Source organism: Toxorhynchites rutilus, chromosome 2 (assembly GCF_029784135.1).
Source record: "Toxorhynchites rutilus septentrionalis strain SRP chromosome 2, ASM2978413v1, whole genome shotgun sequence".
NCBI lineage: Eukaryota > Metazoa > Arthropoda > Insecta > Diptera > Culicidae > Toxorhynchites > Toxorhynchites rutilus.
The window spans coordinates 34,842,758-35,131,115 of record NC_073745.1 but is presented as its reverse complement, the minus strand read 5'-3'; the positions used below and the strand labels follow the sequence as shown (position 1 = coordinate 35,131,115).

The 288,358-nt window shown below is 38.1% G+C and overlaps 1 protein-coding gene across 3 annotated transcripts; it reads left to right on the top strand.

The window, feature by feature from the left end:
• The first annotated feature begins 86,281 nt into the window (after positions 1-86,281).
• On the top strand, positions 86,282-287,195 carry LOC129764990 (mucin-2). 3 transcript variants are annotated; one of them, XM_055764709.1, is made up of 7 exons: positions 86,282-86,310; positions 141,575-141,591; positions 177,345-177,721; positions 244,365-244,577; positions 244,655-246,386; positions 258,997-259,492; positions 259,556-287,195. In XM_055764709.1, the coding sequence occupies exons 3-7, from the start codon at positions 177,679-177,681 to the stop codon at positions 260,735-260,737; spliced, it is 3,666 nt and encodes a 1,221-aa protein (XP_055620684.1). In that variant the 5' UTR covers positions 86,282-86,310; positions 141,575-141,591; positions 177,345-177,678; the 3' UTR covers positions 260,738-287,195. The 3 variants fall into 3 exon arrangements, with proteins under 3 accessions (XP_055620684.1, XP_055620683.1, XP_055620682.1); XM_055764708.1 differs by having other exon boundaries at positions 258,985-259,492; XM_055764707.1 differs by having other exon boundaries at positions 258,850-259,492.
• Positions 287,196-288,358: the final 1,163 nt, after the last annotated feature.

Genomic DNA, 288,358 nt, shown 5'->3' with positions numbered 1-288,358 from the left:
GAGAGCGCTCTGTTTCGCCGAATGATGTTTTCAACACGAACCAACTGATGAACCGTTGAATGCCCCTTTCGAAAGCCAAATTGCTCAGGTACAATGATATTTCTTTCTTCGATGTGGAGCATCAGTCGCTGGAGAATTAGCCGCTCAAAAACCTTACTCACTGCCGATAGCAGTGTGATGGGCCTGTAGCTTCTGGAGTTGCATGGATCCTTACCAGGTTTCAGGATAGGGATTACTTTCCCCGTCTTCCACCTAGTCGGGAAATGTTTCAGCTGGAAACAACGCGTGAATGTTGTTGCGAGAAAGCAATAAGCTTTGTTGGAGAGTTTTTTTAACACCAGGTTGAATATACCATCTACTCCGGGTGCCTTCATATTTTTACCGCGTTTTACGGCATCACGTACTTCATTCTCTGTTACTCGACCCTCAAACGCAGCGTCGTCAATCTGCTCATTAAGTTGCAGAATGGTGTGCAGCACAGCAGGTTCATGGCAGCTAACCATGCCAGCGCCGATGTTATGTGCCTCGACCAGCCTATCTGCAATTTCATTCGCCTTCTCAGCAGGCGATACGAGAATGTGTCCGGTGTCATCCTTCAGTGGCGGGATGACAGAAGGCCGCTGCTTTAAAATTTTGGCCACTTTCCAGAACGGCTTCGAGTAGTCGCTTAGTTGTTGTACACTGCTGGTAAAGTGTTGATTTCTGATCATCAACATTCGATCTCTTATCACGCTGTTGAGATAGATGACAACCTGTTTTTTCTGGAGGCAGCCAGTGCGCTGGAATTGCCTCCTGACGGTGTTACGTTGCTGAATGAGTCGTCTTGTGTCAATGTCAATTCTGGTGAAATGTTTTCTCACTTGGACCCGGCGAATACATGTTTCTTCTGCAGCGTGTATGGCATCCTCGAAGATGCCCAACTGGTGGTCTATGGCTTCAACGGATGAAAGGTCCGGTTCGTCGGATAAGTTTCTATCCACTAGACGACTGAAGGCTATCCAGTTGACATGATGAAAATCTCGTGTCATCGCTGGCGGACCTAGAGCAGGACAGAAATCAATTTCGCACGTAATCGGATAGTGGTCCGAACTCAGATCATTATGCGTGACCGGTTTGGATAGTTCCAGATCAGACAGATATATATCTAACGTGGAGGTTATTCCAGCTGGCGATAAGAATGTTGGTTCATCCGGGAAGTGTACAACGCTAGTTCCTGAGCTGAGATGGTCCGCAAGAATTTCCCCATTTTTATTGTTTCTGTGATTACGCCATAATATGTGGCGCGCGTTCAGATCACCGGCCACCACGAAGTTGGTTTGCATATCTGTGAGCTTGCGTAGGTCATCCACGAAGAATTGAGAAGTGCCGTTACTGTCCACACACTGCCTTGGTAGGTAGACGGCAAAGAGGGTGAAGTTTCCACTGGAAGTGTGTATTTTTACTCCGATCGCTTCAACAACGGTGGTTCTCAGATGCGGGACAATTTCATAGCGAATGCCCTGTCTGATGATGATCGCCACACCTCCACCGCTTGAGTTGGGGCGGTCCAACCGGATAACTATATGTGCTGAAAGAGAGAAGCTCGTCGACGGGTTAAGCCGGGTTTCGGTGATCACTCCTACATCGACGTGGTGACGAGATAAAAAGCAATTTAGCTCAATCCTTTTCGCCCGAACAGAACGGGCGTTCCAATTTAAAATTTTGATGCGGGGCTCAATTGACCCCATATTTGCACGCCATGTATCCTAGGACCTTGAATTGTTCCGAACGAGATTTGCACTGATTTAATCTTCCACAGAGCTCATTGAAGATGGTCCACAGCTCGGATGAACTAAAGAGCGATTGTTCATTTTGCATCGAGGCGGTACTGGCTGCTTGCTCTTGCATCCTAGCTCGGATACGGGGATCGAGAACTCGTGCGTAGCTTACGGTATTGCTTGGAAATTGGAAACCAGCTGAATTGGTTGGTGTAGCTTGTTCTGAAACATTTGCTATCGGGGGGAACTCGTTGTTGTTTAATTCAGGAACTACTGGCCTTTTCGTTGGCCTCACGTTTGTTCTATTCATATTCGTTGCTTGCTGCCTAATGCGGATATAATCGGTACGTTTAGAGCAGTTGCGATCTGTGGCTGGGTGAGCCCCACCACAATTTGCACACCGTTTATTTGTATCGGTACTCGTGGGACATTTTTCAGTTGTATGGGCGGCCCCACAATTATTACATCTGCTTTTTAGGTGGCAATTTCGTGTGCCATGGCCGTGATGAAGACAGTTCAAGCACTGTGTTACGTCAGCACGCTTATTTCGATACGCTTGCCAACGGACAACAAGATTCGCAACGAATTTTACCTCTTGCAACTTCTTAAGGGTTGTATATCCTTTCGCAAATTGGATCAGGTATAGCGCATCGTCTTGATTCACTTCAGCTTTGCGATTTATCTGATGTACAGATAGAGTCTCGAGATTGCACTCGGTTTTCAAAATACCTTGCAGCTCCTTTGAGTCAACAAGTGGGAGACCGCGAATAACTACACGATAGGGCCTCTCCCCAGGTTTATCATGAGTATAGTATTCGAAATTGCATTTCTGCAAATAGTTTTCGATTATGTTGAAGTCTTCAGTAGAATCGCAAAGAAGTTTTATTCCAAAACGCGTGATCTTGAACTTGGGAGTTACTCCACTTTTCGGAATCGACTCCATTAGAGATGATATCTGTACATTTTTAACTACCAGCGGCGGAAGCTTCTTTTTCCTAGATGAGTTTTCCGGTTGTGCAATAGTTGGACTATCCGACTCCATATTGGAACAGTCCGATAGTGATGCATATGGATTCTCCTTGAGCATCTGTTTTCCATGTTGTCAGCTGGGTGAGCCAGCTTTTTCCTTTTCAACGTTTTTAATGTGTGATCACATGAGCCATGAGCCGCATCCGAAGACGATGTCATTCCGAAATCACGCGGTTTATTGTATCGAAGAAAGACGCCGATTTGCCTTGAGAAAGGCAGCTATAACAACACTTTTAGAAAATCGACAAAGCACTTGTTTACGCGACGACGGTTAAAACACCATGATTGATGATGAATGAGATCCACGAATGCTCCTTCCTTTTATATCATTTGGTATGTGTGAAGTAGGCGCCTCCTACTCGATTGCCAGCAGCTTGCCGGTGAGAGAACGAATCAGGCGCGAAAAAGAAATGACGTCAATTTCGACCAATCAGGACTGGGTATCTCTGTTTGGATACGGGTTGAATTTATCCAATTGTTCGATAGTTAGTTATATGATATATACTATTTTATTCAATGTGAAAAATTGTTATGGAGTGCCGTAATCGTTTGATGCAAAAATCTCATCAATCCATTATGAAATGAATGAGTAACAAGCGTTTGAAATTGGACATTTTTCACGATGCGATTGATTTTCATTTTTCAATTTGTACCCCAATATGTTCCCGAAAGACGTAATCCTACGTCAAAAATATTACGAAACAGCTGCGGTAATTTTTGCCTGATGGCCGTTGTTCCCCACCGTGCTGTGATCCACCGATTGCCCGGTTAGTTTGAAACGCAGGAGACGATCCTTCCTGGTCGTGGTCCGACCGATTTTTAGCGAGCTTCTCCTGATGGTGGATTGCTTTGGATGAAGCTATTGCGTTCGTGGTCGGATTGAGAGTGTCTTTATCCTTCAATATAGGGGAACAGCGGACAGTGGGGGTATGATGGGCAGGTGATTGATTTGTATAGTGCATTATGAATTTCGAATTGATGGGAACCACTTCTACATGCTATTCTAGAATGTTTAAACCATCCTATGACAATGAATACTGATCAAAAGTGAAATAGGGAAACAAAATCAAAAATCAAATATGATTCCGCGTGTGGATGTAACTTTTGCGGCTTCGATATTGAGCATTTTGAGTGGTTTAATTGCAAAATTGGATTCGCTGATGGTTATATTTCGATTTGTGAGTTAACAAAGAAGCGATATCAGGAATGTACGGAAAAGTAAATGCATTCGTAAGTGGTAAATTAAAATTATTTAAATAATTGCACTGGTGGGGTTGAAATGGGCAGTCACATCCATAATCACATCCAATGTATGATAGAAAGTGAAAGGAAAAATATTCAACTCTTTTTTATATTGTTTTCTCTTTTAGTTCTATTTCAGTTACTGGACGCACAAACACTGAGAGAGAGCGAAATTATTTCTCTTGCGAGCAATACACTTCTACGTTTCGTATACTATTGACCTGTCCATATTCCCCCCACTACATGTCCATTACACCCGCATCGATGAAAATGTTCTACTTTTCGGCTTGTTTGATTTCAGTAAAAAACGTGAAAAAACACATTTTTATAGAAAATTTGGCCAATTATTTCGAAAACCAGTATATTTAAACTGTAAGAAACTGCTTTTAAGTTTGGGAAAATATGAGTTTCCATAGACACAATTGAAGTTATCCCTAACATGTCCGTCTTACCCCCATCTCCCCTACTGCTTCGTGAGCGAGGGCTCGTCTCAAGCCAGAAGGCCGTAGCTAAAATAAGTAAAAATAATTATTTATTCTAAGCAAGACGAGCGAACGAGCGGAAGATCCTCTTCTCATCATTCATTTTGTATTATTTGCCTAAGTTTTATTGCATCTCTAATCGCGCTCTTTGGAATTTCTCCCGAACTTCGTCATCCGTGAATCCTACATTTTATTGCATACGATGCGATAAATGAACCTTTGCTGGAGGTCTTTGTTTTTCACTTCTTCTCCTTTCCGGTGGGTTATCTAGCCGAAGGAGTCTATCATCTTACAATAGATTGCGATCCTTATGGCGACAGCCTTCAATAAAATGTGTAAAAAAACATTTTAAGTTAAACGATTTCATTGTGCTTAAACATAGTAGAGTTTCGATCGGGCAGTCGTCGGGAGAGGACGCATTTTTCCTTCGCTCCTTGTTTGGCTCTTCTAGCTATCTAGCGTCAGACATGTTCGAACGCGTTTTTCTCTGCTGATCGTTGAGTACGATTCTAGTGGTTGGCCTTAAATTCGCAAGTGTGTTCAGAATTCACTGAAGCAGTTGAAATTGTTAGTGATGCGAAGATGCGACGATTTCGTTTGGCTTCGTCGGACTGTTCCCATTTGTGTGTATGTGTGTGTGTTCTTTTTTTAATCATTGCTAGGGCGAAGTACGTCCCTGTGTGTTCGGTAGTGCAGGTATCACTTTAGGGTGGATTGCAGGAACGATAAGTTGATAACGATCCCAGCTTAGTTCTTTATTACTCTTTGTACAGGGTTTTCCAACTTTAAATTCCGAAAGTAAATTGAAATAAAACACACTTAGAATTCGAATTTCGATTCAAATTATTATTTATTTCAAATTAAAGTTTGATTTATGCCATTATGTGTGAAATACAACATCATTCAAATGTCCACCTAGGGCTTCCTCGCATACCTTGATCCGGAACAGGTAATTTTCGATGACTTTTCGGCACATATGGGGCGGTATCTCGGTCATAACTTCACGAATGCTGTCTTTCAAATGTTCAAGAGTTTGCGGAGAGTTGGCATAGACACAGTCTTTCGCATAACCCCACAAAAAAAAAAAAAGTCTAGCGGGTTCAAATCGCATGATCTGGACGGCCAATTGGCATCACCAAAACGCGAAATTATGCGTCCCTCAAATTTCGTTCGCAATATGGCCATGTTCGGTCGTGTTGTGTGGCACGTGGCGCCGTCCTGCTGAAACCACATGTCAACCGTATCCATATCTTCAAGTTGTGGCAAAAAAAATCGGTTAACATGCGGCCATAGCGCTCACCATTCACAGTTACCGTCTCGCAGTCCTCATTTTCAAAGAAATACGGCCCGATGACTCCACCAGACTATAATGCGCACCAAACAGTGACTTTTGGCGGATGGCCTCTCAACAATCACGTGTGGATTTTCTGAGCCCCATATACGGAAATTTTGGGTGTTCACATAGCCACCGAGCTCGAAATGTGCCTCATCGCTGAAGAAAATTTGATGCGAAAATTCAGCATTTTGCTGCTGTTGTTCGTTCACCCAATCGACGTATGCCCGACGCATTCTATGGTCACCACGCTCTAATTTTTGTACCAGTTGGTCTTTATATGGATGTAGGTGCAAGTCCAAATGCAAAATTCGCCACAATGATGTGTTTGACAAGCCCAATTGCTGAGCACGCCGTGGAATCGAACCATTCGGGTCATCCTCCACACTGGCAGCAACAGCAGCAATATTTTCGGCCGAACGCACATTACGATGATGCACAGATTTCACAATATCCGCTACGGATCCAGTTTGTTCGAATTTACGCACTACATTAGCGATTGTGTGCTCTGTAGGCCGTCCATGGCGACCAAAATCCGTCCGTAATGCTCGAAAAACATTTGCCGGTTTATCATCATTTTTATAGTATAATTTAACAAAATTAACACGTTGTGCGATGCTAAAACTATCCATATTGTAAAATGGCAGACATTCAACTAACGATATGACGTTTTGATTGACAGCTATGTCAAACGGTTGTCAGCGCAGGGCTGTATACTTTCGGAAACTCGAAATGGAAAACCCTGTATAACATTACTCCTTTTTTATCCATACATTAATCCTACATAACTCATTCAGAGCTTATAATCGAATAGCACCAGTGTCTCTCTGTTTTTCATCTTTCCTACAGCTCCACCAGGAATCTAATTAGAATTAATGAATGTGATTTTCTTAACCCATTAGTGCCCAGCGTATGAAATTTAATACGAAAAAATGCCCGTTTTTGAAAAACTGTTTTTGATGAAACTCAAGTGTTAAGCGCATTTTGAATGATACATTATGACAATTTAAGAGTGTTTTTGTGTCAGTGTAATTTTATCTGTCATTTTTGTTGTCTTGTTGTGTATTGATCCTTGCAAAGTTTGAGTTTCCCGCAAAAGTCGCAAAGTAAACATAACCTACACCTGGACAGTAATGGGTTAAGGAAGGACTGGCAGCTTTTCCGGAGAGGGAACTATTTGAGAATGAGAGTGAGATAGAAAATGTGCGTAAATGTGGTAGCTGCTGGCTCACTTGCCGAACCCTTGGGGAACACAATGCAAGATGGGCAAGAATAGAATGTGGAATAAGAATGTGGAATTCAAAAATTGAAATTTATAATTAAAACATAGGTTTGAAATATAAAATTTGAAGGATTGAAAATTCGAAATTGAGAATTTTAGATTTGGTATTCGAAATTCGATATTTCAATTTTCAATCTGAAGTTTGAGACCAGAAATTTCAGCTTCAGGAAATGATATTTGAAATCTACAGTTTTCCGCCATCGTTATTGGAGTTCTATAAATAGTACCCGTGATTTCGGTTTCCTTCTTAGGTTTCCCAAAGACAACTCTTCATCGTCGGGATTGGAGGTCGATAAAGAAGACGCGTGATGAATATAGATATGTATAAATATATTTCCGATCTTGTTAATTTTGAAGCTGTTCTCTCGGTTACCTTCTCAGGTTTCCCAAAGAAAACTCTTCGCCGTCACGATTGGATTTCAATAAAAAATACGTGCAATAAATAATAGAATATATAGTCGGTCCAATCAATTTTGCAAGTTTTCCTTCTCAGGATACCTAGAGATAATTTCTGCCGCGCGTTGAGACACATAGGATTTTCAAAATTTCATTTTCTCGTTCCGTCGATTGTTCGCTTTCACATAATCACATCACTTACCTCAGTGAATCCTGGTTCTTACCTCTCCCCACTAACAATTATCCCTCCCATGATAAACGCTAGGGAACCACGCTATAGAGGCAACCCTACTGGCCTTCGAGCGGCGAATATCATACTAACATTCCTTCCCTTCCCCTGGTGACTGTAAGGACGTGGCCGGCGTCGTTATTGACCATTTAAGGCTCGAATCACAGAAAATTGCATGATTTGCTAGTCCCAAGCGTCATTCTGTGTGTTCTTTGCGCAATTTGGTAGGTTCAGGTCAATCACGGAGAGCAACTTCAAATTGTGCAATCCACCCAAGCTTTAGCTCAAGTTCATTGTGCTTAAACATAGTAATAACACAGATAACGTAATTGTCGTAGTAGCAGTTAGCAGTTATCACATCCTTTCTTTCATTAATCTAGGGCATTGATGAGATTAACATAAAATCGTGGGACACGACGGATTTCCATTATTCACAGATAGAGGTTTCATCATATGCCCCATGATTGTATTCTAGTCTCCCTCAATGCTCTAGATTAATGAAGGAAGGGGTGTGATAATAGCTAATTGCTGCTTGCCTAATCATCTCCTAGCTTTTAGAACATTATCTTTGTTATTATTATGTCGCATATTGTATTATTGTTATATTGTATATCAACAAGATTGGAATCTAATTTCTATTAATGAGGGACAACGCTACAGACAAACATACAAACAGGATAAGCTAAAAAAAGCCGTTAAAAATATCTATACTCATGGAAACTAGATACAGTGAATACAATTCCGTGTTTTTGTCGAAGCATAAGAATGCCCATCCCTGGCAACCCTGTTTAGTGCGCTGCCGTTTATCATTAGTACCTGCCTGGGGACGGTCCGGACAGGTTGTCCCAACCCAGTGACTGAGTAACTGTCACCGAGCTGCGGTTGTGGTTAAATAACGGAATCATGCATACGATTTGCGTTCGAACCAAAGCTGGCAGATCAGGTTTTTATTTATGGATAGTTGGAATAACTTCACACTCGTCTCCGCGTCGTCTTCTCTCGCTTTCAGACTGGCTATCCAGTTCAACAACCAGGAAAACCAGTATCGAAACTGTCCGTCGCTATCCGTCTCTCGGGGTGATTCGTCCATCAGCAGAAACAGAAGTGGCGAATTATGGTAGCGAGCGTTAAGTGATCACTTTCTCACATGGAAAATTATTTATCTGCGGTTTTTGCGTTCTTTCTTCGGTCGAGTTTCTCTTTAAGGACATATTGGTTGGCGATCGATTGCAGCAAATTTACTTGGACATTTGATCGGCACGTCGCAAAGTGGAGACGTCACCAAATTTGTCTAAATAAATCCATCACTAGCCGGCAAGTATGGTTGTGCAGGAAACGTATTTCACGCATATCTCGGGCGCGCACGTTGAGTTCCATATTAACACTTGTACCACTTTGTATGGCCACAGAAATTAAATCGAGCCACCACGCAATTGCCATCCGTGTTTTCGCTAAGGAGATAATCCGCACTCGCGATTTCATCCCGGCGAACAAACGTTAATCGCAAGTGAAGTGATTCCCTCCAAAAACAGCACTTTTCTCAATAAACCCCTCGGCCTCGGAATGATTTAATCCATGCAATTCCAAACGGAATTGCACTTTGGAAGTTCAATTATCGTCAATTATGTGGCCCAAAGCCGGGCTGTTCGGAATGAACAAATAAACTCGAAATGGAATTATTTTTACGCCAGCCGACCGATCGATGGCAGGTTTAATTATAAATTACGACGGTTCGATTCGAGCGATTCGCTTCGCCTTCGTAACCCCGAGAGAGACTCAGAGTCAATTTCCAGCCTTCTCGATTCGACACAACGACGGTCACTGTCAGCTGCCATGTCGGGGGTCATTAAGTTTTATTGGGGGTGCAAATCGGTGAAAAAATGCTTGATAAGCTGGGCAAGGTAATAAGGATCGCTGACTCAAACGGTCGGTCGTTCGTTGGGGATTTTTATTGCTACCGAAGTGAATTGCTCACCTTCCTCGGTCCCGGAGCCGAGTTGTTTGGCCGTTTGCGTTCGATTCAAGCTGCCCACTAATTTCTTGGATCGACGGTTAATCTATTTCTGGTTCCGAATAAATTACCGGTCGCTGAATTCGCATTCCTGCATTTCCACATAAACCACAAATTTAATCAACCAAATTCATCCCGATGATCACTCGGCCGGCTCAAATTTAAACCACGAAACGGATGAATTGGTTTAACATTTTCACGCTTCATTCGCCCGTTGATGGACTAGCTAGAGGAATGTGCTCAGTTTATTTATCTTTTTTTTTCCACTCGGTTACATATATCACTGAGGGGACAGACACATCAGACCATCTCCGGAGGGAAAGGGGGACAAAAATCCGATCAAAATTTCATCCCACTCATCGTGCCATCCCCTGCGGGATTGTCGAATGTGTCGATTGATGATTATTTTTGTAAATCACCAGCTCCAGTCTCCGTACCGTGCTTTGTTTTTTTTTTCTCGGGTGTCCCCACACGGGATCACATTTCGTGTGTTTGATTTCTGCTCTGTAATCGATTCCCGGCGGGGTCCAGCGGCGGGGATGGTTCTACGCAGTGGCCACTGTCCAAACCTGTCAGTGATGGAAGAACCGTGGCCGGCGGTCAGTCCACATGGCAGTGGTCACGTGTTTATTTTACAGGTGAGTGGCGCATGTGTGACCGTTGGGGCTTTTGGCGACAATAATTTCAACGTGACCGGCACCACCACCATTTTGGAACGGTTCAGTAATTTGCGACCACTGACCGCCCCCGATGGTTCCGGTTGCGGATTTCGGGATATAGTGGGAGTTGGCGTGAGATGGTCGGGGAATGACATTGATTGTCTGCTTGTTCGATTTTGGGAAGCCTTTTGCTGTTTGGCGGTGATTGATTTAAAAAAAATAATCACCAGTTCAAAATGTTATCAAATAGGGTGCAATTTGTAGACAACGATTAACACGAATGTAATCAAATTTAGTATTTTTGCAGTGAAGTGCTTCTCTCAAAACGACTGAACGTATCAATATAAAATTGTGCAGAGGATGTGAGAATACATTAGGCTAAAAAATTTTAAAAGTATTTGTTGTAACATTTGTAAATTTACAGTAGATTTTGTAGAATAATACAAATAAAAAACTGTTTCTGGTAATTAAAATATATTAAAAATTTCATTATATTTTCATCGAAGCATTGATTGTACGTTGTAAAGAATTTGTTCAAATTTCCAATACATTCCCTCGATTTACTGTGAGATCATTATTCCTTGAAATATTCATAATCAAACATTAATTAAGAATTCAATAAAAAATATCGGAATATTGAAAGGTCGCATTGGAACATCCTAGAAATCAAATGAATGTGAATTTATTAGATTAAGTTGATTTGTTGACTTGGTAAGGAAACTGGTTTAGAGAAACTATGAAAAAATGGGAAAACACATTTTGTCTGTAACGATATTTTGGTACACTTCGCATAAATACATCGTGTCTAAAATATGTTCATGCGATATTCCTAAGCTAGAAAACTGTATCATTAGAATGATATTATCTTACAGCGTTAATTAATAACGAAATGACAATATTTCCAATATTAGTATAGACGAATTTCACTCTAACTCGACTGGCCATTGGCAGCACCATCTCAGATAGCAGTGAAACGTTGTAGGTGTAACTACATTGATCATGTCAGCAACTTAAGCAAACTTGAAATCTTCAAAAAGAATAAGACTACTTTTTAAAAAGACCCAAAGTTTATAACTCATAAGACCTATGAAAAGTTGGTCGAATGATAAAACGTAGGAAATTGTTAAAATTTTCATTAAAAACACAAAAAAAAATTGTTAATTACACTGAAAAAAAAGCTATTATGAAAATTTAATTTAATTTTCCACGAAAACGTTTTTATTAAATCTCAAAAAATATATGAGAATACAGGTCGGATAGAATAAGACTACTTTTTAAAAAGACCCAAAGTTCATAACTCATAAGACCTATGAAAAGTTGGTCGAATGATGAAACGTAGGAAATTGTTAAAATTTTCATTAAAAACACAAAAACAAAATTGTTAATTACACTGAAAAAAAAGTTATTATGAAAATTTAATTTAAATTTCCACGAAAACGTTTTTATTAAATCTCAAAAAATATATGAGAATACAGGTCGGATTCGATTATATACAGACTCGATTATATGTGATTCGATTATATACAATTTAAAAAAAAAAAAATTTTCTTCATATTTCAAATATGACTTATTTTCATTTAAGTGTTTTTTTTTATGTACAGCGCACAATGGTCCAAGAGATGTATTTTAGTGGAAATTAGCATTTAGAGTGCGACAATTGTTCTCTAGACAAAAAAACTATCTTAGACAAAGTTGTTACATATGATTATATTATACTTTTATATTCCAAATTCTGCATACAAACTGTCTTCGAAAGACTTTTAGAACCTACTAATACAAATATTTTGCGATGCAGAACTTGTCAATTTTTCAACTTCACTCAAAATTATTGATATCTCTTCCCAAAAAACACGCTCTTTTCACTTGATTGTCATTCTTTCTGCGGCAAACATAAACAATGTTTATTGGCGGCATTTGAAAGAACATATTTTACTCTACATGATGTGTGATTTTCAAAACTATGTTACGTTCCGTCTTTGAATAAATTTAGATAGAAATCAAGAGTTTTTGAGTAAAAAACCATCAATAACTTTGAGTAGAATTAAGACATTGACAAGTTCTGCATTGCAAAATATTGGTATTGATAAGCTCTAAAAGTCGTACGAAGACAGTTTTGGTGTAAAATTTGAAATGTAAATTTAAAGCTAAAATACCCGTCTCTTCATGGTTACCCTAATGCAACTTAGGAATAAAGGGTTAAATCGCTTATATTAAGAGATAGAAAAAAGCTTTGTTCCAAAAAAGTTGTTTAAAATAACTGGGGCTACAACATTGTGGAACTATGTTTAACTCTATTTATAAAGATATGAAAGTTTGGGTTTTTTTATTTCATCGACAATTTTAGTCACCCTATTTTTTATCTATCATATGTAATAACTTTGTCGAAGACAGTTTTTGTATAAATAATAAATATCTCCCACAAAGTTGTTTTTAGCGCTTTCTATCTAAGTTGCATTAGGGTAACCATGAAAAAACGTTTTTTTTTTACTCCAACTTTTATGTTTAAAATTCTACATCAAAATTGTCTTCGTACGACATTTAGAGCTTATCAATACCAACATTTTGCGATGCAGAATTTGTCAATAACTCAATCCTGCTCAAAGTTATTGACGGGTTTTCATCCAAAAACTCATGATTTCAATTTTAATTCACTCAAACTCAAAAAAAAAAACATAGTTTTGAAAATCACCTATTAAATAGAGTGAAATTTGTTCTTTAAAATTCCGTCAACAAACATTTTTTATGTTTGCCCCAGAAAGAATGACAACAAATGAAAAGAGCGTATTTTTTGGGAAGAAATATCAATAACTTTGAGTGACATTGAGATATGGACAAGTTCTGCATCGCTAAATGTTTGAATTAGTTTGCCCTAAAAGTTTTCCGAAGGCAGTTTGAATGTATAATTTGGAATATAAAATTTAGAGCAAAAAATAAACAGTTTTTTCATGGTGAACCTATTTTTGATAACATAAAAATGAGCGCTCTCTCATATGTATCAACTTTGTCTAAGACAGTTTTTGTCTAGAGAATAACTGTCGAGCTCTAAATGCTAATTTCCACTTAAATGCACATCCTGGACCATTGTGCAGAGTGGTCAAAATTGTGATTTTTGAAGATTTTGCTTGAATTTTCACCACGAATTGTTTATACCGACATTGTAACGAAATTAAGATAGATGGAAGTTGGGTGTCAAAGAATAAATTGTAGAGCGGTTAGAAAGGTTAATTAATAGAAACAATCAAGTTCAATATGAAGTTTTGGATAAAATTAATAATAACGCATTAAAAAATACTAACTTTAAAGTTTTTTGCTTTAAAAATGTTATTTAAATCCACTAATTTAGATGTTTCACAACTATATCCTGTACTAATTTTTCTTATCTTTCCAATGGAAGCAAAAAAATCGCTTTCTGTAGCGTACTTTTTAGAGTAGCGCCAGTTTGAGGCAAGAGCCCGAAACAAACAAAAAGTTCTATAACTCTGTTATTGTTGAAACTCGAACATATGCGCAGAAGGATTTTTTCATCAAATATGATCCTCTATCACCTCCCGAATGAATTCGGTTTTTTTATATGAGAAAGGTGTGTTATGATTTTAATTAAATTCTTCTTTTATATTCAAAAAACGAAAAATATGTGCAGAAAAACGATTAAAAAAATTTTGTTTACTCTATTATATACAGTGAAAATAAATCCGAAACTGTATATAATCGAGTCCGCGCTGTTGTCCTTACAGTTTCCAACAAGTCACACTGAAAGATGGGCACTTTCACAGGGAAATAGTTTTGCTATGACATAAGGTATCTTTGTATGAAGATTTCCGAAAAAAATAATGTTTTACTCGTAACATTTTGTGTGTAAATTTTAGGATTTGACATGTTCATGACATATTTGTAGATAAAAAAAATTTGCAGAACATGTAAATTGCGATAATCTACACAAAAAATCTTTCGAGTTAAACATTAGTAATAATTTTTCGAAGAAAATATGAAAAAATTGTGATTAGAAAAACGTTTGTATTCCGTTTGGGTTGGAGGAAATATTAGTTTCCCGCAGGAATTGGGATTTTTTCGACTCAAACGTAACTTTTTAATAGGGCGTATCGATTTTAGTACAATAAATTTTAAGATAATTTATATCTTAAAAGCTATGAGTCGTATCGAAATAGTGTCTCAATCACTGACATGGCTAAGAAACGGTTTTCAGAAATCATTTCTTACCGATTTTTGGAAAAGGTCTACAACACGAGAAAGATTTGTTGCAGTCCATTGTGGTACTATTAATAACTCTATAAGGAAGGTTGTTCGACTGATAAACGATGTTTGAATTTGACTAACTTTATATAAATGTACAGAGGTACCTTAAAGACCTTAAAGACCTGACTTTAGGTACAATGCAGGCATAACGTAAACAACTTAAATATTGTTGTACCGGTTGAATCAACGAGATGTATTTATGTTGTTGGGATTTCAATTCTACATTGCAAACTGTTCGTGTTTTGATGGTGCAACACGAGTAATATGTGGAAAGTTTGTATTAAAATAAAAAAAGATTTTTTCATATCGCTACGTTTTGTATTAACCCACATGTCTTCAGTTTTTTTCTAACGTAACTCCTAAACATATATTTGTACCATAATGATGTATTTGGAAAAATTATTGGAAATTATAAGCCAATTCATAAAATTTCATGAACATGACGGTATAATACGACAAACATATTAAGAGAGTATATTTACTATAAAAAAGACAATAAATTAGATTTTTTTTTTAATATCTCGAGAATGGCTGCATCTAGAATAGCTTTTTTTTGTTTTGAAGCACATCAGGAGTAATAATTTGGAGTTGAAATTGATTATTAAGATACAAAAATTCTAAATTTCGAAAATTCATAAAAAAAACGATGTTCCCAAAGTTCATCAAAAATAGTTTTACCATCTTGGACACATTTTTCGATTTCCTACATAGTTTTCCACAGCAATTGGCAATTTTTTGATTCGAACGTAACTTTACAAAATCATATTTCCTCCAACCCAAACGGAATACAAACTTTCATTCGAACAAAAATACATGTTTTTAAGATCTACATTTTTAGGACGATTTCATTTGGAATTGCACAGAATAAAATATAGGAAATTATTATTGTTTTCATTAAAAAATATCGAATAAAATTGAAAAAAATCATTGGAAAAAAAATTTGGTGATCAAAATAATTTTTTTTTTCAAAAACAGTTTTTTTTAATTTTGAATAAAATTTTAAAAAAATATAGGAAGCCCAGACAATTACCAACAAATCACATTTTTTAAAACATTTTTTATCAGCAGTATTAGGATTTCAGCGTCGAAATCTGAATTCTCAGAAACAAAAAAAATGCATATGGATATGTCTTAAGAAATCTTATTAGTTAGTATATGATGAACAGTCGACTTCGTTACATTTTCGCTTTGAAAATGTTGTACTTTTTGCCGAGATTTCTGTGCAGTTCGTTCACCCAAAATTAATTTTTAGTATATGTTTTGTCATCCCGATTTATTACATTGAATGAGCCTAAAATAACAGAAAATGTCCTCTGGTAAGCATTTGCATAATATATATGGTATAGCAATATAAGATCAATTTGAGCGAACGAAACAGGGGACATAATGCAATGAAAGCTTTTCGTATAGTTTGTCAAATACACGACCCACACCGAGATGGATATAGATCCCCTTTGTGCTCACTTTTTTACTCTTAGAAAACACTTTCCAACTTTTTTTTATGTAATTGTGTTCATTGTGTAATTTTATCACGCATTTGCCCAACAGCACCAGTATCTATGCGGATAGGGGTAGCACATACACACTAGGGTGCCAATGAAAATGGTCATCTCGAATTTCAGAAGTTACCCCATACACAATGTTTACCACCTCGAAAAAACACGCCAAATATCAGCTCAATCGAACTTAAGGGAGAGTGGCGAGTGTGTTGTCGTTTCGGTTTTCGTTTCCGTTTCCGTTTGCAAATGAATTTCAAATACAAATGTATTGACATTTGACATCTTTTGATAAGAATGTAGAATGAATTCATATAACCGATAATCGGGATATCGTTTTGTCGAGCGGTCCAGAGCTCGCGTTTACATAACCATACCACTCACTGCAGTGAATCATGATCCTTACCTCTCCTCTCTAGCAGCTTTTTGATACCATAATAACCGCAAGAACACCTCCCAATAGATGCAATTCCATACTAACATTCCTTTTCTTTCCCTGTTGACTGTAAGGACGTGACCGGGGTCGTTTATGCTAGTTCAGATCAATCTTAGCGTCCATCTATAAAGTTTATATTGTTTACCCGTGCTCATGTTTAGTTCAGGAAATTTTATAAATTTTAAACGAAACGAAATCTATTGGATAAAGTGAACAAATTCAACGTGAACATCTCACCGCTCGTGTTATTTACACTACACCGCGTTAGTTCAACGTTTTCAAGCTGTAACTGTGAACCAAAACATTTATGGAGAGAAATATTTGCATACAACAACGTACAATTGTTGAGGGTCTCCGTAGCCATATTGGTTGCGCGTTCGCTTGGTAAGCGATCGATCGTGAGTTCAAAACTCTGAGCCCTCATTGACCATCTTTGTGTTGTTACAGAATAACTACGTCCACGCAACAATCATCAGCGATGGAGATCGATCCACGGTCGAAATAAGATCGATTCATCCATTCAACTGCTCTGCTCTGCAAGTCACATCGGGCTGTTGTTCTATTAATATAGTATATTTTAATATATTAATATATTAATATAGACGAAAAAATCCCAAGTTACTTCGTACACAACATTAAGAGAGGTAAACGGAAATAAAAGTGTTAAGTCCGAGAGTCTGTATTCGGGAAATCATCCACACAACAACATAATTATTAAATCTTTGGGAATTACCTATGTCTGAGGCGACAATTTCATCACATGAAAAAAAAAAGTCACAGGAGGGTTGTGTTCGAGACACGACCGCATAGTTGACGTAGGATTACGTTATGCTATCTGTTGTATACTAATTTTGGACATGTTTGAAAAAGTTTGTGGACTTTCCAGCGGGAAGTAGACCTGAGCAGCGGGAAGCCATGATGAGGACTGGTTGTACCTTGGGTACACCCAGATAAAATTATCGATTCCTTAAAACATACTTGGTAACTGTCTGTTTTCAGAAAATGTAAATTATAAAAATCGTCAATGAAAAAAATTTGGATGCTTTGATTTACCAAGAAATTTTGGATATGGCTAGGAAAATACTCATAAATATTAGCAAAAAATAAATTAATAGAAAATTCTAGCAGAGAAACGCAGGGAAAAAAATCAATGATCACATTTACTTGTATCAGACAAATAAAACACTAGCTTGACTAGTGTTTCTATCTTACTTTAAAAATTTTGTTGAAATTTTAGTGAATAGGCGTACCAAAAACTTGGAAATCACTAAGAGTCTTGTCTCACTTTCTTAAAAATTAAGTTGAAAATCCAATGAATATAGATACGCGCACTAAACGCACACTTTAATTTGGGGATGAAGATGAATATAAATAAACTCTTTTGTAAAACGGTACGACCTTCTCAGTCCAATGTCCAGAGCACAGAATGCTACATTCTTTTATACCAACTAAATGTGCGATGTAAACGCCACCCGCTCGCTCGTGATTCAAATATTTGGCTTGTTTTTTAACGAAATGTACAGAAAATACGTGCTTGATGTAGGCACCAATTATGTTATACCGCTCAAGTCGGGCGCGAACCAGGGTACATTCACTAAGAGTACGTAACGGGTGTTAAATAAAAAATGAGAATATTTTCAATCACATATAAAATTTTTTTTTTTCATCGATTTCAGTATTTTTTATTAATAACATAATGTATTTTCTTCAAAAAAATGTCAGAGAATGTTTGAGTAAGGGCCGTGGTCTGCTGTTCGACGCAACTTTGTCGCGATGCTCTCACAAGAACGTTGTACGGCACTTACGTCCATTTTCCGGATACAATTTCGGATTCTTGTAGTCAGTTGATTCGTGTCCTTGGCCCTCCAATTGTTTTTATACACTAGGGCACTGAGTGAGCCAAAGAAATCCTCTATTGGGTGGCACTGGGGCAAGTTTGTTGGGTTACGATCTTTCGGCACGAACGGTATCTTTTTCTCCTCAAGATACGCCAGCGTCTTCTTGGCGTAATGGGAAGACGCCTTGTCCGGCCAGAAGACGTACTTCCCATCCGCGTGATGCTCGCGGCAGCAGGATTTTATCGAGGCACTCTTCTCGATAGATTTGTTGGTTGATTGCCAGACCGCTCGGCTTAAACCAAGGCTTTGAAATGCCTCGGTCGGAAATGGCGATGTACAACATAACCTTTTCTTCAAACTTGTGCTTGAACTTGTATTTCACTTCAGGCGGTGTGGATGACTTGTCGCTGGAGTAGTAATTATCATTTCCTGGAATATGCGTTTTGGACAGCGGAAAATAGCTTTCGTCGTCCATAACGAAAGACGTCCCGCGGTATTTTTTGGTCATCCACCGACACTGTGATTTAACCGTCTCAATCTGCTCCTCCGTGTACTCCGGCGACCTCGTCTTCTTCCTGCAGACGATTCCTTCCATCTTGAGGGTCCGATGGATCAATACGTGGGAGCAGCCATATTTTCGACCGGCGTCACGCAGACTGGTTGCGTCCTTGTTGTCAAACAGCTTCTTTAACGATGTCTTCCTCTGCTTCGTCATTATCGTCACCGGACGACCACTTCCGACCTTTCGCTCTACGTTCAGAGAACCCAGGATACGATATACCGTACTGACAGGTACATTTTCTTCCTTAAAATGTGACACCGTGAACTTTTTTCCTTGCTGGAAATGCGTTTCGTAGAACCGTACAATGCGTTCGCGGAGCACGTGCTGTTTCGACGCCATCTTTGCGTTGACTAAATTCAAACTAGCAGAACCAAACACGCCTACTGTTTCTAGGGAGCCCAAAACGCAATTTTCTTGGAGAAAGAAAATTTTACGCTCTTTATTTGAGTTACTGAAAGGTATTGAAAAAATTCTCATTTTTTATTTAACACCCGTTATTACCGCCTTGACAAAACTAAATTTAACTGGTTTGTCGGTTTTCAGAGATATGTGACATATGACGCACATCAGCAGAAAATCAAACTCATATTTCATAACACAGTCCCGTATTCTAATTTCTGCAACGCGCAGATGCACTGGTTGAGATTTTTCAATTGTTTAGTATTTAGTTTCATAAAATATATTATTTTATTCATTGTAATGAATCGTTATCGAGTGCCTTGATCGATTGACGCAAAAATCTCGTAAATCCATCAGGAAATATCTTAGCAATAATTGTGATTACGAAAGGAAGCTTGTGTCTCCGATTTCAACTCATCAGAAGGAGATATTTCAGTTTGGATAGGGGTTGAGATTTATCAATTGTTCGATAGTTAGTTGGACAAATAATTGAACACTCGTGTGAAGTTCAAAACAGCAATCGTCCTTCCCACCAAATTCTTCGTTGTAATGTAACGTTTGATTTCCACACCTTTTCGAGTAAAAATTCAAGTTCAAAATCATTGAATTTTGTTCCAATAATTTATTCTCGGGTGTAAAACCATTCTTCTTCCAGATGGTAGAAGCCAATGCACCCTCCATCCCGCCGCGTTGAACAAAGAACAGAGCTGCTCCATGAATTACAACACTACACTAGCAATCGGGATAAGCACTGACCTTTCGCCACGTTGATTACATTCATCACGCAGATTGTGAATAAATTCCGTCTCAATTGCTTACGGGAGCCATGTTTCAGTCCAACGATCGTCATAAATCTCAAGGAACGAACACACCCCCGTGTGCCCCCTTGCCATCCACACCGCGACGAGGGGCGCTGCGAACGTTTATTTTCCTAGCCCCAAGAAGTGCAATGCAAAACATTGTGTTTCGCTTGTGTAACCCCGAGGGCACACACTGACTACTTACTGGCAGCAGCTGGTGGACGGTTCGCCATTGAATCGGGAAATAGAATGCAATCCCATCGCTCTCGCGAGCTTCGGTACTTTCTTCCTTTGTAATTCTTCCACTGAACCACCATTGCCATTGACTACTAATGGGATAATTACCCTCTTCTCACCGGAGGATTGTGTGCTTTGAAGTCAGAATAAGCAGTTTCTCTGTCTCTCTCTCTCTTTAGAATTGGAGCCCACGGCGATCGATAAAATGATTTACCGCCTGAAAGTTAATTAAGCCCATCGCCGAGCCGACTTAATTTGCATAAACTCTCCCACCCCTAAAAAACACCCAGCCTGGGGAGGGGGAGGCGCGTGGTGATTAGTTTCGGTTAATAACCACCCCAACAGCAGCGGCAGCGGTCGTCGTGGGCATTTTTAATAGTGGCTTTGTGTTTTTAATCTCGCTCACTAATCACCCGGGTGTGCAGCATTCATAACCGCCCGCCGGGGTGCAGCCAGCGAAACGAGGACTTTGCGACAGTAATGTGATAATTTGAATTTCCGCGTTTCAGCATATTTCGCGGTGAGCAGCCTCTCGGCGGTAGAATTTATTAACTGACGTGGGATGTTGGTCAGAGGCGGCAACAGTCGTATCTCAGCGGTCGGTTCTCTGTGCGTTCGTTACAAGATGCGGACTCTGGGCCGGTGATTAGGCCGTCCATTAAACGCACCACGCTGTGCAAAACGGCACCTTGAATCCTGCTGCTGCTGCTGTGTGTATGATAACTAATTGAATTATGGTAATGGCTAAAGCTGATCAAACACGCCATTAGTTGCGCGTTCGTGACCAATGATACCTCGCGTGAGATCACCAATAAAGGGATGCGCTTCCGCTTGGATGAAAAAAACTTCCAATTAGAAGGTAACCGCATCAATCCAATCCAAACCAATATGAATATTTCAGTAGAAATTCTGCATTCGATTTGATGGGCTTAGGCGAACGAAAAAAAGCCCTCCAGTCTGCATTCATCGACCACTTCAGCTTTCAGCGAGTGCCAGCGATCGATTTGTCTGTCCGTCCATCAGAAGCCCGAGTTCCGGCGGCGACAGAACGAGACTGAACTTTGCATATTGCAACGCGTACGGGGCGAAACGAACGCGGCCGAGTCCTCCGTTTTCGATTGGGGACCATGAATTATATCTGGTGGAAATTGAGTTAGGACAGTTGAAAAATTCGTTACGAGAGGGCAATTATTTGCGTTTGAGTTTGAGTTTCCAGGGGAAAGGGGTCCCACCGGGGGCTTCGAGAGTGCGTGTGGTGGCAGATCAAATTGCGACTAGTTGAAGGCGGAAGAAAAGAGCGTGAATTTGTGCGCCAGATTTGCGTCAGTCCTGTGGCAATGGCGGGCAGAATAAATTGAGCCATGTGAGATATTCATTGACACTATGCATGCATTAGGGTAGATGTTGATGGCAGGGGGGAACGACAGTTTTATTTTGAATATGTGAGTGGATTGAACTGCGAACGTTTTCGAGCTGACAGATAATTTTTTTTTCGTGCCAACCCTATCTTGCCTGATTTTTAGGCCTAACACAAGTCAAGCAATATGTCTTCATATAATCAATTGATAAATGATATTTCATTTCTAAATACAATATATTGTATTCGTAAAATCTCTCGACAAATCGACAAATTACACCATTCGATAATACAGGTCGGAAGTTGTGCCTTTTCATTAACAATGTGTATATTTTTTTGTGGATATGGCCTCCTAGTTATGTAATAAGAATTTATTCGATCATTTAGGAGCAACTGGGCAGGATATAACTGCCTCAACTCCCCAACTTTGTAAGCGCTTCTCCGAAAGAAAATTGGGAGATTTGTTAGTAAATTAGTAGAGAAATGGGCCTCTGCAAACAGTATGGTGGACCGATTTTCAAATAAAGAAGCTGCATGTCTGATGTTGGGATTCGTAATTCCTTCAGAAACTGGTAATTGTAGTGTTTTCTAATTATAAATGATACTTTAAAAATATTCTATGGGTTACATTTTTTTTCATATTATTTAGGGACTGCCGCACCGAGTAGTGAGAATGGTTCATCTCAGGGAGGGAGGCCTGGAAAAAATTACGAAGAATTTAAAAAAATGTAAATTTTGAACTTTGTTCCACTATCCCTTCCCCCTTTTGGTTTTTTTGTGAAATTGAGTTTAAAAATCAGCTCAGCGTATCCAATAAACCCCAATCTACCAAAAATTGGATTTTTAGCTCAAAAATCTGAGTTTTGGCCGCCAAAATTTGCTCAGGAACCACTGTGCGAAGGAGCGAACAAAAAAAAATATAAGGAGCTATTCGATTTTTTTGAGTGAGCGTTTAATCTGAAAGACCCTGTAGATATTGCAAATTAAAGTTTTTTTGCAAATATAATAAGTACTAAGTTTTGCAAATAAAATGAGTAATAATTATGTTCCTCAATGTATATTTTTTTCACGTTTAAACATCAACACTCTATAACTCTTTTAATAATCCGCACCGCGGATCTTCCGCTCGTGGATAATCGGGGTTCCACTGTATTTCGATTTTTTTGATTTTTTTTTTAATTTTAGATCCGCTAAAACAAAGTTTTCATTTAATTATACGTGTTTTTGGTGAGTGATTTTGACGTAGGATTACGTCTTTCGGGAACATATTGGGGTACAAATTGAAAATCGAAAATCGAGCACATCGTGAAAATTGTCCAATTTCAAACGTTTATTGCTCATTCATTTCATGATGGGTTGATGAGATTTTTGCGTCAATCGATTCCGGTACTACATAATAATTTTTTATATTGAAGAAAATAATATTTGTCATGAAACTAACTATCGAACAATTGAAAAATCTCATCACCTATCCTAACGGAAATACCCACTTCTGATTGGTCGAAATTGACGAAATATACGGCGGGTCCCAAACAGAGACATCAAAACCAAGCTGCGTGGGGGAAATCGGCATTGCATATTTAAGTTGGGGGCATTTTTATATTGGAAGTAAGGTGAGTGATAAGAAAAAATTCTAGCAAATAAAACTTTTATTTGGAACTTGATTATTGATTGCTTCGTGAAATTTCATATCAATGATCGATCGTGTATTGTGAAAAATTTAGCACAAGTGTAATTATAAAATTGTAGATGATAGCAGTTGTGTTAAAAATAACTTGATATATGAAACGATTTATTTCAATTTTCATAAATAAAAACCAAGGTGTGTTCCCGCTCGAGAACGGGTCGTTTGGTTTAAGATGTCTGTTTTGTTGTGTTCATTTTCACCCAAGGAAAATTCATGCGACGAGAAAAAATTGGAAAAGTGAAGAAATATTCGAAAAAGTGATTTCCCATATGCTCTACATATAGTAAAATTGCATCACGGAAAAAACGTTGTAGAAATTTAATTTTTAGGAATTATATCTTCAGCTTTCGCTTATAATCAGATAAGAGTGTATAGATCACGTTGGCCATGCTTCAATGTCAATTTTTCGTAAATTTGGAAAAATGTCGTCGAACGAAAAAGAGCGTCGTAAATTAATCCATTTCGAGAATCCGGAGTTGTCACATCGGTAAGATGCTGGGAATCGTCCAATCCACGGTCAGCAGAGTACTAAAACGATACTTCGAGAACCTAACCATCGACCGGAAGGTGAAGAACGGCAAAAATGGATGCTCCGTCAGTGAAAAAGATCACAAGCACGTAGTTAAGCAGTTTAGACGTGATCCGAGAAGTTCGGTCCGGGATGTCGCCAATAAGCTGAATTTGTCAAGTTCATTCGTCCAGCGGACCAAGCAGCGGGAAGGCCTGCGTACATACAAGGTTCAGAAGGCTCCTAACCGCGACGAAAGGCAAAACATGGTGGGGAAGACGCGAGCCCGGAAGCAGTACACCGAAATGCTGACGAAGCCGCATTGCCTGGTAATGGACTACGAAACCTACGACAAAGCGGACCTTCGTCAGCTGCCGGGCCTGTTGTTCTTCTCCGCAGAGGACAAATTCTGCGTTCCGGAGGAGATTCGCAAGCAGAAACTATCCAAGTTTGCCAAAAAGTACATGGTGTGGCAAGCGATCTGCTCTTGCGGAAAGCGGAGCGCCCCCTTCGTGATGACCGGCACAGTAAACGGGCAGGTTTACCTTAAGGAGTGCCTACAGAAGCGCTTACTACCACTATTGAAGCAGCACGAGGGCCCGACCATCTTCTGGCCGGATCTCGCTTCGTGCCACTATTCAAAGGACGTGTTGGAGTGGTACGAAGCCAACGGGGTCACCTTCGTGCCCAACGCGCCGGAGCTTCGCCCAATAGAGAAATATTGGGCGATTATAAAGCAGGCCCTCCGGAAGAACCCAAAAGTTGTCAAATCGGAGGCGGACTTCAAGAGAAAATTAATTTCTCGGTTTTCATCGTATCTCGTTCCACTTCGCTATCTTTAACTGATACGCACCATCCAACGACTGTTTGCCATCTTTCTGTGATCATCACTCGGTAAACACTGGTCGAGTGAACAAATATTACCCAACAACCAAACATAACGTCCAGGGCCACCAAATCATTATAAAAGAGTTGTAATTGTTGTGATCGATGTAATTCTTCAAACATATCCAAAATCAACAGATAGCCTAACGGAATCCTACGTCAACTATGCGGTCTTGTCTCGGGCATTTCTTTTTCAAAATCTCAACATTTTTTTGTGCTTCAAATTGTTCACAAATGTAACCAAAATAACTCTTTCAGTACCCTATATAATATTTTTCCATAGAAATGGTGATTTGGTTTGGGGGTATTTTTTGCTTTCTTACCCAACCAGGCTCTTTGGGTTGATTTATGCGATAGAGAAGTGTATAAAGAATGTTCATATAAAATTTGAAATAAATCGGTTCAGTAGAAAACTGAAAACGCGTTCAATGTTTCGAGTTAGGGTTGTACCCAATTAGGTATCATGCCACTAAAATGGTTATCATGAATACACAAATCGACAAATCCTTCCTAACGCACTTTTTGTAATGATTGTTTGATCTGACAATAATTTTTTTTCAAATTATTAGAAATTTTGGCTATTTACGAGCATGTAATAATAAAATGATTTATACCAGTAGCATACCAAAAAATATAATAAATGAATTCCGATTCTATTGAAATGAAAACCATCAGAATCTGCTTGCAGTTAAAATAGTTATTATTGTTGAAACTACTTCATGAAAACGTGACACGTTTTCTGACTTTTAGCACCCTTAAGGTGAAGGTGGAAGCTAGCCATTGTAATAGTATAGGTAAACCCACGTGTAAAAATGGGGTAATAGTGTTTGTGAGAGAAGAGTAAAGCACACGTAAATAGATCAATTCACTTCTTAGACTGTGTGGCGTTTCATTGACACGAGTCTTTGAATACTTTTGAAAAAAAAATAACATTTCAATACTAAAGTAAAATGTATGAACGATATGTTCCGATTGCAAATATAAATAAATATAGAAGGTGCATTTGCATATGAAGTAAAATTCTGATTATACGCGAGCGTAACATGAGCAATTTTATAACACATGCGAATTGGGGCTCTTTTGGTATTAACAAGTTCTTCCGCATAGTAACTCGATGTTGATAATTCCTTAATATTTTCCTTCGTTGATCGTATTGTTTTCACATATTCACGTTGGAAAGCCTTAACCCTTCTCTTCGTTGACCGAGGCATTTTGATTGAATGTAATACTTGTCCGTTTGCTGTTTTTGAAAGCATAGGCAGCCGTGGCAGTGTTTCGAGCTCTGGAATACAATTTTCTTACCCAATGTTAAAGTTGCAAGAACTTACATTATAGACCCATTAAACGTAAAAATAACAATTGTATTGATATCCACACAATGTTATTCTATTGATTTTCATGACATAAAACGCTATGACTCTGGAGTAACATTTTATTGAGTGGTTTTTATATCTGTTTCAATAATGTTGTCTGGCATTAGTGTCGAAAAAATAAAGATGCTTTTACCAATTCAAACAAAACCATTGTGGAAAATTGAAAAATGAAAAGTTAACTTTCAGAGCACTAGTTCGAGTTTTACGACGTTTTCCACTATACATTGCGACGGCAGATGAAAATTTAATATTTGGTGAGTAATCGATTAGATTTTGGTTAATATTACTTGGCGGGAAGTGTGTGCAAACGATCAATTTCTTCACACTGTTCGGAAAAATTATCGATTTTCGAGCGAGGAGTAAGGGAGGGAGATGAAAGAAATGAGCGCCATTGTGGCAGCCATTTGTGGCTAGCTTCCACCTTCAGCTTAAACCCTTCACTACGGCAGTGTGCTCCGTCGGAGTGCTACCACTGAACGGAGCACTGCGCCGAAAGGTATGCATATCGCGCTGGTGTGATCAATGTGCAGTATCACCCTGATGTCGTCTATAGACGACGCTCGTAGCGAAAGGGTTACAGATTATCGAAGTCCGACGCCAAAAGAAAAAAGTTTAAAATAATTCGCAAAGCAATTTTCCTGCGTACCCAGTTCAAACATACCTCCCAGATACCACACCGTTAAACCAATCAGCAGCAGGCCTCTTCGTGACTGTCCGGCTCGGCCAATTGCGGGGTGTGGTACTTGTCTCTAATTGTAAACCTCCGTTTTTGGTGAAGGCGCACACACAATCATATCTCATGCGGTTTTCAACGCTGTTAAGCGCAGCCCAGGAGCCTTATTGGTGGCTTAACTGTCACGACTTGGTGCAATTCCGCAGCCGTAACCAAGTCGATCCTAACAGTTCTTTTTCTCTCTCTCGCTATGATCTGCTACTGTCCAATCAGTGAACGTATTATTGAGCTGTCGATAATTATCATCAAGTGCCGACAACAACGGGGCAGGAACCAAGCTGTGAAAAGTCGTTCGATTGCGGAGAGAATGTGTGGTCCGGCTGTGTTGTCGTTGCACCTTAGTTTTGTGCAATGGTCCTTTCGGACAGCTGACTTACGGCCTGCTACCCGAAGGGCACGAGACCCACCGTCGAGTTTTTGGATCGCTTCGAAGGGCGGATCGCTTATCGGCGGGAGAAATGTAAGACTGCCGTCTCGTTAAGGCCAATTAAATTGCTGTTTATCGGGTGACGCTGTCAGTCTTGGGCGATATGACGTTGGCCAAGTTTGGAAGCCCCAGACGTTGAATTAGTTTGATTGCTTTTTGAGTGGAGTTCGGAAATTCTAACCTTATTCCGTTGTAAGTTCGTAGCCGAAGGTTCGAACTTTTATGATTCATTTTTGCATAAATCACCGCGTCGCCACTTCGACGAAAGCCATTCATTCGCTAATTCATACTTACGGCACAATGCAATTAGTGTCTATTTATTACCTCAAACAAGCGGCGAAACACATAAGTTAATGCGGTACTTTATCTTCATTCCCGGTTTCGTGCGCGCGAAGATTCTTAATGGAGTGTGGTTTGTTTTCGGAACGAGAACGCGAAGCCGCGAGCGGGAATCCTTGGGCCACTCAAACCAGCCAGCATCCAGCGGCCCTGAAAAACGAATGCCGCAGTGGGCACGATCCAGCAGAGTGCGCTTAGAATTCGATTTTCTTGTTAGTGTATTCACAACTTATGATCCGCATTTACACCGCAGCATATCGTAGGTCACTGCCGCCAGTCAGCGGCACAATGTCATTGAATATCGTTAGGATTGCATTCATCTGTGCGCTCTGCCGCGGGCGGCACATGAAAGGCTCTCTGGCTGAGGTGAGGCGTGTCGTCGTGATGAAGCAGCCGCGTGGGTGAATCATCAATAACTTCAGTGCGAACTTCACGCACCCACAATCGGCATCTATTCAACGATTTGAAGTTCGTTCTCAGTCCCGATAGCGAGAGATGAGAAGAGAACGACCCCCGAAATAACATCTCATTAAAACAACCCGTCGTGCAAAAACGGCTCATCTTTCCTCATTATATCCCAATCTATTCTCGCTGCACACAGCGGATAATTTTCGGAAGAGATAATTAAGCCCACGACGATCCCGTCGGAATCATCGGCCGCCGCCGCCGCCGAGAATTTAATTCGATTCCCAGAATCACATCACGTTGACTATTTTTGGATGTCGCTCCGTTGTAAAACTTATAACTAATAGCGTTTCCGATGCTGGCGAAGCGGTGTGGGAGATTGCATGAAGCCGGAGAAGACTGGGGGTGGAGATGACCGTGGGCACTGAACGCTGGATGAGGCCCATGACAAAGTTGGTGATGATGATGTTGCAGTAATCGAGCTCCGATGATTCACTGCAGCGGATATGCTACGTTAACGTGGTATTGCGTCCTAGATTGGAGAATCACGATAATCTTGTCATCGATTGTAATTAATTTGTCTTTTGTCGATACTCTCTGGCGTGGTATCGGATGCGCCCGATGCTGTGTAACTTTGCACTGTGAAGGTTTTCTCGCGAAGGTTGACGCCCTCAGAACTCAGCTAGACAATTCTGAATACTTTGTTCGTGGAAAATGATCGATGTTCTTCTTTAAAGACGTCATTGAAGTGTTCAACATTCAATAAATTACGGCAGTGTAAATAACTCCAGATGAGGGTTATGAAAGTTGAGGTTTTCTCTATCTTACAGTTATTTAATAATTGACATTTCATTTTTTTTGACAATCATTCTTCTCACTCAGTTCGGGTGTTCTCTGGAACAAATATTTTATTTGCGATCTCAAGTCTAATTTAAGGTTGCTTCGCATCCATCCGAGCTTTCTGCAGCCTAAACAATGTTCTGTAAATACATCTTTCACATCCTATAATGCTCTCGTACTTCAACAATATTTTTCTTTTTTCGACAGCAAACAATGAATTTGGTGAAAAAAACCGTCGCATAATTAAAGCCTTATGCGACTGTAAATAATTGAAGAAAACTAATGGAATTTTCTTTATAAGCAATCAAGGTTATCAAGAAATTTTCCTATAAGTGACATCTGCTAGCAAAAGTGACATCATTCCCCGATTGCGTCACAAAATATCTGAAACAAACATCCCATTAAACGAATCTAGAGCTCCTGCGATTCATCTCTGAGACAAGAAACTTATCACTGAACTGAGTCATGAACTAAAAATATTGTGGAATCAACAATCTTAATACAACTTAAGTGGACTTACATGGTCATTAATAATGACATTACTTCATCAGAATTTCATTAGTAACACTTCCTTTTTTGCTATATGATAGAATGATACTCGCGGCCAGAGTATCCATGTATGTTCATCTTCGTATTTGATCAAATCACAACTGTAAGAAATTATAATTCAAATTATGACATATGTATTATAGCCAAGTACATTCTTGATTAGCAAAATTACTGATAACAAGCGAAAGGTTGAAATCAAAGATCGAAGTTTAAATAAAAGTAGAAAAGGGATATAGATAAAGAGCATTACAATTTAACGGACAATGTGAAAATAATTGAAGAGGGAGATGTAATGAATACATATGAATAGGAGATGAAATCTGAAAAATAAGGAAAGGAAACATTTAGAAAAAACAGAATACTGAGCAAAACAAAATTACCAATAGAAGAAAACTAACATATACTATGTCAAGCGAACAAAAAAAGAGGAAAAAAAGAAGTAACAGCTGGAAAAATACTAATAAATGTAGAAACATGATGAAATAAGCATTGAAAACGAAAGTTTGAAAAATTTATTAATTAACGTCATATGGAAATTTTGAAGCTGGAAATTAGTGTCAGCAAACAAAGAATATGACAACAACAAATTGATAAAGGAAGCAACGATAGAATTAGGAAAGCCACCGAAGGTATGAAATTTCAAAAATAAAATAATAGAACAATATTCCAAAATAAGAAAAAAATAACTTAAACTTTAAAAAAAGAAAATTCAAGTTAAACATTGAAGAATGCAATTAAAAATTAGGATTCATTTTTCTATTTTGTTCATTCTCTCCAGAAAGCAGAAGAACAAGAAACAACATGCGTCAAGAGTCTAATGGACAGCAAAGCAGTTAGAAAAAAATATACGTAAAAACAAGTAACAAACAAGCGAATGAATAGTGATGAAATAAAAAAATAAAAAAGGAATTGGGTAGGAAGAGAACGACATGTCATCAAATACCACATAGAAAAAGAAATTCTAGAGTGACTGCAATATACAGTATACAGAACGAAGGAGTCTGAATCAATGAAAATTTTAATTTAAGATTCAATTTCCGCTTTTTTTTTTAATTGAAAACTTGTCGACTTGTTCACAATTCCTTTTCTTTTTCGCGTCGTTTCGCCTTCAATTTCTTTTCTTTTAATAACTCCCTTTGGGTTTTAATAATATCTCTTTATGTTTTGTTGGTTTCACTCAAAATATGTTCCTAATTACTTTTTTTTCTTCGGTGCATTTTTCGTTCCATTTTTTAAATTTATTGCTTACATGATAAACGAAATTGGAAAACAAAGATCAAACGAAAGGTGAAAACCTTAATATTTTTTGGTTCTCCTGGTTTGTATTTCAGGATTTCAATCTATTAATCTGATTTTTTTATTATTGAAAGCATTTTTTTGCGTGTCATAGTTTTCTAATAGGAATTTAATAGCCTAGTAATTTATAATCTATTTTTTTTTGGTTATATTCTCTTCTTTTCTGGTTTTCAAAATAAGAAAATCTGAATTATTAAATAAGTTAATGCACATTTCAAAGGTTGGTTTTGACCAGTTCTAAACAGTTCTAATCATCCATATTTTTCACATTTTACATTTTTTAGTGTAAGTTCACCAAAGAACATCATATACACTTTTTTCCGCATGTCTTATTTCAATGTTTCGCTGCTCTTTTGATGATGCTTTTTTGTATTTCTATTCCACATTCCACAATCATGTTTTTTTTTGCATAGAGACTTACCCGTACCGCCCTTTAGAAGATAAAAATGATCTTGATGTTTTGATTTGACGATTTGATTCTAGCAACATTAAGTTATCGAGCGTGTCACCGAAATCGTGAAGGTACTGTACTCACTTTTCTTTGTTAATTAATTTTTTTTTCATTGTTATTTCAGTTCTTTGAGTTCATATTTCTTTATTTTCTGCTCATGGTTTTTTTTCTTCCGCAGTTTTTTCTTTATTCCTAATTCTAATACGCTTTTTTTCCTTTTTCATTTTTACCGCTTTCTATGTTGCATCTAGTTGGTCGTTTCAACACATTTTGTTTATTTTTGTCTATTTGATATGTTCAAAATTTTCATTTCGTTCTATCTACACTAATCTCCACTTTCAATTTTTCTTTGTTTTCCTATTTTTCGGCCTGTATGGATTTGTAATCCATGTTCTGAATTTTCTTATCCTTCTTTTTTTAATTTTTTTTCTAATTATCAGTTTTTTATTATTTATTTTGTGCAGTACATGTTTGACACGGTTCACCAGCACAGATTTTGGCACAATTCGGTTTTTTTTTTGATTTCCTGACTGACTTCTCGCTGGAAAAATCCTCAATTGTATGGATCATCGAGAGGTAGAATTAAGTGGTTTTCGATGTTTTAAAAAATGCGGAATTTGTGGACATGAAACATTTCCACTTCGATGATTTTTTAGTATCTTCCTTTGATTTATTTATTTTCTCCCGATGGATGATTTTTTTTCATCTTCTTTCTATTTATTCTGTTTTTCAATCAAGTTTTTCCCTTCCATCTACTTTTTTATCACAATACTTGTTGCATATTTGTGTCTATTTGTTATGTTCTAAATTTCTAGTATTTCATTCCACTTTTTTGTTATTATGGTTTATTCACCGAAAAAATATCCTATTTTTTTTCTTCATCCTGTCTTATTTTGTTGTTTTTTGGAATTTCATTTTTCAGTTTGTTCTCCGTTTCTCTATTTCTCTCTGCTATTTTCTCATTTTTCAAGTGAGCTCTGCTTCGTTAACTCGTTCTGATTTATATACAATATTATCCTTCGTTATCTCAATTATTTTAGTTCATACTTTTTCCCCCCATGAATTTGTTCGTTTCCCACGTACTTTCACTTTTTTATTATTCTTACTTACTTATAGTTACTTATAGTTACTATTTTTACTATTCGAAAAAAAAAACAGGAAAAGCATTAAAAATATAAAGCAGTCTTAAAGTGTCCTCTTGTCTTATAATCTCTAGTCATGATTTTTGATTTTATGTTTCATTCACTTCAATTTAATTTGGATGTAATCATGTTTTTTATTGAGTTATGGTTTTTTTTTGAATATTCAATGCTCCGTCGAATTTACACACGAGAGTAATAGAAAAGTTAGCTGTATTGAGATTTTCAGTAAATTTTGAAAGACCGTGGAGAATGAGAATAAAATATTTATCATTTCGCATTGTACATGCTAATAAATGATTTATACCTTGCCTTTTCATGTGTTTGTGGTTACACATATATGTGTACTTCTTACCTACACACGCAATTTTTTGTAACTAGCAGATTTCAAATTTCGAAAATTGGTACTTTAAAATGATGTATAATTTAATCTCCAGTACTACCGTTCTACGCATAGTTGTCCCATGTTCCAAAATCAGCAACTGAGAAAAACGCAATCAAAGTTTTCTGCCATATTTGTCTACCAGTAGTTTTAGTATAGTTCAGTATAGCAATACACCGGGTTTTTTATAAACACTAAACTATTGTTTAATGAAATTTGACAAAATCCCCTCACTTGAATCATTGGAGCTTGATTACTGCCGTTCTACGCATAGTTGTCCCATTGTCCAAAATCAGCAACTGAGAAATACGCAATCTTGATTGCGGTTCAAAAATACATGGTGGGACAGCTATGCCTAGAATATCAAAATGAGACAATTGAACTTGATGTTGTTTTTTGAAATATTGGGAACAAAGCAATTTTTTTGTGTTTTTCCGAAATATTATGCATAAAAACATCGTTTTATGAATAAGGGAGTGATTTGTAAAGTATAAATCTCATTGTTATTAGGCATTCGCTAGCAAAGTATACACGTGTTCTGTTAAACTTTTTTTTTATTTGTCTGAGAATTAATCCGTTCTTCCAAACCAGAAAGCAGTGCCCTACATGGTTGGACAGTTATGCCTAGAATTTAAACATGGGACAATCAAGCTTGATGTTGTTTTTTGAAAAGCTGGGAACAAGCAATATCTTTTTTCGTGTTTTTCCGGAAAATTAGACATAAAAACATAGTTTTATGAAGAAAAGTGAAAAATGTCAAAAAGTTACATGGGACAACTATGCGTAAAATGGCAGAGTAGCTTATTCTACACGAATAATCACTCAAAATCGATGTCAAAAAATTATTTATGAACTATTTTTGGTCCATTTTCTCTTCTCTTCGGCATTTCAGCTCATTTATTACATTCTTCTTCCTTGTTCCTTCCTTGAATTTCATATCTCGGATGAGTCATCTAACTTATTGATTTCTACTTATTTTTTACATCTTTCATATAGTTTTTTTTTCTTCTTTCACTACTATTTCTTAACTTTTATAATTTCTATATTTCATAGTATTCTATGTTTTGAAACTTTTCCTTCATTACCGTTATGGAAACCGTTATTTTTTCATATCTTTTTTTTTTTTTGCATCTCTTAGCATATTTTAGCTTTAATCGCTTCTTCCTCGGTTTTTACTGGGATATTTCTTTTTCTGTTCAATTGTTTAATTTATACTTTTATTACGATTCAACTTGCCTTTTTTCTGCATTTTTCTGTTTTCTTGTTTTCTTGTTGGGATATTAATTTTATTTCTTTTATGTTATTATTATATTTGCTTGTCTCACTTCAATTTTCGACACGTTTAATTTTATTATTTTCTACCCGTTTTTTAGATGATTTCAATTTTTTCTGGCAATGTTTTCTAGATTTTGAAATTCTTACATTGAGTTTTTTAAAAGATTTCTCGAGATTCGAGAAATTTCTCGGTCCAGTAGTCATTTTTTGAAAAAAGTGAAAAAATTTGATTTTTCGGACCACTCAGTCCGAAATATTGCAGACATGTAATGGATATATTTATGTACTAGGTGACCCGGCAAACGTTGTTTTGCCATAAAAAATTATTTGTAGTGAATATGTTGGTTGTTAAATAAAAAAATAATTAATCTACATATACGTGAAACGTTCGTTACTCTTGTGTTTGACATACCGAGGAATGGAGCGCCCAGTCGATGACAATTGAAAAAAAAAAACACAAACCATTCTTTGTATTCCATTTCCGATGAATTAACGAATCTGTAGTGAAAGAAGGAATATATTTTTGTGGTAAAGTAGACAAATTAAATGAAGAATATCAATATAAAATTCGTTGTTGCAAATGTATTTGTTGCTCTTCATCGAACCACAGAACTCAACATTAATATGAGCACTGAATGTTTTGCTCAGCTAAGGCGAATACGGCACTGCCGAACGATTTTCCATGTCAATGTCTGCGTTGTTAATTTTTATGAATGATTGTCTGTCTCTATCAGTTTTTGGTCGTTGATATATTGGACATCCACCTAAGTTTGCGGTCGTGTCGTTGGTGAAATCTTTAAGAAAATGCATTGTACATTTTCCATCTGCCATGCAAGGCTTTAAAAGTTTTAGATTACCGCAGGTCATGAACCATGTTTGTGGTAACAATATCGAACAATCACCTGACCTGACCTGGAAGCAATTTAAAGTTGTTGAAATCTGCATGAAAATTTTTTCGATGTTGTTTCAATACTTAGTACACATAGTCCTGACCCTAACTTAACTATTTATCTATTGATCTTCTTGCATTTCAACCTAAATATCATTCAGAATATAAACTAATTATCAGATACTATTCTCGTTCAAGATACCTGCAGAGAATGTATTATTCTGCTACACAGAACACAGCGTGTTTATTTCACTCAAAAATTAATAACAATTTACGCTTCACAGAAGTGGAACAATAAGCTCAATGAACGGAATACATGTAACGTTGCAATGAATCTCATTCTACATTTTATTCATTGTTTTGTTTGAACACACGTTTTGTAATATCATGACAATGCATGTGTTTAGACCTGAAAATATCAAAGGCTGCGTCGGCGTTGCTCATGATAGCGTCTGGCAAGTGAGTGTATTTTTCTTCACACCGCTTCTGATTGTTTAGAATCGTAGTCGTTCGCTCTCTACCTCTATTTTGTTCGCAATTCATTCTACGTTGAGATGGTGAACGTTAGGACCACTAGAAACATTAGTACCATTGAAGAAGAAGATGGAGAGTGTCATTTGAACGGTGGGTGTCAACGATTAACTCCAGATGGTTGTTTCTTCTTCGAATCACAATTTCTCGCGTCACTGTGCAGTCGCCTACCATGACTCCAGCAATGGTTAAATACATTGACATACGCATTGAATGCATACATGTGTTCTCTAGTCGGTGTTATATTAGAATTGATGGAAATAACGTGATCGTCACCTTGCAAACCGAGCCTGTATGATATGAAGAATTTCAATAATTCATTATATTTATTCAAAAAGTCTTCCAGCTCGCTGGCAATACGCATGGCTTTAGCCGAATTAAGGTTATTGATTGAGCGGATTGCCTCTATTGAGCTGAGACTGTCTGAAAAAATAAAATAATGGTCGATGGGCAGTGTTTCAATGATCCCTAGAGCATAGTATATCGCACCCATTTCTGCGACATACACGGAACAAGGATCTTTGAGTTTGAAAGAGGCTCTGGAATTTTCATTGAAGATGCCGAAGCCAGTGGACCCGTTTATGTATGAACCGTCAGTAAAGAACATTTTATCAGATCCAACTTTCCCATATTTTTCCGAAAATATCGACGGAATAACATTGGAGCGTAGGTGATCTGGTATTCCATGGATTTTTTGTCGCATGGACAGATCAAAAATGACAGAGGAATTGCAAAAGTATGGGAAGCAAACTTGGTTGGAGATGCCTGGTGAAGGGTGCACGTCGTGGGTAAGGTACTCATGGTATAAAGACATAAAACTTGACTGAGGAGTCAGTTGGAGTAGATTTTCGAAGTTATCAATCACCAATGGATTCATGATCTTGCAACGGATGAGAAATCTGTAGGATAATTCTGTGAACCGAAGAGTAAGCGGGGGTACTCCTGCCAAAACTTCGAGACTCATCGTATGTGTCGAATGCAAACACCCTATGGCTATACGCAAGCAACGATATTGTATTCTCTCCAGCTTGAGAATATGAATCCTGGCAGCTGATCGGAAGCAAAAACTGCCATATTCTAACACTGATAATATCGTTGTTTTGTACAACAGAATGAGGTCTCCTGGATGGGCACCCCACCATGTTCCGGTAATTGTTTGGAGAAAATTGATTCTTTGCTGGCATTTCTGTTTCAAATACGCAATGTGTCTCCCCCAGATACATTTAGAATTAAAATATACACCCAGGTATTTGAAAAACATAGAGTGTTGGATCGTTTTGCCGGATAGGTAACGCTGGAATTGGGCGGGTTCGTGCTTCCTAGAAAAAACGACCATTTCAGTTTTCTCCGTAGAGAATTCGATACCCAGCTTGAGGGCCCACGTGAACAGATTGTTCATGGTATCTTGCAACGACTTTTGCAGAGCGACGGGATTAGTACCCGTGATGGAAATAACTCCATCGTCTGCAAGTTGTATCAGCGTGCAGTCTCTAGTTAGACAATCATCCATATCATTGACGTAAAAACTGTACAAGAGGGGGCTTAGGCAGGAGCCTTGCGGTAGGCCCATAAAACTGTAACGAGAAGATTTTGAGTTGCCATGAGAGAAATTCATGTGCTTTTCTGACAGTAAATTGTACATGAAATTATTCAGAATTGGTGAAAGTCCACGATTATGAAGCTTCTCTGAGAGAATTTCCATGGAAACTGAATCAAATGCCCCTTTGATATCGAGAAAAACGGAAGCCATTTGTTCTTTGCGAGCAAATGCGATTTGGATTTCAGAAGATAGCAGCGCGAGACAATCATTTGTCCCTTTACCTCGGCGGAAGCCAAACTGCGTATTTGACAGCAAATTGTTCGTTTCGACCCACTTGTCCAAACGAAGTAGAATCATTTTCTCTAACAATTTGCGAATACAGGATAACATTGCAATCGGTCTATACGAGTTGTGATCGCAAGCCGGCTTGTTGGGTTTTCGTATGGCTATCACTCTCACTTGTCTCCAGTCATGCGGGACAATATTCAGCTCCAGAAACTTGTTGAACAAGTTCAGCAAACGCTGTTTTGCCAAGTCGGGAAGATTCTTCAACAAGTTGAATTTAATCTTGTCCGACCCCGGAGCTGAATTGTTACATGAGATGAGGGCAATTGAGAATTCTACCATCGAAAAATTCTCATAATCGCATTGGAGCGGAATATCGCGTACGACGCTTTGTGCAGAATCGGGACAAACCTTCCTTGCAAATTTGAAAATCCAACGGTCAGAGTATTCCTCGCTTTCATTGGTATGGTTCCAGCCACGCATTCTCCTAGCCGTATTCCAAAGAGTACTCATAGCGGTCTCCCTTGACAAACCATTGACGAACTTCCGCCAATATCCACGCTTTTTTGCTTTAATCAGACCTTTTAGTTTGGCTTCTAGAGCTTGGTACTTTCGAAACCATTCCACTAATCCAGTTTTCCTGAATTTTTTGAAAGCGGATGATTTTTCAAGGTAGACCTTTGAACATTCCTTGTCCCACCAAAGTGATGGAGGACGACGTCGGAAAGTGGTAGCAGGAACACGTTTCTTTTGAGCTTGAAGTGCGCTATCGTAAATCAAACTTGATATAAAATTATACTCTTCAAGGGGAGGAAGTTCATGCATCGAAATGATTGCTTCAGATATTAATTCTGCAAATTTTCTCCAGTCAATATTCTTCGTGAGGTCATACGCAATATCGACTGACTCACTAGATTTTGATTCATTGGCGATCGATAAAATTATTGGTAGGTGATCACTACCGTGGGGATCTTGGATTACCTTCCATGTGCAATCCAGGGATAATGAAGAAGAGCAGAGATATATGTCTAGCATGCTTGCCCGTGCAGGAGGGTTGGCTATCCTAGTTGCTTCCCCAGTATTTAAAACTGTCATGTTGAAGTTGTCGCACAGATCATAAATCAACGTGGCACGGTTGTCATCGTAGAGTGACCCCCATGCTGTTCCATGGGAGTTGAAGTCACCTAAGATTAACCGCGGCTCCGGCAATGCCTCGAAAATATCAAAGAACTGATGGCGGCCCACAGTAGTCCTGGGAGGAATATATATCGAAGCAATGCAGAGTTCTTTGCCATTGATTTGTATCTGGCAAGCGACAACTTCAATGCCTGTAATCGATGGGATAGTGACTCTATAGAAGGAGTGACGTTTTTTGATCCCCAATAGTACGCCACCAAACGAGTCGTTACGATCTAGGCGAATAATGTTGAAATCGTGAAAATTCAGCTCGTCGGCTGAACAAAGCCATGTTTCACAGAGAGAAAATACATCACAGTTAGAACTGTGAACTAAAAATTTAAATTGGTCTAGTTTAGGGATGATGCTTCTGCAATTCCACTGTATGACAGTGGTCAAATCCTTGACCTCTTGCGCTGAATTAGGCATCGAGGGAAATGAACGCTGCTAAAAAGCCACATTTTTCTTTCAAAAATGTTCTCACAACCGGAAGCAAACATAATACTATGCTTTTAAGAGGATCATTTATATTTAAAGCATTTAAAATGTTATCCACAAGGTCTGAAAGCGCAAGCAGGCCAGGTAGTGGCTGTTGCTTCGACCGCGAAAATGGAACAGACGTGTTCGTTGTTGTTCCGGGAAGTGCTGAGGACCCCTGGTTGGTAGCATGACCACGTAAACCGGGAGGTACTTGCTTCGGCCTATTCTCAGCACGTTCAGTTCGAGGCTTCATTCCAACTTGGGAAGTTTCGGTATTCTTTCTGGGGAGTGGTGGAAAAGAAGTAATTTTTCTTTTCCTGATGGCACCCTGCGATGTACCGGAACATCCGGCATTGGGAGCGTCAGCAACAGGCTCGTCGTTCTGCAGAATGGAGTAGGGATTGTCCTGTGTCGTTGGCACGGAACTCTTAAGCATTTCTGCAAAAGTCCGCTTGGAACGTTCCTTTAAGGAACGCTTGAGTTTTTCCCCTCGTTGTTTGTACACCGGGCATTGAATAAGATCATGAGGAGTCCCGCCGCAATGAAGACATTTGTGCTCTTTCGCGCAAGGATTCTCATCATGGCTCTCTCCACAATCTGCGCAACGTTTTTTATTGCAACAATAGGCGGCCGTGTGACCGAGTTGCATGCATTTGTTGCATTTCATTACCCGGGGTACAAACAATCGAACAGGTAAACGAAGTGCCCCTATTGCAACGTAATTTGGAAGGGTGGAACCCTCAAAAGTCACACGAAAAGAGTTTGTCCGATTGAGAATTCTTTTGTCATTTTTATGTGACACAGATTTCAGTCGATCGCATGCAAGAATCTTCACAGTTTTTAGTGTGGAGTTCTTGAAGTGACCGACACCATCGATTATCTCTTTTCGGGTCAAACCCTTTTCGGTTATTACGCCGTCTATTTCGACGTTGCAACAGGGTACGTATACACGATACTCAATCGCAAAGAGGTCGCAGCGCGTTATTTTGTTCGCTTGGGTCCTGCTTGAGACGACAACTCGTAGTTTGTCTGGCCCCATCCGTGTAATTTCGGTAACGTCAGAAAAATGTTGAGTTAGTTCCTTCGAGATGCGAATGACATTGAGAGGTTTGGATTTTCGTCTAAAGTACACAATGAATGGGCCTTTGGAGCCTTCAGGGTATTCTTTAGGACGAAAATCCAGTTTCTCGTCGATTTCCTCATCTTCGGAACTATCAACTTCGTAAACAGAATTTTCTACCTCAATTTCTGCTTCATCCTCCTGCACTTCAGGAGGAGGTTCGGTATCAGAAATATTCAATTGCGTCAACGGGGGGTCCTTTCCGCCCTCAGCCATATTAGAATTTAGTTCGCCAATTAAGGTTATTGGCGCACGTGAGGATAAATGTGTTCAATGAGGTGAACTTAGCGCCATCTGTCATTTAACAACGTAAATAAATTCGCTCTCTTTGAAAAACAAACTACGGGTCGATTATTTGAATATTATTTATACCAAAATACTAAAATCGCGATTAAAAATAGGAGATGGGGGATAACCATTGAAGTTATATTTAGTTTTATTCCAAATTTGAGAAAAAATAGAAATAGAAAAATATTTGGTTTTTTTTTGCATGGGGCACCCTAACCGGTATTAAACATATGGTAATTGGTACCCTAGCGGTATCATATATAGTTTACGTCCTATTCTCATGCCTACCAAGTTTTTTGTGCATAATTTCTTGAAAATCGTTCGAGTGTCGTACGATTACGTGGAGAGGAGGCGATCTGGCGTAGTGGTAACATCCATACCTCTCACGCTCAAGGTCACGAGTTCAATTCTCACTCCCGACATTCTTCCCAAAATGGAAGTTAAAAGTGACGAACCAGCCAAAATGTGTTGAAAATCACTATAATACAGAAAAAAAAAAAAAGATTACGTGGAATCAACATATTCGGGTGCAACTTTTTGAGACATGTTTCAGTGGTTTCTCAAACGATGGTTTAAGTGCATAATATTATTTTATTCGCTAATCTTTTAATATTCGATCATCTTCTACCCATTTTAATTTTTTTTAACTTCTCTCTTAGTTTTGATCTTTGAATTTTAACATTTCCCAACAAATGTCTGTTGGACATATTTTTACTAACTATCGTCATTTTCTATGTATGAATTGTGTATTTTTTCCCCTTTATTTACACGACTCTATAAAATTTTGTAGTTCTCTTGTTCATCTGGAAGTTTATATTAATTTATTTGGCTGACTCAATCCAGTTGCTGTTTTCTAGAGGGTTTTTTTTTGCTTAATTTGTACCTTTTTCAACAAGAACCTTCACACTAGAAATGTAAGCCAATCGTTGCAAGTCTATTTCTTGTTTGCTCATTTCCAATTATGGGACCTGTGATTGAACAACGTATTCGTATTATTACTGATTCAAAAAACTGTTGGCGATACGGTATTTTTTCGCACTTCTTAAAGTATGCAATACAAAATCAACCTACAACTGCTGATTCAAAAATAATTTATTGGCTCACCCTGTGATGCAGCGAACCGGAGTCGATTTCATTTGTCATGTCCCGAATCCCGAACGTCAATGGCGAGAGCAGAATGCGAATGCAAACACTTCCCGCAACTGTCAGCCAAAATAATGATTACCTTTCACGAGAAAAGATCCCACCGATTGTCTCGGATGGCCCCACAAGTAAAAAACGGAACGAAACGAAAAACTAGCTGGAAGACGTAAAAAAATCCGACAGTTAGACCAGCCAAGCCGTCTCCAGTGGCAGTCAGCGGCGGCGCTTTGCACAGTGATGAAAGACAAATGAGTATCTGTCAGAAGCTCGGAGGATGCTGCGGCGGGGAGCCAAATAGTGGAGGCTAATGGAACGATGACAGATATTTGACGGTCGTTTTCTTATGCAGATATCACTTTGTAGATTTGTACAATTTCTTTTGTAATTCGTCGTTTTTAGTTTTTTTTGTTTCTCTCATATCTTGTTCTTTCTTTCCCTTGACAGCTGAGATAGTCGAGTGGAAATTGGTCCGGCTGCGACCAATGTCGTAGCCAGAGTTGAATTATTCATGAATGTGTTTATCATCTCGATTCCCCAGCCAGCTCCGAGAGTTCTCTTCTCCAGCTGAGATGAAGTTCATGAATAAAAAGTTTGCAGTTGGTTGTTTATGGTTAATGGAAGGACGATTACTGGCCGAAGTTGGCCCAATCCGTCATAAGCCACTGGCGCGGATGAGTGATGGTGATTCCATTGCAAGTTTTCGCCACCAATCTGGGTGTAATTGAGAAAGAAACCCCCTTGCTATGGTTCGCTATGGTTATCACTGACAAATTTTTGTCCCCTTTGAGCCATGGCCAAAATTGCGAACAACTGGTAATGTTCATGGCGCTATCACTTTAACAACTTAATTTACGTAATCGGAAAGGGGGCGAACGCAATTTAGATACCGAAAAGTCGGCAATTATTTAATTACTCCCCACAGTCGTCACGCTTCGGCTTCGGTGGCCTTTTTGCCGGCGGGTGTAACAAAGTAAACATAAGTGATAGCATATTTCACTCATTCTGCTCGTTTTCATGCGATGTGAAGTTTGGTGATAAATGTCCAGTAATTGAGGCGATTTGGATGGACATTAATCTTGTCGGGGTGGAGAGGGGGCAAGCGGATTTTTTGGGGTGGTCATCGCGTGTTGGACGTTTTAAATGAAATTGAGACACGTTCTCTGCTTGCGCTCGTCTTGTCACAAATTTATCCACGTCCAGATAACTCTCAGTGTTTTTGTTATGCCAGCCATTGATAATACTTCTTTTTTTATGTCTTTTCAGATTCGTTAAGGTGAGTGTCGAGAGCGTGTGTTTGATACGGACTATCGTTAAATCAGGTACATCGTTTTATCTGTTCAATCCATCGGAAACGAAAATCTGCAAATTGAATGAGTCAACGGATGAATTCTAAAAACATCGTGTTTTTGTTCAAGCTAATGCAATGAGCTGCATTCAAACGATACGTTGGGAATTCAATTGGTAATCGGATAAGCAATATTCGCAAAAAAAATGCAACTGAATTGATTGATTCATACATCGCTATGATGATTCATAATCGTTGTTCATCAAAAGGTTTTGATAACGAGCTCTCATTCTAAAAAGCTAACGATTGGATGATTGAAATGTAGCAAAAACTGTGTGCAGCAATGGATGACTGGCAGGTATCTGTAGCTAGTACAATCATTGTGCGATCAACGAGATTCAAATTTTGTTTACTTTCAATACAATGCCAAAAATACACAAGATGATAATCACGATGAAGAAGCACAATAGTTCTGTTGAATCAGTTCCAAACCTGTTTCAAATTAACACAACTTGAAATCTCCGTAATTATCCGTTCGGTTGACGCAGGTTAAAAATCAATTTTCAATTAACGAATCGAAGATGTCTCTAGGAAACATTACGTCATATGTTCTCGTGTGCATTTATAGTGGCAACAATCATACATCCGGTTGGCAAATGTCTATGGAATGTCTATGTGGAGATGTCTTCAAGACCTCCAAATAAAAGAATCAATCAAAACTCTAGGTTAGGGGCTGTCCACATACCACGTGGACAACTTTAGGGGGGGGGGGTAAGAAAATACCCACTCTTATCCACGGCGAGGGGGGAGGAGGTACAGACTGAGTCCACGTGGACAGAAAGAATTTTCTTTCCGTATTTATCAATAAACGGATTGAGCCGCCTGAGAGTGCTGCCCAGCCAACGTTCATATATTTTTTTCTCTTATCATGGATGTTCTTTAGTGAAATCTGTGTTATAAAAATATCTCACGTGAATTGTGACCAACTGGCCAACTCTTTCCTATGAACGAACTTTTATAGTTACGGAGTATGCATAGCCCTCATAGCCAAAACTATAAAAATAGAACGATTCCATAATGGTTGAGATTCCATGATATGCGTAAATCATTTTTCATCAAATATAATTTTCTATACATTTTGTTATATCTCGAGAACAGTATATGATAATAATGTCTGTATAGTTTTTCATACAAAATTGCGTGCAAAACCATTTTTCCAAAGTACTTTCATTCCACTAATTTCTAGGAATCAATATTTACATTTGCATGAGATTGTTTATGCATCACTAGTCGTCAACTTGAAACAATTGAGCCAGTGTTCTGATAAATTATAGAATATTTCAGGAGGTGATAGAGGATCATATTTGATGAAAAAATCCTACGCATGTGGTCAATTCTCAACTAGGACATTGTGAAACTTTTCTAAAGTCTTATATTAGTCTTATAAAGTATTCTTTAGTCTTCGTAATGTCTTATGAACAGAACTTTAGAAAGAACGCTCCTCAGAATAGTTATACTGTTCATTTGAAAGATAAGAAAATTTTGCATAGAATGCAGTTGTAAAACTTTCAAATAAATGGAACCCAGAATAAACTTTTAAATGTAAAGAAGAAACTTCAAATGTTGTGTTTTTAATTAATTTTCCAAAAATGCATGAAAAATGGTGTGTCACATCAATTTCCATCACGGAAAAAACGCTGTAGAAATTTAATTTTTAGGAATTATATCTTCAGCTTTCGCTTATAATCAGATCAGAGTGTATAGATCACGTTGGCCATGCTTCACTGTCAATTTTTCGTAAATTTGGAAAAATGTCGTCGAACGAAAAAGAGCGTCGTGAATTAATCCTACGCACTCATTTCGAGAATCCGGAGTTGTCACATCGGGACATCGGTAAGATGCTGGGAATCTTCCAATCCACGGTCAGCAGAGTACTAAAACGATACTTCGAGAACCTAACCATCGACCGGAAGGTGAAGAACGGCAAAAATGGATGCTCCGTCAGTGAAAAAGATCACAAGCGCGTAGTTAAGCAGTTTAGACGTGATCCGAGAAGTTCGGTCCGGGATGTCGCCAATAAGCTGAATTTGTCAAGTTCATTCGTCCAGCGGACCAAGCAGCGGGAGGGCCTGCGTACATACAAGGTTCAGAAGGCTCCTAACCGCGACGAAAGGCAAAACATGGTGGGGAAGACGCGAGCCCGGAAGCTGTACACCGAAATGCTGACGAAGCCGCATTGCCTGGTAATGGACGACGAAACCTACGTCAAAGCGGACTTTCGTCAGCTGCCGGGCCTGTTGTTCTTCTCCGCAGAGGACAAATTCAGCGTTCCGGAGGAGATTCGCAAGCAGAAACTATCCAAGTTTGCCAAAAAGTACATGGTGTGGCAAGCGATCTGCTCTTGCGGAAAGCGGAGCGCCCCCTTCGTGATGACCGGCACGGTAAACGGGCAGGTTTACCTTAAGGAGTGCCTAAAGCGCTTACAACCACTATTGAAGCAGCACGAGGGCCCGACCATCTTCTGGCCGGATCTCGCTTCGTGCCACTATTCAAAGGACGTGTTGGAGTGGTACGAAGCCAACGGGGTCACCTTCGTGTCAAAGGAAATGAACCCGCCCAACGCGCCGGAGCTTCGCCCAATAGAGAAATATTGGGCGATTATGAAGCAGGCCCTCCGGAAGAACCCAAAAGTTGTCAAATCGGAAGCGGACTTCAAGAGAAAATGGATTTCTGTTAAAAAAAAACTACAACCTGACGTTGTACAGAACCTTATGGACGGGGTAAAGAGGAAGGTGCGAGCATACGGGCTTGGGCTCGAAGTATGAATAAAAAGAAAATGCCAGAGTTGTTTAATAGTTATTTTACTGTCTAAAATTTTCAAAAGGATCCGTCTACTGGGTGAATTTCTACAGCGTTTTTTCCGTGATGCAATTTGATGTGACACACCCTTTAAACTGGATTGTTTCTATCAGCCAAATTGATGCTCTCCAACCACTCTACAGTTCCTTCCTTGACACCACACTATTATCCTTTTTGCTATCTTCCACTAATTTAAATTTGTTCACAACAGAATTTTATGCAAAATTTCTCAAATGAAAGCAATTCAATCGTGCAAAATAGCGCACTTTTTAAATTAAAGTCAGTTTAAGGCAAAAAACCGGTCTCAAGGAAAAGTTCAATAATTCTTTCGTAGTTAAGATTTGATCATAAGCGTGGAAGATTTTTTATGATTCTCTATCTCCTAAAATATTCCGCATCAGCTACCTTACAACCTATAAATAACAATATTTTAACAGATATAATAGTTCTCGATATTTTATTCAATTTATGAGAAAGTTTTCTCAATAGTTTAAACTTTTATAAAAAAAATAATAGAAAGTTAATAGATTTCTCAAAAAAAAAAATTGTTTCAATCGGACAACATGTTTCAAGGCCATTTTTGGAAAAAATGAAGAAAATTTTAATAAAATGGAGAGGATCGGGGCAGCGGAGGATTAATTTGGCGTTGAATTTCTCTCTGGTAAACTGTGACGTTAGTGACGTTTTGATAAGGATTTAAGCGGAGGAAAACTAAAGAGCAATACAAATAATTGTTCGTGCAAGGCTAGTAGAAAATTATCGAGTCGTGAGTTTTCTGATGTTTTTTTCTCCACGAGCATTTTGGAAGCTATCTAGACACTCAATTCAGAAAGGTCAATAAGCAGTTGAAAAATTTAAAAAAATATAGATATTGAAAATATTTTTATAAAGTATTAGTACCCTTTGAAAATTCCCCGAACTATTGCGGAAAAAGTTTTTCTATTCCGCTGATGACTAAAAGTGAATTGATTGTGTAAATGAACTGACATTTCCTGTGGTGATCGTATTCTGAAGTAGGTAAAGAACTACACTCGACAAAAAAAGAGGAGCAAAATGTGTCAACGAAAGATTTGAGTGATCTTTGAAACGCTGTAACTCTGTGATAAAATGATGCATTCGTCAAAGCAACAACTGGACCATGTAATAAATATTTCCAAGATTGCGATGAATAGATTTGACCATCGATTTGCTGTGCATTCATTATTTTATGAAAAATTCTTAATTCTAAATCAAAGGATAACTTTCCATTCGATAGAGAATACCTCTATTGGAAATAGTTCTACTGAAACTCTCTATGAATCAAATGGAAGCGAAATAATCATGTTGATTGGATTGCTTTTAAGAATGCATTTTCAAGATCTAGAGAAACTTTGAAAACAAACCATAAACGCTTTATCTTTTCTTGCAATCTATTTTGTCTACAACACATACACGCATAACACACTAGAAATTTGTAGCTTGAAAATGATGTATTTTTTTATCTTAATGTCATCATTTATATCGAAGATACAGGCGTTCCGAAATCGCTGAAAATTTCGACCCTTTACTCATCAATCCTTTGTCAAGTGAAGATCTATAGATATCAGTGCATGCTTCCTACTTAATCTTTTCTTTTTTTTTTTTAATTCTTTTAAATTGATAGAAAAATAATCTATGTATATGAAATTGTTCTGTTCGTTTTTGTGCACATCAAAAACTCGATCTCTGATGGAGCTCATATTATAACACAACATACAAGCCACTTCAAAAATTGTTGTTGCTACTGCCAACGCACATGTTCTTCTTCTTGAATGGCGTTAACGTTCCCTGTGGAACTTTTGCCGTCTCAACGTATGCATTAACTAGCGTCATTTATTAATACTTAGTTGAGATTTTCTAAGCCAAATAACACGCCTTGAATGTATTCCGAGGGGCAAGCTCTAGAATACGCGTGATCACAGTGCAAGTCGAAGGAAATTTCTTTGACGAAAAAATCCCCCGGCCAGAACGGGAATCGAACCCGAACACCCGGCATGATAATGTGCGATGCTAACCACTCGGCCACGGGTGCACCTGTTGCGCACATGTTGCATGTGTTTAAAAATCGTGAGCTTAAATTGTATCTGATAATGATTTTTAATCCATGTATTTTTATTCGATTGGCTTTGCTCAAGATCAATCCTTGGAATTTTGTAATTTATATTCGGATGCGGGTTGTTCAACTGGATATTGCACGATTTCGTGCTGACAAACCCGAAAGCCTTTATATCTTCGAAGATAATAGAAAACCAAAGTATTACTAGTATTTCAAAATTAACTCATATGGAATATTTGCTTTGTTTTCCTACTCATGCCTCTGTCATAATACATCAATGAGCCACAGCAAACGTGGCAGGGTTCAGCAAGTATAATTTGAAACAAAATAAACTTAAATTGAGCTAAAATTTAATTTATGCGAATTCAGTTATTTCCTGAATTATTCTAATAAAATAAAGAAAAATGTCCACGTGGACAACAGGGGGAGGGGTATGAAATTTTTGTTCTCGTTCGCCTTGGTATATGGTAAATTTTGTTCAAAAACAATGTAATCATCGTAAACAAATTTCTAGCTCGCAACTCAACAAATATCGCCGAAAAACCATCACTAACAATCATCACTTTTAACCCTTTCACTACGACAGTGTGCTCCGTCCGAGTGATACCCCTGAACGGAGCACTGCGCCGAAAATTATGCATATCGCGCTGGTGTGATCGATGTGCAGTATCATCCTGATGTCGTCTATAGGCGACGCTCGTAACGAAAGGGTCAAATACCCACTCCGAGACTCCGAGGTCCCAGTAGATTGAGAACATAATAGAGAACTCACGGTGTGAATTGAAGTTGACGACAGATCTTAAAGTAAGAGTACGTCTGTCCTTATCAATCCAAATACCAATGAGGCACATAATGAATACTGGGTAACCGTTAGTTGTTGCTCTGATACCGTGTGGATCGATCACCTCCAAATCGTTCGCTTTGTAATACATGCTTAGTACACTGCTTGCTGTGACACCATGGAAAGAGGAGGGAGAAAGAGAAGAAAAACATTTGTAACTTAAGCTAAACCATTGCTGGAAAGTTACATCGATAAAAGAGTATAAAGAAATGCAAATTACGATTTATGTTCTACCAGCCTTTTTTTATTCCGAAAAGCTAACATTAACATTTTTAAATCCCAAAAATTGCATATCACATAACACACATAATTGCTTCGGACGGGATTGTAATATTTTATTTGAAGGCCCTCATTAATTTTATCGCTCAAAGATGAGGTCAATCTTTAGCGTCTAAGTTAGTTTCAATTTGTAGTATATCCAACAAACAGTGTAATGATTCAACTATTTTAATTTTTTTTTTTTACTTTGAGAGTGAGAATGATGATCACATTGAGCTGCATAGAAGTTTTAACCACAATCTAGACCAGATAAAGGAGTCTTACGCCTTCTTCTTAGACCTATTAAAGTTAATCAATTTGATTCATCTCAGGTAATTCGGCAAATCGTTTCCATACCAATCTAGCTGAAAATATCGCAAAGTTCTTTCTACACACTCCAATATGCATACCCCTTCTTAAAATACCTTGCTAACAATGCCTATTTGCAATCCTGAACCTGGAAACGACCAAAGATCTTTTAATGGAGAGATCAACCGATTTTTTTTCGAGTAATTATAAAGTTACAACTGATCGAGCAAAGTGAATGAGTCGGAATCCGAAAGCAAAGGATATCTATTGATTTCACAACAAATCTGGACCGCACAAGCTTTCCAAATTCCTACATATGATGTCGCAGGATTACTCGAGAATGAAAACGTGGTGATAAGCTCAAGGAAGTATTCCTTTTCCGAATATTGTAGCATATTGTTATCTCTCTTTCTGAAATTAATTTCTAGGTGAATATTTTTGAAACGTTTTCGTGTTGGAAAGCTGAAAGCTAGGTCTGGAACCAATTGCGCAAATGTGCAATTTTCTGATCGGAAAATAAGCCAAGGGAACTGTGAAATGCCCGTCTTTCTAAAAATAAAAAATAAAGTAAAAGAAATCTCATTATGGACACGTTTCTCGTTGCACAAATGTAACAAATCCCTTCAGTATCAATACTTGACATAAACAATGAATAAGATTCACTATCAATCTTACACGGTATCACCTGTGTATTGTGCATTGTGAGTAAGTTATTGTTAAAACATTGTTTAATTTTCAATATACTAAAGGGTGTGTCACATCAAATTGCATCACGGAAAAAACGCTGTAGAAATTCACCCAGTAGACCGATCTTTTTGAAAATTTTAGACAGTAAAATAAAAACTTTTAAACAACTTTTGGCATTTTCTTTTTATTCATACTTCGAGCCCAAGCCCGTATGCTCGCACCTTCTTCTTTACCCCGTCCATAAGGTTCTGTACAACGTCAGGTTGTAGTTTTTTTTTTAACAGAAATCAATTTTCTCTTGAAGTCCGCTTCCGATTTGACAACTTTTGGGTTCTTCCGGAGGGCCTGCTTCATAATCGCCCAATATTTCTCTATTGGGCGAAGCTCCGGCGCGTTAGGCGGGTTCATTTCCTTTGGTACGAAGATGACCCCGTTGGTTTCGTACCACTCCAACACGTCCTTTGAATAGTGGCACGAAGCGAGATCCGGCGAGAAGATTGTCGGGCCCTCGTGCTGCTTCAATAGTGGTAGTAAGCGCTTCTGTAGGCACTCCTTAACACGTTGACTGCCAACTACGAGATAACTCGTAGATTGCGATCTTTTTAAGGACGCCAACTACGAGTTATCTCGTCCTATGTTTACTTACCATTTTTATGAAAAAAGCAACAAAAAATTTTTTTTATGATGCCTATTTGAGTTTTTAATAATATAATGTGATAAAACCAAATTGCCATTGCCAAATTTTTTTTATGATGCCTATTTGAGTTTTTAATAATATAATGTGATAAAACCAAATTGCCATTTTTGGCCAGATTTCTGAAAATTGCCTTGGCAGTCAACGTGTTAAGGTAAACCTGCCCGTTTACCGTGCCGGTCATCACGAAGGGGGCGCTCCGCTTTCCGCAAGAGCAGATCGCTTGCCACACCATGTACTTTTTGGCAAACTTGGATAGTTTCTGCTTGTGAATCTCCTCCGGAACGCTGAATTTGTCCTCTGCGGAGAAGAACAACAGGCCCGGCAGCTGACGAAGGTCCGCTTTGACGTAGGTTTCGTCGTCCATTACCAGGCAATGCGGCTTCGTCAGCATTTCGGTGTACAGCTTCCGGGCTCGCGTCTTCCCCACCATGTTTTGCCTTTCGTCGCGGTTAGGAGCCTTCTGAACCTTGTATGTACGCAGGCCCTCCCGCTGCTTGGTCCGCTGGACGAATGAACTTGACAAATTCAGCTTATTGGCGACATCCCGGACCGAACTTCTCGGATCACGTCTAAACTGCTTAACTACGCGCTTGTGATCTTTTTCACTGACGGAGCATCCATTTTTGCCGTTCTTCACCTTCCGGTCGATGGTTAGGTTCTCGAAGTATCGTTTTAGTACTCTGCTGACCGTGGATTGGAAGATTCCCAGCATCTTACCGATGTCCCGATGTGACAACTCCGGATTCTCGAAATGAGTGCGCAGGATTAATTCACGACGCTCTTTTTCGTTCGACGACATTTTTCCAAATTTACGAAAAATTGACAGTGAAGCATGGCCAACGTGATCTATACACTCTTATCTGATTATAAGCGAAAACTGAAGATATAATTCCTAAAAATTAAATTTCTACAGCGTTTTTTCCGTGATGCAATTTGATGTGACACACCCTTTATATACTCACTGCATGGCATTTTCTATTTTATAAAGCTACTTATTCTTTCAATCTCTATTCATTCTTTGTTGTTTCTGAAAATCACATGAACACTAGTGTTCTCTACCATGAGCGGTCTCTTGACCGCTGGAAAATATATGAGTATTTATAAAGTTATATGTCTGAGAATACTGCACCTTTTAATCTATCACATCAAAAATACTATCCCATTGTTCTTCGGTACACTCTATAAAGTTAGGTTCAGTTTATTGCATACAGGGTATAAAGTATCGAACGCTGGTAAACTACGTGGTAAAATAACGGTCATTCAAATTCCAGTACTGGCGTTGTACAAATATTTGTGCCTTAATTGTAATAATAAAATATGTGGTACATACTTGAGTAATAAATAACTTAAACTAGTAACAAATGATTTTTGTATTTTATTATTGGTGGATTATCCAAATACAAATTCTAAAATTTTGTCCCAAAATGTCAATGCAAAGGAAATAGTCACAAGAATTGAATGATATCAGCGATCTATATTGAAATATATTCTGGGAGTGCGCAGAGAATATAATATATTTTAAACGTATAATGAGGAACAGAATCCGTGGCATCCGTAGCATCCGTAAGAGACGAAACTTTTCTCTATTTCTGAAGACGAATGAGAAGAGAAAAAAAACTTCAGCTGATTGTGAGAAAAATTGGCGAAATAATGAAGCCGATGATGGTCAAAGAATTCAAAGAGATGTAGGACCTTGAAAATTTGCGCTTTATATTTTTCCAATAATGCAAGACCTAGCTGACCCGGCAAACTTCGTCCCGCCCAAAATTTGTTTTTGTTATTAATACCTTCAAACATTCACGTTTTCTTACTAAGCGCAAGTTCGTGAGTCCAATCGCATAATTGTTCATTGATTGATCTTCTAATCGACCCCGTTGAATTTACCTTTTACTAAAAAATTCCTAGTACTTCTACCAAAACTCAGCATTATAATATTAGATTATTTTCAGACACAATTCTCGTTCAAGATTTTTCAACCACTTGCAAATAACATGTTTCTCCGTTACATGGAATAAATGTTTGATACAGAAAATATGATAGAATAAAGATAGACCCCTCCCCTCTTCCCCCTTAGAGAGGGGGGAGGAGTGTCCATTCACCATTGAAACGTTTCGTGCCCCCTAAAATATTCACATGTCAAATTTGGCTCCATTTACTTGATTAGTTTTCGAGTTATACATAAATTTGTTTTTCATTTGTATGACAGCCCACCCTAAGAGAGGGGGGAGGAGTGTCGAACCACCTAAGAAATGTTTCTTCCCCATAAAACCTCCACATGCCTAAGGGCCTGGCCGGGTAAGGGAGTAAAAAGTGCCCCCAAACCAAATCACCAACTGTATGGTAAATATTGTATAGAATATTAAATAAGAAATTTTGGCGATTTATTTGAACCTTTATGTGGTTTAACATAGGATCTATAGTTAAAAAACGTACTTTTTCGATTATTTCACGCCATCCTCAAAAGCTTCGAGATAAAAATTTGAAAATATACTGAATGTGCATCTTACTAAAACACTATGGTGTATCAAGAAAAATTATCAAAACAAAAATTCATCAAAAATTTAAGTACTAAAAAAAATATTGAAATTTTAAAAAATCAAATTTTTGTGATTTAGAGATTCAATACTACTCTAATTCATATTTAAATGTGTTCCTACGGCTTTTCTAGATATTTGTGATTTTTTTCATATCTTTTTCAGTGTTGCGCGATACAAAAAAATATATTTTTTTATATTTTCCAAGGGTCTGGCTGAGTAAGGGAGTAAATAGTCACCTAAACCAAATCACCAATTGTATGGTAAATATTGTATAGGGTAATAAATAAAACATTTTGGCAGTAGTACCATATATTTGAGTCCTTATATGGTACACCATAAGATCTACAGGGAAACTTCGATATAACGTACCCTCGATATAACGTCACTCGATATAACGTACACATTTCCAAAGTGTAAAAGAAATTTTTTTTCGATATTATTTTTTCTGATAGAACAATGAATTACCTGTATTGTGAAGCTAAAAGAAGTTTTGTACCTTCAATAAATCCCGAAATACAGCTGGTTTTGTGATTCCGGATTCTAAATGAAACAAGCTTTAATCAACAGTACGAAGGAAAACATCATGAGAAAGGCTGGCTTCGTCTTCTGATTGAAGTTATTCATTAACTTTACTAAAACAGCAACACAATAGAGTATTATAGACTACGTTCGTGAGTACTTTATTATGCTTCGATACAACGTACTATTTTGAAAGTGAAATGTACGTTGTATCGAAGTTTACCTGTATTGTGAAAAATGCACCTTTTCGTTTTTTTCATGCCATTCTCAATAGCTTTGAGACAAAAATATGAAAAAATACTGAAAGTACATCTTACTAAGGTGTATCGATAAATATCTTTAAACTATTTTTTCATCAAAAAATCCCATAATAAAAAAAAAAAAATTCGCGGTACAAAAAATTTTTATATATTTTCTGGCATTTCGAAATTTTGAAGAAAAATATTGAAATCGATTCTTTTCGTGGTTTTCAATTGTAAGATTAAAATAAAAAAATAAAAATAAATCGAATTTTTTCAAGTGCTCTTCTCATTCATTCGAATGATTTTCCTACAAGGATTTTTTTTCTCACATAGCTCCATCGTACTGCTGACTCCTATGAATTTGGTAAACCATCTGAACCCAATGTAAAGATAATCTCACATATTGTAAGATACGAGAAAAAAAATCTTTGTACATCACAATACTCTAAATATACCGACAAAATTTAGACACATGAAAAACAAAATTTTAAAAATAATAGACGTGTAATGGGTCTCTAAATTCAAAATAAATTAAAAATGCCCAAAGGCAAAAAACTTATATATAATAAATAATAAAAAAATATTTGTTTGTACCGCGCAACACTGAAAAAAATCTGAAAAAAATCACACATATCTAGAACACGTTTAAATATAAATTAGAGTAGTACTGAATCTCTAAATCACAAAAAAATCCAAAATCACAATATTTTTTAGTACTTGAATTTTTGATGAATTTTTTTTGATAATGTTTCTTGATACACCGTAGTAAGACGCACATTCAGTTTTTTTTTTCAAAATTTTATCTGGAAGCTTTTGAGGATGGCGTGAAATAATCGAAAAAGTACGTTTTTAACTATAGATCCTATGTTAAACCATATAGGGGTTCAAATAAATCGTCAAAATTTCATATTTAATATCCTATACAATATTTGCCATACAGCTAGTGATTTGATTTGGGGGCACTTTTTACTCCCCTACCCGGCCAGGCCCTTTAGTTCCATTTGCTTGATTAGTTAGTATTATGCGGAAATGTATGCTTCATTTTTATGGCAGCCCCCCTCCCCCCTCAGACAGGGAAGCAGTGTCTATTCGCCATAGAAAGGTTTTGTGTCCCCTAAAACTTTCGCATGCCAAATTTGGTGTTTTCTTGATTAGTTTTCGAGTTATGCAGAAATTTGTCTTTCATTTGTATGGCATCCCCTCTTTAGAGAGGGTGTAGGGGTCTCGAACTATCATAAGAACCTTCCCGACCCCATAAACCCCTACATACGAATTTTCATGTCGAACCGATAGTAGTTTCCGAGTCCATAAGAATCAGACAGACAGAAAGACAGACAGACATCACTCCATATATATATATATATATATATATATATATATATATATATATATATATATATATATATATATATATATATATATATATATATATATATATATATATATATATATATATATATATATATATATATATATATATATATATATATATATATATATATATATATAGATAGATAGATAGATATGATAATCGTCGATACTTTTGTTGATTTAACTCACAGACCATCAATACAATCACATATTTGACGAATGTTACATTGTTGAAATAACTCGAAAAATATTGAAATAACTAATCCGTTGAATCGGGATTAATTCAAGGTTTAACACCTAAATTGTTCCTTCACTGATCCGTAACCATTCTCATTCCCATTCTATTTCTCTGTTCCACAGTGTACTGTTACAACCTCCTTTCTAACTCTGCAAAAGTGAAATATAGTCCACGTTCACGTCTAGCCTCACCCATAGAGCACCGTAAAGTGCATAGTACACCAAACCAATGTGTACCATTCAAACTGATTGATATCTCGGAACGACCGATGACGCATTGCATGTCCCCACAGACCGCTCCCACACTCGCGCTCCCTGTATAGCAGGAATTACGAAGAAAACCGCAAATTCATTCCACAATTCAATCTCCACTCCCACCGCAGCACACAATCCGCACAGTGTCGGTATCGGCGCTCGCACAACCCTCGAGAACAAAAGTAACTGTAAAAATTGTTTCGAAACCCAATGCCCGCGCCAGCCCATGTCCTTGGGACCGTTGCCATAGCCCGGAGGTCTCTCCCCCGCTGGGCCTCGCTGGTAAATTGATTTCAGGCGTAACGCAAACAGAACACACCCGAAATACGACGACGACGGATCAGTATCCAAATTCACACCCCGCCAAATCATTAGAGCCGTTACTTTGTGGCATTCGACCGCGATGGTTCTCATGGCTGCTGCTGATTTGCGAGGGGCAGCTGTAGCCTCGCTCTGGAAGTGTCTCGGAGGGAGAATGTAAAGCTGTATCCCAGCGCGAAACCCTGTTGAACCCGGGATGGGGAAGGATAGAAGAGAACCATTCTAATAACTTGTCTATCCCTAGCAGGATATTTTTTTCCGACGTGGAGAAAAGTAGGTTTTTATAAATTTTATGCCGTCTACGCAAACATTGGCTCGGCGGAGGCAATCATGAAATTGAGTCCCGAGGAACTGGAGCTCTAGTTGTGTCAATGGCGGCGGTGGCGACGGCGGTAACACATTCCGTAGTGATTTAGTACTTTTACCCATTGCTAACAGCGATTTTGCTTCACGATGTGTTGGGTCAAGTTTTGAAGATGAAAATTTTCACAACGCAAGCCGTATTTACTTTTCGAATACATCCACTCCGTGAAACGCCGTCTCAATTTTTTTCCCGGCCTTTCGCGCAAAACCACCCCATCGATTGAAAAGGATATCAACTTTTGCACAACTTGTAGCGCTACCCGTCGCCTACCGACGGGAACGGGGAGCACCAGGGAGTCGTCCATGGGGACGAAGGTTTTCGCAACGGAAAACAAGGAAGTGTATTAAATTATCCCCGATTAACGAGCGGCAGACTTTCGGGGCAGGGTTTACGACTGTTGGGGAACAACTTGTGTTCAGCCCACCTCTTCCCAGCGCCAAACTTGTCTTCTTCGGTGGACGAGTGTTTTTTATTCCCTCCGTTGGCCCTCGCTGAACTTGCGATTTTTTTCGACGGCGCTACATCTGGAAGTAATCTATGAGGGTTTCGATGACTGCCAGGTTATGGTGCGGGAGATAAATTTCGGCTTTTACGAAAGCAAAAGTGTTCGATTCCGGGCTCGAGGAGCTTTGTCATGATCTGCGAAAAATTCACAGTTATTCAAACCATTTGGGTTGTGAACTGTTGGCGTTGGGGTTTCTCAAACGCGTCACCCCATAAACCGCACACAAATCGCAACTGTTACAACGCACGTTGGCCGCTGCCACCTTTTACAACTCTCCGGTGCGACCTCAGCAAAACTCCGCTCTATAATTTAGACATTAAAATAATTTATTCCAAGCACCACAAATGAGAGTACCATGGAGTATCGCATAGCTGCAGCCACGCAGCCCTCCACACCGTGAACCGGGTGGAACTATTATTTCAGCATTATATGCCTCGAACCGCATCGGCGTCGTTCCGCTTCCATTCTAATGTTGCATTTGGTTTTTGTGCTCTCCGTGTCTCTGTTTCTGGGTCCTCTACGGTATGCCAAAAGGGTTGTTTTTGTACTCTCGTAAATCGAGCCACCCTCTGAATTTCACTCAAGGGCACCCCAGCTCCTCTCCGATCCCCGCAACAGTCGGCCGTTGAGCGGTACTAAAAATCAACGCTGAATTATGGCGTTTTACGGTGCAATCTGAAGCATACTTTTCCTGGTCCCCTCGACTCGGGCTCTGTGGGGACACTTCAGGAGTTTATTGTGTGTGTTTGTTTTGCGAAAAGCACGATACTCGGTTCGAATGTAATTACCCATGTCACGTTTCTTCAAACAGCTCCCGGGTCTTGAGTTTAGTGCCTGAAAATTGTTCTTTCGAAACCCAGCGGTTTTGTTCTTGCAACAATCTTACACTATCCGAAGAAAACCTTCCTAACAGCGCGGCTAAACGCAAGAAAAGCCTTCACTTTTGCCCCCATTACGGTCGTTACGATGGTACAAGGTGGAAAATTATGGTAAATTGCTCGTCTAGAGCTGTCAATCTTCGCAGATTCTCAGAAAGAGTTTGACACGTGCGAACACGTACTCCAAGGGAGGGAAGCATTAGGGAGATGACGCTGGGTTGTTATGTTCCTCCCAGTCTAGAGTGACGGTGATGCAATTTAGTAATTGCATCGCAAATCGCACACAACGTACGCGCCGAGAGCAACAGCATCCATTTTCGCGTGAAAATGTCACAAATCATTGCAGCAAGCTTGTGCCTTGTAGCTTTCGAGGAGAAGACTACGCGGACAAACTTTGTTTGGTTTGGAAGGAGGATCGTTTAAGCTACGATGAAGATGGACATTTTAAATCATCGAACATCATTTTTACCGTTGAGTTAAAACTAATGTAAATTATTATTACAAATTCAACCAATGATCATCATCCAGAATTCCATTGAAAATAATTCATAAGTCTGGGTTTCAGTCGAAATATTGGTAGTAGTTCCACTTCTAGAGAAGAATGCTTCCGCTAGACGTTATGTCATCATAAATATAACTTGTGGCCACTTGTTTTGTAATGACTAAATTTACAAAACTTCTTCTTCTAAATTTACGACCACTAATTTGACAACATTGGGTCATGTTTGTGAAATTTATCAGGTTGTTTTTGGTGAGAATAAAATCAATCGGCCTGATTCTACGCGGCGTGTGAGGTGAGATGACAATTGTCACATCACCATCACGCAGTTCTCCTCACTCTATTCCTACAGTCGTATCGGATGACGTGAGAGGTTCATTCCATGTATGTGACAAGGTATTCATTCTGCTGGTTGCCAAATCAGATCAGAGATGCCAAATTCGCACATATGTTCACGAATTTGCAGACATTTTATTCTTGTCATAACATTTTATTACTGCTGCAGGCTCTCTAAAACAATGACAAAACATTATTGGTTCCAAATGATCAACGAAACAGGCCAGTTTTATAGACATTAGCACTTATTTAAAGATATTTCAAATTTTTTTATCGGATATATTTGAGAAGAAAACATCTGGCATCCCAGAATTTTATTTGTTTCGCTCAGAGAAGTTAGATATTTGTCTGCGCTCTCAGTTGTTGCTCTGGCTCAGCGTTGCCAATGTTCCAGTTTAAACTGGATTCTTCCAGTTTTTTTTCTCGATCCAGTTATCCAGTTGAACCCCAAAATCTTCCAGTTTTTTGGAATATCGTCCAGTTTTATCCAGTTTTTCATATGTGTGCCCTAGTTTTATCCATTTTATGTAAAATAAAGTTACAATGATAAATATTATCTGTCCCTCCCTCTTCCTATCCCTTATGTAATTTTATTTTCTGACATTTATCATTCGACCTTGGATCGATCTCTCTTTTCTGTGGCAAGCGAGGTTGTAATTCGGTTCTTTCCATTTTGTTCAATCCGTCGGTGTTTTGTCGAAAATTCCAAAACGAAGAGCTTTCCCGAATGGTGGAAACTTATCAAACTACTTTAAAAACAGGATATCACTCAATTGTTAATTTTATTTGACAGCTTACCCAAGAATCAATGTGCTACACTGTGTTTCAATTAATATAAATATCGGATGTTCCAAACCATTCTGAAGTTCAGACCAATAGATCTACCATTCCATTCGCGACTGGTACAATGTTCATAGAAAGGACACTTACCCAAAATAGTTCATAGAGTCCGCGTTCTATGCTGGCTCTGAGTTTATATAAACATCAGATGTTATAGATCTTCCAAAACATTCCATTGACTTCAATTGATATGAGTATAAAACCTAAGTAACCTTGCTTCCGTTTACAACAAATGGATATTAGTTTCTCATAGTCACTCTAAGGAATTTAATTAATTAATTAATTGATTTTAATTAATGCAAACAAACTCCCCTAAATAGCTAATGCATACTTATGCATGTGAACCATAGTGTATATTTTGCAAGAAAGCATACTATGCATATTTTTTCAAAAGTACTTTCTCGAGCTAAAGGAAATATTTAAGGGCCCCTCATCTTGATCTTGATACCGAAATTTGGTTTGCACAAGCCTAATATAAGATGTAAATTAGCAATGAATAATACCAAAAAAAAAATGAGAGAAATAGCTTCTCAATACCAATATTTTATAATTTTAATACCAAAGATTTTATGGATTTTATGAAGCGATAAATACGAAACTCTTCAAGTTTTGCCCAAATAAAATTATTCCTCAAATATTGTTTCACGATAATTACAGTTACAGTTTTACGAGCTACATATAAATACTACACAAAGCATAAAAACATTTATTTCTCAAGCATCGTAATGGGTAACAAATCAATTTAGATAAATCATAGCCGGTCATCTTAAGACAAAAAGGTTTCACAGGATCCAGTTTTCTTCCAGTTTTTTAAAGAGCAATCTTTAAAATCTTCTGGAATGGATATGTATAGGAGAAGTGTGTAATACGCACCCCCTAAGCGAGAATGGATTTATCTTGACTGTGCTCTTAAATGTAAGGTAACAACTACGTCAGTACGTAGATTAGTTAACCCTCAGTCATCTGTAATCGTTCTGTATTTTAGATACTAAATAACAAAAGTGCTACGAATTTTATTTTGTAAGGCGCCTAAATTCTAAATGTCTAATCATACAGTGTTAAATGGCCCAGCAGATGTATAATATGCCCATGAGTTGTTTCTCTCAGAGACTATAAAGCTCCGAGGAACAGCTTGTACGAATGAGAGATTCCATCAATCTATTTCCTTCATGCCCACCAGCGAAGAGAAGAAACCGTTCCTCCGGTGAGAGTGTTCTCCCAGTATTCGTACATCAATTCTCCAGTCCGCGCTCTTGTTTTCCTGCATTCTCTGAGCACATAATATAGATGCCAGATGTGAAGACATGTTTTCGTTTTGAACACATTTAATTTTGTGAAGACAATTGAGGGGCTCAAAATGAAAGGGGTGTAAGTGACATTATCGATTTCTCTGCATCGACTCTCTCTTTTGGTCATAACTTAGCTGCAAACACATTCCTAGCTGTATTTGACAATATGGAAGATAGGTCGGAACCTCATCTATCGGATTCTATAACAAACGCTAATTGGAACGTTTTTGCAGTTGAGTTTTCAACAACTCAACAAAATGTTGATGAAGAGAAATCGATCAAATCACTTACACTCCTTTCCTTCTGAGTCCCTCAATTAATGTTTGTAAAACATACTGAGGTCATTTCCAAGTATGGGAAAACAATTGTTTGTGTGATTTATCGAACATAATTTAGAAATATCGTGATGGTTTGCTCATTTTTGTTCATTTTGATTACATTTGAAGACATTTATTCGTGCCATGCAGAGATATTTGAAAAAAATCATCTGGCATCCCTCACATACAAGCTATTTCACTCGTGAGAATGTTTACTGCCGAAAGCGAGCAAATTGCCCCGATCGAGGATAGGCCATACTGCCCGATGGTAGGCTGATGCGGAAAATATCAAATTGAGAAGGAAATGAATCCTTTCTTACCATTTTCTTCATCTGAGATATTCACTGGGAACTCGACTCAATAAATATGACCCACAGTTATCGCCTCTGAATCGGTTTCAAGCAACAAAAACCTTATAGTAATGATGTAGGAAATTACATCGTAAATTGCTTCCAAAGAAAATTATTTTTCTTATTTTTTAAAATCATTCTACAAATGTAAAACTTTGTTGGTAGGATTCTATCATTAACTAGCACGATTGCCTATATCCATTGCATTTCTATTCTTGCTGGTTTACGAGAAAATCAGGCTGGTCAAATTGCCCGGCCGGCGCGTTTTAGACACATCTCCTCTAGTTCGGTGATGATGACTCGCGGCTAGATAGATGAAACACAAAATCCATGTAATAGATATATTTAAGAGAAAATAAATTGATTTCATGTAATGGAAATATTTCCGGAGTGCTTATTCGTCCGATCGAGGGACAACAGATTTCACGAGAAACTACTTGCAAATCGTTACTCACACTGTGAAAATTGAAGATAAATTGATTTTATTGATACATACAACACCCTTACTATCGATTGTTTAAGATCGAAAACAACGCTTACTATTTCTCTTCCTTTTTTCATTTGTTTTTATGTGTGTTCGACACCTCAATACATATCGACGATTGTCACCTAGAAATCACGTGCCAATCGTCACGTTGATTTGAGAGCGGGAATACGGTGAGAGTTCATTCAAGTGAGAATTCTCACGACATACGCCTGGTGGAATCGCGTCATATACGTGACAATTGTCATGTCACCTCACACGCCGCGTAGAATCAGGCCGAATGTTCACTGAAAAACATATTTACAAAAAAAAAAAAAATCTACGATCAATAAGATCGGAAGGATCGATTTTCGCGATTATTCGGAGTACATAGAATAGATCCAAAAAATCGGAAATCGGTAAATCGGCAAAGATCGCCCAATCCTATTGTAAACACATGGGTTTTTTGAAGCAACTTTGTATACTTGAAATATTTAAAAACAATTAGGCTACTTTTTGAATAGGGCCAACAAATTTTTCCATTTTTTTTAAATTTCAAAGTCAAAGTAGTCGAAGTAGTCAAAGAAACAAATGCCGGAAATAGTTTAAATTTTTGATAAAAAAATATTTATATTTAAATTTATTTTTTTTTTAATTTTCAAAAAAAAATCTTCGAAAAAAAATATTTTAAAAACATCTTTTTTCGAAAACATGAGTTTTTAAAATTTTGAAAAAGTAGATATAAATAGCCCTTACAATTTCCAACAAGTCACCCATACATCGGAAGATGGGCACCTTTACAGGGAAAAAGTTTTTCTGACAACATCTTTTTCCATGTTTTTTTGAAGACTTACTATTGATGTTTAACTCGTAACATTTTTATGTATAAATTATCGCGATTTACATGTTCCGCTAACTTTTTTTTCTGTTTATAAACATGTCAAGAACATGTCAAACTTGAAATGAATTGACACACAAAAATGTTACGAGTAAAATTTTTTTTTTCAGGAGTCTTCATGCAAAAATGCCTTATATTACTGAAACTATAAAAGATAGAAAGTTGTCGTCTTCGACGTTAATGATATCTAAAACTTTGTCGAATGCGCTATCTTCACTTTTAACAAAATTAGAATTAGATATACTTTTTTCAAAATAGAACTATTCACACAATTTTTTTTTAGAATTAAAAAAAAAAATATGATTTTGAGAAAATTGAATTTTAATTTTTGAAAAAAAATTAGTGTAAATAAAAAAAATAATGCTTTGAATACTTTTTTATGAAAATTAAAACTATTTTCTACATTTGACTAAAATTTTGTCTAAATTTTGTAAGTCTTATAGTTTTTGAGATAGAAATTAAAAAAAATAGAAAAATATATTGGCCATTTTCAAAAAGTAGCCATATTGTTTTTGGAATATTTTAAGTATGCAAAGTTGCTTAAATGATCTTCACACCCAATACGTTTGACTACAATCTGAAATAGAGACAAGTTGGCGTGAAATTCGTATATACAGGGTAACTTCGATATAACGTACATTTTACTTTTAAAATTGTACGTTATATCGAAACATCATAAATAAACTGACCAGACGTCCCGCGTTACGCGGGACAGTCCGCATTTCAACAAAATGTCCCACGTAAGATTTCGTCCCGCGAAACGTCCCGAATTTGGCAAAAGAAACGAAAATGTTTCGCGATATCAATATATTTCAATATCACAATTTGATCATGTTGATTTTCTTAAATGGATGAACCTCAAAAAAAAACTTTTATTTGGCAGACTGTTCAAGAGCGCTTCCAATGCATCCAAAGATCAATACGTTGAGCTGGTTTCATCGTACCGAGATTGGGCTTTTTGTTTAGAGAGTGTCAACTGGATGCGATAGCAACAAAATTGGAAAATGATTTTTATAAAAGTTCCCTAGTGATCCGCAGGGACCAACGTGAGTCAGACAAAAGTTCATCTTTGGTTCCCTAGCTCGGTCAGGGCTTAACGTTTTAAATAAGCCGGAAGAACTAGTGTATACTCGACAGAAAGAGGCAGAGTTGTTTGATGAAATATCATAAATGAAGCGCTGGGCGGTCTTACGGGAGTTGACAGGAACCTGAACCATGGCCGATGAAAAGATGTATATCGGAGTGCTATTTTACCTTTTCGTGGCTTTGGGGGTGGTCTGTCTTTCTATTTTGGCCATTCGCCCAAAAGTTTTCTATCGGGCGCAGCTGAGAAATGTTGGGAAGGTTGGTGGTCTTCGCGACAATGTTTATCTCCAGTCGATCCATCCTCCAGTGATCTTTTGGCATAATGGGCTGATCCCAGATTCGGCATAAAGACTACACCACCTTCCCAACTCCGGCAAGCACTTCGTACTATATATCTCTCCGTTCACCATATGACTCGAAAGAAGAGCGGCTTGGACATTCTCTTCACGTCTGTCAGATAAGGATCTTCTTCGAGAACTTGATGTGAATGATATATTCGACGTCATCGCTTACCTGGGGAACGTAAAGCACCCGGTCCCCTGACATTCGTTGAATTCTAGCATCAAGTACGTCTCGTCTTTCATTATGAGTACGAAATGAAGTTTTTCACTTCTTTCGCCGGAAAGAAGTTTTTCACCAGCACCTCAAGCTACTCCTTCTGGGTGATTGTCTGTTGCTCAGATACGGCCGGTCTCGTCTGACGCTTCCGCATAAAAATGTCCATTTTGGCCAGATTCTTCTCCACCGTTTGGCCGATTGCTTCGATATCCCGGCTTAAGGAGCGGCAAAGAGATGATATTGTAAATACCAGATCGGCTATATCTGGCGGACACAAAGTGCCTCAGGATGTCCAACTCCTTCGCTGTGGGGTGGAGCTTGCAGCATGAGTTAGAACACACACACACATTTATAATGCTCCACATATTAATATAACGCCACCCGACGATAGCTAACATAGAAGCATTACAAACATCCGCAATAGAACGGTCAGACTGAGATCAAAAACGATCTGAAACAATAACAAAGGCGGAATGCGGGCAAACATGCTATCTTTTGTTTAGATTAAAATATGCTTACTAAGATATATAACGATCGCTAACAATGGGTGCGCGAAGAAATAAATTGAAAAATAAAGTCAGCCGAAAAACGATCGCTCATTATTCTAGATAGTCATCTAGATAACTCATGGAAAAATCATCAAGTTGCTTGACAGTGCTGCTGCTGCGAATCAACAGCCTAGAATCATTTTTGTTGTATATTAAGTCTACAACAAAAATGGTTAAGATTTAAAGAAAATATGTTCCTATAAATTAACTTTCATCGCCATCCGAAATTAATCAATTTTTTTGAATGCATACGTTAACACTAAAATCGATGAAAAATGAATTGGAATTTTCGAGCATTCCATTCGGTAATTTGAAGAAAATTGTAGAATTTGAATCGTGCTTGCCAGGCGTAAATGCTCTGATTGAGCGAGCGATTTTCGGGCGTAAACAAAATCTAAACCACCGAAAAATCACAACTGAGTGCCGATACTCAGAAAGAAATAATACTGATCAGTTTAGACTCGCTAAACTATGGTTTATGTTCACATAACGTATATACATAACGTTTTGTTTTTTGTGTCCCGCGTTAGACCTCTGACCATCTGGTCACTTTAATCATAAAGAACTCAGAAACGTAGCTTATAGTACTTTATTTTGCTGCTGTTTGAGTAAGATTAATGAATAAATTCAACTAGAAGACGAAACCAATCATTCTCATGACGTTTTCCTACGTACTGTTCATTAAAATTTGATTAATTTAGAATCTGGAATCATAAAACTGCACTTCGGGATTGGTTAAAAGTACAAATCGATCTTTAGTATCATAATACAGATAATTTATTGTTTTTTGTTTTAAACAATATTCAAAAAATTATTCCTTTGGACTTTGAACATGTGTACGTTATATCGAGTTAAAATGTACGTCATATAAAGTGACGTTATATCGAGGATACGTTATATCAAAGTTTCCTTGTAGTAGTTCTCAGATTTTCGATAACAATTTGTTTGTTGTTGTATGTTTTAAGGCGTTATTGATATTTATTCAAAGAACAAGGTATAATAGAGTGAAAAAAATCCTGAAAATATATTTTCTTTCACTTTATTCAGTTTTAATAGTCATTTAATTCAGCCATCTCATTGATGCTCGGTCTGTCAGACCTATACGCGAGTATAGCAAGGTTGATTGACATACTGTGTATGACATGGTTAAAAATAAACAGATTTCCGGGAACAAAGAACTATGATGGAAAAATTTAATTGAGGCGTCAATATTGAAATTCGAATTAATCATGGAAAAATAACAGAGTCAAAAATCTCATTTCAAAGATGAACCACAGAAAATTACACAAATAAGACATTTTTTTCTAACGGATAATAAAATGTAAAAAAATGAGTAAAAAAACACGTCAAACAAATACAACCGAATACGCTTTCAACACTGATGTATAGATCGACGCTGAGTGCCTAAAATTTCTCAGATTCAACCAAGCAAATTTGCGATCCAAGAAGTATACTTAATAATAAGTTCGGAAGGAAATGTAAAAAAAACAATGGTCGTTTCAAAATCGAAACGGTTCTCAATTTGTTGCTCCTGAAGTGGAAACAGGCTATAGAAGCGAAGAAGATAGATAGATCCGTATTTATTGACTTGGAAAGGGCTTTTGAAACAATAGATCGAATAAAATTACTAAATCTGCTTTACAATTACAATGTTACTGGACCTGTATTGAACTGGTTTGAAAGTTACCTGAACGGACGAACACGAATCACTATTTACAGGGACAGTAAATCATCGGCGGGACCAGTGAATCTGGGTGTGCCTCAAGGAAGTGTTCTGGGCCGTTACTTTTCTTGCTTTATATCAATGCCATCAAACAGGTGCTAAATGACAGTGACGTAAACTTATTTACTGACGACACTGTAATATTCGTTGTAGCTGAGACATTGCAAGATTGCTACACAAAGATGAACCATGAACTGTAAAACTTAGACCAATGGTTGAAATGGAAAAAAAAACTTAAGTTAAAAACATAAACAGAACAGAGTACTTGGTAGTATCAATACGCAATTTTGGCAGTGAAGGTCTTAGTATAAATATTGATGGGCAAACAGTGGAAAGAGCATCATCGATTTTAATTTTTAATTTTAATTTAATTCATTCAAAAAAACGTCAACAGGCTTTACATAAGTGCCCTAATGATCGACCTTACTACTAATCTACAAATACTTCTTAAAACTAACTTATTGGTAAACTAAATCTATGTGAGGACTACAGAGTACAGAGCTTTAAGGGACGAACGAGAAAGATGACAATCGAAACAGGAACTACATCGGTTAAACACACGACACATACTAGAAACGGGTTCATTATAACCGTAAGTAGTGCGTGATGATGGGAGGAACAAGAAATTATTGGTACGCAAATAACGCCGGCTAATGTTGAAATTTATCAACCGAAGAAGTTCAGGACAATCAATGTTTGATAAAATCAAATCTGACGTAAATAGGGCCTTGGCAACATCTCTTCGAGAACGTAATAAGTCCAACCCAATCAGTCTACAACGGTCCTCATAGCTTGGAAGATTGAGAGGATCATTCCACGGCAAATTGCGCAAGGCGAATCGGACAAATTTCCGTTGAATTGATTCGATTCGCTGAATGCTATTTTGGTAGTATGGTGACCATACTACACAAGCGTACTCGAGAATTGAACGTACCAATGCGCAGTAGAGTGCCTTTATGCAATGCACATCTTTAAACTGCTTCGAAACGCGGAAAATGAAGCCAAGCGATTTGGATGCTTTGGACGTGATGTAGGAGATGTGGGCACGAAATGTCAGTTTGGAGTCCAACATGACGCCAAGGTCTTTAATGGTGTTGACACGTTCCAATATTACACCATGCAACTTATAATCGAAGATTATTGAAGAGCGCTTGCGGGAAAACGATATCACAGAACACTTCGATGGATTTAGAGTCATTCTGTTATTCACACACCATTCGTCGAAAATATCCAACTGTTTTTGAAGAAACTCGGCGTTAACAGTGGAATTCACAGGAAGGAATAATTTGAAATCATCTGCGTATGAAAGTTTCAAGCACTTCAAACATAAATTGATGTCGTTAAGATACAGAAGGAATATGTACGGACCGAGATGACTCCTTTGCGGAACACCGGATGTTACAGGAAATGGAGTAGATAGGGTATCACCGATCTTCACCGACAAGACACGGTCGGTTAGATAAGAACGTAGCCAGATGAGAAAAGAGCCGTTGAAACCAAGGCGCTGAAGCTTAGCTACAGCGATGTTATGGTTGATTTTGTCAAATCGATCAAATATCTTGGCGATTTTGTCGATCAAATATCTTGGCGTTATTCTTGACGAAACGCTGCACATCGATGAACATATTAATTATACTATAAAGAAGGCAGCTCAAAAATATGGAGTGCTTTGTAGAATAAATCGATTCTTGACTTTTGAAGTAAAATCACGATCTACAAAGCGCTGATCGCTCCACATTTTGATTATTGTGCATCTGTGCTATATCTCGCGAATAAGAGGCAAATGCAAAGAATGCAAATTGTGCAAAATAAGGCAATGAGCCTGATATCGAGATGTGATCGACTAACTCCACGGAGATTTATGCTCGATTGCCTGCAATGGATGTCAGTGGGACAGCGTATTAAATATTGCACGCTTACGTTCATACATAAGATGACTAACGGGATGACACCGAATTATTTACAAAACACGCTAACGTATGGAAGAGATATGCATCGATATAACACAAGACAAGCAAGCGACCTCAGAACCATGAACTTTCGAATGTCATGAACCAAAAATTCACTTTTTATAAAGGACTAGCTAACCCGGCAAACTTCGTCCCGCCCATTTACTTGATTAATTCTCGAGTAATGCAGAAATTTGTGTTTTATTTGTATGGCAGCCACCCCTAAGAGAGGGGGGAGGGGTATCTAACCACCATAGAAACATTCATTGCACCCTAAAGCTTCCATATGCCTGATTTGGTTTAATTTGCTTGATTAATTCTCGGGTAATGCAAAAATTTGTGTTTCATTTGTACGGCAGCCGCCTCTAAGAGAGGGGGAAGGAGTATCTTAACACCACAGAAACATTTATTGCATCCTAAAACCTCCACATGCCAAATTTGGTTTCATTTGCTTGATTAATTCTCGAGTAATGCAGAAATTTGTGTTTCATTTGTATGGCAGCCCCCCCTTTGAGTGGGGGAAGGACTGTCTAACCATCATAGAAACATTTATTGCACCCTAAAACTTTCACATGCCAACTTTGGTTTCGTTTGCTTGGTTAAGTTCCGAGTAATGCAGAAATTTGTGTTTCATTTGTATGGCAGCCCCCCCTTAGAGAGGGGGGAGGGGTCTCAAAATATCACGAAAACCTTCCCCGGCCCCAAAAACCCTTACATACCAATTTTCATGTCGATCGGTTCAGTAGTTTCCGAGTCTATAAGAATCAGACAGACAGACAGACATCACTCCATTTTTATATATATATATATATATATATATATATATATATATATATATATATATATATATAAACTATACAACACATTACCAAATGAAGCAAAGATAGCAACAAGCCTTCAAGCGTTCTGTAGTATTTGTAAAGAGTTTTTGAAGCATGATCTAGATTTTAGTGTGTAAGATGACGAAGTTATGACGGATATTTGTGTTACTTATCTTAAGACTATGCTGATGATGGTATGTTAATTGTTTGTTTAGTTTTGCAATATATTCTTTTCCTTTAGTCGTAGACCCAAATTTAACTTTAAACAATTTTTTGAGCCCGCGCGCGATGACAGACACAGAGAAGCATGAGATTCAACACAAGTAAAAGCAATTTCTCTCGAATAAAATAAAAAAAAAAACATTTCAATGGACTTAGTGTGGAAATCAGAATGAAGCTAGGGATAGCTCAACCAGAATACTCGTAAATTCATCTTCACAACTGATAATTATAACGAGATTTTTCTGTGTTGTGGCGGATCTCATTGCTGAGTCAGATTGATACGTTTACATTCCTGGTTGAATGTAGGGCCTGAAGTATCGGCTGGAATTAGGGTTAGGTTTTCTCAGCTGTCTGGTCTCGAAAATGACCGCATTGGCAGGTCGTTGTCGGGTATCTAGTAAAGCGGGAATTCCTTTGTAAATTCAAGGCTAATGCTGACATAGATATTGGATTCAATTCCCTATCGGTCTAGGGTCTTTCCGGGTCAGAAATTCTCTCGACATGCCATGGAATAAATAGGTCCAGATGATGATCTAAGTTGTTCTTTCGAATGGGAATTTATGCCTGTGACATAAACAGTCCGTTTTTTTTTAAATTTCTTCATAATAATTATCAACAAGAGAACTCGTTCAGCTCAAGCTTTTGTAAGGGTACCATCATCATGATTTCATATTGTAAATTATTGTCTTCTGTGTTTGTGTATTTTTTTTAAATTTTATTTTGTTTTATTTCAAGACTTTGATATTATCGAGGCATTGCCGGAGCCGCGGTTAATCTTAGGTGACTTCAACTCCCATGGAACAGCATGGGGGTCACTCTACGATGACAGCCGTGCCACGTTGATTTATGATCTGTGCGACAACTTCAACATGACAGTTTTAAATACTGGGGAAGCAACTAGGATAGCCAACCCTCCTGCACGGGCAAGCATGCTAGACATATCTCTCTGCTCTTCTTCATTATCCCTGGATTGCACATGGAAGGTAATCCAAGATCCCCACGGTAGTGATCACCTACCAATAATTTTATCGATCGCCAATGAATCAAAATCTAGTGAGTCAGTCGATATTGCGTATGACCTCACGAAGAATATTGACTGGAGAAAATTTGCAGAATTAATATCTGAAGCAATCATTTCGATGCATGAACTTCCTCCCCTTGAAGAGTATAATTTTATATCAAGTTTGATTTACGATAGCGCACTTCAAGCTCAAAAGAAACGTGTACCGGCTACCACTTTCCGACGTCGTCCTCCATCACTTTGGTGGGACAAGGAATGTTCAAAGGTCTACCTTGAAAAATCATCCGCTTTCAAAAAATTCAGGAAAACTGGATTAGTGGAATGGTTTCGAAAGTACCAAGCTCTAGAAGCCAAACTAAAAGGTCTGATTAAAGCAAAAAAGCGTGGATATTGGCGGAAATTCGTCAATGGTTTGTCAAGGGAGACCGCTATGAGCACTCTTTGGAATACGGCTAGGAGAATGCGTGGCTGGAACCATACCAATGAAAGCGAGGAATACTCTGACCGTTGGATTTTCAAATTTGCAAGGAAGGTTTGTCCCGATTCTGTTCCTGCACAAAGCGTCGTACGCGATATTCCGCTTCAATGCGATTATGAGAATTTTTCGATGGTAGAATTCTCAATTGCCCTCCTCTCATGTAACAATTCAGCTCCGGGGTCGGACAAGATTAAATTCAACTTGTTGAAAAATCTTCCCGACTTGGCAAAACAGCGTTTGCTGAACTTGTTCAACAAGTTTCTGGAGCTGAATATTGTCCCGCATGACTGGAGACAAGTGAGAGTGATAGCCATACGAAAACCCAACAAGCCGGCTTGCGATCACAACTCGTATAGGCCGATTGCAATGTTATCCTGTATTCGCAAATTGTTAGAGAAAATTATTCTACTTCGTTTAGACAAGTGGGTCGAAACGAACAATTTGCTGTCAAATACGCAGTTTGGCTTCCGCCGAGGTAAAGGGACGAATGATTGTCTCGCGCTGCTATCTTCTGAAATCCAAATCGCATTTGCTCGCAAAGAACAAATGGCTTCCGTTTTTCTCGATATCAAAGGGGCATTTGATTCAGTTTCCATGGAAATTCTCTCAGAGAAGCTTCATAATCGTGGACTTTCACCAATTCTGAATAATTTCCTGTACAATTTACTGTCAGAAAAGCACATGAATTTCTCTCATGGCAACTCAAAATCTTCTCGTTACAGTTTTATGGGCCTACCGCAAGGCTCCTGCCTAAGCCCCCTCTTGTACAGTTTTTACGTCAATGATATGGATGATTGTCTAACTAGAGACTGCACGCTGAGACAACTTGCAGACGATGGAGTTATTTCCATCACGGGTACTAATCCCGTCGCTCTGCAAAAGTCGTTGCAAGATACCATGAACAATCTGTTCACGTGGGCCCTCAAGCTGGGTATCGAATTCTCTACGGAGAAAACTGAAATGGTCGTTTTTTCTAGGAAGCACGAACCCTCCCAATTCCAGCTTCACCTATCCGGCAAAACGATCCAACACTCTATGTTTTTCAAATACCTGGGTGTATATTTTGATTCTAAATGTACCTGGGGGAGACACATTGCGTATTTGAAACAGAAATGCCAGCAAAGAATCAATTTTCTCCAAACAATTACCGGAACATGGTGGGGTGCCCATCCAGGAGACCTCATTCAGTTGTACAAAACAACGATATTATCAGTGTTGGAATATGGCAGTTTTTGCTTCCGATCAGCTGCCAGGATTCATATTCTCAAGCTGGAGAGAATACAATATCGTTGCTTGCGTATAGCAATGGGGTGTTTGCATTCGACACATACGATGAGTCTCGAAGTCTTGGCAGGAGTACCCCCGCTTACTCTTCGATTCACAGAATTATCCTACAGATTTCTCATCCGTTGCAAGATCATGAATCCATTGGTGATTGATAACTTCGAAAATCTACTCCAACTGACTCCTCAGTCAAGTTTTATGTCTTTATACCATGAGTACCTTACCCACGACGTGCACCCTTCACCAGGCATCTCCAACCAAGTTTGCTTCCCATACTTTTGCAATTCCTCTGTTATTTTTGATCTGTCCATGCGACAAAAAATCCATGGAATACCAGATCACCTACGCTCCAATGTTATTCCGTCGATATTTTCGGAAAAATATGGGAAAGTTGGATCTGATAAAATGTTCTTTACTGACGGTTCATACATAAACGGGTCCACTGGCTTCGGCATCTTCAATGAAAATTCCAGTGCCTCTTTCAAACTCAAAGATCCTTGTTCCGTGTATGTCGCAGAAATGGGTGCGATATACTATGCTCTAGGGATCATTGAAACACTGCCCATCGACCATTATTTTATTTTTTCAGACAGTCTCAGCTCAATAGAGGCAATCCGCTCAATGAAAGTTGATAAACGCTCATCTTATTTCCTAACAAGAATAAGACATCTATTGAGTGTTTTGGTCGAAAAATTATTCAAGATTACCTTAGCATGGGTTCCCTCTCATTGCTCGATTCCGGGGAATGAGAAAGCGGACTCGCTAGCTAAGGTGGGCGCTTCAGAAGGCACACTTTTTGAAAGGCAAATTGCCTATAATGAATTTTTTCACATTCCTCGTCAGGACACACTCGTTAGTTGGCAGCGCATGTGGAGTGAAGATGAGTTCGGTCGTTGGTTACACACGATTATCCCTAAGGTCTCGACGAGTGCATGGTTTAAGGGATTGAATGTAGGTCGTGATTTCATTCGCGTGATATCTCGGCTTATGTCCAATCACTACAACCTAAACGCGCATCTCTATCGCATTGGGCTCGCAGCAAACAATCTTTGTGATTGTGGCGATGGCTACCACGACATCGAGCATGTTGTCTGGTCGTGTATCCGGTTCCATGCTGTTCGCTCTCAGCTCTCTAGAGCACTGAGAGCAAAAGGCAGACAATCGGATATCCCCGTCCGGGATATCTTAGGTAGCCGGGATCCTGATCTTCTGCTTCATCTATACCTGTTCCTCAGAAACGCCGATGTCAACGTTTAATGATGTTTCCTTCGTTGTGTCCCCGTTTCATATCCCTCCTAGCGATCGATAAACTTTTACTTAGTCGCGGCAATACATACACACACTCTTTACAGATGCACGGGCCAAAGGTTGTGCAGTCCACTGATCATTCAACAAGAGCCAAAGGTTGTACCGCTCATGACAACTCTACACGAACTGATGATTGCGCCGGCTAGTGACCATTCTATCCTGGATTCCTCGAGTCGAGAAAGACGCACCACGCTAGATATGGGGTACAGACTAGGGAGCGTTGCTGATTAATGGTCAGCTGCATCCCAATAGGAAGTAGCCCGTGTCGGGCACACGTATAGAGCATCGAAGACTGCAACATACCAATTATGAGAACACTTGTAATACTAACCTCGAGCCAACCGCGAGTAATCGGTTACATATTACTAACATAGTTGTAAGACAAAATATGTCAAAATATTGGACTCCCGGCCCCGTCAGGCTAACGCCACATGTGCCTTAATAAAAAATATATTTGGGGGAAAAAAAAAAAAGACTTTGATGATGATGGTATTGATTGATTTTGTTTTCATTTCATTTTAGTTTTTCGATTAATTAAAAAAATTAAATAATTGTGAAATCTGCAACAGTTTGAGCCCGCGCGCGTTGACAGACATAAAAATACTTTAGATCGAACGTAAGCAAAAGCAGTTTTTAGTGAAAAAATTAAAGCATTTCAAGGGGTATAATGTGGAAACCAGAGGGAAGCTAGGGATAGCTCAACCGAAATACTCGTAAATTCATCTTCTTAACAGAGAATTATATCGAGATTTTTCTGTGTTGTGGCGGATCTCATTGCAGAGTCCGGTTGATACGTTTACATTCCAGGTTGAATGTAGGGCCTGAAGTATCGACTGGAATTAGGCTTGGGTTTGTTCAGCTGCTTGAACTCGGGAACGATCGCATCGTGGCCGGGGATCTAATAAAGCGAGAATTTCCTTGTAAATTTTTGGCTAATACTGACATAGGTATTGGGTTCAATTCCCGATCGGTCTAGGGTCTTCCCGGGTTGGAAATTCTCTCGACATACCATGGAATAAATACGTTCATAAAATGGCTTAAATTGTTCTTTCGATTAGTAATCTATATCTACGAGATAACCAGTCCGTTTTCTTTTCAATTTAGCTTGCCTACTGGTTGGTTGATGAAAAAAAAAACCGTAATATAATTATTATCAATAAGATAACTCGTTCCGCTCAAACCTTTGCAGAGGAAAGAGGTGGGACCATCACGAGACCATGAAAATCATAAAAAACTAATTCAGTCAATAATAACGAAAACAAAATTTAAATTTCCTGTAACTGAAATATTTCCTAGAAAGATGAGGTGATTGGCTTTAATGTGATATCTCGATCATTAGAATCGGTCTTGTAGCTCAAAAGTTATGAGTTTTTGGAAAAAGTCATTTTAGGAAAAAAGCGAGAAAAAAAAGATTTTTCGGACCATCCTAAACCGGAAATGGTCACCCTATCAAAAAATAAAAAAAAATTCGGGTCTAATTGTTTGCAATTAAGAACAAATCTATCACTTTTCACGAAAATCTCAGAGCCACTATATCGGTTTGGCATGGAATGACTGTATTAGTAATCTGGTTGCACCTATAGAACAAGCTTTATAACATACTTCACACTTCTAGCTCAGCATAGGCTGATGTTGCTTTTTATTGAACAACAGTTCGAAGACTGATGTTCATCCACAAAGAGTGTGTATTCAAAGATTCATTAATATTTTGAAGGTCGCACAGGTTGGATTTGGGGTGGGATTATTCTATAATAAGACGCCGACGAAATAATCCCAGCGAGTAAATAAATGCTGGAACGTAAACAGAAATAAGCTCTATATTGCTAGGGTCAACGCAGCTTCCCGGTCTTCCCAGAAATGATCCAATAAGACAGCATCTCTTATCCGTCTGGTTTGTTTTTCGCATTCATCGAAATCATTGCTCCCAATGAGTCGTCATTCGGCGGAACACACAGCTTCAATTAATTAACGCCAAACTTCTGTGCTCCGATTCAAAACGATGAACAAACACACACACACACACACACACACACACCACACGCGGGCTCCTCCCCCCTCATTAGCACCAAACGCCAAAAACATATATCATTCGAGACATCTCTCACACGCGCCCAGATGTTGCGCTCGGAACGAAGGGTTGTCATTAGTAAAATAGGCACCCGCCACTTTTGACGGCTGGGGAGAGAAGAAGAAGAAGAAAAAAATAATAATAAGCGTGTCATTAACTCGGCGCACGAATACTCCTCAAGCCACAGCATGGGACCAATTGGTACCAGTCGAGTCGTGGGAGGTCGAGGGTCTTCCTGCGATTCCGCCGCACCATCGAGAGTGATCTGTTAGCTGTGAAGCATAATTACTGAAAATCATCACCTCAGCATCTTCTCTCCCTCAAAATATTGATTGGAGGCGTTCCATTCTCTGATGCGATTAGGGCCCCACGCGAGCTGATGTGTCTTGCGTGGGCGACAAAACTGCAACTGACAAATCGACAGACAATCATCTATCCGCCGATTGGGATATCGTTAGGCTGGAAAAATGATGCCAAAGTGAAGAAAAAAGTGAATGGATCGGGGACTGGGGTGTGTGGATCTATCTGAATTCCGTGGAGACGAAGCCAAACGTGATGCCATTATCGGTTCCCGATGAGTGAGTGAACTCCGACGAGACTTTCGAGAGTCCCTCGAGAGGATTTATGGAGTAATTGTTTTACAGCTGACGGTACGTGAGTGGAATCACCGATGAAGATGGTAGCAGCGCACCAGGATTGAATGTTTGAATTGTGACACAGCATGCAGCCAGCATTCGAGTCGTCGAATCGTTACACAATTTATGGCCACTTGATGGTTGCCGATTTCGATGACAGCTTCCCAGACGGAAAATATTCCAACTCAAAATGACGCACGAAAGGAGCAGCACTCTTTCCAAGGATTGCCTCACGGTTTCCGCTTCATTCCGATACTCTCCCGTAATGACAACCAGTCTCTAGGAGGCGCAATTTGGTATTACACCCCCTCCGGGGAGGAAGAGGTAAACTTAATTTGCCATATTTTTCCACGACATGACTTTACTCTTCCCCCCTCCAGACGGCGATATCTGCTGCTTGGCGTAAGTGCTTTATTTGATAAAAGCATGTGCGTTCGTCCTAATAATACCCTCAAGAATGTTTAATCAACATTTTTCATGTTTGTCGGAAGAATCTTCCACCCCCGGTGGAGGGGGTACGCGTGTGAGAATATTTTCGCTCCGACTCCGACATTTTTGCCTTCTGGCGCCGGGTTTTCTTTTTTTTTTATTCCACGCTGGAGGTACCAGTGGAGTACACCGCCCTCCGCCGGCTCGCTCCTTGCTGATGCTGATGATGAGTCGGGAGGGGTAACATAGGAATAAAACGGCTAAATGATGTGTTCTGCAAAATCTAAATGGGTTCTGTCATGCTTGGCTCTAAGTGATCCGTGTGAATGGCAGGGAACAAAGGGAACCAGACAGCAGCAGCAGCATCAGCCTCAGACCGAAACCGAGAGATACCTCGGCGATGGGAATACACTCATCCATCTTGATGTCGCAAAAGGCGAGAAGAAAGCAGTTGTGTTTATGATTTATCTCTTTGTTGCGGTGCTCTAGCACTCAAGGGATTGTGTATGTTTGCGGGAAAGCTTCGGGAAGCATGATTTTGGGGAAAGTGAGAACTATCGTTTCGCGGCGTCGAGCGTTTCTTCCTGACGAATCGACATAAAATTCAAATGATTTTGACTTTGGTGGCGTGATTTATTGTTGTCGAGCTACGAAAAAGTGGGGCGATAGAAGGCATGATCCCCCGAAAAAGTTTGACTGAATGAACTGTCATGAGATTATTATATCAATTAGAGCTATACATAACATTTACCGGAAGACATTATGGAGGCCGGCTAGAGCAATTTTCCAATCAAATGTACAGTTAAATAAAACCTAAACTTGGGAATCATAATTTCATGAAAAATATTAAAAATATCGTGGATTTGTGGGACATCCTTAATGATTGTTTCTATACTTCCAATTCACATATGCCTCAAACAATCACAGTTGTATTTTCAAGAGCAAATAAGAGAGTAGTAGAGAGTATTACAAATAAGTATTTTTATTATTAACTTATAATTAACAAATAAGCAATTGAATTTTCATAAATCAGGCGGCTCTCATGAATTGATTAAACACAGAAAAAAAACATAATAAGACGGTAGATGCATATTCTTTGAAATGAATTACTGAGTTTTCTGAGTTTCCTCTACTCTGGTGTTTCGTTTCACTTATCATGTGTTTTTAATCTGTCTTTGTTTGCTTGAACTAGAAATACGTACAAAATAAAACCGTGCCGTTTGACTTAAAGTTTTGAATATTTCTTCTTTTTTTATTCCTTACAGTTTTACCAATTTTCGTTTTATCATTTTTTTGATTATTCATGCTTTCTGTTACATTATGACTCATTTTTGTTTTTGTTTTTTTCCTCCAGATTTTTTGCATACGTTTACATTTTTTCGTTTACTTCTTTCAATTCTATTCCATTTGTTCCCCCTTTTTTCATTCTTATTTTTTCCTGCGTTTCATTTTTTTTTATAGTATCTTAGCGTACTTGGCATATGTTCTCAATTTTCATGTTTCTTTCATTGTCTAGTTTTATTTTGATAAGCTTTTCCACAATGTCTCGATTTTTGTGTCGATTGTGTCGATTGTGTCGATTTTTGCTCTGAAACTTTTAATTTTAATGTAGTGTTGTGTATCAAAAATATATGTATCTATTCCTTGTTTAATATAAGATTTTTTATATACATTTACAATTTTTGCCTTTACATTTTGTCCATTTACTTCTTTCAATTCTATTATCCTTCTTTATTTCCATTTGTTCCTTCGATATTTGTTCCTTCTTTTTTCCTGCGCTTTTTTTCTTATTGTGTCTTTGCGTACTTGGATTATTCTCTCAATTTTCATGTTTTTTCATTGTCTAGTTTCATTTTGATGAACTTTTCTACTATTTCTCCATTAGATTTTTGCTCAGAAAATTTTCATTTTACTGCAGTGTTGTGCATCAAAAATATTGATATCCATTTACATTTTTGCCTTTCTTTTTTTTCATTTACTTCTTTCAATTCTATTAACTTTTTCTATTTGCATTTGTTACTTCGATTTACCCCTTGTTTTGATTCCCCTTTTTTCCTGCGTTTCATTTTTTTTCTTACTGTATCTTTGGGTACTTGGGTTATAGAAATATAATTTATAATCAAGTTCTAGTTCTGATTCTAAGCAAAATCTGATCGGAAAAAAACCTGAAAATTTATATAAACTATGAAAAGTAAACTACAATCGAAAACAATCTGTGAGACTGTTGAAAAATAGAAAGAACAGAGAAACATGATATAATCGAAGCATAAGCTAATAATTCATAACAGATAATAACAAAATAAGAACAAAAGAAAAAAAAACATCGATCGCTGTTCGATATTCTGTATCGAAAAAATTAATTGCAATGCGAATAGTGAAAAAATGACATAATAATATCAAAACGGTGGGAGAATACGAGAAGGTGATGATAAGAAACCACCATATAACTAACAGATGGATGTTTCGTGGAAAAACTAGAACAAATACAAATAACATAATAACATTATAAAAAAATGAAACAAAGATCAATATGAAAAGAAGCTTGAAAGAATAGTGAAAAATATGTAAAAAAGGGAAAACACAAGAGAAGTGAAACGAAACTAAGCACACAATACCCAGTGCAGGGAAGGAAACAGAAGAAAAGAAACAACAGTGAACGAAAGAAAATAAGCAAGAGCCGACATAGGTTTTGAAAAGGAATTTCGATTGATATAGAAACTGATCTATCGAAAAACTTAAAAAAGAAGAACAATAACTAGGAAAAAGAAAAAAACAACACGACGAAGGATGCATAAAATACAAAAAATAACGGACTAATTGAATCGAATTCACGAAAATTCAGCCACATGTTCGTAAATTCGATTGAAAAAAATCGAAACATAAAAACAAAAATTTTTTTTTTTGAAAAAAAAACAATAAACAAAACAGCTGAAAGATAGGAGATAATAAATAAACAAAGGGATTTTTTTAGAATATCATGAAAACGAGAAAGGAGAAATTTGTTATAAGTGAAATGGATAGCAAAATATCGAAAAAGAAAATACCCAAGAGATGAGAAACAAAGCTTGAACTTGATCTGGGTAAACTATACATTTCGGAGTTGTTCTCCATGATTGATATGATCCAGTGGAATAGTACAAAGAACACACTGAATGGTGTTTGGAAATAACAATCCATTTTAATTGTCATTCCAAAAAAAAACACTGTATATGACATGAGAAAATTCATCCATAACAATTCGGATCGAAGATATTTTTCATGGACCATCGCTCGTAATACTCGTTTTAAGAGATCATTATTGAGTTATTCCGAAAATGATTGACAGAACTCTTCTCTAATGGGCCTAATCATGCACCCAACAGATTGAAAACGGAGAAAAAAACAGGGAAGAGATAACGAGTAATATAATATAAAAAAACATAAGAAAATAATTATAAGGAAGCTGATGTATAGAAGAATAATAAGAGAGAATAATAAGGTAAAACAAGTAATAAGAAACCACAGTATGATGTGGAGATAACTAAAAAATACAAAAATCAGGATTTAGAGCATCATAACTGTTACCTGGAAGAATGATTTTGAAATAAATGAAATCGCAATGAAATAATATAAATACAATGAAAGTGTGAAAGATATAAATAACAGAGTAGATAATAAAATTAAATTGGAAGAATAAACGAACGGAACAAAAGAAACACACAGAAATTACTAAATAAATAACAGAATATTGAAGAAAGTTCAGTCGAAAACTTGAAAATCTGAAAACAATAAGACAAAATGAGAATGGATTAGTTTTTTTGTTTATCAATTTGAATTAGCGTGAAAAAGAGAAAAATTAATTGAAAACAATAATAACTAAAATACTCTTCCTCGTTTCTTTGATATTGGCTCGCAGGTTGTTTTTATGTCTTTTTTTTATTTTCTATTTCTTGTTTTTATATTTTTTGTACTGCTTCGAAAGAAGCAATAACAAAAATAAAAAGAAGCAATCAAAAATTTATCATAATCAGATACCAAATTCTGCAATAAAAATCAATGAATCTAAGTAGAAAAAAAATCATACAGTAAATGTGAAAAAGCTTATCAATATTCAAAAGATAAATAAAAAAACAAATCGAAAAGCTTGAAGAAAAAATAAACTACACCAGTAAAAAGAAAATTTAACCAAATATATCATGTATAACAACATAATAAAATAAAAACATGAAAACTAAATATATCCAGGGAAAAAACTGAGAGATAACGTACAAAGATCTCTCAGAGAAGAGTAAGACGAACATGTAAAAAAATTCCAGGAAAAAAGCCTCACACAATTTATATGAAAATCAAGAGAATAAAGAAGTAGAAAACATGAACGTTGGAGGAAGTAGTAGAGAGTAGAAGAGAGAATAGGTTGCAACTGCAATAAATGTCAAAAAACTAATTGAAAATTAAAAAAAGGCAACAACTGTGGTTAGAAAATGTAACAACGTAAGAAATATAAAGTAGAATGCAGATAAAAAGAGAATGAAGAGGAGAAGATATGAAAAAAAGAACAAGAGCAATAAATTATCATCTCAAAGAAATAAAACTGGGTTCTCGTTAAAAAAATGTCAGTGGAGATGAAATTATTTTTACAAATTTGTGGATATTAAAATGAATACTCAAATTAGATAAACACAGAGAAAGACTAGAATAAAGATGAAATGATAATAGAGAACCGAAAGCACGGCAAAGTCCAAAGGAGTATTGCTTTATGATGACAATGAGATGAAAAAATGAAAAAAAACGGAAAAAATTAAAAGGAAAAACTAGTCTAATAGGTACTGTGTAACCAATATCTATTAGGTTCGCATAATATAATTCGCTGATGATGGTGTGAATTTTTATTCATAGTTATGTCCATCATGTTCATTATAAATATGAAGCCATAGAATGACGATTATTTCTTACACTGTATTACAATATTTTAAGATATCCCGACTTGTGGAGATTGTCCAAAACATATATGACAAACATTTCTATTTCTAGTGTTTAAAAACACGTATAAACCTTCTAAAATTTCTATGGAAACAGTTGAAATAGTTGATTTATTTAGGGCAGAAAGCAATATCTGAGTATGTTTTTCAATGCAGAAAGCACATTAGTAGTAGTTTCAAAAAGGTCTTCTCTATTTTCAATTTGTATAGCCTCTTTCAAAAGCTGATACACCTCATTAAATTTAGTTGTTCTCAATGAGAATTGAAAATGGAACGTTGGGAACGAATATTTTCACAAGTAATATTCGACGTTGATTTTTTTCGTGCAATTGTACCAATATTTCTTCCTAAATTAAATTGAACGAATTTATTGAAATCAATATTTTCATTCACCGATATTTTTTTTTATATTAATTGTTGGAAAGGATTCCTCAGTTGAAAAAAAAACCCTTATCAGGGAAATCGGTAACAAACCTATGAATTCCCGTAAATTATCATAATTACTCATAAAAATCTTTTGTAATTCCCAATAACACGCCTCGTTAATATTTAATAGCATAGTTATACCCAACAGCAATAACTTCCGCACTCCCAACCGCCGAAAGTAATGAAACACAACCAGGAAAACTTTGACTCATTTTCCCCGGGCACATAAAATATACGGATTACCTTCCGCAAACTTTTCCCGAAACCATTCGTCAGCAAAAGCTTCTCCCGCCAGCCGGCCTTCCCCGGCTTCCCTTCAACTATTCAGCTCTCACATGTCAGCGTCTAATTTTTCACCCTCGATAATAGAGGCAATAGCTGAGATTTCTGTTTTTCTTGCCATCTGCCGACGTCGTCCTGCGTTGGCACTTTACGACACTTTTCCCCGCGGGTTGTTTTTTCTCTCCCTCACTGGTTTGCGTGGTATTTTGACGTATGAAACTACTTTCGTGCCTTTCCCCTGATTGTGTGATTCGCCCCTCCGCTAGAACTTCAGCTAAAAGCCGAAATTCCACTGAAATAGGAAAAGTGCTGTCTCAAGGAAACATAAATCACGCCTTCCGCAGTATTTATTATGCTAGGGAATGCGCATCGGAATTGCATTGCGTGGCTGTTCGGTTCCATTTTCCCCTACCTTTTCCCTATCTTTGATATTCATATTTTAGCATTTCTCTCGCTATGGTGAATCGTTTAACCCTCGACAAATTGATAGCCAGCGTCGGCTCGAGTGCCAATGGATCGTGAAATTACACATTTCTATCCGCCGTTTATCGTTTGCCAACAGAGTGGCAGCAACAACAAATCCAGTCACTGTCACCGTCGTCACTCTCTGTCATCGGCAGTGTGAAGAATGGAAATCGCTACTTGAAGACAATCTCTTCCTTGTCCTTTCTCTCTCATATCCGCGGGGATACACGCGAGCGAGCGAACGAAGAAAGTAAGGACTTCCACGCGCACAGTGGATGACATGTCTTCCCCATTCCAGTGGTGGGAGTGTGGGTGGACCTGTTGGGGTAGCAAAACGGGGAAAAGACAAAGTGTGTGACATTGAATAGATGGAAAATGCATGATTTCGTCGCGCTTGGGATCCAAGTTCCGCCGATCGTCGTCGTGTTCCGATGGAAATTTGTCATTTGATAAACACTGGAAATGGAGGAGCCGGATGTTCTTTACTGATTGTTGGTGCAGAATTGTGGGAATATAAGTTTTAACTTCACTGCTTGTGGGAAGTGTGATTATTTATGCAAGTTTATGGAAGGTTTGATATTAAAATATTTTATCCCTCAATGAGCTACTTCTCAGCCTTCTTACATTACTGAGGATTGACCTTCGCCCCTCTCCCAATACGGCACTGTTCGTTCTGTCAATCTGTCGATGTTGGCACTCGTCAAGGAACTGAGAATGAGAAGTGGTGTCAAAAACATGTAGAAATTCAGTCTCATTACTCTAACGTTATTGGTCTTGAACAAGATATATTTTCTAAAATAGAGGGTGACTAATTTGAAATATTTCTGAAGCTGCTTGCGTAATTTCAAAAGCTAAATACAAATTCTTCGCGATGAAAAACGAAAATATTATATTTGTTATTTGCTCTGTATTTGACAAAAAATCCAGTCTTTGTACCCGGATCCATTGGACTGTGATTCCGTTGAAGATCGTATGCGAACCATCCCTCGCGCGAAAGATGAATTCATCACAAATTAGAAATTAAATCAAAAATGCTCGGGAGAAACTATAAGTGTTGTAATAAAAAATATATAGACGAATTTCATGTCATTTCGACTGGCCGCTAACAGCACCGTTTCAGATAGCATTGAATCGTTGTGGGTGTAAAGACTTGAGTCATTTAAGCAACTTTGCATACTTGAAATATTCGAAAAATAATTAGACTACTTTCTGGAAAAAGTCAATTTTTTTTTCTCAATTTTTTACAAAAATTTATAACATAAAAACTATGATACCTACAAAAATCATGTCAAAGGATGGAATATAGGAAATTTTCACAAAATAATATCAAAAATTTTTTTGTAAAAAAATTTCGCTGACAAAAAAGTTATTTTAAAAATTAAAATTCATTTTTCTCAAAAACATATTTTTTTCAAATTCTCAAAAATATATATATGAATAGCCCTCAAAATTTCCAACAAGTCGTCCATACATCGGAAGACGGGCACTTTTACAGGAAAACAGCTTTTCGAACAACAACTTTTTCATGTTTTCTTTGAAAAAAATACAACCAATCCTAATTTTGTTTAAAGTCAAGATATCGATATAGTGTATTCGACCAAGTTTTAGATGTTATTAAAATGTGAACTTTTGTCGAAGACGTCAACATTCTATCTGTTATAGTTTTTTGGAATATAAGTAATTTTTGTATGAAGACTCCTGAAAAAAATAATGTGTTGCTCGTAAAATTTTTGTGTGTAAATTCTCACGTTTGTCATGTTCTTCAAGGGCTATTCATATCTATTTTTTTCAGAATTTTGAAAGCTTATGTTTTTGAGAAAAATTGACTTTAATTTTCAAAAATATTTTTTTTTCAATGAAATTTTTTTCAAAAAATTATTTGGTAATTTTTAATGAAAACCAAAATAATTCTTTTCCTGTAAATGTGCCCATCTTCCGATGTATGGCTGACTTGTTGGAAATTTTAAGGGCTATTCATATTTAAAAAAATCGTTTTTGAGAAAAATAAATTTTAATTTTTAAAATAACTTTTTTGTCAGCAAAATTTTTTTCCAAAAAAATTTTGGTATTTTTTGTAAAAATTTAAACAATTTCCTACATTTCATCCTTTGGCAAGAATTTTGTAGTTGTATCATAGTTTTTAAGTTATAAATTTTTGTACAAAAATTAGAAAAAAAATGTCTTTTTCCAAAAAGTAGTCTAATTCTTTTTCGAATATTTCAAGTATGCAAAGTTGCTTAAATGACCCAAGTCTTTACACCCATAACGTTTCACTGCTATCTGAGATGGTGCTGCCAACTCCTAAGACGAGTTGGCATGAAATTCCTCTATACAGGGAAACTTCAATATAACGTACCCTCGATATAACGTCACTCGGTATAACGTACATTTTACCTCGTACTGAAAGAACAATAAATTATCTATATTTTGATACTAAAGCTTGTGTTGTAACTTTAACAAATCCCGAAATACAACTGTTTTGTGATTCCGGATTCTAAATGAATAAAACTTCAATCAATAGAACGAAGGAAAACATCATGAGAAAAGTTGGTTTCGTTTTCTTATTGATTTTATTCATCAACCTTGCTCAAACAGCAACACAATAAAGTAGTATAAGCTACGTTTCAGAGTTCTTTATTATGCTTCGATATAACGTACAATTCGATACAACGTACAATTTTGAAAGTAAAATGTACGTTATATCGAAGTTACCCTGTAGTCTGTTTTACATTTCGAACCACTAACCCCTTCTCTTGAAAACGATCAAAAATAAAATTCCAATATAAGTTTTTTGATCTATGCTGAATAGAATTACAAACATTAAAGATCTAGGCGTTCTTCCGGATTCCAAGCTAACATAACTCGGTCTTGAAGTGTTCTTTCCTCATTTGGGATCCATATTTAGATCAGAACATTCGAGGGATTGAGTATAGCGCGAGTTTGTACGCTACGCGACAACAATTTTCAATTTTATGAAATAGTTAAAGTTGAATACAACCAATCCTAATTATATATGCTATTTCGCTTATCATTGCTCTTATTAATTTTCACATTCACACGCATGTCACTTCTGAAAAAGATTATATCAATAAATGACGAATTTTAACCAGAAGGGAATCTCATTTTCGATATCCAAAGGAACTCGACTATTATTATGGTATGGCAAAGTGACAAACAGAAGCTGCCAGCAACAATAATAATTCTGGTAATCGTACTAAATTATATCTTTTTATAATTAAATTCCAGAGTCTTCTACGTCATCCTAAGCTATCGAGAAGGTAAGCATAAAACTAAAAGTCATCAGGAATATACCATATTCGCGAGGTACTTACATTTGAAATGATTATACGCGTAACATGACAATTCCAACGAGTTTGAGAAAAAAACTTTGACTATATTTTTCCATCAAATAAATTTCTTTGGCAGCTGAGTTCCACACAATATCAGTATAGTAATGGGAAAATTTCGCTATTTTTGCTTGGGTACGGACGAACACAGGTAAACATTTTTTTGATTTAACCTGTATCAACAATCACTTTATCGGAAGAACCCATCGCCGAAAGCCGTGGATTAGCGTACGAAAAATAAGGAACAAATATTGCTGTGAGCCACTGTGAGGAAGCGCCTCTATGTGATGCCCCAATGTAGATTGATAAAAACATCGTATGTACATCCAATAACTGACTCATCGGTTAATCATGCACGAGGAGATAAAAATTAATTGAAAGTTTGTGTTGTAGTTCAAAAACTATTCGTTAGTCAAAAGAAGCAGAATACTCAGTCTCATTAGCCCAATCGGAATTACTCGAATCTCACTGATTCTGTTAGTGTGAAAAATTCTCTGCATCAATTGAGTCTTAAGCCAACAGGAAAATTTGATCTTGGTAATAAAAACAAATTACATCGTTCGAGAAGTTGAGATGAAGGTAGATTAATTAATTGTATATTCAGAAGATGTATAATATTTTCATCAGAGAAGTTTTTATTCCTTCCGACCCAGATCAAAAAGCTAAGCGTTATTTTCACAGATTCATGTTAAAACTATGAGAAATCTTTTAGAAAAAAAAATTGAGCTATTATTTTTTAGAAAATTAGCTTCCTATTGAATATTATATAATACTAGCTGACCCGGCAAACTTCGTCCCGCCCACAATTTGTTTTGGTTATCGACTTTTTTTTATCCCATTTATTTATTTAAGGCTCATTAGCATTTTAGCTGTAACAGAGCCGAATTTTAATCGTGTACATGTCACATGGTTATCATATCTATAATTAGCACATTATACAGTTGCCATTCGCCAGTATTCCTTCTATACCATTACATATGGTACATTCACACAGTAGCCATTTAGGCGTAAGAGTTATTCTTTCTGTTCTTCCATTATCCAGTTGGACCACCGGACAGCGGAGACAGTTGATTGATCATTGTTGAGTTATTTATAAAACAGTAGCCCGATGTGTCTGCAGTCTGCAGGGCAGACCAGTTGTATGGATGAATCGATCTTATTTCGACCGTGGATCGATCTCCATCGCTGATGATTGTTGCATGGACGTAGCTATTCTGTAACAACACAAAGATGGTCAATGAGGGCCCTGAGTTTTGAACTCACGATCGATCGCTTACTAAGCGAACGCGCAACCAATGTGGCTACGGAGACCCCCTGGTTATCGATATCTTCAAACATTCACGTTTTCTTACTAAGCGCAAGTTCATGAGTCCAATCGCAGAACTGTTCATTGATTGATCTTCTTATCGACCCCGTTGAATTCACCTTTTACTAAAAAATTCCTAGTACTTCTACCTCTACATATTTTCAGACACAATTCTCGTTGAAGATTTTTCCACCACTTGCAAATAACATGTTTCTCCGTTACATGGAATAAACGTTTGATACAGAAAATATGATAGAATAAAGACAGACCCCTATAATTTCTGCATTACTCGGAAACTAATCAAGCAATTGGAGCCAAATTTGGCATGTGAAGATTTCAGGGGGCACGAAACGTTTCTATGGTGAATGTACACACCTCCCCCTCTCTATGGGGAGAAGAGGAGAGGGGTCTGTATTTATTCTATCATATTTTCTGTATCAAGCATTAATTCCATGTAACGGAGAAACATGAGAGAGGGGGGTAGAGTATCTAACCACCATAGAAACATTTATTGCACCCTAAAACCTCCCTATGCCTAATTTAGTTTCACTTGCTTGATTAATTCTTGAGTAATGCAGAAATTTGTGTTTTATTTGTATGGCAGACACCTATCACACCCCTCCCCCCTTAAAGAGAGAGGGGAGGGGTATCTAACCACCATAAAGCAGAGTTCATCTTAAATCTGGATGCACTGTATATTATACCACAGCGCTCCTAGTGGTCGGATCTAGAATGTTTTGACAGCACTTTGTTTTGGAATGTTTCCTCTATCAGTGCTGAAAATTTCATTACGATTCGTTTTGTTTCAAAAAAGTTACCGTGATGGAAGCCGCGAAACAAAAATTAATTTTAGACACCCATGTCAAAAAACCCAACGTGGTCAGGTTCAAAAATCGCGTAATCGTTGAAAATGGCCAATTCGATCGTGTGCAGCGTTCTCAAACGTTTCCGTGAGATGCGTACTACCGATCGGCAGGTTCATACCAAGCGTCATAGTGGAACTAAGGATCGGAAACTGCATTTGAAGATGTTGAGAACGATCAAGGCAAACCCAGGGTAGTCGGACTATGACATCGCCAAGAAATTCAATGCCGACCGGTGCACCGTCAGAAGGATTCGTCTGCGCAAAGGAATACGATCTTATCGGGCCAGTAAGCAACCAAACCGGACATTGAAGCAGAATGTAGTAGCCAAAGGACGTTCCCGGAAGTTATACAACAAGGTTCTAACGAAGTACGACGGATGCATCCTCATGGATGACGAAACGTACGTGAAGATGGATTTTGGGCAGCTTCCAGGCCAAAAATTTTATAAAGCCACTGGTCGGGGTGATGTCCACGGCAAGTTCAAATTCGTTTTTGCCGTTAAGTTTGCAAGAAAGTGTTCGATATGGCAAGGTATTTGCAGCTGCGGATGAAAACCCCCGGTTTTTGTGACAAACAAGACCATGGACTCCAAAATGTACAAGGAGGAGTGCCTGAGAAAACGTATTCTTCCGTACATTAGATCTCACAAATGACCAGTAAAGTTTTGGCTAGATTTGGCAAGCTGCCACTACAGCAAAGAGGAACTACAGTGGTATCGGGACAACGGGGTGGATTTTGTCGAAAAGGACATCAACCCAGCCAACTGCCCTCAATTCCACCCTATCGAAAAATATTGGGCAATTGTCAAGCAGAAGATGATGAAGAATGGTAGGATGACTCGGGATGCAACAGAGATGAAGAGATGGTGGAACAAAATGGCCGCTGAGGTCAGCGAACAGGATGTCCAAACTATGATGAGTGGTATTCGCCGAAAAGCTCGAGATTTCATCAAAACCACATCGGAATATTTTTTTTTTGTTGTTTTTCCTTTAAAGTGCAATAAAAGACCTACATTTTGAGTACATAACATTTTTATATCGTTCGGAGATCTGAACGAGCAGGCATTGAGTGTGGTTGTGTTTTTCGTTGCTCCGTGTTCACTTTCGTTATTTTCTACTCTTCAATTTTTCTTTACCAAGTGTTAATTTTCATGTGTAGAAAACGATTTGAAATTGTGAAAATCAGTGTTTCCCGCATCCATATAAAATCCAGTTTAAATCCAAAATCCAAATTAATTTTACTGAATCAATCTTGGAAAGAAGCGAAGACATGTATTTTGTTTCTGCCTGTGAATTTCATTACGGCGTTTGTCTGGCTCTCATGTTGTGACGTGTTTTTGAATCGCGAGTGTATGGTTAATGGCAGACGATGACATGGAATAAAGTTGGTTCGCTCATTCCAAAAGGTGTTTTAAGTGTTGATCCATATTCAATAGGAAGTTTTTGCTGCAGTGAAAATATCGCATTTGAGTGTTGAGCAGGGGGCATGATCAGCGCACAGAAAAAGGCGTGGGTTGTGTTTGTGTGTAAACACGTAAACTATAGTGGTAGTGGTACTATATGACACTATAGGGCGCTTGCTGCGTTCATATGGAATAGTAATCTGGTTGTATCGCTGCGCCCTGTGTTTGGTTCAGGTCGGAAGATTTGGTTTCTCCTCCATAGGTTATGTGTTCGTGCGTTTGATGTTCAGAGATGCCAGATGATTTTTTTTTAAATATTAATCGTTTTTTTTTTTATCCAAAATATATATTTTTATTAAGGCTCATATGGCGTCAACCTGACGGGGCCGGGAGTTCAATATTTCGACAATGTTTGCCTTATAACTATGTTAGTAATATGTAACCGATTACTCGCGGTTGGCTCGAGGTTAGTATTACAAGTGTTTTCGTAATTGTGATGTTGCTGTCTCCAATGCTCTGTACGTGTGTCCGACACGGGATACTTCCTATTGGGATGCAGCTGACCATTAATCAGCAACGCCCCCCTAGTCTGTACCCCATATCTAGCGTGGTGCGTCTTCTCGAGGAATCCAGGATAGAATGGTCACTAGCCGGCGCAATGGTCACTAATCGTTTTGCAAACAGGAAATCTGTAAATGTCTTCACTTATTTTGTAATGTATTAACAGTAAGTTTTCGAAATGAGATGCGTCACGATGTACCATTTCTTGTATTTCGGTGGTTGCTTGATGGTGTGATGCAGTATGGAGCATTTTTGTGGTTTATGAGGAAACTTCGAAAATGTTCTGCATTGTGTTACATTTCCGGGCGTCCACCGCCGAATGGAGGGAGGCGATGTGTCGTGACGTGCTTCATTCTGGGAACTTACTGTAAAGACAGATCGTTCGTTTTCTTTCGTGTGTTTGTGTATATAAAGGTTTTAGAAACTCCTGTTATTCACGAAATGAATACATTAACCCACAGATAGTCCTTTTAGTTCAGGTGAACTAGCTTAGTTTCAGTATTGTATCATTCGCCGGTATGGGAGTTCGGGATTGAATGATCTGCTGTGTAATTCGCGAAAACGAGTTCCATAGTGAGTCTATAGGCCATCAAGTAATTTTTCAGTGTGTGGAAGACTCGTGCTCTTTTCTTTCGGTCGTACCTTTAGAATTATCTGATCATGCTCTGTTATGCATGTGTTATGCGTTTCTCTGAGCGGCTAATGTGGCCCATGTGTCGCGCGAGACGAGTGATTTCAGCTAAATTTAACAAGTACAGGCATGAGCTCCATTTAGAGATGTTCATGGTTGCCAGTCTTTTTGGTGAGTTAGTATTTTTAATTTACCTTTATCTTCGAAAAGGCTCATCGTCGGATATAAACATCATTATTTACTTTAGATCTGTTGCAGGTAAAATGTTTTTCAATTGAGTTCCATCCCATAACGACTTTTATGAAAGTTTGTGAGATATTAGATTCATATTCTTTTGGAGTTCTGTCAATGATTCTAGATCCTTATTCAGACTTCAGTTTCCTAATTCAGTTTTTTATATTGTGTTCCCAAATCTCATATTTCCTTTCGGACGGTCATCGATTTGTGAGTTTACCTGTAGCTATTTATGGTATATGTGGATATAATTGTGCGATATTCATACACTTCATTCGAAGGATGATGAAACTCGTAGAAATTCATAGAATGATCATAGAATTTTTTTTCAAATTGTATAAAAATTCTCAAAGTACGTGCGGTAAATATTAACAACACAGGCTTTCCTTATCAGGATACCTAAAGATAATCTTTACCGCGTGTTGTGACAAGTAGAATTTTCAGAATTTCATTTCGTCGAGTGGCTGATAATTTGCGTTTACATAATCACATCACTTACCACAGTGAATCCTGATTCTTATCTCCTCCCACTAACAACTATCCCTTCCATGATAATCGCTAGGGAACCACGCTATAGAGGCGACCCTTCTGGCCTTCGGGCGGCGGTTATCATACTAACATTCCTTCCCTTCCCCTGGTGACTGTAAGGACGTGGCCGGCGTCGTTATTGACAATTTAAAGCTCGAATCACCGGAAATAGCACAACGAGAATGATTTGCTAGTCCCAAGCGTCATTCTGTGTGTTCTTTGTGCAATTTGGTTGGTTCAGGTCAATCACGGAGAGCAACTACGAATTGTACAGTCTACCCAAGCTCAAGCTCAAGCTCATAATATTTTTATTTCGTTCACATAGCTCCGAGATAGACCCGTTTTAATGCGTCCAGATTTAAGATGAACTATGCTTTAGAATCATTTATTGCATCCTAAAACCTCCATATGCCAAATTACGTTTCATTTGCTTGATTAATTTTCGAGTAATGCAGAAATTTGTGTTTCGTTTGTATGGCAGCCCCCCATCAGCGAGGGGGGTGGAGTGTCTAACTACCATAGAAACATTTATTGCACCCTAAAACCTCCATATGCCTAATTTGGTTTCACTTGCTTGAGTAATGTAACAATTTGTGCTTAATTTGTATGGCAGCCCCCCCTTAGAGAGGGGGGAGGGTTCTCAAACTATCACGAAAACCTTCCCCGGCCCCAAAAACCCCTACACACCCTGTCAGACAGACAGACAGACAGAAATCCATTTTTTTTATAATGATGAAAAATGTACTATTTTGAATTTTTATAGTAAAAGCCGTTTGCTATCTTGAACAACAATGAGTTGAATTATGATATTCTCCGAAAAACGAGAATTAAAGCGGTATGTGGACGCTAGAAATGGGCATATTCCTTAGGGTGACCACTATGTCCCCACTTCCCCTACTATAAACTATGCTCTCGAATCAAATGTCCTTGATTAGTGTTGATTATCGAGAGAGAATTATCTGACAGCTCAAAATGGTACTCCATTGATATTAATATTCACATCACCCTAAACAACTAGCGATAGAAACTACCGAAAACTTTTTCATCCCGTTAATAATTCACGACAAAGGAGAATCTTGCGACTTTCGAATCCGTACTCCGCGACCTCTTTGCGAGGGCGATCGAGAAAGCGCAACAATGACGCCTCGCTTCCACCCAAGACGTACAGATTCCCTATCCATTTCAACGAAATACTTCCTGTCAGGTGTTTTTTCTTCTTCCCGCCTTTCTCAGCCCATTACATTTCCCGGGAACATAGCGCAACTTCCAACTCCGGTCCAACCAATGGCAGAGAAGAAAGTATAACGCCGTTTTTTTTTGTAGATTCCCTCTCAGCCCTGTCTGTCGTATTTGTGATGCAGGATTTTGAGGTTAAAATTTATGATATCTATTCCTGTCGTCTTGTGAGCTCGCGCGCTAGCCACCAATCCTCCAATCTTCCCGTTCCCATCGATCACAAAGTGAATTGTCACGATAAGAAAAACTGATCCGATTTATCCCGCCGGGGACGGGGACGGGAGGAAGATTTCCTGACGTTTGCTCGTGAATAAGTAAGCAAACAGGATCAAGAATATTTTCGGACCCATCAGAAGACGGTGGCGGATATAGTTCCTCTGGTTGGTGGTGGCATTATTTATAGGCTCTCGTGGCGGCTGACAGAGACGAGCGCTCGAGAGATTCCAGGAAGGAAGCTCAAACTGACAATCAAACAAACGTTTGCCCCATCGATTGTTATTTATCGTTTGTCGGAGCTGCTTGCCTTCCTAATGGTATCACAAAGCGAGGAGATAAACAGAGCCCGGCGCAAAGTGGATCGATTCCCGGGAAATGCGATGACAACGCTCCGATGATGGTAATAGAAAACCCATCTCTGTGTGGAAGGAGCCGCCGGAAATGGTGGAAAAAATGGGAGGAAAATTATTTCAAATTATGACATTTTATTGTTATCATTTATCTATGGTTCTCCCAGTGGGAATCGTTTTCCGCACCGAGGAAGAGTTCTAACCTTATATGAGCATGGTGCCCCTTCGTGCGTCCGCCATTCGGCAGAAAAATGTCCCATCATAAATTCCCTTCATGCGCTTTATGTCCCTCTTATGCTAGCGGATATCGATGATGAGATTTTTATGATCAGAGCTATTGACTGTGTCGGTTGTCATTCTAGTCATTCTCTCGACTAAAGTTGACAGAGTTTTCTCGTGGATAACTTAGCGATTAGATATTCAATTAAAACATTTAATTGCATCAATTAAGAGTTCACTTTTCCATTGCCCAATTATGCAACAGTTGGAAAAGCAGTGGAATGATCCACCGAATTTAAAAAAAATCACCCAAAGGTGGGGGTGGAAGCAGTGGGACGAATGGACATATAAAAGTAAATCGTAGCTCTGCCTCCGCTACCACCGATGACAAAACGAACGTTGATGAGATTGACAGTAATTGACGGTGTGAATTGCAACCCCAAATTGGACCAAATGAATGGGACAGTAGCCATTGGTAAAGTGAGTTGGGTCGGGTGGAGGGATGAGCGGGATGAGATGTGGGATGGCATAAAAGGCATGTAATGGCGCCAGGAAACCCAGTCATTAACCATTGAAGCTGATTGAGTTTTTCCATTAGTCAAATGGTTGGATCTGGGATGGGTTTACTGTATTTTTTTTTCTGTTTGTGTAACAGTGTCGCTGTTACAGATTGTGGTTTCGATAGCTTTTATCACTCGCTATGAACAAAATGGTTCTTTTTTTAAATATACTGAAAATTCGCTTCATAGAGTAGCACCAGATTGAGAGCCGTTCGAAATGAATGGTGCTAAATTATTTTCGATCATCCGTAATGGAACTGAGCGATTCCATTTGAATTTGAAGTTTGATTTTTTTTGTATTTATTTTCATTTGACTCAAATTTCGTAGACGCATTCTTTTTGACCAAAAACGACAACTTGTAACATCGGATTTCCATTTTGATTCTAGCTTGAAAATTTTCAACAATTTTTTTTTACATTGGATTTTTGAAAACTGTTGAATTATTTCATATAAATGTTTTTTGACCCGATTTCTAAAAGTTTTCATGATTTAAAAAAAATAGTGTGCGTCAAATTTTTTCTAATTGCTACCGTTTCTGAGGAACAGCGATTTTTAAATTAAATTTACTATAATCATCAACTATCGGTCGTTTTCAGGTGATTATTCAAATAATACAATTATTTTTCTGAAAGTATTTTATTTCAACGTTTTATACAATGATAGAGAGCAGGGCTCTGCATAGTCATAATCAACTGAGGATAGTCAGCCGACTATCTGACCAAACGACTGAACAGTCAGTCGGGCGTTTAGTCGCTATCTCCCTCTACCGACTCGACTATATCATTCCTTTCTTCCCAGTCCAATTGTCCTCATTGCATTTTGAGTGAGTGACTTCCCCCCAAAAAGAATTCGTTCCTCTTTTTCTCTCTCCCATGTACGTGTGCATGCATCGCTGTTCGAGTTCAACGTGGTTTGACATACGCTACAGGTGAGTTAGATTCTTTTGTATCGTACACGAAAATTATTCACACGTATAAAATAGCGCGCAGTGTGTGTGCGCTATTTTGCATGCTATTTACTAATACTAACGCGAGGACCTTTATAGGATACTTGATAAATGTCTATGTTCGTTGGTTTGAGTTCACGATGGGTACACCCAAACTAGCATTGATAGAAAATAAGTCATCCTTAGTACAAAACATGATTTTTCCTGCCTTAAGGAGGCAAATGCGCAGAAAAAAGCATCCCAGATATGATCTTTTTGAGAGAGTGAAATGCTTGTATGTATGGAGTAGACTTTTCATGTGTATTAGTTGAACTTTCATTTTAGTTGTGTGAGTGTCAGCTTTTTTTTTGTACATGTATGGGTAGCAATGTTGTCAATTGCATATGTGTGCGTGAGTACAACCTGCACGCGTAGCAGCTGCTTCTGGTAATGCTGCGCTGAATATGTGACAGTAGTAATAACGGAACTATTAATTGAAATTTAAAGTCTTGTTACCACTGCTGTCACGTATTCACATTCAGAATCACACCTCATTTGAGACGCGTTCTTGGTTCTTTCAAAATATAACTATGAAAATAGTTGTATAAAAAAATAAAACCCACTGTTTATCGTTTCATGCGCTATAATTTTCTTGTTTTTGCACCTCATATAAACACATCAGCCATTGAATCAAATTGTCCATCTAAAGTCGTCCTATAGATATTTCCACTCTATGTTACGTGATCACACATACCAATACACGTGAATATTACCCTACATTATAAAACGCAACGAATCTTATTGATATACAGGGAAAGTATTTTCTGAGACCAAAACGGAGAGCATAAAACAGTATATTAACGTTAACGTCTTTGATGTATGCGTAAATAAAAATGTTTCCTTTAATTTTGGATGCTCTGTCATACATGTTATACACAAACTCACCTCTCGCTTGGGGAAATTGTGTACTAGTGTGTGAACGGCATCCCCGGATAGCTCTTCTAATGACATGTTTAAGCTCATTTAACGTCACTTTTTGGAATGTAGACAATAAACCGTCCATTGATGGGGTAACTACTTTTTTACATCAGAACTCAAGTTTTCGTTTCTCTTTATATGAACGTAAAATAAGATTGCGTACGCGGGTATAAAATTAGTGTCAAGGGGAAATGGAAGTGCGGATTGAAGTCTATTGAATGAAGATTTGTATTCATTAGTCGAGTCAGTTAAAATAACCCCTGACTGGACTAGTTCACCAGTCATCCTCGCTAGTCAACGCTAGTCAATTCATTCTTTGTTGACGGCGACTGCCGAAGCAGTTCTAGTCGAAGCGAAGCTACTGAGAGCAGAGTCGGTCTTCATATTTCACCTTCGAAGATTTCGGGCCCTGATAGAGAGTCACATTTTATTAAAAATTTCTTATTGTTTCATAATGCCCACATTTTTTTTACTATCATTACGTTCTTCAGCTAGACAAGCCTTTGTAACCATGCGTTTTTTTGTTTCTCCTAAGGCATGGCAGGGACCTTTGTCATGAATGGTAGTTTTTATAGCTTTTAAATGAGATTTTTTGTTTAAATTTGATGTTTTTTTTCAGATTTTTTTTAAACTCTTAACACAAAAACTATAAGACCTACAAATTGTTGAAAATGTAGGAAATTATTCAAGTTTTCAATCAAAAATATCAAACACATTTTAAAAAAACTAAATTTAACTGAAACAAAATTATTTTGAAAATAAAATTTATTTTTTCTCAAAACTTTTTTTTTCAAATTCTGAACAAAAATTATATGACTAGACCACATAATTACAAACAGGTCACCCATACATCGGAAGATGGGCACTGCTATAGGGAAAAAGTTTTCCTAACAACAACTTTTTCATGTTTTCCTTAACAAATTACTATCAATGTTCGTAACATTTTAGTGTGTAAATTCTCATGATCGACATATTCTGCATTTTCTTTTCCATTTAACAAAACGTCGAAAACATGTCAAACGCGTGAATTTAGACACAAACAAGTTACGAGGAGTTTTCCAGGTGGCTCCAAACAACAACTTCATATATTCCAAAAACTATAAAGGTTCATTTAGAAACTATATAAGTTTTTAAAGATCTAAACCTTTATCGAATAAACTCTTAACTTTGAGCAAAGTTAGAAATCGTTGTAAATTTTCCAAAGAAAACATGAAAAAGTTGTTGTTAGAAAATCTTTTTCCCTGTAAAAGTGCTCATCTCCCGATGTATAGAAGACTTGTTGAAAATTGTAATGGATATGAAAAATATATTTTGGAGAAAAATGAATTAACATTTTCAAAATATTTTTTTTTCAGTGTAATTGTTCTTCAAAAAAATAGGTATTGTTTTATGAAAATTGTTTCCTCCTCGGAAATACCCAGCGCAAAAATACCCCCTCTCCCACCCCCGACAATTGGAATCATCGGTCGATAGCGGCATTCGTGAGCATTCGACAATTCGATTGTTCCTTTTACCAAAAAATGCGGCTCCGTTCAGTCCGGCGAATTTGGGAGAGAAGAGCATAGTGCTTGGCGAGCTAGCGGACATATGATGAAGTCGCTAATTGTGGATAATGGAAATCCAACGTGCAACACGATTTTATTTTAGCCTCATCAATTCCCTAGACTAATGAAGGAGAGGTATAATAACTGCTAACTGCTACTTGCGTAATTATTTTCTAGCTTTCAGAACATTGTTATGTTTAATCACAATTAAACCGTTTAACTTAAAAAGTTTTTTTACTTAGTTTTTATGCTATAAGGTTGTGTAGAAAAATATACATTATAACAAACCTGATTATATTTTAATTTTTTTCATTTTTTTGAGATGATATGGAATCAGCTATTTTGTAGCAGCGGCCAAATTCGATTTTTCAAGATAAGCATTTTTAAAATGACAGCAGAGATAAAGGTGTTTTATAAATACGGTCAGTTCCTATTGGTTAAATTTCTATTAATTCGGGACAACCCTACAGACAAACAAACATACATACAAGCAGTTCAAGCTAAATAAAACCGTACAATAAAGTACTTTGCTATTTTGTGATTGCGGCCATCTTTGATATGGATTTTCCATGATCTGCTGTGATCTACTATCCAAGCCCTTTCATTTGATACTCATATGATTCGGGATTTGAGAGTGTAGCCCGCCATTCGGTAGTGGCAGCCATCTTGGGTTTATAATTTTCATAAATAACAGCCATCTTGGATTTGCATTTTTCATAAATAACTGTGTTCTAGTAGTCAAGCACTTTCATTTGACACCCATATTGATGGGTTTTTGGAAAACCCATATCGATGAGGTTTTGAGAAAATATGTGATCCGCCATTTTGTAGCGGCCGCCATCTTGGATTTTCAAGATCATTAAATACGCAGTTTTATAATGACTACAGAGATAAAGGTGTGTTCCAAATTTCAGATCAATCGGTCAGCAGCGGTCAACAGGGGGTCAAATTTCTATTAATGTAGGTCAGCGCTACAGACGTTACAAACATACAAACAGATTCGAGGGCATGCTAAATAAAACCGTTTAAAAATTAACCACACCACCTCATTTGTTCAAGCATTGCAGTCGGACACTATGTTCTGTTTTAGGAAAATTGACTTCTAGGTTAAAAAACTCGACAAACATTTGTGAACGACCAAAAGTTGAAAATTTTCAGTAAATTTTATTTTAAAATCACTCTGTCTCGAAGATGGTAGCATTTGGCAAAATTTTTCCGTGTACCTTTTTGACCGCAAATAAGGCGTACTTTCAAAAAATCGGATCTAATAACAATTATAAGAAACCGCTGCCACATAACAAAATGAGTAAATAATTCCACACCAAATCAACCAAAAAACAGCAAATATTGATCCAACCTTCTCCGATTTTTTTAAGACTTGGTACTTATGATGAAAGCTTCCAAAAACACAATTTCCATTATCATATGACCAATTTAAATTACGACTGATTTTTGAAAAGGGCGTAATCCAAATCATTGGTCTTTCTTCCAAAAAATCGTATTTCAAAATCCAGATGTCTGATTAAAATATGATATTCGACAAAGTTGTTGGAAAATCAATGAACTATTTAGGAAAAATAACATTTCAAATACGCTGTTAAAAATCTTACTAAAAATTAGAATTTAATAGAAAAAACATTTAAATCTCATAACAACACCCCTCCCCTTCGATATTTAGAAAGCCCTTGCATTGCATTCGGGATACCGAAAATGAACCAAAGCCAAACCTCACAATCACAGCAAGCCACTCACAGTTGATTCATTCAGTTTCGTTCATTCTCTTTTTCGTTCGGCTCTGCGTTCACTGCGCTGCTCGGATCGATTCTGCAGAGTGCTTCCTCGCCGTCCAAGCAATCCATAGTTGTGAGTGTGCAGATCTTGTTCTTTTGTTGGCATTTCCGCTTGCGCCACCGATTTGTGTTGCTCTTTCGGAGTAACTTCAAAAATAACTGAACAAGCAAGGCACTGCCTCAATGAGGAAATCACACACTTATCGGGACATTGAAAATGATCAGTCACAACATTCCTGACAATTCAATGGCAATGAATAAATGTGAATGAATTCTCATGACTCGAACTTTGAGGAAAGGTCAGATGGCACAGAATGTGCCATATGAATGAACATTAGAGTGCCAATGGATGTATGGGAAAATGTGACCCTCGAATTTTCAAAGCGAACTTGATTAAAAATGTTGACGAAAAACAACCCATTGCAAAATATCAGCTCAATCGGACTTCATTTACTAGTGTCGTATAGCGGTCAAAGTTTGAGTTTTTTGAAACCCGAATTTTTTTTTTATTTTTGACAAAAAAAATTTTTGAGATAACAGTAGATCTCGACGTTTCATGCAATTTGAATTTTGCATTTTTTTGCATTTGGCATCAATTTTTTTTTCGAAAACCCCGATTTCCTTTACTCCCACCTTGGGTAAATTTTCGGTTGTCAAAAAACTCAAACTTTGACCGCTGTGCGACACTAGTAAATGTAGTCCGATTGAGCTGATATTTTGCATAGGGTTGTTTTTCGTGGGAATCAACATTTTTAATCAAGTTCCCTTTGAAAATTCGAAATGGCCATTTTCATTGGCACTCTAATGAACACAGTTGTAAATTTGTTTGATGTCGAATGAATGATCGACAAGCAAAATAAACGCGTTACACTGATAAAAATATATTTTCAATATTACTTAACAAGCTTAATATTTCCAAGCCCTGGTTCTGAGAGTCGCTTAGGATTTTGTACTTTTGGTACGATTTGCGATTAAATGCTCCTTTAACTTACTCCAAACTTTGAAAAATCTACTAGGAAAAACGGGTAAACGTATCAAAGTGAAACGTTCTCAGATGTTTAGGGAATATAGTAGTTTAAGGAATATATTATCATTGTGCAGAATTTGTTGGAGTTTTCAAAACTGCTATTCAGTTTTCGGTGCGATGGTTTTTTTTTATCCCATTTATTTATTTAAGGCTCATTAGCATTTTAGCTGTAACAGAGCCGAATTTAAATCGTGTACATGTCACATGGTTATCATATCTATAATTAGCACATTACACAGTTGCCATTCGCCAGTATTTCTTCTATACCATTACATATGGTACATTCAGACAGTAGCCATTTAGGCGTAAGAGTATTCTTTCTGTTCCTCCATTATCCAGTTGGACCACCGGACAGCGGAGACAGTTGATTGATCATTGTTGAGTTATTTATAGAACAGCAGCCCGATGTGTCTTGCAGAGCAGAGCAGTTGTATGGATGAATCGATCTTATTTCGACCGTGGATCGATCTCCATCGCTGATGATTGTTGCGTGGACGTAGTAATTCTGTAACAACACAAAGATGGTCAATGAGGGCCCTGAGTTTTGAACTCACGATCGATCGCTTACTAAGCGAACGCGCAACCAATGTGGCTACGGAGACCCCCGGTGCGATGGTTGTTCATAGAATAATTTATCACCAAAAACGAAGGGGTAATTTTTCATTCAAACTGAAATATCTATGTGTGAGAAGGTCCTACAGGAACGTTCTAGGAACCATATGAAAGCTGGTTGATATGGTTAATTGGATTTGTTGCTGAGTTGGTTAGCAAAAAATTGTGTTAACCCAGAGAATCTTTCAAAAACAGAGAAAAAACGATTTTTCATTTCTTCCCGATATTGTTGCCCACTACACCTACACACACCAAGATAAAAAAATGTACGTAAAATATTCTAATACCTGAAAGGTGTAGTTTTATAATGATGTACATCCTACCGATATGCGTCGATTTTCCACGAAGTTACAGCAAGTCAAAAATCACTTGAAATTTCCGAGTGTATGTTGAAAATGGTCAGTCATAGGACAATAAACTTTGTATAGTTTTTCAAGCAGAATTACGTTAGAATCGGTTTATTGCGTTACTCTACTTGTAAAGCTAAAATTTCACAAAGTACTGACATTTCATAAATTTTCAAAAATTTGTATCTCCATTTAGGAGAGTTTACCACGGCACCACTGTACATCTAACTTTGTTAAATAGGAAGGGCTTTCTAATTAAAATATCGAAGAGGGGGGGGGAGTTTGTTGTGGATGTGTGGATTGTGTGTTTGAGATATAAATGTTTTTAAATATTAAATTTAAATTTTGAGTGAGATTTTTTAACAGTGCATATGAAATGTTTTGTTTTCTAAATAGTTCATTGACCAATGCCTTCCATTAGGCCCTTTTCAAAAATCAGTCGTAATTTAAATTGGTCATATGATAATGAAAATATTTTTGGAAGCTTCCATCATAAGTACTAAGTTTTAAAAAAAATCGGAGGAGGTCGGGTCAGCGGCGTGGCGTTGCGTGGAATAGCTCAAATATAGAAAAACCATTCTTTTTTGACATAATTCAGGTGAAAGTGCCATTTTTGGAATAAAATAAAATAAAATCTTTGCTTTGATTTTTGGTCATATAGAATGCGTCTGTAAAATTTGAGCAAAACCAAAAAAAAAATATAAAAATGAAATTTATGAAAAATGTCGTTATTTGCGGTGGAACAGCTCAACAAGTAAAAATGAGTTGATTTGAATTTATTTAAAATAATTAACAGATAATTTGACTTTTTCATGCCAAAGTCACTATGTTACATCCCCAACGTGCAGTAATGTTTCATTAGGCCATAACGCCTCCAATCTTGTAAGCATCACTTAAACTAATGAGAACCCCCCTCGAAAGGGTGTCATCCCTTCACCAAAGCCATTAAGTGGGTCATCACGCGATAAATCGCCGCTCATCGCACCCGTTCTAAAGCAACCCAGATTGATTCCAAAGTCACGATCCTGCTGTCAACTAACGATGAAAAGTATACCCTAGAGCTTCAGTGCCATTCCCTCCACCCCCCACCTTCCTTTGGCCAACAGCAACGAATCGTCCAATCTAAACGACAACCTCTCCTATATTAGCATGTATAGTTTCGCAAAGTGGATAAACTTTTGCAACTCACACTCACTCACTACTCGCGGGCAGCATCTTTCGGAAAGCTTTTTTGAGATTTGAACCTCATGCGATTAGGATGGCACCGTTTTCCCCCCGCTAGAAGGGCAACTTTTCGCCGTTCCGGTTATATCCTCTCGGGGGAGGAGAAGGAGGAGTGGAGGATAGAATTTTATCATCATTATGGTGCGGGGAAATTAACATCCCGACGAAGGTGAGGCCACGTTTAGATAATCGAGCGTTTTTGGTGTACATGGTGAGCTTCGGTAAAGGAACCGGGTTGAAACTCATTTCATTTTTGGACGGGGTGCAACGAACGGGAGAGGAGCCAATATACAGAGCACTCCCGATTGGACCGTTTTGGTGGGCTAATCCTAGGTTAGCATCAGGACAAAACAGCATATTGTGTTTTGCAGCGGTATGGGGTTTAATGAGGCAAATTTCTTTACTGCCTGTGGGCATCATTATTCGATTCATGGTGTATTCGACCTGGATTAGTAGTGCACACAGGGAGGTAATCGGAGATGTTTTAATCATCATTATCGAACCGGGATACGGCAAACCCTACGGTGATCATAAGTAATCCATTCTTATTACGCAACCCTTTGCGAAATCTGGATTCAATTATTCGGTCGAATGTGCCCTTAATTCAACCCATTTGGGGAGAACGAAGGTACACAGCACAACAGCGTTCGCAAGACGATTCCCCGCCTCACCCTTTAATCCCATTCGGTGCCCTAAAAATGTCACTCACTTGATTTTATGACTTCTAATTTAATTTTTATTTCCTTCCTGTTTTCCTTCGTACCTCCCGCTGTTCCATTTCGTGAGCAGAATCCTTACACAGTTTCATTTATTCATTGTGTCGAAGCCGAGGAGATGGTTGCAAAAAATCTCATCTAGATAAACCTCGGGATTGGTTTTATGAACCGACATGAAACGGCATAAAATTATTTCCAATCTTACTCACCCCCGCATCAGGATTGCTGGGATATGAGACACCCACGCTTCCGAAAAGGTGTGGAAGTACAGGTAGCAAACATCTCGTCGCTTGGCGAGAGACGAATGGGAGGGTGTTACACCGGGAGGGAACCCGTAATAAATTTATTACATTTTACCTCGGCCGGGGTATCAAATAGATGTAGATAATTAGAAAACTCTGTTTTTACAAGTTGGGTGGAGTTAATCGAATCGGGGCGGAAGGTTTGATAAACGGGGGTAATGAGTTAGGAGGCTGTTCTGGGGGATGATGATTTTCAATTTCTTGCTTGACTGGAATGAAACGCTGCTGCCTATCTGTCATTTAATGGGAATCCACAGGGACAATTTGTCACCCACCCGATTGTTTCGATTTCATCCGAACAACATATTGTGTTCGAAGCGAATTCGTCAATTCATGACAACCAGGACGTCAGTCATCGGCCGCCGAGTGATGAATGGCCACTTCAGCGCGTCCATAATTGCTCCGAACAACGCAAATATTGCAATATTCTAAACCCGGTTCGGACATTTATTGACACGCGGTCCACCGGAACCCGAAACCCCAATGTGGGAATTTTGTCCATATCACTAATTTCATACGCTGACACAAATCCAAATTAGTTTGTTATTATTTCGCGAATCAAAGTCCGATCGGTAAAGCGCGCCATTATGTTCCCCGCGCGCTCAAAGCGTGGGTTAAAATTCGAACAAAGGATAAGCAAATTACCCACAGTGCATTAATTATGGTTTTCAATAAAGCTAGATGTGTGTGTGTGTGTGTATGGTCTTCTGGTGTAGTTTTCCACGCCAACAAAGCACTGAGCTCTGAGCTAGAAACACTGCGCACTAGTGGTGGGAGTGGTTCAAATGATGGCAAATTTCGATCTTCGACGGAGGCAACTTTTGCCACTGACAGCTTTGTAATATGACATGAGTTTAATTTGGCTTCGTCATGGCGGGTAATTACTGAAACTGTACTGAACGATGAAATTTTCGACATTTTAATCACCAGTTTACGTGTCGATTCCGGGTGGAATCGGCGAACGCATCGATTTGCCCTTCTAAAGCTTCGAATAAGTTTCGTGAAGTATTCAGTTACATTGGGCGATTCAGTGTTATAAGTTACTCTTCCTGTTTGGACGCCTTGATAGATAATCGTCATTTTGATGCTTTTGCCATCTGTAAACAATATTCAATTCTATTAAAAAAAACAAGCAACGATCAATGAACATTTTTGATATTTTGCTACTAACCAAAAATCCGCTTTCGATTCGCATAGAATCTGGTCAGGTGAAAAAAATCATTTCTCCAGGGGTGAAGCTACAGCTTTAAGGTATAAGAATATTTTACATAGATATTTATATTTTGGTGTGTGTACATGTACATACTTTACAAAATCCACTGAAATTCTGAAAATATCGCAGTAAGTTCTAGTGTTTGCAGGCAAATGTTTAGCCTAGTGTACTCCCTAAACATTTGTGAACGTTTCATATTGATTGTTTCACAAAGTTACAGCATGTCAAAAAGCACTTAAAATTTCCGACTCCGCAATCTGTTCCTCTTATTTTTTTGTCGAGTGTAGAATAATGAATATTAAAAAATATTCTTTGTTTTATTTGTTCAAGGTTCAAAAAACGTCAAATAATCCACACTAGCATACCCTCTAGTCGATTTCACTCTCAATTGGTTGACTCTCTCTAACACGCAATGATATTCAATTCTGATGACTCGAATATCAAGGCAAAAATGAAGATGCAATGAAAAATTAACTTCATAGCATGTTCACGTTGATGTTCATTCCACTTGTTTTCATTGATTATTGTTTCATCTTTATCTATAGTCGCTTGAGCAGTAGGTTGCCAATACAAGGTAGGTTGAAATTCGGTGTATTTGAATGTTGTGAACGTGAATATTTTCGGTTCTGATTAAAATTTTTTGTTGACCCTGATTTGTAATGTTTGCTGTGATTTCGAATATAGATTCTTATTTGCTGGTCTATTCCGTAGGTCTATATTAAATATGTTCTATTGGGGTCCTGGTTATTCCGGAATTCTTGGAAACACAGCCGCCGACTAGCCGGTTTGCTAGAGAAGATATGAAGAACCTCAAGGTTTTCCCTGTCCTCCATCTGACCCATCATCCGTTGGGTGAAGCATAAGGTTTGTCTTAGCTTGGTTATAGCCTGGAGAAACATTAATGTCAACGATCTTCACAAAGTCAAAAACGCCACACCTCCGTGGTTCGACCGAAACAACAGTCGATGGAGTCTGGTTCTCACCCGTCTCCGGCTTGATCACATTTTCTTCAACCACTCCTAATTAATTGACAGAACAGAACAACCCTTATGTACCTGTAATGCAGCCGCCATATCCGTAAGCCATTTTTGCAGGATTATCAGCATACCAAAGATGCTCATACCAAATACCCAAAGCCTAGCACAATATAAGAGCTGTATCGAAAATTAATTAGCAACTTTTTGTACTCTTGTAGAAACTTGTTTTAGTGTACATGAAAGCAATAGATTGCTTACATGTCAACAAAAGTTTGTGCAATCGATTTATTCCGTTTAAGTTGATCGTTTTCGCTATGATTAGAATTGATCTTGAGACACGAATGAAAATTCTGCACACTTGGTGTGCTGAAAAGTGTGCTACGTTTAACCAAATCGTTAAGTGCATGCAAGTGCACCATGCAAGTGTGAAAAATATCGTCCACAAGTGTGACAACGAGTACTCCTTGAATGATATGCCTAGTTCCGGTAGAAAATGTTGTTCCAGTCAGCCCATGTTGGATCGTACAGTAGTGACTTCATCAAACGACACCGATCGGTATCAACGTGTGATTTGGTCAAAAAATTCAAAGCCAGCATTGGAATGATTCAAAGAATCAAGGCCAGGAACTCTTTGAAGACACACAAAAAGCGGAAGGTGCCTAGGCGACCGGAGAACAACAATCTCGAGGCAAAACGAGTACGAAAACTATATAACAGGCTACTGAACAGCAGCAGTGCATCATGATGGACGACGAATTATACTTCAAATAGGATACAAGAACGCTTCCAGGACCGCAATTCTACACTAAATCGGCGAAGGAGGAGGGGTACGATGCTGAAAGCACGATTGCGCTAGGAAAATTCATCAAGAATAATGCCAAGATATTTGATCAATTATGCTCTTTTCACCAAAAGTCATACTAAGCCCTTCACTGTCAAGATTTCGTGTCGATGCTAACATGTACTTCGTGTTGTTTATGTTTAACTGTTTGTGGTCGGTTGTCTGCTCTCAGCCACCACAGCAAGAAACCATGTTTATCTTGAATTTTACTCAACCAAGCATCAGTTTATGCGTTTCCTAAACGAAGCTTGATGTCTAGTGGACCTGTTCACGAATCAATACGGTGCTTCCATGAGTAATAGATAACGGTACCCAGCATCAAACAAAGTAATCACCCACACAAACAACGCACAGTGCGTTGAATGCGTGGGAATGTGGGACAATAATCATAACAGCAGAATTTAACTATTGTAACACTTTGGTATGATGGAAAAGATTGTTGATAAGTATCAGAACTACAAAAAAAATTTTGATGTCAAATGTCTTCAAATTGCACGAAAAAAATTTGTTTTATCTTAAATTGACTCTGAGAAAAACTTATACTTGTGTGATTTTTCGGTTTCCAAAAAACTCAAACTTTGACGGCTGTGCGACACTAGTAAATGAAGTCCGATTGAGCTGATATTTTGCATAGTATAGTTTCTTGTGAGAATCAACATTTTTAAGAAAGTCCTGTTTGAAAATTCGAAGGCCATTTTTCCCATACATCCATTTACACTCTAATGTATTCATACTTGGAACTTTGACACATATTTAATGTAACATGAGGTTGTTCCATGTTATTATTTTATGTACAAATGTATGTACTTTTTATGTATGTAATTTTGATTTGAATGACAAAAATGCATTTTGATTTATAAATCATGTTACATATTTAACAAATTTGGAACCGATCCGATTGAATTTGTATCAATTTTTATTATAAAAATTGATTCCTTATACGGTTTTTCGCTTTGCGGCCAAGTTTTGTGGAACGTATCTAAGCCTTAAAGCGAGGTATGGGTGTATCTCCCATTCTTTCTTTCCTCATTTCCATTCACATTCTCTCCATTCTCTGGGTGTGATATAAGCATTAGGAGTGAATGTTATCTGGATTGAGATTGTGATTTCCAATCGTGGATGACCCATTTATGCCAAACAAGTTGGAAACGAGCAGAAAAGAATGTGTTAGATGCCCCGAATTGACGGTACGAGTAAAGGGGCACACAAATGGGCAGAACAAATGTATGATTAAGTTTACCATAGTAGTTCAAATAATGGACGCAGTGGTTCACACCCAACAAGGGAAAAAAATTATTAAATAGAAATACTTCCAAATTTACTAATTTAAGCCGTTTACGAATTAGGGAACCGTAATGATGCTATACAAATCTCAGAAAATTTATGATTCGATTGGTATGCAAATTACCAGAATTTGTTCGTATAGAAAATAGTTTTTAACGTTAACATTATTCCACCATACCGAAATAGGTAGCCTCACGTCAAAAAATCGTTTTAAAGAAATCAAAGCCGATCTTCTTGAAATAAAACAGTTTTAAAGGATCCAGTTTTCTTTCAGTTTCAAAAAAGTTAAAAGTTCTCTTCCAGTTTATTGAAAAATATTATTGGCAACCATGGTCGCGTTTTCACGAGTTCAAGTCTCATCTCACTATCGACATTCTTCCAAAAAATGGAAGTAAAGTGACGAACCTGTCAAAAGTGTTGAAAGTCACTATAACACAGAAAAAACAAAGTCGCAGGCATGCAGCACCATCCATAATGAACTGAGTGCTCTTGCCTTCTGTTCTGCAATTATACTTGATATATTCGAATAGCAATATGCCACCTGCCAGTTGAAAATTTCACAATGAGTTTTTCATCATTCCCGTAATGCATGAGAAAAAAAATGGTGGGTTATATCTATGATATAACCACAAGGTTGACGTGGGACTACCTTATCTTAGTAATCATTTGTTTGTGTTGATTAAAATTTTGATTGAATGAAACAATTTCCGAATTCAATTGAATTTAATATATTTACTTTGTGAGTAAAAAGATTGTATAATACCATGTAAGGTCAATTCATCCAGTAGATTTTTTTTCGTTACAAGTAAATTTAATGACAGTCCTTTTACGTTTGGTATGATGCCATCTTGGTTTTGATGTCTCTGTTAGGCCTGACCTGCATTTGCAATGCCAATTTTCTTAGACACCCTGGTTCTGAAGTCTGTGTTAGGGAAACACATTTTAGTCAGAACGAAAATGCCCCCGACTTGTATGTATTTGCAATGTCAATTTCCCCACGATCCATGGATTTGAAGTCTGTGTTAGGGAACACATTTCGGTGCGAACAAAAGTCCCCATACTTTCATGTGTTTGCAATGCCGATTTCCCGAAGGCTGCTTGGTTTTGATGGCTGTGTTGGGAAAACCGTAAATCGGGCCAATCAAAACGAGCTAGTTAGGGCGTTTAAATAACGCTTAACATTTTACAGTTAATCAATTGATTATCTAATGAAAAATAACATTTTATTAATTGCGATAGAAGCGTAGTAATATTACGTATCAATTGATGAAAACATCCTTCCGATCCAGTAAGAAATGTTAGAGTTATAAGCATTCGGAATCTTTAATTTTTTCCTTGCACGGTTAGACGTAGTCCCACGTCAAAAATAACCTAGAAACAATATGCAGAAGGCACTTAAACTACTTCAACCAGCAATGCAAAGCCCATAAGTCATCGAGCTTGAGCTTACGAATTGAGTAGACTGTACAATTCGTAGTTGCTCTTCGTGATTGACCTGAACCAGCGAAATTGGACAAAGAACATACTAAATGATGCTTGAGAGTAGCAAATCAATTTCATTATTCGAGCTTTAAGGTGAAGGTGGAAGCTAGCCATTGTAGTAGTATAGGTAAACCCACGAGTAAAAATGGGGTAATAGTGTTTGTGAGAGAAGAGCAAAGCACACGTAAATAGATCAATTTACTTATCAGACTGTGTGGCGCTTCATTGACACGAGTCTTTGAATACATTTGAAAAAAATAACAATTCAATACTAAAGTTAAATGTATGAACGATATGTTCCGATGAACAATTGCAAATACAAATATATATAGAAGGTGCATTTGCATATGAAGCAAAATTCTGATTATACGCGAGCGTAACATGAGCAAATTTATAACACATGCGAATTGGGGGTCTTTTGGTATTAATTTGGTTCTTCCGCATAGTAACTCGATGTTGATAATTCCTTAATATTTTCCTTCGTTGATCGTATTGTTTTCACATATTCACGTTGGAGAGCCTTAATTTTGATTGAATGTAATACTTTTCCGTTTACTGTTTTTGAGAGCATAGGCAGCCGTGGCAGTGTTCAGAGCTCTGCGATTCAATTTTCTTACCCAATGTTAAAGTTGCTAAAACATACATTATAGACCCATTAAACGTAAAAATAATAATTGTATTGATATCAACACAATTTCATTCTATTGATTTTCATGACATGAAACGCTATGACTCACAAATAACATTTTATTGAGTGGTTTTTATAGCTGTTTCGATGATGTTGACTGGCATCAGTGTCGAAAAAATAACGATGCTTTCACCAATACAAACAAAACCAATGCCGAAGAAGCAAAATTATTGATTTTCGGGCGAGAGGTGAGGGAGGGAGATGAATGAAATGAGCGCCATTGTGGCAGCCATTTGTGGCTAGCTTCCACCTTCACCTTAACTAGTCAATAACGATGCCGGCCACGCCCTTACTTACTTACTTACCAGGGGAAGGGAAGGAATGTTAGTATGGTATTCGCCGCACGAAGGCCAGAAGGGTCGCCTCAAACACCCGATGACGGAGTGTAACCATAAATAACCTGAGAAGGTCCCGGAATCATACCTGTACGTATCGACGATATATTTCGCATCGTGATTCTTGACGTAGAGCTGCATCTTTCTGGAAGGGTGCCAAATCAGAAAACAGGTCACGTTTTTATGAAATAAAGTGAACGTTAATAACTATTTTCACTGTGAAAGAATCCTCATGACTTACATACCAATCGAATCGGAAATTCTCTAAGATTTGTTTGATATGCTATACACTACAATTCGCTAATCTCTAAGCGGTTTATATTCATGAAAATTGGAAGAACTTCCTTTTATTCCAACCATTTGTTATGCCGATTTGTGTGCTAACCCTACCCGTATTTCGAATGCTTATAACTCGAATTAACTTAACAGATCGGAAAGATGTTTGCATCAATTAATAGGAAATATTTCTACGTGTCTATCACAGTTAATAAAATATGATTTGTGTTTCTCTAACACGGACTTCAAAATAATTGTGCCTGGGGGAATCCGCTTTGTTTAAACATATAAGTCGGGGGTATTTTTTCCCACTGAGACGAGTTTCCCTAACACGGATTTTAAAATAAATGTGCCTGGGGGAATCCGCTTTGCAAGTGCATGCAAGTCGGGGTATTTTGACGTAGAACTACGCCTTTCATTAAAGGAACCAAATCAGAAATCAGGTCACGTTTTTATGAAATAAAGTTAACGTGAATAACTATTTTTGCCGCGAACGGATTTTGACGATTTACATACCAAACGAATCGGAAATTCCCTAAGATTTGTTTGATATGCTATACATTACAATCCCATAGTCTTTATATGGTTTAAATTGACGAAAATTGGAAATGACGTGCAACTTATCGACGAGCAACGAAGGGGATACCGTAAGATGTAAAGTCTCCGTGAACAAAGGAAAAGAAGAAGAACGAAGGGGAATATTTGCCTAGAGTATAAACAGTGGATCTCGCTGAGGCAAACTTTCATTCTTCGTGAGGAAATTGTCTGAACAACATCGTTGCTGGGCGAGCTGGACGGCGAGGGATCGAATGCCTTTCTCATGGCAGTGGGAGGAGTAATATTCTGAATAAAGTAAAGTTTTCCAAGGGCCTTTTTGAAGATTATAAACGAATGAACTGAAGAAGTTTAAAGTCTCAAGCAAGGAAGAAGGCAAACTTTCAGTATCGTTCTGCATTCAAAGCAATGAATATCGTTTGTAATGTATTGGTAATGAATCTCTGCTGAGGAAAATATTGAGCCTTTTTCCAAGCAGTTAACATTGTTTGTTTTCTGTCATGCGTTGAACTGAAGCAGGTGTTAAGGTTGTGCACCAAAAAATTATTTGGGGAATACCAAGTTATTCAATAAGTTATATTAAGTTATTAATTTATTTGGACTCGCGTGCAAGTCGCGAAACTACTTTCAACTAGGATTGCATTTGCGCTAATCTTGATCATGATGAAGAAGTGCTACTCTTTTCGAGGTTGTTGAGATTTACAGATAAAGTTTATTTCGTTTACTTAGTCACCAAGAAAGTAAATGTCGTTCTGAAATTTTGTATGTGATAAGGTTTCGCTTGTCAATAGCAAAACTTTCTCCACTAAGAATGACAACTGCGCTTATTTCGAGCATGTATTGTTCTGCGAGCACAAAAATGAATCATCAAATGATTTTTATTTTGAAAAAGTGCTATTGATAAGACTAAAATAAAATCGTGGGGCACGTTGGATTTCCATTATCCACAATTAGCGACATCATCATATGTCCCACGATTTTATTTTAGTCTTATCAATGCCCTAGACTAATGAAGGAGAGGTGTGATAACTGCTACTTGCCTAATTATTTTCTAGCTTTTAGTACATTATTATGTTTAATCACAATTAAACCGTTTGACTTAAAACGTTTTTTTTACTTATTTTATACTTGTGTACATGCTTCTAGTTACCATTAGAATATTTCTCTACAATAAAACCATTGTACTGTATTCTATCAGTCAAAAAATTTCATTTGATACCCATATTAACGGGGTTTTGACATAATATGTAGTCCGCCATTTTTAGTGACAGCCATATTGGATTTGCATTTTTCATAAATAACCGTGTTCTACTAGTCAAGCCCTTTCATTTGATACCCATATTAATGATGTTTTGAGAAAATATGTAGTCCGCCATTTTGTAGCGGCCGCCATCTTGGATTTTCAAGATCATGAAATACGCAGTTTTATAATGACTTCAGAGATAAAGGTGTGTTCCAAATTTCAGATCAATCGGTCAACAGGGGTCAAATTTCTATTAATGTGGGTCAGCGCTACAGACAAACACGTTACAAACATACAAACAGATTACAGGGCAAGCTAAATAAAACCATTTAAAAACAGCTCAAATGGAAAAGTGGTGGAACAAGCTTTGCTAGCTTAATACGGTTACCAGCATTACTGTGCAGAAAATGGTGAGTGATATCAAACGAACAGTTCAAAAATTCATACGAACAGCTGACGAATAATTTCCATGTATTTTTCTCTTAATGTCCATTAAATAACTTACAAAATTACATCCTTCCCTTTTTTGTCGACATATAAAATATTTCGACAAAGTTTTCTATGCTGAGAAAGGTCCTTCTACAAATTATAATTTAAACAGGCTTCAGGATTGCTCTACATTTCTGCGTAGAAAAATCTGAACAACGATTTATATAACTTTCATCTGTATAGATCTAAGCAGACTTTTGAGAGACTGTAGCCCTACTCTTAAGAGAAATCCCAATCCTTCTTCCATAACACTCTCCCATTATCTCCGAACCCCACTTCAGCATGCATTTAGCAGAGAATAATTGATTCTGAAAGCGATATTTTAGCTCCCATTCCAGGGCGACCAATTACCACCGTGTATCATCTTCCCCTAGACGTGTCAACACATGCGGCGAAAGTACACATGACACATCTCCAACTAGGTGATGTTTTTCCGAGCCGACATTCCTCCCCATTCCCCCATCCCCGCCGCTGTAACCTGACACCAGTCAGTCCCGCTCAGGTTACGACCGGCTGAGTGCGCCACGTGAAGCATATGTGTGTGGGTATGTATCGAGCATACAACATCGTCGAGAAGCATTGCAGTGCACCAGCAGCAGCTTAGATGGATGGTTGGGGGGAAAAAGGGGTCGGCAACCTGTCAGTCGCTTCTGCCAGAAAAGCTCGTCCGCCTGACTGTCTGTCTGTATGTTTCTCTGTCTTGTTAGGTATTGTTCTATGACAAGTTGTTTTCCTCGAGAAGATCCCGGGATGGGGTGGAAAACTGATGCCACTTGTGAGGAACAGCTGGAAAGGGTGCAGAATTTTTTTTGCTCGTCCCATTTCTTAATGATTTGTCGATGGCGATAAGATGATAACGATAGAAAGTTGCGTTGGCTACAAACAGCAAAAAGCCGGCAAATCTATCGTTCTCCAATTAACGCGAGTGGCTTTTAACTAGTGAACGAAGCCGATCAGCGCAACATTTTCCTCAATTATGCAAAAATATGTTAAATGGCTAGAATTTATTCCTAGCTATCTGCGCGCTCCGACAGCAGGGAATCCAATCATCGTTATCTCCCACTTGTTCCACCGCCTCCAATCGTTGTGAAATCGCAGAGTGCTTAATTAAGTAAAAGAACGGCTTTCACACCGACAGGAAACTCACCGATTCACGGGAGAGTGGCGGCACAGGAGATAGAAGGATATTGATAGATCTCATCAAACATGTTGAGCGCTCGCCAGTTTTCCACGGTTCATTACACCTCGAGACAATTTTTTCCGAGCGGCTGGAAATCTCACCATTATTGCAAATTGCACCATTATTTTAGTTTTCCCTTTGAAATCATCACACTTCAGCAACAGCAGCGTCAAGTATTGGGCTGAGGAGAGGGAATCCCAAGTGTTCGGGGTTTCCCGCCTTAATTGCGAGCCTGCGTCGAGGGTGAGTCCAGCGGGATGGAAAACCGAGCGAAACATCCAAAATAATTATTCATGCTACAATTAGCGCGTTCCCCTGTCGGGGCGGAGGAAGGGCAGTGGAAAGCGTTTCTGGCCATCGGAACAAAGGAATATGCTTCTTGAGGTTGGATCTTGCCACGGAGTAATGGAATCAATTTAAATCCTGTCAAAGAGTTGGGAAAAACGGCGCCTGGGAAAACAATGCATTTCATGAGATTTTTCAAAACAGAAGTGTTTCCTCTGCACTTCCAGGGCTACCCTTGCTGCGGTGACTCGTTGTAAATTCTCTGCCGTAGAGTCGTGGATGGTTCGGAGCATCCCTTAGAAGATTCTTTGTGCGCACACTTTTTCGTGACTCTCCTTTGCTCGACAAGCTCGCGAGAAGTGGTTTCACGGTACCGCGATTCTGTTGTTGAATTGTTTGTAAAAATACACTTCTTTTAATAACACGAAATAATGCAGCAAACGCCCAAACAGAGGCGACTGACTCGACGGTTCTATTGCAATTCCAATCTGCCGGTAATAATTCATCACATGAAAAACAACCCCTCTCCGAACCTTTTGAACCCTTTCCCCCACTTGAATGCGGCGAGAAGCGTAATGAAATTGACTCTCAAATCCACACACTCAGCGCCATTGGCAACATATTTCCGCCCGGAAACTGATTGAATTTCGGCAAATTTCGATTCCACTCAAAATGCAAATGATATTACTTTTCAAGCACACATGTATTTGATTTACGGAACTTCCCGAGGAACGGTCTGGAATACGCGAAATATGAATTCAATGTTATGTTACGTATTTTGTTCGTTATTGGGGCGTTCGCGGAAACAAATTGCGACAGCATCATATCACGTAATATCTTTTCACTTTCAGAGGTGGATTTTTTTCCTTTCATTTCTGCCTCGAAATTCTAATATGTCACTGAAATCTGATGATTGAGTGATGTGGGGAAACATTTGACAGCTGTCGGCCCTCTGTTGATTGGAATGTGTGCGGCGGATCGAAACAGGTGATGAACGACGCATCACGACTTGCACGACCGACCGGCCGGGGCTTACACCAGCGCTGTCACCGCCATCGTCACCGATTTGCAGCGATCCAAATATATTAATCACACATAATTAACACCGTGAGACTCACTCCATTCGACACCATCAAATGGAGCACTTGGGGGACAGTCATTGGGCCTTTAGATGACCGTACTTAAAAACTTCAATTGCAGGATATGTCGACAGCCGCCAGAGTGACATCGCTAATGCGCTTCGGAGGATTGTTCTCATTTTAATGTTCCGTCCCGGCTATTTACTTTATTCGTGTTTAGCGGACTTTTTGCCGTCCTCTCCGACACTTTAGACAGTAAAATTGCGAAATTGAACTGGAATTACATAACCAAACACGCAACACGTACTTCGCAGAAACTGATGAATTTTCTTTTACCTGTGAAAAATGATGCCAGAGCCAACATCCTGCAGATCGCTCTGTCGCATACCGTTAATGATACTGCGGTAACTGAAATCTGTGAGATAAAGGGTGTCCCACATTAAATTGCTACACGGAAAAAACGCTGTAGAAAATTACCCATTGGGTACTCTCTCTTGAAAATTTGGGTAGAAGTAGTTTAGAGTGTATTGTTTACACTGTATTTTGACGTAGGACTACGTCTTTCATTTCTGTACCGGGGTGTAAGTTTATAGTTTTGAAAACGAAAGAGTGACGCTGGACTGCAATGTTTCGAACGTTAATACCTCTTTAACGGCTGAATGGAGTGGTATAATAACCACTTCATCCGAAAGATAAATGTCAACGTATTATTTGATTGTCACTTATTGGTAAAAAACGGTTCAATAGCTTAAAAATTAATTTAAAAGCAAGCTATTGAAATCATAACAATCTAGCTCATTGATGATGATTGGTGATCACAATGTGTTCCCGTACACGGACGCAAAATATAGGCACCTGGAGAAACCGTCATAACGAATACATTTTTTTTTTTCAATGGCACTAACGTTCCTAGAGGAACTTCGCCGTCTCAACGTAGTATTACTTGCGTCATTTTTATTAGTACTTAGTTGAGATTTCTATGCCAAATAACACGCCTTGAATGCATTCTGAGTGGCAAGCTCTAGAATACGCGTGATCACAGTGCAAGTCGGAGGAAATTTCTTTGACGAAAAATTCCCCCGACCAGAACGGGAATCGAACCCGAACACCGGCATGTTAGTTATGACGCTAACCACTCGACCAAGGGAGCACAAATACATGCGAGCTGTGATTTGTTTTGCTCGCTTGCATTAGTGTTCGGGAAACCATAGCGGACACAAGCAAGGCGTGAGTACTTCCACTCGCATCAGTTTCTGTTCTGCTTTCGCATGGAACAGTCATGAAAAATTGTTTGCTTGTGAATGCCTCCGAGCGAAGGAATATTCGCATTCATACACGCATTCGGCTTGGTGTTCCCGTGATGTAATCCAATAGCATCAGTTTCTGCTCTGCTTTCACATGAAACAGTCACGAAAAATTGCCACATCACGATAAAAACGAAATGAATTTTATGCAAGGTTAAATGGACTTCATTTCGTTTTCACCGTGAGATGGCGCCCTCAGTTTCTACTGTGCGTATGGAGTGATCATGAAAAATCTCGTGTCATTCTCACGAAATCAAAAATGAATCCTGTATCAAACGTCTTCAGTTGCTTTTACAAGGCCACTCAAATTCCATCGGTTCCACCAACAAGTTCGAGAGAGTTGAATTTTATGTTCATAACAATTCCATACTTGTTCTCATCCATCCACACACTAACAAGAAAAACTATCAGCAATCTTTTAAAATATTCATTCATTCATGCATTAAGAATTGATTCAGATCCAATTCCAAATAAATAATTGCCGAGCCAACGGTAGTCCTACGTCTACCTTGCGGTCATATCACAGATATAACCCACTTCTTGTTTTTTTCGTAGTCAGTTTGTCGAAAATTGGAAAAAAATGGCGTCATCCGAAAACCACCGTCGCGAATTGATTTTGCCCAAGAACCTGGAATATCCTCAACTCTCTTATCGGGACAAACTCGAGCAAGTGCTCTGAAAGTTAAATTTTCATTTCTCAATTCTCGGCAATTGTTTTGTTTTTATTGGTGAAAGCATCGTTATTTTTTCGACACTGATGCCAGACAACATCATCGAAACAGCTATAAAAACCATTCAATAAAATGTTATTTCTGAGTCATAGCGATTCATGTCATGAAAATCAATAGAATAAAATTGTGTTGATATCAATTCAATTATTATTTTTACGTCTAATGGGTCTATAATGTAAGTTTTAGAAACTTTAATTAACATTGGGTGAGAAAATTGTATTGCAGAGCTCTGAACGGCTGCCTATGCTTTCAAAAACAGTAAACGGAAAAGTATTACATTCAATCAAAATGCCTCGGCCAACGAAGAGAAGGGTTAAGGCTCTCCAACGTGAATATGTGAAAACAATATGATCAACGAAGGAAAATATTAAGGAATTATCAACCTCGAGTTACTATGCGGAAGAACTAGTTAATACCAAAAGAGCCCCAATTCGCATGTGTTATGAATTTGCTCGTGTTACGTTCGCGTATAATCAGAATTTTACTTCATATGCAAATGCACTTTCTATATACAGTCAACTCTCCCTAACTCGATGTTCTGTATCTCGATTTTTTCCCTAACTCGATGGATTTCATGGCACCTTCGATTTTACAAGCATTCTTCTCTCCATAACTCGATACCTCCCTAACTCGATGCCTCTCTTACTCGTTGTGTTTTGATTCATTTTTCCATGGATTTTCACCTCCCTAACTCGATTGATTTTCGCGTACATGTTTTTGTGCGTTATTACCTCAGATTTCAATTGCCCTTGAAAGTGAAGACGGAGTGTTCGTGTCATCAAACAATTTCTTTTCAAGTATGGAAAACCACGAGAAACCTTTTTAGCGAACAATCAAAACGCTAACCATTGCGCAAGGTTTGAGCATCATCGAGCAGGTCGAAAAATATGGACGGAAGGGGTCTGAAGCTGCAAATAATTTCAGTATTGCACAAAGTGCGGTATCAACACTACTCAAACTAAAGTAAAAATGGAATCGGAATGGAAAATTGTATCTAGACCAAAAGCATATAAGGTTGGTCAGAATCGAGAAGCTGGAGCGGTCAATGAATTTTTGTCTTGTCAAGCTAGACAAAATAATTTACCCCTCTTCTATTCTTCGGGATATGGCTTGAGAATTTGTCCAGAAACTGGGAAATCCTAACTTTAAAGCACAACCAACATTGACGGGAGTGATATTCCGCTGGCATAATTAATGCGTCGTGAGCTTGCTGATGTCGACGGTACAATACCGTTCGAATGCTCAATGTCTTTTAACAATTAGTGCAAAAGGGACCAAAACGTGATTTGCTGTGATCTGATGCCAGATACCGATATACTGGAAAGTGTTGAAAAACCTGAGAAAAACGCTGAAGATAGTAGTTCTATTGAGATGTTAATTCGAACGTTAAATCAAACCTGAAGAATATGTCCGGAATATTGAAATCAACTGACAATGTTCCTGTGAAACTATTCAAACATTTCTTTGTGATTGAACAGTTCCTGCGTGATCGTTACAATTCAGTTTGAGTAACATACTTAATCAATATTTTCTTTGTTAACCTAGTGCCTCGTGCAAGTCGGACTCGATTATATACGAACTCGATTATATATGATTCGATTATGTAAAATTTAGGACTCGATTGTATACAGTTTGAAAAAAAAAGTTTTTTTTTTTATAATTCAAATATGAATAATTTCAAGAAAAAAATTAACCTTTCAGCATTAAGGTGAAATTTAAGTGGCTTTTATAAGTACAGCGGGTTAAAAATCGCGATTTTTGAAGATTTTGATTGAATCTTCATCAGGAATTGTTTATATCGATATTGCAGCGAAATTAAGAGAGATAGAAGTTGGGCGTCAAAGAACAAATTGTAGAGAGGTTAGAGAGCTTTAATTTAATTGATAGAAACAATCATGTTTAGCATGATTTTTTAGGATAAAATTAATAATTACAAATAAAAAAAACTTTTAAATTTTCCACTTCAAAAATGTTATTTTAATCCACTAATTTAGATGTTCCACTACTATATCCTGTACTAAATTTTCTCATCTTTCAAATGAAAGCAATAAAATCGGATTACGTAGCATACTTTTCAATGTAGAGTCAGTTTGAGCCAACAGAATCCGAAACAAAGAAAAAGTTCTATAAGTCTGTCATCGTTGAAATTCTAACATATGCGTAGAAGGATTTTTTTCGTGAAATATAACCGTCTATCACCTCCTGAAAGATTCTGGAAATTTTTTTTTTTTTATATGAGAAAGGTGTTTTTCACTTTAAGGGAATGAATCAAAAATTCAAATTAATACCATAATTGGGACACTTACCCTAATATATGACAATTTAAGACATAACAAAAATTAGGAAAAAATGTTCTGTATCTCGATACCTCCCTAACTCGATGGTCCCTTTGGATATCGAGTTAGGGAGAGTTGACTGTATATTTATATCTGCAATTGTTCATCGGAACATATCGTTCATACATTTACTTTAGTATTGAATTGTTATTTTTTTTTTAAATTTATTCAAAGACTCGTGTCAATGAAGCGCCACACAGTCTGATAAGTGAATTGATCTATTAACGTGTGGTTTGCTCTTCTCTCATAAACACTCCTACCCCATTTTTACACGTGGGTTTACCTATACTACTACAATGGCATCCACCTTCACCTTAAGCTCTTCAAATCACTCATACTGCTTGTAAGTTGCATCTACTGCTCGTACGATCACTCCTCATAAGTTCTTGACAGTGTTTTAATTCAGTAAACAAGTTGACCAGTTTAGAATCTGAAGCTCCTATTCATAAAATCATGCCATGACCTTCCGGATCTTTTGAATTGATGCCAAATTACCCCCAATTAGCACATTGTTTTTGATTCGAAAACAGCAGTAAACGATTTTGAAGTACTTCATTACACTTCTGACCAGTCTTACATGTTTCACAAAAAAACACTGCGTCCGGGATAAACATGTCCACGCTGCTGTTCGCAGTTTTGTGTTTGAATACAAACATGATTTTTTCGTACCTATGTTTGAAAATGTGACATGTTTGTATTCGTAGTATGTTTGGACATACGATGTTTAATCCAAATGTTTCACATGATGTTCCAACATGGTGTGCAGTTCCTCTTGCATTTTCACCCCAAGCACCGGCAGTGCGTAGAGTAGAAGAAGCGAATCGGACACCACACCACCACCACTCAACACGTGGTTTGTTGGTATGTTGACATGAATCACATGAAAAAAATGCTTTCCTATCATGACAATGGGTGCTTCGTCTAAAATATGGACAAATAAAAAATAAACCTCTTTATTCGTTCTGAACAAAATAAACGTCGATTGATATCAGAATCAGAATGTTCACAATTGATATCATTATTTAGTGTACGCATCAATTCATATACTGAATTCATGTAACATTCGCTATTATTAGCTATTTGAATAAGTAATATAATTGAATAGAGCGTGGCGGATATGTTCAGTTACCCACAACAAATTATAATTTTAATCTATCTATCTATCTATCTATATATATAAAAATGGAGTGATGTCTGTCTGTCTGTCTGATTCTTATAGACTCGGAAACTACTGAACCGATCGACATGAAAATTGGTATGTAGGGGTTTTTGGGGCCGGGGAAGGTTTTCGTGATATTTTGAGACCTCTCCCCCCTCTCTAAGGGGGGGCTGCCATACAAATGAAACACAATTTTTTGCATTACTCGGAAATTAATCAATCAAACGAAACCAAAGTTGGCATGTGAAAGTTTTAGGGTGCAATAAATGTTTCTATGATGGTTAGACAGTCCTTCCCCCACTCAAAGGGGGGGGGGCTGCCATACAAATGAAACACAAATTTCTGCATTACTCGAGAATTAATCAAGCAAATGAAACCAAATTTGGCATGTGGAGGTTTTAGGATGCAATAAATGTTTCTATGGTGTTAAGATACTCCTTTCCCCTCTCTTAGAGGGGGCTGCCGTACAAATGGAACACAAATTTTTGCATTACCCGAGAATTAATCAAGCAAATTAAACCAAATTAGGCATATGGAAACTTTAGGGTGCAATGAATGTTTCTATGGTGGTTAGATACCCCTCCCCCCTCTCTTAGGGGTGGCTGCCATACAAATAAAACACAAATTTCTGCATTACTCGAGAATTAATCAAGTAAATGGGCGGGACGAAGTTTGCCGGGTTAGCTAGTCGAATATAAAGTACCAGAATTTTTCAGCAGTGCCATGTTAGGCGTGAGTGTTTAACTCGATCACGGGAGCAACAATTTTGACTGGATCTTTGAATATTTACAAATGGCTAGCCTCTCATAGCCTCTTAGTTCATGCAAGGCGAATAATGCGAGTAATCCGAGTAATTCCACGAAGAAATGTTTTAGGATGAATAATGTCTTTCTGTGCATGAAAAGAAACGAAATGAAAGCAATGAATACTGCGACATCGGGTGATATGTTTGTAGATGATGTTCTTGACAAACATCGTGTTTGTTTTCACATGTTTATGTTTGTGTATCATTGTTCGTGTTTGGAATAGACATTCAACACTTGCGAAAATCATGTTCGAGCTCAAACAAAAACATGGAATTTTCACTTCGCGTGGACATGTGTAAGTGTTTTTCGGAAGACTGCTTCTGACTGTGCATTGTTGATGAAGAGCTATCTGAACCATGCCTTTTTTATTTTTTTTTTCTTATATGTAAATATGTGTTGGGCGAAGATCTGGCGAGTTTGGCGAATTTACCTCGTTCGGTACAAAAACAACATCGTTGGCTTGGAACCACTCCATCATTAGTTTCGTGTAATGATATGGCGTCCGCTTCAACCCTTTGCGGTCGTATCAAATTTGGGCATGGGTGACGTACTGGTCGTAATAATTATTCCTTGAAAAAGCTGTGATACATGCAAGATTATATAAATATAATTATTTTTTGAATTTTTTTGTGAACTATATATTAACAATATATTAATTCAACAATGTATTTTAATGTGATGTCTTTATATAAGAATTATATTTCGTCTTCATGTGAAATCTTTGGAAACAGTCTCCTAGAGTAAATCATACGAAGTATTCTCAATACATTATTTTATTTTTATCATCCGTTGGATATGATACATTTTTGCCATCGATGCAATTAATGTGTATAAGACACTTATGCAAACAATTATTCTGCTCTTAAAGACAACTTCAACATAATTTGAACCAGTTACTGAAATAATGATGCCGAAATGATCAGAACTTCTCACTTTAGATGAATAAAGATTTTGTCGCTTGAGGCACTTATGTGATTATTCAAATAACATGAGACATTTATGCAAACAGTAGTTCTGATACAATCTTTTCCATCACACCAAAGTGTTAAAATGGCTAAATTCTGCAGTTATGATTTTTGTCCTACATTCCTATGCATTCTACGAACTGTGCGTTGTCTTGTGTGGGTGAATACTTTGTTTGATACCGAGTACATTTATCCTTCACTCATAGGAGCAACGTATTGATTCGTGAACAGGTTCACTAGGCATCAAGCTTCGTTTAGGAATAGCATAAACTGGTACTTGGCTGAGTAAAATATAAGATTAGCTTGGTTTCTTGCTGTGGTGGCTGAGAGCTGACAAACGACCACAAAGAGTTAATGTACGTCTCGTGGTCCATTACTATGCACTTCGGCTGCACCAACCACTCGCGGTACAGCTTCCTGGCGTGGGAGTTGACCACCGTATTCTGTCTATCGGTGAATTTATGCGCCTTCTTTTCTTTGAAGGGAAGTTCGCCCTGCTTCATTGTCTGCTGGACGAACCAGACGGAAGAATTAACCATCTCGGCCACGTCTCGGATCGAATGGTTCGAATTGAGCTTGAAGTGATCCCTCACCTTCCTTGCCTTCATGCGATCGGTCGTCTTCGTTTGTCTTTCGTTGCCAGCTCGTCTGGATCTGCTAGAACGATTTTACCAAACGGGACATAGTCGAATGGTCGACTCCCAACTGTTTCGCGATCCACCTGTGGGACTGGACAGAATTTTGTCACGACCGCACCCATAGTTTCTTGTCGAAGTTCTTCTTGCTTGGATGCTATCCCGATAACCACTTGACAGATTGTGACGAATTTTTTCACATGTATACATTACACTCTAAACTTGTTTCACTCAAAATTTCATTAATTTTTACCCATGCAATAAAAAGTTATACTCGAATAAAAGTGTTGCATTTTTTGTAGTACAATCTTTAATTGTCTGTGATCGACTGTGTGTCAACTGTGAAAAAGTCCGCCACAATGGCATTCTCGATGGTTCATCATTGTGAGGCCTACATCGATATGAGGAAACAAATTACGATATATAGCCAGCTGAATAAAATAGGAACAAATATGTTGTGCCATGGCGTACACGATTCCAGTCCTTCTGGTTATCTGAAACAAAAAAAAACGAACAGATTCTGAGTCAGTAAAGATGTCGCTATCGCATGAACCCCGGACAAGTTAAAAAAATGTTTTTGGCGGTCGTTTGAAAAACAAAATGCGGTTCAAAACATTTTTTTTACATTTCCCGATTTTTTAAAAATAGTAAAATTTAAAAAATATTATTTTTTAAATGCAGAAATTGCAGATTGTATCCATATAATTTCGACATTAATCGGTTCAGTAGAACTTGAGATATCGTGTACGCTGGTTTGAAGAAACTAGTTGCGAGAAAAACGCGTTTGAAGTTCATTGTTATGGCCGTAACAGGTCAGATACCGCATCACTAAAATGGCTCTAACTCGGCAAATAATAGGATTTTCGATAAGTTCTTTCTAGGGTATATTCTTGAATGCCTAAACTTCAAAAATATGAAGGAAAAAAGTTTTGATTTTTTTCAAATTTCTAGACTAGAATACTCCCTTAAGTTGAATGTAATATCTTCAGAAATTTCGGCCTTCTTCACGTAGTACACCGCACTTGATCTTGTATTGGCCTTCGGAATTGACGTTTTTCTACAACGAGGTTTCGGAAAGCGAGCTAGCGACATCAAGATTTCGAAGACACTTGAAGGCAGCATTCCGGATAATCAAGTCTCTGGATAATCGAGTCCGACCTGTATTTGGACATTATTTGCTAATGATCACGGCTTCCCTTGATTGAAACCATGATGAAGTGATACCACGTCTCATTTCCAATCTTTCTCAGTGATGGAATGCCCAACTGTCTATCGAACATTATCTGTTTACCTGGAGAGCAACGTGTTTTTTCAAAATCTAAAAGAAGTTTGTTCTACAATCGGTGTTATTTTGTTCTGTGAAACAACAACAGCGCAATAGGGTTTCGAAAAACTATATTTCGAAAATCCCTATCTATACATACAGCCATTCCATGCCCAACCGATATAGTGGTTCTCAGAATTTCGTGAAAAGTAGTAGTTTTGTTTCTTATCGCAAAACATTAGACCCGTATTTTTTCATTTTTTCAATAGGGCAACCATTTTCATTTCTGGGGTTGTCCGGAAAATCAAATTTTTTCCTCTTTTATTCCCAAAAAGGACTTTTTTCAAAAATTCATAACTTTTGAACTACTAGACCAATTCAGATGATCATCTGGTCTTTCTTGAAAAAATACTGCACCTGCGGAAAATTTGAATTCTGTTCTCGTTATTATTGATTGTATTCGTTTTTTACCGTTTTCATAGTCTCGGGACCAAGAGCGTTATATCCTTTTATATTATCTCTGAAAAGCTGAGGATTTTTCACATAACATATGTCAAAACCAGAGAGGCGTTTTTCTTCGTTTTTGAGTCATGATTTTTCAAAGTTAATCGATGGTCCAAAAAATCATTTTTCACTTTTTTTTTCAGCTGTCCGGAAAAAATATAAAAAATAAAGCACCTTTGGTCCCGAGACTATGAAAACAATAAAATACGAACACAATCAATAATAACGAGAGCAGAGTTCGAATTTTCTGCAGGTATAGCATTTTTTCAAAAAAGACCAGGTGATTGGATTTAATTTGATATGTCGATTATCTGAATGGGTCTAGTAGTTCAAAAGTAATGAATTTTTGAAAAAAGTCATTTTTAAGAAAAGAGGAAAGATTTGATTTTTCGGACAACCCTAAAATGGAAATGGTCACCCTACTGAAAAAATAAAAAAAAAACGGGTCTAATGTTTTGCGATAAAGAACAAAACTACCGTTTTTTACGAAAATCTGAGAACCACTATATCAGTTTGGCATGGAATGGCTGTATATAAGTATGGATTTCTGTCTGTCTGTCTGATTTCTATGGACTCGGGAATTACTGAACCGATCGACATGAAAATTTGTATGTAGGGGCAACACAACCACCACAACCGGCATCAGCAGCACGAGAAACTGTGGCTCAGCCACAGCGTCGAGCGAGTCGTGTCTCACGAGCGCTCCACCATCTCGCGTCGTCTGGCCAACTTGCGCCGTTCCATCTGTTTTCATTAGCCACAAAGACAGGCGCTATATCACGCCAAGTTACGCGCGGTATACGCGTCTCAATTTGCGCCTAGCCTAAGAGGGGGCTGCCATACAAAAGAGGCATAAATTTCTCCATAACTCCAAAACTGATCAAGCAAATAGAGCCAAATTTGGCATGAGTTTTAGGGGGAAATAAATGTTTCTATGGTGGTTTGACCCTTCTCCCCCTCTCTAAAGAGGAGAGGAACTGAATAACTCAAGAACTAATCAAGTAAATGGAATCAAACTTGGCATATAGCGGTTTCGATAATCGATAAACGTTTCTATGGTGGCTCGACACTCTTCCTTCTCTCTTAGGGGAAACTACCATACAAATGAAACATAAATATAAATTTCTGCATAACTCGAGAACTAATCAAGAATATCGAGCCAAACTTGGCATGTGGATATTTTAGGGGGCACAAAATGTGTCTATGGTGAATTGACGCTCCTCCCCCCTCTCTAGAGTAAGACTGCCATATAAATTAAACCCAAATTTCTTTATAACTCGAGAACTAATGAAGCAAATGGGCCAAATTTAGCATGTAAAGGTTTTAGGGTGCAATAAATGATTCTATGATTCTATACAAATAAAAAAAATTGTGAATAACTCAACCAATCAAGCAAACGGTAACAAATTTGGCAAATGGAGAATTTAGGGGACAATAATTGTTTATATGGTGGTTTGACAATTCTTCCTTTTCTCTACAGGCAAGGGGATGCCATACAAATGAAACACAAACTTCTACGTAACTCGAGAGCTAATCAAGCAAATGGAGCCAATTTTGGGATGTGAGGGTTTTTGGCTACGAGCAATATTTCTATGATGGTATGACACCTCTCCCTTCCCTGAAATGGAGAGAGGGTCCCGTAAAAATAGTACATATATTTAAACCAAACATGACAATTGAAAATTTCCGGAAAACTCTTATGGAAAATGGGAAAATTCGGAAAATTCAATTCGCATATGTTCTAAATACATAGTGACAAGCGTTGTTAGTCCATTTGATGTTTGCGCTAACGAAATTGATTTTTGTTCGAAAGTGGAAATGGATTTTAATGTGATAAAACGCACTCCTATATCGTCTTCTATCTATATAAATAAAAATGGATAGCCGAATGTGTTGATAAGAGCAAAACTCGAGAAAGGAATTGTCCGATGTAGGACTGTCCTCATTCTATCATGTTTTCTGTATCAAACATTTATTCAATGTAACATGTTTTTTGCAAGTGGATTAAAAATCTTGCACGAGAAAATATTATAATGTCGAGTTTTGGCAGATGTACTAGAAATTTTATAGTGAAGGTAATTTAAAGGATAGATTAGAAGATCAATCAATGAACAGTTCTGCGATTGGACCCATGAACGTGTGCTTAGTAAGAAAACGTGAATTTTATAACGAAGAATTTTGGGCGGGACGAAGTTCACCGGGTCAGCTGGTAACTTATATAACATCGGAAAATTACGAATCATTCCAATTGTTTCATGATTTTAGATATTGCTGTCATGAGAAATCTCAATCATTCCATCGTCAAAATTAGTAAAAACTGAATAAATTACCATATAAGTTGATGGGAATAAGACATTTATATAGGTCTGACGTGCAAATCAATTATGGAAGGAGATGGCAGATTTAAAAAGCTGCCTTTGATTAAGGTTAAAATCTTAGAATGCCGACAACTCGGCAAAGTCTCCCAGGAAGGGAAAGAATCGAAATTTACGCCGTCCGACTCGTTTAGAGTCACTTTTGCTGGCTCCGCCCTCCCTGACTACGTTATGGTGGACAAATTGAGGCTACCGCTGCGACTCTTCGTGCCAAAGCCCATGACTTGCCTGAAATGCAAGTCAGTTGGTCACACAGCAGCTTACTGCGCCAACAAGGAGCGCTGTGCCACTTGCGGAGAGCAACATGTGGACAAATCCTGCAGTGCGATTGAGCAAAAGTGTCCATATTGCGGAGGAACTCCGCACGTGCTCTCGGCTTGTGAAACTTACAAGAGTCGCTGGGAGAAGCAGAAGCGCTCTTTAAAGGAACGCTCGAAGCGCACTTTTGCGGAAATTTTAAAGGGCGCTTCTCCATTGGCCCAACAGCAACAACCTTTAACCGCAAACAATGTCTTCGCTTCGCTGCCAGTTGACGAAATGGAAGCGGATACAGCTAACGAGGGCACACCGTACATCTTCCAAGGGAATCCCCGGCGCAAAAATGTGACCACTCCCAAAGTTCAAGTACAAGCCCCTCCGGTTATACCCTCTGTTAGCATGCCTAAAAAATCGAGTGCAGCGGACAAGCAAAATCAGGTTCCTCCTGGCTTCCGTGGGAATAATTCACCTTCGAACGACCCAGCACTCGAAGGAACATCAAAAACCCCAACTGTCCCTATTTTACCGTCAAGTTCAACTTCCCAATCGGGATTTATAAAGTTGACTGACCTTGTGGCTCAAATCTTCACATGCTTTAATGTTTCCGACTCCATCAGAACCCTTGTCATATCAATGCTTCCAATATTAAAGACAATTTTGCAACAATTGATGCAAACATGGCCCCTCCTTGCAATGATTATCTCTCTTGATGTCTAATTCAAATAGAGAGGTCGGAGATATCACTGTTTTACAGTGGAATTGTCGTAGTCTTATCCCTAAATTGGATACATTCAAATTTTTAATTCATAAGTTCAATTGTGATGTTTTTGCTCTGTCCGAAACTTGGCTTTCTTCGCGAGATGATCTCTCTTTCCACGATTTTAATATTATACGCTTGGACCGTGATGACAGATACGGAGGGCTGCTATTGGGGATCAATAAGTGCCACTCATTTTTTCGAATTGACCTTCCACCTATTGGAGGGATTGAAGCTGTTGCTTGTCATGCAAACATCAGAGGAAAAGACCTCTGTATTGTCAGCTTGTATTGGCCTCCGAGAGCTGCGGTTAGCCGCAAGCAACTTGTTGACATGTGCTCACTCCTTCCTGAGCCACGATTGATCTTGGGAGACTTCAACTCTCACGGAACTGCCTGGGGGGAACAGTACGACGACAATCGTTCACTGTTGATATATGATCTTTGTAACAGCTTCAATATGACACTTTTGAACACTGGGGAAACAACACGTGTACCTAAACCTCCTGCCAACCCAAGTGCTCTTGACCTCTCGCTTTGCTCGAATTCACTATCGTTAGATTGCAAGTGGAATGTAATCCAGGACCCCAACGGTAGTGATCACTTGCCAATCAAAATTTCCATCACCATTGGGTCGAATTCTTCTGAATCTATAAACATGGCATATGACCTCACAAGACACATTGACTGGAAAAAATATGCGGACGCGATTGCTCTAGCCATCAATTCCAGAGATGGTTTACCTCCATTGGAGGAGTATAACTTCCTTTCTCGTTTGATCTATGACAGCGCGGTTCGCGCTCAAACGAAACCCATCCCAGGTTCCACCATTTCCCGAAGGCCTCCCATTCTATGGTGGGATAGCCAATGTTCCAAGCTTTATGTAGAAAAATCGAATGCATTTAAAGCTTTTCGGAAACGTGGAACCCCTGAAAATTTTCAAACGTATTTAGCCCTTGAAGATCAATTTAAAAACTTAATCAAAGGAAAAAACGTGCTTATTGGCGAAATTTCGTGGGAGGTTTGTCACGAGAAACGTCAATGAAAAAATTATGGAAAGTGGCTCGAAACATGAGAAATCGCTCTTCAACGAATGAAAGCGAAGAATATTCACATCGATGGATTTTTAATTTTGCACGAAAGGTTTGTCCTGATTCCGCTCCTGTGCAGAAAATTGTTCGAGATATACCACAAGATAGGTGCGATCTTGATTCCGAGTTTTCGATGGTAGAATTCTCTCTTGCTCTCCTTTCATGTAACAATTCTGCTCCGGGATCGGATAGAATTAAGTTCAACTTGCTGAAAAACCTCCCTGATGTGGCGAAACATCGCTTGTTGAATTTATTCAATCGGTTTCTGGAGAATAATATTGTTCCAGATGATTGGAGACAAGTACGAGTTATAGCTATTCAAAAACCCGGAAAACCCGCGTCCGACTTCAATTCGTACCGCCCAATAGCAATGCTGTCTTGTATACGGAAATTGTTGGAGAAAATGATCTTGTTTCGCCTTGATCGATGGGTTGAAACGAATGGCCTACTCTCAGATACACAATATGGGTTCCGCAGGGGCAAGGGGACGAATGATTGTCTTGCGTTGCTTTCTTCAGAAATTCAAATGGCTTACGCCGGAAAAAAACAAATGGCTTCAGTATTCTTGGACATAAAGGGGGCCTTTGATTCTGTTTCAATAGAGGTTTTGTCAGACAAATTACACTCTCGGGGTCTTCCGCCTCTATTGAATAATATGTTATATAACTTGCTTTGTGAGAAGCATTTGAACTTTTCTCTCGGAGATTCGGCAGTAAGTCGGGTCTCTTACATGGGCCTCCCCCAGGGCTCATGTTTAAGCCCCCTTTTGTACAACTTCTACGTAAGCGACATCGACAATTGCCTTACACAAAATTGCAGCCTAAGACAACTTGCAGATGATGGAGTGGTGTCTGTCGTAGGATCAAACGAATCCGACCTGCAAGGACCCTTACAAGATACTTTGAACAATTTTTCAACCTGGGCCATTGGGCTAGGGATCGAATTCTCCACGGAGAAAACAGAGATGGTGGTTTTTTCTAGGAAGCATAGACCAGCAAAACCAAAGCTTCAACTTTTGGGTAAACCGATCACTCATGCTATGTCATTCAAGTATCTTGGGGTCTGGTTCGACTCCAAATGTACTTGGGGGGCCCATATTAGGTATCTGAGTAAAAAATGTCAACAAAGAATAAACTTTCTCCGTACAATTACCGGCACCTGGTGGGGAGCCCATCCCGAAGATCTTATAATGTTGTATCGAACAACTATTCTCTCAGTGATGGAGTATGGCAGTTTCTGCTTTCAATCAGCTGCCAAAACACACCACACCTCAAACTCGAGCGAATTCAGTATCTTTGTCTCCGTATCGCGTTGGGATGTATGCCCTCAACGCATACCATGAGTCTCGAGGTTTTGGCAGGCCTACTCCCACTAAAAGATCGCTTCAATTTATTATCTCTTCGGTTCTTCATCCGGTGTAAGGTCATGAACCCATTGGTGATCGGAAATTTTGAGCAGCTGATCGAGCTAAATTTTCACTCCGGATTCATGAGTTCATATCATGAATTCATCTCCATGCAGGTTGATCCTTCTTCGTATATTCCCAACCGTGTTTGTTTCCCTGACTACATCAATTCCTCAGTGCATTTTGATCTGTCCATGAAGCAAGATATCCATGGATATTCAGATTACCAACGATCGAGGATCGCTCCAACGATCTTCGATGAAAAGTATGGGGGTATCAATTGTGATAATATGTACTTTACTGATGGGTCCACTATAAACGAGTCCACAGGATTTGGAGTGTTCAACGAATTTTTTAGCACCTCACACAGTCTTCAGAATCCTTGCTCAGTGTATATTGCTGAATTGGCAGCAATTCATTGGGCGCTGGACAGCGTCGCCTCACGACCTGTTGAACACTATTACATTGTAACGGATAGTCTTAGCTCTGTCGAAGCTATCCGTTCAGTGAGGCCGGAAAAGCACTCGCCGTACTTCCTTGAGAGAATACGAGAAAATTTGAGTGCTTTATCCAGACGCTGTTATGTCATTACCTTTGTGTGGGTCCCTTCTCATTGCTCGATTCCGGGTAATGAGAGGGCTGACTCATTAGCAAAGGTAGGTGCGATTGAAGGCGATATTTATCAGCGTCAAATCGCCTTCAATGAATTTTACTCTTTAGTCCGTAAAAATACCATCGCTAACTGGCAACGCAAATGGAACGAAGGTGAATTGGGCCGATGGCTTCACTCGATTATCCCTAAGGTTAGCCTCAAACCATGGTTCAAAAGTCTGGACTTGAGTCGGGACTTTATTCGCACCTTCTCCCGACTCATGTCCAATCACTGTTCGTTAGACGCGCTACTCTTTCGTTTCAATCTGGCCGGCAGCAATATCTGCGTTTGTGGCCGAGGCTACCACGACATCGAACACGTTGTTTGGTCGTGTGAGGTGTATCTTGTTGCCAGATCGAATTTAGAGAACTCCCTTCGGGCTAGAGGAAGGCAGCCCAATGTGCCGGTGAGAGATGTGTTGGCTCGGTTAGACCTTGATTACATGTCCCAAATATATGTTTTCCTTAAATCTATCGATGTTCGTGTGTGATTATCCTTATATCCTTATACCCTCCATTTCTTCCTTTATGAGTAATTGGTCCGCTTGCTATAAACAGGAGAATGAAATGTAAATTCACAATAGATGTACGAATAGATTTAAGAATTGAGTGTGTGTGATTATCAACATTGTAATAATTTCCTTATACCCCATCCTTTTCCTGAGAAAAATATGTCACCCTTCTAATCTCGAGTTCACCGCGAGTAATCGGTTTCCCACATTACTAACCATAGATTTAAGAAAATTGTTCATATATATAGTGTTAAAAATATATTTAAGATTTCGGCTCCTTTAAACTTATGCAACTGAGCCTGTAAAAATAAACGAATTTATAAAAAAAAAAAAAAAGACATTTATTGAATGTTTTGGTCGAAAAATTATTCAAGATTACCTTAGCATGGGTTTCCTCTCATTGCTCGATTCCGGGGAATGAGAGAGCGGACGGTGGAAGGTGGGGCGGAAGGTTGGCGCTTCAGAATGCACACTTTTTGAAAGGCAAATTGCTTATAATGATTTTTTCCACAGTCAGTACACGCTCGTAAGTTGGCAGTGCATGTGGAGTGAAGATGAGTTCGATCGCTGGTTACACACGATTATCCCTAAGGTCTCGACGAGTTCATGGTTCAAGGGATTGAATGTAGGTCGTGATTTCATTCGCGTGATATCTCGGCTTATGTCCAATCAGTACAAACTAAACGCGCATCTCTATCGCATTGGGATCGCAGCAAATAATCTATGTGATTGTGGCGATGGCTATCACGACATCGAATATATTGTCTGGTCTTGTATCCGGTTCTATGCTGCTCGCTCTCAGCACTGAGCACTGAGAGCAAAAGGCAGACAATCGGATATCCCCGTCCGGGATATCTTAGGTAGCCGTGATCCTGCTTCATCTATACCTGTTCCTCAGAAACGCCGATGTCAATGTTTAATGATGCTTCCTTCGTTGTGTCCCTGTTTCATATCCCTCCTATCCGATCTATAAACTTTTACTTAGTCGCAATACATACACACACTCTTTACAGATACACGGGCCAAAGGTTGTGCAGTCAACTGATCATTCAACAAGAGCCAAAGGTTGTACCGCTCATGACAACTCTACACGAGCTGATGATTGCGCCGGCTAGTGACCATTATAAAGGGTGTGTCACATCAAATTGCATCACGGAAAAAACGCTGTAGAAATTCGCCCAGTAGACCGATCCTTTTGAAAATTTTAGACAGTAAAATAAAAACTATTAAACAACTTTTGGCATTTTCTTTTTATTCATACTTCGAGCCCAAGCCCGTATGCTCGCACCTTCCTCTTTACCCCGTCCATAAGGTTCTGTACAACGTCAGGTTGTAGTTTTTTTTTTTAACAGAAATCCATTTTCTCTTGAAGTCCGCCACCGATTTGACAACTTCTGGGTTCTTCCGGAGGGCCTGCTTCATAATCGCCCAATATTTCTCTATTGGGCGAAGCTACTGCGCGTTGGGTGGGTTCATTTCCTTTGGCACGAAGGTGACCCCGTTGGCTTCGTACAACTCCAACACGTCCTTTGAATAGTCGCACGAAGCGAGATCCGGCCAAAAGATGGTGTTGCTTCAATAGTGATAGTAAGCGCTTCTGTAGGCACTCCTTAAGGTAAACCTGCCCGTTTACCGTGCTGGTCATCACGAAGGGGGCGCTCCGCTTTCCGCAAGAGCAGATCGCTTGCCACACCATGTACTTTTTGGCAAACTTGGATAGTTTCTGCTTGCGAATCTCCTCCGGAACGCTGAATTTGTCCTCTGCCGAGAAGAACAACAGGCCCGGCAGCTGACGAAAGTCCGCTTTGACGTAGGTTTCGTCGTCCATTACCAGGCAATGTGGCTTCGTCAGCATTTCGGTGTACAGCTTCCGGGCTCGCGTCTTCCCCACCATGTTTTGCCTTTCGTCGCGGTTAGGAGCCTTCTGAACCTTGTATGTACGCAGGCCCTCCCGCTGCTTGGTCCGCTGGACGAATGAACTTGACAAATTCAGCTTATTGGCGACATCCCGGACCGAACTTCTCGGATCACGTCTAAACTGCTTAACTACGCGCTTGTGATCTTTTTCACTGATGGAGCATCCATTTTTGCCGTTCTTCACCTTCCGGTCGATGGTTAGGTTCTCGAAGTATCGTTTTAGTACTCTGCTGACCGTGGATTGGACGATTCCCAGCATCTTACCGATGTTCCGATGTGACAACTCCGGATTCTCGAAATGAGTGCACAGGATTAATTCACGACGCTCTTTTTCGTTCGACGACATTTTTCCAAATTTACGAAAAATTGACAGTGAAGCATGGCCAACGTGATCTATGCACTCTTATCTGATTATATGCGAAAGCTTTAGGAATATAATTCCTAAAAATTAAATTTCTACAGTGTTTTTTCCGTGATGCAATTTGATGTGACACACCCTTTATCCTGGATCCTCGAGTCAAGAAGACGCACCACGCTAGATATGGGGTACATACTAGGGGGGCGTTTCTGATTTATGGTCAGCTGCATCCCAATAGGAAGTATCCCGTGTCGGGCACACGTACAGAGCATTGGAGACAGCAACATCACAATTACGAAAACACTTGTAATACTAACCTCGAGCCAACCGCGAGTAATCGGTTACATATTACTAACATAGTTGTAAGGCAAACATTGTCGAAATATTGAACTCCCGGCCCCGTTAGGCTGACGCCATATGAGCCTTAATAAAAAAAATTATATTTTTGGAAAAAAAATAAGTTGTAATCACGCCAGAGTAACAATTAATATTCTAAATCCAGCGGTTTCAGAAGAGTTTTCACGCTCGACTCAATCTATATTCGAATCACCGGTGATGAAAATTTGTTGCTCATGAACTTGAATGTGTATGAACCATACATCCGGGAGTATTACAAAGTCCTTTTCGCTACTACTACATGAACAATCTATTCCAGCATATCTTCCGGAAGTTTTGGAGTCTCCAGCTTCTACAGCGAGAAACTAATTGTCCCTTTATGTATCATTGAAAATTTATTTAAAATTCTGTTCAATTTGATCTTGGTAGATTAAACGAAAATAAACGCAAACCAACCAACCAACACATTCGAATTCTTCTCTGGAATGACGATCCAAGAATTCAGCCTTACTCTTTCGTCATTCCAATCAAAATTGTAGGTGCTTTTCTACAATTCACTGTATCTTATTTAAAGGGTTCCATTAATTCTAATTCAACCCCAACTACAACAAACAGCAAATATCAAATAGAACGGCGCGAACCAAATTGCCCGTGGGTAATTTCAGTTTCACTGCCACGGCTTTCAATCCACACCATTGGACCGTTTTGAAAGTCAGTGTTGCGGAGAAATCAATTTTGTCAACCTTGACCAACACACGAAGCGGTTCCTTTCCACGTTGCAATTAGACCCGCATTCGCGCATTCGCCTCTGCCTCTCTCCCTTCAATTAATTAGTCTAAATTTGCACGCTGGTGAGACTTTAAGTGCCCATATATAAACATTGTGATCGAGTGATTTTTTTTTCTGCCCCACACTCGTGCAGTTGATGATGGAAAAACACTACACTCGGTGCAACAGTCATTAACTCGTCTCAAGAGGTTCTCGAATCGAACTGAAACTCGCGCGCAGTCATTGAACACACACAGCTTCCACCCCCTTTCCCACTGTTGGCTGGTTATTAAACTCCAATCATGACGTAAGCTTGCAATGATCCGTTTGCTAGCTAGCTTCTCGCAATTAATTTCTACGATACATGTGTCGGGTTGAAAGCACGGAACCAAACTCACCCCCGTACCCACTCCATGTCGCCATGTTTACCGCCGATGCCCCGCTGATTTGGTGCGTATTTCATATCCACCATATCCTCGCCGCTTATTCTGGATGAAGCGCTTCTTGAAGATAGCAAAATCATAACCATCAGCAGCTGCGAGAAGCTGTCAAAATGACGAGCATTTAACGAGCGCGCATCAGGAATGGCGTGAATCCGCCCCCCGCGGGGAGCAAGGGGAAATGATTAATACTCTGATGTGCCGTGGGCCCATGTCATGTAAATTATTCAACCGATCCACATATTGTATACATTTTAAGGAGGAATAAGCGTCGAGAAGATTCGTATTCTCAAAAGTCACACCCGGAGGAACAATCATCTGTTATTATACCCTACACATTTACACGTCTTTTTATCTAATCTACTTACGATCAGATTGGGATAGAAAGGGGGAAGAATTCCCCAATTATATACAACCATCTATCAGACAAAAGAGAGCAACTTTCCCAACATCCCATCGGTTACTACATCAAATCAATCGAATTCAATGCGATTATCGGCCTTTGTCTCCCTGGGGTATGATTTGTTACCGGGAAATTTCTTCCACCTCATTCCAATCCGGCGGGGAATGTTCGATAACTTCCGAACCCAAAAAAAAAGAACTTCAACCTTAAGATGACTCAGCAGAGGAAGAAAAAGAACGTTAAAAAAGACCAGAAACTTTCCCAATAAAAATAGAGATTCTTTACCCTTCGTTGGGGCGGTCGTCGTATCTGCTTATCCGGGGTTCAGAATTTCAATTTGAAAAAAGTAAAACTTTCATCCTGAGTGATAAACGTAAAACTCTTTTCTCTTCGATTGGGTACGCGTTTTCCATATCGCTCTGGGAGTTGGAACGAACCGAACATGGAAAGTTCAAGTCAATCTCGAAGCGCACACATACCCCACCCACACATACACACATACATACATGCACGCCAAGAATACCAAGGAATGGACCCCGAATGTCCGAACGAAAACTTTTCCCCCTCACCTTTGTCCGCATGCTCCGAAGAGTACTCCCAGCGGATCAATCTTTCGCAAGAAAGGGAAGAAGCGTTGTTGCTTTTATTATGCTAATAATCATCGCTATTGTCATTCACATCGTCATCATTACCGTCGTCATTGTCGTCAGCAATGGGCCGAAAGATTTTTCCTAGAGCGAAAGTTGATGCCACACGGAATGGGAAATTATTGTCACGCCGTTCGAAGGGATGTTCCGGCCATTCGTGCGCACCTATCCAGTGGAGGTTTATTATTATGGGGAGAGACATTACATCATCCGGGATAGTTGGTTCCTCTGGGTGGCAACTGATTCGGATACAACAACAGCCAAACGGAGGGCGTACCAATAGCTGGCAATTTGTGGACGTGCCACACGGAAGGGGGATTGTTTTCAAGCAATCTCAGTAGTGATCTGTCTGGACATGGGTTTTTTTTCGAAAGTTGTGTGGTAGGTGTAGCATTTTTTTTTGACGTAGGACTACGTCTTTCATTTCTATACCGGGGTGTAAAACCAAAGTTTCGAGAACGAAAGCGTTACGCTGCAGACCGAGATTTTGAGCGTTAATAGCTCTTAAACAACTGAACGAAATGGTATGATAAACACTTCATTTGAAAGATAAAATGTCTACGCGTTATATACTTGTTACTTTTTCATCCAAAAACTTGTTTCAATAGTCTTAAAATTGCTTTCAAAACAGGCTATTGAATTCAAAAATCGATCGATATATAAGCGTCTTTCGCAGACAGCTCGTTAGTCTTTCGGTGGTAAGGCACCACGAAAGCAGCTCGGATAAGCGCATCAGCCGCAGGAAGCGTGAAGAAGCCACATCGCTATCGATCGGGAACTTCGCATGAAATTCGTCGCTATCAGAAGTCGACCGAATTGCTGATCCGCAAGCTACCTTTGCAGCATTTGGTTCGTGGAATTGCTCAGGACTTCAAAACCGACTTGCGCTTCCAAAGTTCCGCGGTTATGACGCTGCAGGAGGCTTATTAGAAGATACCAATTTGTGTGCTATCCATGCAAAACGCGTCACATCATGCCCAAGGACATCCAGCTGGCCCATCGTATCCAAGGAGAGCGTGCTATATTAGCTTAGCATATAATCAACAGCCCTTTTCAGGGCTCCAAATTTGATGGATTAGAGTTCAGAAAAGTTTTTCACAGGCCGAACTGAAAGGAGCATTTAGCGAAAATCGTGGTGTCGATGATAATTCGATACCGATAGGTGCCATGGATATGGATTTCATAATGAAAAATATGAAATATATGACATGATGTAGTGAATATATCCCCATATCGAAGAAATTACTTAGATGAAACTGTTTACCGTTTGTCGTTTTTAATTGTTGGGAAAGGGCATTATTTCTGCTGACTAAATGAAAAAAACTGAAAAAAACCATTCCTTCTTTAAGCGTGATTCATTCTGCTTCGGATCAACGGAACAGTATGATAATCATTTCATACAAAAGATAAAATGTCCAAGAGTTATATGATTGCTATTTATTGAGTCGAAAAATTGTTTCAATAGCTTAATGATAGCTTCGAAAACAGGTTATTGAAATCATTCGTATCCGTATGTAGCGCGCCCACTTGGAAACCCATTAATCTTATTGGAATGTGAGATGGGGAAGCTCATACTTACGTCTATGCATTATGCTGTACACTACAGACTTTTTTTCTCCGTACTGATTAAGAAGCAGACCGAACTATCGGTCGACAAGTCAGTCTGCAGTCGGCGGGGGCTCTTAATTTCGTTTTTGCAGGCCGAACTGAAAAAATTTCAGTCGAGTTAACTCTCTTTTACAGTAATGCTCTTGAATCCGGACGCTTTTGAATCCGGACACTTTGCATTACATTCAATATCATACCACAGCCATAACATTTTTTTGATGTTGAATTTATGCGATTAATAGTTGCTAATATAGTTACTGATAGTTTCTTGATAGTTACTTATCAATCGCATTAATTCAACATGCAGAAAATGTTGTGGCTGCGGTATGGTATTAAATGTAACGCAAAGTGTCCGGATTCAAATACATTACTGTATACTTACTTCGATGTTATTCGTTTCTTTCTCAGGATAAGCAACGAATATAGTAAGGGTGGGGTTTAGATTCTATACTTTTATGGTTTATAAAATGACGCTTCCTTTGCTTTCGTTCATTTCTTACTCTACTCTCGCACCGTGACGACTCGTTTGTTTGGGACCAAGCAGATAGCTAGTTAGTCTTTCAGTGGTAAGGCACACGAAAGCAGCTCGGATAAGCGCACCAGCCGCAGGATAGGTGAAGAAGCCACATCGCTATCGACCGGGAACTTTGCGTGAAATTCATCGCTATCGGAAGTCGACCGAATTGCTGATCCGCAAGCTACCTTTGCAGCTTTTGGATCGTGGAATTGCTCAGGACTTCAAAACCGACTTGCGCTTCCAAAATTCCGCGGTTATGACGCTGCAGGAGGCTTATTCGAAGATACAAATTTGTGTGCTATCCACGCAAAACGCGTCACATCATGCCCAAGGACATTCAGCTAGCCCATCGAATCCAAGGAGAGGGTGCTATATTAGCTTAGCATATAATCATCGGCCCTTTTCAGGGCTCCCAATTTGATGGATTAGAGTTTAGAAAAGTTTTTTGCAGGCCAAACTGAAACGAGAATTTTCGTTTGGATGCCATACAGCATCGAGAAAATTCCGGAAAGATCTAATCGTTGCTGAAAAATAATCTGCCAGTTCCCTGGGAATTGAAGAATACATCCATGCGAAAGAGTTTATTTTAATGTTTTCTAATTATATGGCGAACACAGCGACCAAATACATTTGATTTCGTAATTTTTCAATCAAGTGTAATTAGCTGGAAAGCTTCTGAAGATTATTCTTTCCCATCAGTAGGATATTTTCGTATCCAATATTGGATGCATAACATGAAAAACGGAAAATGTTTCGTATCGCGAAAATTATATAATTTTCAATCGATTATTGCTCAGTCGCCGAAATTTTCATACTCAGAGAGTTCATTCTCCTCTAGTTTGCCTTTCAAATTGCCATCGTAAACCACACCTTCTCTCGATTCAATCACGCACGAAAAGCATACTGAAATGATATTCTGGTGGTGAAACCGATTCATTTTTCGTGAGGCGTTGTGCACAAATTACGTAACGCGATAAGGGGGGAGGGGGTAGATGTTGCGTTACTTTCTGTTTATTAGAGATAGGAAATTGCGTTACGAAAGGGGGGGGGGAAAGGTGGTTCAAAATTCGGATTTTTAGCGTTACGTAATTTGTGCACGACGCCTGAGGACATCGACAAGACAACATCGTTACTGAACGAGCTGAACGGCGAGGGATCGAGGGATTCATTACCTGGCCTGACCTGACCTGAAATGCAATCAGTTTGTTTTAACTGTGAGGGAGCGCAGAAAAGCCGATGCTGATACTCTCGTGACCAAGAGAGTATCAGCATCGAAATACGGTTCCTCGGGAAGACATAGAAGCAGCCGCCACACACACACTCTTTTCGTTTGCTGGTTATCGAGAGGAAACCTGGAAAGAAATGATCGTTGCTGAAAAATAATCTGCCAGTTCCCCTTGGAATTGAAAATTACATTCAAGCGAGTTTATTTTAATGTTTTCTATCCATATAATACTGCGACCACATACATTTGGTTTTGTGATTTGTCAATCAAGTGCAGTTAGCAGGAAAGCTTCTGAAGATTATTCTTCAGAACAAGGTTTTTTGTATCCAATATTGGATGCATAAAACCTTGAGTCTCCAACGTAACACTCTCGTTTTTGAAGTCACCCAAATATTTATTTATTCATTCATTCAGGATGGATTTAGATTCAACTTCAAACAAATGATCTCTAAATCAACGATAGTCCTACGTCACCCTTGCGGTTATACCATAGATATAACCCACTTCCTGTTTTTTTGCTTCCAACAATGTGCCACAGGTGTTGTCGTTTCTCGAAATAATTTAACAGGTTTAATCACTGTATAATTGTTCTTATTAATCTTAGTTGTTAAATCAATTATCCTCATTTGAGTCTCCTTTATGAGATATCATGTGAAATCTCGAATACGCATGTTCATTAGAACAATATTAATAATAATGATTTCCGTTCATCTCTTTTTCAGATCGCGATACACCAGATGTAAGTATACCATAATTTTGATCCATGAGAATGCAGATATTCGTAGACGTGATTTGCAATTATCCATTTAATTTGGATGCCTCTCGTGAATATGTAAACTTTTGTAGAAAATACGGAATGGATGTGGTGCTTTGACATGAACAAACCAGTGAAAAGTAAAATTTTTCTATGGTTTGGAATCTAAACGAAAATTTTGACTGAGAGATTGATTTGAAACAGATTATACGCCGATAGAAGCTGATTTAAAACAGTTTAAAACAGGTAACAAAATGATAAATAATAGTAAAACATAGTGCAAACAAAAATTAAAAAGCTTCGTACACCTGACGATTGGAAAAAATGGTGGTAAGAAATATTTATTAGATAAAATTTATAGGTGGATGTCCAAGACACGACCGCATAGTAGATGTAGGATTACGTTAGACTATTTATTTCATTCTGATTTCGGAAATATTTGAAAAATTACATTAACAAACTCTTCCATAATGTTGTGACCCTTATAAGGGCCGTTTAGAATGATTGTTGGGTATTATTCATTCACTCCATCAGTGTTATAATCGAATGATGATCACAGAAACATTATAATTAGTGGTTGAGTCGTACATATCACGATGACATATATCGGAGTGGGAAGAGATATGCTGAAAACTGCCCTCTGTGGCCCGGGTCGATATGGCTCCAGCGTTCTGTATGAATAAAATTAAAAAAAACGTTGGACGGAACACGTGAATTTTGTAATGGATCTCATTAAAGACATCATTTCTTTTGTTTGAACACACGTGCTGTCGTTTGAACAAAGGCTGTGTTGGTATTGCTCATGATAGCGTCTCGCAAGTGAATGTATTCTGTTGGTTGTGTCATAGGAATCGTAGTCGTTCGCTCTCTACATTTGCGTATATATTGACCATGGATTATTGGCATAGCTCAAGACATCGTTGAATGGAGTTCAAAATGAGTAATGATGTTCTTAATGATTGAAGTAACTGTGGCGCATGAGATCTACACATGTTTTCTCCAGCCGGTTTTTTATCAGGATTGTCCACAATAGCGTGCTGGTTACTTCGCAGCATGTGTTAGTTTAATATAATTTCAATAATTCATTGAGCTCATCCAAAAAGGCTTCTAGCTCACCACCGATGCGCTTAGCTTTAGTCGAATTGAGTATACTTACGTATGTATGGAGTGAAAGCTCGATGAAGAGGACGAAGTGCCATTTGGTATTTAACAACGTAAATAAATTTGTCCTGTTTGGAAAACGAACGACGGATCATTTATTTGGTATTTTTTATATAAAAATACAAATATCGAGAATTAGAATAGGATATAGGAGTGATAATTGATAATATATGCATTTTTTCAAACCAAATACAAATACAATACAAAAAAACCAAATTATTCAGAAACAAATCTTACATAGGATCACCGGAATCGGTAATAAATATACAGTAATCGGTATCATATAGTTTACGACCTATTCTCATGCCTAACGTGTTTTTTTGAGTATAATTTCATCGAAATCGGCAGAGCCGTTTCGGAGAAGTTCCACCACAAACATCGTGACACGAGATTTATATATATATATATATATATATATATATATATATATATATATATATATATATATATATATATATATATATATATATATATATATATATATATATATATATATATATATATATATATATATATATATATATATATATATATATATATATATACTAGCTAACCCGGCAAACTTCGTCCCGCCCATTTACTTGATTAATTCTCGAGTATTGCAGAAATGTGTGTTTTATTTGTATGGCAGCCACCCCTAAGAGAGGGGGAAGGAGTATCTTAACACCATAGAAACATTTATTGTATCCTAAAACCTCCACATGCCAAATTTGGTTTCATTTGCTTGATTAATTCTCGACTAATGCAGAAATTTGTGTTTCATTTGTATGGAAGCCCCCCCTTTGAGTGGGGGAAGGACTGTCTAACCATCATAGAAACATTTATTGCACCCTAAAACTTTCACATGCCAACCTTGGTTTCGTTTGCTTGGTTAATTTCCGAGTAATGCAGAAATTTGTGTTTCATTTGTATGTCAGCCCCCCTTAGAGAGGGGGGAGGGGTCTCAAAATATCCCGGCCCCAAAAACCCCTACATACCAATTTTCATGTCGATCGGTTCAGTAGTTTCCGAGTCTATAAGAATCAGACAGACATCACTCCATTTTTATATATATATATATATATATATATATATATATATATATATATATATATATATATATATATATATGTATATATATATATATGTATATATATATATATATATATATATATATATATATATATATATATATATATATATATATATCAAGAAAGAGAGAGAGAGAGAGAGAGATCATTGATATACAAAAAACATGTAATAACATTTTTATACATTTTAAAGCAACTTAAATTAAAAATTCGAAAAAAAATCTTTAATGTTCTGAAAAAAAAAACACATCAAAACACGTACATTTAAATGAAAATGTTTTTAATGAATCTAAAAACAAAAAAAAACCAAAATTTCGGAATTCCAAAAACACTTTAATTTTAAGAATGTTATTTTCGATAGAACTTTGTAATAATTTGTTGCGATACACCATAGTTGACGCACTTTGAGTATTTTCTCAAATTTTTATTTTCAAGCCTACTGAGAATGGAAGCTCCTATAATGCCGTTCTACGCATAGTTGTCCCATGTTCCAAAGTCAACAATTGAGAAAAATGCAATAAAAGTTTTCTAGCATATTTGTCTACCAGAAGCTTTAAGCATATCAATTTAGCAATACATCGTGTTTTTATAAGCAGTACACTATTGTTTGATGAAATGTGAAAAATTTTCCTCATTGAATCAATGAAGCTTGATTACGGGTTTAAAAAATCACGGTGGGACAGTCATGCCTAGAATATCAACAATAGCCAATTGGACTTAATGTGGTTTTTTTTAAACGTTGGGAACAAACAATAAGTTTTTTTTTGTGTTTTTCCGAGAGAAAACATCGTTTTATGAAAAATAGTTTAATTTTTCCAAAAAGTAACACGTGCGAACCATGCGTAAAACTGCAGTTCAACAGCATAAAAAAGTAAACCTAATTGGTACAAGTAGAACCGAAATGTAATATGTGGTAGTGATATCGCTTGTGAATCGAACAGTGGTGTGTGTGATCTGCAACATCTTTGCTGAATATCAATCTCACTGTTATTTGGCACAAGGCAACAAGGTGTACACGTGTTCTGTTAAACTTTTTCTTATTTGTTTGAGAATTAGTTCGTTCTCCCAAACCAGAAATGAGTGCATTGTACCTGCTGCAAGCGTGACATGAATTTCTTGTACTTGAACTGTACTCGGATCTACAAACAATACATGGTGGGACAGTTATGCTTTATGCTTGATGTTGTTTTTTTTTAAAGCTGGGAACAAACAATATTTTTTTAGTGTTTTCTAGGAAAATTATGCATGATAACATCGTTTTTTGAAGATAAGTGAAAATTGTCAAAATGTAACATGGGACAACTATGCGTAGAACGGCAGTATAGTAAACCGTAAATTATAATTATAGTGATTACGAAAAATTACCTAATTTCTAATTTGGGTACACAATATGTTCCACAGCGTTGATGATAATGTTCTGCGGCACTTATTACGAACACATGAATATAATACAACTCTAGATTTCAGGAAAATAAAAAAAAATATTAGAAAATAAAGAAATAGAAATTCAAAAAAAAATGTACTAGATATTTTGGAATGGCCCTCAAACCGCCAAAAATGTTCTTTCAATTTTGCCTTATTTTTGGAAAAAAAATCGCAGGGTTCTAGAACAGTTAAATACGGTGGATGATTTAGGATACAGACGTGATTTCGAACCAACCGCAAATTAATGCTAGATCAGTGACTTGTGAACAGGGTTGCCAACTATAATTTTCAAAAATCAGGGAAAATGAAAATGAAAATTAGGATAAATTAAGATAGCTCATTTTGGGATGTCCGAAAAGTTCGTGTCGATTTTTAGGAGAACGAAGGCATCATTTTTATAGGCAGACATACCGTTCTGAATCATATTTCGGACAACATCATACTTCGGACACTTTGTTCTAATATCTTGGAATGCTTAATGCACTGATGATATAACTATCAAATTAATATCACAATTGCTTATTTAGTGTAATCCCTTGGTTTCACTATCATTTCACATGAGAACTACATTGGAAGAGATCTTACAACACTACTCATTATCGTTTGTGTTTGACGTTTCCTTAGCGTGAGCACGTAGAATTTACCCGTTCATCATTATTGAAATTCCTCCCGTGTTTCATCAGTTCTCATCATCGTTAACAGTTTACTGTGATTGCTTGGTAAGTGTTTCGCAGTTGACCATACAATATAATCAAGTGTAATGTAATTTTCGCCCAAAAAATCACAAAATAAAGTGTCCGAAATTTGAATTCAATCTGTCCGAAATTTGATTTAGTGTCCGATGTTTGATTCTTATTCGCTTCATTTGAAAAGCATTTTATTCGATGATTTTTTTTATGCTTTCAATCAAATAGGTACCAAAGTAGAAAGCTTGAAAGCATATTGAACTAATTCATTAAAATATCAACCAAATAATACTTGTGCGTAAAGTTTAGATCTGTTTTCTGCATCATATGCCTTAAGCGTCCGAAATATGATTCAGAACGGTACTTTTATTCAATTTTATGTGCACAGTTTTGTTACACAATCTTTCGCCATGTTTCATACAGCCCTAAAATTCTATCCTACCAGATCATGTTCGCTTTTTCGTCGAAAACTGTTCAAGGTATTTTTAATGCTGTCCATAGAATCGAAGTTCTTGTCCTTGAATGAATTTTGTAGAGACCTGAAACTTACTTGAGCGAACTTCCACTTGTCCTTTTTTAGGCATTTTCACAACTATGCATTATTAGTATTGGGGTTCGTGATACTACGACAATAAATGTCATACATTTTTTACGGTTTTTGAATAATTTATAATTATATACTTTACAAAAAATCTACTAAATATCTATAACTCTGAAATCCTTGACATAGGATTCGGCAGAGAGAGAGAGAGAAAGAGAGAGAGAGAGAGAGAGAGAAAGAAAGAAAGAAAGAGAGACAGAGAGAGAAAAAGAAACAGAGAGATAGATAGAAGAAGAGGGACAGAGAGAGAGAGAGAAAGATCTCGCAAAATTATCCTCAAATTAATGAATAATAAAAAATTATAGGAGGTTGTGTCCAAGATACGACCGCATTGTTGACGTAGAACTACGCTGTTATTTTATATAAGTCGCTTGTTTATACTTTCGGATATTATTCTATAATGCTGTGACCAACGAAACCCGTATGATGACGGAAAACAGACAATTTAAACTGCTTGGAAAAGACTGAATTATGTCACACAGCTTGTACTCTGCTGTAACACCCATCGATGCGAATTCCCTGATGAGTTTGTCAAGAGCGACCGCCTTCACCACCAGCGGGGGGAGCTTGATTTTGGTTGCTGCCTGGGTAAAGGCGTTTACACTTTCGACCGACGCGCCGAAATCGCCTACTTCGCTGTTGTTCGATGCGGTGTCACACTCGCGAAGGCTCGGTTCAGTGCGAGCGCTTTTCACTGCACCAACATCGCGTGCATTATTAGAAGACGCTTGCCTCGAAATTTTATTGCCCCTGGCAATGCGTTCGTTTTTTTGCAGGGCTCGAGCCTGCCTTCCTCATCATCACTACGCGAAGCGTCCAATTTATGACGCGGAAAGAAAAACACACGATACGAACAACGCGAAAAATGAACTGAAAACACCACACGACGATATCCAAGTTGGATTACCACTGGTGGGGTCCAATCTTAGATCGAAGCGCAGCGAAAGCAAAGTGAACTGGATTGCTCGACAGTCCGATGCCGAATGAAAGTTTGCCTCAGCGAGATCCACTGTTTATACTCTAGGCAAGTATTCACCTTGATTCTTCTACTTTTCCTTTGTTCACGGAGACTTTAAATCCTACGATTTCCCCTTCGTTGGTCGTCGATAAGTTGCTCGTTTTTGACAGCTCCGTTCGGGAAAGCACACAAATGGACAGAACAAATGTTTGGGAAAATGGAAACGCTTAAAATTTTCATGAATTTTAACCATTTACAAACCAAGGGATTCTAATGTATAGCATATCAAACAAATCTTAGGGAATTTCCGATTCGTTTAGTATGTAAATCGCGAAAATCCGTTCGCGGCAACAAAAGTTATTAACGTTAACTTTATTTCATAAAAACGTGACCTGTTTTCTGATTTGGCACCCTTCATGAAAGACGTCAAACAGAAAAAGCAAAGAGCGGAGACCTTTTTATGTAGGCTAGGTAGGTAGTTCTCTTTTCCAAGCAGGATCCTTTTTATTGTGATAAAATAAAAGACTAAAAAATCAGGAAAAATCAGGATCACCTTAGAAAAATCAGGCAAAATCGAGTGTTTGTCAGGATGTCAGGATACGAGCCAAAAAGTCTGGGAAATCCTGAAAAATCAGGAAGGTTGGCATCCCTGCTTGTGAATCGGCCCTTTATTATGTGGAAGGACCCAACTTGCTGGATTTTTATATTCAGGTCGGATTCTGGCCATCAAAAGCTTGATAATTCTGAGATAATTTTTTGGTCGGGTGGGAAAAATTACATATAGATAATACTTTGATGTAGTTCTAATCCCGGAACCTAATTGAAACACTCGATACATAAAAGTATCCCCTCTAAAAATTGCAATTCTTCAAACTCTATCGAATATTTTGCGCCAAGACTGTTGGATGAACTCAACAGGAACGACACTCAATCAAGTCACAATAGTTTATAATTGAAAATGTACTACGAAACTGTTGGCAAAGTTATTTTCTTAGCAGACTTTCATTGTTACGTTCTTCGTATTGTTACACTCCAGAATAGTATTCTTTTACATTCTCTTACAGTTCAGTTTTTTTGTTGCTTCCCTTTGTTGCATCTTGTCGGGTTCCATAGTTTCGCAAGGCTTTCACCGAAATCAAATTAAAATTGATCTCGGAGTGGAAAGTTTTTAATTTCTTTTTAATTATATCAATACGGTGGACGGTGGGAATCTGGATTGGGTCGGCCAGACCAGTATCAGTTGCATTTGTCCGAGCCGTTGTTAGCCTACCTCGGGCGAAAGTTGGAAAAACTTTGTATGACGTTTAATTTCCGATTCCACCTTTCTGTTTTTCTCCGGAAAACTTTCCTTTCTCCTGGATAGAGAACTGAAATTGTCCGGAGGAAAATTGAGTTTGCTTGGTTGGAAAAGCAAGGGAAAAAATACCTGAAACTTTTGCACTATTGCAACGGTAATCCTCCCGGGAGGGATTTGCAGTAATTATTGGCCGAGATTAGATTAGTTCGAGAAAGTATCATTTATACCGATCATTAGACACTGTTCCTATTGGAAGGGATGTACGATGTTGAAGCCAATTCTTTGTGTCGTTCACCAGACTTCTGTATTTGCGGAGGCCCTTCTTCCATCAGAAAGTTCAGACCTTTAATATAACTTGTCAAAGATAATTACGCCACAGACAGTGATTGATCTGAGCGTTCCGATAATCGCCCGCAAGGCGTATTTTTCCACCCCGGATCGCACCTGAAAATCTAGACAGTGAAGAAAAACTCCAACCCTTCACTTTGAGAGAGAGAGAGAGAGAGTCCATCTGCAGAACTAGGAAACGTTTGCACGGCGCGGCCATATGTGTCTGCGCGTCAGTTAGCGGAAAGACATAATTAGCCAACGCCATCACCCATATCCACCTGTTCGTAGGTATGTGAGCGAGAGTGTGAGCTGTCGTCGGTAGCTTTCGTGGCGGAAAATGGCGAAAAACTTTGGAGTATGAAACTACGATAAAACCACTTGAAACGCGTCTCTCTCCCCTCAGGCAACAACGAACGAACAAACGGATTGTTGGTAGCGCCGAGCCATCTTCCTTTCCGTGAGATGTCAATCAAACATGACCCCTCGCGTCTGCTGCTATCTGACTGGGTGGCTGGTGGAATGACTGACTGACTGACTGACTGTTGGGCTGACAGAGGGAGTGATAGGGCGGAACAACGGCTAGGCCACAAGCTAACCGAACCGAACAAGCCGGACCGTACGCCAAGCCATCATCAAGTGGATGCGACCTATCGGTACGACTCATCGGCTTGCTGAAGCGGAAAAAAGTCAGCTTTTCCGGCTTCTGGTTTGCGATGAAAGTTCGCGATTGGAGGCGTGATGTGACTTTGTATAGTGTGTTGGCAGGAAATGAATTTGATCATTTGATTTCCAACGATTGTCAGTCTTTTATCACGGTGTTATCGTTTTCTAATCTGCTTTTTGATTTTTAGATTATTCTATGTCTGCTGTAATGAAATTCATGCTGTCCTGAATCAAAAATTGGTTGTAAATCAATCCAATTTCCTATAGACTTAAGCTAAATTCATGAATAGATCGGATAGTGTATGACATAAATTGAAAACAAATATAGAAAACATTTTGAATGGAGGGGTACTCATTCAGGGCACCATTATTTTTTTTTAAACATACCAGACGAACTCCACGCGCAGCTAGAACGCGAATATGACATCTACCCAAAACATGACATCAAGGTCATTATCGGAAATTTCAATGCTCAGATTGGTAAAGAGGAGGAATTCAAACCGGTAATAGGTATTTTCAGCCCATGCCAGTTGACTAGTAAAATCAAACTGACTCCACCGAATCAAACAAAATACCAGATCAATCATGTTCTCATAGATGGTTGGCGCTTCTTGGACTTAACTGACGTCACAGCTTATCTAGGAGCTCACATCGATTCGAACGATACCTACGGATGGTTAAGGTGCGCCAAGATCTCTCCGTTGTAAGCAACATTCAGTACCGATACCCGCGACGGTAGAGTAGAAGTGTGAATAACTAGAACAGCTGTACTGTTCTCATAGGACGTGAAAGTTCTACCGGAAGCTCAATGCATCCCGAAAAGCTTCGTGCAACGTCGAAATAGGGATGGGGGTATCTTGACGAACGATCGTGAAGTGACCAGAGAGTGCCGGCAACACTTCGATGAATATCTTTTTTTCTCTATTATAGTGACTTTCAACACTTTCGGCTGAGAAATGAGTACCTGAATAGCGTACAGGCTTGCTCCAATTTCACTTGCATCAATTACAGCCCCCACACGCTCCCGGAACGCACGGCAGGTCCAAATAATGTAGCCTGGATCCATTTCTCTCCAGATAAAAGTCGATGTTTGTCTGAGCCTTACTGTACTCGAATGGCGTTTAGAAGAGGCCTTGGCCTTCATGACGCCTTAGTCATGAACCATACTAAGTAATCCAACAGATTAAAAAAAGGGGCCTCGCCCAGAATGGTAGATGTTCCTGCAACCTGTTTTGAGTGCGGTTCGAGGTGTAGCACGGAGTCACATTTTGTTGAATTTAAACATTTGGGATCGGGCCGTACCGCTCTTTGATTCACGGAAGAATATACTGACTTAAATCCCGATTTGGACTTTGGTGTTCATTTTGTCGCCTTCTGTATTGAACACCGGGTTTATTTTTTGCCTTCGAAAGCTACCAATCCAAATACCATAACGCTAGCAGGATGCTTGGTCAGTTACACGTTTTAAGGCTCGTTGGTTCTGGAACTAGATATGGGATCGACGGGTAGCTCTCGTCGGTTAACACCGGATTACCGGATTTTTCCGCTCGAGGAAGTTAAAAAATTTCTTACATCGCTCGACTTGTAGCTTCCGGATGCGATCTGTCTGTAGCGTTAGTATTTATATTTCCGATCATAGTGCAAACGTCTCCGTCGGTAGTTTCAGTTGTTATCGGATAAAATCAAAAAGGTTTGGAAGAATTTTAGTGAAATGTCTGGAAAGGTGCTCTTGATTTGTTGCGAGATAGTACTTTTTTTTCCTGAAGAATACTCTGGGATATGATAAGAACAGCAGGTTCGTGTTTTTTTTCAATCAATTGAATTTGTAAAGTCAATCTGCAATGTTGGTAATTTTAGCAACATGATTTACCAATATCACGATCAATCGCATAAAGATGGTGGAGTGACTTACTCCAACGGTATGAGTAAATGCTGAGTATGTGGAACAATTCAATGTTGTTTTTCTAATAATGATGGAGTGGCATCAGTCTCATGGAAAAATGCTGTTTTCGAAGCACTACAACCAATTTTCTTAGTTGTTCCCACTGTCTTTATTTAATATCCGAGTTCGGATTCATTCGTTTTTTCTGGCATTTATGTGAAACTGTTTTCAATCACGACCGGTTCGGTCATGTTCGTTCGTGTTTAAATGTAACGGCTAGTATGTGTGTGTGGGTGAAACGCTGTACTATATTGGAGAAGAGCAGCAGCAACGTGAGCAGGAAAGGGATATTCCACTGCTCTCTGGGATACCAACTAGCAGAGTTGAATAGGCGCAGTGATGCTATCACCACTACTGGAACGTCACAGCACTGGCTGCAGGAGTGTTTTTGTATGCGTATAATGCTTGCCTTTATTTGTAACATATATAGCATCTGTGTTGCCAGAGATTCATACTTTTCTCGTCAACATTAAAACTGCAATGTTATGTGAGTTATATTATTTTTCCATGAATCGGTTTTTCTTTCCATAACAATGATGTTTATTGAATTGTGTGTGTGATTTGGTAATGTTCTGTGTTTGTCTGTTTTTATCTGTAATAAACAGTAGAATCCGTTTAGTATGACTCCGTTTATATTGACAAACCGCTTATTATGACGTAATTACAAACGAAGTTTGGTTTTCATTTCAAATTCTTTGTAAGAAACAAAACGCTTCGTATGACGTCCGCTTATTAGAACGCGTTTATCGATTCCCTTCGATGTCATTATAAACGGATTCCACTGTATGTGGAAATCGGAGGTATATGTTCAGATTTAGAATAAATTTTTACACTAATTGGAATTGAAAAGAATTCGAGTAATTTTGACATGTTATTGTAGATACTATGGAAATTTATAGTTTGGCTTCACATAAATATGTATGTAATTTTGTAATTTTGACATGTTATTGTAGATACTAATGTTTTTCTTTGGTATTGTAACATTTATATTTATTTGTCCGCCGTTGTGCCGTTGCGTTGCGGTCCGATCAATTTTAGAGGAGTTCTCTGGGCTACCTTTTGAAGTTTCCCAAAAATAGCTTCCTGTTGCCACGATTACGGTTGAAAAAGATAATATATTGCTGGATTGATAAGGTTCAAAGGAATTATATCGGTTACCTTCTCAGGTTTCCCAAAAATAACCCTCAGTCTTCACAATTGAGCTTAAATAAACATTACGCGCGTTGAATAAAAGAATTTATATATAGAAGAATATAGAATATAATATATAGAAGAATATAGTACATAATATAGAGAAGTATATAGAATATAATATATAGAAGAATATAGAATATAATATATAATTGATTAGGTTTGGGAGAAACTTTCTCGGTTACCTTCTCAGGTTTCTCAAAAATAACTCACTGTTGCCACGATTGAGGTTGAATCGTTGGATTGATAAGGTTTATATGAGTTATATCGGTTACCTTCGCCGGTTTCCCAAAAATAACTCGTAGTCGCCAGGTTTGGATTTCCATACAGAATACTCAATTATTAACGGAGTTTATCGACGATTGGATTGGTTTAGAAGAGTTCAATCGGTTACCTTCTCAGGTTTCCTCAAAATAACTCTTAGTCTTCGTAATTGAGCTTAAATAAACACGCGCGTTGAATAAGAGAATATATCGTCAGTTTGATTAGGTTTGGAGGAAATTTCTCGGTTGCCTTCTTAGGTTTCCCAAAAGTAACTTTCAATCGGCAGAATTGAATTTTCATACAAAATACACGAATATTAACGGACTTTATCGACGATTGGTTTTGAAGAGGTTTAGAAGAATTCTATCGGTTACCTTCTCAGGTTTCCCTAGAATAACTCTCAGTCACCACAATTGAGGTTAAATACACACTACGCTATGAATAAGAGAATATATCGCCAGTTTGATAAGGTTTAGAGGAGTTATACCGATTACCTTCTCAGGTTTCCCACAGTTAACTCTCCCCCATCGCGATTCGAGTTCGCGGGATGAAAAATACAATATATAGCTAGTCAAATAATTATTTTCTCTGCCGCGTGTCATGACATACAAGATTTTCAGATTTTTTTTTCGAATGGTCGATAATTCGCGTTTACTTAATCACATCACTTACCTCAGTGAATCCTGATTTTTATAAACCACCTAACAACTATCCCTTCCATGATAAACGCTAGGGAACCACGCTATAGAGGCGACCCTTCTGGCCTTCGGGCGGCGAATATCATACTAACATTCCTTCCCTTTCCCTGGTGACTGTAAGGACGTGGCCGGTGTTGTTATAGACCATTTAAAGCTCGAATCACCGAAAATTGCACAACGAGAATGATTTGCTAGTCCCAAGCTTCATTCTGTGTGTTCTTTGTGCAATTTAGTTGGTTCATGTCAATCACGGAGAGCAACTACGAATTGTACAGTCTACCCAAGCTCAAGCTCAAGCAATAATTCAATGTTGAATCCGATGCTAAGAACCAATATTATTTTAATATTACTACTGATCTGATTGTTTCATTATCTACTTGAAGATTCAAATGCAGAAATTTAGGTAATTATAACATTAAAAAATTAGTGGGTTATATCTATGATATAACCGCAAGGTTCACGTGGAACTACCTTAGCTTAGCAATCATTCGTTTGTATTGATTAAATTCTTGATTGAGTGAAACAGTTTCCAAATTCAATTGAGTTCAATATATTTGCTCTGTGAGTGAAAAAAATGAACAAATGCCGTGTAAAGTCAATTCATTTATTGTGATTGATTGTTCTTCGTTACAAGTAAATTTAATGACGGACCTTTTACGTTTGGTATGATGACTAGAACAAAATATATGTACGGAAGAATTATCAAACGTTTGATGAACCAGCCTAAGGCTGAAAATCTTTCCAATAAAGACAAAAAAAAAATTATCAAACGATTATTTTATTTTACATTTCCCTCTGAAGTTTACATCCCAAAAGTGTACATACTTCTCGAATCTCGAATTTGCTTGAAACTGGGAAGTTCGTCCGGTTCTTCTTTTTGGCTTTAAGAGGGTTTAAACTTTTCAGTTCACTCGCCTCTAGGCTCTTTCGTGTGCTTGCAATGCCGATTTCGCTGCTTGGTTTTAAAGTCTGTGTTAGGGAACATTTTTCGATGAGAACAAAAGTCCCCCTACTTTCATGTATTTGCAATGCCGATTTCCCCAAGGCTGCTTGGTTTTGATGGCTGTGTTAGGGAAACCGTAAATCGGGCCAATCAAAACGATGCAGTTAGGGCGTTTAGATAACGCCTAATATTTTACAGTTATTCAATTGTGTATCTAATGAAAAACAACATTTTGTTAGTTGCGATAGATGCGTAGAAATATTCCCTATCAAGTGATGCAAACATCCCTCCTATCCAGTGCGAAATGTTCGAGCTATAAGCATTCGAAATCTTTCATTTTTTCCTGCATGTTCTGTGTTTAGGTTTTCATTTTACCCTCCATATATTCCGGTTAGACGTAGTCCCACGTCAAAAACACAATTGCTTCTCTTTGTTCATCGTGCACAGAAAATAGTAATTATATGATTTAATGGTTTCTTATATTCATCTATTAGAAAACACTAAGTAATAAGACACTATCGTGACAGACATGTTTGGACTCGACAAAGAATGTGATTCAAATATAGATTTAGCTTATAGCACATAATACTGACAATTGTTGATTTTTGAACGATGTATGAAAGCTGTATGGAACTACGTCTGTTATGCGAACAAACAGTGATTTTTCGGAAACGTTTTTTTCAGAATTGCTCAAATGTTTTCGAACAAAAAATGTTTGTTTGCATGTTGAACAAACGTATTACATTGTGTAGAATGCGAAACAGCGAAAAAGTCGATTTTGTTCATTGTGTCGTATACGTCTCCTATACAAACATGGGCAGCATAGATCTAGATAAGTGCGAGCGCAAGATGATGGAAGCTTAGTTTTTGACGTAGAACTACGTCTTTCATTAAGGGTGCCAAATCAGAAAACAGGTCACGTTTTTATGAAATAATGTTAACGTTAAAAACTATTTTTGCCGCGAACGGATTTTGGCAATTTACATACCAAACGAATCGGAAATTCCCAAAGATTTGTTTGATATGCTGTACATTACAATCCCATAGTATGTATATGGTTCAAATTGATGAAAATTGGAAGCATTCCCATTTCCTCATACATTTGTTCTGTTCATTTATGTGCTTTCCAGAACAGAGCTGTCAATAAAGAGCAACTTATCGACGAGCAACGAAGGGGATACCGTTAGATGTAGAGTCTCCGTGAACAAATAAAAAGAAGAAGAACGAAGGGGAATATTTGCCTAGAGTATAAACAGTTGATCTCGCTGAGGCAAACTTTAATTCTTCGTGAGCACACCGACTGGAGAACATCGTTGCTGGGCGAGCTGGACGGCGAGAGATCGAGTGCCTTTCTCAAGGCAATGGAGGCGAAGGAGTAATATGATGGATAAAGTAAAGTTTTCCAAGGGCCTTTTTGAAGTTTTTTTTTGAAGGAAGGAAGGCAAACTTTCAGTATCGTTCTGAATTCAAAGCAATGACAATCGCTTGTTCTTCCTTATTTTGCGTCATCACATGTCTTCGTTTCGGATTGAGCTGTGGACGCGACCAAACTACTCACTCGCTGTTGTCTCTGGCATTGCAATCATTGCATCAAACTGACGCCATTGCATTAAGGTTCTGAGCTACACAATTGTATGGGGAATCATCAAGCTAGGCTATCATCAGCTCACCAAGAGAATAAATGTTTTGGAATTTTGTTAGTGATTTGGTTTCGCATGACGGTAGGAAATCTCTCTCAAATGACAGCTAAGATAATTTAGACCGGCAATATCAACAGAAAGGGCTTCTGTTGAGAACAGCGCAAAATGGAGATAAATGTGTGTATATTTAGTTGCTTCAAGCCATCGATATATGGATATTTGTGTGCGTACGTGCGTGCTTCATAACCCGTACGTAAAAGTAGTGCATCTTCGCTACGCTGAAACCACAAGTTATTCAATAAGTTATAATAAGTTATTAATTTATTTGGGTTTGCGTGCCAGTTGCAAAACTGCTACTCTTTTCGCTAATGAAGCAGTGCTACTCTTTTCACCATGAAAGTAAACGTCGTTCTGGAATTTTGTATGTGATTAGGTTTCGCTTGTCAGTAGCAAAACTTTCTCCACTAAGGATGACAGCTGCGCTTATCTCGAGCATGTATTGTTCTGCGAGCACAGTAATGAATCATAAAACAATTGTCGTCTAATGATTCTACAATAAAATAAAACATTTAATGGCGACTAAACTGGTAGAATGGTTATTTCAAAATTTTCGTAACATATAAAATAATATCCGCAGTCATAAACAAGCGACTTGAATTAAACTACAGCGTAGTTCTACGTGTACAATTCGATCGTGTCTTGAATACAACCTCCTATATATTTTTTTAACTCAACACTCCGTTGCGCTAGAGTGTGAAAAATGAGCGCACAAACTCTCTACAGTGCAGCGGATAAATTCACTGGAGAGTATACTTTGGTGAGTTCTTCCCTGTGCGCTCTAGCTGGTGCTCTGGTGGATGCGCACCAGAGTGCCAATAGTCATCGCTAATTTCAAAAAGCTACCACACAAAAAATGTTCACCACCTCGAAAAACACCCTTTGCCAAATATCAGTTTAATCGGACTTAAGAGAGAGTGGCGCAAAGCGGTCAAAGTTTGAGTTTTTTGAAAATCGAAAAATTACACAAGCGGGAGTAAAGGAAATGCGGGAGTGCGCCACTCTCCCTTAAGTCCGATTGGGCTGATATTTTGCATAGGGTGTTTTTTCGAGGTGGTGAACATTTTGCATAGGATAACTTTTTGAAATTTTAGGGTCAATTTTTTCCCATACATTCATTGGCACCCTAATGCGCACATGTAAAAGAACAGAAGTGGCTTTCAACCAACTTAACGCTATGGTTCGAGTAAACCGAGATGAAACATGCGTGTGGATCATATGCCGAATGAGATTATACTTTTCAATTTACTCTTCAATGCACTCTTCCGTGCACTCCTCAGTGTGGCAGAATGCGGATCGGCGCGCTTCAGCTTCAGGACACAGGTTTTCGCACACTCGAACTGCCAAGAGTACAGAGAGTGTAAGAGAGTGTGACTCACTTGCACCAAGATTTCTCACAACTAGTTTGTTCTCGGATAGTTGTTAGACGTATATTTGACAGGGAAATAGAAACGATAATGTTTTCTTTTTTTTTTTTTGGTGGTACATAACATGAAATCTCAGTTCCAATGAGTTTGAATAAAAGAATCCATGTATTAAAATATAACACTGATTATATGAAACAATTTAAAGGATGAAGGCTTTTAAAAATGACACGACCAGTGATACTTTAGCATGATTCATAGGTTAAAACCAACTACAAAAAAGCATTGAATGATTTATAAAGTCACCAGAGCAATTTAATTTGTTTGGATATTTCAAATGTGACTTGTACGTTAACTCTTTGTAAGGCCGTGGCAACTTTAACACGTTGACTGCCTCGTCAGTCACCGGTGACTGACAGTATAACAAAGTGATTACAAAGGTAACGAATATAAGCATATAAGCTTATAAAAAATCCCTTTCGAACCACCTTCCACTACGATAAGAAACGATGGCCCTAATACGTTTGGAAAATTCCACAGAGTCGCTATAAAACCGTGGCACTCAACGTGTTAATTGCCACTCACAAAATTTTTTTTTCGCCGCACTTGGAATATTAGTCCAATATTTTGCTTAACCAAAGACTTCTAAAGTTATCTGACAATACTAATTTTTTTAGGGCTGCTAAAAATGTACAATGATGATTTGGGAGTCATTTTTATGTGAATAAACGGCAGAAAATTCTGTTTAAATTCGTTAAAAATCAAAAAGTTGAAAGACTGAACAAGTGAACGCGTTCTATTCAGCTACTACTGTGTAAGATCAAGCAGTTTTTCAATGAAATAAATGGTGTATTTGATGAAAAAGACACAAGAGGGTTATCTCTGAGACACAACCGCAAATTTGACAGATGGAGGTATTCAGGGGCAAGAAACATTCTCCCGAAAAAAGATGCTCCTCACGTCCCCTGAAAAGGGATATCGATGTGCCAGTTTGAAACATCCGGCCCAGCTGCCAACAGGAACCCCCCAAAAGCCGATCCGCTCAAAGGTCGCGGTAATAGATTCTCGGAAAGCAAACCGCCTGTAATGGGTCACATTAAAATTCAAACGCCGTCGTTCCGGGGGGAAGCGGAATAACAAACAAGTATTAGAAATGCGGAAGATTGACTTCATATCAGCTAATGGTGTGGGTGGTGTGAGGGTGTAATGGCACGTGTTCGTGAGGGAAAGGTTCTATTTCAGCTGGAAAATAATTCGGATATTGGAATCAAATTAAAACACATGAAATTATCGACTACCCGTGCTTGGGAATGAATTCCACTCTCCGTTAGAACAACGGGGCTATTTGGAGGACACACGGCTAGTTAGTGTCAATAATTCAATTAACATTTGCAAAATCAAGTTTTTTCTTCTTTCAAGGCAAACCCTGGGCCCCACCTGTTCGAATGGTGGTCATGGCGAGAAAAACTGGATTTTGTTTCCCTCTAACGAACCCCGAGCCAATGGTCAATGTAACGCTTCGGCGAGGTTGGAGTCTTGTTTATTTCCCCCCAGCAAGATCAGAACCGGGTGATAAATGGTCAGAATGCTGCTGTTGGTGCAGCAGCTAGCAGCTTACGAAATTCATCGCATTTTTGTTCGGCTTGGCGGGGTCAAGTTGGCATAAGGCGACAATAAGCTTCACTGCAGGATAGTATTTTTTTGTCGTTCGCTGTTAAGTGAGAATAAATTTGCGGTAATGTACTGGACATTGGTAATTAGCTGCAACATAAAACTGGGTGCTACTGCAGCAGTAGCAGTTCACCGGCATATTCTGAACCAATCCTCTTTCTCTCTCTTTGAATGCAGAGTTTAATGACGCCAATCGTTAGCGTTTTGCCGTGATTCCAGATTTATGGTTTTGTTTGAAAAATAAATCCGTTTTCAAACGACTTGGTAACGCATCAACAACAAGGGTTTTGGAAAACATAGTGTGGCGTATGCTTATTCCTCGTAATGATACAACGTCGTTTGTTTATCTTTTTCGCGTTCATGCGACAACTGAAGAAAACAGATTCCCCATTGCATCACAGCCAGGCCAATAGTCATCAATCTTGTGGCGTTACCAAACCATTCGGTCTGCAGCAGTTGTTTGGCTTTTCTTGTACTTTTTCCATCTTCTTCAGACTGCTTAAAACTCCAACCCCAAAACAGAGGCAACAAGATAATCTTCAAGCATTTCCTTAAATGGCTTATCACGTGACTGGCCGAAGATAGACTGTACACATTCCATACTTGCAGCTCAATCCCCAAAAGACGCTCCGTCGTCTAGGTTTGGATTTTCCGCGTTACGATGCTACGATGCTGGCGACATATTTTAAACCATCGCCGCGAGTCGTTAGGTGATAACGATCGTTGCAAATCTATCTGCCAACGAGGCGCGACAAACTAGCGATTGGCAACAGTCCTATGGAGGCACTCCGCCGTTAGGCTTTCGCTAGAGGCTATGACAGAGTGTCATGTCACAGCCACAACTATACGTGGCCTCACATTTGGAGACAGTCAGTCGTTTGGCGAAGAAAATCGGTCTTACTAGACAGCGAAAATGCTGCCTACGGCGTCGTATTTCGCTGGGAAAGTCATGTCCTTTTTTGGGGATACGTAAATCTTCTGTTCAGTCAAATTTTCAAAAATGAAATCAGATTCAGGAGACACTGCGCAACGTGATGCATCTGATGAAAAAAGACGGGTGGGTAATGTCGGGGACATAACCGGAGTGACGTAGGACTATACAAAGGGGACAGCTTTCGTTAAATATATATTTTAAATATATTGTTTCATTTTCTTCTCCTACGTGAATACCTACCTATCTACCTAAAAAATGGATTAGTTTACTGTTTACTCTTTATGAATATGTTGATGGTTCTGAAAAGAACCTTTGGTGTTGTGTTTTTGTTATCACTCGATATCCCCATCTTGTTCGGCTAAACCTTTCTGTTTAGCGATTGCATTTGCCACTCGCCACAGCTTTCACAGTTGGAAAATTTCTTCCCATCCAGCTTGTGACATATTTTACAGTAAATTACATTCAATGGCACGTCGCACTGGTACTAACGCGCTCGGCCTAGCTACCCTTGCGGGGAACTCCAGATCAACACGGTTCGAGCGGGATTTTGCCTTTCCCTTCACTTTTCCTCCTTTACCATGTCCAGACATGGCTGCTTGGGTTGGTTTGTTGATATGTTGTGATGCGAAACGATGTGGTGTACGGTTTGAATGAGAATGATCGTTACGGCAGCGGAGCGGGGATTTTTAAGCTGACTGGCTGGCTCGAGAATTACGCATGTGTGAGACTGCGACCAATGTTTCGTTCATTTTTTTCTTCTTCCTTTCCAATCGTGCTTCATTCTATTTCGCTGCTGCTCTGGTTGCCCGTTTTGGTCGGTACGATTTGAGGAGCACAAAATGGACCAATCAAAAATGGGCACATAGTGCATTTTGACAATGCTTTATATTTCACAATTATTCAATTATTTATCTCAAGAAAAATGAAATGTTATTCGTTATGATAGATACGTAGATATATTTTCTATCAATTGATGCAAAAACCTTTGCGATCTATTGAAAAATGCTCGACTTATAAGCGTTCCAAATCTTGCATTTTTTCCTACTTGTTCAGTGCCTAGATTTCCATTTCACCCTCTATATCTTCCGGTTAGACGTAGTCCTACGTCAAAAATTCTTACGTTGCAAAAATTCAAAATTCTTACGTTCCTTATACGAATGTTGCCTTCTGTTTTGAAATAATACCTCTTGAATCGATACAACTCATACGATACGCTAAACGATGACGAACAACGAATGATGAAGCTAGAGCGAATCGCAATGTCGTGGTGTTGATGTTTTCTGAGAAATGAACGAATTATTGATTTCTCGGTCTTTCAGACCAATGCGGTGTTTTGTCAAGATTCATCGAATATGCTAAACCATTTACGGTTGAAGCATAAAAATGATTCCCTGGTGTTGGAGGAGACTGGGAAGAAGAATGCAGGGTCTGCAGGAGTAAAATGCAGACTTGAAGAAGGTGGTCTCAGCTCCCGTTCTAAAATAGTAGTATCCAAATTCAGAGTGCCAAGGAAAATATACCGTACTAGTGGTCAATGATTCTATAAATATACTTCTTTTGAACTAGTAAGTATAGGGACCAAGCAGAAATATTCAAACAAATCAGCTATTTCAACAACATTCGAAGAACAGGTAATTTTGAACAGAAAAAATTTTATGCTGGTATAATAAAAATAATGTGAATCATTTTCATGGTGTGCTCATTTTTCAATCGTCCTCAAAACTCATGAAATGGTAAATTAATCAATATACTGAAATGCCATTTCATTCAAAAATCATTATTCTGCACCATGTTTATTTTAAAATTATATTTAATGTAACTTTTGAAATTATGACGTCATATTTTCTTTATTATAAATGTCTGTTCTTCTTGATTACAAAAAATAAATATTCGCCCGATTAATCGAATACAGAAAGATAATTATTCGAATGAATCGAATATTTAAAAATGACCCCACGATTTATCGACAATCGAATAAACGAAAAATTTACACGTCTCTATTTGCAGTCAAATCTCTTTCCACAGTTCTTTGTATATTTATACCGTTTCCCCTCGCGCACTTATTGACGACACGATCACACCTTTAGTATCTCTATATATATATATATATATATATATATATATATATATATATATATATATATATATATATATATATATATATATATATATATTTATATATATATATATATGTATATATATATATATATATATATATATATATATATATATATATATATATATATATATATATATATATATATATATATATATATAAATCTCGTGTCACGGTGTTTGTTACCGAACTCCTCCGAAACGGCTCGACCGATGTTGATGAAATTATACTCAAAATACTTGGTAGGTATGAGAATAGGTTGTAAACTATATATGATACCGGTAGGATACCGATAACCATACATTTAATACCGAATAGGGTGGCTCTATGCTGAAAAAAAGATCTGGATATTTTTTTTCAAAAATTTGACTTCATACCATACATATAACTTTAAATTTTGACCCCAATTCCCTATTTTTAATTGCAATTTTATTATTTTTGTGTCAAAAATATTCTAATAATTTAACCGTTGTTCGTTTTTTCAAAAGAACGAATTCATTTAACTTGTTCAATGACTGATGGCGTAACGCCCGCTTCATTGAACATCCACAAATGCACAAGTAACATCAATCCATCTAAAGCAGGGAGCATCTCCGACGATCTGGAAGCCTTTTTGAATGAGCACAATGAGTTATCGAAATTCTTCAAATCACATTTGCTCGGATTACAAAATGACAATCACGCTATTGCCATCAACCCTGATAAAACATCAGCTGGAGAGCACGTGTGTAGATCCAAAGCACAAGCGCTGCTGGAATCATGATAGCACGGTGACACGAGAAATTTAATGCGAAGAAAAAACAAAAATCTGGAATTCATCGTTGACACACACCGTTCATACGACCCTCGCTATGTTCTTCTTCAATGGCACTAACGTTCCCAAGGTTTGCCTTCTCAACGTAGTCCTACTTGCGTCATTTTTATTAGTAAATAGTTGAGATTTCTATGACGAACAATACGCCTTGAATGTATTCTGGAGTGGCAAGCTCAAGAATACGCGTGACTACAGTGCAAGTCAGAAGGGTTTCTTTAACGAAAAATCTCTTGCATAAACATTAGACCAATGAGACCCCGTCACAGAGACTTAATTCATTATGAACATCATTTCTCATTTTGATTTAATATTTATGAACATGCGACGAAACAAACAGAGGACGCGCTCGAAGGATTTTTATGTTCATCATATGGTGATTTGACATGGTCAAGAAACGCCATTTCAAGATATCGTAAGCTGTGCCAACAATTTATGGTCGACATATACGCGAAGGTAGAGATTGAACGACTGCAATTCTTACTACACAATCAGCAAAAGCGGTGCGAGGAATAATACATGCACTTGCGAGACACTATCATGAGCAACGCCGACACAGCTTTAGTTATAGCCAGGCCAAAGCGCAATGCATTGTCATGACTTTGCGCGTGTGTTCAAACACAAAATGAAGTTCGATCGTATTCGTCCCCACATATTGTTGGTTGTATTCTGTTGAATGGAAAAAGCGCAATTTTGCATTCTGTTCAAGCTCAAGTCCAATCGAGTTGAGCAAATGTGACAACCTTGCCACGCAATTCGACGTAAACAACATTGGCCATGTTCCATTTCTATGAAGCAAAAATAGTAATGGTTTTTCGGGTGGAATAAACACGCAAAATTTAGCATTCAAACACATTCATAACAAATTTAGCATCCAAACGAAATCGAATAATAATTTTCATTCAAATTTCAACAATTTAGAATTATTTCCGGAATTATGCCGATCAGATAGAGAGTAAATTGAACCACAAATACGGATGACTTATTTTGATGACCGTTGTTTCGCGACAAGGCGAACGAGTTTAAGAGTGTAAAATCCGATCACTCATATGCATATACGAATATTGAGTTCTACAAATCGGTGAAGAGTAATGAATACTCCTCGATTGAATGACAACGATAAAATAACGCGATTCCAAACAGGACGATTAATTTGAACGTTTTCCAATTTATGAACGAGACCAAGCTGTTATAAACTAAGCCATGTTGACAATCACATGCACGTATTTTCTAACAAGGAGACAGCAATAAATATTTATTTTCTATATTTCATTTTTCCTACTTTACGACAAACTTATATTATTTTTTTTCAGTTGACGTTTAACTTTTAAGAGATCAAACATGTCAGTTACGTTAATGAAATACACCAAGAAACATCATATACTCTTTCGTTCAAATCATTTAATTCGTTTTTTTTATCGGTCACATTCGATTTATTTTAAAGATCGTTAAAATATTCAAACACACTTACAATACATTAGTGTGTTTTATTCAACACCCAAAATATTCACTAGAAATAATTTATTTGGCAGAACAACGTATATATGTGGCAGCTAGTATATATATATATATATATATATATATATATATATATATATATATATATATATATATATATATATATATATATATATATATATATACACCTTGCACTTTACCCCCACATTTCCTGTCAGCTAATCTCACTCCCCCTTTACACTAATTCCATTTGGACCTCTCAATAACTCGCGCAAATACGATATAACAATGCATACGTTCAGGCGTTTCTCACCGGCGCGTTTCCGCATAATTCCGCAGGCACCCATCGGCACACGAAATCGGCTGATGGAAATGCAGACAACTCAACGCGTGACGAAAGGGAAAACATTCTACATCACTAAATGGAAGATTTTAATTTCATTAAAAGCATTTTCATTATATGATAAAGCGTAACCAAAAATGTATAAAATGTTTGTCTAGATGTACAATTTTTTTTCAGTGTGAATGTTTCAGCCGTCGTTATGGCTGGTGTAATATGATTGGGCACCACTCTGAAAAACTCTGGCTTGAAGAATTGAATTATACCCGGCCCGGTCCTCAATTTGTCATATTTGTTGACTAGGTCCAAACAACCGACCACTGGCGGATGCAAGAGGGTAAACAGAGGCGCAAAAAAGTAACGCAAGTACCACTAGATGGAAGGATTGTTGAAATTATGTTCCGGTGATAACCATAAAACGTTGAAAAATTACATTTGTCCCTCCGCTGGCGGTCCTGTTGTCCTTCCGGTGGCTTCCCCATCAAATGGAATTGTTATTTTTGATTGAAAATCCGAGCCAGACAAGAAGGAAAAGTGAGCAGTAAAATGAGACGGAAATGTGTTGTTCAAACTCTCCTTTCAATGAGCAAGAGTTGATGTCTTCACGTTTTAGTGTTGAACTAATGAAAAAGTTGAAACAGCATTATCAATAGATGAAAATATGAATATTTCCCATCACGATATTACGATCAACAAGATTACAACTACAGTCAAAGCTCTCTATAGCGACAACTTTTATAGCGACAAATCTCTCTATAACGACATTTCCAAAGGTCCCTTCAAAATCGCATAGAAATTCTTTTCTTTATAGCGACATTTCTCTATAACGACCATTCCCTGTAGCGACACATTACCGCTCATACATATCATTCTCTATTGCGACAATTCTCAAGGTCACGCCAACAGTGCAATAATAATGAACTTGATTGAACTTAGTATATGACTATGAACGAAAATAGTCTATATTATGTTTTGTGAACGATTAAATGTTCGTGCGCAACTAATATTAATATTCGGATACTTTACAAAAACAGAGAAATTTAAATTTGAAACATCACTCAACTTGAACATATATTCAGACGCGATTCTGCTGACGGTACATTTTCATATATGTATTCAAAACTCTGCTGCACATAATTTTAAGCTGTACCATATCGTAAAGCGAAAGAGCAATGCAAAAAATAACTCTCGAAAGAGACGTGATCGCTTTGAAGCTCTTGTGATGCGCAATAGGAAACTAACTAAACGATACCGTGTGGGTAAAAAGGAATACAAAACAGATTAGTACCTGACGATGTAGTTGACAATGAAACTATAAGCACACCCTCTCAAAACCAGCTAGAAGATGCTTTCCAAACGATTTATGCTGGTTTATTAACTAGCAAAAAATTACCAAAGGACAGCTTTTCAAAATTTTTTGATTTAAAGAAAACTTTGTTGGGGGACAAATAAGCTGAATTTTGTGTCTTGTTTAATGTTTTGTTTCAATTTTTTCTGTTAATTCCTTCGTTAATAATATAATTGATTTGTTTCGCATGGACTTGAGCGTTTCTCTCTTTATAACGACATCCGGATTCTCTATAGCGACAGTTTTTATAGCGACATTTCTCTATAACGACGGTCCCTTGCGATGTCGCTATAGAGAGCTTTCACTGTATGTCCCTCACAAGTCATGTTTCCTTCCACATTTTCCCGCTTATTATCTTCCCTTGAAAACTCCCTAATCTTGAGCCTCGTTCAAGGGAATAAACAGTAAATTACAACCCGTGTGCGTCACACTTTTGCTACCTCCCAAAATCGCCTCCCAGAGAGCTCATTACGGCCATTTCATTCGCCCCATTATACCACTCTAAACGTGACTGAACTCAACCGCCGTGCCTGTGAAAACCCCATCAAACGATCATGTTTTGTCTTTTAGAATACTATCAAACCACCCCTGCCGGCTTTGATGGGCATCCCTTAATTGTTATGAGCACCCATTTAGGGTACTTCCACACACACACACACACACACACACACACACACACACACCCATCCATAGGAAAAACAATAATTTCAGTCTCATTTAGATCGGCGTATCTCTCGAGTTTCTTTCTCCTCTACCTGCGCGCTTCATGCTCCTAATTATTTAATTAGCAAAACCCCAAAAACTAACCAACTGCAATAACTATTACCGTAACAGGACACGAGAAGCGGTCATTCCGGCCAAACTCGTCCGAGACGTGTCTGTCGGATACTTCTGCCTCGGAGGGGGGGGAGGGGTTGGTCGAGACACTGGAAAACAGAGAAACCTGGGAATTTTTTTTATTAGCCACACCAAGCTTTGGGTTTGTTAGCCCTAGTGGCTTCTTCGAAGAGTGGTTTCCGGGCACAAAAACCACTAAACACTTTCAATGGAACCTATTAGCCTGGTTTTAATTGTTTGCGCTACTGTTGGGAGTGGTCCATCTCAAGCGTGACAGAGACAGTGGCTACGATGAAGGACTGTCCATGAAGTCACTGAAGAGTTTGCAAATTGGTTGAAAGTTTGATTTGATAATTCGGTCTCTGATGCCCTCCGGCTATAGCAATGAGGAAACTATTGTTCAATCTTTTTTCATGACATTAATAATACTAATAATAATCACTAGATAAACCGACCCCCAAATGAATAGTTATTTGACAAGAGAAGATCGGGATATAGTCTAGCACAGAGATTATCTAAAAATACTGTCTCCAGGGAACCAGAAAAACATGTCATTGAGATTTGCAAATCTTTTCTTCTTTTTTATTTGGACTTATTCAACAGGAACCGGTTAACTACATTTTTCAACATTCTGGAAATACATTAGCCCAGCATTGTCACAAAACTAAATATGTATGACATTTGGATGTAAATAATACATACTAGCATTGTGTCAACATTTTTCTTATGTTTGGTATTACTATCGGAAATAAGTTTCGAAGGAAGAGCTACGATTAGATTCTGTTTTAATATTGGTAAATCCGACACGCAGCATATTCTTCGATATATCTGATTAAAAGTTATATGAAATCACCAGCGAAAGTTATTGAAACGAAATGATGAATCATCAGACAATTGTTTGAGTGTTATTAGGCTGGGTTGAAAATATGTGTTGACAGACGACCAAAAAATCGATCAGATTAAGCATTGTAAAAGGACCTACTCAAGAACCTGTAAGATTGTGCTCTTAAAAAATCAAGTTTTAGACAACGATTATTACCGGCAGTAAAACTCGCCATTTTAAATATTTTTCTGAACTGGGATCTGTCATAAAATGCACATAAGCGCATACAATGTATCTTTTGAGAGAATTGGTTAGTAAAACTATAAGATACTATATTGTGAATATGTAATCGTAAATGCACTTCGGTCTTCCGATCGTTGTATGAAGAAAATTTTTAATTTAATTTTCAATGATAAAGAGGTAAACCCGCTGGAGTAAAAATGCTTAAGCTATCTCTTCTTCCGTAGACACAAACTCTTTATATCTCTCCATCTTATCAATAATATACTCGACCTGATGTTCGAAAGATTGGAAATATTCTCCACAGAATTCCCCAAAATTGCTAATATAAAAGATATTTGATTGAAGACATATATAAGTCAGAACCTCACCTATCGGATTCTAAAGCAAACTCAAATTTAAAGGTTTGTGCAGTTGAGTTATTAACTCAATAAAAAGTTGATGAAGAGAAATCGATCAAATCACTTACACCCCTTTCATTCCCCTATTGGTTAGTAAAATTGTGCAAGCCTTGGTAGTAGAATGTCACAAATGCTCTCCAGCCTTCCGATTATTACCACTGTTGGATACAACAATTAATTATAAATTCGGTGAACCTCCCGACATCAACTATTTTGCTGCATAGGTAAAATCGTTTCGTCTTCAAACTTCACCAACCAATTCGCGTTGACGGCGGAATGGTGTCGACATCTGGATACGATATTAGTTTGTATGAGGTCAACTATTCTCTATCAGATTAGTCGACCCTAAGGCAGTTTTAAATTGCTAAAATTTGAATGAAATTTTTTTCTTTGCGTTATTTGCCTTCTATAAGTACGCTGTTCTGACCCCAATTTAAACTATTTTCTATCAATTTTCAGATATTCTCACCAAAACTTGCCATTATATATCAAAATTATCTTTAAACACAATTTGTGTATGATATTTTTTTACTACTTGCAAGCAAAAGTGATTTTAGTTTACCTAGAGTACTAATTTGGTTTGGTAAAAATAATTTTCATTCATAATTTTTATTTTAAAAGCACGTTCATTTCTTTTGCAAACCCATATTGTCATGCCTGCTCCCCCATTTCGTAATACGAAGCTCAATGCCGTCAACGCGGATACCAAAGGAATGAATCGAAGCTAGAAAGGAAAAGGGATAGAGAGGAGAAAACAATAAACAAAAAGGAAGTATTGTGACTATAGAGGATAGAATTTCAAAAGATAATAGAAGAAAAAGGTTTTATAGGAGTCACCAATCACCTAAAAGAAAGACCCCATCACTATTCATTTGGAAGCCTAGGAGGATAAACCGATTTTAATACCCAAAACCATATTTCCGAAATATTGTAAAATTATTGTAAATAAAGTAGTGAATTGTAGTTGAATTCTAAAAATAAAAATAAAATTGTGTAGTTAGGCGTTTGGAAGTGAACAAAGTGTTTTGCAAAATTAATTTACCATCCGAGTGATTGCGAGGGAGGAACCAGTCCACAGGGCAAGGGCTCTATACCTAGAGGAAACAACCACGTTAAAAGCTGTGTGAAAAGAAATCAATCTATATCTAGAAACTGGAATCTTAATACAAATCACTTGAAATTAAAAGATCCCTAGAAATAGAAGTTCGAATCCGAAACATGGGGATATGCTCATGATTCTCGAACAAAATTAATAACACTCCACCACGGAACATACTTCACGCGAAGGTAGGAAATGCTATCAGATAATAAGAAATCGATTATGATCTATATGAATAAAAATGTAAGACAAAATCAGTTGGTAAGCGGAAAACCCGAAGAAGGGATGGTCCGATTTTAGTCTTCTATATTTTGTTGTATTCGTCACTTTCCGTGGATCCATATAGTGGAGAGAAAAATCGGAAAATTTTCGGAAAACTCTGAAGGAAGGTCTGAAAATTCGGAAAATAGAATTCCCACATGTTCGAAAATTACATCATAATGAGCGTTGTTGGTCCATTCGATGTTTGCGCTATCGAAATTGATCTTTGTTCGTAAGTGGAAATGAATTTTAAGGCGAAATATCGCATTACCATATCTTATATCTATCTATCTAGGAATTTTTTTTTCAATATTTTTTTTCTGATAGATCAATGAATAATCTGTTTTGTGATGCTAAAACAATTTTTGTACCTTCAATCAATCCCGAAATACAGCTGGTTTTGTAATTCCGGATTCTAAATGAATCAAGCTTTAATCAACAGTACGAGGGGAAACATCATGAGAAAGGCTGGCTCGTCTTCTAATTAAAGTTATTCATTAACTTTACTAAAACAGCAACACAATAATGTATTATAGACTACGTTTGTGAGTACTTTATTATAATTCGATATAACGTACAATTCGATACAACGTACAATTTTAAAAGTGAAATGTACGTTATATCGAAGTTTACCTGTATAGCGGAGAGAAAAATCGGAAAATTGAATTCCCATATGTTCTACAATTAGCTAAACGTTGTTAGTCCATTTGATGTTGGCGCTAACGAAATTGATTTTTGTTCGAAAGTGGAAATGGATTTTCAGACGGAATAACGCATTCCTCTATCTTCTATCTATATAAACAAAAATGGAAGGCCAAATGTGTTGGTGGGCCCTAATGTACTCCATGCAACGGAGAAACATGTTATTTCCAAATGCTTGAAGAATCTTGAACTAGAATTGTGTCTGAAAATAATTTTATATTATAAAGAAGAATTTTTGTAGAAGTATTAGACAATTTATAGCAAACAAAAATTGTTAAGAGTCAAAAGGTAATCAATCAATGAAGAGTTCAGTGATTGGACTCACTAACGTTCACTTAGTAAGAAAACGTGAATGTTTGAAGGTATTCAAATCAAAAAATCTATTTTGGGCGAGACGAAGTTCGTCGAGTCAGATAGTTATAAATAAATGTTAGTCTGTATTAAAAAAATAAAATTATGATACAATATAATGTAATAATATAAATAAAAATACTTCCAACATGAATTTTAAAATAATGAGATGAAGATAATCTATCATTGTTATGATTTACAACTAGGAATAGTAACAGATATAACAAAAAATATTGAAAAGGAAATGAGAATGTAAATAGAAAAAAATTAACCAATAAAATAATATAACAAAAAAATTCTGTAAGATATAAAACAAAAATGTAAATTATAATAGAAATTGAAAAATGAAAAATGAATTGAGTGTGATAGAAGAAAAATATGAAACAAAGGTACAGCTAGATACAGTAGTAATGGAATCGCATTTGGAAATTTTATGAAAAAACATAAATAAAATGGCATTGGAAATTTTAATTATAAGACGAATATGAATAAGAACTAGAAAATGAAGAGAGAATAGAAATATCCATGAAAATAGGAAATAAAAGAAATTGAAACGAGGATAAAATCAATGATGAGAATATAAATTAGATGAAAAATAAAAACAAATATAGGAAAAAATATATACACGGAAATAATGATAACAAAAATACAATTCAATTATAATCAATATTGATATATTCAGCAGAATAATTTCAAAAATATAAATGAAAATAGCCAAAGAATAACCATTTTACCATTGAACAAGAGATATGGAAATAGAAAAACAATAACAGAACTAGAAACAAAACTTGGAATTGAATTGGAGATATAAGTGACAACAGTTATAAAATAGGAAATAGAATTAAATAGGAATGTAGAAGAATACAACAAAAGCAATATATATTGAAAATGGAAGCGAAAAAGTAAATGGAGATAGAAATCATTAAGATAAATATAATCAAAAATAGAAACGGAAAAGAAAACAGCAAAAGGAATTAATATGGAGAACAAGAAATTTAAGTATTGATTTCTTTCAGTCCTATGTTCATGATAATGGAACAGAAAATGAAAAAAAAACACAAGATCAGAAACTATATCTTTTATGATCTTGTTTTTTTTCATTTTCAATTCTTAAGTTCCTCGCTGGAACTGAAATCAAAAATGTCCATTTTCAATTTTGTTACTCTTCCTATTTTCAATTTCAGTTTCACTGAAAATTTGAACTGAAAGATTTCTGAAATATAACAGCATAAATAGTACGAGTAATGAGAATATAACTGTTAATAGAACGGTAAATGAAAGTGCAACTGAATTTTTAAAAGAATGTTTATTCATTGAATTTTTCTAATAAGCTCAATTGATTTTTCCATTTGCCATTCTTGTTTCTATTTCCGTTGTCTTTGTTTCAATTCAATGAAATTTTTGATTAATTGTTTTCATTAATTTCTATTTAGATTTACATTCTCATCCACATTCCATCTATTTTTGTTATTTCCATTGATATTCCTATTTTAAATTCCATTTGTTCAGTTTTGCATTGCTATAACTATGTTCCTATCTAATTTTTATTTGATTTTTTTTTTCTAAATCTAATTCCATATGCATTTACAGTTTCATTCTAATTTCATTTTTCATTTCTGATGCTATTACTTTTTTATTTAGATTAAAATTTTTATAATGTTTTGGTTCAAATTTCCATTTTAATTTTTTTCATCTATTCAAGGATCCTACAATTTTCTTCTCTATTCTCATCATTATTTTTATATCTGTTTCTGAATATAAACACCATTCCATTTCGGAATCTTTGTTCAATTCCAATTTTACGTCTACTAGTATTTCTGTTTTATTAGAGATTTCCCTTTTCGGTTCTTTTTTATTTTTTGTTTACATTTGCCTTCCAACTTCGACCTCCATTTTATTCTAATTTGACATTGATTTAATTCCTTTTCCCTTTTTCGATTTTGATTAATTGTTTCATTTTTATTTCTATTTCATTTTCTTATTTCTATTATTTGATTTTTTCGATACATGTTTTTCTACTTAGACTATTTTGGCATTTGCCTGACGAGACCGAAACATCAATATTTTAATCTATAACCTCAGGCTCAGTTGGATATTTGTGCTGAAAGATGACTAAAAATCGTTCAAATTAGGTATTGTAAGCTGCATTACTCGAGAACCTGTAAGATTGTGATAGAAGAAAAAAATGGAATAAAAGTAAGACTAGATACAGTACTAATGGAATCGCAATTGGAAATGTTATGGAAAAAGAAAATTTAAATGCCATTGCAAATATAGATCATTAGGAAAATAAATAAAAAATAGAAAAGAGAGAAGGAGAAAAAGGAATACTCATGGAATGGAGACAAAAATTGGATTGAACAGAGAATACAAATGATGATGAGAAAATAGATACAAATAAAAAAAAACAAATATAGCAACTCTTATTATATGGAAATAATAATAGCAATAAACAATCCAATTAAAATAATAAGGAATAAAGGAATAAAACTGAAAAACAAGAAACTGGAGAATTGAGTTCTTTCAGCCCTATGTTCATGATAATGGAATAGAAAACGAAAAAAAAAGACCAGGAAAAGATATAGAGGTACTACTGAAAACGAAAATGTACATTTTTTTTGTTACTCTTTCTATTTCCAATTTCAGTTTCACTGGAAATTTGAACAGAAAGATTGATGAAATATAAACAGCAAAAATAACACGTGTAATGGGGAAACAAATGATAACAGATCTGTAAAAACGGAAGTGCACCTGAATTTGAAAAATAAAATTTTATATTATTTAATTTGATTTATCTATTAAACTTAATTCATTTTTCCATTTTCCATTCATGTTTCTATTATTCCAGAGAAATTTTGATTGAATATTTTCATTGATTTCTATTTCGATTTACATTCTTATCTGCATTCCTTTTCTTTTTTATCCATTTTCGAAACCTGTTGCTCGATTTTACTTTTCTATTTATATTTCCATATCTACTTTTAATTATATTTTCTTTTCCAAATCCAATTCTATTTCTATTTACATTTCCATTCAAATTTCATTGCTGATGCTATTTCTTTTATTGTTTATACTGAAATTTTAACAATTTTTTGTTTCAAATTTCCATTTTAATTATTTTTTTTATATTTAAGGCTTCTACAATTTTCTTTTCATCATTATTTTTTTTCATGTTTCTAAATATAAACTTCGTTCTATTTCGGATTTTTTGTTCAATTCCAATTTTACGACTATTAGTCGTTAGATGGATTTATTAGAGATTTCTCTTCTCGGTTTATTATTTTTTTATTCCAATTTCTACCTCTATGAGATTGTTTTCAGTTTTACGAATTTTACAACTCTCCGTTATAATTTTCTTCTCCATTTCAATTTCTATAATTTATACTGTTTACTAATTTGGTAGTTATTAAAATCCTTTTTCAATTTTCCATTTTTATTTCTATTTCAATTGCTTTATTCGAACTTTTTTTCTACTTAGACTATTTTGGCGTTTGCCTGACGAGGCCGACCCATCAACATTTCAACATTTGAGCCTATGAACTTATAAACCATATGAATAATACCTATCTAATTGATCGTGGTTGACTCGAGATAAGGTTTACAATAAATATTTCGATTGTTACGAAAATAGAAAAAGACAACAATATTGGTGTTACGGTTACAGAAGAAAATTCGAGAACATCACAATTCCAGAAAATTCTAGAGAACACATATTTTACTGTCGAGAGTTTTCCTTTTCTTTCGAGTGATTCTTTGGTTCGCGATGAGTCATACAGAAGATATATATTATAATACATAATGCATGATGCAATCTCAATAGAACGTGATGCAATTCTCCAGCACACAGCGCGAAGGAAATTTCTAGAATCAGGCTTCAATAGATAGCAACCGTATATGTGTATAATGTGTATATAATGTAAATAGAAAACATATTGCATCGCGATGGTAAATAGGCTTATATGCATCGTTAGGAGAGAAAGAGAAGGAAGACAGCAAAAAAACTTCTCCTGTGTATATTTTCAGTCCAGCAATAAGCATAGGCCTTTTATGGTACTAACTTGTGCTCGACTAATATTCGCAGAATCATAAACACGCTTCCACAAAGTGAATTAATCGTACGTGGGGTTAGCACCACGAGTTCAACGCTAACAATCGGGAATTAAATTTCAAAAAATTAAGTGAAAATGAAAATGTAATAAAAATAGAAATCAACGATATAATGATCAAATCATTGATCAAAAATTGAATATAGTAATATGGAGGAGTTTAGCGAAATGGATAATCTCTTCAAAATGAATGAGAATAAAACAAAATTCTAAATTAAAGGAACACTGGGAAAAAGGGACAGCAAAAGGAGTTGTAAATGGAATTGAAAAAGAAATTATATGTTGAATTGAAGAGGAATCAAAACTGAAAATGAAATTGCCCAGTTTCTTTTTTGAATAAGATGTGAAATTAAAATTAGAAATGGAAATAGGTTATAAAAACATGGCTAGAATACTTAGTATTAGATTGAAGAAGTTTATGAAAATGAAAATTACACATCGAAGAAGAAATGAAAATGTGAATAAAAGCAGAAATCAACAACAACAAAAATTAAAAATTGAAATTTGAGAGAGAAAATAGAATAGCAAAAGAAATACTTTAAAACAAACATATAGAATAGATAAACGAAATTTGAAAATGAAAATTTTACTATGGAAATGGGACTGAAAAGGAAATGGAATTGAAAACGAAATTACTGATAGACATGGAGTTAAAAAATTTGAAAAAGAACTAGAACAGAAATAGCAAACGAAGTGCAACTGAAAATGAAAATTGAATTGCTCATTTTTATTTCTGTTACACGTTTGATTTCCAATTCCTAGCGGAGCATAATTTTCTTAATACTAAAATGCTCACAACTCTTCGAGAAATGTACGAGAAATTTAACGGAGAAATTTATTCAGTTTTATCAGTTTGATTCTGACTTCGGTATGGCTTGTGGAAATCGTAGATGTTTCAGATATTCTGAGAGTATAGAATTTCATTAAAATTTTTGTTATTTCCAGAATTCATAATGATAATGGGCTTATAACCAAGCCCTAATAAAACGAAACAATGGATGAACTTTATTGGAATTATTTCTAAAATGTCGAATAATGAAAAGGGGTTCATCTCATTTGTTCCCCTGCATCTGCATCTCATGATTTCGTGTTACTTCACAATTTAGCCAATGAAAAATATATATTTAATGTCTGAAAAATCACAAAACAATGATTGACTGCAGGTGACCGACATCCCCGTTTGATTATGCATCGGTAGCGGTCAGTGAGGGCAGTACCATTTCTCACGGCTTTCGTTGCATAATCCAACGATTCAACCCCCGTCGGCAGTTCGATGAAATTAACCTTAATTTCTTACACCGAGTACTTACTTCTCACATCACGAAAGCAGCCGGTCGAAAGTGATCAATGGTCATTCGAAGGTAATTAACTTTCTTGTCTTATCATCAACTCCGATCGTCGGTTGATTCGACGATTGAGTCAGCGTTTTTTTTTCTGTTCAGTGGTGAGAGGTCAACTGTTACTGCATCTAGTAACAATTTCCCGCTTTCCAAAATTATTCGTTTTGATACTTTTCGAGGTAGTGACAACATAACACAAACGAAAGTAAAAATGGAGCCCCCGCACGTGTTTCTCGCACGCCATCGCGAGATGCCAGCGAAATGCAACTTATTTTTTCACTATCAATCAGGACCTAAACGTAGCGCCACACCAGCTAAAACACCGTCAATTATCCGCAATCTGTCCGTCAGAATGGGCAACCTCGTGTCGGGGAATCACAGGAGAAAAACGATTTTAATTAGCTGTGGGATTGGACACAGAGCCCCGGCGATCAGTTTAATGGTTTGTCGCTAATTGCCCCTACACGGTTTGAATTGTGATTGGGTTGATTGGGACATTTTCCCGACATGTGTGTCGATGAATGCTTTCAAATTAGTTATTTCTGTTATCTATTCCTTCACCGAGTGAAATAAATGTTAATCAACAATTTGTTCTCTGTTCTGTTTTCAGATAACACACACCGAACCGTCTCGCAACGAAAAAAAGTCACCCATCGAACGAGAGTTTTTTTTTTGCTGCGCAACAAAATAAAAACAAACCACAGAAACGCCTTTGCGACGCAACCGACGTGACATCGTGAGAACAGTCCGAGTCGTCATAGTTCGCTTCGGGTTGAACTGGAAAGCAAGAAATTGAATGATGCTCCTTCGGTAGTGTCTTCGAGTAGAGAAAAAAGACAGTGATTTGAAAGTGACTCAAACGTGATTTGAAGAAAGAATTGCAACTATTTAGTGAAGAACGGTTTGTGATAGTTTACTGACATCAGCGCATTCCCACGTTCAAAATGAGGCTCCGCATGGAGATACTGCTGTGCGTCTTGCTTAACGGTGAGTATTATAATGATAAAAAAAAAGACGGGTGGGTAATGTCAGGGACATAACCGGAGTGACGTAGGACTATACAAAGGGGACAGCTTTTGTTTAAATATATATTTTAAATATATTGTTTTATTTTCTTCTCCTACGTGAATACCTACCTATCCACCTGAAAAATGGATTAGTTTACTGTTTACTCTTTATGAATATGTTGATGGTTCTGAAAAGAACCTTTGGTGTTGTGTTTTTGTTATCACTCGATATTCCCATCTTGTTCGGTTAAACCTTCCTGTTTAGCTATTGCGTTTGCCACTCGCCATAGCTTTCACAGTTGGAAAATTTCTTCCCATCCAGCTTGTGACATATTGTTCAGTAAATTACACTTAATGCGACGTGCCGGAGAAACACTTTGCCACTCACTGAAACTAATTGTTGCCTTGATGAGCGCCGAACCGAAGCTGCTCTGTTCTTGATGCGGGTTTTCTGATTGTCGCGAGCAGCTTTGCAAGCCAACTCGAGCACTCCGACGGCCGAAACTCTATAATCGCTGTTAGGTATACTGGTGCTCCGGCACCAATCCGTTCGGCCTAGTTACCCTTGCGGAGCAATCAGTGAATGCGACCAACAGGGAACTGGAGACCTGCACGGTTCGAGTGAGACTTTGCTTTTCCCTTAACTTGTCCTCCTTTGTTACGTCCACGATGCCGATGCCGTACAACCACACGAGTTTACGGTTTGAAAGAAAATAAGATATTTTTTTGGGGTCCGCGTGTCTTATACTCTAGCGGTACACACTCACAGGATAGAGACAAATCGGCAGACTCAGCCAGAGGGGCGAGTCCAACGAGACGAACGAATGAGCGTTAAAAGGCAGCGATGGCAAAAAAAATACATTCATTATGATTTGTTCGCTCGTTGGATTCACATGCAGGCTAAAAAGGGTACTTTTCACGATCACAAAATTATCTTCAATCTAAAGAGTTTATTGTTTTGTTATCTCTCGATATCCCCATCTTGTTCGGCTAAACCTTTCTGTTTAGCGATTGCGTTTACCACTCGCCACAGCTTTCACAGTTGGAGAATTTCTTCCCATCCAGTTTTGTGACATGTTGTACAGTAAATTACATTCAATGCGACGTGCCGAAGCGCCACTCAGTGTCGCATTGGAGGCGATTTTAACCTGTAATTGAACATTTGCGATGACAGTGGTTCAGTGTCGACTTTCAATGTGGGGTCATAATTTGGATCTCTATATTTACAAAAATGTCCAACTAAATAAGTCGCATTACATGTCCGTCCAATTATCTAAATGTCGAACTAATTGTAAATTACTGTACTTTCAATCTGGAAACAATTTAAGAATTGGTGAAAATTGAATAATCAGGAAAGTCCCCAACTATCAATAAGCTCAGAACAACTGCCAAATTCACATACTCATCAGATCCTGGCAAAAAAATTATAAAAAATCAATTTGTGTTTTATTATTATTTTGGATAATGTTTTAGAAAGCATTGAACTGTATTTCCTAAACTCTTTTTTGGAAGGCGCCTTGTTTTATAGAATGGTTCCAATTTAGAAAACTTAGTACTCGTGGTTTTGAAAAAAAACCATTTCGAACGCCCTCGATGCCGCCTTGTTCTGGATTTGCCACCAAAGCAGTTTGTATGAAGAACAAACTTTTTTCTTCTGCTACCTGATGTCGTTTTGCGATTGCGTTTGCCACTCGCCACTCGCTGCAACTGCCTGTTGTCTTGATGCCCACCGAACCGAATGTGTTCTGTTCCGAATGCGGGGTTTCTTATCGTCGCGAGCAACTTTGCCAGCTAACTCGATAACTTCGGCGGCCGAAACTATATAACGCCGGCTAGGTGGACTGGTGCACTGGTACTAACGCGCTCGGCCTAGCTACCCTTGCGGGGAACTCCAGATCAACACGCTTTCCCTTCACTTTTCCTCCTTTACCATGCCCAGACATGGCTGCTTGTGTTGGTTTATTGATGTGATGTGATGCGAAACGATGTGGTGTACGGTTTGAATGAGAATGATCGTTACGGCAGCGGAGCGGGGTTTTTAAACTGACTGGCTGGCTCGAGAATTACGCATGTATGAGACTGCGACCAACGTTTCGTTCATTTTTTTCTTTTTCCTTTCCAATCGTGCTTCATTCTATTTGGCTGCTGCTCTGGTTGCCCGTTTTGGTCGGTACGATTTGAGGAGCACAAAATGGACCAATCAAAAATGGGCACATAGTGCATTTTGACAATGCTTGATATTTCACAATTATTCAATTATTTATCTCAAGAAAAATGAAATGTTATTCGTTATGATAGATGCGTAGATATATTTCCTATCAATTGATGCAAAAACCTTTCCGATCTATTGAGAAATGCTCGAGTTATAAGCGTTCCAAATCTTGCATTTTTTCCTACTTGTTCAGTGCCTAGATTTCCATTTCACCCCCTATATCTTCCGGTTAGACGTAGTCCTACGTCAAAAATAATAATACAGGTATCACATCCAAAGCACCAATAATTAAGCTGAAAAATAAAGAAAGGAATTGTTAAAATGGATATTGTCAGCGTGAATATTTTAAGTACGATTATTTCTACCACACATGCCTGGAAAATGCGTATAAAGCAGAACAACGACTAAGACCCAACAACAGAATTAAATGCGATTAAATTGATAATGTTGTTTGAATTGATGAGATTTACAAAAAAAAAATGTAACTCTAAACTTCGTTTTCATGTAGAAGAAGACATACTCGTGTTTGACTGGTAGGTCAAACCAACGGGTGAGAAACCTGAATATCGGGCCCTATTCCAGAAAACGAGACGATCAGACGAGCGCTCGTCTCGTTTGTTTTCATATTCCAGAAGCCGAGCTCGACTAAAAACAGACCAGTAGCTCGTCTGGATCGACGACCGTATGACCGCGCCTGTCGATGAATCAGTCGAATCGTCTAGTTTGTTTGATGTGTTTGTTCACCTTGTTCAATCGAAATCGACTTTTACACTCTTAAATTCGTTCGCCTTGTCGCGAAACAATGGTCAAAATAAGTCATCCGTATTTGTGGTTCAATTTACTCTCTATCTGATCGGCATAAATCCGGAAATAATTCTAAATTGTTGAAATTTGAATGAACATTATTATATAATATGATAGTGTCTCGCAAGTGAATTTATTATTCCTCGCACCGCTTTTGTTGATTGTGTAGTAAGAATTGCAGTCGTTCAATCTCTACCTTCGCGTATATGTCGACCATAAATTGTTGGCACAGCTTACGATATCTTGAAATGGCGTTTCTTGACCATGTCAAATCACCATATGATGAACATAAAAATCCTTCGAGCGCGTCCTCTGTTTGTTTCGTCGCATGTTCATAAATATTAAATCAAAATGAGAAATGATGTTCATAATGAATTAAGTCTCTGTGACGGGGTCTCATTGGTCTAATGTTTATGCAAGAGATTTTTCGTTAAAGAAACCCTTCTGACTTGCACTGTAGTCACGCGTATTCTTGAGCTTGCCACTCCAGAATACATTCAAGGCGTATTGTTCGTCATAGAAATCTCAACTATTTACTAATAAAAATGACGCAAGTAGGACTACGTTGAGAAGGCAAACCTTGGGAACGTTAGTGCCATTGAAGAAGAACATAGCGAGGGTCGTATGAACGGTGTGTGTCAACGATGAATTCCAGATTATTGTTTTTTCTTCGCATTAAATTTCTCGTGTCACCGTGCTATCATGATTCCAGCAGCGCTTGTGCTTTGGATCTACACACGTGCTCTCCAGCTGATGTTTTATCAGGGTTGATGGCAATAGCGTGATTGTCATTTTGTAATCCGAGCAAATGTGATTTGAAGAATTTCGATAACTCATTGTGCTCATTCAAAAAGGCTTCCAGATCGTCGGAGATGCTCCCTGCTTTAGATGAATTGATGCTACTTGTGCATTTGTGGATGTTCAATGAAGCGGGCGTTACGCCATCAGTCATTGAACAACTTAAATGAATTCGTTCTGTTGAAAAAACGAACAACGGTTAAATTATTAGAATATTTTTGACACAAAAATAATAAAATCGCAATTAAAAATAGGGAATTGGGGTCAAAATTTAAGGTTATATGTATGGTATGAAGTCAAATTTTTGAAAAAAAAATATCCAGATCTTTTTTTTCTGCCACCCTATACGGTATTCCACCCTATTCGGTATTAAATGTATGGTATTCGGTATCCTACCGGTATTATATATAGTTTACAACCTATTCTCATACCTACCAAGTATTTTGAGTATAATTTTGTTCTAAACTTTTATGATGACTTTTTATGAGATGTAAGGATAGTTTTTTATCCATATTCAATTTCTGTTTATCGGCTTTAACTTCCATAATCAGTATCACCTATACCTATTGCTACCGAGACCCGTCAAATTGACGGATCGGGCAATTTCAAAGTTTAAAACAATCTATGCATCATCCATGGAATAGTGGACATCAATACGTATTTGCATTCAATTAGACATGCAATTTCGTGCAGTATACGCACAACAGTTGTCCGATATGTTTGAAGTTCGGAGAAGCTAGGAAATTTAGACTGTAAACAATAGAGAAAGTATGATCACTCTATGATAACAAAATTGTTATAAAAGAGTAAATAAAGCTTCCCCACAGGATGATATTGAATAGGAGACTAACTGAGAGTAAAAGACAGATTCTTTTCTCTTTGAGTTTGCAAAATAGAATAGAATTGTGTGGCTAAAGTGGTCAAAGATAACATGGCTCATGACTCTACAAAACTCTACAAATCAGATAATATTATTCTGACAATTTATAAAAGTAAACCTCGCAAAAAGTACTGATTCTTAGCTCTTAGCATAGATCGGTAAAAATAGATTCCAATAGAAAACAAATACCTGAAATTGTATCGTTTTACAATAAAACCAAGTTTGGAGTAGATGTAGTTGACCAGATGACACGCTAATATAGCGTAAAAGCAGGGTCTCGTAGATGGCCATTACAAGTGTCCTACAATATTTTAGACTTGGCAGCAATCAACTCGTGGATTTTATACAAAGAGACTTGTGATGGCAACATAACCAGGAATTAATTTTTGTTTCAATTGGCAGAAAAACTTTGCAATGAATATTCAGAGAACAAGCTTCCTCCAAAAAACAATCAAACAAAGCAATGGATTGTACTACAGAAAACTCAACTATGAGACCTCAAGAACAGAAATCTTGCCAAATACAATTGTGCAACAAAAACAGAGCGATGTATACTTGCAATACATGCAACGAATACGTTTGTGGCAAGTGTTCATCCAGAATAACATGTTCTTGTAAGTCATGTTCTTGTAGACATATAAATATAAATATAAACCGTTTTTGTTTATTTTTTTATTATAAACATATAAAGTGTTATATTAAATGTTGTTTTTGTCAAATCACATTCTTTTATTAACATAAACTCAATAAAGTCAAAAAATACAACAAAAGCGCTTATCAGAAATCCGTCAATTTGACGGGTGCGGTAGAACTAGGTATACATCAAACGTCGGTAGTTCTAGTGTTAAGGATAGTGATCGTTTCATCTTCACAAGGACGAGGAAAAATTAGTTGAAAATAACTATTTGATGGCCGATTAACATCGAACAAGTCATCAGAAAGGATGGCCTTACCAAAGAATTTAACTTGAAAGCGTGAGATATATTTAAGAAAAAAAATTACGCTTGTAATAAACGAAATCAAAAATGGATTAATTGTTTTTTGTTGAAAAAAAAAAAGATATCGTGGCATCAATTATCTTGCGTCCGATAAATTTTCAACAAAACGACAAAATATTAAGCATGAGTTTTGAAGCAGAGTGCAGAGGAAATTGCAATAACTCTACTGCCAACTCACCAGAAGTGCATCGATGGAAACAATGAGATATTTGAAGTCTGGACAGTCAAAATCATATTCGAAAACATGAAAGAAATTTCACCATCATAGCCGCATTCCGTGCATACCTCTTTTAAGAATGATGGGTTTTTAATTGATGAACTACATTCTGTCAAATACATACCGGGAAGAAAATGCTTTATTTATGATCTAAACTTATATTTATATGAACAATCCAGTTATCTAAACACTATTTATAGCTGTATTCAGGAATCGCCTTCCCGCAGCGAATTCGTTCTAATGTTTTCAATGTTGTCAAAATCGGTCCCACGAAGCGATAATTTGAGTTTCGTAAATAGAAAAAGTCACATTAATGTCTCGGCACCTGCAATAATGCGTTGGATGAACATGAGATGAGAATTTAATTATTCAAACATGTCTTCAGCCATTTGATCGCGATGAATTTGTTGAAGAAAATTGAGCTCTTTTGGCAAGGGAGATTATCTGATTGAAGTTAAAAATCAGAACATCTGACTCAGCTGAGTTCATGGCCAAAATATTGTCATTCTTTGTCCGGAAAGCACTGAACTATTACAGCACAAACATATACCTAAAATGAAATCGAAGCGACAGTATGGTTGTTACATTTGGTAAATAAATACGTCCTTACTTAGGCCAGCTATCAAAGCGTACAAAAAATAGTTGAATTAGATAAAATCGCGAAATAGGCGAATAAGGTCTAAAATTCATGCAAAAAAATGGGTGGGTTATATCTATGATACAACCGCAAGGTTGACGTGGGACTACCTTAGCTCAGCAATCATTTGTTCGTATTGATTAAATTTTTGATTGAATGAAACAATTTCCGAACTCAATTCAATACAATATATTTGCTTTGTGAGTGAAAAGATTGAATAAATGCCATGTAACGTCAATTTATGTATTGTGATAGATTATGTTCTTCGTTACAAATAAATATAATGAAATTCTTTTTACGTTTGGTATGATGCCTAGGACGGATGCAGAAGTACTCCCGGCTTGCACGAATCAACAACTGCAACTTCTACTTTTTATACTATAGAGGCTTTAAACTTGAAAGTTTATTCGCCTCTAGTGTCTGCACGATTTTCCCAGGTTCCTAAGTTTAAAAGACCGTGTTAAGGAAACATATTCTAGTCTGCACCAAGGCAAGTGAGTACAAAAGTATTCGCAGTTTGCATTTATTTGCAAAGCCGATTTTTCCAGACATCTTGGTTTTGAAGTCTGTGTTGGGCAAACAAATTTCAATCGGAACAAAAATGCCCCCGGCTTGCGTGTATTTGCAATGCCAATTTCCCCAGACACCTTGGTTCTGAAGTCCCCGCTCCATGGATTTGAAGTCTGTGTGAGTCGGAACAAAAATACCCCCGACTTTAATGTATTTGCAATGCCAATTTCTCCAACACTGCTTGGCTTTGATGGCTGTGTTGGGGAAACCGTAAATCGGGCCAATCAAAACGAGGCAGTTAGAGCCTCTAGATAGCGCTTAACATTTTACAGTAATTCAATTGTTTATATAATGAAAAATAACATTTCATTAATTGCGATAGATGCGTAGAAATATTCCCTATTAATTGATGCAAACATCTTACCGATCCAGTAAGAAATGTTCGAGTTATAAGCGTCCTGAAGCTTTCATGTTTTCCTGCATGTTCTGTGTTTAGGTTTTCATTTCACCCCCCATATACTCCGGTTAGACGTAGTCCCACGTCAAAAAAAAATCCGTACAGCTACGACCTTTTCAAAAACAATGCATGTAAACAATCGAGCATCGGTCACAACACAAACAGCATATGTTGCATCATAAAAGTGTGCGTTTCAGATGTAGAAACGATAAAATCTTGAAAAACTTATCGTTTTCAGATATATTATGATTTTAATCTTCATTCTCATAAAAAAAATGACAATTTCCCATAAAAAAAAACCCAGTTGCAGCCCGCCAAATGATCTTGGATCTGAAAAATGCATGTAAAAGAATACGTGAAGCAAAGCTTACAGACCGTCACCATCGCATAATTCTGCGGTAAACCAATGCACAATGGTCCAGGAGATACATTTGAGTGGAAATTAGCATTTAGAGCTCGACAGTTATTCTCTAGACATAAACGGTCTTCGAAAAAGCGCTCATTTTCATGTTATCAAAAATAGGGTGACTAAAATTGTTGTTGATATAAAAAATATAACTTATATTTATAGATAGAAGGTAAACATAGTTCAACAATGTTGTAGTCCCAGTTATTTGAGACATCTTTGTGGAACAAAGTTTTATTCTATCTCTTGAAATTATCGATACATTTTTTTTAAGTTGCGTTAGGGTCACCATAAAAAACTGTTTTTTTGCTCTTACTTTGATATTTTAAATTCTACATACAAAATGTCTTGACAAAACTTTTCGAGCTTACTAATACAAACATTTTGCGATGCAGAACTTGTTAATATCTCAACTCAACTCAAAGTTATTGATATTTCTAACCCAAAGAATACGCTCTCTTCAATTGCTTGCCATTGTTTCTGGGGCAAACATAAAAACATGTTTGTTGACGGAATTTGAAAAAAAAAAATTCCACTCTATATAATATGTGATTTTCGAAGATATGTTATTTTTTGTATTTGAGTAAATTAAAATTGAAATCATGAGTTTTTGGGTGAAAACCCATCAATAACTTTGATCAGGATTAATATATTGACGAATCGCAAAATGTTGGTATTGATAAGCTCTAAAAGTCGCACCAAGACAATTTGTATATAGAAATATAAATGTTAGAGTATAAAACCGGGTGACCATGAAAAAGCGGGTTATTTTTTCAAACTATTATATTTCAAATTCTACATCAAAACTGTCTTCGTACGACTTTTGACGTGGGACTACGTCTAACCGGAGTATATGGGGGGTAAAATGAAAACCTAAACATAGAACATGCAGGAAGAAATGCAAGATTCCGAATGCTTATAACTTGAACATTTCTTACTGGATCGGAAAGATGTTTGCATCAATTGATACGGAATATTTCTACGCTTCTATCGCAATGATTAAAATGTTATTTTTTATTAGATAAACAATTGAACAACTGTAAAATGTTGAGCGTTATCTAAACGCCCTAACTACCTTGTTTTGATTGGTCCGATTCACGGTTTCCCCAACACAGCCATCAAAACCCAGCAGCCTTAGGAAAATCGGCATTGCAAACACATGAAAGTATGGGGACTTTTGTTCGCACCGCAATGTGTTCCCTAACACAGACTTCAAAACCAAGCAGCGTTAGAGAAATCAGCATTGCAAATACGTGAAAGTCGGGGGTATTTTTGCTCCGACTGAAATGTGTTTCCCTAACGCAGACTTCAGAACCAAGGTGTCTGAGGAAATTGGTACTGTATATTCATGCAGGTCAGGGGTATTTTTGTTCCGACTGAATTGTATTTACCTAATAAAGACTTCTAAACCAAGGTGTCTGGGGAAATCGGCGTTGCAAATACATGCAAATCGGGGTCATTTTTGTTTTGACTGAAATGTGTTTGCCTAACATAGACATCAAAACCAAGATGTCATCATACCAAACGTAAACGGACCGTCATTGAATTTACTTGTAACGAAGAACATAATCTATTGCATGAATTGACCTTACATGACATTATACAATCTTTTTACTCACAAAGCAAATATATTGAATTCAATTGAATTCGGAAATTGTTTCATTCAATCAAAATTTTAATCAATACAAACAAATGATTGCTAAGCTAAGGTAGTCCCACGTCAAATCTAAAAGTCCTTTGAGGACAGTTTGTATGTAGAATTTGAAATATAAAAATTAGAGCAAAAAAGCAATTTTTCTCATGGTGACACTTACTTAATCTAGAAAAAAGGCGCTATATCGATTATTTCAAGAGATAGAAAAAAAACTTTGTTATACGAAAATATCTCAAATAACTGCGACTACAACATTGTTGAACTATGTTTACCTCTATCTATAAAGATAAGAAAGTTATATATTTTTTATTTCATCAACAATTTTGGTCACCCTATTTTTGATAACATAAAAATGAGCGCTCTATTATATGTAATAACTTTGTCGAGTTTTTATCTAGAAAAAAACAGTCAAGCTCTAAATGTTAGTTTCCACTTAAATGCATCTCCTGGACCATTGTGTAATGTAAACCAATTAAATTCCAGAGGTGAGTACTCTTAAGCTTGCGCCAACATCAACGTTAGCCCTCAAACATTACGGAAGCGTTTGAAATATGCCCAGAATTACGCGGTTAAACCTGAGCAGTTCTGATGAAACGTGATGGCCCTGGGAACCTGACATTCACTGAATCTACTATGGATCGATTCGTGTATTTGAAAATTTTGAATATGCATTTGAAGCAAGATTGGTAGAATAGGGCCATTGGTCCATCTTTCAGCCAGTTCAAGATAATGATCCGAACATTACCGAGCATAAAAATATTTAACTTATTCTTAACGACACTGTAAACAAACTAATTGACAGATCTAGCTAAAAATTGACATTTAGGCCAGTGACAGTATTACAAACTTAAAAAAAAATTAAAATGTTCAGCGGAAAGATTTCATATCACAAATTCCTGGATTGTTTGACAGATTGTATCTCCATTTTTGAAATACAGTAGAATCTCGATTATCCGCAAGCGGATGATCCGAGAAAATTCGAGAAAAACGCTTTCAAAGTATTGAGTCAAGTTGTACCAGATTAGATTTAGTGATGCGATATCTGTATAATTGTATCTCGGTAAATAATTAAATTTCGAAAAATGCTTCCCAGTGTTCTTGAAGGTGTAAGCTTCGGAAATATGAGGGAAAATTGTTTTTTTCTTAAATTTTTGGACTAGAGTACTCCCTTCAAGCGTTCATCGATTGTAAAACGACGCATGGAGACGATGGATGGCGGAGACTCCGAAAGCAGAATATCGAATGCTTATCATAGTCTAGACACTTTTGATATGAACTGCCTAAAATAGATTGGTTAAACTTCGAACAAGTACACGGGTTCATCCATCGCTCCATCTACAGGAGATATGCCCCGAGTTGCCACACGTACAGAGTTATCTGGGAAGGTACAGATTTTTCCATTATTTTTGGCACAGATTCTGTACGGTACAGTGTACAGATTTTCGTCAAAAAGTTTTTTCCGCGTGGGAAATTTCTTGCTATTTTGAGATCAAAAAGTTTGATTAAACATCGTGAAGGCAACTCGAAAATTTTCATAAATGATATGCAATTTAGATTCAGAAAAACTATGTATAAGCATCAACAAACACACGAATGATTTGCGAATGTAAATGAAGTATTCGTAGTGAATAAATGAGTATTGTTTTCATGCTAATAAAATAGACTTTTCTCTACAAAGAATATTCTCTATGGTACAGATTTTGGTACAGATTTTTGGAATAAAAAGACGGATGGGTAATGTCGGGGACATAACCGGAGACACGTAGGACCACACCAAAGGGTTTCCATTATTCGAATATCATGAAGCACAGATCCCAGAATGAGCAGCTTTTCATGTACAAAAATTACAGAAAAAAATCAAAGGATAAAATAAAACCTCAGCACTCAGCAAACACTCAAAACAAATACGAAAAAATCAAAATTTGTCGTGCAAATGTCGGGCGGTGCAAATGTTGTAGGAGTTATTGTTCAGCCGGCAACGAACACACAGTTGATGGCAAGTATATCGTAATAGGGATTTACCGTCTGGTATCGTGATATAATTGGGCTTTGCACTCCTCATGAATAACTGTGTTCTACTAGTCAAGCCCTTCATTTGATACCCATATTGATGGGGTTTAGAAAAAGTATGTAATCCGCCATTTTGTGGTGGCGTCCATTTTGGATTTGCACTTTTCATAAATAACTGTGTTCTACTGGTCAATCCCTTTCATTTGATACCCATATTGATAGGACTTTGAGAAATTATATAATCCGCCATTTTGTAGCGGTTGTCATCTTGGATTTTCAAGATCATGAAATACGCAGTTTTATAATGGCTGCAGAGATAAAGGTGTGTTCCAAATTTCAGATCAACCGGTCAACAGGAAAGGAGTCAAATTTAAATTAATGTGGTACCGCACCATATTTAGACAAAGATGTTACATACAAACATACAAATATGTCACAGCTAAATAAAACCGTTTAAAAACTCCAGCATTCTATCAAATCGAGCGCTATTAGCAACTCATTCACCCGGCGCGACGCTTCCACCGCTTTTAACACACTTCGATAGGCTCTCCTGCTCCACATCCTATTGAAACTCTTGTCTCTTACTCTTGTGGTATTGCACCGCATACATCCCCGGCAAATGCAGCGATATCTCTTTTGCTGACAATCAATTTCAAGATATCGTCAATCCTGCTTGGCGTCCGATGATAGAATGTGGCCAAGCCCCACCATCGCTCACTTTATATAGCCATATAGTTAACGTTGTAGCGACCGCCTATATTTATTTATAATCTCTTTTTTGTCTCCCTCCTTCACCTTGTCCATACGTTTCGTCCGCACCCGTGGTTGCTTGTAATGAATAGCTGTTTGCTGCGGGAGCGCAGACAAAATGTATGGGAATGTAGGGAATTCTTTCTTCCAATTTTTCATCAATTTGAACTTTATATGAGCTGAAAAACCGTAATGTGTAGCATATAAACAATTGCTGAGGATATTTCCTATCAATGTGTGTATTTGGAACCAAAATCCATTCATTAATTGAGGAGGTATTAGCGTTCAAAAACTGAACACTTTTTCACACCGAAATGTTGAAATGGGCCCCTATATTGAAAGGTTAGACGTAGTCCTACGTCAAAAGTACAGATGAGAGAGATTTTTAACCCCTCTGGTACAGATTTGAATGTGGCAACACTGGATATGACTGTTAAATCAGATATACAGGGTTTTCCATTTCGGGCTTCCGAAAGTATACAGCCCTGCGCTGACAACCGTTTGACATAGCTGTCAACCAAAGCGTCATATCGTTAGTTGAATGTCTGCCATTTGACAATATGGATCGTTTTAGCATCGCACAACGTGTTAATTTTGTTAAATTATACTATAAAAATGATGAAAAACCAGCAAATGTTTTTCGAGCATTACGGACGGATTTTGGTCGTCATGGACGGCCTACAGAACACACAATCGCTAATGTAGTACGTAAATTCGAACAAACTGGATCCGTAGCGGATATTGTGAAACCTGTGCATCATCGTAATGCTGCCAGTGTGGAGGATGACCCGAGTGTTTCGATTCCACGGCGTGCTCAGCAATAGGGCTTGTCAAACACATCATTGTGGCGAATTTTGCATTTGGACTTGCACCTACATCCATATAAAGTCCAACTGGTACAAAAATTAGAGCGTGGTGACCATGGAATGCGTCGGGCATACGTCGATTGGGTGAACGAACAACAGCAGCAAAATGCTGAATTTTCGCATCAAATTTTCTTCAGCGATGAGGCACATTTCGAGCTCGGTGGCTATGTGAACACCCAAAATTTCCGTATATGGGGCTCAGAAAATCCACACGTGATTGTTGAGAGTCCATTGCATCCTCCAAAAGTCACTGTTTGGTGCGCATTATGGTCTGGTGGAATCATCGGGCCGTATTTCTTTGAAAATGAGGACGACGAGACGGTAACTGTGAATGGTGAGCGCTATGGCCGCATGTTAACCGATTTTTGTTGCCACAAATTGAAGATATGGATACGGATGACATGTGGTTTCAGCAGGACGGCGCCACGTGCCACACAACACGACCGAACATGGCCATATTGCGAACGAAATTTGAGAGACGCATAATTTCGCGTTTTGGTGATGCCAATTGGCCGTCCAGATCATGCGATTTGAACCCGCTAGACTTTTTTTTTGTGGGGTTATGCGAAAGACCGTGTCTATGCCAACTCTCCGCAAACTCTTGAACATTTGAAAGACAACATTCGTGAAGTTATGACCGAGATATCGCCCCATATGTGCCGAAAAGTCATCGAAAATTACCTGTTCCGGAACAAGGTGTGCGAGGAAGCCCTAGGTGGACATTTGAATGATATTTTATTTCACACATAATGGCATAAACCAAACTTTAATTTGAAATAAAAGTTTCATCGAAATTCGAACTCTAAGTGTGTTTTATTTCAATTTACTTTCGGAATTTAAAGTTGGAAAACCCTGTATATGGATAATTTTGTATTGTAAGGCAGGGAATAATGTTGGAAATAAACAGTAAACAATGACTGAAAGAATAATTGTATATTAGATTATTCATGCATCAACATCATCAAAAATGAATCACCTTCTAAAGAAAACATCAAGGGGACTCTTGCGTATGATCAATGATCTATAAAAGAACAAAAATACTAGTAATAGAATCGCAAGTGATTTCTTGCGGAACCGTCCGACTCTCCTGCGATTGAACACGGGATCAAAACCCGAACCATCCGTTTGAACCTACGACGAACGTAATTTCGAAGGTAACAATCGAAGTTCTGCATAACGTTTCACAACAAAGAAACATTCCAAAAAATATGGAGGGGGAAAAGTACTCAACAATGCAATGTCGTTCTCTAGTCTCGGTTAGCATCCTCCACAACTGAAGAGGGAAGCAAAACTCCGGGAATAATTTGCTCTTGATTAAATGTTTGCGTGCTGTTTTCGTTTTATCTCGACGAGTGGCCCGCCATCCCCGGCCGTTCCCGCTTCCGAACCTCCCCCATTCCGGACCATTGCAACTAGTGCAGAGTATGTATAGGACTCTGCAGAACGGGGCAAAGTTGCAACTCGCTGAGTTCGAGATATCACAACCGACGATAACGGCAACTGCAAACGCGACTGGCGATAAGAACAGATGGCGGAGGGTTGGTCACCGAAGAAAATGAGTTTTCCTTCCGCTCACAGGGTTGAGGTCAACGGAGATGAATTATTGCTTCCATTTGCGAAGGACTGATTATTTGCAGCCATAATCACAACGAACTGATGGATGATTAAAATTGTGTTTCAAAATTCTCATTCTACCGGGTGGAATACCACCCACCCCCGGCAGGACGACGGCTCTCCACGTTCTCCGGTTCTCCGCTAATGAATGAAGTGGGTTTCGTGTGCCAAGATGACGTCTGGTGACCCAATTGCACCCTCCCACCGGACCCAGACCACCCCATATAGACATGCTTGTGCACACGCTTTGCGCCACGTTTGAGAAAGTGCACGTAAAAGGCGCATTGGACGCCACGGCGAGAGTTATGCAAATGTCATTACACCACCACCATCATCATCATCATCGCCATCACAATCGCAAGGACTGGCTTTGACTGGGCGCCCGGCGAATACGGTTGGGAGGACATAAACTTTAAATGAAAAGTGCCATCCGCCGTCGGTCCCTCGGGAATAATTTCCCCTTACGGAAAAAAAAAATGGAAAACACTGTAGTTTATTTCGTGGAAAGTAATTTTTCTTCCCGAACTACGGTAGGGCTTTCATCGAGACACGAACAAGTCCTCGCATTATGTATCGTTAATTTGCGTGTCGCGTTTTTCAGATATTTAGTTGCGGTCAATTTTTGCCTCCCCTGGAGCGGAGAAGTGGAGCGCTAGGGAACGGAAGCGAAATACACTGCATGAGATTTAATTGCTTCTGACAGCAGCTGCAATGAGGAAGAAAAAGTTGATTAGACTACGGTCTGTGCGGGAGATAACCAGCGGCGGTAATTGAAACGTTGGTTATTGCGGAAAAGTTCCACACTGGACCATTGCAAGGGAGACAGGGAGTTGTACTCTATCGGGAGGACTGCTGACGCATTCAGTTTTGAAGGGGTTTTCTAAACCGGCTGAGTGAAAGAGAGCACGAGGAGAATAAAACTCTTTCTTCTTCGAGAGTACAAACGATGGAAAATTCACTCGTTACGTGAAAGAGTTTTCAGGGGAATGGAAAACGAAAAAATGCATTCTTTTGATGGTGTGTCCTTCAGACTTTCATATGCATGCATATTGAGCGGATTTTTTTTTCCAGCCGAGCGCACTCCTTCAGACTTGTTTGTTATGTCGGACAGAAGGGGTTTGGATGAACGGAAAGTGATGTTTCAGCAGGTTTATGAGAATCTGAGTTATTTCACCAAGAATGATTTGAAAATATTCGATATTTTATCTGACAATATTACATCGAACTAACATGAAATCGTACAATTGTTGTACATGCAAAATTACATATAAATTCGAATCAAATCACAATCCTATAAAATATCAATCAAAGTATGTACCATATCCCAGGAAACAATAAATCGCATAACTAAGTCGCATATGAGATGAAATCTAATTGAAAACATTTCTAATGTTAGTCAAATGATTAGGATTGGACGATCTCTAGAAAAAGATCGATCTTGTCAGATCCATTTTCTAAACGGCATAGGGATCGATTCACTGATTAAATCAGTACGAGAAAATCGACCTCCGTTGAATCGATCTTAGAAAAATCGGATGCCTTTTTTCCAATTTAGTTACTTATTCTATACAAGTGTCGTCTGTTCATTCAACAATGAATAAACATTTCACATTTCTATTCAAACATGTAACGCATTTTCATTTGATTCTCAGCATGAAGGACACAAAAACAACTTGAAAACCCAGAAAAGTGTATTTTCCGGAGCATTTATCTTGTACCGCCATGGAATCATTTAATTGAAAAAATAATTGAAAACCATTATTAGAAAATCAACAACTGGTATATTCATCCAGACATCCGCTAACAATAGTCCCATAAAATACCGTGTTATATGTTTGGCATTTAGTCAAAATCTTGGTGGTAGTCCCTGTTTTAGAAAAGAACGCTTCAGCTGGACCTGACGTCACCATCCACCTTTGTCACAGTTTTCACCGTCAGCCTAGTGAATGTGATGGTGTAACTATAACATTTAATCACTTGTTTGGTAATGACTCAACTGACAAAACTGCTTCTCCTAAATTTTCGACCACTGATTTGTAAAACTTGAAATGGATCCAATGTTTATGCAGTCTATTAGGTAGTTTTTGATTTGGTTAAAAACAATGTTCACTGGAAAAACAAATTTGAAAAATTTTGGTACGATCAAAAAGAACGGAAAGAAAAGATCCATTTTCGGGATTTTCTGGAGTACAAAGAATCGATCCAAAAAATCGAAAATCGAAGGGGAAAAGATCGATCTTCTAAATATGATCCAGATAGCCGTGCAAGATGGCTGTTGCTTATCATCCACACAACCGGAGTTCGAATCCCATCGGAACAAATTTTCTTAACCATCACCACCACTCATTTTAATTATTCATACCCTCCTCCCACTAGAAGTCAATTGAATAATTATTATTTCTAGAAACATAAATATTGTTATGTATACAAATGAGGTTATAAAAGGTTATAAAGGTTATAAAAATAATTATAGCCACAAGAACATTTTCCTCCATTCTTTTTTTTTGTTTGCCTGTAGTAAATCTTATATACGTATGACAATAGTCGTACTAGATGTATCCGCAAGTCGTTTATTCATCCAAAACAAATTCGCAGCCAATTATCATGCGTGTATATCTAGGTAGTGCGGACTGAATCAAAACGGCTGTCAAAAAATATCCAATTGAAATGTCAAAAGAGATCCAACGATCAGGAGTGTTATTTTTCTTATGATAATCAACACTATAAAAGAGGTATTGTTGTCAAGGGCAAAAATAAGTAAAATTATAAAATGAACGAACTACATTTTTCCGTCAATTGTTTAATTAACCATTGCATCTCTAAAAGACCATCTCAGCCTTTCACTGAGCAACGCATTTTTAATGTCCCCTCTCTTTGTCATAACGTTTTTCCGAACGTAATAAAAACAAACAAAGTCAGAGTCACGTAAATGTTTACTCCTGCGATTTGGAAATATTCGATAAAAAGTGGAAGGAAGAGCTGCCAGATGATTTTTAAAAAAAGTCTGTAAAAACATGTGAATGTCTGTTAAAAATGTGGAAAAGTCTGTAAAAGTGTGCAGATCTATAGAAATGTCTTTTAACGTTAATTTTCACTTATTCATTAATACTTTGTACATCACGATGCACGTAAGATTGTATTCTGTATATATATATACAGCCATTCCATGCCAAACTAATATAGTGGTTCTCAGCTCTTCGTCAAAAGTGGTAATTTTGTTCTTTATCGCAAAACATTAAACTCGTATTTTTTTAATTTGTCATTAGGGTGCCCATTTCCATTTTAGGGTGATCCCAAAAATATTTTTTTCCACTTTTTCCCAAAATGACTTTTTTCAAAAATTTATAACTTTCGAACCACTCAACCGATTTAGATGATCGACATATCAAATTTAAGCCAATGAGCTTTAATTGAGAAATATTTAACTTGCATATAATATGGATCCTATTTTTAATATGGATTGAAAGCTGAGAACTTTTGCATAAAATATCTCGATATCAGAGATGCTATTTTTTTCGTTTTTGAAATATGATTTTGCAAAACTAATCGATGGTTCGAAAAACAATTTTTCCCCATTCTTCCCACTACAAAAAGTCATAACTTTCGAACTATTGGACCGATTCATATCATCGACATATCAAATTGAAGCTTACGAGATATATTTTTTAAAAAAATATTACTTTTGCGAAAAAATTGAATTTTGTTTTTGTAATTATGGATTGAGTTAGTTTTTCATAGTTTTCTCGGTTAAAGATAGGAGCGCTATATTTTTTTATATTTTTTATGGAAAGCTGAGGAGTATTTACTTACCATATCTCGATATCAGAGATGCTATAATTATCGTTTTTAAGTTAGAATTTTGTAAATTTAACATGTTTTAAGTCTTCGATCAATATTCATATGTGACTAAACTAGACCTATGCTACTAGAATCCAATCTTCCCGCAAGTGTGAGTTTTGCTTATTGGCTTCAATTTAATATATCGATCATCTAAATCGGTTCAGTAGTTCAAATGTTATGATTTTTTGCAGAAAGTTATTTTTGGACAAATGGGGAAAAATGATTTTTTTTTAAAATCATATCTAAAAAACGAAAAAATAGCAACCCTGATATCGAGATATGTTGTGTAAAAAATCCTCAGCTTTCAAGAAAAAATATAAAAATATATAGCGCCCTCTAGTCCAAAGTCATAAAAAAAATAAAAAACGACTACAATCAATAATTACTAAAATATAATTATGTTTTTCGCAAGTTAAATATTTTTTTATAAAAGGCTAGGTCAATTTTATATGTCGATCATCTAAATCGATTCAGTGATTCAAATGTTATTAATTTTCATTTGTCATTTTTGGGAAAAAGTGGAAAAAAATGATGTTGGAAATGAAAAAAAAAAAAATGATGGAATGAATTTTCGGACCACTTAATAACTTATGTGCTGTAAGTGTGTTTAAATGTTTCAACGATCTACACATACAAACATACACATACATACACAAACATACGCGTTGTTAATTTCTATAAAACACAGTATTTCTCCGTTGATATATTGGACATCCACCAAGGCTTGCGGTCTTGTCGTTTTTATTTTAAAAAAAATGCAGTGTATATTTTCCATCCGCCATGCAAGGCTATACAAGTTTTAGACCACCACACGGCCATGAACCATGTCTGTCGTAACAATATCGAACAGTAACCCATATTTCGTCATAAGCAGACCCTAAAGCAAATGTAAGTTGTTGAAAATAGAATGAAAATTTTTATTCGATGTTGTTTAAATACATAGGTTGCATAGTCCTGACCCTAACTTAACTATTTTTCAATAAATCTCCTTGCATTTCAGCAAAACAATCTTGTCTAGAACAGAAAATAATTATCAGAGACAATTTTCGTTCAAGATTTTTCCTTACCTGCAGAGAATGCAATTGTTCATTAATTGTGAATAACCGTATCCTCTTTTTCGTCTGCAATGATGTCAAGGCAAAAGTACTTATGTGTATGAGTTCCAAACATCATACACACCAGATGGGCCAACAAGAAGGACTGCCGGGCCGCAGGTTGAGTATCGCTGGTCTAACGTCATGTGTATTGATATATACTAAATATAATAACTTTTCTGTATTAAAACTATGGAAAAATGTCATATGGTGAGTCAAATATTTTTGATGTGATGAATAGATGTGATGAATGTTTTACAGATATGTCTGTAAATTTACAAACATATTTGTAAATCTGGCATCTCTGGTGGTCTGAGAATTTATTGCAAGAAATCGCTTGAAAACATGCAAGAATTTGCTTGAGAATGAAGTGGATTGAGTCCGCACCACTTAGGTGTATATCACCTCCATTTTTGCATGTATAGGGCAGTTTGGTGCATCAAATACCACCAAAAATATAGGATATATAATTCCGTATATATGCCAGTTATACGGTTTGATGTTTGGTGGGATGTATCTAAAGTTTTAAAATCGTATAAAATTATGCGTATTATGTACGTACATTCTATTCATTTTCTATAACATTGTCGGTTGGGGTGCTCTCTTGGCCGAGTGTTTAGCGGGAATTTTTCGTCAAAGAAATTTCCTCTGACTTGCACTGTGATCACGCGTATTCTAGAGCTTGCCACTCAGAACGCATTCAAGGCGTGTTATTTGGCATAGAAATCTCAACTAAGTACTAATAGAAAAGACGCACTAACGTTCCTAGAGGAACTTCGCCGTCTCAACGTAGTATTACTTGCGTCATTTTTATTAGTACTTAGTTGAGATTTCTATTGCAAATAACACGCCTTGAATGCATTCTGAGTGGCAAGCTCTAGAATACGCGTGATCACAGTGCAAGTCAGAGGAAATTTCTCTGACGAAAAATTCCCCCGACCAGAACGGGAATCGAACCCGAACACCCGGCATGTTAGTTATGACGCTAACCACTCGGCCAAGGGAGCACCCCAAGGAAATTACAGTATCGATTTTCTCCGGACATATTTTGTTCACTAAATAAACAAAAAATGTGTGCTTTTGCCATTCAACCGAATACATCTAACAACGTTTGGGGTCGAATACCTGTAATGTCGTAATGAATCCCATCAAAGACTTTTTTGAATACACGTGCTGTAATGTCATGACTATGTTTGCGTTTTGTCCTGGCAATAGTGGAGGTTGCGTCGGTGTTGCTCATGGTAGCGTCTCGCAAGTGAATATATTCTTCTCACGCCGTTGATTGTATCGTAAGAAAACATTTGCTCTCTGCCATCACGTACATGTCAACCATTAATTGTTTGTATAGCCCACGACATTGTAGAATGACGTTGTCCTGGCCGCGTCGAATTAGCATATGATACCCAAAAAATCCATCGAGTGCGCTCTCTCGTTCGTTTCGTCTCCTCTACCTCTCGTTGTTTGATGTTTATGCAATATTCGTCTTATCAACCCGTCTTAAACTTCGTCTTAAGCCTGTCAGGAAGTGGGTTTTATCTGTGGTATAACCGCAAGGGTGACGTAGGACTATCGTTGATTTAGTGATCATTTGTTTGAAGTTGAATCTGAATCCATTCTGAATGATTGAATAAATTAATATTTGGGGGACTTCGAAAACGAAAGCGTTACGTTGGAGGCACAAGGTTTTATGCATCCAATATTGGATACGAAAATATCCTACTGATGGGGAAGAATAATCTTCAGAAGAATTCCCGCTAATTGCACTTGATTGAAAAATCACAAAACCAAATGTATTTGGTCGCAGTATTATATGGACAGAAAACATTAAAATGAACTCTTTCGCTTGAAAGTAATTTTCAATTCCAAGGGGAACTGGCAGATTATTTTTCAGCAACGATAACATCTTTCCAGATTCTTCTCGATGCTTGATAACACCCAAAAGAGTTGTGTGCGTGCGGCGGCTGCTCCAATGCCTCAAGCGGAACCGTTTCTCGATGTTGGTACTTTCTTGGTCGCATTTTCAGTGGCATCACTCTCCTCCTGATGGATTCCCCTCTGGCTTAAAATGCACAAACAGGCTCTTGGTGACACCGTTCATCAGCGCTTTCATGATGAACTTCACCACCAGCTTCACCACAACAGCGACAACATGCTCCAGTCACTGTTCAACTATAATTGAGTGGATTTCCGAGCAGCGCTTGCTTATCTACCGATTGGTGATTTCATTAAGGCTATTGAAACAAGTTTTTGGATAAAAAAGTAACAAGTATATAACGCGTAGACATTTTATCTTTCGAATAAAGTGTTTATCATACCATTTCGTTCAGTTGTTTAGAAGCTATTAACGCAGAAAATCTCCGTCTCCGGAGTAACGCTTTCGTTTTCGAAACTTTGATTTTACATCCCGGCATAGAAATGAAACACGTTGTCCTACGTCAACAGTTTTATCCGACTTGCACTGTGGAAGAATACATTCAAGACGTATTGCTTGGCATAGAAATCTCTCAACTAAGAACTAATAACAATTATATTTGATTATATTTATTATAAGTAATAACATGTTGAGAAGGCGAACGTTAGGAGCGTTAGAGCCACTGAAAAATAATATGGAGAGCGTCGTATGAACGGTGTGCGTCGATGATTAACTCCAGATTATTGTTACTTCTTCGAATCACAATTTCTCGCGACGTTGTGCAGTCTCCCACCATGATTCCTGCAATGTATTTAACAATATGCACGTTGGGTCTACAAACGTGCTCTCCAGCTGGCGTTTTATCAGTAGTGAAGAAAATAGCTTGATTTTATTTTGTAATCCGAGGAAATGTGATTTGAAAAATTGCAATAATTTGTATATATTTGTAATTAAATTTCAATTCTATATCGAAAAATATGACATGAAATTTTGAGTTTTTATGTATTTTTGAAGCTAAATTTAAGAAAAATACAAAAATAAATTGTTCAGAAATTTTTTTTTCAGGGTAGGACCACCCTAGTCGGTATTAAATATACAGTAATCGGCATCTTAGCGGAATCATATATAGTTTATGACATATTCTCATACCTACCAAGCTTTGACGTAGGACTACGTCTTTCATTTCTATACCGGGGTGTAAAATCAAAATTTCGAAAACGAAAGCGTTACGCCGGAGACCGAGATTTTGAGCGTTAATAGCTCCTAAACAATTGAACGAAATGGGATGATAAACACTTCATTCGAAAGATAAAATGCCTACGCGTTATATACTTGTTACTTTTTGATCCAAAAACTTGTTTCAATAGCCTTAAAATTGCTTTCAAAACAGGCTATTGAAATCACCAATCGGTATATAAGCGAGCGCCGCTCGGAAATCCACTCAGTTATAATTGAATAGCGATTGAGGTACCATCGCAGGAATGAATGGATGTTTCCCTAACACAGACTTCAAAACCATGGATCCTGGGGAAATGGGCATTGCAAAATGGATATAAGCAGCGGGTACTTTTGTACTCGTTTGCGCTTTTGCAAATCTGAATATTTCCCTAACACAGACTTCAAAACCATGGAGTCTGGGGAAACTGGCATTGCAAAATACATGCAAGCAGCGAGTACATTCGTACTCTTTTGCACTTTTGCAAATCGGAACGTTTCCCTAACACAGACTTTAAAACCATGGAGCCTGGGGAAATCGACATTGCAAAATAGAAGCAAGCTGCTGGTACTTTTGTACTCGTTTGCGTTTTTGCAAATCGGAATGTTTGCCTAACACAGACTTTAAAACCATGGAGCCTAGGGAAATCGGCATGGCAAAATAGATACAAGCATCGGGTACTTTTGTACTCGTTTGCGTTTTTGTAAATCTTAATGTTTCCCTAACACAGACTTCAAAACCATGGAGCCGGGAGAAATTGGCATTGCAAATGAGATGTAAGCTGCGAGTACTTTTGTACTCGCTTACGCAAACCGGAATGTGTTTTCCCAACACAGATTCCGAAACCAATAAATTGGAAAAATCGGCATTCCATATCTCGACACTTTTTATACCCCCCATGCATTTTTACACTCCGGAATGCGTTTTGCTAACACGGTCTACAAAAGCGGGTACAAATGCAACGCTTTGGCTCGGTTGTTCAAGACTACATTCCCCTTTAGCTCACTGAACTTCTACGCATGCCGTTTGATGATTAGGCAAAATGTTGATAACTATTTGCTGCGATAACCACTACCACAATGCATGAATTGACCTAAATTGGGATTTGTTGGCAATTTAATTCGTAAATGGTTTCATTCATTCACTAGTTTAATCCATAATTTAATCAACAGCTCTGCCCAGCGGCGATATCGTACCAAATGAGGAACATTCGAAGTGCGATTATTGCTAATTGGAAAAACACAAATGATTACTAAGCCAACGGCAGTCCTACGTCAACCTTGCGGTTATATCATAGTTTTTTATGCATAATTTCATAACAATCGGTCGAGCCGTTTCGGAGAAGTTCGACCACTAACATCGTGACACGAGATTTTTATATATATTTTATATATATCCCACTTCACTAGTCGTGATAAATAAAATCAGATTTTTCGCATTTTGTTTGATTTTAGATGTGCACGATGTATGCTTTGATCGACAATATATGAGGGGCTCGGAATGAAAGGGGTGTAAGTGACATCATCGATTTATCTACATTGACTCTCTCTTTTGGTCATAACTTAGCTGCAAATACATTCCCAGCTGTATTTGACAATGTGGAAGCTAGGTCAGAACCTCATCTCTTGGATTATACAGAAAACTGAAATTGGAACGTTTTTGCAGTTGAGTTATTAAGTAAATAAAAAGTCGATGAAGAGCAATCGATCAAGTCACTTACGCCCCTCGCATTCTGAGACCCTCATATACGATTGCGATTTGGCGCCACCAGATGTCAACACTGTACATACTCTATCGCAGATCTTGATGTGTCACATTCATAATATGATGTAATATGTCCTAAATTACGATAAACTATGATTTTTCACCGCACGTAATACGATTTTTCGCAACACTACATTTAAATTTAAATTAGACGTTTATACGACTCACAAACTGAATCTGCCTCTCATATGAATCTGCATACCGCTCATATGGTGTCGTTTAGATCGATTTTACGACAGTGTATAGGAGAAGCGCGTAATACGCACCCCCTAAGCGAGAATGGATTTATCTTGACCGTGCTCTCAAAATTCAAAGTAACAACTACGTCAGTACGTAGATTTGTTAACCCTCAGTCACCTGTAATCGTTCTGTATTTTAGATACTGAATAACAAAAGTGCTACGAATTTTATTTTGTAAGGCGCCCAAATTCTAAATTTCCAATCATACGGTGTTAAATGGCCCTGCAGAAGTATAATATGCCCATGAGTTGTTTCTCTCAGAGAATATAAAGCTCAGAGAATCAGCTTGTACGAATGAGAGATTCCATCAATCTATTCCCTTCATGCCCATCAGCTAAGACAAGGAACCGTTCCTCCGGTGAGCGTGTTCTCCCAGTATTTGTGCATTAATTTTCCAGTCCGCGCTCTTGTTTTCCTGCATTCTCTGACACATTATGTAGATGCCAGATGTAAAGACATGTTTTCGTTTTGAAGACATTTAATGTTCGTGAAAACATACTGAGGTCATTTCCAAGTATGAGAAAACAATTGTTTGTGTGATTTATCGAACATGATTTAGAAATATCGTGATGGTTTGCTCATTTTTGTTCATTATGATTACATTTGAAGACATTTATTCGTGCCATGCAGAGATATTTGAAAAAAATCATCTGGCATCCCTCACATACAAGCTATCTCTCTCGTGAGGATGTTTACGGCCGAAAGCGAGCAAATTGCCCCGATCGAGGGTATGCCATACTGCCCGATGGTAAGCTGATGCGGAAAATATCCAATTGAGAAGGAAACGAATCCTTTCTTACCATTTTCTTCATCTGATATATTCACTGAGAACTCGACTCAATAAATATGAACCACAGTTATCGCCTCTGAATCGGTTTCAAACAGCAAAAACCTTATAGAAATGATGTAGAAAATTACATCGAAAAGTGCATCCAAAGAAAATTATTTCTCTTATTTTTTTAAAACATGTTACAAATGTAAAACTTGCATGGTAGGATTCTATCATTGACTAACACGATTGCCTATATCCATTGCATTTCTATTCTTGCTGGTCTACGAGAAAATCAGGCAGTCCAATTGCCCGGCAGGCGCGTTTTAGACATATCTCCTCTACATCGGGAATCCGATGCTTATTATACCCAACTGCAATTTCCTCTGTAGTGGTAATTAAAACCAGGGTTTTCGCGTTATTGGTTATTGTTACGAGTAATTGCTGGAATAAAGAAATCTTCGATCGAAAGTACAACGTGGTTTGAAAACATCTGTCTATGTAATACCTGTTTTGTCAAATTGATTTTTTAGAAATTTCCTTGTTATCAATACTATTAAAACGCGTAACAAGAAGTGTATACCGATATTCCGAACCGCATTTTCCCAATCCAACACGACGCGAGCCCACACACCACAGAAGTCATAAATCTACATTTGAACCCGACAGTGAATTGTCATTTTTCATCACCACCATCACCACCCCTAGTGCCGGAAACAAAACAGCATCCTCACTGCGCTCGAGCACCTCGCGAGCGGCTGTTTTGTGATCGGGGACGCGGCCGGAGTTGGGGTCCTTCAAATCTAATAAAGGAAAAGTGTTTATCCGATAAGGAAGTGAGAGAATTGCTTCACGGTTTGTGTTTTGTTTTCCATTTTTCGTTTTGTTCTGTTGATTCTGTTATCACCGGTGGAACATCAGGAGGCAGGCGGACAGGGCTGCTCTGAAAGAAACTTGAGGGAGGGCTCGTCAACAGTCGAGTGACGAGGACCAGACACGGGCGCACATCCGAAAGCCAGGATCCAGTGTTGATGGAATGGAAACGAGGCGATGATGTTATTATTTGATATTTTCACTCAAACCCAGCCGGACGGGAAGGGCTGACGCCGAATTGGCGCGACGTGAACAATTTCCATGCGCTTCCGGCTGAGGTGTGTGGCTGACGAAGGTGAGGAAATGGGTGAAGGAGAGGCGGTGGTGGGGGAGGGATTTTTTTTTCATCCCATTCATTGGCGTAGGATTTTACGGGGCTATTTGTATTGGGATGTTTATTTTTAGGACTTTCAGAAAGTGGTTACGGCTTTCGATGCTATCTCTGCTTGGGCTCCTTTTATTGGGCAATTTCGGAGCCGGGAGATAATGATTTTTGAACAATGGCGATGTTTAGCTGCGAATACAGTGCAGATAAAAGGTTCCGAATGTTTCGGCATCAAATTTAAGTGCCATTCATATCTCGTGTTTGCGAGCGGGTTTGAATGGTTAATTAAGTTATTATGGGCGTCGATCGAGGCGCTTTTCTTCGGGATTTGAGCGGCTAATGGCAGGGAAAGAATGTCACTGTAAAACTGAACGACGCTTTCAAATCCTTTCGAAATGACATCCATTTAGCCCGCCGCATTTCATCAAAATTTCACACAGATTTCACAAATCTAATGGTTTTGGTTAACAAAAAAAAAAATTAGCACATCACTACACCACACATTTGCTTAATTTGAAATTTTTCGGTCGACCGTAACTGTGGGTAGCCGGGGGTGGACGGGGAGATAATTTTACGGCGGGCAAAATTGTTTCGCCCATAAACTGAACGCCAAAACGGATCCCTTCGGTAGTAACCATACATTACGTATTAACACGTCTGCTCGAATGCGGCCGTTTTGACGGAGGCGGCGTTCAGCTTTATTTGCGCCCTTTACGGCTTCGCTATTCCTTCGAAATGACTAATGACGAAAATAATTTGGTTTTTAGCACTTTTTGCGAGAAAAATTGCGGCCTCTTTTTTATTGCACAATTTTTAGGGTAACTCATTGGAAGTAATATTGCTATGGGGTGAATTTATTGCGTATCCATGAAATTTCAAAGGGATGCTTTGAATAGTTTTGCTCTCGGTTTGCGCAATGAACTATTTCATCGAATTCTATAACATATCGAAACTCGATGGGATGAGATTTACTATCAAGATAACTACGATTCATATTTGGAACTTTTGAACTTCAACATCTGATTTTCTGTGATATATAAAATCTATAATATATAGATGTGCTCCCGTGGCCGAGTGGTTAGTGTCACACCTAACATGCAGGAGGTTCGGGTTCCATTCCCGTTCTAGTCGGGGGAGTTTTTCGTCAAAGTCACGTGCACTGTGGTCACGCGTATTCTAGAGCTTGCCACTCAGAATACATTCAAGGCGTATTATTTGGCATATGAATCTCAACTGAGTACAGGTCGGACTCGATTGTATACAGACTCGATTATATGTGATTCGATTATATACAATTTTAGACTGTATATAACAGTTTGAAAAAAAATATTTTTGCATTCAAATATGACTTATAACAAGGAAAATGTAACCTTTTTTTTATTTAAAATTCTTTTAAAAACCTTTCAACGTTAAGGTAATATTTAAGTGGCTATTATAAGTACAGTGGGGTAAAAATCGTGGTTTTTAAAGATTTTGCTTGAATTTTCACCAGGAATTGTTTATATCGATTTTGCACCGAAATTAAGATAGATAGAAGTTGGGTGTCAAAAAACAAATTGTAGAGCGGATAGAGAGCTTTACTTTAATTGATAGAAACAATCATGTTTAATATTAATGTTTTTAGATAAAATTAATAATAACACATTAAAAATTACTAGCTTTGAAGTTTTTCACTTCCAAAATGTTATTTAAATCACTAATTTAGATGTTTCGCAACTATATTCTGTACTAAATTTTCCCATCTTTCTAATGGAAGGAACAGAATCGTCTTCTGACAGAGTCCGAAACAAACAAAAAGTTCTATAACTCTGTCATTGTTGAAATGCGAACATATACGTAGAAGGATTTTTTCATCAAATATGATCCTCGATCACCTCCCGAATGATTTCGGTTTTTGACGTAGGATTACGTCTTTCGGGAACATATTGGGGTACAAATTGAAAATCGAAAATCGAGCACATCGTGAAAATTGTCCAATTTCAAACGCTTATTACTCATTTGGATTGATGAAATTTTTGCGTCAATCGGTTTCGGTACTTCATAACAATTTTTTATATTGAAGAGAATAATATATTTCATGAAACTAACTATCGAACAATTGAAAAATCTCAACCCCTATCCTAACGGAAATACCCACTTCTGAATGGTCGAATTGACGACACATGCGGCGGGTCCCTAACAGGGACATCAAAACCAAGGGCCACCAAATCATTATCAAAGAGTTTAACGATGTAATTCTACAAACATCTACAAAATCAACAGATAGCCTAATGGAATCCTACGTCAACTATGCGGTCGTGTCTCGGACACAACCCTCCTGTGACTTTTCATTTGAGAAAGGTATGTTATGACTTCAAGGGGATGAATCAGAAATTAAATTCTTCTTTATTTTTCAAAAAACAAAAAAAAATGATTCGATTATATGCAGTGAAAATAAATCCGAGACTGTATATAATCGAGTCCGCCCTGTACTAATAAAAATGGCGCAAGTAATACTACGTTGAGACGGCGAAGTTCCTCTGGGAACGATGACGCCATTTAAAAAGAAGAAGTATATTTTCATATTGTGGAGTGATACTTGTTTATTTTAAGAACACTTCTGAAGATTCTGCGTTCACGTCATGCTGTCAGCGGATTGTTGTTCTTTGGAGAAATCTATGTCTTACCACTGGTATTTGTAGTGCCAGGGTTTCTTAGTTTGTGGCACACTGGATAATCTGACAGATTGTTATGATTATTGCACGGTAATTGATATAACGCTATTATGATTTTTTTAATTCGTTTTATATATTATATTAAGTCTCGGACTATGTATTGTATCCACGATATTCTGAACCGATGCACAATACAATGCGACGTATTCATCTACCCGACTGGATACCGAATATTACAAAAATTAAAATTTTCATCACGCAAAATAAATCATAACACAATACATTATAAACATCATTCATACTTAATTAAAAATGAGGTTTGATTACTGACAATTGACAACTGGATTTTTGCCTAATCGTGACACTGACTATTGTTCTCTTTTGTCACTTCTTTGAAACAGTCCCAAAAGATGTCGTGAGCTTCGCGTGTAACGTTTGATTCACTTTTATCTCTTTTGCTTCGTTTAACAGGTGGAAAACGGCAATGACTTTCAGATATATTTTTAAACGATTTTAGTTAGCTTCACTTGTTTGTAGTTTGTATGTCTGGAACGATAACCCAAATTATTACAAAACTGAACCCCTTCTCATTAACCGATGATCTGAAATTTAGAACACACCTCTATTTCTGCTGTCATTATAAAACTACGTATTTCATTATCTTGGAAATCCGAGATGGCGACCGCTACAAAATGGCGAACTAAATATTTTCTGAAACCCCCATATCAATATGGGTATCAAATGAAAGGGCTTCACTAGTAGAAGACATTTATTTATGAAAAGCACAAATACAAAATGGCCACAGTTGCAATACGGCTAATTTCTCCCGCATTTGGGCATCAAATGAAAGATTCCATTCCTTTTGATTTCATCTTCTCTCAAAAAAAAATGTCGATTGGGATATGTGTATTAAATGAATAGACTTGACATGGAAAATATACAGTGCGGACTCGATTATATACAGTTTTTGATTTATTTTCACTGTATATAATCGAATCCGCATAGCAGTTAGCAATACAGGGAAACTTCGATATAACGTGACGTGCACATTTTCAATGGAAGAATTTCGTGCCAACTCGTCTTAGGAGTTGACAGCACCGTCTCAGATTGTAGTGAAATAATGTGGGTGTAAAGACATTGGCCATTTTAGCAGCTTCGCATACTTTAAATCTAAAAAAGAATTGGACTACTTTTTGGAAAGTGTCAAAGTTTTTTATTATTTTTTAACAAAAAATTCAAACTCAAAAACTATAATACCTACCAAATTTTGGTCAAAAAATGAAATGTAGGAAACAATTTGAATTTTCATGTAAAAAACAAAATAAAATTCATGTACACTGAAAAAAAAATATGTTAAAGATTGAATTTTTTCTCACAATCGTTTTTTTTCTCGTTCGTTCTTTTTTGTTTTCGAAAAACTCTGTAAGGAGGTCGGAAAATTCGGAAAATTGAGAATTCCCACATGTTTTACAATTACATCATGATAAACATTGTTAGTCCATTCGATATTTGCGCTAACGAAATTGATCTTTGTTCGAAAATGGAAATGGATTTTCTTTTATCTATACAAATAAAAATGGAAGGCCAAATGTGTTGGTGAGTTGTGTTGTTGTATTCGTATCCTCCTATAGATCAATGTTATGGTGTGAGAAAGTTTTTAGTTCTTTTTCAAAAACTGAAATGTTCGAAGAAAATTAATTATCATATGTTTTACAATGACATCGTTGTTATTCCAATTAGATTTCGAGTTTGCGTTATGTTTTGTGTTTCGTTGGTGTGAATGAAAATAAACGATCACGTAACAAATTTTAATAAACTCTACAAAAACGAATTGATTTTTAAAAAACTAAAATAATTTAGGACATTTTCGATGTGACCACCCCTTTTTTCGATTCGCGTTTTAAACGGTGAATAAAATTCTTCATGCACAACTCTATCTTTACGACTTCGATGCTGTTGAAAATCCGAGTTATTTCTTCTTTAAGTTCCTCCAAATTTTGGGGCTTATTAAACAAGCAACTGTCCTTCACGTACCCCCAGAGGAAGTAATCGACGACGAGAAATGTTGAAATTCTTACCATAAGAGGACAAAGTTTCATTAAGGCTACGGTTGCTCGAGTAATACGATTTAACTAAAAATACACGCTCTTGTAAATTGTACATCTTGACACTAAAAACCATCTGATCAGACTAAACGAGTAGTCGAATATTATCGTCCCGAAGTGGCGAAGTATTACCATCGATGGAGCGAAAAAGAAATTATAAGGAGCTATTCGTTTTTTTTTGCGTGAGCGTTTAATCTGAAAGACTCTGTACAATAAATAACATAAATAAATGAGTATAACATACCGAAAAGAAATCCTATCGAATAAGAAGTAGCCGAACGGAACGCAATTTCTCATTCTGCAATCCGATCGGTACAACCTAAAATCGCAAGATCGGACATCAAACGTATTCTGCATTTCACGTTGACGACGTTGAGTTTCGGGTTCCGATTTCGTTATGCGAAAATTGCAATGACTTTTCAGGTGAAAAAAACACGATTTCAAATCGAAATTATTAATGACATTTTATTTATCGAATATTATTTACTCTATTACATGATAGAGTAAAACATTTTCTTCAGGTGGCTTGCGCGAGCATTTGGTTTGATAATGGTTTTATATTATATTATAGTGATAAAGTTTAAGCCAAGATACTAGTAATTCATAGATGAACAGAAAAGAATAACTAGTCAGGACTAGTTTTCGAAGAGTTGTGTAATGTTGAAATTTTCATCACTTCTCTTTTACCGAAAATTCTTTTTCAGAGAGGAAGAGATGTGATAAAATTTCTCTCTGAAGTGAAAAGAAAATTTTTCGTTTCTCATTTAGAACTGAAAATATGGAGCGAAAAATCAAAGCCAACATAACTAACGTTAGCCTGTTCAGACAGCGTCAGCGTTTTGACGTAGGACTATGTCTTGCATTTCTATACTGGTGTAAGTTCAATGTTTCGAAAACAAAAGCGTTACGCCGGAGAACGAGATTTTGAGCATTAATAGCTCATAAACAATTGAACGAAATGGTATGATAAACACTTCATTCGAAGGATAAAATGTCTACGCGTTATACGCGTTTTTACTTTTTGATCCAAAAACTTGTTTCAATTGCCTAAAATTGCTTTCAAAACAGGCTATTGGAATCACACCAATCGGTATATAAGCGAGTGCCGCACGGAAATCCACTCAGTTATGATTGTGCAACGATTGAGGTACGATCGCTGGAATGGATGGATGTTTCCCTAACACAGACTTAGAAACCATGGAGCCCGTGGAAATCGGCATAGCGAATTAGCAAGCAGCGATTGCATTTGTACTCGTTTGCGTGTTTGCAAATTGGAATGTTACCCTAAAACAGACTTCAAAATCATGAAGCCTAGGGAAATTGGCATTGCAAAATAGATGCGAGCTGCGGGTACTTTTGTACTCACTTGCGTTTCTGCTAATCGGAATGTGTTTTCCCAATACAGATTCCGAAACCAAGAAGTTGGGAAAATCGGCATTACAGATACATTCAAGTCGGCAATACTTTTATACTCCCATGCATTTTTACACTCCGGAATTCGTTTTGCTAACACGGTTTACAAAAAACGGGTACAAATGCAACGCTTTGTCTCGATTATTCAAGACTGCATTAGAAGATATCTCTTCATGTCGCCAGCTCACCAAATTTCTTCGCATACCGTTTGATGATCAGGTAAATGTTGATAACTATTTGCTGCGAGAACCATAATGCATGAATTGACTTAAATTGGGATTTGTTTGCAATTGAACTCGCAAATAGTTTCATTCATTACCTATTTTAATAAATAATTTCATCAATACACACAAAAGATAGCTCTGCGCAGCGTCGATATCGTACCCAATGAGGAACATCCGAGGTGGGATTATTGCTAATTGAAGAAATACAATTGATTACTAAGTCAACGGCAGTCCTACGTCAACCTTGCGGTTATATCATAGGTATAACCCATCCATAGTTTTTTTTTCAAAAACGTTTATTAATCAGACTCAATTACTTATTATCTAACGTTTACAGAGTCACATTAAAATATAATTTAGTTTCTATAGAATTAAGACTAACAATTCAGTAATAACTAAATCTAACACTAGATTAGTTGGACAGGATTAGGATTTAGGACTAGGATGGAGCGAGCGGGGTAGTTTGGTTTGATGAGGAAGGAAGGAATCAAACAGAGATATCATTTCTTTTGAGAAATTGGTAAAGGGAAAGCATAAGATTGAGGTCGCGACTAGCTTAGAAGTCTGCAACCGGTAAGTCAGATTGCCTTCCTAGTGCCCTGAGTGAATCCGATAGATGAGCCCTGGCAGAACGAAAGTTTATACAGAACCAGACCATATGCTCGATGTCATGGTAACCACCACCACAAACGCAAATATTACTATTAACGATCCTAATGCGATACAGATGTGCATCTAACGAGTAATGATTAGACATGAGGCGGGACATCACGCGAATGAAGAATGAATGAAAACGGGTATGTTCGGAAATATCGCGTATTTCTTGATGCATGGTTAAATTGAAATTTACAGCGGAATCACAGAAGTACGATAGATAGTCTTGGTTTATGATGCTTGGCGAAGGTTGCAATCCTTGTGTACGAAACTCAATATATAAGGTGGTGAACCTTGACTCTGGATTCAATCGAAGAAGTTCTTCAAAATTATCAATTACAAATTAATTCATAATCTTACAGCGAATGAGATATCTGTATGATAATTCTATAAATCGAAGAGGTAGAGGAAGTACTCCAACCAGAACCTCAAGACTCATCGTATGAGTCGATTGCATGTAACCTAAAGCTATGCGCATGCAACGATATTGTATTCGCTCCATCTAAAGAATATGAGTCTTAGCTGCCGTTCGGAAGCAAAAACTACCGTACTCGAGGACCGACAATATCGTTGTTTTGTCAGCGTTTTGACGTAGGATTACGTCTTTCGGGAACATATTGGGGTACAAAATGAAAAATGAAAATCGATCGCATCGTGAAAAATGTCCAATTTCAAACGCTTGTTACTCATTCATTTCATGATGGATTGATGAGATTTTTGCATCAAACGATTACGGCACTCCATAACAATTTTTCACATTGAATAAAATAGTATATATCATATAACTAACTATCGAACAATTGGATAAATTCAACCCCTATCCAAACAGAGATACCCAGTCCTGATTGGTCGAAATTGACGTCATTTATTTTTCGCGCCTGATTCGTTCTCTCACCGGCAAGCTGCTGGCAATCGAGTAGGAGGCGCCTACTTCACACATACCAAATGATATAAAAGGAAGGATCATTCGTGGATCTCATTCATTCTTACAACGGACGTGGAACGGACAACAACAAGTGGAGAGCAGCAGCAGTGAAAGCGGCTAATATATAGGCGAGCATAGAAGTTGAGCGGTCAAAATGCGAGCTGTGTCTCACATCGAGCTTCTATGGCAGCATAAGCAGCGGTGAACAGTAGCAACGGTTGTTGAAACCGGTCTACTACTAGCGGCAGCAGCAAGCATCAAGAGCGGATCGTTTCAGGCACGCTCTCTCCGTCAGAAGTGCGAGAACGTTTCTTGGCATCGTGAAAGTGCAGTATCGAATCTGAGCGGCCAACAATTGAGCTGTGTCTCACATAAGTGGCAGTAGCAGCAGCAGCGGCGGTAAACATCGAGGCTGAACCTCAACAATCGAGCTGTGTCTCGCATCGGTCCACTACTGTTGGCAACAACAAACATCATGAGTAGAGAGTTTCAGGCATGCTCTCTTTCTCTACTGCTGCTGCTGCTGCTGCTACTCAGTCAGATTTCTCATTCTTGTTGGACGCTCAGATCGATAAACATATGTGTTTCTAGTGTGCATTGCTGGTACTCCTGTTCACATCAACCAATACAATTGGATGCGGTTATGGAGGTAAAGGAGACAAAGGATCCGGTTGAGGAAGAGTGTATCGCAAGGTTCCACATGACAACATCCAGTGTATCAAACCCGCTATCCGTTGTTTAGCTCACCGTGATGGTGTTAACCAAACCCTTGCAAACCGACGCACAGAAGCCGAAGATGCCAAAGCCAAGGAATGCAGCAGCGACTCCGAAAAAACTACCGCTGCCAAAAAGTTAACATCTGCTACATCCGACTGAAACCTCATTACATTAGCACGCAGCAGATTCCATACAACCCATTTAACCATTCCAGTTCTTTTCAGGACTTTCGATATTGCTTTGAAACGAATGAGTTTAATTTATTGTTTTCCACTTATCATAAAAATGATATAAAACTACGATCAAAAATACTGTTTACTTTTACATTTTCTTTGATCATGTGCAACTAACAGGAAACTTATCACGTCAGAAACATACTTTCCATCAACCAACCTGACTGGATGCGGTAAGGGAGGCGAATGACATATGTATGTATATATATATATATATAGCGAAACGGCTCCGGTCATGCCTCAAGGAATTTTCTAAAATAATATTTTGCCGATGCCTTTGCGCGAACTACACGGGCGAGTAGCACCATAATAGCAAATCAAATGTCGAAGTTCGTGATATGGGTGCGTTCATCGCTATTCGGTTCGGCGTCGGTTTAACCCTTTCATTATGGCAGTGTGCTCCGCCGAAGTGCTACCACTGTACGGAGCACTGCGCCGAAAAGTATGCACATCGCGCTGGTGTGATCGAAGAGCAGTATGAATTTCATGTCGTCTGAAGACGACGCTCGTACACACAGCTCATCGCGTGGATGTCGTCTATAGACGACGCTCGTAACGGAAGGGTTAACCATCCATAACTACGCTTGGCAACATTGACATCTGTCAATTTTCATATAAGATTTTTCCCCCGCATGTTAAAAGTGGTTTTTCATGTACATAAAAGCGCAGCGTAGTATGTCAACTGCTTCCCGGTTAGAAAATAAATGAGCGACCCGTCCAATTTCAAACGCTTATTGCTCATTCATTTCATGATAGATTGATGAGATGTTTGCATCATACGTTGTCGGCACTCCATAATAATTTTTCACGTTGAATAAAATAATATATATCATGTAACTAACAATCGAACTATTAAAAAATCTCAACCACTATCCAAACAGAAGATACCTAGGCCTGATTGATCGAAATTGACGTCATTTCTTTTTCGCGCCTGATTCGTTCGTTCACCGGCAAGCTGCATGACAATCGAGTAGGAGGCGCCTACTTCACACATACCAAATGATATAAAAGGATGGAGCGTTCGTGGATTTTATTCATTTTTACAACGGACGTGGAACGGACAACAGTGGAGAGCAGCAGCAGTGGACGCGGCTAATATACAGACGAGCATCGAAGCTGTGTGGTCAATAGGCTAGCTGTGCCTCACATCAAGCTTCTATGGCAGTATAAGCAGCGGCAAACTACTACTACTCTACTAGTGGCAGCAGCAAGCATCGCGAGCGGAGCATTTCGGGCACGCTCTCTCCATCAGAAGTGCGAGCACACGCTTCTTGGAATCGTGAAAGTGCAGCAGTGAACTTTAAGACGAGCATCGAATCTGAGCGGCCAACAATTGAGCTGTGTCTCATATCGAACTTAAGTGGCAGTAGCAGCAGCAGCGGCGGTAAACATCGAGGCCTAACATCAACAATCGAGCTGTGTCCCGCATCGGTCCAGTACTGATGGCAGCAGCAAACATCATGAGCAGAAAGTTTCAGGCATGTTCTCTCTTTCTGCTGATGCTGCTGCTCAGTCAGATTTCTCATTTTGTTCGACGCTCAGATCGGTAAACATATATGTTTTTAGTGTTTTAAGTGTGGTCACATCAGATCAACATCAACCAACATGACTTCATGCGGCAAGGAAGGCAAAGGAGAATCGAAGCGTATCGCAAGGTTCAACATGACAATATCCAGTGTATCAAACTCGCTATTCGCCGTTTAGCTCGACGTGATGGTGTCAACGAAAACCACTACAATAAAAACAGAAATAAGCAGCAGCGGCTCCGAAAAAGTTACCGCTGCCAAAAAAACAACAGAAGTGAATTGTTGTTTTTGTTGCTTCATAAATTTTTACGCGAGTAAATATGTCGGAATATATGTTCACGCAATATGAGCGCCAATCTCGTAAACGTGCCTTGGAGCTGAAAAAACTTTCTATCACTGATACCGAAAGCTCGATTGTAACACTGGTGAAATGAACAAAAAATACCCAACAACCAAACCAAACGGCCCTTTTCAGGGCCATCAGATCATTATCAAAGAGTTTAACAATATATTTTTTCAAACATCCAAAATCAGCATGCGACAGATATCCTAACGTAATCCTACGTCAACTATGCGGTCGTGCCTCGGACACAACCTTCTGTGACTTTTCATGCGATGTTTTCAACTTCACTGAAGAAGTGAAAACCCATTATCGGCATTAAGAAGTCACCGAGAACGAAACTATTTTTCGGCTAAGAATTTTTTCGAGCTGTGCTAATCAGGTGAAAGTAGAGTATTTTGACGTTTGTTTTGCGTTAAGGCAAGATTGTCCCATTCGCACTGCTCGTTTAGATTTGTGTCGAACGGATTGCAGAATGAGAGTTCTTTTCAAGCAATTGTCGTAGATGAATGTCAATGTGTCACAAGTTTATTGCATGTTTCAATTGCTTGGAGAAATTCATGTTCTAAACATTTATAATCTAATGCAAACTGTGAACAATGAAAATACATATAAACATACTAGAAGTTTGTCGACATGTATTTTATTTCCTGCTCGTTTTTCCATTCATATCAACATGAATGCAGGCTTTCATGGCGAAATTTCATGTACGTCTGCAATAGAAAAAGAAAAACAGTTATTGTCGACTATCGCCAAATTGTTATATATTATCCATGAGTGTACTCATGTGCTCATGAAGTAGCTTATTTTCCAATTTCAGCCTTTTCTTTCCATGTCCAAGCATAGTACACCACAGGTTTCAACGGCAGACACACGGCATTCGCGTGGTTAGCTCTTCCACAGTTCCTTCGAAACCTCCCTGCAAAACCACTCCGAAGGACGCAATCCGCAAATTGATGGTTTGCGTGATGGACTAAATTTAAATAAAATTACACTTACGTCTGGCGGGTAAATGTTGGATCGCATGCTGTTCCTCGGTTCTCTCTTCGATTGGTGGGGAGCAAACAAACTGCAAGTAGAATTAAAACTTTCTCCACTTCACTCCCGCGTGGAGGAGGCGGGTTCCGATACACAGCGGAAAACACGCACCGTGTAGCCTAACGATGGTCAGCGGGGGAACGAAAGTGGTTCCGTCCGTTGAAAGATTTTCCACAATAGCGGAAAAGTACTCACTTACGGCTCCCTAATCCTCGGTCAAAAAAAAAGCTGCAATGTTTCAATCTCACCCTCTCTTACTCACCTTCGCAAGCTTTATCGGGTAGGAATAGACAGTGGGACTATTGCACTGGCACTCGACTCCATTTTGCGGGATAAACACCAAAGCCTAGACGAAGACGAGTTGCAAAAGATAAATGTGCACCCGGCGAAGGTGAAATAGACTCCGGCTTCGGGTAGTAGCCTCAATCTGCAGTTCCGGTTCGCACATTCCGGTTTTTGTTTGATGTTTGGCCGTCTAAAGTGAAAAACAAAAAGAAGAAAAAAAAGGTGTATCGGTACACGAAAGAACGAAAGACGGCCACATTCAAAAGCAGCCAAGGAATGTATTCACATCGGGAGATTGGTGTGTGATATTAGGACTATCTATGCTACCGTCGTGTGTGCTTATTTACGTGTGAATGCGAACGTTTCTTCAAAATGCGGAGAACGTACCGTTTTTTTTTTGGTTGCTGAGTTATCTGCACCGGAAGTAACGAACGGCGATAGCTCAGAAATGGTTTCAGTCTGTCGGAAGTATTTCAATTCAGGGCCGAATGAAAAATAGGTCTGTATTTCTGTATCTTCTCTGGAAAGTGTTATTACGTGTGTGGAGCACACTTCCTACTTAGTGTAGATGTTGTGAAAAATTACCACGCATAACATCCATCTGCGTGAAATATTTCGGCGCCGAGTGGATGAAGGTTATAAATAATGGCGGAATTTCACCGAAAGTGAAATCAACTTTCAAAGGATTACCCTTTGAAATGGGAGTGAGAATCGAACAAAGATGTTCAATTTCAGTTCATAAGAGAGCTAAGTGCGGGTGGTTTTCATGGCCGAGTGGTGAACATCACATCAATCAATATGGATCAATTCCCGTTCGGATCGGGGTTCGTTCGTCAACGAATGTCCTAAAAATTACTACGAGAGCCAAACTCCTCTGAAAAGCTTACGTGGAAGTGCATTACAGATTTCGTTTAATGAAATTATCCCGTTGGCAGCAAACAAATTTTACAACCCCTCACCTCGAAAGGTAGTCCCTTTTTTATTTCGGGAAACCTCTGAACCAAAAGCCCGTGTAAACATCTCTCAATTAGCCAAGTATGTAGTGTGAGTGCTTTTTTATTACCACTCTAAAATGTTTATTTTCGCGTTGTTTTTTTTCTTTCTTTACTCCATTCTGTCACCAAGAGCCTCAATCCACACCAATCCATCCTAGGGCAGCAATCCAACCGGGTTAAAATTCTTTTATGACTGGGCTGCGTTTTGTGTGTGTGGGTGGGTGGATAGGAAAACGGAACGGGGGACCCCATTTGTTGCTGAATGTGAATGTCATTCTCGACAGCCGCAGGGAATTAGCACCAGGCACTCAACCCGCTCCTTCCACAACATGTGGCTACGGGACTCGCGTGGGCACATGATGTCAATCCCCTCTTCTTCGTCATCCACGTTTCCACGAAAGGGGTGTCGAAATGTGTGACGAGGGCTCGAGGGCTTGGGTGTTTTATGCTCCCATTCGAGGCGCCCAAAATGGGACGGTTCTACAATAAAAAACGGTACACGCATTCGTCACGGGTAATTTCTTAAGATGTTTGTCAGTGTTTTGATGGTTTTATGGTGAACCATTGAAGGAAAATATTTTTCTTTCAACGGAGTGTAAGGGGTTTGGCGTAGCGCCGAATGGATAAACAAATTTCTTGCGAGCAAATAAAGCTCGTCGACTCCTACTATAATTCGTTTTCGACAGCATTTTAAGTAAACATAATTCAGACTTCCGTGTAATTTGGAACGATATTACGCTTGCCTCTGGCATCTCTTGCCACAGTATATCTTATCCCTTTATTTATACACTCTGTCCAATTTTCATCAGATTGCCTCAAATATCTTTCATACCAGTACATGTAATATGAGTTCTCAGCCAATATTTTGATAACATTGTAACACACTCCGTAACAGGAGAAAACCAATTCAGTTTGAATGAATCGCACAGTGTTTTGAGGCTTTGATATACAGCGGTTGTCCGCTAACTGCTCGCTAACTGAATCTGAATCTTGCTCGCTAACTGGGCTGACTTTTCAAACGCCAAGAAACACCGAGGGGAATGTCAATGATGCACTCAAAAAATATTAATTGAAAAATATGGAAGGACAAAACAAAAACTACACTGTAAGAAATAATTAGTAAATATAACGAACTTTTCGAAAAATGCAACCTATCATTTTTTACCGTCATAATTATTGATTTAGTCCATAATTAAAAATTGTTGAACATATATGTCAAGCAGCACCATGATTCGAAAGCCGAATATCGGCTATATTCACCCAGTGAAAATACACGTGTTACAATTAAATCAAAACACTTACCTCTGTATTGCCTTATGGAAACAATAAAAATATTTAATACGTGCTTTTCTCACCACAGTCTTCAGATATGACACATTCAAATTTACGTATGCTATCGAGTAAAATAGACTAACCTCTGGTAGGGATAGTCATTGAATTTGACATTAGTTTTACAAAACAGCAAACATTGAACCGCTTAACTTGGGATATGAGAAAAAAAATGAAGTGAGATCGAATCAAAATCATATACAATGTCGATAAGATGTAAAAAACATCGGTTTTATGATATACACTATCGTAAAATCGATCTATGCGAAATCATTTATGCATATCAGGCTGATGCAGTTTGTAGTTGTATTATCCCAGCAAACATTAAATCCTATAACTTTTGCACATACTAGGTCGCATATAAATTCGTATCAAATAACAATCGTATTTAATATCAATCAAAGGATGCATCATGTATATCCGAAATCGTCTAGAATGCCAAAACACGATTTCCTATATTATTGATGGAATCGTATATCGGAATAACGATCATCCTTGTATCGCGATATGCAATATTATATACGCACATTCTATTCATTTTACATAGCATTGTCGAGTCAAATCGCATATCAGTGTAAAAATCATCGTACATCCTTATATACGGCGTTGTATGCATATAAAATATGGCATATACGTATATCGCCTTCACTTTTGCGTGTATATGCCAGTTATATGCATCATATATCATCCATATTTGTCTTCGATGTATATATATCGTCTCCAATTTTGACGTAGGACTACGTCTTTCATTTCTATACCGGGGTGTAAAATCAAAGTTTCGAAAACGAAAGCGTTACGCCGGAGACCGAGATTTTGAGCGTTTATAGCTCCTAAACAACTGAACGAAATGGTATGATAAACACTTCATTCGAAAGATAAAATGTCTACGCGTTATATACTTGTTACTTTTTCATCCAAAAACTTGTTTCAATAGCCTTAAAATTGCCTTCAAAACAGGCTATTGAAATCACCAATCGATATATAAGCGAGCGCCGCTCGTAAACCCACTCAGTTATAATTGAACAGCGATTGGAGCATGTTGTCGCTGTTGTGTTGAAGCTAACTTCGTTTATCTTGAAAGCGCTGGTGAACGGTGTCACCAAGAGCCTGTTTGTGCACCTTAGGCCAGAAGGGAATCCATCAGGAGGAGAGTGATGCCACGGTTCCGCTTGAAACATCGGAGCAGCCGCCACACACACATACACGCGCGGAACCCTCGTTGCTAAAGGGTGGTCACATCAAATTGCATCACGGAAAAAACGCTGTAGAAATTTAATTTTTAGATATTATATCTTCAGCTTACGCTTATAATCAGATAAGAGTGTATAGACCACGTTGGCCATGCTTCACTGTCAATTTTTCGTAAATTTGGAAAAATGTCGTCGAACGAAAAAGAGCGTAGTGAATTAATCCTGTGCACTCATTTCGAGAATCCGGAGTTGTCACATCGGGACATCGGTAAGATGCTGGGAATCTTCCAATCCACGGTCAGCAGAGTACTAAAACGATACTTCGAGAACCTAATCATCGACCGGAAGGTGAAGAACGGCAAAAATAGATGCTCCGTCAGTGAAAAGATCACAAGCGCGTAGTTAAGCAGTTTAGACGTGGTCCGAGAAGTTCGGTCCGGGATGTCGCCAATAAGCTGAATTTGTCAAGTTCATTCGTCCAGCGAACCAAGCAGCGGGAGGGCCTGCGTACATACAATGTTCAGAAGGCTCCTAACCGCGACGAAAGGCAAAACATGGTGGGGAAGACGCGAGCCCGGAAGCTGTACACCGAAATGCTGACGAAGCCGCATTGCCTGATAATGGGCGACGAAACCTACGCCAAAGCGGACTTTCGTCAGCTGCCGGGCCTGTTGTTCTTCTCCGCAGAGGACAAATTCAGCGTTCCGGAGGAGATTCGCAAGCAGAAACTATCCAAGTTTGCCAAAAAGTACATGGTGTGGCAAGCGATCTGCTCTTGCGGAAAGCGGAGCGCCCCCTTCGTGATGACCGGCACGGTAAACGGGCAGGTTTACCTTAAGGAGTGCCTACAGAAGCGCTTACTACCACTATTGAAGCAACACGAGGGCCCGACCATCTTCTGGCCGGATCTCGCTTCGTGCGACTATTCAAAGGACGTGTTGGAGTGGTACGAAGCCAACGGGGTCACCTTCGTGCCAAAGGAAATGAACCCGCCCAACGCGCCGGAGCTTCGCCCAATAGAGAAATATTGGGCGATTATGAAGCAGGCCCTCCGGAAGAACCCAAAAGTTGTCAAATCGGAGGCGGACTTCAAGAGAAAATTGATTTCTGTTAAAAAAAAACTACAACCTGACGTTGTACAGAACCTTATGGACGGGGTAAAGAGGAAGGTGCGAGCATACGGGCTTGGGCTCGATGTATGAATAAAAAGAAAATGCCAAAAGTTGTTTATGTTTTTATTTTACTGTCTAAAATTTTCAAAAGGATCGGTTTACTGGGCGAATTTCTACAGCGTTTTTTCCGTGATGCAATTTGATGTGACACACCCTTTATCATCGTTGCTGAAAAATAATCTACCAGTTACCCTGGGAATTGAAAAATACATTCATGCGAAAGAGTTTATTTTAATGTTTTCTATCCATACAACACTGCAACCAAATACATTTGGTTTTGTGATTTTTCAATCAATCGCAATTGACAGGAAAGCTTCTGAATATTATTTTTCCCCATCAGTAGAAAATTGTTGTATCCAATATTGGATACATAACATGAAAGACGGAAAATGTTTCACATCGCAAAAATCATGTAATTTTCGAGTGATTATTTGCTTCCTACTCATATAATGCTGCGACCAAATACATTTCGTTCTGGATTTTTCAATCAAGTGCGATCAACGTAAGACCACGTCTTTCGGCAATTTATTAGAGGTGCAATGAATCTTAAGGAATTCCCGCTCTACGCGCACTGGCAAACGATGTTTACTCAACAATTTCTTAAACGAGAAATGGGTGTTGTGAGAAAGGATTAGCGAACGCAAAAACGACAAACGGGAGAAAGAGATGTTTGGAGGTTGAAGGAAATTGGCAGAAAACGTCTTCATTTCATCTTCCGAATAATATCATTCATACCACTTCGTTTTGCCAGAAAGAAATTAATAATGCTCAAAGGAGGGATCGAGTCCTCCGAGGAAATTACCCAGCGCAAATTTGAGTCGACTATCGATTGCGGCATTCGTGAACAAATAATTTTATAATGCAGTTTCATCAAAGTGATTTTTTCACTCATCATGTCATATATTTCATATTCTTCATTATGAAATCCATATCCATGGCACCTATCGGTATCGAATTATCATCGACACCACGATTTTCGCTAAATGCTCCTCCTTTCAGTTCGGCCTGTGAAAAACTTTTCTGAACTCTAAACTCTAATTTGGAGCCCTGAAAATGCCGTTGATTATATGCTACGCTAATATAGCACGCTCTCTTCAGACTCGACGGGCCAACTGAATGTCCTTGGGCATGATGTGACGCGTTTTGCGTGGATAGCACACAAATTGGTATCTTCGAATAAGCCTCCTGCAGCGTCATAACCGCGGAACTTTGGAAGCGCAAGTCGGTTTTGAAGTCCTGAGCAATTCCACGAACCAAATGCTGCAAAGGTAGCTTGCGGATCAGCAATTCGGTCAACTTCTGATAGCGACGAATTTCATGCGAAGTTCCCGATCGATAGCGATGTGGCTTCTTCACCTATCCTGCGGCTGGTGCGCTTATCCGAGCTGCTTTCGTGGTGCCTTACCACTGAAAGACTAACGAGCTGTCTGCTTGTTCCCAAACAAACGAGTTTTCACGGTGCGAGAGTAGAGAAAGAAATGAACGAAAGCAAAGGAAGCGTCATTTTATAAACCATAACAGTATAGAATGTAAACCCCACCCTTACTATATTCGTTGCTTACCCTGAGAGAGAAACGAATAACATCGAAGTAAGTATACAGTAAGCTTATATAATGAAGAGGGTGGGGTTTACATTCTATACTTTTATGGTTTATAAAATGACGCTTCCTGTGCTTTCGTTCATTTCTTACTCTACTCTCGCACCGAGAGTAGAGGAAGGGACTAAGCAGACAGGTCGTTAATCTTTCGGTGGTAAGTCACCACGAAAGCAGCTCGGATAAGCGCACCAACCGTAGGAAGTGTGAAGAAGCCACATCGCTATCGACCGGGAACTTTGCGTGAAATTCGTCGCTAACAGAAGTCGACTGAATTGCTGATCCGCAAGCTACCTTTGCAGCATTTGGTTCGTGGAATTGCTCAGGACTTCAAAACCGACTTGCGCTTCCAAAGTTCCGCGGTTATGACGCTGCAGGAGGCCTATTCGAAGATACCAATTTGTGTGCTATCCACGCAAAACGCGTCACATCATGCCCAAGGACATTCAGTTGGCCCGTCGAGTCTGAAGAGAGCGTGCTATATTAGCGTAGCATATAATCAACGGCCTTTTCAGGGCTCCAAGTTAGAGTTTAGAGCTCCAAATTAGAGATTAGAGTTCAGAAAAGTTTTTTGCAGGCCAAACTGAAAGGAGTATTTTCGTTTGGATGCCATTCAGCATCGAGAAAATTTCCGAAAGATCTAATCGTTGCTGAAAAATAACCTGCCAGTTCCCTTGGTAATTGAAAAATACATTCATGCGAAAGAGTTTATTTTAATGTTTTCTATCCATGTAACACTGTGACCAAATATTTCCAATCAAGTGCTATTTACAGGTGGTTATCGAGTTAGTATTACCACTGGAGAACTTCGAGTATTGAGGAAAATCTGGAAAAATCTAATAGTTGCTGAAAAATAGTCTGCCAGTTCCCCTGGGAATTGAAAAATACATTCATGCGAAAGAGTTTATTTTAACGCTTTCTAACCATATAACACAGCAACCAAAGATTTGATGATTTTGTAATTTTTCAATCAAGTGTAATTAGCTGGAAAACTTCTGAAGATTATTCTTCCCCATCAGTAGAATATTTTCGTATCCAATATTGTATGCATACGCAACGGAAAATGTTCCGTATCGCGAAAATTATATAATTTTCAATCGATTATTGCTCAGTCGCCGAAATTTTCATACTCAGAGAGTTCATTCCCCTCTAGCTTGCCTTCCAAATTGCCATCGTAAACCACACCTTCTCTCGATTCAATCACGCACGAAAAGCATACTTAAGCGATATTCTGGTGGTGAAACCCATGCATTTTTCGTGAGGACATTCATTACCTGGTCTGACCTGACCTGAAATGCAATCAGTTTGTTTTAACTGTGAGGGAGCGCAGAAAAGCCGATCGATCAGAAGAAGAAGAGAAGGTGACCAAGAGAGTATCAGCATCGAAATACGGTTCCTCGGGAAGACATCGAAGCAGCCGCCACACACACACTCACACACATACACGCGCGCAACTCTTTTCGTTTGCTGGTTATCGAGAAGAAACCTGGAAAGAAATGATCGTTGCTGAAAAATAATCTGCCAGTTCCCCTTGGAATTGAAAATTACATTCAAGCGAGCTTATTTTAATGTTTTCTATCCATATAATACTCCGACTACATACATTTGGTTTTGTGATTTGTCAATCAAGTGCAGTTAGCAGGAAAGCTTCTGAAGATTATTCTTCAGAACATGGTTTTTTGTATCCAATATTGGATGCATAAAACCTTGAGCCTCCAACGTAACGCTCTCGTTTAGTCGTGAAGTCCCCCAAATATTCATTTATTCATTCATTCAGAATGGATTTAGATTCAACTTCAAACAAATGATCTCAAAATCAACGATAGTCCTACGTCACCCTTGCAGTTATACCATAGATATAACCCACTTCCTGTTTTATGGCTACTCATGCCATTTAACTCATATTAGATCGTAATTGAGGCCATATTACATCGTATTAGGAATTTGACATATCAAGATACGTGATATCGTATGTAAAGTGTCGACGTCTGGTGCTGATATGGTGATTTAGGGAAGCAAATTAGTCTCTACCAGATCAGCAGACCTAAAAGCATCTTTAAATTGGTAAAATTTCAATGAAAATTCTTACTTCATGTTATTTGATTACTTAAACGCGTTGCACTGAACTTTTATTGACCATATTTCTACATAAATTTCGAGACATTTCCACTAAAATACAATAGACGACCAGAAATGACGTATTCGATTGCATCTCTTTCATTTCATTTGTACGAGTTTTAACTGTTTTTACAATTAACAATGTTTTTAATCATCGCCACCACTCGTTTTAATAATTTATACGTATTAGGTTGTTTCAAAAGATTACCCTCAAAGGCCAATCGCTTCTTAAGTGTCTGGCATCATGCTGAATAGTATATTCTTCACTATCTTAATGCTTTTCACACAGAAGAGACGCCAAAACATGCACGGGCTGGTATACCCGGCATACACTGTGTCGTGCATATGCTCACACGAAGCAACTGCGCCCATGATGCGCTATCGTTATCGTTATCATACGCAGGCCACTCTGTGACCTATTGTATGCATGAGACTGTCCTGCAGGCTTACGAGACTGCGCTTCGCCTTGCGTTCCACCATTCGGTGAGCGCATCGCATGCAGTCTTCATGCGCGCTATCGTATCTCTCTCACGCAGGCCACTTGGTATCGTATCATGCGCGTTACCGTAAGTCTCGGTCCAGCGCCACACAATCCATTTGTACCAAGTTTCGATTTTCTGGTTTTTCAAATTAATCGATTACATTTTGTATGTTCAAATTTTATTTGATGGAAATATATGAACAAAACATAACCTTTTTTGTCGTTATTGCAAGAACTGAACATACAATAACAATACAAAAGGAACCCGATATTGATAAATTGGACGTTGGTCCGAGGTCCCGAAAACTGGATCGATGTTGAGCCGATATTCTACAATAAATGTTGACATTTGTATTTACTATTTACTCACGTAGAAAGTAAGAATAGTTAGTACGGTAGAAAATAACTATCGAATTGGTACTAGTCACAATTAAATTTGTTATATAAATACATACTAATTACTTCTCTCAGTGTATTGATGGTTGTAGATCTGTGATGTATTGGAGTATCCCTCACCGTATGCTTGATATTTAACTGATTTTTAACTGGGCTAAGGAGCAGCCCAGTTAAAGAACGCCTAATTAGTGAACAAGTGCTGTACTTGCTGTCTTTTGCCGCTGTGTAACGCTTTTAAATCAAGCAAAAGTATCCAAATATCCTTTTACAGATTTTAGGAATCAGTTACCTTATCGTTACGGGGACGCACTTTAAATTCAGAAATTGCTACAGAAATAGTTGTCTTGAGCTCATCTACAGTAGCATACTGCTTTTCGTCGGAGTAAATCACATGAATTAGGATCATGCTCAAGGTTTTCCACTGTGCTTCTATCGGAAGAACGAGCTGACCCGTCTAGTAAATCGATTTTCCGGTCTATGATCGATCATTTCGTTTCCTTGTTGGTATGCTCCACGACATTTTCCTGCTGAAACGTGAACTGTTCACGACGATATCCGCGCAACAAGGGCAGAACAGAGCTCTCCCGGATTTTATTTTCCACTATTCATTTTGAGGGATGTGAAAACTATCTTAATCTTACCAGATGCACAAAGTCCTGTCCATACCATACATGATCCGCTCCAAGTTACGAATCAAGAAATGTAGTGTTTCCTTCCGTAAATTAAATTAGTATTCGTCGTATCCATAAGCTGAATAAAGCAAAAACGGGATCAAACAAATTTTGGCAGCGAATAACATTCAGATATCGAGTTCCAATAAACTCGATGCCGGTTTTTAGGAAAAATCAGGAACATTAGTTTCAGAGATTTTCTTGCATGTATTCAATTAGGGTAAGAGTATCAATTATGGAGGTCACCAACTTACAGAAATTTGCCACCAATAAATACTCTATTTTAGTTCAAAAGTATACAAAAGGTATACTTTTTCTAGCAGTTTGAACTCTGTTCTTGAAGATCACTTATACTTCCATGATTAATCGACTAAATTGTATAAAAACATGTTTGAAAATGTTACTTCCATGTGCCCATTATGGTAATAGTGTTCCTTGAGTTTAGTAATAAGTGTACCTATTATGGTAATAGTCGGTGTCACATGGAAAAAGTGTTAATGTGATTCAAATAATACTTCAATAATAATTTTTAAATAAAACTTTGTCTCTAAATCTTATTCCTAGTATGCAATACTATGTCGTTGATTCTACACTCGACAAAAATTATGGGAACGGAGCGCGAAATCTAAGTTTTAAGTGATTTTGGAAACGCTGTAACTTTGTGAGAAACCAATGCATGAGGATGGGATATACATCATTTCAAAACATCATTTAAAGCTTCAAATTTTGAGATGTGATACTTGAATGCTTCTATTTTTTTGTGTGTAGGTGTAGTGGATAACAATACTAGAAAGAAAAAAATCGATTTTTTTATGTTTTTTTAAGGTATAGTAGATTAACACAGTGTTACATTAATCAAGTCAATAATAAATCCAATTCCATTTGATTCCTAGAACGCTCCTGTAGGTCATTTTACTACAGGAAAAAGTTTTGATAGAATGCAAAATTTCCTTTTTTCTAATGAATACTTTTTCAATAATCAAATCAGAAGCAAAGAACATGAACCAATTTTTTGTATTCAAAATTTAAAAACATTAAGAACTTCCAGGATGATAATCTGAGAGAGCGAACGCTTAATTAGTTACAAATCAAAAGAGAATTAACAAGCATCACAAGTTCCAGCTATGATTTATCTTGCTCCGCGTTGCTAGGCCTCTCTGCTAGCTGACAGGAAAATCACAAAGGCGTGAGGATTGTGATGCAGTTTTCGCTTCTGTTCAGGAACACTATTGAGCGTTTAAAAGCGCCCTATGATATGCAATTGAACACGCGATTTTCAAACTAAATATTTCAACAAAAGAACAATGTTTTGCATCGACAAAGAACAGATTTCTGATGTTTAAAAATCATATTAGAGCCTTTAAAATTAAGATATGTTTTCAAAACTAATAAAAAAGTCACAGAAGGTTGTGTCCGAGGCACGACCGCATAGTTGACGTAGGATTACGTTAGGATATCTGTCGCATGCTGATTTTGGATGTTTGAAAAAATATATTGCTAAACTCTTTGATAATGATCTGATGGCCCTGAAAAGGGCCGTTTGGTTTGGTTGTTGGGTATTTTTTGTTCATTTCACCAGTGTTACAATCGAGCTTTCGGTATCAGTGATAGAAAGTTTTTTCAGCGCCAAGGCACGTTTACGAGATTGGCGCTCATATTGCGTGAACATATATTCCGACATATTTACTCGCGTAAAAATTTATGAAGCAACAAAAACAACAATTCACTTCTGTTGTTTTTTTGGCAGCGGTAACTTTTTCGGAGCCGCTGCTGCTTATTTCTGTTTTTATTGTAGTGGTTTTCGTTGACACCATCACGTCGAGCTAAACGGCGAATAGCGAGTTTGATACACTGGATATTGTCATGTTGAACCTTGCGATACGCTTCGATCCTCCTTTGCCTTCCTTGCCGCATGAAGTCATGTTGGTTGATGTTGATCTGATGTGACCACACTTAAAACACTAAAAACATATATGTTTACCGATCTGAGCGTCGAACAAAATGAGAAATCTGACTGAGCAGCAGCATCAGCAGAAAGAGAGAACATGCCTGAAACTTTCTGCTCATGATGTTTGCTGCTGCCATCAGTACTGGACCGATGCGGGACACAGCTCGATTGTTGATGTTAGGCCTCGATGTTTACCGCCGCTGCTGCTGCTACTGCCACTTAAGTTCGATATGAGACACAGCTCAATTGTTGGCCGCTCAGATTCGATGCTCGTCTTAAAGTTCACTGCTGCACTTTCACGATTCCAAGAAGCGTGTGCTCGCACTTCTGATGGAGAGAGCGTGCCCGAAATGCTCCGCTCGCGATGCTTGCTGCTGCCACTAGTAGAGTAGTAGTAGTTTGCCGCTGCTTATACTGCCATAGAAGCTTGATGTGAGGCACAGCTAGCCTATTGACCACACAGCTTCGATGCTCGTCTATATATTAGCCGCGTCCACTGCTGCTGCTCTCCACTGTTGTCCGTTCCACGTCCGTTGTAAAAATGAATAAAATCCACGAACGCTCCATCCTTTTATATCATTTGGTATGTGTGAAGTAGGCGCCTCCTACTCGATTGTCATGCAGCTTGCCGGTGAACGAACGAATCAGGCGCGAAAAAGAAATGACGTCAATTTCAATCAATCAGGCCTAGGTATCTTCTGTTTGGATAGTGGTTGAGATTTTTTAATTGTTCGATTGTTAGTTACATGATATATATTATTTTATTCAACGTGAAAAATTATTATGGAGTGCCGACAACGTATGATGCAAACATCTCATCAATCCATCATGAAATGAATGAGCAATAAGCGTTTGAAATTGGACGGGTCGCTCATTTATTTTCTAACCGGGAAGCAGTTGACATACTACGCTGCGCTTTTATGTACATGGAAAACCACTTTTAACATGCGGGGGAAAAATCGTATATGAAAATTGCCAGATGTCAATGTTGCCAAGCGTAGTTATGGATGGTTAACCCTTCCGTTACGAGCGTCGTCTATAGACGACATCCGCGCGACGAGCTGTGTGTACGAGCGTCGTCTTTAGACGACATGAAATTCATACTGCTCTTCGATCACACCAGCGCGATGTGCATACTTTTCGTACAGCTCCGTACAGTGGTAGCACTTCGGCGGAGCACACTGCCGTAATGAAAGGGTTAAACCGACGCCGAACCGAATAGCGATGAACGCACCCATATCACGAACTTCGACATTTGATTTGCTATTATGGTGCTACTCGCCCTTGTAGTTCGCGCAAAGGCATCGGCAAAATATTATTTTAGAAAATTCCTTGAGGCATGACCGGAGCCGTTTCGCTATATATGTATATATATATATATATATATATATATATATATATATATATATATATATATATATATATATATATATATATATATATATATATATATATATATATACATATGTCATTCGCCTCCCTTACCGCATCCAGTCAGGTTGGTTGATGGAAAGTATGTTTCTGACGTGATAAGTTTCCTGTTAGTTGCACATGATCAAAGAAAATGTAAAAGTAAACAGTATTTTTGATCGTAGTTTTATATCATTTTTATGATAAGTGGAAAACAATAAATTAAACTCTTTCGTTTCAAAGCAATATCGAAAGTCCTGAAAAGAACTGGAATGGTTAAATGGGTTGTATGGAATCTGCTGCGTGCTAATGTAATGAGGTTTCAGTCGGATGTAGCAGATGTTAACTTTTTGGCAGCGGTAGTTTTTTCGGAGTCGCTGCTGCTTTCCTTGGCTTTGGCATCTTCGGCTTCTGTGCGTCGGTTTGCAAGGGTTTGGTTAACACCATCACGGTGAGCTAAACAACGGATAGCGGGTTTGATACACTGGATGTTGTCATGTGGAACCTTGCGATACACTCTTCCTCAACCGGATCCTTTGTCTCCTTTACCTCCATAACCGCATCCAATTGTATTGGTTGATGTGAACAGGAGTACCAGCAATTCACACTAGAAACACATATGTTTATCGATCTGAGCGTCCAACAAGAATGAGAAATCTGACTGAGTAGCAGCAGCAGCAGCAGCAGTAGAGAAAGAGAGCATGCTTGAAACTCTCTACTCATGATGTTTGTTGTTGCCAACAGTAGTGGACCGATGCGAGACACAGCTCGATTGTTGAGGTTCAGCCTCGATGTTTACCGCCGCTGCTGCTGCTACTGCCACTTATGTGAGACACAGCTCAATTGTTGGCCGCTCAGATTCGATACTGCACTTTCACGATGCCAAGAAACGTTCTCGCACTTCTGACGGAGAGAGCGTGCCTGAAACGATCCGCTCTTGATGCTTGCTGCTGCCACTAGTAGTAGACCGGTTTCAACAACCGTTGCTACTGTTCACCGCTGCTTATGCTGCCATAGAAGCTCGATGTGAGACACAGCTCGCATTTTGACCGCTCAACTTCTATGCTCGCCTATATATTAGCCGCTTTCACTGCTGCTGCTCTCCACTTGTTGTTGTCCGTTCCACGTCCGTTGTAAGAATGAATGAGATCCACGAATGATCCTTCCTTTTATATCATTTGGTATGTGTGAAGTAGGCGCCTCCTACTCGATTGCCAGCAGCTTGCCGGTGAGAGAACGAATCAGGCGCGAAAAATAAATGACGTCAATTTCGACCAATCAGGACTTGGTATCTCTGTTTGGATAGGGGTTGAATTTGTCCAATTGTTCGATAGTTAGTTATATGATATATACTATTTTATTCAATGTGAAAAATTGTTATGGAGTGCCGTAATCGTTTGATGCAAAAATCTCATCAATCCATCATGAAATGAATGAGTAACAAGCGTTTGAAATTGGACATTTTTCACGATGCGATCGATTTTCATTTTTCAATTTGTACCCCAATATGTTCCCGAAAGACGTAATCCTACGTCAAAAAAACTGAACGAATCGCTATCTGAAAACACTTCCCAGCGTGGATAAATTGTCGAAAATTTACAATTACGATCAAAAGTATCCCTCTTATGCTGCCAGATCACATCGATTCCCAAGAGCCCCTTTTGTCTCTCTCAGCCCACGAAGCGCGTGCATCAGGTTGCTCCTCGAGAATCCTCGTAGCGAGACTTGCCATCGGCAAATTTTTGGAGTACCAATTTCCAACACTTCCCACAGCCGCGCAGCGGGTCTTGAGCTGCGGAGGAAACTCAAGTTGAATCAACACTGTGGCAAAGATAAACTTTCCGAAACCGCCCGCAAGGGTTGATTGCGAAGAGCACTAGTTCCCAGCTCGAATGCCAATGTTTTGGCAACTTTCGGGATGGATTGGAAGCGGGTGTTTGAAGAAGGAAGATTGATTAGCAAATTCCGCCCCATCGGGTCCCTGCCGAACCCGCATTTGTTTGTGCAAGTTTGTTGATTCATGCAAAATTTGCCATTACTTGCACTATCCAAGTTTTTAAATGATTTTTATTTCTCTGGTCGAAAACAAATTAGCTGAAAATAAGTTGAAAAACAATTCCTAATTGCCGGAGGAACACTGCGGAGCGGTGGAGTCCTTCGGCCGTGTTTAACCGGAACAATAATTGCAGTGAAAGTTTCACACCGATTACGGCCTTCCACATACCTACCACACAGACCGGGAACCGGGAACGAACAGGAGAAGGGATTCCCGGTCCGGATGATTGAAAAAGAGAATCGTTGAGGATTCAAGTTTAATTAGAGTTTTGCCAACCTAATTTGCATATAATTGGACGTTTCGATTGAAGTCGGTGGATAGTCCGGAAGAAAAAGGCCTCGCCTCGCCTCGTGGAATTGGCTCAACACTCAGTCGGCTGGCGGCGTTTCCGGTTAGGACACGAACATTGTTCGGCCTCGGAGTGGGCTTTCCTTGGCCGAGACAAAGAGACCGGTGGGAAATCGATATGGGCTTTGGAACCTTAGGTAAGCAAGAAGCATCGACTACAAAGTATTTTTTTTTTGTGACGCGGCCGGAAGAGATAATTGAATGTCTGTGTGGGGCGACACACAATTTATGCTGAATTTATGTAAATGTATTCGAATTTGGGCGTCTATCAGTCAGGTCATCGAAGAGTTGCTTGAGTTGATTGAATGTGGTGTGCACTTTTTTTTTTGGGGCAGAACTACAGAACAAAATTTCTCCACCTTAACCGATGGAGTACCATATGGACGTAAGTGGGAAATTGTTGGGAATCGGCTAACAAACGTCATCAGAGCGTACACCTGGTCCTAACAGCAACCAAATCACCGGCTCGAGAACATGTTCGTGGTTCGATAGGGGAGGGTTGAGTCCCGGTCGATGTTGTCTAGTCTGCTCCCATTATCGTTATTATCGGCATCTTCCGGCATCTACTCGAGCAGCTTTTCGTCGTTTTCGTTCGAGTGTTCGCATGTGTGAAGATTGGGACACAATGTGCCGCCTCCACCTCCGCCCATTCGGTTCGTTTTTGTTTGTACGGTTTTGCGGCTTCGTGATAATTTGAGACAGGATTTGCCATCCGAGTGGATTTCGGAGTGTAGGGGAAAATTTATTGAAATGAGATATTTCTATCGGGATTAGCTTCCGGAGGCGGTAGGAACGCACGCCAAACTTGTCCGCAAGAGCTTTCGAGAGTTTAAGCGTAGCAAGGATCAATTTCAGCACAGTTTAAGCTGTGCGGGTATTGAAGTTTCCCCGAGGCCAGGTAGATAAATGTAATCGATAGTGAATCGATTTATGGTATTTGTTTGTGCTTGTTAAACGTGTGTCGATAATTCCGAAAAAATAACATTACTTTCGTTCCGCTCTGGGCTCTATAAAATTGTCCCACCGTAAAGTTCCATCGTCTGATTGTGTATCCTACGGTCGTCGGTTGTGTGTATCCAGGAGCTTAACCGTGTGCTACCGTTCTGTTTAATATGGGTACAAACATACATACACACCCACACAGCGTACGGGAGAGGTACTTGAGCAAGGATAAGAGGATTAAATGGGACTACTTGTCGCCCCCCGAGTGCTCATGAATGTTGACGAGTGTTGTTTGATTTTTGGCTTGCGTTAAAACGGTATTTGGGTGGATCGTACGAGCTGATGTCGCTGGACGGAGCTGGAAAGTCTGAGTTGGGCATTGATCTCGATTAACGGATTTTGGTTTTTTATCATGTCCGGGTTTGGTCAGAAAAAAATCTCATCGTTAAAATTGTTGTCGTCTTCCATTAAATACTTTCACAAACGAAATCTGAACTTTAGAGTAGGAGATTCATGTTCAGTTTCATTAATGTTTCATTTTTTTCATTTGAGCTTTCCGAACACATTGTCATTTTCATCACACGAGCTGCCGTTCTACGCATAGTTGTCCCATGTTACTTTTGGACAATTTTCTCTTTTCTTCATTGAACGATGTGTTTATTCCTAATCTACTGGAAAAACACAAAAAAGATTATTGTTTGTTCCTAGTTTTTAAAAAACCAACACCAAGCTCAACTGTCTCATGTTCATATTCTACTGTCCCCCCATGTAATTTTTGTAGATCTATCTATCTATCTATCTATCTATATATATATATATATATATATATATATATATATATATATATATATATATATATATATATATATATATATATATATATATATATATATATATATATATATATATATATATATATATATATATATATATATATACATATATATATATATATATATATATATATATATATATATATATATATATATATATATATATATCTATATATATAAAAATGGAGTGATGTCTGTCTGTCTGTCTGATTCTTATAGACTCGGAAACTACTGAACCGATCGACATGAAAATTGGTATGTAGGGATTTTTGGGGCCGGGGAAGGTTTTCGTCACATTTTGAGACCCCTCCCCCCCTCTCTAAGGGGGGGCTGCCATACAAATGAAACACAAATTTCTGCATTACTCGAGAATTAATCAAGCAAACGAAACCAAATTTGGCAGGTGAAGGTTTTGGGATGCAATAAATGTTTCTATGGTGATAAGATACTCCTTCCCCCTCTCTTAGAGGGGGCTGCCATACAAATGAAACACAATTTTTTGCATTACTCGGAAATTAATCAATCAAACGAAACCAAAGTTGGCATGTGAAAGTTTTAGGGTGCAATAAATGTTTCTATGATGGTTAGACAGTCCTTCCCCCACTCAAAGGGGGGGGGGGGGGGCTGCCATACAAATGAAACATAATTTTTTGCATTACTCGGAAATTAATCAATCAAACGAAACCAAAGTTGGCATGTGAAAGTTTTAGGGTGCAATAAATGTTTCTATGATGGTTAGACAGTCCTTCCCCCACTCAAAGGGGGGGCTGCCATACAAATGAAACACAAATTTCTGCATTACTCGAGAATTAATTAAGCAAATGAAACCAAATTTGGCAGGTGAAGGTTTTGGGATGCAATAAATGTTTCTATGGTGATAAGATACTCCTTCCCCCTCTCTTAGAGGGGGCTGCCATACAAATGAAACACAATTTTTTGCATTACTCGGAAATTAATCAATCAAACGAAACCAAAGTTGGCATGTGAAAGTTTTAGGGTGCAATAAATGTTTCTATGATGGTTAGACAGTCCTTCCCCCACTCAAAGGGGGGGGGGGGCTGCCATACAAATGAAACATAATTTTTTGCATTACTCGGAAATTAATCAATCAAACGAAACCAAAGTTGGCATGTGAAAGTTTTAGGGTGCAATAAATGTTTCTATGATGGTTAGACAGTCCTTCCCCCACTCAAAGGGGGGGCTGCCATACAAATGAAACACAAATTTCTGCATTACTCGAGAATTAATCAAGCAAATGAAACCAAATTTGGCATGTGGAGGTTTTAGGATGCAATAAATGTTTCTATGGTGTTAAGATACTCCTTCCCCCTCTCGTAGAGGGGGATGCCGTACAAATGAAACACAAATTTTTGTATTACCCGAGAATTAATCAAGCAAATTAAACCAAATTAGGCATATGGAAACTTTAGGGTGCAATGAATGTTTCTATGGTGGTTAGATACCCCTCCCCCACAAATTTCTGCATTACTCGAGAATTAATCAAGTAAATGGGCGGGACGAAGTTTGATGGTACTGCCATACAAATGATGCATACATTTCTGCATAATTCAATAATACAGGAACTAATCAAGCAAACTGAACCACGTTTGGCATGTGAAGGTTTCAGGGAGCAAGAAACATTTCTAAGGTGGTTCAACACTCCTCCTACCTTTCTGAAGAGGGGAGGGGGTAGGTCTGCCATAAAAATGAAACGTTAGTTAGGAACAGTAGGAATTTTATAGTAAAAGGAAAATTCAACGGGGTCAATTAGAACATCAATCAATGAACAGTTCTCAGTTCTGCGAACTTGAACTTGCTCATAGTAAGAAACGTGGATGTTTGAAGGTATTGAAAACAAAACACAAATTTTGGGCGGGACGAAGTTTGCCGGGTCAGCTAGTCCATAATAAATAAATAGGTTCAAGTACAAGAATGTAATGCCTCGCTTCCAGCTGGGCTAATGCACTCATTTCTGGTTTGGAAGAACGAACTAATTCTCAAAAAAAAAAAATTAAAAAAAAGTTTAACAGAACACTTGTACACTATGTTAGTACTATTAACAATGAGATTTTTATTCTGCAAAGGTGTTGCAGATCAATCCCTTCTTCATAAAATTATGTCTTTATGCATAATCTTTCGGAAAAACATTAAAAAACTTATTGTTTATTCCCAATATTTCAAAAAACAACATCAGGTTCAATTTTCCCATGTTGATATTCTAGGCATAACTGTCCCACCATGAATTTTTAAACTTATGATCAAGCTTGATTGATTCAAGTGTTGGGAACTTTTCACATTTCATTAGACAATAGTTTACTGCTCATAAAAAACTCGGTGTATTGCTAAACTGAAATACTTAAAGCTTCTGGTAGACAAATATGCTAGAAAACTTTGAATGCGTTTTTCTCAGATGCTGATTTTGGAACATGGGAAAACTATGCGTAGAACGGCAGCGAAAGCGTTTCAAATTTAGCGTTATAATGATGGAATGTATAATTTTTGTTCTGTGTCAACTATTTGGCTCCGCTATATTTGTCTGATTTGACATTCTGTGACTTTTTACTTTCTCCAAAATATAAGGCGAAATATCGAAAAACTAGAAGTGGTTTATATATGTTATATAATGGCAAGACAGATGTAGGACTACTGCTGGCTCGGTAAACATTTGTTTGAAGTAGAATCTGAATCAATCCTCAATGAATAAATAAATATTTTGAAAGAACGCTGAAAGTTGTTTATGTTAGTGTGTGAGTGAATGAGTATAAGTATGGAATTTTTACTACAAAGATAAACATGAAATTCAACTTGTTTGAACTTTTTGGTGGTTCTGAAAAAAAACAGAAGCTCCTTGATTTTGCGTCCATGTTCGGGAACACATTCCGATTACCACAAATGCAAGCATCGTCAATGAATTATATTGTTATAATTTCAATAGCTTGCTTCCAAAGCAATTTTTGTGCTATTGAAACAAGGTTGTGGATCAATAAGCAACAATTATAAAACTCTTGGACATTTTATTTTCCGAAGAAAGTTCAACCGGAAATGGATTATAAATGCTCGAAGGAGGATTCGACTCCTCCTCGGAAATACCCAGCGTAAACAATACCACCTTCCCCGACAGCAGTGTTGCCACATTTTCATCTGTACCAGAAGGGAAAAAAATCTTTCTCATCTGTACTTTTTCTTCAAAAAATCTGTGCCATAGGAAATATTCATTATAGAGAAAGATCATGAAGCATGAAAAAATACTCTTTTATTTACTTCAAAATATTATATCTTCTTACTATCTTTATTTGTACATTTACTCACTACAAATACTTATGCATCAACGCCACCGGGGCGCAATTTTGATTATGAATTTATTTTTCCGTAATGAAATTTATTCTCAGGTGAATGTAATGAGTGATTTCAAGTAATAATACTGACCAAAAAAAAAAGAAAAAATTCATACGCGGAAAAATCTGTACTAATCTGTACTTTTTGACGAAAATCTGTAATCTGTACCGTACTAAATATGTGCCAAAAATAACCGAAAAATCTGTACCTTTCCAGATGAATCTGTATGTGTGGCAAAACTGGTTGGTGCATATGATAGAAGCTACCACACTGACGTTTTTCAATCATTCATAACATTTAATCTACTGAACCGATTCACATGATCGACATATCAAACTAAAGAACTTTAGTAATTATTGGTTGTTCTTTTATAGTTTAATCGATTTTTTATAGTTTCATTTCATCTTAGCTTTATCTTGAAAGCTGAGATGAATCGAAGAAAAAACATTGAAAAAAAATAAAACAAGAATAAATTTTTCGATAAGGAACAAAACTACCAATGTTCACTAAAATCTGAGAATAAATATTCCCCCAGCTTTTAGAAGGCAACATGAATTACCAGCGCCTTAACGAACGGTGTTTTTAGTCCTAAAGTTTTGCAAATTCATCTTCAAACATACCTTGAAGAAGCCGCAAGAGATTCAAGCACTTGACTAGATCTCAAATATCATAATAAATCAATAGAATCCGTTTTTCGGCCCTTCCTTTCGGGGTATTCCTTAGATGAGAGGTCCAAATAATTTGATTCCCCAATTTTACTCTACTTAATATTAAGCTATCGTCTCACATTATCATGCCGGGTGTTCGGGTTCGATTCCCGTTCTGGTCGGGGGATTTTTCGTCAGAGAAATTTCCTTCGACTTGCACTGTGGTCACGCGTATTCTAGAGCTTGCCACTCGGAATACATTCAAGGCGTGTTATTTGGCTTAAGAAATCTCAACTGAGTATTAATAAATGACGCTAGTTAATGCATACTTTGAGACGGCAAAAGTTCCATAGGGAACGTTAACGCCATTCAAGAAGAATATTAAGCTATAAGTCAATCTGCACTTTAGTAAAGTTCGAAATAAAATGTATTCAAAAAATGTTAGTTGGACGAATTATTACAGGTCGGACTCGATTATCCGTAGTATTGATTTTTTTTTTTTCACTCCGGACAATCGACTATGTATTTTTCGCGATCCCCTCAATATCGGTATTAAATGAAATGATTTGACTAATAGAATACAGCACATCATGAAAATATTCCGAAGAAAATTAGGTAAGAAATAAACGTTGGATTTCCATTATCCACAGTTAGTTGTTTCATCATATACCCCACGATTTTATTTTAGTCTCATCATTGCCCTAGATTAAGGAAGTAACGGATATGATAACTGCTAAGTGCTACTTGTCTAATTATTTTCTAGCTTTTAGTTCATTAAACCGTTTAACTTGAAAGTTTTTTACTTATTTTATTTTCTAGTTTTTAGTAAATTATCTGTATTATAATTATACTTCTCTACAATAAAACCATTCGACTTTTGTTTTTGATTTTTATTTCTCACCTAAATTTTTTCGTAATATTTTGATGATGTACTGTATTCTATTTCATTTGATACCGATATTGAGGGGATTGTAAAAAGTACATAGTCGACAAGTTTGTGTCGGCGACCTTTTCGAATTTATATTGTTCATAATGTAGTGTTGTAGAATTTTTCAATTTCATGGAATACGTAGTTTTAAAATGACAGTAGAATTAAAGGTATGTTCCAAATTTCAGATCAATCAGTGATCAGGTACGGGGTCAAATTTCAATTGATGTGGACAACCCTACAAATACTCAAACATACATACAAACAGGCCAAGATGAATGAAACCATTAAAAAGTAATTGGTTATTTGGGAAATGCGGCCATCTTGGATTTGAATTTTTCATGATCTACTGTGTTCTGCCAGTCGAGCACTTTCATTTCATACCCATATTGATGGGACTATGAAAAAAATATATGACGCCATCTTGTAGTGGCGGCCATTTTGGATGTACATTTTTTATAAATAACTGTGTTCTACTAGTCAATCCCTTTCATTTGATATCCATATTGATGGGGTTCTGAGAAAATATGTAATCTGCCATTTTGTAGTGGCCACCATCCTGGATTTGCATTTTTCATGAATAACTGTGTTCTACTAGTCAATCCCTTTCATTTGATATCCATATTGATTATACAAATTATTCAAAATTTTAAATATAAGAAAAATCAAAAATAAAATACTCCGGATAATCGAGTTTAAAATTCCGGATTATCGAATCCCGGATAAACGAGTCCGACCTGTATATGGAATCAAGATTTGACATAGTCAGAAACTTTGAAATTGAGAGGGCTACTCATTTATCATCACATTATTCGGGAATGCTCTCTCAATGCTCTCACATATAAATTTTTTGGGATCTCTATCCGAGTTTGCGCAAATCGTTTTATGTCCTTCATTGCATGTCTGTAGCGCTTGTTTAGAAAGTTTTCCAATCAAATAAAGGAAGAGGATTACTGTGGAAAATATGACGGTTGTTGGGGATGTAACTATTAGCCTTTAAACAAACCCGATGATGGAATATTATTAACATTCTCAAATCTGCAATACAGTAAACATTCACTAACTGGGCGAAAAGGGATGTCCAGCTATCGACATTCGCGTTTTAACTGGTCCGGCATGTTTAACGTCAAATAAGATCGAGAGGAACTTCAATGAATTGTTTGATTCGCGTTGATCATGAAATTGGATAAACAAAAGGATTCCAATGGAAGTTTCGCATTGAGTGCGAGGACAGGTATGGAATATAATTTGAGGAAATTAGTTTTTCTGTTATTTAATCAATGTTTTTGTCATGCGAAAATGTCAATTTTCATAACATTTCAAATTACATTCGAATACCCCTCACGGCATTTAAATCCATTTAAATATGGCGTCGATTGTTTACGAAATTCTGCCTTTTAACTGGTCCAAGGACCAGTTAATGTTCGCCCAGTTAAAAAGCAGACCACTTAAACCAGCACCAGTTAGCTAACGATTACTGTATTATATTGATAAGATCTTTCACTACAATATGGATAACAAAGCGCGTCCATTTTTTGTGCATTATTTATCATTACAAAAATTTTAAGATACCAAGATGTATATGTTTCATGATGAGATCTCTCAAATTTGAGTTCTAACAATTTATAAGAATTTATAATTAGTAAGTATGTATTGCCAAAGCTGCAATGAATAATGTGTTCACACCGAAACTGTGAATTAATATTTGACGCAATGAAAAAATTATGTTTGTTCTGAATTTTTATAAATTACTGTTAATTGCAACTTGCCTAATTGTTTTTTTTTTTGCTTTCAGTGCATTATCTGTATTATTATTATGTTTGATCACAATGAAATCATCTAACCGTTCTCTTCGCATTAATTTTGTTTGGATAAACAAAATATCCAAAACTTTTCAAGTTAAGCGGTTTCACTGTGATTAAACATAATAATAATACTGATACAGGGTGGACTCGATTATAACTCAATGATATAGTCTCGAACTTCGTTCCACTGTATACAATCGAATCATGTATATATCGAGTCAAAACAATTGTTTTTTTAATTGTGTTATGTACATTAGGGTGGCAATGGATGTATAGAAAAAAATTTCATGGTCGGTTTTTGTTTATTGACCCAAAAAAATTATATGTGCAAAGTATCAGCCAAATCAGACATGGTTTAGGGGTGCCTCAAAGCGCTCAAAGTTTTGACTATTTTGAATGACATTTAGAAAATATAAATTTTTTTTTCGATGCCAAATGACTTAAAAATGCATAAAACGTCTAGATCTGGTGTTATCGCGAAAAAAAATTGTTGGCCGAAAATCGACTTTTTGGGACTTAGCCTGAGCGGCAAAAAAAATCAAAACTTTGAGTGCTTTGAGGTATCCCTAAATCATGTCCGATTGAGCTGAAATTTTGCACATATCATTTTTTGGGCCAATAAACAAAATGTACATGGTCGGTTTTTGAAATTTGACATGACCATTTTCGCTGCCACCCTAATGTACATATATTTTTGGTTTTTTGAATATAAAAGAATAATTTAATCCCTTAAAGTCAGTAAACACCTTTCTCAAAAAAAAAATCATGCATCCGGAATCTCTCAGGAGGTGATAGAGTAAAAATGTAGATAATCCTTCTAGATATATGATTGAGTTTCAACAATAACAGAATTATTGAACTATAAACAAATTTCATGTCAACTCGACTGACCATTGGCAGCAACTCATTCAAACAACTTTGCATACTTGAAATCTTTTTGAAAAGGGCCATTTTTTTTCTTTGACGAATTTCATGCCAACTCGACTAGCCGTTGGCAGCACCTTCTCTGATAGCAGTGAAACGTTATGGGTGTAAACACATGGGTCTGTTAAACAACTTTGCATAAGTGAAATATTCGGAAAAGAATTAAAAAAACTTTTCAAAAAACTATGATATCTTCAAAATGGTCAAAGAATGAAATGTAGGAAAATGTTTCAGTTTTCATAAAAAATACCGAAAATTTTTTGAAAAAAAAATCCGCTGGAAAAAAAATATTTTAAAAATTAAAATTAATTTTTCTTAAAAACGTTTTTTTTTTAAATTCCCAAAAAAATATTTGAATAGCCTTTACCATTTTCAACAAGTCGTCCATACATCGGAAGATGGGCACTTTTACAGGAACAAAGTTTTTCTAACAACAACTTTTTCATGTTTTCTTTGACTAAATTACAACGAATCCTAGTTTTGTTTGAAGTCAAGATAGCGATATGATGTATTCGACAAAGTTTCAGATCTTATCAAAATATGAACTTTTGTCGAAAACGTCAACTTTCTATAACTTTCTAACAACAACTTTTTTATTTTTCCTTTGAAACCATATTAGAAAAAACTTTTTCCCTGTAAAAGTGCCCATCTTCTGTTGTATGGACGACTTGTTGGAAATTGTAAGGGCTATGCATATTTTTTTGAGAATTAAAAAAATACGTTCTGAGAAAAATAAATTTTGGTTTTTAAAATTTTTTTTTAAAAAAAATTTGGTATTTTTTATTAAAATTTAAACTGTTTGCTAGATTTGCTAGAAAAACCCCCATAAACTATAAAAACCAAAAAAAAATATAGTCAAAGTAGGGGATTTTTTTTAATTACACTGAAATAAAACATTATTTTAAAAATCGAAACTAATTTTTCTCAAAAAACGTTTTTTTTAAATTCTAAAAATAATTATCTGAATAATCCTAGCAATTCAAAACAAGTCACCCAAATATCGAAAGATGATCACTTTTATATAGAAAAAAAAAAATTCGGGTGGAAAAAGTGAAAGATTTTGAACGTTGATATCTGTTCAATTGATGAATGAATTTTGTTTCCGAATGCGCAAATTAAGGGGGGGGGGGCATATATAGTGAAAATAGTAAAGCAAGTGGTCAATGTATTGATGAAGGAAATCGATTTTATTCGTATATTATTTTGTAATGCCATAAGCAGCATTCCTCCATTCCATTCAATTCGAGAGTGAGCTTACATGGCATGGCTTCGGGGGATGTAGTTGCTATGTCCATTTTTTCATTTGGGAATGTTGATGCTGTGTTCATTGCTCGCCCCGCTCAGAAAAAACGTTCTGTACAATGAAGGATGCATTGATTAAAAAAATGTCTAAATAATTTTCTACATTTTATTTTATATCCAACATTTTGTAGGTTTTATAGTTTTTGAGTAAAGATTTTTCGATAAATATTTGAAAAAGAACTCAAAAATAAAAAAAAATCACTCAAAAACTATCAGACCTGCAAAATTTTGGTTAAAGAATGGAAAGAGGTTTCCATTCAGTTTGTTTTCAGTTTGAGTTTTTTTTTCAACTATTTATCGAAAAATCTTTACTCAAAAACTATAAGACCTACAAAATGTTGGTCTTAAAATAAAATGTAGAAAATTATTTAGATTTTATTTTAAAAATATCAAACAAATTTTAAAAAAATATTGCCAAGTGTACCACGCGTACCGTGATACAGCTTTGAGCCGTATCAATTGGTACAACTTATTGACACACAATATTCTCTTTGGCAGTATTTTTTTTTGTTCAATATTGATACAAATTGCACATAATTTGATGATGGCAAAACATTACAAACAAATTAAAATTTCCCGAAATTGAAACTTTGCGCAATGTGTTCCTTCCGCCGCAATTATCATTAGCCTGGAAGTGCACCGAACCGGATCTTGTTTATTCATCGGCAAAATGTTGAGCCGTCCCGAAACGAAAGCTTTCGAGAAGCAAGCAATTAGACCTGTCTCGGTAAGACGGCGGCGGCACGCTGATGAAAATGATGCAAATTGTTGGTGTCAATATTTGAGCGAATAATTCGACACGAATCCTCCCGCTTCTTGTTGTCGTTGGCGTCCTCATCGTAATCATCGGAACGGATAGGTAAACCGGCTCCCTTTCCACCCGGCGATGGTTCCGATGCTGCAGCGGATGATCATCGTCAATCGCACAGACAGGGCAGCCGATGGCACCGTTGCTCGCTTGCAACATTGATACGACACCGATCCTATTAGTGCAGCTTGAGTTTGTTATCTATGCAAAGCGTCCCCTCGACCTATCTCACACTTTGAGAAAATCAGAAAAGCGTGACTGACGGAGCGGAAAAACTCAATTTACAGCTGTAATTGATTATGAGTCAATTATGACGCGCTCCATTTTTATCCGCTCGACATTGAACGGAAACGATGGGAATAATTTCCTCTGACTTCGTTATTGAAACAAAATAATGTTTTCAACGTTTTCATTTGCTCTCCGTTTCAGCACTATTGGCTCACTCGGCCGTGTATACCCCCGGCAACGCTCCGGTCTACAACCCCAATGGCAACGTTGAAGTACCGGCCGTCATCCCCACCAAGGTCAATAACCCGGGCTATCTGGTGACTCAGACCGTGTACGGGTTCTTGGATTTCACCACCACAATCGGCAACACGGTGATGATCTTCTCGCCGCAGAGTGCAGCCCCGGTTGTGACCGGTAAGTACATAATGGAGCCCAAGGCACCAAACCCTCCCCTTTTTGTCCCGAATCGGAGCATTAACCTCTACTTTCAGAACCCCCGAAAACGACTCCACCCCCACCGCCCGTGATCGAAACATCGCCACCTCCCGCGCCAACAACTACGACCACCGCAGCCGCCCCTCCCGCTGTGATCGAGGAGATCAAACCCAGCAAGACAGTGGTGCTGCCCGTTCAGCCAGTTCAGGAACCAAAGGACCAAGTGGTACAGGTAATCGCAGAGACGCCGAAGCCTTTCGTCGTGAAACCAAACCCCGCCCCAGCAGCCAAAGCTAAGGTTCAGATCACACCCGTGAAGGCGAAACCCGTCAGCAAACCAAAATCGAAGGTTTCCATCGTAGAAGTCACACCGGTCACGCCGGAGCCTGCAGCGGAAAGTACCGTCGAAGAGAAGAAGCCCGCCAAGGTACAGGTCGTGAAACCACAGGCTCCGATCGTGAAGGTCGTTACCGCCAAGGTGGAAACGACAACCGAGAAGAAGGTTGTGACACCCGAACCAAAGGTCGAAGCGGCTCCCGCAGAAGAGGAGGAAGAGGAAGAAGAGGAGGAGGAGGAGAATGACGAACAAGAAGAGGTTGAGGAGGAGCAAGATGAACAGCAGGAACAGATAGTAGAACCGGAAAAGGTTGAAGAAGTGAAGATCGAGGAACCTAAGGTTGTAAAACCTGTTACCAAGGTAGAACCAGTGAAAGAACAACAACATCAGCAAGAAGTAGAAGAAGAGGAGGAAGACGATGATGATGATGATGAGGAAGAAGAACAAGAAGAGAAGACCGAGGAGAAGAAGGAAGAGAAACACGAAGTAATAGAAGAAAAGAAAAAGCCAGTGATTGTGGCGTCCTCCAAACCTAAAATTATTCTGAGACCAAAAATCGAGGCTGTACAGAAAGAACACTCTCCGATTGTATTCTCAAGCACTACGGAAGAGAATGAAACCGATGACGATGATGATGAAGAAGACGAGGAGGACGATGAGCCAGCCCCGGTGCTACAGATCGGAAATAACATTGTCCCCGAGCCAGAGTACGACTTCCTTTCTCGTCAACCGTCCGAATTTGTCGAAGAAACGTATCGCGTAGTGAATTTGAAGCCAACAGCCACAAGCAGCTCGTCGGCAGCCAGTGCCTCTAAAACGAAGGGTAAACGAGGACAAGGTAATAAAAAAAATCGTCCAACTGGATTAGTCACCAAGCTCGGTGGAACCGTCGTTAAAGAAGGCACCACAACGGTCCACGAAACGAGCGTTATCGGCACCTACATTTCAGGAAAGTATGCCCAAGTCCTACAAAGCACTTCTCATGTATTTCAAGGTAACGCAGCCGCCTCAGGTCACCACAAGTCGGCTCCGGGTCTGAAGGTGAGTCCCAGCCCAACGCTTCGCATCCTGAAAACCGCTGCGCCAAATCCAAACAAAACGCCCCGCTACAATCCGGAAGCGGCAGCGATCATCACTCCGTCACCGTCGGCTCAGCAAGCGTTGGAAGACACTGGGCTCCCGCTCGAGAATCTATTCGCGAACCAACCGAGCTCTAGTCTCGTGCGGCCTTCGCGCCGTCTCGGCGGACCCGGAGCTAACGTCAATGGTGGCAACTTCAAGAACCGCCTGAGAAACCGCATCAGCAAGGACGAAAACGAGCTGCAGGAGAAAACCGACACGGAACCGGAACCGGTCGGGCCCCCGGTAACACAGCCAAGCTTTGGTAATGGCAAGAAAACTAACCGCTACCGTAACACTCAAAACGTCAAGCCTAACAACGTCGGCAAGAAGTAAGTATAGCGCGGCGGCTTGCTAAAGCTTCCTCCCCCTCATTAGTTTCCGGGCTCGTAACTTTACACTATTAACTAGCATGCGCAAGTGAGTTACCGATTTGGACTTGACAGGGATTGGTAGGCATCAGGTTTGATTTGATCATTTTCATGCTTATTATCAAGCGAAATTCATCAAATTGAACCGAAATAGATTTATGCCCTACCGATCCAGCCGTTTTTTTCTGCCCTATTTCAACTACTTTACGTTTGTCGTGTTTTTGAATTGTGTTGTCGTTTGCTTAGTTATGGTTTGTTTGCCGCTTTTGGTTTTTCCTGTGTGTCTCTTTGTGTGTGTGCGCACGAATGCTTGCCTGCTACTGTAAATGTGTGACTCTGCTCGACGTTGTTTTGTGTTACTTTTTCATTATTTTTGACAAACTGTTCACTGCACGAACTCACATACACACAATAAAACAGACTGACATTTTGACAAACGCACTAATCGGGAGAAGTTTGGCATGATTGTTATAAGAAAAGGAGTGTTGTTTTTTGAATCGAAACTAACTGGAACAGAGTTTATAATGTTCCATTCAGTCAGACGGTCGTTTCCGTTCTGACTCTCTCTGCTTCAATGAATTTTTGTACATTTTTAACTATTTCAACTTTGTCCTGCATATTTGTTTCAAATAAAAATACAATTTCCCTGAACTTTCAGGATTCATAAAATTTAAAAAAATCAAAACCTTTGTTTCGGAAGTTTGCAACTAAAAGTGTTGCGAGTCCGCTTACTACGCGAACTATCGTAGATTAAATTTCTTAGGAACCTCCATTGACCACCCTAGCCTCCTTTTTTCGCGGGTAGAGCAACAATAAAACTTTGGTTTCTCTACAACCGAAATGTCAACCTTCCTCATAGTAATTTAAAAAATATGGACACGTTTTCTGATAAAAAAAAGGAACTTTTTTTTTATTCTTCGATATTAATTTTATGTTTTTTTTCCAAACAATATATTTCAAATATTCTTCCATTTTCTCGAACTTTGTCGAGGACCACGTTTTTCCCCACCTTTATTATTCGTCTTTTCTTCCACCAAACTCACCTGTTTCATTCATCATAACATTTGAATCTATCTGAATGATTGCTATTACTTTTTGACTTTCTGTTGTAGCATTCAATTCTGAGTAAGATGGAATGATTTTGTAGATCAAAAATATCTAATGTTCTGTGTAAATTTCAAAGCGAAGGATATGCACAAAAGCTGACTTTTTCTGCTAACCAAAAGCTCTGGATCAACACTATATACGTAGAAAAATATTGACTTTATATACTTTAAATACTTTATTTACTTTGATTATTTACATTATTATCCTACGCCTTCCACAGAAATGCTTCAATTGGTTTGCAGCAGCCATAGCGAAAACAGTCAAGAATCTACACACGATGCTTTATTAGGGCAGATATAATACCAAAAAGATAAAAAATAGGACTCTTAAAATGCTAGATTTACTGCTTTTGACACGCATTACTAGTGCTTGCATAGGTTGCTATCGATTTTTTTTTGTTTATTTAGAAAAGAACCATTTCACAACTCAAGCCACATATCCCAAACCTCTGGGACTCTCAACATCCATAAGAGTTTAAGACGTTTGGCATTTGTTTTGAATTTACGGAACTTTATTCGGGATGAGAAGTAAATCTAATATGAGAATTGCATCAAAATCAGGTATTCCCGTGCTTCGGCACTATTTGACTATACTTTTAGCTGTTTTGCTCATATAAAATAATAAAAACTGTCAAGACTGTTATGTTACTGTATATGTTATACAAAGTTGTTTCATTTCATGTGTGATATGGGATATTCATTTATGAATTAGATAACATAAAAAGTACACACTTTCACAGAGACAAACCAACCAACGTCTCCTGAATAAAGATATATAAAAATATCCGAGTATATTATATATAAAAAGTGGTATATTATCTGAAGTTTCTGTGTTTTTATTGCTTGAAAATCGCAGCTTTCATGTTGATTGTAATACGGTCAACAGCCGAGGGCAGGGTTGCCAATAATATTTTTCAATAAACTGGAGTGCTTTTGTAAAAAAGGAAGAAAACTGTACATAAAGTGAGATGCACGAGAACACGGTTTCTGGTTACAGATCACTGCATCGAACCTAACCCCAATCTTCTGTCCTTTTTCGTGAAAGCATTTCGTTTTGGCAATTTAGGCAAAACACCGACGAAATGGATGAAATGGGGGGGGAGGGGTGTACCAAATTACAACTCACCTTGTCTGTCGCAGAAGTCCATGAGGCAGATGGAACACGACTGAAAAACAGTCTATTTTCACCTCACGCACTGCACGCTAACCGTATTTAACACGTTCGTCGCTCCGTCACCCAGATTTGGGTGACACTTTCCTCCTTCAAATTGAATAGGATTTAGGAAGGAATTTGATAGAATATGCACCTAAGTGTAACTATAGGATATGTAGAAAAATAACGAAATTATAACCATATTATTATTATGTTTATGTTAAACTCTCTATCAATATATAGTACGGATGGGTAGTACTGCAGTTTCCTGGGAAACCCATATGATATGACTTTGACATGTTGACGTCGTGACGTCTTAAAAATAAAAATAATATTACTAGATCATGTAAAAGTTGTCTATAAACTACGTTTGATCTTCATTTAATAATTTATCCATAAGTTGAGCCCCGCAAGAAACTCAGAAACGTCATGAAATCGGTCAAAGGATGGGAAGGTGTAGGAAGGGATGATATTTACGATATTTGAACAGGCACTTTAGGTTTCTCAATTCGTCAGTGAAACGCGATCTGTGATTTTATCACGATGAAATTTATTTCAGAAATAGCGAGTGTTTGATCTGACCGTTTATTTGAGACTGATGCAATACTCTGATTCTGATCTCTTCTTATTTTTTTTTGGACAGTCTTCCCATATCTATCGCTAACCTTCGACCATATCATCGATCCTGAGAGCGGCAGATCGTTTATGGGCCGATCTCTCGTATTCTGATTGATGATGATTGTAATTATTGTACGGTGGGTTTGTGCAACGATGATGTAAGAAACTAGGAATTCGTGGCGCACTTCATGTATACTAAATTTTTTCGTTTGTAACCTAAAAAGACAGCAAGTCTTATGTTACTGAAGTATAAATAAAACAAAAAAAATACTAGGCTCGTGCTTGAACAATATTTATACACGGTAAATTTATTTTACATAAAATGGATAAAATTGAAGCACACATATAAAGCAAACTGGATAATGTTGAAAAGTTTTGGGATTCAACTGTTTGACTGGAACAAGAGCAACAAAAACTGAAAGAATCCAGTTTAAACTGGGGTATTGGCACGGCCATTCGTAATATGCGTTTCAAATTTTAATTTCATCGAATTTTTCATCAGCAAACCCATTCACCATAAGTAAACCATAATGGTGGCAATCACTTGTTACCAAGTCCGGTCATGCTCACGGAGCCTCTGGCAAGTCAATAACGATGTGTGTAGCCTGCTTTTTTCTTGATGGAACATAATTCCTCTTCTATTGGCCAACGCTAGCCGCAATTGGACGATTGCTTCCTTCAGATGGTCCAATTGTTAGCAATACAGTTTCGAACTGAGTCTTTGACAGTGAAGAACTAGCTCTTTGTAGGTGATTCACTGTCAATCTCATCAAATACACAGTGAAACCTTCCTGGCGTGCATTTCGTTTGCACCGGTTTGCCGACCACCGATCAAAAGTTCATAAAATCAATCATGCAAGGAGCTTTTGAAAAAAAATCTGAAATAAAAAATGGTTCATGAAACTATCACACTGAAATACTTCCATAGTGCATTGATGAATACTGTGGTTGACCTTTTTTTCAAATCGGTGGTATTTATGAAGAAGTTTCCAGTTTTGTCTTAGTATAACTTAGATAAGGGCTGTGTAATCTCATGGAGTTATTTTTTCCTTCCTAAATGTAGTTCTGATCACAGAAATGACTACAGTCAGTCTTTGATTATCAAATCTCTGGTATACTCAAAACCCGTGAGATGTTCCTACACCCAAAGATGATTTTTAGCACATGTTATGGCATCCCGATTTATTACATTAAATGAGCCGAAAAATCACAGAAAATTTGTGATTTTTGGTTTGAAGAACGTTTTTCAGCACACATGTAAGTCATACTCTTGGACTTGGTTAACTATGTGAATATACATTCTGACAAATATATACCGGAAATTTGTAATCTCAAATCTATCCACTATACATTTTTCTTTTTTTTAAAGTTGGTACTACTATCAGCGGTCTCGATGTCAGTTTTGACCGCGATCTGTCATTTAGTTTGTTCACAGCTTCATTAAGAACAAATCAACCTTTTTTTTGCTAGGCGGTTACTCATATTGATAGTTCTAGTCAAAGATGCAAACGAAAGATTACACTATGTCAAACACACGGATGCATGAATGGTGTAAGGTATTCAAAAACGGCAGAGAAGAGATGAACGATTGACCACATCAAGAACAACCTTCCACGTCTTCAACTAATAAAAACATAGAAAAAATAGGATGAATGGTGGTCGGAAATTGTCATTTAAGTTCGAGAGAACTAGTCCGTGAATGAAAAAAAAACTCTCACGAGAACATTCGCCATATTTCGGTTGATGAGAAAAATTATCATGAGAAAAGACACAGCACGACTAGTGCCAAAAGAGATCAATTTTGTTCAAAAATATCATCGCAATCAAGTGGTTGAAGACATGCTTGAACCATCAAATTGTGATCGCACGTTCATCATACGCTTAATTACTTTCGACGTGACATGTGTGTGTATTTTTCCTATTTCCGCTGTTCAAATTACCGCTTTGCGAGACCCTTTTTGACAGCATTGAAGATATAAAAACGAATCCGCTGCGTGAACTGAAGCAATTCCAGCATACAGCTATAAAAAGTGTATCGATGACTGGATTGTTCGTTGGAAATTGCTTCAGAAGACGCCTATTTTGAAGGTTATAATTTAAATTTAGATGATGAATAAAGCATTTTCTTTAAAAAAAAACGCAAATTCACAGTATATATTGCTATGCTCTCGCTATTCCTCGATTGGGCATTCGGGCACTATATTATTTTCCTTGTGAAGGGTAGGGTGAAGGGTGTTATTACACAACATTCCTGGAAGCGTATGGTTATAGGATTAACACGGCACCGTCTTTCCAACTGTCTAGATTGATTTGCAGCAACATCTTCGGTGGATCTATCGGTTTTATGATGCTTAAGATCATCCAGCTGCTCGATTCGATGACCCGGTGGAACGAAAAAACCATCGTTGAAACACATCGAAAACAATAACGATCCGAAATTGCTTTCTTGAGGTATACCAGAGCAATTCACAGTGAGTTGCCTGCTGACAAAATAAGAACTCAGCCAACAAATGCTAAGAAGCGCCCAATCAATTTATCATAGCTAGTAACTAGACGGATCATTCGCACGGTAGAGGGCACCATTCAGGTCGGTGTGTTGCCAAGAGCCTTGATGTAATGTGATAAAAAGTTTACGAAATTCATGTTCATCGGTTTTCCTTTGAAACATTCATGCTGAGCAGGCAAAATACATAATTTGACAGTACAGGAGAGTACACCGCCAGCTCGAACTTCGAGCAACTTGGACCCAGCTCACAGTGAAGTTATGCCACGATGGACAAAGACGTCACGTTTATCATCTTTTTTTTTTAAATGGAATGCATTAACGGTTTGGCCTCGAAACCATATTGAAATTATTCTTTTTTGGCCTTGGCCTCGAGAAGCTATTCTAAGGCATGGATTTTTAGGTACTCAAAGCACTAGTACCGGCGTCAACAGTAGATTTTGTAGCCTTGCATGACACTATTGCCTCGAGAAATAAATTGCGATGAGTTTGATCTTATTGGAGCCTCACACAGGATCCTGGTTCAATCTAGGTCCAGGTCCGGGTTCGGCTTGAGACTTCAGGTCCTCAGTTGTAGTTGTCCTTTTTTTAATTGTATGATAAGTCTTCCCACGAACAACCAATAAGTTCATCAATTATGCGTGAGGGTCCACGTTGAGATTTTTCATTTCGGAGGAACCACTTTCGCAGGTCCCTAACAGATTTGGCAGGGTAGTTCATTTTGTAGTTATCAATGATGTGTTTCAGATCCTTTCCAGCATATAAAATTTCTCATTCAGGTTTATGAATAGATTTTCTAGTTTTACACTTTCAGAAAAACAAAACTGATGGGTTTAAATTACAATTAAGATGGAGTGTTTATTACTTTCTCATCCATTTTCTTCGTAACTATTTTGACCAGGGATGCCAAAATCCTGAATTTCAGAACTATGCAGATATTGTAGCATCTTGCCTGACACATAAACACATTAAAATTAAACTAAATAATAATAAGTAAACATATTCCCCAGTAGAATTTTGCTGATTGTACACTCTGATTGAGAACTGTTCCAGTTTAGATCGAACGAATGCACGGGAGTTTTAAGCCCATGTAATAAAAACGCTTCGTATCGTTAGCAAAGGAGATGCGTAGGCCCTTCGTTAAGTGATTTACGTCATTGAAGTCAAAAGACCAAGATTACCTCCCTTAGGCTTCTCTTGATGTAGTCAAGATATCTTCAGAGATGCCATCATTAAGAAGGGTCTGGAACGTCTAAAAATCGATTTATTGACGTAGGACTACGTCTAACCGGGAGATATAGGGGGTGAAATGGAAATCTAGGCACTGAACAAGTAGGAAAAAATGCAAGATTTGGAACGCTTATAACTCGAGCATTTCTCAATAGATCGCAAAGGTTTTTGCATCAATTGATAGGAAATATATCTACGCATCTACCATAACGAATAACATTTCATTTTTCTTGAGATAAATAATTGAATAATTGTGAAATATCAAGCATTGTCAAAATGCACTATGTGCCCATTTTTGATTGGTCCATTTTGTGCTTCTCAAATCGTACCGACCAAAACGGGCAACCAGAGCAGCAGCGAAATACAATGAAGCACGATTGGAAAGGAAAAAGAAAAAAATGAACGAAACATTGGTCGCAGTCTCACACATGCGTAATTCTCGAGCCAGCCAGTCAGCTTAAAAATCCCCGCTCCGCTGCCGTAACGATCATTCTCATTCAAACCGTACACCACATCGGTTCGCATCACAACACATCAACAAACCAACTCAAGCAGCCATGTCTGGACATGGTAAAGGAGGAAAAGTGAAGGGAAAGGCAAAATCCCGCTCGAACCGTGTTGATCTGGAGTTCCCCGCAAGTGTAGCTAGGCCGAGCGCGTTAGTACCAGTGCACCAGTCCACCTAGCCGGCGTTATATAGTTTCGGCCGCCGAAGTGATCGAGTTGGCTTGCAAAGCTGCTCACGACAATCAGAAAACCCGCATCAAGAACAGAGCAGCTTCGGTTCGGCGCTCATCAAGGCAACAATTAGTTTCAGTGAGTGGCAAAGTGTTTCTTCGGCACGTCGCATTAAATGTAATTTACTGAACAACATGTCACAAGCTGGATGAGAAGAAATTTTCCAACTGTGAAAGCTGTGGCGAGTGGCAAACGCAATAGCTAAACAGGAAGGTTTAACCGAACAAGATGGGAATATCGAGTGATAACAAAAACACAACACCAAAGGTTCTTTTCAGAACCATCAACATATTCATAAAGAGTAAACAGTAAACTAATCCATTTTTAAGGTAGATAGGTAGGTGTTCACGTGGGATAAGAAAATAAAACAATATATTTAAAATATATATTTAACGAAAGCTGTCCCCTTTGTATAGTCCTGCGTCACTCCGGTTATGTCCCCGACATTACCCACCCGTCTTTTTTTTAAACGGTTTCATTTAGCTTGCCCTGCAATCTGTTTGTATGTTTGTATGTTTGTAACTTGTTTGTAGCGCTGACCCACATTAATAGAAATTTGACCCCCTTTATGTTGACCAATTAATCTGAAATTTGGAACACACCTTTATCTCTGTAGTCATTATAAAACTGCGTATTTCATGATCTTGAAAATTCAAGATGGCGGCCGCTACAAAACGGCGGATCACATATTTTCTCAAAACCTCATCGATATGGGTTTTCCAAAACCCCATCAATATGGGTATCAAATGAGCGGCTTAGGATGAAAGATGTGTAAGTGATTTGATCGATTTCTCTACATCGACTCTCTCTTTTGGTCATAACTTAGCTGCAAACTCATTCCCAGCTGTATTTGACAATTGGAAGGTAGGTCAAAACCTCATCTATCAGATTCTATAGCAAACTCAAATTGGAACGTTTTTGCAGTTGAGTTATTGATCAAAAAAAAAGTTGACGGAGAGAAATCGATCAAGTCACTTACACCCCTTGCATTCTGAGTCCCTCAAATGAAAGTGCTTGACTAGTAGAACACAGTTTTTTATGAAAAATGCAAATCCAAGATGGCTGTTACTTATGAAAAATACAAATACAAGATGGCTGCCACTACAAAATAGCGGACTATATATTTTCTCAAAACCTTATTAATATGGGTATCAAATGAAAGGGCTTGACTAGTAGAATACGGTTATTTATGAAAAATGCAAATCCAAGATGGCTGCCACTACCAAATGGCGGACTGCATATTATGTCAAATTCCCGTTAATATGGGTATCAAATGAAAGGGCTTCACTAGAAGAACACAGTTATTTATGAAAAATATAAACCCAAGATGGCTGACATCACAAAATGGCGGACTATATGTTTTCTCAAAACTCCATTAATATGGGTATCAAATGAAAGGGCTTGACTAGTAGAACACAGTTATTTATGAAAATGCAAATCCAAGATGGCTGCCACTTCCAAATGGCGGGCTACATATTTTCTCAAATCCCGATTAATATGGGTATCAAATAAGAGGGCTTGTATAGTAGATCACAGCAGATCATGAAAAATCAAAATCCAAGATGGCCGCAATCACAAAATAGCAAATTACTTTATTAAACGGTTTTATTTAGCTTGAACTGTTTGTATGTATGTTTGTATGTCTGTAGGGTTGTTCCAAATCAATAGAAATTTGACCAATAGGAGGTGCACCCGTGTTTAGCGTCTCACATTATCATGCCGGGTGTTCGAGTTCGATTCCCGTTCTGTCCGGGGGATTTTTTCGTCAAAGAAATTTCCTTCGACTTGCACTGTGATCACGCGTATTCTAGAGCTTGCCCCTCGTAATACATTCAAGGCGTGTTATTTGGCTTAGAAAATCTTAACTAAGTATTAATAAATGACGCTAGTTAATGCATACGTTGAGACGGCAAAAGTTCCACAGGGAACGTTAACGCCATTCAAGAAGAAGAAGACCAATAGGAACTGACCAAATTTATAAAACACTTTCATCTCTGCTGTCATTCTAAAACTGCTTATCTTGAAAAATCCAATTTGGTCGCCGCTACAAAATAGCTGATTCCATATCATCTAAAAAAAAAGGTTCATTGAGATATGTGTATCAAACGAACGAACTTGATTTGGAGAACAGACTATGTATTTTTCTGCAATCCACTCAATATCGGTATCAAATGAAATTATTTGACTGATATAATACAGTACAATGGTTTTATTGTAGAGAAATATTCTAATGAAATGGATAATGTCATAAAAACTAGGAAATAAAATAAGTAAAAAAAACTTTTTAAGTTAAACGGTTTAATTGTGATTAAACATAACAATGTACTAAAAGCTAGAAAATAATTAGGCAAGTAGCAGTTAGCAGTTATCACACCTTTCCTTCATTAGTCTAGGACATTGATAAGACTAAAATAAAATCCTGGGGCAAGTTGGATTCCCATTATCCACAATTAGCGACTTCATCATATGTCCCACGATTTTATTTTAGTCTTATCAATGTCCTAGACTAATGAAGGAGAGGTGTGATAACTGCTAACTGCTACATGCCTAATTATTTTCTAGCTTTTAGTACATTGTTATGTTTAGTCACAATTAAACCGTTTAACTTAAAAAGTTTTTTTTACTAATTTTATTGCATTTTTGGGAAGCAGGATCTACTCGACCAATTTGGCCAATTTTCTTCATCAACATGTAAAAAGAATTATCTAAAGCGTTACATAGCCGTTTTTTTATATCGAATTTTTCCGATTTTTATGAGCTTCTGAACAGCGATTTTTCATGAAAAATAACTCGTTTTTAACAAAACTGGCCGCCATTTTAGCAATTTTTTGAATTTTCGCAAACCCTTATATAACGCTTTAGGTATTGTCCTGAAGTTTCAAAATATTCATTGGAATTCGTTCTGCGACACCTCGTTGCTTCGGAACTAGACTGACCAAACGTGCTTTTTTGAACGGGACATTTCCGTTTTTTGACCTATTTTGATTGTCTCGTTTTTTTTTCAATCTGTACCGCATTTTGAGTATAAGTATAGAATAAAAAAATATTTATTCCAATGTCATTATTCTCAACACACTCACGAATGAACTTCTGATTAGAATCTAGATTTAAAATTCCGGAATTGTTGGAGATTCAAAGTAGCATTAGTAAAAAACTTCCAGTTCATATACATGGGAACATTTCGTTCGGTGAGTAAAAAATGATTAAAGGGATTAAAATTGATTAGATAAAAAGGAGGAGCTCGTGTCAATCAGGAGTCATCAGGCGCAAATATTTTCAGAAATGGAAAACTAATTTATCAAGTGTGAGGAATACATGAAGCTGACTGATTATATTTTGTGGCTGCCTGGTAATACCGCACCAGACGAAAGGACCTGGCTTCTATGATGGACAATATGTGGATAACGAAAAGTAACGATTCAAAATTGAAACCGTTAAAACTATTATAATTGTCAAACAGAAAATCGATCTGGAATGTGACAAATTTTATGATAGGATTTCAAGAAATCATAATCTTCTTTGCAAAGTCGCTTCATCATCGAAGGAATCTTCGTTAATGAGAACAAAACTAGTACATCTAAGAATGTTTAATGGTTTTGTTTTATTCTTAGTATCATTTACTCAATAAATTGCTTCAAAAAATATTATAATCAAAATACATTAAAATGAATCGCCAAATGTGTTGCTTAGTGCAAAACTCGAGAACAGATATGCAATGTAATGGTTTTTCAAGTGAAATAACGCATCTCTTTATCTTAACGGAATTGATTTCGTGAAGTAAATAAGAATTGTAACGTTCAATAAGACATTAATAAATACATGCGTCGAACTTGGCTGGGTCGGTCCAGAGAAAAGACATTTTTTGGAACCGATTCACCATTTTAGAACCAGGGAATGGGATCACCAAATATGCCTTGATTGATACAGGACTATATTGGTCCTTCAGACGTCGATAGACAGCTGTAAGAACACCACCACCTGACTTAAGATTTTGCCCACAAATTTCATTGGACTACAGTCGTGCACACAAGCATAGATAAAAAACATATGATCATCCAAAAGGGCTTAGGTTCGACAAGCATTTCGTTGTAGAAATATTATAAATATTTACATTTGCAGTTTGTCTTATATTTTTTTATCCCTAATTTTAAAATGTACAGGTTCTTTTCATTGACCATCCGATGGGTGTAAGAAGAGTTTCTTTTGTATAAAACCACCTTCTGTCATAGCGCAACCAACATTAGTTTTGAGTAATTTGAGCACTATTCAAAACTATAAATGAAAGGGTAACAATTGTGTTCCGCCTATTTTTTTTTATTTTTTACTATAGAGACTTTTAGTCGTAGGCAGGTTCATCCCTCGTTCCGCCTCTGAATCCTCCCACACTCCCAAAAAAACAGCAACAACTACTGCATAACACTTTACACATATCCAACCTGGATATGAGCAAACCTTCGCAAAGAAGAACTTCAATCTGTGTCACAGCACACATGGCACAATGTATGCACTTCTCACTAGTATTAAGTGTCATTTAATACATTTTCAAAGTTTTGCAGAACAAAGTTATGATCTATAGTCAACGGCGCTTTCAAAAGTGTTTGCACGCTCAAGATCCTAGATCTATACCTGATCATCCTTTGAAGCATTTTTAAGCTTGGACATACGCATTGAAGCATCCACCGATCCGCGTGAATATCACAGACTGAACTGGAACAACCGACGAAACCTGCTAACGACTAATATGGTTCTACTTTCAGTTATCTAAAAGACAGAAAAGAATGCGTGAGTAAGTATGCGCGAGATCATCGTTCATTCCTGACAGCATTACATTTTTTGAAGTTGCTCACGTGTTTTCCGTTTTTTTGGGGGAGCTTCCTCCCACGTACTCGCATGCCTGTATATAGTGTTCATTACGATTTCTGTGTTTTTTCTGCCCTTTTTTGTATTGTACAAAACAAAACAAAAGAAAAATCTCTTTCCATCCACACAAACAACGAACACATACACAACTCACGGTGACTGTACATATGTTTTCCGTTTTTCTTCCTCTCCACCAAACCTAACCTTGTTTTGCAGCACACGCTATAATCGATTCTCTACATCTAGTGTGGAACTGGCGACGGTGTCCGTTTTCAGTGAACCTTCTACCACTTCAACTCCTGCCTACGCAAACAGACGTAACAAAGCTTCTCGTAACAGTTTCAAGCCTAGCTCTACCAACAGCCCAGCGGCCGCCCAAAGTCACAACCAGAGTCCGAGCCAGGACAACGGACGGCGCACGTTCAAGCCCAGTTTGCGACCGACGCCCCCGGATGGTGAGTCCACCACCTCCACCAGTCTGTACAAGTTCAAGCTGAACCGTTCGCCCGGCCGTTGGCAGTACAAGAGCCCACCCAAGCCAACCGTCAGCATCCGGAAGCAGACCCAGAAGAAGGGAGATCCAACGGAAAACATCACCAACGCTCCAATCTCTGACGCCTCGGTGCAGTATAACGACATCTCGCAGGGTGCCGACCATCCAGATGTGGTGCTAGACTCCGATGCGGACTTGGATCAGTCCGGATCGGTCAATGGAAACGTGCTGAACGACGCGGAGAATGACAACCAGATTGATCGTCGCTACCCGATCGAGACGATCAAGGTGGAAATCTCGACACCAGCGGATTTCAAGGATACCTACTATGAGATCGCCACCATCAAGTCACCTTACACTTTCCAGGTGAGAAGTTGCTAGTCGAATGCTTATGGTAAATTTTGATTCACTGTTGGATTTCTCCCATAGGTTGGCACCGTGAAGAACACCCGTTACATCACCGTCACATCGACCTTCGAGAAGAGTCTGGAGCAGGAAACGGCCACCATCACACCGTCACTAACCGAACCTTTGACGGAGAACATCCTTGCCACGACGACGCATATCGACAAGGAGAGTAATCTGTTGGATTCGAGCATCGCCACTCTTCCGGCGTTGACTTTGACCGGTGAAACGGAGACACCCCCACTTGAGACCCTAACCGAAACATTCAGCACCACTCAGGTCATGCTGAAAACCCACATCCTGCCGGTGATTCGTGAGGGCGAAACTTCAAGTCACACTCTGATTCAAACCTACCACGTGACCCGATTGGTAACCGCCACCAAAACACTGCCCCCGATGGAGTTGTACCACTTCGTTCCCTCCAAGATTCTGAATGAGTTCAACAGCCGGCTCGACGAAGCGGGATCCGAGTTGCACCTGGAGTTGGAATTCGGTGATGAGAACGATGAAGATGATGACAAACCAAAGCGTGAGCGACTGCCATCGGATCTGGATTTGTCCAGCATTGGTTCCGATTTCGATTTGTCTGAGGTTGATAAGACCGGCATCCCGGAGAATATCCGACCAAAGAAGAAGATCGCAAGTCAAAAGGAAGCGAAGACCACTACGGAATCGCCAATGGCCAATCTGACTCCTGATCAGCTCCAACAGCTGGCGCTGTTGAGGCTCCTGAATCCGGCAGCTGCTGCGCAGATTCCCTCGGTGATCACATCCTCGAAACCAGTGATCAAGCTCGAAACCATCTACGAATCCCATGTGCTCCCGATCATCAACGGTCTCAACACAATCTACAGCACTTTGTCGCGACCAATCGGCACCATCACCAAGACCAACTACGAAGTAGTTACTACGACACTCCCAACCCTGCCAATTCCTCCAATCCCACAGCTTCACCCCTTCCAGCAGCCACAGGTAACGTTGCAGTCAACTCCGGTCGTCACCCAAACGGTGGTCACCGAGACGAACAGCAAGATCCTGAAGCTGACGTTCGGCGCCAAGACGGCGTACACCACGCTCTACTCGACGAACGTTGTCCCAACCCAGGTGACCACCTATCTGACGCAGTCCGTTCCGGTGCAGCCAACGGCGGCAGCCTTCCCCGGATACTTCCCGGCGCCCTATGCGCCCTTCCCGTACGTAGGTTAGACTGTAGTGATAGCGATAGCGATCCTAGACTAGTGCAACCAATTTTTTAGGTCAAAATATTTTAATTACATTCCCCCTCCATTTAGTCCAATCTCCCCATTTTCCTGTTATTCATCACATAACGGTACCGTTCGGATAAACGGTTCTAGCACACGCAATGCAATTGCGCCACGCGGTTGCTGGCTAGCGCAGGAAGCAAACGATTTCGCCTGGTTTCCGCAATAACTTTGACGGTTTGGGTGGGGTGGTCAAATTGAATAAGGCATACCCTTAGGCACGTGAATGACTTACACGAGCACAAACCTACCACCAAACGCACCCCCCGATCTAATCGGAATCCGGACAGGTTTTCCCCGAGGGGGAAGAAAAGTAAACTCCTACCCTTCTCGGGAGGTGAGGACTCATGTTGTTTGCTATGTAATAATTACAGTCATTTGATGTATTGCTGTTGTTTATATCAACATCAATTTGCATGATGTACCTTTATCACTTGTGGGGGGGTTTAGCGATGGGAGTTGTTTTTTTTCACCGGAGGCTTTTAGTAACTGGGGAATAATGATATGTAAGGGATCTGAATCTACGCTCCAAATGATGCATTTGTTGTTAAGCCAAACGTAATTGCTGATACAGAATCTATGAACTGGAAATATGAATTTTTAAGGAGGAGATGTAAAGCCAAACATCTTTCGTTTGCTTTCGGAAAAAAAAAACACTTCTGGCGGCATGACCGGATAATTAAATCAGCTGGGATTACATCGAAAATCTTAACATTTTATCATTCTTTCAATCATGCATGATTTTTTATCCTCCCTAAAGCTCATCCATTATAATTTCATAAATACTGATGAGCAAGGGATCTCAAGATATTCAAGAAATATGGTGAAAGGGACAATTCGGTATTCACAATGGCTGCAGAAAAAATATTTTTTGTGTTCAAACCAGACAGAAAACATCAATTTGAGCAGTCGTTATGTTCAAACTTGGATCGTAATCCAATATTTTGACGATCATCCAGTGGTTCAGGATAATTGGAAAAAATTGTTAACGTTGTTCCCGCTATCGTTCTCGTTAGTTTGTGAGAACAATGTTCGGTTTGTCTTCAAAAATTATACAACCATTGCCATTGCAAATTCTTCGTCATACATTTGAGATTATGGGTCTCGATGATTTCATTCTTGAGCACATCTCGAAGGTTTTTATAAGACTAGAAAGCGTCATGTTAGAATCACGACAAGTGTTACATTCCCATCAATGATTAACCCCTCAGCTGTCGGTTGTTCTTGAATACCAATATAGATTTTGAACAGTTATGCCTTGTGTTCAATCTCGCGTTTTTCATCACGATATGAAATCTCACAGAACCTCATGCATGACAAAAGAAAATTAATAGGCTAGGTTGGACCGAGGCGTAGACAAAGTTGTTGTCATCACGCCAAGGTTCGATGGATGACTTTACTGCAGAACTGTGATCAGTGACAACAATCATTCAGCCTGCCGGTTTTCTCATTTTTCATGAGGTTTTTGATATAGTTTTTTTTTTGAAAAGTTAACTTTCATGTAAATTTTGGTGTTATTTTAAGTCAATGATTCATCAGATGCTATATAGTTTTGTTTTCCCTTTATGGCATGTTGAGCATACCACCCCCCCCCACCACCCTTTGACGGGGAAGAATTAAATGCGATAGTCGAGTCGTAGAGACAGATAGCAACCAAACGCCCGAATGACTGTTGAGTCATGTTGACGGAAAAACTGCTGGAAAAAACCAAAACTCATTTCCAATTGAATACGAAGGTGAATTTCTTCGTAGTCCGCTGACTAATTTTTTTTCTCGTCACAACACTTCAGCTCACACAACATGCTGCCTTCCCCTTCATGGTTTTCCCCTTCATGTTTTTTCGAACTTGTGCTGGTTTTGGTTATGAGTGATGGTGAGTTTTGGTTTTCCTCTATGTTTATTTCATATGAAGCTCTGCGATTTGTTTAAAACCCGAAACATTAGTGTAAGGGTCACAGGATTATCCAGGTTTACTATTATACGAAAGTAGTTAAATCAGTTCCGCGTAATTTCATTAAACATTTGCGGATTCAGCCTAAAATGAACTTAAGTGCGCTCTTTGGTAGGAAGCTTAAGGTTATATTCTGCAAATTTTTTAGAATAGGAGTGTATCGGAAAGGAGTTTTAAACTTTCAACCATCAAAATAAAACTGAAAACGATCAGAAAGTGTTTACAAAAAAGAATTTTATTGAAGAATGTAAGGTCATGCTTATTGCTGATTTCTAAAAAATGATCGAACCATAGATTTAACTCCACTCATCAAAGTCTACACAGTAGTAGCACAGTGCCCAGTAACGTTCAATTAGCCACAGCTGGGGACAGTTAGGTGGATTGGGGTCTATTTCGACGAACATGATGTTGTTTTCCAAAAACCATTGTAGCGTGGATTCGGTATAATGTGCCGATGCTAAATCCGGTCAGAATAGAGGAGGAACCTCGTACTTCCTGTAAAGTGGAAGCAATCTCTTCTTCAACATTCTTCCATAGAAATTTGAGCATTTATAGTCCCTTTTGTGAAACTTGTTGACAATCGCATACCACACGTGCAGAGACGGCTTGCCAAACAAGCACTTTTTGGCCGAATTTTTCATCGCAACAGTCGTATCCGCAAATGATACACTCTCTCCAATCGTTTTGGTATGAAATTGAGGTCCCGGTAGCGTTCTGGTTTTGAACTTCTTGGCCAAATCAAGAATAGATGACTTGTTCTTTTGAATATAATTTACAACTTTTCGGTCCAATTCAGGATTACTTACTCCGGGTTTTAGTCTACTTCTGCTGAGATCCTCGGAAGAACACTAATTACCGAACTTTGCGACGATTCGTTAAACACTTTCTGGACAAACTGATTTTTTTTGTTATTTTGTGGTATGTAACACCTTTTCGGGGCACCGACTGTGCAGAAGTTTCGTTTTAGTTTCCAAATCAATCAGCGACATTTCGAAAAAACCTTTATGATCGCGACTAAATGACTTGTACTTCGATTTTTGAATGTCAACAGAGCGTGCTCTGATTACACGACAAAAAAAAGTTTACGCTTTTGTATGTAATATCGTGTTAAATGTTTAAGACTGCTTTTCGATACACTCCTTGTTCCATACCGCTTTCTTAGATCGACCATTTTTTTTTGCGATTGATAAAAGTGACCGTCTTGTTTCAAAAACATTATAATTGTTTGTTCTTCCTTCGTCAGCCAAGTAGCTCTTGCCAACCTTTATTTTATCATCAATAGACTATATTGTTTACCATCAATGAACCAAAATTGAACTGCCGTCTTGGCGCACCTAGTAGATGAAACGTAGTTTAGTCGATATGTTGCTTGAGCCCCGAAAGAACCGCGATAACTTAACATGTCTAGTGCTAAAACGCTGTTCGATTGATTACATCTGTCCCAACCAGTTTGTTGTATGGGTGAGTACAACTTGTATTGTTCTCGTGAACGTGGTTCAGGTATACTACCACTACCACTACCACAAGCGAAACACCGATTAAAAATACGCTCTGGATGTTTTTCTCAAACATTTCTAAAATCCACGGGACTCGGATGAACTAACGTTTAACGAATGTAAACGCAAGCTTTAATCACTTAGGTCTGAAGGCCCGAAAACAGTTACTATTCATTCCTTGATTTCTCAGGGTTCGCGGTCTTCTTGACTGTCTACCACATGTTTTCATTCGGATTTAGATCGTGTGATTGAACTTACCATTGCAAACGTCAACAGTATGTGTTATTTACAGTACGGTTTGTATGCTTAAGACCATTATCTTGTATAAACTGTCTCGTTAGCAGCCTTTCTCAATCCGCATGTGGTAGCTAAAAAATTTAATAATCAACAACGGAAAGTTGGGTCAACTTCGTAACAGGAGAAACCTTCCCTGACTCTAGTATTTCCTCCTTCGTATTTGAATACTATGCTGCCCATGTTTGTATAGAAGACGTAAGCGACAAAATGAACAAAATCGACTTTTTTGCCGTTTTGCATTCTACGCAATGTAATACGTTTGCTCAACATGCAAACAAACATTTTTCGTTTGAAAACATTTGAGCAATTTTGAAAAAATGTTTCCGAAAAATCACTGTGTCACTGTTCGAAAATCAACAATTATAAGTATTATGTGCTAGAATCTAAATCTACATTTGAATCACATTCTTTGTAGAGTCCAAACAAGCCTGTCACGATAGTGTCGTATTAGGGGAAAAGGGGGGAATTTGGACCACCTAAGCAAATCGCCCAATATTTCCAAACCAATACGGTCCAAATAAAAAATGTCACATTGTATACTGAGCTACACTTGTTTTCTCTCAATCGATAATGTTTAATCATTATATCAAGCTTCAAACTACCAAATATATCATAAAATAAAAGAGACGATTTTTGGACATTAAAATTTGATGTGGGGTGATTTGGTCCAGTGTGTGTTTCATCGAAAAAAACATACTTATGTTTATGTAATGTATTTAGAAATAATGTTACAATCTGTAACAGTGTTCTGGGATCGATACCAGGTGTCTCGGCCAGATTCCAGACCAGAAAAATTGGATTGAGACCATCTCGAATTATGCATGGATCTTTTCACTGTTATTCGAGCATTTTCAAACACTGTCGATGATTGGTCAAAGAAAATCCGTTCTTGATGACCTGCGTTGGTCTTTCAAGCTCCTCCTTCTTCCAACGTTGTCTGCCCATCCTCTTTTTGTAATTTAGTGGCATCTGGAATCAATTAGACCAAAGAAAAGCCTCAAATCTGTAGGACCAATTCACCCCACAAAAACATGTCCATGTCACCCCACACAACATCCAAAAATTAAAATGCAATTAATTTCATTTATTGTTATCAAACTTACTGTTTCGCTGCATCAAATTGTTCCTCTTCTGTAGGAGAACAGAACTTTACTGAACAATACACGAAAAGTTTGTTCAATCAGCGGGAAAAACCTTAAAACCACGATCGGAAAACTGACATTTTTTGACAATAAAAGTGCTTGCTGTGTTAATGCTATCGTTTCCTTCGACCTGTCGAATTTTACCAAAGTTTTTTTACGTTAGTTACATACGATTCAACAATAAAAGAAGATGACATTATAAATAATCCAAGTTGAGCCATATTTTTTGAGATAATGGGGTGGTCCAAATCATTTGAGCTCATTTGAGTGGCTCTTTTTTGAACCGCGGGTCTTTTTTGAGCCGAGACTCTTTCTAACTGCGACTTTTTCTTAACCGAGGTTCTTTCAAAAAGCGGCTCTTTTTGAGCCGAGACTCTTTCAAAGAGCGACTCTTTTTGAACCGCAACTTTTTTGAGCAGAGACTCTTTCAAAGAGCGGCTCTATTTTGAACCGCGGCTTTTTTTAAGCCGTGACTCTTCCAAAAATCGGCCTTTTTTGAACCGCGGCTTTTTTTTTTTGAGCCGAGACTCTTTTGAAAAGCGGCTCTTTTTTGAACCGCGGTTCAATTCTAAAGAACCGTGAATCATACGCTCGTTCTGACGAACCGGCTCAAATGAGCGGCTCGTGAGCGCTCGCACATCTCTAATTCAGGCTACTCAAGACGCATCTCATGGGGCAACAATTGTGTGACTCAGATATGACTTGGTCTCAGCTGTTGGATGTCAAAAGGCGTGGTGAGGAATATTGGCAACCATTGCTAAGGTCGTTTGTAAGACACTTTTTGATAACATTCATCAGCGTGTGTTGAGCGCTTTACAATACCAACAAAACAATGTCCGGGATTCGGTTAGCACCCACAATTATAGACTCTATTTTGTAAGCGAAGAACTATGTATCGATTCAAAGAGGAGTTTCGAGGATGAAATTGACGAAAAATTGGAAAGCAAACTTCAACAAAACCATTAATGAACATTATACAGTTAGAGGATTATGAGAAAACCTTTTCATGGTTTATTTTGTTGTATACGACTTTAACAGCCCATAAATATAAAAAATTAATTCTAAATTAAAATAAACCTTTATTTTCATTTTTTCTCTCATTTTTTTATACAGATGTTTTTGCTAAAAATACAGATATACAGATTTTTTCAAAAATTCGTCTAATAATTTTTCATCTAATTATTATTTTCTAAATACAGATGGCGCAGCGAGTAAAATGAGGATGTTTTGTTTTTTTGGTATGAAATTCGTTCAAATTTTCTAGAAAAACCAGAATTTATCTTCAAATTTCCCGGTTTTATGTATTCTTTCCACGCTGAAAAGGTTAGAAAATCATCATTTTACAATGTGCTATGTGTATTACGAGGAATGGCTTGTTATAAGTATTGTAACTTTAATTTTTTTCAACTAAGTAAACGATGAATAGGGTGTTTTGCGCTAAAAATACTGAAAATCCTTCTCGTATCGGCCCCTACATAATCAATGAAATCAACCAATTTGATATGATATCGATTTCATCACAATTAACCATAGTATCAATAACCGGTATGCATTATCAAACTTAAAATTTTCGAAGATTATCTATGACTTTGGTCAAATCGCGTGTTGAAACCATCGTAAATATACAGAACTCCAACTTTCTAACCATATACCGACGACATTCAATGGCTGAAATGAATCTAAATTGAAATAAAATGAATAATCACCACCGAATATTGCTTTTCAGTGCGTAAAATAAACAAACACCCTCGCTTTTGTGATTCTGAGCTCTAATGTAGATGTTGCATGAGCTGATTCAGCTTTGCGTAAATTCGTCAATTTTGTTTTTAATATTATAATTACCTAAATTTCTGCATTTGAATCTTCAAGTAGATTATGAAACAATCAAATCAGTAGTAAAATTAAAATAATATTGGTTCTTAGCATTATAACTCCTCGTATTCGATATCAAACCATCATCTTTATGGGATTGATCGTGATATCGGTAAATCATGTTGCTAAAATTACCAACATTGCGGATTGCCTTTACAAATTCAATTAACTGAAAAAATACGAACCTGCTATTCTTATCATATCCAAGAGTATTCAGGAAAAAAGTACTATCATAGACTCGTAACAAATCCAGAGCACCTTTTCCAGACATTTCACTAAACCTTTTCCAAACCTGGTGATTACGTCTAGCTATGCGAACAAATGTTCATTGATACGATTGATTGTCCGCAAATTGTAAGATTGTAAGCAAAAAGATAACAAAATTGCGTTTTCCCAACACTAATGGTGTTGGTGATTACGTTTCCTATGCAAACATGGGCAGTATGGTTGTGTATTGTGACTTGAATTGTGTTTAACCCAGCGTTTCTCATCGGATCCCGAAATGATCTTTCGTAAACTTTAGTCGTACTTGAAGATGTTTCAGCGTAAGTATCGTAGCTTTTCTGGGGCTTCTACCAAAGAGCTACGTCACATCGAAAGGTCTGTTAAATGTGTTGGAACTAACGGACAAGCTCAACTAGTCTCCAGCCTTCGTTGTTGATGTGAAGGTTCAAAGTTGTAAAGACGTTTGGTGTGGCCTCGCCTTCAGCTGTAGTTCTTCGGGAACGTTCAATGGCTACACGTGGTTTCTGATCGCGGATGGTATGGAACATTTCCTAAGTTATTCCGTTCAAATGTTAAACAGTTGAATACCTAGGTTTGATAATCATCGAGATGTCGTATCATTCGACACCTTGATGAGATTTCAGAAAGATAGTGATACTAGGTTCAAAATCAGCTAAAGAGATTGGTCTTATTATTTTATCGCACGTTTCTATGACTACTCGCATCTTCGAAAGCATCTCGAACTGTGTCGCATAGGTATGATACAAATTGGCGGTAAGGGTACTATTCGGAATTTCCTCCAGGTCCAAACGGCATCAATTTGAACGTCTGACAGTGTTTTTGTGAAAGGAAATGTTTTGGGAAAAATGTTCTATTGGAAATTATAGTATCGTCATATCTTGCCTAAATCACGCCCCGGTTTATACACATACAGTGACTCAAATCCATAATCGTACTCCACCATGCAGATCTCTTTTGCCTTCTTTTCAAAATCGAAAACAAGTTTTCGAAACATTCTATTTAGATAAAATAATAGTGTCATATGAGTGTTAAAAGATTTGCTATCTGTTTTCAGAATAATGGTTTTTATTTCTCTGAAAATGGCGAATGTGTGTGCTAATGTATGAAAATTGACTCAAACTCATAATCGTACGCTGGTTGAAATCTGATCTCGATTTCGGCCAATTTCCGATTTCCATCATTAGTATGGTATCCATTGTTTATTGCAACTATTTTTGAGCTGTCTTTAGCTATATCTACGAGTTTTTTGTGTATTCGGAAAGAATATTCATTAATTTTTCATCAAGTAGTTTTTAAAATCGTTATTTTTAAAAATTTAATGGTTTCTAAATTTCCTACACGGATAACTTCCTCAGTTTTTTGGTGAAATTGATGTCGGAAGATTGTGAAGGAAGATCAATAACTTTTGAGCAATTGTAGTGTGACCATGTACGAACTTTATATGTCTTGAGCTCTCGATCATTGTCTTGGCAAAACTTGAATCCTCGATTCCATCACATTTTGTTGACACATTGCTTCATATTTGCCTTCAGGATGTTCAAGTAAACATTCTGATCTAATACACCATCGTTTTAAACAAAATTGCTCATACATGCACCCTCATATCATCCCTCCACCACCACCATGTTTAAACGTTGCTTTCAGATTTTTTTTTTACGTTTAATTCTTGGCTTCCTCCATACGAAACGATAACCATCGGAGCCAAATATAGCCCATCTAGGGAAATAACATCTTACCAGTAAGACATTGATGTGTTACATGCTGTTTGGAATATTCAAATTAAAGTTACTGATTTCTTTTTTACTGAGAAACGATTTGTCCCTCTGTGCTCAGGCATTCAAGCTGCCCTTCCTAGGCACATTACAAACTTTTTGTTTGCTCAATTTGGTTTTTATCGATGGTGTAATGGATCAGAATGTTCACTTGAACATCCTGAAGGAAAATATGAAGCAAAGTGTCAACTAAATGTGATGGAATCGAGGATTCAAGTTTTGCCAAGACAATGATCGAGAGCTCAAGACATATGAAGTTCGTACATGGTTACATTACAATTGCTCAAAAGTTATTGATATTCCTCCACAATCTTCCGACATCAATCTCAGTAAAAAACTGAGGAAGTTATCTGTGTACGAAATTTAGAAACCATTAAGTTTCTAAAAATAACGATTTTTAAAAACCACTTGATGAAAAATTAATGAATATTCCTTCCGAATTCACAAAAAAAAAACTCGTAGATATGGCCAAAGACAGCTAAAAAAAAGTTGCAATGAACAAGGGACACCATACTAATGATGGAATTCGGAAATTGGCCAACGCCTTCGAAATCGAGTTGAGATTCCGATCAGCGTACGAATATGAGTTTGAATCAATTTTCATACATTAGCACATATTCGCCATTTTTAGAGAAATAAAAATCATTGTTCTGAAATCAGATAGCAAACTTTTTAACTCTCATATGACACTATGATTTTATCTAAATAGAATGTTCCGAAAGCTTGTTTTCGTTTTCCAAAAGAAGGGAAAAGAGATCTGCATGGTGGAGTACGATTACGGATTTGAGTCACTGTATATGCGATTGATACTACAAAAATTAAACACAGTCATCACATTTTGCAATAAACCGCCCAAAATGTTCGACTTCGATTAGTAGAAGTGTCATGGCGGATTCAAAACTATTGAGAACTACGCACAGATTCATCTGTAACCAGACTCTATACAAGTTTCGACTACGGAAACTTGTGTCGACGGCAAAAACGACGGCAATCGAACCTTCTCTGCGTATTGCCAGCTAGAACTTCATTTTTGACCGCGACGTTGACCCCGACTCCAACGTTAAGCTCGATCGGAGAATCAAGCTGGATTTTACCAAAAAGAAGATCCGTGACAGCCACTCTCTGAAAATAGATGGGTTACCAATTCGATGAATACAGTAATCGTTCGCTAACTGGTTCTGGTTTAACTGGACTGCTTTTAACTGAGCGAGCGTTAACTGGTCCTTGGACCAGTTAAAAAACAGAATTTCGTAAACAATCGACGCCATATTCAAATGGATTTGAATGTGATTTCAAATGTTATGAAAATTTACAATATTTTCGCATGACAAAAACATTGATTGAATTAAAGAAAAAATAATTTCCTCAAATTATATTTCGTACCTGCTGTCGCACTCAATGCGAAACTTCGATTGGAAACCTTTTGTTTATCCAATTTCATGATCAACGCGAATCAAACAATTCATTGAAGTTCCCCTCGATTTTATTTGACGTTTTACATACCGAACCAGTTAAAACGCGAATATCGATAACTGGTCTTCCCTTTTCGCCCAGTTAGTGAATGTTTACTGTACTCTCATGCGTGTGTGTGTTTTTTTTTCGCCAGAAAGTTTGCCCTCAAACATCATCAAAATCCTTCGAGAGAAACTAACTATGGCAATTGAATATACAGCTCCAAATTACACGTCCGAATCATTCCATAATTTTAAGTAACCCTGTGGCCGACAAAAAAAAAGATCGGAAACGCTCCAAGTTTTCACAAAAATAAATGACCTCACAAATAAACTAGCAAGAAATGGAGTCATAAAATAAAACAGAACGAGCAAAGTTTCAGCCCCCATTAGTGAGAGCTAGTGGACACTGTGTGTTTGTGTGTGCTGCGCGGGGGCCCGGGATTGGTAGATTGCGAATTGATGCTGACGATAATGCTGATGACGGTGAGGCTGACCATCACTAGGATTCACATGCCTGTTCAGGGGGAGGGAAGAGTGAAAGAGTTTCGTTCAGGTAGTAATGACCACACAGCCCCACACCCAGACACGAGAGGATAAGTGGAGATCGTGATACTCAGCCTCGGCCCATTGAGCTCTGATGTGCGCTGGGCACGAAGTTAGAGAAAATTGACACTAGCCATGAATTTAACTCATCCGTGGAAAAATATGGGACAAATGATACCGATTTCAACGTTCACTAAGGAGTTCTGGGATGGTTTAGAGCGTGGTTTATCAACTGGATAATACCATTTACCATGGCATCTATGCCATGGATTCAATTAGGCAGGACTTGTTCGGCCGCTTGGATTCAAACCCAAACTCATTAGTCGTTGTCAAGGAATATAGTTAAGTAGGGTTTCCTCCATACAATCAACATTGGGTTCATTAGGGATAAATTGTGTGCAATTTTCAATATAAAAAGATGTTATCGAATAATGTTGACTGTCCCTCACTACTGTTTTGGAAAGTTGATCAATTTAGAAATAAGCAAAACCAAATTGTGACAAACATGTCCGATTGAAGTTTCTGATTATTTTAAACAGTACCGTCAACGGGACGGAAGAGAACGGCAAAATTCCGTGTCATGCCCCAATCTATGATTGGCAATTAAACGTAGGGATGACATTACCAAAATTGCTCAAAATATGCCCTGTGTTCATGGTTGAATATCAAGTTACCAAACATATTGCTGTCTAAAAACATCAAAGTATCGGAACCATTCCCATTTCTTATAAGACGATGTCAATTTCTCGCACCAGAAATGGCTCCTTCTCCTCCCCCAACAGAACCTCAATATTACATCATTTAATTTTATATGACTTCGAAGACGTCTTCTGCTTCCGTAAGGGCTCATGAAAAATAAACAGGAAAGTACCAACAAGAACGCTCTCGGTTCCTCGCTTCTCAAACTCCCACCCACCACCTAATTCTGTGGGTAATTGCGAAGGTGAACTTTTCTCATGTCACGCTTCGTTTTCGTCCCGTTTCCTCTTCCTCGCTGTCCTCTCTCTCTCACTCTTGAGTGTCTTTCGAATGCTAATAAACATCTCATTTTTAGCGTGTGGCCCTCTAAAGCATGGCATAAAAGTGTTTTCGCAACAGAGAAATAACGACGACAGCAATGGCAACTGTGAGGAGGAAAAATAATACCTGTTTCAGGCTGTGCTACATGTGATGATCATTGCCGGGGATTTCGAACATAGACACACGCACCCATACATTGTATGCATTTTATGCCCATCTGAACTCGAGCCTGTCCTGATTGTTTCCTAGATTTGAGCCTCATCCTTGGTTGTGCCACCCAGTCAACAAGTTGGCGAGTATCGATGGCGCGGCGGTGACAAGGGTCACCGCGGGGATGACGAAGCACGCAAGAGGTTAACACTTCAAAGGTGAACGTGTGCGTCCCGTTTGATGTGCGGCGACACCTTCACTCTCGGGGTTGGTTGTGCGTTTTCTCGCCCACTCAAGTTCCCATTTTCTTCACCCCCGAAGAATGGCACGGCAAGGGCTTGAAAGTCAAGCTTCGCAAACTCACACATTTCTTGCACTTTTATTTCCTCCCCCCCCCCCTGTCCCCTGTTTGCCGCTTGGAAAAGGTGCGATGTGACGAGGTAACGAAGGAAACGCATCCGGTCTGGAGATTTTTTGAAGTTGTATTGGGACACCTGCGGATTCGCATCGCTTTCACCGGTATCGGTTGGTTCGTGTTCGCGAAAGCGAAAGCGAAAGAAAGGACGACGAATGTCGCTTTTGGGTTTGGGAGAGGAGACAGCAAGGGGAAAATGTACCCCCGTGGGCACAGATAGAGAGCATAGATGTGTGGGACAGACACACTGGTGTTCGCCTTGAATGACATCAAAAGCCCTTCGCTTTGGCAACAACTCTTGGGGCAAGTGAGTGAGGTACACGAAAAGGGGATTAAACCCGAGGGAAAACATTCCCGGAGTAATGGGTTGATATGGCTTTAACTTTTTTACGGCAGGAGTATGTGACATTTGAGTGTGGAGGTAATTAAGAAATTTGTTATTGACGGTAGTCCCACGGATCTGTGAAATATTTGTATTTTACATTTTTGCACAATATGTATACATTTTTCCACAATTAATCAGCGAAGGATTTTTATTCAGTTATGATTCATTTTTTATTCAGTTATGATTCATCTGACATCTGTGGTCTTAATGAATAAAACATCCTACACCTAGGCTATTATAAAATAGACGAACTGGACACCCTTTTTTTGAAGCAGCAGGATGTCTCGCCGAAATCGAATAGGTCCTCCACCAACGAGAAAGTTCGGATCATCGTTGACAGCGGTTCGTTGTATCCAAACAAAGTAAGATGGAATCTATTTTGCAGCAAAGATCTCTGACGAAGAGCTCGTTGACCAGCACGAAGGTCCAATAGTGAGAGTAACTGAGGAGAATCAACTTCTCCATTCAACAGCTTTGATACGTAAACCGCTTGTTGTATTCTGCGCATTCTCTCAAGGGTGTCCAGGTTTAGAAGCTTGCATCGATCCGGGTAGGCAGGAAGATTCAATGGATCGCGCCAAAGTAAATGGCGCAAGGCCAACCGGATGAATCTTCGTTGTACAAGCTCTATTCTCAAGGTCCAGAAAACCACATTTGGTGTCCAAACAACGGAGGCAGTTTCGAGAATTGGTCGTACTAGTGCACAATATACTGACTTCTAGCAGTATGGATCAATAAAATCCTTCGCAATCTTCGAGATAAATCCGAGCTGTCGGTTAGCCGTAGCAATCATTGAGGTGTAATGAGCGTTAAACGTCAATTTTGGATCCAGCAAGACTCCAAGGTCAGTAACTTTTTCAACCCTACCAAGCAAAGCACCGTCAATGTAGTAGTCCAACAGCAGCGGGGTTTTCGAACGATGGAACAATGGAAGGATATTCAAAGGAAGATCAACAAATTGTAATTAATTTGAGATTTTACCTTGAGCTTCCTGAAGATGGGTATCAATTTTTTAGAGTAAAACGAAAACAAAAAGTTCAGCTCATCAAAAACGGTTGGCACGATGTGAACGAACGAATTGTCATTTCGATTAGATCATTTTAAGAAAGGTGTTCAACGCCTCGATTGAAGTCATTCGAGTGGTCTCAATGTCGTCAAAGATGTTCAGTGAATTTTGCCTTAACTTTGGAGAAAAAAAAGTCACAATGTGCCAAATATGGAGATTAATTTAGGACACGGACGACCACAGACGATTTCGAGTCAACAATTGAGGCACGACCAGTGATTTATGACTCGGCGCATTATCATGTAGGACTGGTCGAATTCGGCGGCAATCAAATGCTTCAAAACCCTGAGATTCTTCAGTAACCGATTGTCTCGGTGGAACACGTCTAAGATTGCCAAAGTATAAGTCAACTAAAGGATATGGAGTCGGTAGTCTATATATATTTTTCCTGTAATAATTGTTGTTTCTAGAACCTTGTTTTGCATACATGATCCCACACGATTAGTCCATATTGCAGTTGCGAATGCATGCAAACCAAATAGAACATCCTTCAATATTCCGCGAAGGGAAGAGATTTGTTTTCTAGTTCATTTTTTTGATACATCTTATCGTAGGTATGTGTTCAATAAAACTGTAAGATATTCAAACATTGTTGCAAGTATTTGATTTTCGACAATTTCAGAAACAAAAAATAAGCTTGGAAGCAGCAACACAAACCAGTTATGTCTTTTTCAAGTTTGAAACTGCAGTTCTAGCATCGAAGCAAGGATTCAACTAGCTCTGTCCAACTTCTATAGGATCACCTTCAATGTCTTCAATAGCAACAAATGTAACAAAAGTTTTAAGTCAATGTTTGAGAGATACTCCAAATACGATTTATTCACCGCCAAAACATCAATCCATTTACCAATCGGGTAGGGTGTCACTTTTTTTTTGTTAATTTTTGCACAACTTATTTCTTGACATTTTCCCATGCCTCCAAAGTCCTGAGCCCTTATCGGGAAGCATACCACTTTCCTCGGTGTAAACCCTTCGAACCAGCAAATTTTTGAAAGAAGATCTCATGAGATCCCATTCTACCAACTTTCAATCATCCATCCAATCAAGTAATCGATGTGAGTTCAACCTCTTAAGAACCTCTGCAGGCACGTATCTTGCCCGTTTTGCCAAACTTCATCCCCAAGCGACAAGATGATCAGCCCCCACGCTTCCCTGTGCGCCTTAATTTTCGGGGATCCACGTGAATACAGTATTAGTTGGAGCATACTTCTGTATTCGTTGGATATTTTAGATTATGGATGGCCGAGTCCGTGAGGATGATCTTCGACTCTCCGTTGGATAAGATGAAACGATGATTATGGCCGCGGCTTTTGGCGTGAAGATACTGGCCTCGGAGGCAATGGAACCGATGACCGAAGCTTGCCGTCCGGCCTTGAACCTGCCTTCAATCTGTTTTCCTTCGTTCGATCCGTTTGGGTAAATTCTTGCCTCTGACTCCACCCCGATGGACCACGGGTGACCAACAAATCTACTTTCTGATCCTTGATCCTCTGTTTGGTTAGGAAAGAGCCCGTCAGCAAACGGATGTAGCCCTTGCTTTTCATTTCGAAAGAAGTGAAAGCATTTCTGAGCTCCTACCCATTTAATGCATGATCCGCCGCCAAAGTTTCGAGGGGAGAAGTATTGTTTTTTTCTTCGTAAATCGTGCCAGAATCGATTAAATCGATTAGGATCATCGGAATTTAACCTTTTTTTCGGCGCTGAAGTTATTCCGAAAAATTTGAATGAATGAACAATTAGAGAGCTTCGATTTACGTTGAGTTCATCCAATTCTAGCTATCCTTCGAGATTTGCCAAGTGTTATGTATCATTTGATGAGATCAAACAATTCAACGAACAATTTCTCTAGCTTAAATTTTTTTATGACGGAATGCTTCAATTCATCTTTTTTTCATCTCCGTAAACACGAAGCACTCCGAAACACGCGAAATTCGACTGGTCTTATAGAAATTGCACAAAAAATAATCGTTTGAATAATTCTGTTACTTCCATTTCCGAATAACGAACTCTATCTGCGCTTGGGGTCTACGACGCGGTGATCGAGATTCGATAAGAGATCTACATTAATTTATTTATCAATCCGTTTACAATACGAGATCTACAGTACGGAATAATAATCCAAAGTTCCTTAATGCTCCCTGCTGATACTCTAGGGGTGTCTTTCGCCAACTTGTTTCCTATAAGCTATAGATTCAAGGTCCTCCAACAAAAAAACGTTGCATGACACACACATTTTTACAAATCCGCTGTTCAATTATTTTCACCACATGCGGGGTTCTGACGGATCGCTTGAGTCTAGGTTTTGGTTGGATTTTCCATGACTTGGTCTTCTTGGACCACAGATTGACAGCTAATATGTTACCAATTTTCTGGTTCACCTTGGTTTGTGCATGCTCTCAAGCAAACGATTTTGCATGTCCGTTCCGTACGATCCCTAAACATATACTGATGGTTTGCCGCAGTAAGCCCAGAATTTATGTCGATGCATCTCTTTATTTCCTGATGCATTATGTTATTGGTATTCGTTCTTTTTTTTTTCCTTCGTTCACGGAGACTTTAAATATTATGATTCATTCGTCTCCGATATTCTGTTGGTTTATATTTTTGTCATTCCGAGTTTGTAATTTCTTAAATTTCTTTATAAGGTTCTGTTTCTTCTAAAGATTGAACTAGAAAAGATGATCTGCTGTTTCTTCAGGCTATATTCCAACTTTGGCGGAACTGCTGTAATACCCATCGTTTCGCATCAGTGCGAGGAATGGGAAAATTAGGGGGTTTTTGGGTCGTGGTCGCGGTCACGAATTGAAAGGTAACGGATAGCTCTATTGGGGACAACCTTCGTAACGAGACGATCAAATGGTAGTTGTTCACTCTCTGCCATAACAGCGGGAGTAGGACTTCTAAGAAAGGCACCGAACCAGCCTACGGCTGAAAGACTCTTAAATAAAATTAAAAAAAAGACACCGGCGGCTATCTTTATTAACTTATTATAAACCGGTTCTATCGTTTTCAGCGGTTCTTCGCCACCTCGGCTGAAGATGCTTACTCTAAATGGAATTTTTGGAGTTTATCAAGTGTTTACTGCCCTTAATAGAGACTTCATATGTCCTTTAGTAATAAACCTTTGATAAATTTAATCTAGCTTGGGCTTCTTTCTTGACCGCCTGAGTATGTGGCATGAAACTAAGTTTCTTGTCAAAGGTTACACCAAGTATTTTGAGAGTTTTGACTGAGGGATGTGGGTTTCGAAAATTTTTGGGTTGGAAATTTAAAGTGTGCTTTGGGACTACATATATGGGGAACTTTAGATTCAACCAGAGATATTTCAAAATCAACATATTGGCCCCAGTCTAGAACGCAATCAATTGCATTCTGAAGTCTTTTCTTTGTTGCCGATGCAGCGACGCTAATGCTATCTGCATAAACAAGGATTTTTATGTTGTCTGGAATTTTTGCAAAAAAAGATTGCATAATAACCATGAAGAGGGTTGGTGATATAACCGAGCCTTGGAGAATTCCCATTTTCTTGGATTTTTAGTGAAAATTTTGAGTTGCTGACGATGGTTCTGGAGGTTCTATTCCCTAGGAAACTTTTAACATAGAAACCTAGTCTTCCACGGATCCCCCAGTCGTAGAGACTCTTCAATGCTGGGTACCTCCATGTTCAATCAAATGCCTTACTTAGATCAAGTGACGCCACATCTGCGTGGTGATAACGTCATTCACAGTAGCCTCTAATTCTTTGAGGTGAACTTTGTGCAAAAGCGAACTGTCTTGGATCAAGCAGCTTATTAGTCTTTGAGAAGCGTCGATTCTTCTTATAACGACTTTGAGGTCGTTAAGCGTCGATTCACTATTGTTTAGAGAACTTTTCCGACACAACTCAAAAGAGTAGTGTCGAAAATTATTCGGAACATGTTGGTTTTGTCTGGTTTTGGAAGTGATACTATGGACCCTTCTTACCAGCAATTGCCGTTGGACCATACCTTATTAAAAAGTTGCAATAAAGCTATTTTTCCATGGTAGGACAGGTTTCTCAACATTTGATAGCTAATCTGATCTGGTCCATCTGGGAAAATAATAATACTCACTATTACGGTTGTCTTCATAGACATTCCATAATAGCTTCGAAACAAGTTGACTGGAAGAGATAGTCAGACCAATGGCGGTTGTAAGACCAGCAGAAGAGTGCATTCTGGTATGATAACCATTATTCAAAATTTGAAGTGAGCGGGCTGAAAATAAATCCTCAATTATCGGTCCTCTTCGATGAAGGTGGGTGCTACCCCTGGTATGAGAATGAGCGTTAAAATCACCAACAATCATAAAAGGGGAGCGATGTTGGTTCACTAGATGATCCAATTGATTACCTAGTGTATCCAAATCAGCATGATGTGGAATGTACGAGCAAACAATTGGGAATTTAACTATTAATTGTAATGAAGTGTCAATTTTCAGAAGTCTAGGGGGTCCCTGTTTTAAATGCAGTTGCAACGCCATTTGAAGATAAGGTAGGACCTTCGTTGAAGAAATTTACATAATTTTTTATGTGGTCAAATTCATTACGACATCAGAGAAACTTTTGGAGGCTCACATGATGAAACCCAAGTTCCTCTACGCCTTTTCGATGCATGAAACGTTCTGTTTGAATGACAATTCTAGAACCACTCCACAATCTTCAATCTCCGTTCCCCGTGCAATTGTGATGTCAGATATGACATAATTGTGCTCTATTGATTCCTTCATCACCAAGCGGCCGGATCAAACTGTCGTTGAGAAAAGATAGAATCAGCGGTTGAACGAACCCGGAAGTATATCTTTAAATCTTAAGCGAAAGAAGCTCTCTAGCACCTAAAAATATCATTGAAGTAAATCAGAACACTAAGGAATCCAAATGGTTTCCTTGTGGTAGTCCAGAAGCTGCTTAGAACTGCTCAATGTCGCCGCACGAAACTTGTCAAAAGCAGCTGTTATATCGGTGTAAATAGCGTCGGTTTGAAACCTTTCGATCATACTATCGACAACGCAATTGCAAAAAGACAGCAGGTTCGTGGTCACAGACCGTTGGGGCATGAACCACGATGGTCGCCACTTATGAACTTGAAGAGCGAGGACACTGAAACCTCTCTGTAATTATAGATATTCCTCTTGGTGCGTTTCTACGTGGATCTGGAATATCGAGGCGACTTAACGACATAATACAGCGGCGTCGACAGGCTAGGAAAAGATCCACTTGAAATATACTCGATAGTACACTAAAACGACAAATCTTTGAACCATTGCTAGCTTTTAGATATTCCAACTAACATGAATGGCAGTGGAGGAGTAGCAGAAACATTCGAACATGGCATAAAACTTGTACGATTTTTGTCAGTTCGGATTCTTGCAACGCTTTGAAAGTACAAATTGAAAATCTGAATATCGATCGCTCCACAAAAACGTCCAATTTTGAGCATTTTTTAGTGCATCATTTATTAAGGGATTTTGATTTGATTTTATTTGAACGCTCCTTAACAATCAAAAATGCAAAATATAAAATTTAAAGTATGCCAAGGATTAGTTTATTAAAATAGCTTCTAATTTCCCACACATTTGCGCCGACCGCACGGCGTTTCCCTAACACGGACATCGAAATCGGGTAACCTGACGATGCAATCGCGCCGTGGAGGAAGGTCTCCGCCTCCGAATTGGGCTGCAAGTGGTCGACCACGACTGAAGCGTATATCTTTGGAAACGGATATTCAATAGCAACATGCAACAGTTGTCGTAACGTAATCCTTCGTCAGCAATGCGGTCGTGTCTCAAAATCAACTTGAATTTTTTTTTCCCACCGAATAGGTTGATATTTGACTGGGAATTATTTCAAAAAACAAGCCAAATTAGTCGCAATTATATATTATATAAGGTAGACTCAATGGAACCTTGTAATCTGATGCTTCAATAATAGAAAAAAAAAATCAAACAATCAATGAATTCACGATGAAGATTATAAAATGTCGACATCTCTTCTGGTAAACCCGAAAGCAGTTACAAATTGTTAAAAATAAAATGAAAATTGTAATTTGAATTTTTGTTGAATGCTTAAAACACGCAGTCTTTCAATAAATTCTCTATTTTTTCAATTTCCTGACATTGTTTCAAAGTTTTCTGATCTTTTTTTTTTGTTTTTCTCACATTGATCTATGGACAGAGACGAAAACAACAAAATAAAGATGGCTCAAATTGGGCGATTTCTTACTAGTGCTTTGCGCTTTCCAACACATTTGGCGGTCCATTTTTATTCATATAGATTAATTACTCGGTCGGGAAGGCAGTGTCTTTAGTTTCTTCAAAAGATTCATTTTTTTTTTTGATACGTTTATTGTGGTTCATTTTGGTATTTGGCCCACAAACACCAAGGGAAATCATTGCAAGCTAACACGTGACTAGAAAATGATGTGCGTTTTTGTGGAAACTATGATCTACTATGACAATCACCAGCATACACACAATTCACATGAACTGTTCAATAATTTTACAACGAGTTAAACTTTCCCCATTATTTATCATGTTTTGAAAAGGTAATTTAAGCGGATTATTTCCAGTAATGAAATCAAGAGGAATATAAAAAAAACGTGATAAAATTCACATTTTAGTTGTATTTTCTCTGTTTCTGTGATCCAAACGGCGCAATTAGGGGCTGTCCACATACCACATGAACAGAAAAAAGCACGATTTTACACTCCCCCCTTCCCCCTCAGTGGACAAGCGTGGACATTTTCATACCCCTCCCCCTGTTGTCCACGTGGACATTTTTGCTTATTTAATTAAAATAATTGTGGAAATAACTAGATTGCGCTTACATTAAAATTTAATTCCATTTAAGTTTTTTTTAAATTTCACTAGCTGTACCCTGCCACACTTTGACTATCCAGTATGCCAAGACGGAAACGCGCAATATACAGTTGAACAATCCGCACCCGAATCTACATCACACAATTCCAAAGATTGATCTTGAGCAACGCCAATCGAATAAAATCAAATGGATTTAAAATCATTATCGGATACAATTTTAGTTCACGATTTTTTAAACACTTGCAAAAAAATGTGTTGCTACCACATAGAATACGTGTTCAATCAGAAAGTTGATTTAGGCTCACAGCTTTACATCAGAAGTGTGCTGATTCCATCTGAAAATCTTGAAGCTTCCTGAGGGGTTGGCAGTAGCAACAACAGTCCTTGAAGTGGAGTGTATATTGTGTCATAATATGAGCTCCTTCAGTGGCGAACTTTTCGAGTTTATGAAGCGCACAAAAACAAACAGGACAATTTTATATGCATAGATTTTTTTCCATCAATTAAAAAGAATTTCAAGAACATAAAAGATGGAATAGAGACCATGCACTGATATCTAAACATTCTCATTTGATAAAGGATTGAGGAGTAAAGGGTCGATATTTCTAACCGATTTCGGAACGCCTGTACTTTCGATATAAATCATGACATGAAGACAAAAAATTTAGCATTTTCAAACTACAAATTTCTGGTTTGTGGATATCGTACGTACACATTTTAGTTTGATGTGTATATGCGTTGTAGACACAATATATTGCATGAAAAGATAAAACGTTTGCTTTCAAAGTTTCAATAAATTTTAAAAATATATTCACAATACCAATCCAATCAATCTGATTATTTCGCTTTCATTTGATTCATAGAAAGTTTTAGTAGAACTATTTTCTACAGAGGTATTCTCTATCGAATGATCCGTTTATCCTTTAATTTTGAATCATGAATATTTCATGAAATAATGAACGCACCGCAAATCGATGGTCAAATCTGCCCACTGCAAACTTCTGCAAACCACTGCAAAATATTCTATACAAGGTCCAGTTGTTGCTTTGACGAATGCATTACTTTATAATAGAGTTATAGCGTTTCAAAAATCATTCAAAATTTTCGATGTCGCTCCACTATTTTTTTTTGTCGAGTGTAGTTTTTTGCCCACTCCGGAGTACGATTGGTCACAGGAAATGTCGATTCATTTACACATTCGCGTCACTTTAAGTCATCAGCGCAAAGCGAAACCTTTTACGCAATAGTTCCGGGAATTTTCAGAGGGTACTAATAGCGTATTAGAAAAATTTTCAATGAATATTTTTTAAATTTTTCTACTGCTTATTGACCATTCTTCATTGAGTGTCTAAAAAGGCTTTTAAAATGCTCGCGGGGAAAAACTACCACCCCTATTCTGTATTTCGATCGACTTGATAAAATTCCATTCTGTATTCCGTTCAAGTTGTTTTTGTATTTTGTTCAATCTGCTTCTCTGCGAACATCAAATGGGCAAACAAATAGGGAATGCAAAATTACATCTCGAACGGAATAATGGTTTCGAACGGAATGCAAATCCGGCGGAATGCAGAATCGGTGTATACATCAGAAAACTCACGACTCATTGATTTTTTTTACTAACCTTGCCCGAAAAATTATTTGTAATGCTCTTTGGTTTTCTTCCGCTAAAATGCTTATCAAAACATCACTTATCAAATTCGAACAATTTACTAAAGAACAATTCAACGCCAAATTAATCAGTCGCTGCCCCGATCCTCCCCTTTTTTTTAATTTGTACATTTTTGGTTTGAAATCTGCTGCCCGATTGAAATAAGTTTTTGAGAAATCAATTAATTTAATAGAAAGTTTATTGATTCCTCAAAAACATGAAGAAATGTTTAACCCATTTCCGGTCAAGCGTTCGAAAAATCGAACAGCAACTTTGATAATTTTCCATGGCTTTGGAAGGTAAGGTTTTGGTATCAAATGATAGCTCAATTTATTAGCCATCAATTTCATTCGATTCTGTATATCTTTATTGTACAATAAATTCTGATTAAAGCAACTATGTGCGACTAACATAACCTAATAAAAAACAAAACCTTCTAAAATGCAAAAATATGTAAACTTCCTTACAGTATTACTTTGATAAAAGAACACACATTGTGATGTAGAAAAAACCGTTGGATTGAACCTCCTACAGGATCATAAATGTAGATTTTAGCCAATGTTTTTGTTTGGCGATTGTTCGGTTTTTTTTGTCATTTTCCGAAAACGGAAGGACGGAAAAAAATAATTCTTGAAGATTTGGGTTTCTGTAACGCCAATAATCAAAATTACACCAATGGAGTTTGGTATGAAAAATCTTTTTACAGCTTGACGTTAATGCAATGAGGTACATATAGAGGTGGAGCAGTAGGCGAAGTGTATCTGTATTGGCAAGCCAAATATCGTGTCGTAATCATTTGCATTCAATATGGAATGTATATGGAAGAAAGAAAACAATGTTGAAAGTACTTACGGTTGCATGATAATTTGAGCCAAAATTCTCATGAAATCATTCAACTGGTTGTTTTTTAACAGATGACAATTATATCGTGGCTTATTTCGATTACTCATGTGGCAAAAAGATCCAGAGAGCATTCGTATGCTTAGTTCTCGAAGGCGATGAAATTTTGATTAATTGGCAATTATTATCTCACAACATACACACCGACACTGAGAGCCTTCGAAACATCAACTTCATAACGGTAAAATAATGAAACTTTGTTTGTTTCTATGAACGTGGGGAGTGAAAATGGCACATGGAAATATCACTTTTATCCGTCTTTTTCGACGACATTTCACAAATATTCACTTCACGCTATCACATTAGCCTCATATTCAGCGGGAGCTCTACAAAAATGTACATTTTTAATTGATAAATTACTTCCTGAAAATAGCATTTTTACATGGATGTGGTGGGCAATCAAAGATAAATACAATGACTGACGTCACTATTCGCGAAATAGTCATGGCAGCGCATGCTATGTCGCTCGAAACTCGATCATCTTTATTACCTTTTTTCCAGGACATTGAAGTTAATGGGTTAAACTGCTGAGAAAACTTTCTCATAAATTGAATAGAATATTGAAAACTATTATATCTGTTTGAAATATTGTTACATACAAGTTGTTAGGTAGCTGATCCGAAATATTTCAGGTGATAGAGGATCGTATTTGATGGAAAAAAATCTTCCACGCTTATGGCCAAATCTCATCTACGAAAAAATTATTGAACTTTTCCTTGAGACCGTTTTTTTTTTGCCTTAAACTGACTTTAATTCAAAAATTACGGTGCTTAGCACGATTCAATTGCTTTCATTTGAGAAAATTGTGCATAAATTATGTTGTGAATCATTTACATTTTTGCAAGATAAAAGTATACCAGTGTAGTGTCAAGGAAAGAATGCGCAGAATTTTTCATCAAATATGATAATTGAACGAAAATGCACTGCTCACTGAAATGAAGGGAAGGTAAAGGAAGGTATTGAATTAGAGAGACTTTAAACTCTGAGAGTTCATTCGTCTCTTATAACTGAAATGAACCGTTTTGCCCAACTTTATACAGTGTGGAGTGTCATCTCCATCGCGATTTTACCTTTGAAAACAAGAATTTCAAACACTCCAGCCTACTAATTTCAAACACTAAAAGCCTACTACTCTCTCTACTACTCTCAGCAGCTTTCATTGAATTTATGATTATGTCACATTGAAACTGTGAATCAATTCACAGCTTATGGGCAGATTCGTTCATATCTTGTATTGTAAATCCTCCTTCACAAAAAGGACCACTCATCAGAGCAAGCTACTCTGGAACACCAATCCGCGCGATCCTGCTTCGTATAGCGCCATAAATTCTTATCCCAACAATCGACTCTCCAAGCCCCATCACCTCGCAATCGAGAATCAACAAGTTCCATCCCGGCCCTTCCCCGGGGGTGAGAACTGTATTTGGGTGTAGGTGTATGTGTGTGTGTGGAACAACCGATTCGAAGTGTGTAATCGAGTTGGGTGACACGAAGGGGGCAAAAAACCAACAAAACACATTACATCGCTAAGGAGAAAATCCAATCCGACATTTTTGTTTCATTCCAACCGTGTGTCATTCCATCGTCCTCGTCGTTCGCTCGTTCGTTCGTCTGCCTGGTTTCCTTGGAGAGCCTGGCGTAGGACGCCGAACGAACGGGATGCTGGCCGGCGGCGATGGTGGCGGGCTTTTTTCACCCAAGAAAGCGCGAAACGGAGTGAGCGACGAGACGAGAGAATTAAAAGCCAACATGTGTTCGTACAAGAAGCTTTCGCTTTTAATGGCGGCATTCGCCCGGCTTTTTTGCACGGTAAAATTCTGGCCCGGGCGTATTTACACTTCACGGGCTTCATTTTGGATGGAAAAATATTGGGGCAAAAAAACCTTGTGCTGCGTAACAAATTTATTCAAAGCGAGACTTTGATATGTTCAAACACGACGATAACCTCACTTTTGCCGCCAGTGTAATCGTTTTGCGATGCTTTCGAGCGGGTGCTGGTGATGTTGTCGGAGAAAGTTCGACGCTCTCTTAACTCCAGCCTCCGAGTAATGCAGCCCCTCCATCCCAGCCAAGATCTTGTAACGTGACGAGAGCCAACTTGAAGATTCATGGGGAACACGGCGCAGACGAGAAATCGGGTCCCGAACGGCGAACATGAGTTTCCTTTCAGCCGGAAAGTATTACCAACTATCAAGAGTTCTTTGTTCGGTGACGAGTCGCCTGTTCGTTTAATGTTGGCAGGCCCTACCGCTACCAGCAGCAGCAAACTTCATCAAATTAATTATGTACCAGCGCTCCAGTTTAATGCAATCGATTCCGAGGCAAATTTTGATTGCGCCAAGCTAGAATCCGTTTCCGAAATGCCTGATCCCCCTCACCTACGGCGGTTAACAATCTTGAGAATAGCATATTTTAAGAGTATAGGTTAGGGTTTTTCGTTTTATCTCTTTGTAATACTCAGTTCTTTAAGTTTTAAGTTGCTTCGTGCGTTTTGAGCTTTGAATTTTAATCTCCTCAACACATTCCATCGCAAATAATTCGACATTGGAAGGAGAAACTGAATGATTACGTTTTGTAAATATAGCCTAGGATTACACCAGTTCTAATTAATCCCTTTTTCTATTTTTATCCAATATCGTTCATTAACTTTGTTCTTGCTATCGCTTCGCTTATGAAACCGAGTTCTACGAATTGTGGGCACTGTTGCTGTTTCCCCTCTATAGCCGGATCGAAACACAACACCAGTCGGTGCTTTTGTAAATATTTATTTTGTTTTATTTCTTTTTTTAACTGATGTTTACCGTCTCTATAAATAGCTTTCTCCCTACGATTAGGTAAATATTGACCCAAAAGAAAAATCTTCATCCCGCTGGTAGAAGAAATATAATGCTAAATAGATGTAAAGTTTTGCGCAATACTCAAACTAGTTACTAGGACATATTATGTGTAAGCCAGTTTCGATTCGATCGCAAATTATATTACATATCGTTAAATATTGGTTTGCGTGAAGCGTTTTTGGCCCCATCCCTATACTCCTGTTGTAAATATCCTTTTATATAGAATGAATAATTCAAGAATGTGAGCTGTTAGTGGTGACGAATGATATACGAATAAATATATATAATTTTTTATATGAGCTTTGGACGATCCAACGAGAAATTTATCGAATTATATGTATTTAAAATTTTTAATAAAAGTTATTGAATCTAAACTAGCAAGATCGATTTTTTGAGAGAAAATCCTTGTCCGAGAAACTGAAAACAAAAATTCCTTTTGCAGAACTACGAGAGCTGTATGGTGAGTACTTGAAATACCAAGACTGTTTTTCTATCAGGGGAATAAATACGTTACGCATTAATAGATTATTGACAGTCATTTGATACGGAAGGTTATCACCGCCCTCCTCGGAAGTGCATGAGATAGAGACGAAAAATATATGTTTCTTGTACGAAGCGAAGTTACTTGGTTACTTGATTCAAGTATCGCCTTGTCTACTACAAGGCGACCTCTAGGTCCGAATTCGATTTCCTGGAACCACTGCAACGTAATTTTCTCTGTACCACTGTTTGGTGGAATTTGAGTAGTGACAGCATGGAGAGTACGGACAGAATAGGCAATCTACTTCATGTTGTTTCAGAAAAGGCAGTTGCAGTCCTTCCGTAGGCAAATCTCCTGATAAATTTGCTGTTTCATGTTTCCAGAACTAGCAATAGTTTCGCAACTTCAGAGCTTGCCAGACAAGAGACTTTTGGAGACTTTCGATTTCTTCTTGATTTTACATTCTTCCGGCACTCTTCCGGTCAACCGAGATTTCAAATTCTCGCCCAGGAATTTCATCGAGAAATGGAAGATGGTACGTGTGTGTCCTGAATTTACTACGGGAATCACTGGGTCAATTGGAGCTTGATATTGCACGTCTTACCTCGTGGTCAGTTGAGTATCGAAAGAGGACTTGTCAATCAAGTGCCTGACCACAGAGGAAGCGTGTTGCCAGATGTGATATTAATTCCTTTCCATAAAGTGAATCCAGATGCTAACTGAGCTACTCTCATGACGAGGGGTACATTGACCCCTCACATCTTCCTTCTTCTCCTTAAAATGTTTGGATTATTGAGAGAACGAAAAACAAAACATCATCATGCCTATATTGAACTGCAAAACATAAAATTTTAACTTATTTTAACATCATGTAACTCAATCCATCAAGTCAACTATCAAGCTCTTTTACCAAGTTTTATCCAAGCAGATTGAGCACTATTATATGAAATATGTAAGTGGCACTTAACCCTCCTATACTCGCGTACAAAATCATAACACGTATACTCGCGCACGGTGTCACAGACCGAAAATTAAACTTCTCTGTAATGTTGCTAT

Bases quoted from the DNA above. Each gene is read 5' to 3' on its own strand.
- LOC129764990 (XM_055764707.1), top strand. From the start codon at position 177,679: ATGAGGCTCCGCATGGAGATACTGCTGTGCGTCTTGCTTAACG. The intron at 244,578-244,654 runs GTAAGTACATAA...CTCTACTTTCAG, and splicing joins TGCAGCCCCGGTTGTGACCG to AACCCCCGAAAACGACTCCA. The intron at 246,387-258,849 runs GTAAGTATAGCG...CTTGTTTTGCAG, and splicing joins CCTAACAACGTCGGCAAGAA to CACACGCTATAATCGATTCT.